The sequence below is a fragment of the Carassius gibelio genome, chromosome B3 (genome assembly GCF_023724105.1).
Source record: "Carassius gibelio isolate Cgi1373 ecotype wild population from Czech Republic chromosome B3, carGib1.2-hapl.c, whole genome shotgun sequence".
Classification (NCBI taxonomy): domain Eukaryota; kingdom Metazoa; phylum Chordata; class Actinopteri; order Cypriniformes; family Cyprinidae; genus Carassius; species Carassius gibelio.
This window is the reverse complement of record NC_068398.1, coordinates 44491379-44779736: the sequence shown is the minus strand read 5'-3', so window position 1 is coordinate 44779736 and position 288358 is coordinate 44491379. Positions and strand designations below refer to the sequence as shown.

Here is a 288358-nt window from a genome sequence, read left to right as displayed (position 1 = left end):
GTCAGTTCATGCTTCATAAAGCCTTGTCCCAATATTAATAGTCAGTAGTAAGCAGTTTATAAATACAGCTATAAATAGCTTGTTCTTGGTTTATAAGCACATTTATTAAAAAGGAGAGTAAAGGGTCAGTTATCTTCCTATGAAAAAAATAAATAAAAAATAAACAAACAACAACACTGATTGATACAGAACTCATAAATGTTATTGTGGATTTATGATAAACTCAGCCTGTAAATGAATTCATTCTCCTCCAAGAAGACACAAGTAGTTCACACCAAACTGTTTTAACATGAAGCCATATACTGAAGATGTTAAATTGCGAATGGGTTTAGGATACCTTAAATGGTGTGGCCATAGCGATTTATTAAAGTAACATAAAAAAAATACAATAGTAATTTTACTATATCTTTAAAATTTTTAATTCCAACTCTTCATAATTTTTTATATACGTAGAAGTCATCATTTGAAGGAAGCACAGTAAGTTTCATAGCTTTATCATTTTCAAGAGCCAGCATAAATTTAAAACTATCATAACATATAAATCAAGCTTGCAATTCTTAGTACCAATAATGGCCACCAGATGGAGCTATAGGATTACTTTTAAATAATTATTGTAGAAACAAGTATGATTTAAATCATTTATAGAAATCTTTCAAAGAAAAATAATATGAATTTTATGTATTTTACTGATAAAATGACATTCACTTAATTAGAATAACAAGCTGAAGTATTGTGAACTGTATATTAAGAATAATTCTTTATAGGCTTTATGGACAGATACGTTTTGAGTGACTTGAAGGATCAGCACCACATCCTCTTTTACCAGTTTAAAGAATGTATCTTACAGTACAGGTGCGGATGAATTTTGAATGGCTTGAATGGTTTTGTCGTGGTGATTTTTTAAAATATTAGTAAAAAAGTAACCAGTAAATGTCTTTTTATTTTTTTAAAGTGCAGCTTCTAAACACTTAAAAAAAAAAATGTACACATAGAAGAACAGTCATTCTGAGGCATAATTTGTATAATTTCATAGTTTGTGTATTACAATTATAAAAACAAAAATAAATTTAGCCACTCACATAGAAATAGCTTAGGCCTTAACCTTTTTCTGACAGTTTTAGGGATTTTTAAAAATCCTAAAAAAAACTTATTTGTGCTGCAAATAATAATTTCAAACTCATTTGATACTGACCTATGACATCCTGTGACATTATATTTATTTGAATTTACATAATCTCATAGATGTAACAGTAAATCTGTTCAGCTCACAGATCAATACTAAGCTGTAATGCAAGCAGAACTTTCACAAATGCTTATGAGTCATTTAAGGATTTGATAACACTGTAAAATAATGTCTAATTTGTTAACATTAGCAAATTCATTGATAACACTTTATAATAACTGCACTCATAACTGCACTCATAGTAAATAGTCAGTTCATGCTTTATAAAGCCTTGTCCCAATATTAATAGTCAGTAGTAAGCAGTTTATAAATACAGCTATAAATAGCTTGTCCTTGGTTTATAAGCACATTTATTAAAAATGAGAGTAAGTTATCTTCCTATGAAAAATAAAAGATAAAAATAAACAAACAACAACACAGATTGATACAGAACTCAGAAATTTTATTGTGGATTTATGATAAAGCCTGCAAATGAATTCATACTCCTACTCATACTACTCCATACTCCTTTTTCAACATTATGCCAATATACTGAGATGTTAAATTGTGAATGGGTTTAGGATAGCTTAAATGGTGTTGCCATAGAGATTTATTAAAGTAACATAAAATAATACAATAGTTATTTTACTATATCTTTACAATTTTTCATTCTAAATCTTCATAATTTTTTATATAAGTAGAAGTCCTCATTTGAAGGAAGCACAGTAAGTTTCATAGCTTTATCACTTTCAAGAGCCAGCATAAAATTTAAACTATCATAACTTATAAATCAAGCTTGCAATTCTTAGTACCTATAATGGCCACCAGAGGGAGCTATAGGATTATTTTTAAATAATTATTGTAGAAACGAGTATGATTTAAATCATTTATAGAAATCTTTCAAAAAAAAAATGAATTGTATATATTTTACTGATAAAATGACCCTCACTTAATTAGAATAACAAGCTGAAGTATTTTGAACTGTATATTAAGAATAATTCTTAATAGGCTTTATGGACAGATACGTTTTGAGTGACTCTTGAAGGTTCAGCACCACATCTTCTTTTACCACTGTTTAAAGAATTAATCTTACAGAATAGGTGTGAATGAATTTTGGATAGCTTGAATGGTTTTGCCGTGATGATTTTTTGAAATAATAGTAAAAAAGGAACCAGTAAATGTCTTTTTATTTTTTTAAAGTGCAGCTTCTAAACACTTAAAAAAAAAAAAATGTACACATAGAAGAACAGTCATTCTGAGGCATATTTCCTCAGAATGACTGGTCTCATGACCATAGTTTCATGACTATACAACACTATATGGATGATAGAAAATTAAAAAAAACTATCATACATCTGATGTCACTCAGTCCCACTGTCACTGTGGGTAATGTGTGTGTGTGTTAAGTGAATTAGGTGTGAAACTATCAGGATGCATTTAGTCTCCAGCGCCAACATTTTACAGAACTGCCACTTTCCTGGAGTCTCCAGAATTACTCGGTGTCAGGCTCTGAGAGACTTAAGATTCCAAAAAATGATTTAATTAGAATACCATGAGGTATTGTGAAATACTATATATTAAGACTTTATACATAGGCTTTATGAACAGATTAGACTGACTCGTGAAGGACCAGCACCACCTCCTCTTGTTCGATGGTTTGAGGAATATATCTTCCAGAATCCAGGATTAAGATTTAGGAGCTCATTTTTATTCCACCTCCTTTCCTGAAAAGTCTGTCTTGCAGAATTGACTAAAAATTAATCTTCACATTAATTACTAATTATTTTGCAATTCTTTTTGTCAGTTCTTCTTGACCTGCTTTTTTCTTCTTCTTTTCTGACCTCATGACCCAGTCAGTATTTTTTGTACAATGGTCAAGTCTTAGCTTATCCATTTCTGTATTGCATTTGTGTTTGATATTTCTCATGGGTATTTCATAATTTTCGACCTTACAGTTTGAGTTAAAAGTCTATTTTAGCGCATTTCATCTGTAAAAGAAAACATGCCTAATAATTCTGCACACATGAATATAAGGAGTTTTTCTCTTCCAGCTTTCCTGGACTATTGTATAGCACTCATAAATGATTAAATAAAAAATAATGGTAGTTATTAAGATTTATATGGTTTGGAATTGGTAAAGTGTACTTGGAAAAAAATCACAAATATAGCTACAAGCAGCGATGGCGGGCTCAAGCCACCAATGCCATCGCCACCCCGGTGGCATCAGGTAAAGTGTGCCCAGCGGGCACATGCATTCATAATATCCCTCTGGCAGTGAGGTTTAAAAGGATATGGCAGTTAAAGGGTTAATCCGAATCATCTAGACTTTAAAATTACATTCACAGAACAATATATATATATATATATATATATATATATATATATATTTATATATTTATAACTTTAGTAACACTTTACAATAAGATTCCATTTATAAACATTATGTTAACATGAACAATATTTATATAGCATTCATTCATGTCAGTTAATATTCCAAACTTAAACATTAAAACATTGTTTTATTGTGATTTTTTTCCAAGAACATTTTACCAATTCCAAACCATATCAATCTTAATAACTACCATTATTTTTATTTAATCATTTATGAGTGCTATACAATAGTCCAGGAAAGCTGGAAGAGAAAAACACTTTATATTCATGTGTGTAGAATTATTAGGCATGTTTTCTTTTACAGATGGAATGCGCTAAAAAAGAGTTTTAACTCAAACTGTAAAGTCGAAAATTATGAAATACCCATGAGAAATATCAAACACAAATGCAATACAGAAATGGATAAGTTAAGACTTGACCATTGTACAAAAATGCTGACTGGGTCATGAGGTCAGAAAAGAAGAAGAAAAAAACAGGTCAAGAAGATCTGACAAAAAGAATTGCAAAATAATTAGGAATTAATGTGAAGATTAATTTTTAGTCAATTCTGCAAGACAGACTTTCAGGAAAGGAGGTGGAATAAAAATGAGCTCCTAAATCTTAATCCCGGATTCTGGAAGATATATTCCTCAAACCATCGGACAAGAGGAGGTGGTGCTGGTCCTTCACGAGTCACTCCAATCTGTTCATAAAGCCTATATATAAAGTCTTAATATATAGTATTTCACAATACTTCATGGTATTCTAATTAAAAAAATTTTTGGAATCTTAGATCTCTCAGAACCTGACACATTGTAATTCTGAGACTCCAGGAAAGTGGCAGTTCTGTAAAATGTTGGCACTGGAGACTAAATGCTCCCTGATAGTTTCACACCTAATTCACTTAACACACACACACACACACACACACACACACACACACACATTACCCACAGTGACAGTGGGACTGAGTGACATCAGATTTATGATAGTTTTTTAATTTTCTATCATCCATATAGTGTTGTATAGTCATGAAACTATGCATATTTCCTCAGAATGACTTGTCTTCTATGTGTAAATTTTTTTGAAGTGTTTAGAAGCTGCACTTAAAAAAAATAAAAGACATTTACTGGTTACTTTTTTACTGTTATTTCAAAAAATCACCACGACAAAACCATCCAAGCTATCCAAAATTCATTCGCATCTGTTCTGTAAGATAAATTCTTTAAACAGTGGTAAAAGAGGATGTTGTGCTGAACCTTCAAGAGTCACTCAAAACGTATCTGTCCATAAAGCCTATAAAGAATTATTCTTAATATACAGTTCACAATACTTCCGCTTGTTATTCTAATTAAGTGAGGGTCATTTTATCAGTAAAATACATAAAATTCATATTATTTTTCTTTGAAAGATTTCTATAAATGATTGAAATCATACTTGTTTCTACAATAATTATTTAAAAGTAATCCTATAGCTCCATCTGGTGGCCATTATTGGTACTAAGAATTGCAAGCTTCATTTATAAGTTATGATAGTTTTAATTTTATGCTGGCTCTTGAAAATGATAAAGCTTTGAAACTTACTGTGGTTCCTTCAAATGATGACTTCTACGTATATAAAAAATTATGAAGAGTTTGGAATGAAAAAATTTAAAGATATAGTAAAATAACTATTGTATTTTTTTATGTTACTTTAATAAATCGCTATGGCCACACCATTTAAGGTATCCTAAACCCATTCGCAATTTAACATCTTCAGTATATTGGCTTCATGTTAAAAAAAAAGTTTGGTGTGAACTACTTATGTCTTCTTGGAGGAGAATGAATTCATTTACAGGCTGATTTTATCATAAATCCACAATAGAATTTCTGAGTTCTGTATCAATCTGTGTTGTTGTTTGTTTATTTTTATTTTTTTATTTTTCATAGGAAGATAACTGATCCTTTACTCTCCTTTTTAATAAATGTGCTTATAAACCAAAAACAAGCTATTTATAGCTGTATTTATAAACTGCTTACTACTGACTATTAATATTGGGACAAGGCTTTATAAAGCATGAACTGACTATTTACTTTTTGAGTTTGAAATTATTTATTATTAAAAGGTTTTTTACGATTTTTAAAAATTCCTAAAACTGTAAGAAAAGGATAAGGCTTAAGATTTCTATGTGAGTGGCTAAATTTATTTGTTTTTATAACTATAATGCATAAACTATGAAATTATACAAAATATATAAAAAAGTACAACAGTTATTGTTTTCCAATGTTTTTTAGCCTACTGCAATCATTCTAAACAGCTTGAATAAAACCTGTTAATATTTATTATAGACCACTGTAACTGTGTATAATCTAACAAACAAGTTTATTATGAAAATAAAAGTGTGTACACCAGATAAATTGGACGATAAAGAAATTGCTAACAATAGTATAATAGAGCATGTTTTATGTTTTTAGGCGTTTAGATGCAGAAATGGACAAATCAAATGTAAAATAAAATGTAATTGATTTAATTAAATATAGATTAATTCTTGTTAGAGCAAAATAATAAATAAATAAATACGTACACACATTAAAAACGCAGCCAAAATGAATGAATTACATTTTTTATATAGATTAAAATTGAAGACAGAAGCAGCTGGTATATGCGGTCACTTAATATTCAAATCCAGTAGATCCACTTCAGATATATTTCTCAACGGTTTATGTTCACGTGGCTGTTTTCGTTTATATTCGGCAAGCTATTTTGAAATAATCTTGTCCGTTATGTGTTCGTTCGTACGACGAAAGGCAGAATCCTGCAGCTCGAGAGATATATGTTATTGTGCCAGTCGCGCTTTCAAATAGTCTTGCACACTTAAACGGGTCACAAACACCTGCATTTAGCTCTTGTAGTGTTACAATGGGTTTATTGTGTGCATTTGTGGTAATATTTTATTTAAAAAAGCTCTTAAACAAGAATAAATTCGTTTGTTTTGAGCTCGACACTGTACGCGCTGATCGGAGGCGTGATTTCAGATAGGCAGCCGCAAATATTTCATTTTCACACAAACAGTTCAAAAACATCTGAATTTAGCTCTTGGTGTGTTCTAATTGGTGAATTGTGTGATATCGCTGCAATACTTTATTTTTAATAGCTATAAAACAAGAATAAACTCGTTTTTTCTGAGCTCATCATTCCAGATGCTCATGCTCAGAGCGGTGATTCATCTCTGGTGTTTCTCACGTATCACTGACCACACATCCATTATTAATGAGCCCTGACCCGGTAATAATCATATATGTTGGTTTAGCTTGTCAGTGTGAATTAAATCCAAGTATTTATTTGTATTTTAACCGATTTAAAAGAGAAACTAAATCTCCGGTAATTGCACCTGTAGGGGCGCAATTTCTCTCAGACAATGGAAGTCTGAAGCACATATACTCAAACAGAGGGACAGAGGGATATGAGATGTCTGACAGTTTTTTAATTTTCTATTATCCATACAGTGTTGTAAAGTCGTGAAACTATCCATATTTACTCAGAATGACTTTTTGTCTGTATGAAAAAAGGTTTTGAAGTGTTTGGAATTTAAAAATGCAGGAAAATTAATAATTCCAGTTTTACTGTCATTAAAAAAAATCACCATGACAAAACCGTTCAAGCTATCCAAAATCCATTGGCAATTTAAGTTGTTTAAAATGTTTTGGCATCATGTAGACAAAGTTTGGTGTGTATAGTGTTACTCTCCTCTGAGCAGTATGCATTAATTCACAACTAAATGTAAAAAAAAATCCACAATCAAATCAAAATAGCTGACTTCCTGTTGATCGTAGCTGATGACTGTGAATTAGAAAGTTGTCCGTCTTGATAAGAACAATTTTTTTACAGAGTTTGGTGTCTGTAGCTAAAACTAACCCCCCCACTTTTGACAAAAGGTGGCGCTATAGAGTGCCTCTTCCACGCCCTCTTATGAACTTTTGCCAGTGTCTAGTTATCATAAATACTGATATGTGTTCTGAGTTTGATGAAATTCTAAGCATGTTATATGCCTCAAAATCACCTGAGAAGTATTCCAGTTTGACATGTTGCCACGCCAACAATTTTTTAGATATCAATATCCCCCTTGCAGATTTATATCGGCTGTGTTTTAACATTATTCTGATGAAGTTTGAAGCAAATCGAGTAATAATAAGATGCTGAATTCAAAGCATTTTGAAAATGACACACTTCCTTCTGCCAGTTGGTGGCGCTATAACTTTGACTCCTAATAGTCACATATATGCGATCGACATCATACAACGAATAATCTGATGAAGTTTGATTAAAATCAGGAAATGTATGTGGACGGTATTAGACACTTCCTGTTTCTCATTTCTCGCCATAATTTCAACGCCTCGCCACGAGCAAACCGTTCGAGAAATCAAAAATCCCCTGGCAATTTTTCATCCCCAGTGTCTTGAGATCATGTTGACCGAGTTTGGCGGCAATCGAGAAAAAAACCTATGACAAGTATTTCAAATTCCAGAGCATGCGCTTTTTACATAACTCTAAATAGCTGACTTCCTGATGGGCGGAGCCTATGACATGCAATACGAAAGTTGTTTGGCACGATGAGATCTATATGTGTACTGAGTTTTATATGAATATGTGCAAGTATGTGTGAGCTATACATCAACATTTCTGACTGTGTTCCAGGGGGCGCCGTAGAGCCCCTGTGCCACGCCCGGGTCCCAGCCTCTGCAGGCTCCTAAAGGCCACAGATTCCAAAGTGTGCGCAAATTTTCAAGAGTTTTTGAGTATGTTAAGGACCCCAAAAGCCCCCACAACTTTGACGAAAAATTTGAATACTAAACCCTAAATAGCCAACTTCCTGTTGGGCGGAGCCTATGATATGCAATACAAAAGTTGTTTGGATTGATGAGATTTATATGTGTACCGAGTTTCATACGTCTACGAGCAAGAATGTATGATATATGGCCCTCCATATTCCAGGGGGCGCTGTAGAGCCCCTGTGCCACGCCCGTGTATCAGTCTCTGCCCGGCCCTAATGGCCGCAGGTTCCAATCTGTGTGCCAATTTTCAAGACTTTTTAAGCACGTTAAGGGCCCCAAAAGCCCCCGAGACGTTGGAAAAAAAAAATAATAATAATAATAATAATAAAAAATAATCCTAAGGAAAACAATAGGCCTCTCGCCCTTTGGGCTTGAGCCCTAATAAAACAATGTTTTCATGTTTAAGTTTGGAATATTAACTGACATGAATGAATGCTATATAAATATTGTTCATGTTAACATAATGTTTATAAATGAAATCTTATTGTACAGTGTTACTAATATATATATTGTTCTGTGAATGTGATTTTAAAGTCTAGATGATTCGGATTAACCCTTTAACTGCCGTATCCTTTAAAACCTCACTGCCAGAGGGATATTGTGAATGCATGTGCCCGCTGGGCACAGTTTACCTGATGCCACCGGGGTGGCGATGGCATTGGTGGCTTGAGCCCGCCATCGCTGCTTGCAGCTATATTTATTATTATTATTATTATTTTTTTTTTTTTCTAACGTTACGGGGGCTTTTGGGGTCCTTAACATGCTCGAAAACTCTTGAAAATTGGCACACAGATTGGAACCTGCGGCCATTAGGGTCGGGCAGAGACTGATACACGGGCGTGGCACAGGGGCTCTACAGCGCCCCCTGGAATACTGAGGGCCATATATCATACATACTTGCATGTAGACACATGAAACTCGGTACACATGTAGATCTCATTAAACCAAACAACTTTCGTACTGCATGTCATAGGCTCCGCCCAACAGGAAGTTGGCTATTTAGGGTTTATTATTCATATTTTTGGTCAAAGTTGTGGGGGCTTTTGGGGTCCCTAACATACTCAAAAACTCTTGAAAATTTGCGCACACTTTGGAATCTGTGCCCTTTAGGAGCCTGCAGAGGTTGGGACCCGGGCGTGGCACAGGGGCTCTATGGCGCCCCCTGGAACACAGTCATAAATGTTGATGTATAGCTCACACATACTTGCACATATTCATATGAAACTCAGTACACATATAGATCTCATTGTGCCGAACAATTTTCGTATTGCATGTCATTGGGCTCCGCCCAACAGGAAGTCAGCTATTTAGAGTTATGTAAAAAGCGCATGCTCTGGAATTTGATATACTTGTCATAGGTTTTTTACTCGTTTACCACCAAACTCGGTCAACATGATCTCAAGACATTGGGGATGAAAAATTGCCAGGGGATTTTTGATATCTCGAACGGTTTGCTCGTGGCGAGGCGTTGAAATTATGGCGAGAATTGAGAAACAGGAAGTGTCTAATACCATCCACATACATTTCCTGATTTCAATCAAACTTCATCAGATTATTCATTGTATGATGTCGATCACATATATGTGACTATTAGGAGTCAAAGTTATAGCGCCACCAACTGGCAGCAGGAAGTGTGTCATTTTCAAAATGTTTTGAATTCAGCATAATATTTTTACTCGATTTGCTTCAAACTTCATCAGAATAATGTTAAAACACAGCCGATATGAATCTGCTGGGGGAAATTGGATAGCTAAAAATATTGTTGCCGTGGCAACATGTCAAACTGGAATACTTCTCAGGTGATTTTGAGGCATATAACATGCTTAGAATTTCATCAAACTCAGAACACATATCAGTATTTATGATAACTAGACACTGGCAAAAGTTCATAAGAGGGCGTGGAAAAGGCACTCTATAGCGCCACCTTTTGTCAAAAGTGGGGGGGTTAGTTTTAGCTACAGACACCAAACTCGGTAAAAAAATTGTTCTTATCAAGACGGACAACTTTCTAATTCACAGTCATCAGCTACGATCAACAGGAAGTCAGCTATTTTGATTTGAATGTGGATTTTTTTTTACATTTAGTTGTGAATTAATGCATACTGCTCAGAGGAGAGTAACACTATACACACCAAACTTTGTCTACATGATGCCAAAACATTTTAAACAACTTAAATTGCCAATGGATTTTGGATAGCTTGAACGGTTTTGTCGTGGTGATTTTTTTTAATGACAGTAAAACTGGAATTATTAATTTTCCTGCATTTTTAAATTCCAAACACTTCAAAACCTTTTTTCATACAGACAAAAAGTCATTCTGAGTAAATATGGATAGTTTCACGACTTTACAACACTGTATGGATAATAGAAAATTAAAAAACTGTCAGACATCTCATATCACTCTGTCCCTCTGTTTGAGTGTGTGTGCTTAGACTTCCATTGTCTGAGAGAAATTGCGCCCCTACAGGTGCAATTACCGGAGATTTAGTTTCTCTTTTAAATCGGTTAAAATACAAATAAATACTTGGATTTAATTCACACTGACAAGCTAAACCAACATATATGATTATTATCAGGTCAGGGCTCATTAATAATGGATGTGTGGTCAGTGATACGTGAGAAACACGAGAGATGAATCACCGCTCTGAGCATGAGCATCTGGAATGATGAGCTCAGAAAAAACGAGTTTATTCTTGTTTTATAGCTATTAAAAATAAAGTATTGCAGCGATATCACACAATTCACCAATTAGAACACACCAAGAGCTAAATTAAGATGTTTTTGAACTGTTTGTGTGAAAATGAAATATTTGAGGCTGCCTATATGAAATCACGCCTCCGATCAGCGCGTACAGTGTCGAGCTCAAAACAAACGAATTTATTCTTGTTTAAGAGCTTTTTTAAATAAAATATTACCACAAATGCACACAATAAACCCATTGTAACACTACAAGAGCTAAATGCAGGTGTTTGTGACCCGTTTAAGTGTGCAAGACTATTTGAAAGCGCGACTGGCAGAATAACATATATCTCTCGAGCTGCATGATTCTGGCTTTCGTCGTAAGAACGAACACATCACGGACAAGATTATTTCAAAATAGCTTGGCGAATATAAACGAAAACAGCCACGTGAACGTAAACCGTTGAGAAATATATCTGAAGTGGATCTACTGGATTTGAATATTAAGTGACCGCGTATACCAGCTGCTTCTGTCTTCAATTTTAATCTATATAAAAAATGTAATTCATTCATCTTGGCTGCGTTTTTAATGTGTGTACGTATTTATTTATTTATTATTTTGCTCTAACAAGAATTAATCTATATTTATTTAAATCAATTACATTTTATTTTACATTTGATTTGTCCATTTCTGCATCTAAACGCCTAAAAACATAAAACATGCTCTATTATACTATTGTTAGCAATTTCTTTATCGTCCAATTTATCTGGTGTACACACTTTTATTTTCATAATAAACTTGTTTGTTAGATTATACACAGTTACAGTGGTCTATAATAAATATTAACAGGTTTTATTCAAGCTGTTTAGAATGATTGCAGTAGGCTAAAAAACATTGGAAAACAATAACTGTTGTACTTTTTTATATATTTTGTATAATTTCATAGTTTATGCATTATAGTTATAAAAACAAATAAATTTAGCCACTCACATAGAAATCTTAGGCCTTATCCTTTTCTTACAGTTTTAGGAATTTTAAAAAATCGTAAAAAACCTTATTTGTGCTGCAAATAATAATTTCAAACTCAAAAAGTAAATAGTCAGTTCATGCTTTATAAAGCCTTGTCCCAATATTAATAGTCAGTAGTAAGCAGTTTATAAATACAGCTATAAATAGCTTGTTTTTGGTTTATAAGCACATTTATTAAAAAGGAGAGTAAAGGATCAGTTATCTTCCTATGAAAAATAAAAAAATAAAAATAAACAAACAACAACACAGATTGATACAGAACTCAGAAATTCTATTGTGGATTTATGATAAAATCAGCCTGTAAATGAATTCATACTCCTCCAAGAAGACACAAGTAGTTCACACCAAACTTTTTTTTTAACATGAATCCAATATACTGAAGATGTTAAATTGCGAATGGGTTTAGGATACCTTAAATGGTGTGGCCATAGCGATTTATTAAAGTAACATAAAAAAATACAATAGTTATTTTACTATATCTTTAAATTTTTTAATTCCAAACTCTTCATAATTTTTTATATACGTAGAAGTCATCATTTGAAGGAACCACAGTAAGTTTCAAAGCTTTATCATTTTCAAGAGCCAGCAAAAAATTAAAACTACCATAACTTATAAATGAAGCTTGCAATTCTTAGTACCAATAATGGCCACCTGATGGAGCTATAGGATCACTTTTAAATAATTATTGTAGAAACAAGTATGATTTCAATCATTTATAGAAATCTTTCAAAGAAAAATAATATGAATTTTATGTATTTTACTGATAAAATGACCCTCACTTAATTAGAATAACAAGCTGAAGTATTGTGAACTGTATATTAAGAATAATTCTTTATAGGCTTTATGGACAGATACGTTTTGAGTGACTCTTGAAGGTTCAGCACCACATCCTCTTTTACCACTGTTTAAAGAATTTATCTTACAGAACAGATGCGAATGAATTTTGGATAGCTTGAATGGTTTTGTCGTGGTGATTTTTTGAAATAACAGTAAAAAAGTAACCAGTAAATGTCTTTTATTTTTTTAAAGTGCAGCTTCTAAACACTTCAAAAAAATGTACACATAGAAGACAAGTCATTCTGAGGAAATATGCATAGTTTCATGACTATACAACACTATATGGATGATAGAAAATTAAAAAACTATCATAAATCTGATGTCACTCAGTCCCACTGTCACTGTGGGTAATGTGTGTGTGTGTGTGTGTGTGTGTGTGTGTGTGTGTTAAGTGAATTAGGTGTGAAACTATCAGGGAGCATTTAGTCTCCAGTGCCAACATTTTACAGAACTGCCACTTTCCTGGAGTCTCAGAATTACAATGTGTCAGGTTCTGAGAAATCTAAGATTCCAAAAAATGATTTAATTAGAATACCATGAAGTATTGTGAAATACTATATATTAAGACTTTATATATAGGCTTCATGAACAGATTAGAGTGACTCGTGAAGGACCAGCACCACCTACTCTTGTCCGATGGTTTGAGGAATATATCTTCCAGAATCCGGGATTAAGATTTAGGAGCTCATTTTTATTCCACCTCCTTTCCTGAAAGTCTGTCTTGCAGAATTGACTAAAAATTAATCTTCACATTAATTCCTAATTATTTTGCAATTCTTTTTGCCAGTTCTTCTTGACCTGTTTTTTTCTTCTTCTTTTCTGACCTCATGACCCAGTCAGCATTTTTTGTATAATGGTCAAGTCTTAACTTATCCATTTCTGTATTGCATTTGTGTTTGATATTTCTCATGGGTATTTCATAATTTTCGACTTTACAGTTTGAGTTAAAACTCTTTTTTAGCGCAAAAGAAAACATGCCTAATAATTCTACACACATGAATATAAAGTGTTTTTCTCTTCCAGCTTTCCTGGACTATTGTATAGCACTTATAAATGATTAAATAAAAATAATGGTAGTTATTAAGATTGATATGGTTTGGAATTGGTAAAATGATCTTGGAAAAAAATCACAATAAAACAATGTTTTAATGTTTAAGTTTGGAATATTAACTGACATGAATGAATGCTATATAAATATTGTTCATGTTAACATAATGTTTATAAATGAAATCTTATTGTAAAGTGTTACTAAAGTTATAAATATATATATATATATATATATATATATATATATATATATATATATATATATTGTTCTGTGAATGTAATTTTAAAGTCTAGATGATTCGGATTAACCCTTTAACTGCCATATCCTTTAAAACCTCACTGCCAGAGGGATATTGTGAATGCATGTGCCCGCTGGGCACACTTTACCTGATGCCACCGGGGTGGCTATGGCATTGGTGGCTTGAGCCCGCCATCGCTGCTTGCAGCTATATTTATTAGGGCCCGAGCCAATGGGCGCAGGGCCCTATTGTTCCCCTAAGGATTATTCTTATTATTTTTATTTTTTATGAACCTTCCGGGGGTTTTTGGGGGCCTTAACATACTCAAAAACTCTTGAAAATTGGCACACACATTGGAACCTGCGGCCATCAGGATGCCGCAGAGGCTGGGACCCGGGCGTGGCACAGGGGCTCTACAGCGCCCCCTGGAACACAGTCAGAAATCTTGAACCATAGCTCACAAATACTTGCATGGATTTAAATGAAACTCAGTACACTTATAGATCTCATTAAGCCGAACAACTTTTGCCCTCTATGTCATAGGCTCCGCCCAACAGGAAGTCAGCTATTCAGGGCTGTTTAAAAAAAGTATGCTCTGGAATTTGAAATACTCCTCTGAGGTTTTCCATCCGTTCGCCACAAAACTTGGTGAACATGATCTCAAGACATTGAGGATGAAAAATTGCGAGGGGATTTTTGATATCTCGAACGGTTCGCCTGTGGTGAGGCGTTGAAATTAGGGCAAAAAATTAGAAACAGGAAGTGCCTAAAAACATCCACATACATTTCCTGAGTTTCATCAAACTTCAATGGTTTGTTCATTGTAATATGTTGCTTGCATATATGTAACTACAAGGTGTCAAAGTAACAGCGCCACCAACTGGCAGCAGGAAGTGTGTCATTTTCAAAATGCTTTGAATTCAGCGTCTTATTTTTACTCGATTTGCTTCAAACTTCAGCAGAATGATGACAAAACACAACCGATGCAAATCTGTTGTGGGTATACTGATATCTAATATAGTGTTGCCATGGCAACGTGTCAAACTTGAATATTCTGTTATGGTGATTTTGAGGCAGACAACAAGCTCAGATTTACATTAAACTCAGAACACATATCAGTATTAATGATATCTAGACAATGGCAAAAACTTTTAAAAGGACGTGAAGGAGGCACTCTATAGCGCCACCTTTTGTCAAAAGTGGGGGGGTTAGTTTTAGCTAAAGACACCAAACTTGGTACATAAATTGTTCTTATCAAGATGGACAATTTTCTAATTCACAGTCATAAGCTACGACCAACAGGAAGTCAGCTATTTTGATTTGAATATGTATTTTTTGGCAAATTCCGATGTGAATTAATGCATACTCCTCACAGGGGAAGTGTACTATACACACCAAACTTTGTCTACATGTTGAAAAAACATTGAGGAACTTAAATTGCGAATGGATTTTGGATAGCTTGAACGGTTTTGCCGTGGTGATTTTTTGAAATAACATTAAAAAGGGAAACATTAATTGTATTGTATTTTTAAATTGCAGCTTCCAAACATTTCAAAACCATTTTTTTCATTTAGAGAACATGCGATTCTGAGGAAATATGCATAGTTTCACGACTTTACAACACTGTATGATTAAAAGAAAATTATAAAACTGTCAGACATCTGGACTCACTCTCTGGCATTCTCTCTGTGTGAGGGAAAGGAGGGGAGGGGGAGGGGTAGGGGTGCTTAAGGGCCTGCCTGACAGAGAGAGAGAGAGAGAGAGAGAGAGTTAACATCTCTTTAATCGCCAGAAAGAAAAAAAAACAATAATTGTGTATTGTTGATTCATCATTACAGCTTAAGAAATCTCTCGAAGATTGTTCATGCCAGAAATATGCTAAATATACTGCACTAAATCTCTTTAGAAGAATAAGTAATGAGAGAAATCTGAAGAGTTATATTGTTGAGAGAAGTATATTTAAAAAATTATGTGATAGAAAGAAAAAACAGTACAATTACAATACCTTAGGTAATATGTTGCAGGGTGACATGAAAACACAACAATTGTGGAAGAAAATTAAGAGCTTTAGAGGGGCCAGCAAACAATCTAATAACATTGAACACTTTAAGTGGTTAGAATATTTTATGCAGTTGTTATCGGAGTCAAAATGTAACTTAGATGTTGATTTTGAAATCTTTGTTACAGACTGTGTAAACAATCATGATACTACAGTTTTTAATCGAGATGAAATTTTGGACAGTAATATTATGTATAATGAGGTCTTTAAAGCTATTATGTCAATGAGTAATGGAAAAGCCCCTGGACCGGATGGTATTATAATTGAAATGATAAAAGTAGCTCTACATACGCTATGTCCCATAATGCTTTCTTTATATAACAAAATATTAGAAACAGGAGATTTCCCAGAGTCCTGGTGTGAAGCTGTGATTTGTCCTCTATATAAGAATGGTGATAAAAATGATGTGGAGAACTATAGAGGAATCTCACTGCTTAACGTACTAGGTAAAATTTTTACAAAGATCCTGAATACGAGGTTAGTGCACTATGCAGAAATGAATAATATACTCTTTGAAGAACAAGCAGGATACAGGTCTGGTTATTCCACAATAGATAATATTTTTATTTTACAGTCAATGGTTCAGAAATATATTACAAAGCAAAAAGGAAAGATGTATTGTATATTTATTGATTTTTCTAAAGCTTTCGATAGTGTTCAACATACTCTTTTGTATTTTATTCTCATTAAGAATGGTATTGGTGGGAAAGTATTTAATGTATTAAAATCTATGTATTCCAAACTTAAGTCATGTGTGAAAGGAAATGAAGGTTTAACAGAATATTTTGATTGTACCATTGGGGTGAGACAGGGTTGCACGGTGAGCCCTTTTTTGTTTGTTCTTTTTCTAAATGAATACATAACAATGCTAAAGAAAAATTGTAAAGGTATTCAGATTGAAATGATGACAGAAGTGCAAACATTGTTGTATGCTGATGATATGGCCACTGTAGCAGATACAATTGGAGGGTTACAGAGACAGATTGAACAGTTGGAAAAATTCTGTAAGTTCTATGGTATGAGAGTGAACTTGAGTAAAACAAAAATTATGGTCTTTAGAAGAGGGGGACATTTGAACAAAAATGAAAAATGGTATTTTGCTGAAGAACAGATAGAAGTAGTTAATTGTTACAAGTATCTTGGTATGTGGTTTACACCAAAATTGTCATGGTGGAAAACCCGTCAGCATTTAGCAAGCCAAGGTAAGAAAGCAATGTTTTCCTTGCTAAAGTTTATCCGTAAACAAAAAATTAGCTACACGCAAGCTCTGTTTTTGTTTGATCGCATGGTTGCACCTATACTGTATTATGGTTGTGAAATATGGGGCTTCGAACCAGTTGAATGTATTGAGAATGTTCAAGTGTCTTTTTGTAAAAAACTTTTGTGTGTCAGCACAAGTGTAAGTAATGTAGCGGTTTTGGGTGACCTGGGAAGATTTGCATTGTCGACCTCCTATATGAAAAGATGTATTATGTATTGGATAAAATTAGTGTCAATGCCTGATCATCGCTATCCAAGAAAATGCTACAATATGCTTTTAGAATTAGATAAAGTAGGTAGAAAAACTTGGGTTACGAATATTAGAGTATTATTGAATTTTTATGGCTTTTTAGCTACTTGGGAGGCTCAAAGTGTAGGTGATATAAGAACATTTACAGCTGTTCTAAATCAAAGATTGAAAGAAAAAGCACATGAGGCATGGTATGCATCAGTTTTAGAAAATAACAAACTAAACATATACTCACAATGCAAGTCTTTGTTAATACAAGAGAGCTACATTACGTCTGTGTATAATAGGCAACTGGTACGATCATTATTCTTGTTCAGATGTTCAAGCCATCAGTTAGCTATAGAAACGGGTAGATGGAGTAATACACCAGTTGCAGAAAGAATCTGTCATTATTGTAATTTAACAAATATTTCTGTGATTGAAGATGAGATTCACTTTTTGTATGTTTGTCCTTTGTATAGAGATTTACGCAAGAAATATTTTAGTGAACTTGTCCTTGTGGGTGATGTCTGCAAAGATGTGCCAAGTATTTGTGATTCTGAGAATGCATGGCGGTTAGCACTGTATATATATCAAGGAACGAAAAAGAGATTATCTGCCATGTCATGACATTTGTGGAACTATGGGCCGAGAGGCCATATATTCCTGAAATAAATGAAACTTGAAACTTGAAGAAATCTCTCTATCATTTTCTGTCAGTTTTAGGGACGAAAAAAAACCTAGTACAATTTGTAGGGCTCAGACAAAATTATTTTATATAATTAGGTTAAGAATTATGTTAATTGCAAAATAAAAAAAAGATTTTAAAAATACATACACGATGACTTGTATATATTTTTTTATTCTGATAATAACTTATTTGATAATGACCTATGACAGACACATTCTGTGACATGACATGACCTGAATTTACACAATCTTGCTGATTTAACAGTAAAACAGTTCAGCTCACAGATAAAGACTAAGCTGTAATGCAGGCAAACATATTTTACAAATGCTTATAGATCAATAAATTCGTTAAAAATGCTTTTTCACAAAGTGCATAATAATAATAGTTGATATTCTGATGACATTTTTTTTCCAAGCACATTTTACCAATTTCAAATCACATCACTAATACACAATAATCACAATACTATACAGTAGATTTGGTATTTCATGATTTATGAGTGATATATAGAATTGTCCTCGAAGGCTGGAAGTGAAAAGCTCATATTCAGGAGTGCTGAATTTTTAGGCATGTCTTCTTGTCATGCACTGGTCATAGAGCTCATTGTAGCGATGCTTCAGGTGTTGAAATAGATTTGTTATACATTATACAGGTTCACTGTTTGCAGAGTGTATACAGTATGTGTATGTGGTGCAGATGCAGCAGCCAGAGCATGTTATTGTAACGCAAAAACACATTAAAATAATGCGCGAGCATGATTCTCTCCGCTTGCATGCACATTTCCTTTACCTTGTCACAAAACGCGTCCTCTGATACATGCTGCTTTTGCTCGGAGAGCCGTTTCCTCTGCTCAAACTGTGTCCTGTGCACCCACAACTCTCTCTATGCTCATGCGCTAGATATTCATTCTTTTCACACCTTTCTACTTCTAACCTTTTCTGTTCACATCTTTAACCATGTGCAGTGTGAATGCTCTGATCCATTAACATGGGCTCTGAAAAAAATATGCATTACAGATAGAGCTTGTGAACCTGGCCTTGCATAGGCATATGAACAGTCTGTCCTGTTCTCGCGCTCCATTTAGGAACGCCTCATTCGGACTGGTTCAGATAGCAACACCAAACGTGCAGTGTGTAATACCTATCAAGGCCACCACCAGATGGAGCTATAGGATTACTTTTAAATAATTGTTTTAGAAACGTGTATACTGCATTTAAATTATTTATAAAAATCTTTCAAAGTAAAATAATATGTATTTTAAAAAGCTAATGAATTTTACTGGTAATATAGTTTTATATAATAATTTCAGAAATGTTTATAGGTCAATAAAAGTATTTTTAAAAATGGTTATAGTTCATGAAAAGTGTTTTGCAACAATTTATAATAAGCTCTCTTTGGTTTACATTAGTTAATGCATTAACTAACATGAACTAACAATGAACAATCTATTTTTCAGATCATTTATTAATCTTTTTTTATGTTAGTTATTCCTATCATTAAAAATATTATTGTTTATGTTATTTCACAGTACATAAACTAATCTTAAAATAAAAATGTAATAAAAAAAATATTATTAAAAATGTATTACAATATTTTAACTAAGCTTTAATTAACATTTATATAAACACGTATATTGCAAGAGACTGATATGGAAGTAATTTTTACTTTTAAAAACCGCATGTAAGACACAGTTAACAAATGCAGTGAACAGATGAAAGGACAGAACAACAAAGATATATAGTGCCCCCTATTGGCAACAGAAAGTGTCATATTTTACGTTGCGACAAACTACTCCTAGAATTTTTTTGACTTTTTTGTGGTCAGTCTATCTTGAGTTTTTGTTAAAGGTCGTGTCCATGCCGCCATGACAAAATTGATGTCTCGCCATAGGAAGAGAAGTTGTTGTAACTCAGGCACAAAATATTTGATCTTCCCCAAACTTCAAATGTTCGATAAGAGTCTTGGCCTGAACACATCTGAAGGAAAATATTCCATTATAATGAAAAAGTCATGAAACTTTGCACACGTCTCAGAACTGGCGAAAATTTTTACATATGATATGGGTTTCAGAAGTGGGTGTGGCAAAATGGCTCAACAGCGCCACCTATACATGTTCAACGGTGTGCGCCTCGAGCTATGTTTAACGTACATGTATGAAAATCGGTACACACATGTAACTCTCCAATACCTACAAAAAAGACTCTTGGAGCAAAATTCTAGACCCAACAGGAAGTCAGTTATTTTTAATATTATGAACAAATTTTGTGTCATTTTCGCCATTTCCATGAGTTGTATTTTAACGAACTCCTCCTAGAGACTTATTCAGATCAACACCAAATTTGGTATGCCTAATCTAAAGGCCTTTGCGATGTTAAATTGCGAAAATTTTGAGTTTTCATTGAAGGGCGTGTCCGTGGCGGCCTGGCGAATTTCGATGATTCGCCATGAAAAATGAAGTTGCTATAACTCAGACATACAACGTCCAATCTGTCCCAAACATCACATGTTTGATGAGAGTCTGAACCTGAACAGATCTACATGCCCATATTCAGTTATAGTCATAGCGCCACCTATTGGCAACAGGAAGTGTCATATTTTACGCTGCAAAGAACTGCTCCTAGAAATTTTATGACATCAATGTCTTTTTTATGGTCAGTCTAATCTAAAGGCATGTGCGATGTTAAATTGTGAAGATCTTGAGTTTTCGTTTAAGGACGTGTCCATGGCGCCGTGACAAAATTTGATGTCTCGCCATCTGAGTAGAAGTTATTGTAACTCAGACATAAAATATCAGATCTTGCCCAAACTTCACATGTTCGATAAGACTCCTGGCCTGAACACATCTTAAGGCCAATATTCCACCGGGTGTGGCAAAATAGCTCGGTAGCTCCATCTATACACATTCAATGGAGTGCGCCTCGAGCTACGTGTCACGTACATGTACGAAAATCGGTACACATATGTAACACACAAATAGCTACAAAAAAGTCTCTTGGTACGAAATCCGAATCCGAACAGGAAGTCGTTTATTTAGAATTTTCCCTGCAAAATTGGTGTTGTTTTTGCCATTTTCAGGGGTTGTACTTTAACGAACTCCTCCTAGAGATTTATTCAGATCAGCACCAAACTTGGTCAGTGTAATCTCAAGGCCTTTACGATGTTAAATTGTGAAGATTTTGAGGTTTAGTTAAAGGGCGTGTCAATGGCGGCCTGACAAATTTCGTTGTGTCACCATGAAAAAGGAAGTTGCTGTAACTCAGACATACAATGTCCAGTCCGCCTCAAACTTCATATGTTAGATAAGACTTCTGCCCTTAACAGATCTACATGCCCATATTCCGTTATAGTCATAGCGCCACCTGCTGGCAACAGGAAGTGACATGTTTTACGCTGCAACAAACTACTCCTAGAAATCTTTTTACATGAAGGTATTTTTTGTGGTCAGTCTAATCTAAAGACCTGTGCAATGTTAAATTGTGGAGATCTTGAGTTTGTGTTAAAGGGCGTTTCCATGGCGCCATGACAAAATTTGATGTCTTGCCACAGCAAGATAAGTTGTTGTAACTCAAGCATAAAATGTTCAATCTTCCACAAACTTCACATGTTTGATAAGAATCCTGGCCTGAACACATCTGAAGGCCAATATTCCATTATAATGATAGCACCACCTGCTGGCAACAGTAAGATTGGCACATATATGGGATATACTTTGATATATTCCACTTATATTTATGACATTAAATGCATATTTCTCACCGTTCACCTTTTTACTAAAGCAACTCGCTGGTGGTGAGCCCGTGTGCGAGGGCCCGTTCATCGCTGCTTGCAGCTTTAATTCTTCTTCTTCTTCTTCTTCTCCCGAATGAATCGCATTTTTGAGGGCTTTAACATGCTCAAAAAGTCATGAAACTTTGCACACGCGTCAAACCTGGTGAAAATTTTCGTCTGATATAGGATTCAGAAGAGGGTGTGGCAAAATGGCTTGACAGCGCCACCTATACTAAGAAAATCAACAGCCTTCCAGCTATGTTTCACGTACATGCACGAAAATTGGCACACATATGTAACACACCAATACCTACAAAAAAGACTCTTGGACCAAAATTCTAAACCCAACAGGAAGTCGGTTATTTTTAATATTATTAGCAAATTTTGTGTAATTTTGGTCATTTCCATATGTTGTATTTTAACGAACTCCTCCTAGAGATTTCTTCAAATCAACACCAAATTTGGTATGCCTAATCTAAAGTCCTTTGCGATGTTAAATTGCGAAGATCCTGACTTTTCGTTGAAGGGCGTGTCCGTGGCGGCCTGGCGAATTTCGATGATTCGCCACGAAAAATTAAGTTGCTATAACTCACACATACAATGTCCAATCTGCCCCAAACTTCACATGTTTGATGAAACTCCGAACCTGAACAGATTGACATGCCCATATTCAGTTATAGTCATAGCGCCACCTATTGGCAACAGGAAGTGACATATTTTACGCTGCGACGAACTACTCCTAGAAATTTCATGACATCAATGTCTTTTTTGTGGTCAGTCTAATCTAAAGGCCTGTGCGATGTTCAGTTGTGAAGATCTTGAGTTTTCGTTAAAAGGCTTGTTCATGGTGCCGCGACGAAGTTCGATGTCTCGCCATGGGAATAAAAGATGTTATAACTCAGGCATAAAATGTCCGATCTTCCCCAAACTTCACATGTGTGATAAGAGTCCTGGCCTGAACAGATCTGCAGGCCAATATTCCACCGGGTGTGGCAGAATGGCTCTATAGCGCCACCTATACACTTTCAATGGAGTGCGCCTCGAGCTATATTTCACGTACATGTACAAAAATTGGTACACGCATGTAACACTCCAATACCTACAAAAAAGTCTCTTGGTATGAAATCCGGATCCCAACAGGAAGTCGGTTATTTTGAATTTTCCCTTCAAAATTGGTGTTGTTTTTGCCATTTTCAGGGGTTGTACTTTAACGAACTCCTCCTAGAGATTTATTCAGATCAACACCAAACTTGATCAGTGTAATCTAAAGCCATTTGCGATGTTAAATTGCGAAGGACTTGAGGTTTCGTTAAAGGGCGTATCCATGGCGGCCTGACAAATTTCGATGTTTCGCCATGAAAAAGGAAGTTGCTGTAACTCAGACATACAATGTCCAATCTGCCCCAAACTTCACATGTTGGATGAGACTCTTGACCTGAACAGATCTACATGCCCATATTCAGTTATAGTCATAGCGCCACCTATTGGCAACAGGAAGTGACATATTTTACACTGTGACAAACTACTCCTAGAAATTTGATGACATCAATGTCTTTTTTTGTGGTCAGTCTAATCTAAAGACCTGTGTGATGTTTAGTTGTGAAGATCTTGAGTTTTTGTTAAAAGGCGTGTCCATGGCGCCGTGACGAAGTTCGATGTCTCGCCATGGGAATAAAAGATGTTATAACTCAGGCATAAAATGTCCGATCTTGATCAAACTTCACATGTGTGATAAGGGTCCTGGCCTGAACAGATCTGAAGGCCAATATTCCATCGGGTGTGGCAAAATGGCTCGATAGCGCCACCTATACACTTTCAACGGAGAGCGTATTCACTTTCAACGGAGTGCGTCTCGAGCTATGTTTCATGTACATGTACAAAAATCAGTACACACATGTAACACACCAATATCTACGAAAAAGTCTCTTGGTACAAAATCCGAATCCCAACAGGAAGTCAGTTATTTAGAATTTTCTCTGCAAAATTGGCGTTGTTTTTGCCATTTTCAGGGGTTGTACTTTAGCAAACTCCTCCTAGAGATTTATTCAGATCAACACCAAACTTGGTCAGTTAAATCTTAAGGCCTTTGAGATGTTAAATGGTGAATATCTTGAGGTTTCGTTAAAGGGCGTGTCCATGGTGGTCTGACAAATTTCGATGTTTCGCCATGAAAAAGGAAGTTGCTTTAACTCAGACATACAATGTCCAATCTGCCCCAAACTTCACATGTTAGATAAAACTTCTGCCCTATACAGATCTACATGCCCACATTCAGTTATAGTCATAGCGCCACCTATTGGCAACAGGAAGTGACATGTTTTACGCTGCGACAAACTACTCCAATAATTTTTTTGAGATTAACATATATTTTGTGGTCAGTCTAATCTAAAGGCCTGTGCAATGTTAACTTTTGGAGATCTTGAGTTTTTGTTAAAGGGCGTTTCCATGGCGCCATGACAAAATTTGATATCTTGCCACAGCAAGAGAAGTTATTGTAACTCAAGCATAAAATGTTCAATCTTCCGGAAACTTCACATGTTTGATAAGAGTCCTGGCCTGAACACATCTGAAGGCCAATATTCCATTATAATGATAGCGCCACCTGCTGGCAACGGTAAGATTGGCACATATATGGGATATACTTTGATATATTCCACTTATATTCAGGACATTAAATGCATATTTCTCAACGTTCACCTTTTTACTAAAGCCACACGATGGCGGTGCGCCCGGGTGCGAGGGCCCGTTCATCGCTGCTTGCAGCTTTAATTCTTCTTCTTATTATTTTTTTTATTTTTTATTAAACCTTCCGGGGGGTTTTGGGGGCCTTAACATGCTCAAAAACTCTTGAAAATTGGCACACAGATTTACATGAAACTCAAAACACATATCAGTTTTAGTGACAGCTAGACAATGGCAAAAGCTTTTAAAAGGGCGTGAAGGAGGCACTCTATAGCGCCACCTTTTGTCAAAAGTGGGGGGGTTAGTTTTAGCTACAGACACCAAACTTGGTACATAAATTGTTCTTTTCAAGACGGACAACTTTCTAATTCACAGTCATCAGCTACGACCAACAGGAAGTCGGCTATTTTGATTTGAATATTTAAATTGAGCTCTGATTTAATGCATACTCCTCACAGGAAATGTTCACTATACTCACCAAACTTTGTCTACATGTTGAAAAAACATTGAGGAACTTAAAATGCGAACAGATTTTGGTTAGCTTGAACGGTTTTGTCGTGGTGATTTTTTGAAATGACAGTAAAAAGGGAATCATTAATTGTCTTGTATTTTTAAATTGCAGCTTCCAAACACTTAAAAAAAAATTCATACAGAGATCAAATCATTCTGAGGACATATGCATAGTTTCATGACTTTACAACACTGTATGATTAAAAGAAAATTAAAAAACTGTCAGACATCTCAACTCACTCTGTCCCTCTGTTTGAGGAATGTATGTGTGCTGACTGAGTGTGTGCGTGTGTGTGTCTGTGAGTGGGGGATGGGCATGAGCTGAGTGGCAGACACAATGAGAGACAGAAAGAGAGAGAGAGAGAGAGAGAGACTTAATCATCTCTTTAATCACCAGAAAAAAAATGTATTTTAAATTGTTATTTTTTGTTGCTGTTGCTAACATTGCTGTTTTCATTACAGCTTAAGAAATCTCTTAGGCCTTATCCTTTTCTGACAGTTTCAGGAATTAAAAACAAAATTCTAAAAATACTTATTTGTGCTGCAAATAATAATTTCAAACTCATTTGATACTGACCTATTCCATCCTGTGACATTACATTTATCTTAATTTACATAATCTCATGGATGTAACAGTAAAACTGTTCAGCTCACAGATGAAGACTAAGCTGTAATGCAAGCAGAACTTTCACAAATGCTTATAAGTCATTAAAGGATTTTATAACACTGTAAAATAATGTCTAATTTGTTAACATTAGTAAATGCATTGGTAACACTTTATAATAACTGCACTCATTAGTAAATAGTCAGTTCATGCTTTATAAAGTCTTGTCCCAACTTAAATAGTCATTAATAAGCAGCTTATAAATACAGCTATAAATAGCTTGATCTTGGTTTATAAGCACATTTATTAAAAAGGAGAGTAAAGGGTCAGTTATCTTCCTATGAAAAATAAAAAAATGAAAATAAACAAACAACAACACAGATTGATACAGAACTCAGAAATTTTATTGTGGATTTATGATCAAATCAGCCTGTAAATGAATCATACTCCTCCAAGAAGACACAAGTAGTTCACACCAAACTTTTTCAACATGATGCCAGTATACTGAAGATGTTAAATTGCGAATGGGTTTAAGATACCTTAAATGGTGTGGCCATACCGATTTATTAAAGTAACATAAAAAAATACAATAGTTATTTTACTATATCTTTAACATTCTTCATTCCAACTCTTCATAATTTTTTATATACGTAGAAGTCATCATTTGAAGGAAGCACAGTAAGTTTCATAGCTTTATCATTTCCAGGAGCCACCATAAAATTAAAACTATCATAACATATAAATCAAGCTTGCAATTCTTAGTACCAATAATGGCCACCAGATGGAGCTATAGGATTACTTTTAAATAATTATTGTAGAAACGAATATGATTTAAATCATTTATAGAAATCTTTCAAAGAAAAATATGTATTTTACTGATAAAATGACCCTCACTTAATTAGAATAATATGCTGAAGTATTGTGAAATACTGTGTATTAAGAATAATTCTTTATAGGCTTTATGGACAGATAAGTTTGGAGTGACTCTTGAAGGATCAGCACCACATCCTCTTTTACCACTGTTTAAAGAATTTATCTTACAGAACAGGTGTTATATTATTTTTTTAACCTTCCGGGGGGTTTTGGGGGCCTTAACATACTCAAAAACTCTTGAAAATTGGCATACACATTGGAACCTGCGGCCATCAGGTCGCCGCAGAGACTGGAACCCGGGCGTGGCACAGGGGCTCTACAGCGCCCCCTGGAACACCGTCAGAAAATCCTGAACCATAGCTCACACATACTTGCATGTATTTATATGAAACTCAGTACACTTATAGATCTCATTGAGCCGAACAACTTTCACACTCTATGTCATAGGCTCCGCCCAACAGGAAGTCAGCTATTCAGGGCTGTTTAAAAAAAGCATGCTCTGGAATTTGAAATACTCCTGTGAGGTTTTCCACCCGTTCGCAACAAAACTTGGTGAACATGATCTCAAGACATTGAGGATGAAAAATTGCGAGGGGATTTTTGATATCTCGAATGGTTCGCCCGTGGTGAGGCGTTGAATTTAGGGCACAAAATTTGAAACAGGAAGTGCATAATAACATCCGCATACATTTCCTGAGTTTCATCAAACTTCATCGGTTTGTTCATTATAATATGTTGCTCGCATATATGTAACTATAAGGTGTCAAAGTTACAGCGCCACCAACTGGCAGCAGGAAGTGTGTCATTTTCAAAATTCTTTTAATTCAGCATCTTATTTTTACTCGATTTGCTTCAAACTTCATCAGAATAATGACAAAACACAGCTGATGTAAATCTGTTGTGGGTATACTGATATCTAATATAGTGTTGCCATGGCAATGTGTCAAACTTGAATATTCTGTTATGGTGATTTTGAGGCAGACAACAAGCTCAGATTTACATTAAACTCAGAACACATATCAGTATTAATGATATCTAGACAATGGCATAAGCTTTTAAAAGGACGTGATGGAGGCACTCTACAGCGCCACCTTTTGTCAAAAGTGGGGGGGGTTAGTTTTAGCTACAGACACCAAACTTGGTACATAAATTGTTCTTTTCAAGACGGACAATTTTCTAATTCACAGTCATAAGCTACGACCAACAGGAAGTCAGCTATTTTGATTTGAATATGTATTTTTGGGCAAATTCGGCTGTGAATTAATGCATACTCCTCACAGGGGAAGTGCACTATACACACCAAACTTTGTCTACATGTTGAAAAAACATTGAGGAACTTAAATTGCGAATGGATTTTGGATAGCTTGAACGGTTTTGCCGTGGTGATTTTTTGAAATAACAGTAAAAAGGGAAACATTAATTGTCTAGAATTTTTAAATTGCAGCTTCCAAACATTTCAAAACCATTTTTCATTTAGAGAACATGCGATTCTGAGGAAATATGCATAGTTTCATGACTTTACAACACTGTATGATTAAAATAAAATTATAAAACTGTCAGACATCTGATCTCACTCTCTGGCATTCTCTCTGTGTGAGGGAAAGGAGGGGGAGGGGGAGGGGTGCTTGAGGGCCTGCCTGACAGAGAGAGAGAGAGAGAGAGAGAGAGAGAGAGAGAGAGAGAGAGAGAGAGAGAGAGTTAACATCTCTTTAATCATCAGAAAAAAACTGTAATTGTGTGTTGTTGATTTTTTTCATCATTACAGCTTAAGAAATCTCTCTATCATTTTCTATCATTTTTAGGGACGAAAAAACCTAGTACAATTTGTAGGGCTCATACAAAATGATTTTATATAATTAGGTTAAGAATTATGTAAATTGCAAAATAAAAAACGATTTTAAAAATACATACACGATGACTTGTATATATTTTTTTGTTCTGATAATAATTTTAAACTTATTTGATACTGACCTATGACAGACATTCTGTGACATGACATGACATGACCTGAATTTACACAATCTTGCTGATTTAACAGTAAAACAGTTCAGCTCACAGATAAAGACTAAGCTGTAATGCAGGCAAACATATTTTACAAATGCTTATAGATCAATAAAATCGTTAAAAATGCTTTTTCACAAAGTGCATAATAATAAGGCACGTTGATATTCTGATGACATTTTTTTCCAAGCACATTTTACCAATTTAAATCACATCAATCTCAATAAATTCTATAGATTTGGTATTTCATGATTTATGAGTGATATATATAATTGTCCTCGAAGGCTGGAAGTGTAAAGCTCATATTCAGGAGTGCTGAATATTTAGGCATGTCTTCTTGTCATGCATTGGTCATAGAGCTCATTGTAGCGATGCTTCAGGTGTTGCAATATATTTTTTATACATTATACAGGTTCACTGTTTGCAGAGTGTATGTGTATGTGGTGCAGATGCAGCAGCAAGAGCATGTTATTGTAACGCAAAAAAACATTAAAATAATGCGCGAGCATGAATCCCTCCACTTGCATGCACATTTCCTTTACTTTGTCACAAAACGCGTCCTCTGATACATGCTGCTTTTGCTCGGAGAACGTGCGCGCACTTAAAACCTGTTTCCTCTGCTCAAACTGTGTCCTGTGCACTCACAACACTCTCTATGCTCAAGCGCTAGATATTCATTCTTTTCACACCTTTCTACTTCTAACCTTTTCTGTTCACATCTTTTACCATGTGCAGTGTGAATGCTCTGATCCATTAACATGGGCTCTGAAAAAAATATGCATTACAGATAGAACTTGTGAACCTGGCCTTGCATAGGCATATGTGTAGCAAGTTGGGAAGAGAAAAGTATTGATTGTTGTCACTGGGTGACTAATCCGGGCGGAACTGTAGTGTGGGAAATATTTCCGCCCGGACCAATTTAAGTGAAACATAAGTTCTGTTCCGGTTGGCCCAAGGTGGGGAAATTATCCAAAATACATGTCAGGTGTGGGAAGAGGACGTGTTGGATACCGATTGGAGGATCGGGAAGGATGCAGTGATATAAAAGGGGCTGGTTTATGAACAGGAGTAGGTTTTTTTGTTCTGCTGTTGTTCCACGGGATACGGAAGTGGCTGGTGTGGCGTGGATGTTGCGATTTACGGGCTGCAACGGAGAATCCAAGGAAAATGGATATTGGAAGTGCGGAGGAAGTTAAGTGATCGATCTTTTGTATGTTGTGTTTACCTCTTATTGTGGATTGAGTTGAAGGAGCGATCCTACGTTTGGAAGGCCCCTGAGTGAAGGAGATCATTGAATTCGTGTTGGGAGAGGACAACACTGTGCACTGTGTTGATAGTAGTGCCTTGCGTTGGAGATCGCTGGGAAAGACGGAGAGACTCCGGTGTACGATATATCTGCCTGCTGTGGTCTGCCCTCCTGCCTTTGTCCATCTGACCCGCCCTGTCAGGACTCTGAGCCCGAAACGGGAATACACCACCGATCTTCTTTCAGTGAGTGTGTGGAGTGTGGTGAGTGCTGCTATATTGAAGTGTACACACAAGAAGAATTGTAGTGCCTTTGTGGTGTGTGGTGTTTGTCCGTGGTTGTGTCCCTGGTCGTAGGAAGAGGCCTGACGGAGAGGAGTAGTGTATTGGTGGCAACCACAGTCTTTACCTTAAGTAAGCTGGAGCTCGGACGTGTTGGAGGCGCCTCTGGAGGAGGTTGGATGTCGTTGCCCACGCAGCAATCCCTGTAAGCTTTTAAATCAAAGCCTTATCCTTTTTTTTATCCATGTGACGTTGTGTCCTTGGCCCTGTCGGCAACCACCGGCCTTGTGCGTGTCGTCTGTGCTGTTTATTTGACGAGGGAAGCGAAGGACAACAGCCGATCCTCCCCCGTGCGCCCCCTTGTCAAGCTGGGCGGGAAGCCCAGTATTGTTTGCAGTTTCATCTGTAAGGCCCACCAGCCGTCAGTCATCGACTAAACCCGTATCTGCTTGGAATACAGACCTCTGAATATCTTCAGTGGTGAGTAGCGCATTAACAGCCCAGCCCTGTGAATACCCACCTGTGTATGGAACACTGTACTTACATTGAGAGCTAGAACCCCTGCACGCTAACAGCCCAGCCCTGTGAATACCCACCTGTGTATCGAACACTGTATTTACCTGAGAGCTAGAACCCCTGCATGCTAACAGCCCAGCCCTGTGAATACTTACCTGTGTATTGAACGCTGTACATACCTGAGAGCTAGAACCTCTGCACATTAACAGCCCAGCCCTGTGAATACTCACCTGTGTATTGAACACTGTACTTACTTGAGAGCTAGAACCTCTGCACATTAACAGCCCAGCCCTGTGAATATCCACTTGTGTATCGAACACTGTACTTCCCTGAGAGCTAGAACCTCTGCACGCCAACAGCCCAGCCCTGTGAATACTTACCTGTGTATTGAACGCTGTACTTACCTAAGAGCAAGAACCTCTTCACATTAACAAGCCCAGCCCTGTGAATACCCACCTGTGTATTGAACACTGTACTTACTTGAGAGCTAGAACCCCTGCACGCTAACAGCCCAGCCCTTTGAATACTTACCTGTGTATGGAACACTGTACTTACTTGAGAGCTAGAACCCCTGCACGCTAACAGCTTAGCCCTGTGAATACTCACCTGTGTATTGAAATCTGTATTTACCTGAGAGCTAGAACCCCTGCACGGTAACTGCCTGGCTCTTGCTTTAAACTTACCTGGAGTGGAGTTGGCGGGAAATTAAGGGCTGAAGTGGAGTGTTGTCGAGGAAGGGCTGAAGAGGAGTGTTCTTGAGACTGGAATCCGTATTTGTGGATAAAGAATAGTTCGAGTCATCATTAGTTTTAAAGTTTCCTTACCCCTTTCCCCAAACTTTTAAACAAATAAAATTGTTACATTTTAATCTTGGTTGTCCGTCCATTCATTGGGGTGTTGTGGGACCTCCTCGAGGTGGAAGTTAGAGGGAGGAGCGAGACCCGTTGAATTGGTGGTCCGCTCCGGCCTGTGACAGATTTTGGCGTAGTCGGCAGGGTTCCACCTCGAGTTGAGCGACCGCGGCTCCCCAATGGCGGACGAGGCAGTGCCTGAGGCCCCACCCCGAGTCATGCCCATTTTCTTGGGAGCCCCCTGGGCACCGAAGTATGGAGGGCCGGGATCTGAGATACGGCTGTCGGAATGGAAAGCCCAGGTCGAATATCTGGCTGGGATTCAAGGATTGAGCGCCCCCCAGAAACTGCAGTTTGTGATAAATTCCCTAGAGGGGGAGGCCCAACGGGAAGTCCAGGCTGCCCCAGAGACAGTCCGAGCTACTGCACAAGATGTGTTGGACTTCCTCACAGGAATATATGGGGATGCAACCCCAGTAGCGGTCCTTCGGGCCCAGTTTTTCAATTGCAAGCAAGGGCAGCAACAATCCTTAAGGGCCTTCACACTAAGGTTGCGGGAGCAGTTCATCAGGCTGCGAGGTAAGCGGGACCATGGCTTGGGAGAGGGGGAGACTCTCTTACGAGACCAGTTCCTGTTGGGGCTGCGAGAGGGCCCAGTTCGTCAGAGTCTACGTGTTCAATTTCGTAGAGACCCAGCTATGACGTTTGAAGACCTGAGAGCCGAGGCTCTGGCCCTAGAAGCGGATCAGGTGGGAGTGGTGGATTCCCCAGTGTGTGCGGCAGTGAGTGGAGAAGTGGCAGCTGCCTCTGGAACAGGGGATTGGAAACAGGCCTTACGTTCTGAGCTCTTGAAGGATGTCCGAGAGCAGATGGCAGAGTTATCTAAAACCCTCCTAGAAGAGATGCGACGAGGCCCCCAACGCTTACCACCAATGTCACGGGAGCGGTCGCATTCCGAGGGAAGACGAGGTCTGGAGAGACGTCCAGTACGGGAAGCCCGGGCCCGTTTTCAGTGGGACGAACAGGGACGCCCCATTTGTAATCGGTGTGGTGAGCCAGGGCATTATAGTCGCCAATGCGGCTCTCGACGGGGTTCCGAAGGGGATTTTTAGGTCGGCCGGCCACTGTGGGTCAAGTGGCTGGGACCTCTGTGAGTGACCCAAATTGGATGAGCGCCCCCAGGAATCAGCTGATCGGGCATAGCCCAGTGGTAGAGGTACGGATCCGTGGGGTGAAGATACGATGTCTGGTAGACACTGGGTCTCAAGTCACCTTAGTCTCAGAGAGCCTGTCCAAGGAGCTGTTTCAGGGTAGCCAGGTACAGGGAACAGAAGCACCCTGGCTGACCTTACGGGGGGCTAATGGACTGGAGATCCCCTATGTCGGATATCTAGTTACAGATTTGGAGATTAATGGAATCACTGTGCCCCAGAAGGGGGTCGTTATTGTCCGAGATCATTGCCTAGGAATCCAAAAAGCCCTGTTGGGGATGAACGTAATTGCAGACTGCTGGGAGGAGTTGTTTCAGGCTAGGCCTAAGAAGACCCTACCACCGGCAGAAAGACAAGAATGGGAAAGGATAGAGGCCGATTGTCGTCGGGTACACATGGCCAAGGCACGGGGGAGTCAAGAAGGTATCGGGCGGGTTGCCTGCCGATACGCAGTATCTATACCGGCAAGGAGTGAGGCCATTGTCTGGGCAAGAGTACCATCGTACGAGTGCGGGTCGTCAGGCTGGGTGCTGGTCGAGCCCCATATGGACTGCCAGAGTGTAGCAGTGGCCCATGGATTGGCAGTGGTTCGCCGAGGCCGAGTCCCGGTGAAGATACGGAACGAGAACCCTTACCCTGTCAATTTACATCGTCACCAGCGGTTGGTCCTGGTGACCATGGTGGATGCCCACCAGGTGCGAGAGGGCCGGGAAGTCAGCTTCCGGCAGGTGTGTCCTACGGTCGTAGAAGTGACCTTGGCTCAGGTGGACTTATCCCTGGAACAGCTCGGAAATGAGGTGCCTGTTCACCTGACCAGAGAGTCCCTGCAGGGAGAAGGGCTAGAGGAAAGCCAGAGTAAACAATTGCAGGATCTCCTTACCAAGTGGCAACATGTGTTCTCCAGACATGATGAGGACTATGGCTGTACCGGTGTAGTGAAACATCAGATCCCCACTGGCGATGCCCTGCCTAGTCGTGAGAGATACCGTCCAGTACCACCCACTCTGTATTCGGAGGTTCGTACTCTGCTGCAGGGAATGTTGGACAAGGGGATTGTCCGGGAGAGCAGTAGCCCATGGGCGGCCCCGATTGTCCTCGTCCAGAAGAAGACGGGAGCTTGGAGATTTTGTGTAGACTATCGGAAATTAAATCAAGTCACAAAGAAAGATGCTTTTCCACTGCCGCGGATAGAGGACTCTCTTGCCAGCCTGACACGGTCTGTATGGTACTCCACTTTGGATCTTGCGAGTGGGTATTGGCAAGTCCAGGTCGAGGGGGTCGACCGAGAGAAGACTGCTTTCACCACTCCCTTTGGGCTTTTTGAGTGGGACCGTATGCCCTTTGGCCTATGTAATGCACCGGCCACGTTCCAACGGCTGATGCAGCGGTGTCTGGGTGGCCAGTTGGTGGACTCTACGCTGGTATATCTAGATGATGTCATCGTCTATTCCCCAGATTTTGAGTCCCATCTGCGACATCTGGAGGATGTGTTTCGGGCCATGGAGCAGTATGGGTTGAAGCTGCAGCCAGAGAAGTGCCAACTGTTGAGGAAGGAGGTGAAGTTTCTGGGCCATTGTGTGAGTGCCTCGGGGGTCTCGGTGGATCCCGAGAAGGTGGCGGCTGTGCAGGGCTGGGAGGCACCGAAAACCGTGAGGCAAGTTCGGTCCTTTTTGGGCTTCGTCGGATACTATCGGCGATTCATCAAGGATTTTTCAAAAATTGCCAAACCCTTGAATCAGCTGTTGGCAGGGACTGGGCGTCCTCGCGGCCGTGGGTCTCCCTCCATTGCTTGGAGCCCGGTGTGTGAATCGGCGTTTCAAAGGCTGAAGCAAGAGCTGCTCCAGGCTCCAATCTTGGGCTATGCGGATTATTCACAACCTTTCATCTTGTACACAGACGCCAGTAACCTCGGGCTTGGGGCGGTGTTAGCTCAGCAGCAGCAAGGGGTAGAGCGAGTGATCGCCTATGCTAGCCGAAGCCTCCACCCGGCAGAGAGGAATGATTCGAATTACAGTTCATTTAAGCTGGAGTTGCTGGCTTTGAAGTGGGCCCTGAGTGAAAAATTCAAAGATTACTTATGGGGTGCTAAAGTACAGGTGATAACAGATAACAACCCCTTGGTCCACTTACAGACGGCAAAGCTGGGGGCAGTGGAGCAAAGATGGGTGGCCCAGCTGGCCAACTTCGACTACCAGATCCAATATCGGCCAGGCCGAGAGCACACAAATGCCGACGTCTTGTCCAGACTCCCGGAGGCACATCAGATGGAGAGTGAACGAGAGTTACCGATAGGCCCGGAGGAAGGGCTGACAGTGGGGGTTGTAGAGGTACCGGGGGCTCCGCAGGAGGCTGTGCCAGTGAGTTGGGGCTGGGACCCGCAACGATGGAGGGAGCGTCAAGAGGAGGACCAGGATTTGAGAATGCTAGGTCATTGGTTAAGACGGAGGAGGGGGCCAACGAAGGTGGAATGGCGAGCCCAGACTCACAAGGTGAGGAAGTTGTTGGGGCAGTGGGCACGCCTTGGCTTGAGAGATGGGGTGATGTGCAGGACGATTAAAGACCCGAAGTCGGGAGAGGAGGTCCGCCAGGTGTTGGTGCCAGGGGGCCAGGTGCAGGCTTTGTTAGAGGCCTACCATACACAATTGGGGCATCAGGGGAATGAGAGGACGTTGTCGCTTCTGCGGCGACATTTCTACTGGCCCGGGATGGAGGCCGCTGTGAGTTTGTTCATTCAAGCATGCCCTCGATGTACCCTGTTTAAGGCTCGGAAGGAGGTGAAGGCCCCGATGGTTCCGATACAGGCCGGGGCCCCGTTGCATATCCTGGCCATGGATTATCTAACCTTGGGCAGGCCCATGGACCGCTACCAAAACATCTTGGTGGTCACCGACCTGTTTACCAAGTATGCTTGGGCCATCCCGACTTTGGATCAGACAGCCAACGTGACCGCCACCGCTTTATGGAGGGCAGTGATTCAGCCTTTCGGATGCCCAGAATTCTTGCACAGTGACCAGGGGCCGAACTTTGAGTCCAGAGTGATCAGGGAGTTGTGTCGGGTGTATGGATGTACTAAGACCCATACTACCCCCTACCATCCCCAAGGGAATGGGTGCTGCGAACGCTTCAACCAGACTCTGTTGAGCCTACTGGGTACGTTGGACCAGGAACGTCAGAACGATTGGGTGAGTAACCTTCCTGCACTGGTCCAGGCCTATAACAACAGCGTCCACAGCACTACGGGGTACGCTCCGACCTACCTGATGTTCGGGAGACATGTGCGGTTGCCAACAGACTTGGTATTGGGGGTGGCCACGTTGGAAGAGACCTTGAGTTTGACCGAGTGGGTAAGATGCCACCACCAGCGCCTTCACTCTGCCTATGAGCAAGTCTCGGGGAGGATAAATGCTGCCGCAATTAAGAACAAACAGATATATGATCGGACGGCCAGAGAAGCCCCGTTGTTACCAGGAGAGAGAGTGCTGGTACGGGACAACCGGCGACAGGGGAAAGGGAAGTTGAGTGATCGTTGGGAGTCTGTTCCATATGTGGTGCAGCACCAGCAGCGGCTGGGGCAGCCGGTCTATGTACTTCGACCTGAGGGGAAGGCTGGACCAGAACGGGTATTACATCGCAACTTGATTCGGCCATGCCCGAACTACCCTAGACCTCCCCTAGAGGCATTACCAGCTCCGACTGTGTGCGCTCCGCCGTTGCAAGCATGGGCCATAGTTCCGAGGCTCCCAGAGGCTGAACCAAGGGGACTGGACCCCGGATCACCACCTAGACGGTCCCAACGAGAGAACCAAGGACGGTCCCCCGAGAGGTATGGGGATTGGGTTGAACAACCAGGTTCTAGGGACTAGAACGATTTGGCGGGGGAGGATGTCACTGGGTGACTAATCCGGGCGGAACTGTAGTGTGGGAAATATTTCCGCCCGGACCAATTTAAGTGAAACATAAGTTCTGTTCCGGTTGGCCCAAGGTGGGGAAATTATCCAAAATACATGTCAGGTGTGGGAAGAGGACGTGTTGGATACCGATTGGAGGATCGGGAAGGATGCAGTGATATAAAAGGGGCTGGTTTATGAACAGGAGTAGGTTTTTTTGTTCTGCTGTTGTTCCACGGGATACGGAAGTGGCTGGTGTGGCGTGGATGTTGCGATTTACGGGCTGCAACGGAGAATCCAAGGAAAATGGATATTGGAAGTGCGGAGGAAGTTAAGTGATCGATCTTTTGTATGTTGTGTTTACCTCTTATTGTGGATTGAGTTGAAGGAGCGATCCTACGTTTGGAAGGCCCCTGAGTGAAGGAGATCATTGAATTCGTGTTGGGAGAGGACAACACTGTGCACTGTGTTGATAGTAGTGCCTTGCGTTGGAGATCGCTGGGAAAGACGGAGAGACTCCGGTGTACGATATATCTGCCTGCTGTGGTCTGCCCTCCTGCCTTTGTCCATCTGACCCGCCCTGTCAGGACTCTGAGCCCGAAACGGGAATACACCACCGATCTTCTTTCACTGAGTGTGTGGAGTGTGGTGAGTGCTGCTATATTGAAGTGTACACACAAGAAGAATTGTAGTGCCTTTGTGGTGTGTGGTGTTTGTCCGTGGTTGTGTCCCTGGTCGTAGGAAGAGGCCTGACGGAGAGGAGTAGTGTATTGGTGGCAACCACAGTCTTTACCTTAAGTAAGCTGGAGCTCGGACGTGTTGGAGGCGCCTCTGGAGGAGGTTGGATGTCGTTGCCCACGCAGCAATCCCTGTAAGCTTTTAAATCAAAGCCTTATCCTTTTTTTTATCCATGTGACGTTGTGTCCTTGGCCCTGTCGGCAACCACCGGCCTTGTGCGTGTCGTCTGTGCTGTTTATTTGACGAGGGAAGCGAAGGACAACAGCCGATCCTCCCCCGTGCGCCCCCTTGTCAAGCTGGGCGGGAAGCCCAGTATTGTTTGCAGTTTCATCTGTAAGGCCCACCAGCCGTCAGTCATCGACTAAACCCGTATCTGCTTGGAATACAGACCTCTGAATATCTTCAGTGGTGAGTAGCGCATTAACAGCCCAGCCCTGTGAATACCCACCTGTGTATGGAACACTGTACTTACATTGAGAGCTAGAACCCCTGCACGCTAACAGCCCAGCCCTGTGAATACCCACCTGTGTATCGAACACTGTATTTACCTGAGAGCTAGAACCCCTGCATGCTAACAGCCCAGCCCTGTGAATACTTACCTGTGTATTGAACGCTGTACATACCTGAGAGCTAGAACCTCTGCACATTAACAGCCCAGCCCTGTGAATACTCACCTGTGTATTGAACACTGTACTTACTTGAGAGCTAGAACCTCTGCACATTAACAGCCCAGCCCTGTGAATATACACTTGTGTATCGAACACTGTACTTCCCTGAGAGCTAGAACCTCTGCACGCCAACAGCCCAGCCCTGTGAATACTTACCTGTGTATTGAACGCTGTACTTACCTAAGAGCAAGAACCTCTTCACATTAACAAGCCCAGCCCTGTGAATACCCACCTGTGTATTGAACACTGTACTTACTTGAGAGCTAGAACCCCTGCACGCTAACAGCCCAGCCCTTTGAATACTTACCTGTGTATGGAACACTGTACTTACTTGAGAGCTAGAACCCCTGCACGCTAACAGCTTAGCCCTGTGAATACTCACCTGTGTATTGAACTCTGTATTTACCTGAGAGCTAGAACCCCTGCACGGTAACTGCCTGGCTCTTGCTTTAAACTTACCTGGAGTGGAGTTGGCGGGAAATTAAGGGCTGAAGTGGAGTGTTGTCGAGGAAGGGCTGAAGAGGAGTGTTCTTGAGACTGGAATCCGTATTTGTGGATAAAGAATAGTTCGAGTCATCATTAGTTTTAAAGTTTCCTTACCCCTTTCCCCAAACTTTTAAACAAATAAAATTGTTACATTTTAATCTTGGTTGTCCGTCCATTCATTGGGGTGTTGTGGGACCTCCTCGAGGTGGAAGTTAGAGGGAGGAGCGAGACCCGTTGAATTGGTGGTCCGCTCCGGCCTGTGACATTGTGTCTTGGGTTTGTATGATGAACTTCCCAAAACTATTTTTCTTTGTTTTTGGGAACTATCGGTTGGGGTGTTTGTTGTGTGGGACATTTATCAGTGTTGCGCGCTATGCATTTGGAGTGCGTGAGTTACGTCATCCTCAGTTTGCGGATAGACGCTGGCGAGGAAAGACGCACTTATTTTCTCTCGCTCTTCCTACTTAATGTTGGTATGTAAGTAGAGTTCATTCAATTAAAGTTCGTTGATCATTGAGTACAATGTTATATTGAATCGATTGTACACATGCATATTGTGTATTTTGAATTTTGTGTGAGCTTTATCGGACGCACGTGGAGTGAACTAACTGTTGATTTGTGCACAGTGTGTGATGTGGGAAGAGGTTGGCGCAACGAAAAATATTGATCAAATTGTCCCATATGTTTCCAGGTATGTTCAGTTCTTCAATTTAACCAGCATAACGTGATCTAATTTTTGTAAATTGGGTTTATAATGAATATGTGGATTGTGCTTTTGAGCAGATATTGTATATTTATTTCTCAGATTCTATAATACATTATATTATGTTACAGCCATCTACTACACTGGTTTTGCAGTTCTATAGAGTATAATGTGGATGTGTCTGATGTTTTGAGGGAAAAACAACAACATTATTCTTATGTGTTACTATTGATATGTTTGAAGAATATATACACATCCAGCCATTTCATCACTTTATTTTTCCTTTAACGAAAGAAATGTATTATTTGCACAATAATGTATCTGCTACATAATGTTAAATATGTATACAAGTGAGTTACGTCATCCTCAGTTTGCGGATAGACGCTGGCGAGGAAAGACGCACTTATTTTCTCTCGCTCTTCCTACTTAATGTTGTGTGTGATGTGGGAAGAGGTTGGCGCAACGAAAAATATTGATCAAATTGTCCCATATGTTTCCAGGGCGGGTCAATAAATTCAGCTGTTCTCAAGCCATCCTGTTGTCTACTGTGTGAAATTCGTTATGTGCAGAAAGGGATCTGCTACATATGCACAGTCTGTCCTGTTCTCTGCTACTTTTAGGAACGCTTCATTCAGACTGGTTCAGATAGCAACACCAAACGTGCAGTGTGTAATACCTATCATGGCCACCACCAGATGGAGCTATAGGATTACTTTTAATTAATTGTTTTAGAACTGTGTATACAGCATTTAAATCATTTATAAAAATCTTTCAAAGTAAAATAATATGTATTTTAAAAAGCTAATGAATTTTACTGGTAATATAGTTTTATATAATAATTTCAGAAATGTTTATAGATCAATAAAATAATTTTTAAAAATGGTTATAGATCATGAAAAGTGTTTTGCAACAATTTATAATAATCTCTCTTTGGTTTACATTAGTTAATGCATTAACTAACATGAACTAACAATGAACAATCTATTTTTCAGATAATTAATAAATATTTTTTTATGTTAGTTATTCCTATCATTAAAAATATTATTGTTTATGTTATTTCACAGTACATAAACTAATCTAAAAATAAAAATGTAATTAAAAAAATTATTATTAATAATGTATTAAAATATTTTAACTAAGCTTTAATTAACATTTATATAAACACTTATATTGAAAGAGACTGAAATGGAAGTAATTTTTACTTTTAAAAAACGCTTGTAAGACACAGTTAACAAATGCAGTGAGCAGATGAAAGGACAGAACAAAAAATATATATAGTGCCCCCTATTGGCAACAGGAAGTGTCTTATTTTACGTTGCGACAAACTACGCCTAGAACTTTTTTTACATTAATATCTTTTTTGTGGTCAGTCTATCTTGAGTTTTTGTTAAAGGTCGTGTCCATGGCGCCATGACAAAATTGATGTCTCGCCATAGGAAGAGAAGTTGTTGTAACTCAGGCATAAAATATTCAATCTTCCCCAAACTTCAAATGTTCGATAAAAGTCTTGGCCTGAATACATCTGAAGGAAAATATTCCATTATAATGATAGCGCCACCTGCTGGCAAAAGGAAGATTGGCACATATAAATTACTTTGACATATTCCACTTATATTTACGACTTTAAATGCATATTTCTTGCCGTTCGGCTTTTTTACTAAAGCCGCTTGCTGGCGGTGAGCCCGGGTGCGAGGGCCCGATCATCGCTGCTTGCAGCTTTAATTATTTTTTATTTTTTTTTCTAACGTTACGAGGGCTTTTGGGGCCCTTAACATGCTTAAAAAGTCTTGAAAATTGGCACACACATTGGAACCTGCGGCCATTAGGGCCGGGCAGAGACTGATACACGGGCGTGGCACAGGGGCTTTACAGCGCCCCCTGGAATATGGAGGGTCTTATATCATACATACTTGTACGTAGACGTACGAAACTCGGTACACATATAGAACTCATCAATACAAACAACTTTCGTATTGCATATCATAGGCTCCGCCCAACAGGAAGTTGACTATTTAGGGTTTATTTTTCATATTTGTCATCAAAGTTGTGGGGGCTTTTGGAGTCCTTAACATGCTCAAAAACTCTTGAAAATTTGCACACACGTTGGAATCTGCGGTCATCAGGACGCCGCAGAGATTGGGACCTGGGTGTGGCACAGGTGCTCTACAGCGCCCCCTGGAACACAGCTAGAAATCTTGAACCATAGCTCACACACACTTGCATGTATTTATATGAAACTCGGTACACTTATAGATCTCATTGAGCCGAACAACTTTTGCGCTCTATGTCATAGGCTCCGCCCAACAGGAAGTCAGCTATTCAGGGCTGTTTAAAAAAAGCATGCTCTGGAATTTGATATACTTGTCATAGGTTTTTTACTTGATTGCCACCAAACTCAGTTAACATGATCTCAAGACATTGTGGATGAAAAATTGCCAGGGGATTTTTGATATCTCGAACGGTTTGCCCGTGGCATGGCGTTGAAATTAGGGCAAAAAATTTGAAACAGGAAATGCCTAATAAAATCCACATACAATGCCAGAGTTCATCGGTTTGTTCGATGTATGATACCGATCGTATATATCTGACTATTAAGAGTCAACGTTATAGCGCCACCAACGGGCAGCAGGAATTGAGTCATTTTCAAAATGCTTTGAATTCAGCATCTTAGTATCAGAATAATGACAAAACATGGCCGATGTAAATCTGTTGTGGGGATATTGATATCTTATATATTGTTGCCATGGCAACGTGTCAAACTTGAATATTCTGTTATGGTGATTTTGAGGCAGATAACAACCTCAGATTTACATGAAACTCGGTACGTATATTGTTCTTATCAAGACGGACAACTTTCTAATTCACAGTCATAAGCTACGACCAACAGGAAGTCGGCTATTTTGATTTGATTGAGATCTACAGTTGTGAATTAATGCATACTCCTCACAGGGGAAGTACACTATACACACCAAACTTTGTGTACATGATGCCAACACATTGAGGAACTTAAATTGCGAACAGATTTTGGTTAGCTTGAACGGTTTTGTCGTGGTGATTTTTTGAAATGACAGTAAAAAAGGAAACATTAATTGTCTTGTATGTTTAAATTGCAATTGACCTAATCATCTCTTTAATCATCAGAAGAAAAAAAAAATCAGTATTTTAAATTGTTATTTTTTGTTGTTGTTGCTAATCGTGGTATTTTTTTCCTTTCATTACAGGTTAAGAAATCTTTTAGGCCTTATCCTTTTCTGACAGTTTTAGGGATTTAAAAAAAAAACATCCTAAGAATCCTTATTTGTGCTGCAAATAATAATTTCAAACTCATTTGATACTGAACTATGACATCCTGTGACGTGACATGACATTTATTAATCTCATGGATGTAACAGTGAAACTCTTCAACTGACAGATTAAGCTGCAATGCAAGCAAAACTATTTCACAAATGCTTATAGGTCAATAAAATCATAAAAAAACACTTTTAAATTATTTAAGGATTTGGTAACACTTTAAATTAGTATTAATTAGGATTAGTAAATAGTCAGTTCATGCTTTCTATAGCCTTCTCCCAAAATTAATAGTCATTAATAAATTAATATTATAAAATAAATTAATAAATACAGCTAAAATTAAATTGTTCATGGTTTATATGCACATTTATTTTGAGGAGATTAAAGGCTGTAATCATCCTTAAAAATAAATTAATAAAAAATAATAAATAAATTTAAAAAACACAGAACTCAGAAATACTTATTTCAAGATGCAATAAATGAAAACTGTACACTTTATATTTCAAGATGCAATAAATGAAAACTGTACACTTTAATATATATATATATATATATATATATATATATATATATATATATATATATACAGTGTACAGCTAATAATAATAATAATAATAATGCATTTTATTTAAGGCGCCTTTCAAACCACTCAGGGTCACCGTACAACAAGTAACAACAGAAACAATATTAAAACAGAAAATAACAGCAAATAACTATGTCAATAAATAACAGCAATAATATTAGAGTAGCACAACGTATTGTGGAATACTATATTAAGACTTTATATATAGGTTTTATGAACAGATAGGTTTTGAGAGATTCTTGAAAGACTAGCATCACCTGCTCTTGTACAACGTTTTGAGGAATATATCTTACAGATAGTACCGCCACTCCCTATATGCAGAGTACGTATTCTTCGTAGGGCACCAACTCCCAGAGGGGGCACCATCCCAGTAGCTCAAAAAAACATGCGACTTTCTCCCATGCGCGCTCGCGACCGTTCGCACCTCATGTTTGCTGATGAATGTTCGTAATTGATGGATGGACATCTATGCCCGGGTAAAGGACATCAGCAATCCAGCACAGAGAAAAAAAATAAGTAAAATAAAGTAAAAAAAAAAAAAAAAACAGCCATAAAGTTGGCTTGACACTGGACATTCGAGAGTCTCAAATTTAGGGACCGTCTCTAAAGTTACATGTGATATTGTTATACACTTTTCTAACATCAGTAGCATTTGAAGAGAATGACTTACAGTCATAAAAACAACTGTAATTGTTCATCTAGGTGACAGCTATAATGGACAATTAAATTGCATCTTTGATATCTATTAAAACAAATTTGAAGCTCAATAACATTTAAGGAAAAAGACTTGCAGTCATAAAACAATTGTAATATGTTCAATTAAGTGTCAGCTACAATGCACACCTTATACATTTTTATATATATTAAAATAAAGTGTTTCTAAAGTTATATATATTGTTCTGTATGTGGTTTCAAAGTCTAAATGGGTCGGATTAACCCTTTAACTGCCGTATCCCTTAAAACTTGACTGCCAGAGGGTTACTGTAAATGCTTATGCCCGCTGGGCACAGTTTTCCTGATGCCACCGAGGTGGCGTTGCACTGACGGCTTGAGCCCGCCATCGCTGCTTTAAGCTATATTTATTATTTTTTATTTTTTTTATTAAACCTTCCGGGGGTTTTTAGGGGCCTTAACATGCTCAAAAACTCTTGAAAATTGGCACACACATTGGAATCTGCGGCCATCAGGAAGCTGCAGAGGCTGGGACCTGGGCATAGCACAGGAACTCTACAGCGCCCCCTGGAACACCTTCAGAAATCTTGAACCATAGCTCACACACAATTGCATGTATTTATATGAAACTCGGTACACTTATAGATCTCATTGAGCCAAACAACTTTTACACTTTATGTCATAGGCTCCGCCAAACAGGAAGTCAGCTATTCAAGGCTGTTTAAAAAAAGCATGCTCTGGAATTTGAAATACTCCTCTGAGGTTTTCAACCCGTTCGCCACGAAACTCTGTGAACATGATCTCAAGACATTGGGGATGAAAAATTGCGAGGGGATTTTTGATATCTCGAACGGTTTGCCCGTGGTGAGGCGTTGAAATTATGGCAAGAAATGAGAAACAGGAAATGTCTAATAACATCCACATACATTTCCTGAATTTGATCAAACTTCATTGGTTTGTTCATTGTATGATACAGATCATATATATGTGACTATTAAGAGTTAACGTTATAGCGCCACCAACTGGCAGCAGGAAGTGAGTCATTTTCAAAATGTTTTGAATTCAGCATCTTATTTTTACTCGATTTACTTAAAACTTCATCAGAATAATGACAAAACACGGCCGATGTAAATCTGTTGTGGGGATATTGATATCTAATATGGCGTTGCCATGGCAATGTGTCAAACTTGAATGTTCTGTTATGGTGAGTTTGAGGCAGACAACAACCTCAGATTTACATGAAACTCAAAACACATATCAGTTTTAGTGATAGCTAGACAATGGCAAAAGCTTTTTAAAGGGCGTGAAGGAGGCACGCTATAGCGCCATCTTTTTCCAAAAGTGGGGGGGTTAGTTTTAGCTACAGACACCAAACTTGGTACATAAATTGTTCTAATCAAGACGGACAACTTTCTAATTCAAAGTCATAAGCTACGACCAACAGGAAGTCGGCTATTTTGATTTGAGATTTTACAGTTGTGAATTAACGCATAGTCCTCAATCAATCAATGACCTTTATTTATATAGTGCTTTAAACAAAATACATTGCGTCAAAGCACTGAACAACATTCATTTGGAAAACAGTGTCTCAATAATGCAAAATGACAGTTAAAGACAATTCATCATTGAATTCAGTGATGTCATCTCTGTTCAGTTAAATAGTGTCTGTTTTTATTTGCAATCAAGTCAATGATATCGCTGTAGATGAAGTGACCCCAACTAAGCAAGCCAGAGGCGACAGCGGCAAGGAACCGAAACTCCATCGGTGACAGAATGGAGAAAAAAACCTTGGGAGAAACCAGGCTCAGTTGGGGGGCCAGATCTCCTCTGACCAGACGAAACCAGTAGTTCAATTCCAGGCTGCAGCAAAGTCAGATTGTGCAGAAGAATCATCTGTTTCCTGTGGTCTTGTCCTGGTGGTCCTCTGAGACAAGGTCTTTACAGGGGATCTGTATCTGGGGCTCTAGTTGTCCTGGTCTCCGCTGTCTTTCAGGGCAGTAGAGGTCCTTTCTAGGTGCTGATCCACCATCTGGTCTGGATACGTACTGGATCCGGGCGACTGCAGTGACCCTCTGATCTGGATACAGACTGGATCTGGTGGCTACGGTGACCTCGGAATAAGAGAGAAACAGACTAATACTGTCTGCTACACTGTGTTTTCAAACTCATTTCCTACATCAACATTTTTTTAAATACATTTAAAACATATGTTTTTAATATTTTTATTTTTGTTTTTATGTTTGAGCTTATATATCTCTATTATCATAACAGTCTGAGTGATTCTGATTCCTGAACAGTAAACTTTAAAGTGTCAGCTTTGTGAACAAAGGTTGATTATGTATCTAGTCAGAAAGAATCATGAGCAGAAACCTTTTTATTTTGGGTATGTAATTTCGGTCTCCATGCCAAAAAAGGGGGGTTACTAGTAAGGGGTTAAATTGCGAACAGATTTTGGTTAGCTTGAACGGTTTTGTCGTGGTGAATTTTTGAAATGACAGTAAAAAGGGAAACATTAATTGTCTTGTATGTTTAAATTGCAGCTTCCAAACACTTCAAAGCATTTTTTCATACAGAGATCAAATCATTCTGAGGAAATATGCATAGTTTCATGACTTTACAACACTGTATGGATAAAAGCAAATGTGAAAACTGTCAGACTTCTCAACTGACATGATCTCACTCTGGCCACTCTGTCTGTGTGAAGAAAGGGAGGCGGAGTGTGAGGGGGTTGGTGACTGTGAATGTTTGGTGACTGATAGTGTGTGTGGACTGTAGGGAGGGGCTGTCTGGCAGAGAGAGAGAGAGAGAGAGAGAGAGAGAGAGAGAGACCTAATCATCCCTTTAATAATCAGGAAAAAAAAATCTGTATTTTAAATTGTTACTGTTTTTTGTTGTTGCTAATGGTGGTGTTTTTTTCCTTTCATTACAGGTTAAGAAATCTCTTAGGCCTTATCCTTTTCTGACAGTTTTAGGGATTTAAAAACATCCTAAGAACCCTAATTTGTGCTGCAAATAATAATTTCAAACTCATTTGATACTGACCTATGACAACCTTTGACGTGACATGACATTAATTTATCTCATGGATGTAACAGTAAAACTCCTCAATTGACAGATTAAGCTGCAATCCAAGCAAAACTATTTCACAAATGCTTATAGGTCATTAAAATCATTACAAAACACTAATACATTATTTAAGGATTTGGTAACACTAATACTAAGCATTAGTAAATAGTTCATGATTATAAAGCCTTTTCCCTTAATAATAGTCATTATTAAGCAGTAATACATCTATAAATAAATTGTTCTTGGTTTAAAAGCACATATATTACAAAGGAGATTAAAGTCTCAGTTGTCTTATAAAATAAATAAATAAATAAACAACCCAGTTTGATTCAGAATTCAGAAATATTTATTTCAAGATGCAATAAAAGGAAACCGCTTTTGAGCGATTATTGAAGGATTAGCATCACCTCCTCTTGTAAGATGGTTTGAGGAATATATCTTCCAGATAGTACCGCCGCTCCCTATATGCAGAGTATGCAGTCTTCGTAGGGCACCAACTCCCAGAGGGGGCACCATCCCAGTTGCTCCAAAAATAAAAAAATAAAAACATGCGCCATTCTCCCATCCGCGCTCGCGACCGCTCACACCTCATGTTTGCGGCTGAATGTTCGTAATTGATGGATGGACATCTATGCCTGGGTATAGGACATCAGCAATCCGGCACAGAGAAAAGAAAACTAAAGAAAAAAAAACAGGCATAAAGTTGGCTTGACATTGGACATTCGAGAGTCTCAAATTTAGGGACCGTCTCTAAAGTTACATGTGATATTGTTATACACTTTTCTAACGTCAGTAGCATTTGAAGAGAATGACTTACAGTCATAAAAACAACTGTAATTGTTCATCTAGGTGACAGCTATAATGCACAATTAAATTGAATGTTTGATATTTATTACAACAAACTGTAAGTCATATGTAAATTATGCTACTTTTTCACATGGGCTCAAATGCAAATTTGAAGCTCAATAGCATTTGAGAAGAAAGACTTGCAGTCATAAAACAATTGTAATGTGTTCATATAGGTGTCAGCTACAATGCACACCTTATATATTTTTTATAAATATTAAAATAAAGTGTTACTAAAGGTAAATATATTGTTCTGTGTATGTGATTTCAAAGTCTAGATTGGTCGGATTAACCCTTTAACTGCCGCATCCCTTAAAACTTGATTGTCAGAGGGTTACTGTAAATGCTTATGCCCGCTGGACACAGTTTTCCTGATGCCACTGGGGTGGCGTTGCACAGATGGCTTGAGCCAGACATCGCTGCTTGCAGCTATATTTGTGATTTGTAAGTGTTCATGTATACTGGTGTTTTGCTTTTTGGCTGCGTCTGCTCTTGTCCCCGTGATTTGTTTCTGTTTTGTTTTTGGCCTTGTTGGCATTTTTGTTCTCATTAAAAGATAATTTCCCTGCATTTGCACCCAGACCCTGTTTCTTTCATGACGCCGTCTCTAACGCACCATGACCATATCTTCCTCATACTTAATCATTAGTAATACATAAAATCAGGAAATTATAGGTGACTGACCTTGATATAGAACCTAACCCTGAGCCTAAACTTCACAAAAGTTATAAACTGTTTCTTCATATCTGATTGGTTAATCACAGTGTTGTTCCAGGGTCAACATAGTTCTGCCGGAAGCTTCAGCATAGGCAACTGCTTCAAACTTTCAGACAGGTGTTTTTTTATATCAATGTTCAAAGTTCATTTGCAAACTTGACTCATCTAGTTAGTTTTAACAATGCATCATGCTCAAACATGAGCAATGTTGAATCACTGTTTACATGACCCACTTTATCACGCTTATAGTGAAATCCTCCTACTTTTTTCTTTGAAAAATTTGGTTACACTTTATTTTACGGTTATATCTATTAGTTGCTTATCAGCATGTATATTACTAGAATATTAGTCATGTATTAGTGCTAATTGAGCACATATTAATGCCTTGTTCTACATCCCCTAATCCTACTAATTAGCAGAAAATTAAGAGTTAATTGAGAGAAAAGCTATAGCTATTAGTATAAGCAACTAATAGATGTAACCGTAAAATAAAGTGTTAACAAAAATGTATATGATTGTTTTATGCAGTTTATGCAATTATTGATTTATTTATACTACATTTTTCAAGGCACACCCCCAACTGCTCCCCATATACCACAGGAAAAATGTTAAAACGAGTTCAAATGGAGTTAAATTCAACAAAATGTAGATGAATATAACGTAGATTTAAGACAGATTAATTTCTTTATTTTATGTGCAAAATTCACAGTTTATCCACAAGCAAAACTGTCTTAAATCTCCTTTGTATTCCTATTTTTCTTGCTAATTTAAATATCATCCCTGAGGCTTATAAATAACAACAACATATGCAGTTGTTTGATACATTATTATTGTATGAATATCATGATTAATCAAATATATTTGAGCCTTTTTTCTGAGTATATAATCTCATACTATGATGTAACTCCACAACCCTACCTAGTACAGTTTTCCTCCATGTTTGCAATATCTCTAGTTCTCTAGCTGCTCGAAGATTTCGCCGTTGGAGAAAAACACTGGGTCCGGACTCATGACAGATATGGTCAAGACTACATCTCTGGATTAAAATGTTGTTCCAGGGTCAACAAAATATGTTGACCTAGGAAGACATCTAACTCAGCAAAATCAGGATGTGTGAGACATCTGCATCAATTTGCTTTTCAACACCGTTTACTTTTTAAGTGTTTCTTCAAAAAGTCTGATGAGCCAAAGAGGATAAACTTGGTCATGTACAAACATTGATTCCACATTGCTCATGTTTGTGCATAATACATTGCTAAACCAAACTAGATGAGTCAAGTTTGCAAATGAACTTTGAAATTGGGTTTTAAAAATAGCCTTGTCTGAAAGTTTGAAGCAGTTGCCAATGCTGAAGTTTGAAAGTTTAGATAGATGTTGTTAGCATGATACTAGCATGATTTAACACATTATTAGCATGATTAGCATGTCTTAGCACGATTAGCATGTTAACATGAATAACATGTTTCTAACATTAACATATTGCTAGCATGTTTCTAGCATCAACATATTGTTAATCATTTTCCTAGCATAATTAATGTGTTGTTAGCATGTCATTAGCATGTTTATAGCATGATTTAACACATTTCTAACATGTTGTTACCATAGATATGTATAAGTAGATGCCGCATTCGACTGCTCCAGACACTTGTCTGTCCGCCATCTTGGGAATCTAACTCTACACATCTATGGTTTTTAGCATGATTAACATGTTTGCTAGCATGACTTAGCATGTTGTCCTAGGATGATCATTAAGCTTTTCTAAACACACTATACGTCTTACTGTACAAAAGTGTCAACCCCCTTAATGAAAGTCTGTGGGACTTTTCATAGCTATGATCATCTGTTTAATGAAAATTGTAAGTTCGACCAGTTAAAAAAAATAATTCCATCCCAAGTTTGGTGGTTGTAGCTTGAAAGCTCTCGGATTAAATACTTTTTAAAATGTAATCTCAGATGAAAAAGCAGCAACATAAATAGCAGATCGATAATTTGTGACCCTGGAGCACAAAACCAGTCTTAATTCTTAAGGGTATATATTTTTAGCAATAGCTGAAGAAAATAAAAACACATTGTATGGGTCAAAATCTTAGATTTTTCTTTTATGACAAAAATCATTAGGATATTAAGTAAAGATTATTGATTACATTACAGATTACTCATGTAGCCTCATCTCAAATCTGTTACTATTACTGCTGCTATTGTTATCACGTAGTTGAACTCAATTTGCACATTACTGCACTATTTGTTTTTTATTGTTAATACTGTACATTTGCATGTACAAATATACATAGTCTATATTTCTATTTGTCACATTCTATATTCCTACTCTATACTCGTGTATATAGATACATAGTCTAAATTTATATTTTTTCATATATAATTAGTGAAGTGAAGTGAAGTGACATTCAGCCAAGTATGGTGACCCATACTCAGAATTTGTGCTCTGCATTTAACCCATCCGAAATGCACACACACAGAGCAGTGAACACACACACACACACTCTGAGCACACACCCGGAGCAGTGGGCAGCCATTTATGCTGCGGCGCCCGGGGAGCAGTTGGGGGTTCGATGCCTTGCTCAAGGGCACCTAAGTCGTGGTATTGAAGGTGGAGAGAGAGCTGTTCATGCACTATCCCCACCCACAATTCCGTCCGGCCCGAGACTCGAACTCACAACCCTTCGATTGGGAGTCCAACCCTCTAACCATTAGGCCACGACTTCCCATATATATTATATATTATTTTTATAATAATTCAACAGCCCGTCGTCAATTATTCTATATGTATGTGTGTATATAGTTTTGCACTGTCTTGGCATTCATTGTGGACAGCAAAGTGAAAATGTTTTTCTCAATCACTATTTTCTATCAGTATGTTTGTATGTTGTCCAGTTATTACAGAGGCATAAGAAAATTCCAAGATATAGAATATAAATAGAATCCTGAGTTTCAGTTTTTTTCCTTCAACAGAATAAAACTCACCAATCTGTTAGGTAACGGAAATGAACATTTGAGGAACTAATGAATAGTTTTGATGAGGTCAAGGAGCCCCACAGCACAACGTGAATATGTACTCCCCACGTGATGTATGTTCTTCATCTCTCTCCTGATCTCAATGTAGTATTACAGACAAAACCCTTTTCCATTCTTGCTATAGCTGTGAATAATGCCTATAAACATAGGGACAGTGACCAAATGAAATGTCAAATTTGACAACATCCACAACACTAGAGAGTCATTATTAACACAATGTTATAAAATAACCAAGTCAAGTAAATGTTTGTATTGATTTTATGTTATGTAATGTGTGGTGTTGAAATCTGATTTCTTATCATAACTCTCCTGGTTTTCCTGTGTGGGATTAGGTGTAAGATAAGGATTTGTTGTGGGTTTTGGAGACAGGAACCAATCAGACAGCAGTCTCCTCTGTGTATGAACCAAATAAAAAGAGGGGAGTCATGATCTGGTTTTGAAGAGTCAAGCATTTGTTGTTCTTCAGAGAGCTACAGACGACTTGGATGTGACTAACTTCATAGAGGGTGAGGTTTTTCAGCCGTTCAAAACTTTACACTTTACTGTTTCATAAAAGTGTGGCTTGAGTCAATGGATAATTTGAAATGTTTATATATATATATATATATATATATATATATATATATATATATATATCCTCTTCATAGTGACGCACAAGGCTCTTGTACAGCTGGCAATATTGGAATGTGGATATTGAGAACAGGTTAATAATGAATAAAAACTGTTCTGTCTTCATGTTTTGTCAGGTGTGCAGTAGTACTGGTTGATTTCAGGAACAATGGCAGTCTGGCCTCTTTGTCTGTCTTTCTTTCTGCTCTTTGCTCTGGATGCTTCAGGTAATTGTTGTGAAGTGTATGTGGCCCAGATTTCTATTCATGTGGTTTACTTCCAATCCCACAGAGCGTTAGTTTGGATTTAGACATAAAATTGTAATCTGATTATTAAAATTTTTAAGACACACACACATATAATTTTTCTTTGATTATTTCAGAGGCAACACCTCTTAATGGCACAAGCAATGGTAAGATATTGATGCTGTCTTTTAGTGTGTTACATTTGTTCTGCTCTGTTAATTTGGATTTAGACATAAAATTGTAATCTGATTATTAAAATGTTTAATATATAAATATTCTTTTTCTGTTATTATTTCAGAGACAGCACTTCTTACTGGCATAAGCGATGGTGAGATATTTTAGTGTGTTACATTTGTTCTGCTCTTTTGCTCTGGATGCTTCAGATAATTGTTGTTTAGGAGATTATGTGGCCCAGTTTTTAATTTATTCAGTTTACCTCAAATCCCACAGACTGTTAGTTTGGATTTAGACATAAAATTGTAATCTGATTATTAAAATGTTTAATATATATATATATATATATATATATATATATATATATATATATATTCTTTTTCTTTTATTATTTCAGAGGCAGCACCTCTTAATTGCAGAAGCAATGGTGAGATATTTTAGTGTGTTACATTTGTTCTGTCTAGTTGTAGTGTTAAAAGCAGGTCGTCACTGGTGGGGTTAATGGTGGTGATGATCATAGGGACCCACGGATGTGGAGAGAGCTCAAACTCTTTTTCATTCTTAAAGTGAAGACTATGCAATGCTATTTTACATTTGATTATATGGTCTCTGTAACTGGACAATTACAAACTTAAACATTGATTAATTTGTATCTTTGTTCTGTTTATTTCTTCGTGCTATTCACACATTTTAAACAGGGACCTGTACCCTGGTCAGACAAGGTGCGTATACAATATCAATCTGATCTCAGTTTAATGAAAATACTAAAGTATTAATACTCACCTATCTTTCTTACAGCAACCTGTGAAAGTGGATGGTCTGCATATGAAGGTAGATGCTTCCGCTTTTTTAACTTTCAGCGTTCCTGGATTGATGCAGAGGTATGAGATGCCATCTTATCATAGGGATTCCTTCATTTCTAAGTCTTGAAATTTTCAGTTAGTTAACAATAGTTTTTATGTCCTACTCTCTTTAGAAACAGTGTTTGGGCTACGATGGGAACCTGGCCTCTGTACACAGTTATGAGGAGTACATCTTCGTACAGTTCATGATTAAATCTCAAACTCAAGCTGCAACTCCGTCCTGGATAGGAGGCTATGACGCTGTTTCAGTATGTTTGTTTTACATTTGTTTAGCGTACTTGTCAATGGCCATTCTTTTTCTTTTTCTTTTGTATATTGTAGTTGTTTTTGAGTTATGTCATAGAATAAAAAGTAAGATTAGGATACAGCTGATATGTTTGGCATGGTAGGTCTACTGGTTTCTATAGAGAAACACAAACATGTTTTTGATGCGTTAACATCATGAGCTTGTGATCCAAATGGTTGGTGTGAACATGTTTTTTTATATTAACGAATATCAAATAATGCCATGTAGGTGTGTGATGGAAATGGAGTGTCCTTTATGGTGTTCTGTTCACAGGAGGGAACATGGCTGTGGAGTGATGGATCAAAACTGGACCAAGAGATATGGGCTCCTTCACAACCTGACAATACCAATAGAAACGAGCACTGTCTTATGATGAACTATCAACGTGAGTGTTTTAAATGTTTATGAAATATCATCACTATTTATATCTTTGTTATTTTTATCCAATAACCAGCCGAATGTAGAACTGTATTTTAACTTCACCTAATGTTTATGAAATGGTAAAGTAATAGAATTGGCTGTATTACCTTAAGATTCATTACATTTGATCAGAATACTTATACTGTAACAATAATAAACTTTTTTCCTTCCTGCTATAGCCTCGAGCAACTGGAATGACAACCCCTGTCATGTTAAAAAGCCTTATGTGTGTGTGAAGAAATACACTCGAGCATTTAAGTTAAATGTAAAATTGTGAATGTCTTATTGTCTTGCATTAAAGGAATAGTTGACCAAAAAATTACAATTTTGAAACATCGCTTACCCTCAGTCGATCCAAGATAAAGATTAGTTCTTCATCAGAACAGATCTGAAGAAATAAAACTTTACATAATTTGCTTATTGATGGAGATCATCTGCAGTGAATGGGTGCCATCAGAATGAAAGCTCAAACAGCTGATCATGAAAACATCACAATAGTCCACACGACTCCAGTCCATCAATTAATGTCTTGTGAAGTGAAAGGCTACAAGTTTGTAATCAGTTTTTAATTTTTTTGGTCAATTGGTCCTTTAACTAATTCTCCCTAATTTCTTTAATAATGTGCAAGAACAACTCAATAAATATCAAGCAGTTGCATTTAATTGTTTCTGTGGGTTTTTGTCTCGTTCCACGCATCAGATGTGAATTTTCTGAATGAAATTCCTGAAGATTTTCGGTAAACTTTGGATCTGCGTAAATAAAAAAAAGTGCTTTGTTTTTTTCATGCCATTATGTTATTAGAGGAAATAAATAGAAACATTTGCTAATCGAGTTGTTATAAAACAAACCAGAGAAGTGTGCCAAAGAAAGATGTTTTTTGTCAAACAGTCTATTTCATGAAATTACAAAGCTTATATAAGCAGAAGCAATACAAATACAGAATTCTTCATAGAGTAACCCGTGACGGTGATTGGTCCACATTAAGGAGATGCTTTCATTTTTTTAACGCCCCAAAACTGGACTGGTGTGAGATGGCAGCTTCTAATGTTGTTTCCTTCATCTTGACGAATTTCTCGAGTTGCAGTTAACTGCACTCCTTATGTCCTCGTCTTGGAAAATATCTTTGGAAAGTAGTACTTCAATAGCACTCCTACTATTTGAAAAAATATTATATCAAAAACATCATTGTAAACAAAGACCTGGTTTAGGAGTATATACAGTATTTATGTTTTATATACATTTTTTATGTTTAATGTTGTTCAGCATGTCATGTTATCAAATTGAGAAATAAATCAAATAACTAAACTGATGGTTAGCATGGCTATTAGTTTTGACTCAGCATTTCTGTTGCTGTAAGTTGTGTACTTTAGGTATCTGTATTGGTTTGAGCTCATTTCTGTTTGTCTTTTACTCTGTTACAGTTTTACAGTACAATAAGAAAAGTAAAGTTTCTTTGTGGAACTCAAGTAAAGTTATGCCTTGTTTTTTTTCCCGGAAGAACTTCACACTGTTAGCTAATTGTCGAGCTTTGAAGAAGCAACTCATTGCAAGGACAGTATAGTAAAAGGTCAAGCGCACGGTGGGCACAACTGAACAAGGTTATGTGCAGAAACAATGGCAAGCAGTACTAGTCATCTCCACAGAATAGGAGTGTGAAAAACTGCAAAAAGCTACTCAAAGTGCTGAAGCATGTGCAAAGTCAGTACAGTCACATGCTTCAAGATAGTCGAGTGGATCTTCCACAACTAGGCTGCCCGTGCTAAACTTCTCTTTGCAGAAGAAGAAGCCAGAATTATAAAGAAAAGCTGACCTTGAAGCAAGTCTCCATATCTTAAAAAGTCAGAAGGCTGTTGCTGCTGCAACAGCAGAAGCAGATGCATATGAAAAAGATGATAAGTCTATCAAGATTGAACTTAGTGCAGAGTTATTAGAGTTACTTATCAGTTCAGCTCAAATGCACCTCTGAATATGTCAGGCAACCCTCAAAAGCACAATTTGCATTGAAGGTTGATCCACTAGTCTGCCACAAGGTGGCGCGTATGCAGTGTGAAATAACCATGAAGGACGCAGATATTCATCATTATGAGAAAAACAGAGATGTTGAAAGCAGAAAAGCTCATGTCAAACAACCACCAAAAAAAAAAGATGAAGTTGACAATAAACTTTACTACCCGGAACCTGCAAGAGAGTCATTTCATCCTCAAAGGAAGCCTTTATCCCAAAGTGCCGTCCAAGATCTAAACCTTTCATCGAGGGAAGAACTGGATTTGATAACAAAATGGCTTGGTAAGGAGTCTGCAGAGCAAGCAAAGAGGATTCACTCTGTGCATGTGTTCGACTCAACAGCAGCACTTCCCTAAAATTAAGCAAGATTTTCCTAAACTCACCATCAAAGATAATGTCGGGCTAAGGGAGTTAGGTGACATTCTTCAGGAGATAGAGTGCGCAAAAGAGGGAGGATATTTACCTGGCTTGTCATATTTGGACACAGCTCGTGGAGTTAATCCCATGGTGGAGAAATTACCTTACAGCTTGCAAGAGAAATGGGTAGCCACAGGATCCAAATATAAGGATGACAATGGAGTCGCATTTCCACCTTTTCATTACTTCTCCAGCTTTGTAAGACAACCGGCACGAGTGAAAAACGATCCCAGTTTTGCCTTTACATCCTCCAGCAACCAAGGCTTGAAAATTTAGAAATACACAAGAAGTGGCAACAGAGCTTCTGTGACTGTTCACAAAACAGATTTTTCGCAAGATTCTATGACTATCCAGTGTAGCTCTGGAGAGAAGATTATGGAAAGTCTTGATAAGCTATGTCCCATTCATAAAAAGCCCCACCTGCTAAAAAAAGCAGGAGCTTCATAGCTAGACATATTAACAAAAGAAAATCATTCCTGAAAGAGAACCGTATTTGTTTCAGATGTTGTGGGTCAGGACAGCATATGGCAAAAGATTGCAGAGTGACACTTAAATGTCTGGAGTGTAACAGTGAGAAACACATCTCAGCGCTACATCCTGGTCCTCCTCCCACTACGACAGGGAGCCAAGAAGCCGACAAAGATGATGGCGGGGAGGTGAGTGAAAATGCTTTGACACCAGTGACATCCAAATGCACAGAGATATGCGGCAATTCAGATGGTCAACATTCCTGCTCCAAAATCAGTCAAGTGATAGTGTATCCTGCTGGAAAAAGAGAGGAAGGAAAGAAAATGTATGCAGTGTTAGACGAACAGTAAGAAGTAAGAAGTCACTCGCTAAACATAAAATAATTCCTATTATTTTAAATATAATAATTTGATTTAAATATTTAAGCAACTTGTTCCATTCCTATGGTAAAATGAATATCAGAATGAATCAGAATCAGAATGAGCTTTATTGCCAGGTATGTTTACACATACAAGGAATTTGTTTTCATGAGAATTACAACAGAATGACAGCGACAGAACATAAAACACATAATAAAAGAATAAAAAATACAAATAAGTAGATAGTGAATGACAATATGACAATTGTAGGCAGGTATATTACAAAATGCAGTTATGTATGTACTTATATATTATGTGCAAAATTTAAGTGTATACTAAGTATGTGTGTTAGATAAATAAAGTGTATGTGTGTATAAATATAAAGTGTAGTGTGTTCGCAGTTATTATCAGCTGTTTATAAGATGGATTGCCTGAGGGAAGAAACTGGTCCCGTGTCTGGTTGTTCTAGTGCTCAGTGCTCTGTAGCGTCGACCAGATGGCAACAGTTCAAAGAGGGAGTGTGCTGGATGTGAGGGGTCCAAAGTGATTTTGACAGCCCTTTTTCTCACTCTGGATAAGTACAGTTCTTGAATACATGGGAGGGTTGTACCAATGATTCGCTCAGCAGTCCGGACTACCCTCTGTAGTCTTCTGAGGTCAGATTTAGAAGCTGAGCTGAACCAGACAGTTACTGATGTGCAGAGGATGGATTCAATGATGGTGGAGTAGAACTGTTTCAGCAGCTCCTGTGGCAGGTTAAACTTCCTCAGCTGGCGGAGGAAGTACAACCTTTGCTGGGCCTTTTTCACAATGGAGTCAATGTGAATGTCCCACTTCAGGTCCTGAGAGATGATGGTTCCCAGGAACCTGAATGACTCCACTGCAGTCACAGTGCTGTTCATGATGGTGAGTGGGGGGAGTGCAGGGGGGTTTCTCCTGAAGTCCACGATCATCTCCACTGTTTTGAGGGTGTTAAGCTCCAGGTTGTTGAGAGTGCACCAGACAGCCAGCTATTTTACCTCCTGTCTGTAAGCAGACTTGTCACCGTCCTGAATGAGGCTGATGAGTGTGGTGTCGTCTGCAAACTTCAGGAGCTTGACAGAGGAGTCCTTAGATGTGCAATCGTTGGTGTACAGGGAGAAGAGCAGTGGGGAGAGAACACAGCCCTGGGGAGCTCCGGTGCTGATTGTACGGGTGCTGGATGTGTATTTTCCCAACCTCACTAGCTGCTGCCTGTCTGTCAGGAAGCTGTTGATCCACTGACAGACGGAGGTGGGCACGGAGAGCTGATTTAGTTTGGGCAGGAGGAGGTTTGGGATGATCGTGTTGAAGGCCGAGCTGAAGTCCACAAACAGGATCCTCACATAAGTCCCCGGTCTGTCTAGGTGTTGCAGAACATAATGCAGTCCGATGTTTACTGTAGGCAAACTGAAGAGGATCCAGCAAGGGCCCAGTGATGTCCTTCAAGTGGGCCAGCACCAGTTTTTCAAATGACTTCATGACTACAGACGTTAGAGCCACAGGCCTGTAGTCATTTAGTCCTGTAATTTTGGGTTTCTTAGGGATGGGGATGATGGTGGAATGTTTGAAGCATGAAGGGACTTCGCACAGCTCCAGCGATCTGTTGAAGATCTGTGTGAAGATGGGGGCCAGCTGGTCAGCACAGGATTTCAGACAGGCTGGTGTAACACAATCTGGGCCTGGTGCACCGCATCCTCGCTGATCTGAATTGCAGGTGTGGGGGAGAGGGGGGATGCAGGAGGTGTGAATGGTGAGAGTGCTTGATTGGAGAGGTGTTCAGGATGGGTTGCAGGAGCTGTTAATGGTGTGAACGGTTGTTTGGAGAGGCATTTGGGGCTGGTTGCAGGAGTTGTGAAGGGTGTGAATGGTTGTGTGGGGAGGCGTTCAGGGCAGGTGATGGGTGTTCTTTCAAACCTGCAGTAAAACTCGTTCAGATCGTCTGCCAGTCGTTGATTCTCTACAGTGCTGGGGGGTTGGTGTCTTGTAATTGGTGATCTTCTTTAGACTTTTTTTTTTCTTTAGAGTCGTTGGAAGTGAACTGAGTCCTTATTTTTTCAGAATAATTCCTCTTTGCCACTTTGATCTCCTTTCCCAATGTGTATTTAACCTGTTTATACAAGACATTGTCCCCCTTCACGTAAGCATCTTCTTTGGCCAGACGGAGCTGTCTGAGTTTTGCAGTGAACCACGGTTTGTCATTATTGTAAATTAGTTGAGTCTTTGTAGGAATACACATATCCTCACAGAAACTGATATATGAGGTTACGGGCTCTGTGAGTTTGTCCAGATCGGTGGTAGCAGCTTCAAAAACACTCCAATCAGTGAGGTCAAAACAAGATTGTAAATCCTGCTCTGCTTCATTAGTCCATCTTTTTACAGTCCTTGATACAGGTTTAGCTGATTTTAGTTTCTGCCTGTAGGGCGGTATAAGATGAACCAGAAGGTGATCAGAACGTCCCAAAGCTGCTCTTGGAACAGAGTGAAATGCATCCTTTATTGTGGTGTAACAGTGATCCAATATATTACTGTCTCTTGTGGGACAAGTAATATGCTGTCTGTATTTTGGCAGTTCACGGGACAGATTGGCTTTATTAAAGTCCCCAAGAATTATTAAAATAGAGTCCGGGTGTTGTTGTTCTGTCTCTGTAATCTGATCAGCGAGTTTCTGTAAAGCTGAGCTCACATGCGCTTGCGGAGGGATGTAAACACTGACCAGAATGAACGAGTGAAACTCTCGCGGCGAATAGAACGGCTTGCAGTTAATGAAGAGTGTTTCGAGATTTGAGCAGCACGTCTTCAACACAGTTACATCTGTACACCACCGTTCATTGATGTAAAAGCATGTCCCGCCGCCACGCGATTTCCCAGTTGATTCTGATTCGCCATCCGCTCTAAACAGCTGAAAGTCCGGCAGATGGAGCGCGCCGCCAGGTTTCCGTGAAACACAGAGCAGCAGAGTGTGTGAAATCCTTATTTGTCCTAGAAAGCAGAAGGAGTTTGTCTGTTTTGTTCGGTAGAGAGCGGAGATTTGCCAGATGGATGCTAGGCAACGGCGTTCGAAATCCGCGCTTCCTGAGTCTGACGAGCGCTCCCGCTCGCTTCTCCCGTCTGCGCCTCCTGAAGCGCTTCATCAGCGCCGCCGCTCCTCCGATAACAATGTTCACTAAAACGTCTGAATAATTGAAATCCGGAAAAACATCTTGTGGTGTGTTCTGCCGAATGTTCAGCAGTTCATCCCTGGTGAAACTGATGGCAGGAATATAACTAAAGACAGGACAAACTAACAAAAACACAAAAACATATGCAGAGCTTGTCACGGAGGCAGCCATCCTGTATCGGCGCCAGTCAAAGCAATATGGCTTTTGAATCAAAATTCCTATTAACTTGGTCACCCAATCTTGCTCTCATTTAACATTGCACTACACAAGTTATCTTTTAGTAAAACGATATCACTGTAGATGAAGTGACCCCAACTAAGCAAGCCAGAGGCGACAGCGGCAAGGAACCGAAACTCCATCGGTGACAGAATGGAGAAAAAAACCTTGGGAGAAACCAGGCTCAGTTGGGGGGCCAGTTCTCCTCTGACCAGACGAAACCAGTAGTTCAATTCCAGGCCTAGTATAATGTAAAAGGAGCTCATTCAAATACTGAGGTGCTAAACCATTCAGGGCTTTATAAGTAATAAGCAATATTTTAAAATCTATACGATGTTTGATAGGGAGCCAGTGCAGTGTGGACAGGACCGGGCTAATATGGTCATACTTCCTGGTTCTAGTAAGAACTCTTGCTGCTGCATTTTGGACTAGCTGTAGTTAGTTTACCACGCGTGCAGAACAACCACCCAATAAAGCATTACAATAGTCTAACCTTGAAGTCATACATGCATGGATTAACATTTCTGCATTTGACATTGAGAGCATAGGCCGTAATTTTGATATATTTTTGAGATGGAAAAATGCAGTTTTACAAATGCTAGAAACGTGGCTTTCTAAGGAAAGATTGCGATCAAGTAGCACACCTAGGTTCCTAACTGATGACGAAGAATTGACAGAGCAACCATCAAGTCTTAGACAGTGTTCTAGGTTATTACAAGCGGAGTTTTTAGGCCCTATGATTAACACCTCTGTTTTTTCTGAATTTAGCAGTAAGAAATTACTCGTCATCCAATTTTTTATATCGACTATGCATTCCATTAGTTTTTCAAATTGGTGTTTTAAGCACATGCAATGTTTAAAGTTCATCTATTGAGACAAGTTATTAAATAATAAATGCATATCTAATTTTAATTAATCTATTATTATTTCTATATTCTGCACAGTACATTTCTTGAATTTTTTTTTTATTTTTTCTCTAAAATATAATTTATACAATTCACTTTATTGTTTTTAGGGCTCATGCACTCATCCTTTCTTTTCCAGTGTAACACCAGCCACGCCCGTTTCTGCAACCTAATCACATTCAAGTGATGGTCCAGGAGGGGGGAGAGCACCTCTTGCTCCACCAGATATAGAGTTTAATAATAATAATAATAATAATAATAAGTTTTATTTATATAGCGCCTTTCCAGAGCTCAAGGACACGTTACAATAAACAAACAACAATAAAGGCAATTGACAAAGAGAGCAGACAGAACAACAATAGGCAAATGAGAGTGCAAGTACAGTAAGTGAGAATTGTGTAGATGGGGCAGCAACCAGCAGAGAGAGAGGAAGAAGAAGAAGAAAAAAAAAACACACACTAAGACCTATAACATTCAGAAAATAGGTGTGTTTTGAGCATGGATTTGAATTCAGAGATAGTGTTAACGAAACGGAGTGATGGGGGGAGAGAGTTCCACATTTTGGGTGCAACAACACTGAATGATCTGCCCCCCATTGAAGCAAGGCGATGCCGAGGGACAACGAGGAGGCTGGAATCAGCGGATCGTAAAGAGCGAGTTGGGGTGAAAGGGAGAAGCAGGTTACAGAGGTAGGGGGGAGCAAAGCCATGCAGAGACTTAAAAGCGAGAAGGAGAATTTTGAATTTAATACGGTAAGCCACAGGAAGCCAGTGAAGATCATGCAGAATTGGGGAAATATGTGCAGAACGCTTGGTGTGGGTGAGTAGTCTGGCAGCAGAGTTTTGAATGTATTGTAATTTGGAAATGGAGCTAGCTGGTAGGCCGATGAAAAGTGCATTGCAGTAATCAAGACGTGAGGTGACAAATGCATGGATGACAGTTTCAGCATCTGAGATACTGATAAAGGGACAGAGCTGAGCGATACGACGTAGATGAAAGAATGCCAATTTAGTGATGGAATTAATGTGAGAGTGAAAAGATAGAGAGGAATCAAAAATTACACCAAGATTTTTAACAGTACTAGATGGTTTGATAAGAGAGCCGGCGATCTCACAGGTGAAGTTAGTAGGAATTTTATTAGTGAGTGATGAAGGTCCAGTGAAAATAATCTCAGTTTTGTCCATGTTAAGTTTTAGAAAATTTGAATGAAGCCAATCTTTTATTTCATGTACACAGGCAGAGATTTTGTCAGTTGTGAAAGATAAAGTTGATGTACAGGTAGTATATAATTGAATGTCGTCAGCGTAGAAATGATAATTAAAACCATGACGGCGGAGGATCTGACCAAGAGGGATTATATAGATTATAAATAATAATGGCCCAAGAACGGATCCCTGAGGGACACCTTGCTTCAGGGGGACAGTGGGTGAGCGAAAATTCTGAAGTGAAATGTAAAACAGTCTGTCAGAGAGATAAGAGGAGAACCAGGAAAGAGCAGCACCAGAAATACCCACATCCGAAAGGCGTGAAATGAGTAGTTGATGGGAGACGGTATCGAAGGCAGAGCTGAGGTCGAGCAGCAAAAGCATAGACAGAGAACCAGAATCACCAGAGAGAAGCAGATCATTTAGTACCTTAACTAGAGCAGTTTCAGTACTATGCATAGGGCGAAAACCAGATTGAAAAGGATCAAGAAGATTATTTTCAACAAGAAAAGACTGAAGCTGGGAGGCAACAGTACTTTCCAGTAATTTAGCTATGAAGGGGAGATTTGAAATGGGACGATAATTATTTAAAACTGAGGGATCAAGGTTGGGTTTCTTGAGAACAGGGGTAACAGCTGCAGTTTTGAGTGACAGAGGAAATGAAGCAGAGGTAAGAGATGCGTTGATGAAGTGAGAGATAGGTGCAGAAATAACTGAATGACAAAGTTTCAGTAGAGTAGTAGGAGCAGGGTCAAGATGACAAGATGAAGGGTTGGATTTCAAGATTAACTCAGAGACAGAAGAAGGAGTAGACAGAGAGAAAAAAGGCAGGGATTGACAAGGTTGATTCGGCAGATGACTAATGTTACTCGCATCATTAAAGAGGCACTGGTTTACGGCATCTGTCTTTTCGAGCATGTGAGCCAAGAATGAAGTGCAAAGTTCATCAGAAGCTAGAGCAACATGAGATGGAGGTTTGGTAAGTTTATTTATTGTGTTGAATAATGCTTTTGGCCTGTTGCTTGATTTATTGATTATAGCAGATACAAGACTGGAACGAGCCAAACTCAGGGCCGATTTATAAATCTTGATATGTTCGATGAATGCCAAATGGTGAACAGTCAGGCCAGTTTTCCTATAGTAACGCTCAAGCCGTCTGCCAGTGGCCTTTAAGATACGGAGCTCAGGAGTGTACCAAGGAGATGAATGGGTGGAAGGGACACTTCTAGTCTTGACAGGAGCATGCTTATCTAAGATATCCGAGATTATGGAGTTATAGTTGGATAGTATCAGTGAGGGTGAGGAGATATCAAAGACATCAGAGAGATTAGAAGAGGAGACGGAGGTACAAAATAATGCAGTATCAACAGCTTTGAGATTGCGGTAAGATATGACAGTTGTAGAACAATTCTTATGCATAGGCAGGCTGAAGCTAAAATCAAGAAATTTGTGATCAGAAATACCAGTGTCAGTAGAGGTGATGGAAGAGATATTGGTCATTGATGTACAAATCAAATCAAGGGTATGACCACGGGTATGAGTAGGAAAATTAACATGCTGAATTAAATTAAAACAATCAAAAATAGAAAGTAACTGGTTGGAGTTAGAGCAAACAGCATCAACATGAATATTGAAATCACCAAGCAGTAGAATGGGAAATGACAATGAGCAGACAAGGGTCAACAGTTCACTGAGTTCAGAAAAGAAGTTAGACAGGACCTTAGGAGGTCGATAGAGCAAAATAATTATGAGAGAGTCAGCCTTCAAAACCATGTACTCAAATGTATTGGTGTCGTGAAAGTCAAGTTGCTTGATACGGAGGTTATCACGATGGATGATAGCGAGACCACCCCCTTTACCATGGGGTCGCGGTCTGGACAGATAATTATATCCATCTGGCGTAAGTAGATTTAACTGTAAAAAATCTTCAGGAACTTGCCAAGTTTCAGTGAGAAGAAAAATGTCAAGGTTATTGTCAGTGATCATTTCATTGAGATAAGGGGCTTTGTCCGAAATTGATCGACAGTTCAAAAGAGCAAAGTGATGATGCGAAGGATTCAAATTAGGTGTATGTTGCTGATCGCTATTAGTGAGATAGATCAGAGAACGCTGGGTAGACAGTTGTTTTGGCATGGAAGATAGTCTATTGTTGGTCCAGATGCAAGGAGGGGAGTCAGGCTTTGAACAATAGGAACTCAAGAGTGTTCGCCGCGAACGATGTGTGTATCTTGGGCGACGGAGAGTCTCCGACAGCATTCATACGTCACCGAATCAAGACGCGGGCGGCAGTTAAAGGCCCTCAGTTGTGATGTAGAATATTCAATATCCATCGCAGATGTAAGACAAAAAAATAATAAGGCAGAGGAAAAAAGAAAAAATGTTTCTGCACAAGGCATGTTGATACTGAGAAAGTGAAAGCCCAACCACAAGCAAAACCACGTTAGCCAAACCTGAACGTCACTACACCAAAACAGCTAACTAAATAGGAGGCGACGCACCCAGATAGTAAGCAGTAAACAAACGGCGCAACCGATAGAGAGAGCGATTAACTCACCCATCTGAGGAGCCGAGTGTGGTAGAGATGTAACAGGGAAGAAAGCTCGCAGCAGCCCGGCGGCAGACTTATCAACAGTTCAGTTCTGAGTTTAAACAGTGGAAAAAGGATTAATCCAACCAGGGGTGAAACAGCTGCACAGACGCGCACAGTGTTCGCAACGCTTTGCAGACAGCAGAGGTGGTCAGTGCGGTGACAACAGTCCAGGTCAGAGAAACGGAGTAAACATCACAGAGTTCCGATGAAAAGAGAATAAAGGAAAAATATATCCGAACCAGACAAACAGTACAAACAATCCAGGATACGAAGCGGCAGCACAAACGCGCACAGCGTACTCGACCCGGAACCGGAAGTATCAAAGTAACAAAGTTAGGTTTATTCTCTCATACAACCACAGCCAGTCACACATAGACTTACATTAAAACATACATTAAAACAGACTACTGTACACTCCTCCAGAGTGACCCGTCAGTTCTACTGGCTCCTTCACTGATGCACTTCCTCCATACAGTAAAAAAAGCAGTAGTCTGCAGGAATTTTTGCCTTCCCGTACAGCCCTCTGGATCTCCCTTACGACTTCTACAGAGCGGTTTCCAAAGGAATTTTCCGCACGTTTCTACATCTGTTTCTCGTTTATTGCTGTCCTTCTTAGTCTTCAAAAAACACAAACGCTTACATGCAATGTACTTCTGCCTACACCAGGGATAGGCAACTCCGGTCCTGGAGGGCGACTATCCTGCAGAGTTTGCTCCAGCTCCACATAGGGATGCTAAGTATCCTTGGACGGTAGATCCAGCCTCTTTCCCAAACAACAAAGGTGCAGTCCAGGCTTGTTTTTTGAGGACCAAAAAGCAACTAAGCAGAGAGCCAGCCTGGAAAAATCGCATATGCTACCCAGATCCGTGTAATGGTCGAACGAGGCGCAGCCATAAAACTCACCAACAAAATCATGGACGAATGGAACGGACCAGTGTGGTATGTAAGCCACCTGGTGGCACCGAACCCTCATTCGGTAACAACACCAATTCGTATTGTGTGGAATAGTAGCCTGGAATGCAAAGGCGTTGGTATGAATGATCTTCTTCTGAAGAGACCAGACGTTCTCAACCCTATCAGAGCTGTCCTGCTGAGGTTCAGAGAAGGGACGTATGCATCTCTAGGAGATATCAAAAAGATTTACAACTCTGTATGGCTCGAGGAGCGTGAGATGCATCTTCATAGGTTCCTCTGGAGGGACAGCCCAGATGAAGAGATAAGTGAATATGCAATAGCCAGAGTCAACATTGGGGACAGACCTGCTGGTTGCATTGCTCAGTTGGCTATAAGAGAAACCGCACGCCTGCCCAACTTTCTTCACTTGGAGGATGAGCATAGAGTCACAGAAGAGGACAGCTATGTAGATGACCTCTTAAACTCCCAAAATGACCTAAATAAGCTTAACAAAATTACAGCAAATGTTGATGAGATCTTGAAAGCTGGAGGTTTCTTCCTCAAACCATGGGTCAGGTCAGGGCAAAGTGGGAGGCAAGGAGTGGAGAAGGAGGGTTTAACAGAGACACAAGGAAAAAATGTAATTCATCCAAATCAAATGAGGGATTAAGACAACAAAGCCTTGGGTATCGGCTACCAAGTGGATGAAGACCAGCTCTACATGTTAATCTCTGTTAACTTTTCCAAAAGGAAGAAGAAGATAAAAGTTGGAAAATATCTTCTGAAGGAGGAGGTGAGAACTGAAACCCCTAAGCCACTGACTAGAAGGGCTCTCTTAAGCCAAGTTGCTGGACTGTATCACCCTATTGGTTTAGTTACACCCGCCAAACAGAAGGGAGCAATCCTTGTAAGAAAAGCATTCCAAGGGGGAGGGGGTGGGAAACTAACCCAAGAAAACCAACCTCTCTCAGAAAGGCTCAGATTAGAAGGCATACAGCTTTTTGAAGAATATGTGCAGCTTGGACAGGTGAAATTCCACAGGAACCTCACACCAGCTGGCTGGGAAGGGAAACCTTGGGGCATCACTTTCTCTGATGGAAGTGACCAAAACTATGGAGCTTTCATGTACTTAATATGGGAGACAAGTCAAGGCACTGAAGTTAGATTAGTTGAATCAAAAGCCAAGCTGACACCCCTGGATCAGAAGGGTGAAGCTGTAAAAGCGGAGATCTGTGGTGCTGTCTTCGCAGCCAGGATCAGGAAGTATGTGGAAAAGCATGCTCAAATAAAGATTTGCATGAAGACATGCTCATAGAGAGATGGTTCCACCTCATTGATAGTCAAACTGTCTTAGGAGCCATTCAAAGAGTCAGTTATGGATATAAAACATTCTTTGCAAATAGAGTGGGTGAAATCCAGAAAGCTGGCTTAGTGCAAGACTGGTGGTGGATCTGTGGAGATCTAAACATAGCTGACATTATAACGAGAGGAGGTTCTCTTGAAGACTTGAAGGAGAATTCCACATGGCAAAATGGACCAGAGTTACTGAAGTGGCCAGTGGAGAAGTGGCCTATTAAATCGGCTAGAGAGGTTGCAGCTCATACCAGGGAGAGTGTAAACAAGCTCCAGATGAAGGCCTTCTCAGGTGCATTAACAAGAGCTCAAACAAGGAGTAAGCAGGAAAAAGACCTACGAGGCACTCAGGAAATTCCAAAAAGTGAAACTCAAGAAGGAATATCTGTGTTTAACCCAACAACTGTTCTTCCAGGAAGGAAGCCCTCTGGCTGGGTTAAAGATCTTGTGGAAGTAAGAAGATTCAGTAGCCTGTCCAAACTGGTAAGAGTTTTGCCTTGGTTTGTCTAGCTGCCAAGAAGTGGCTGAAGAGGAAGTGTCAGGCCCCTAAACAGTCAAAGTGGGAGTTAAGATCACCCAAGCAAGCTGTGGTGACTGTCAAAGATCAAGAAGATGCACTCAAAGACATCTTCCTCGCAGCTCAAAAGGGTACAGTTTTTTTCAGACAACACTAAGCAGGCTGGCAGTATACAAAGATGTATATTGTGGAGGTAGAATTCAGACGTTCAAAGAAGATAAGCGAGTAGTGCCAGTTTTTCCATTTGAAGCATGGGTGTCTACATTGCTGGCACAAGAATCCCACAAAGCAAACCACGAGGGAGTGGGAGGAACTCTTCTCCGGATGAGGAACAAATCCTGGGTAATAAAAGGCTGTATACTTGCCAAGAAAATGGTTGACAACTGTGTGGTCTGCAGGAAAAACAAGGCAAAACAGTGTCGACAAATCATGGCTGACCTGCCTCTAGAGCTACCAGGCCCAGCTGCAACTTTTGAATTCACCACAATGGACCTGTTCGGCCCTTATGAAGTGACAGATGAGGTCAAGAAAAGAACTAGACTCAAAGTATGGGGAATAGTCTTCTGCTGCATGGCTTCTCGAGCAATACACACTGAAGTGGTGAGTGACATGTCATCTGAAAGATTCCTACTAGCCTATCAAAGGTTCACTTCACTGAGAAGACACCCCAGAAAACTCTGGTCAGACCTTGGCACTAATTTTGTGGGAGCCAGACCTGCACTGGAACAGCTCCACAAATTCCTTAATAGAGTAAACAAGTCTGAACTTGAAGACACAGCTGCCAAGCATGGTACCGAATGGTCGTGGAAAATCCACCCTGCAGACTCTCCCCATAGGAATGGTGCAGCAGAGGCAGCTGTCAAAGTAGTAAAGCGGGCATTGAGCAACCTTAGTGGAGATGTTTTCACATGGAGTAAATTCCAAACTTTTCTCTTCATGGCAGCTAACCTTGCAAATGAGAGATCCATTGATGCAAGAATTCAAAGCAGAGAAGACTGTATAGAGTACATCACCCCGAATTCTCTGCTTTTAGGGCGCGGCAATCCAAAGGGAGACCCTCGAGATTTCCAATTTGATGGCTACCCTTACAAAAGACTTAAACAGATTCAAGGAGAGGTAAATAATTTCTGGAAGAAGTGGAGCCAATTGGCTGGACCTAATCTGTTCATAAGGAATAAATGGCAGACCAAAGAGCGAAATGTAGCTTTTGGAGATGTGGTGTGGTTGGCTGACCAAAACGCCCTGAGGGGACACTACAAGCTAGCTAGAGTGGTCCGTGTCAATGCTGACAGCAAAGGCATAGTAAGAGATGTGCTTGTTAAGATTTTTCCCAGTTATCCTGTTCACATCAAAAAAGCAAACCCCAAAGAAGGGCTCACAAGAGCTAACAGTGAAAAAACTAAGAGGCTCCAAACCAAAATTCCAGTCACAATTCTTCATAGAGATGTAAGATGACTTGAATTGTAGTTTAATTGTTGTGTAGATTGTTTAAGTGACGCATTGCAGCATTGACTTGTTGAATGGGTTCTTTATTCCATGTAAAGGCTGAAATTACTAATTCATCATAGAATTGTCACGGAAAAGACTGGATGCAAGTGCAGGTTAATCTCTCTTTAATGAGAGCTTTACACAGAAGAGTCAGATATGCAGGAGAAGACAAGACAAACTAGCAGCAGGAGAGATGGCAACACAGGGACCTTGATGGGCGTTGGTGTTCGTGGTGAGTGGAGTCCGTGAAGTGACTGTGGCTGAAGTGATGAACGAGGTAATCCAGAATGAATATTCACAGGAACTAACCGGCAACATGAAACCGCGATGAGAAATCCAGAGCAGGAACACTACATGAGAGACACAACAACACCAGGACTCCAAAACAACGATCTAACAAACATGAGACGAACGACAAGGTGTTAATATAGGCAAGATGTAATAAGCCGCAGCGACGCCCACACAGGACAATCGGGTGATACACCCAGACAACAAGATGACACTATGTATCAATGAACCGTGACAAGAATACATACAATGTTTAATTAAACATATAAACAATTAAATTAATTATGTTAATTGAAATGGTTCTCTGTTTTTAAAGGTTTACAACCTAATTTAACGAACAGACCAGAATAAAAATAAATTGATTGAGCTGGAAATTTGAGTCGTCCATGTGTCCTTTGGAACTTGAACAAGAGTAGGACTTGACAACCATTTAGTCTAAATTTAGGTCACCTATCAAGGCCTTCCTAACATTCTACAAAATGTTTATGCAGTTTTTCTTCTGGAATCAAAACACCTTTTTCTTTTTGTTCTTTAAATTTGGAGGAGAATTTTCGAGTGTCTATACCACCGGCCGACTCTGGCAAACAACTTTTATATACAAATGATATACAGTATTTTAGTTTAGAGCTTTATTGATCCCCGTGGGGTAATTTAAGCTTACATGGTGCCTCACTTAAAACACTTGACATATACAATTACAACAAATAGAACAAAAGAAGAAAATAAATAAAAAAAATGAAGAAAATAAATAAATTAAAAAACTAAAGTCACATATGTGTGTGTTACATAACCGTATTGCTTCAGGCACAAAAGTAAATTTATAACGATTAGTAGAGCATTTAATTCCTCTTAAACGTCACCCCAGTGGCATCCACTCAAAGTCCTCATCACTTGCTGTTCATAATAGGAAGTAAGGCTTATTAAAGGGACACCCATGATTTTAGAGCACGTGCTAACAATACCTTTCAACCGATTTTTGTTTTTTATAGACCATGAAGAAAACCAACAAATGAAAGAAAAAGACAAAATACTTTCAAAAAATTAATTATAAAAAGACTTAAGAACAACTCTCTGTACATTTAAAAAGAATTCAATTTTCTCAGCACAAACAATATTTGATGTGACTTTTTGATGATTACCTCAGAATTGTGATCAAACTTTAACTTGTTGTCAAAAACCATACCCAGATACTTATATTGTTCTACTTCTTCTACATTTGTGCCATTTAAATGACTATCGTTTGAAGTGCTAATGTCCTCCTGCTAAAATTATTAATCATCTCTTTAGTTTTTGAGACATTCAGATCTAGTTTCATATTACTGCACCAAGAGGTGAAATTGTACAAAACCGAACCATATTCCTGATCTGAATGTGAAAGCAAGGAGAGCAACACATTATCATCTGCATATTTTACCAAATAACTATTATCTTGCAAACTCTGACAGTCATTTGTATATAATATAAACAAAATAGAAGAGAGCACACACCCTTGTGGGGTCCCTGTGGAGATATTTACAACATCTGATAACACCTCATTAATCCTAACCCTTTGTTGTCTGTCTGATAAAAAGTTAATAATCCATAAAACTAATCCATGATTAAGATTAAACTGACTAATAAGTTTTTGCCCCAACGTTACAGGTTGCAAAAGATTAAATGCAGATGAAAAATCTACAAACAAAAGCCGCGCAAAAGCTCCGCTGTTTTCCAGATGATGACTAAGAGTATTTATCAAGAACAGGTTTGCATTATCTACGCCTCTTCCAGCGCGATATGCAAACTGCAGCGGATCTAAAAGTGGTCCAGCAACTTTCATTATGTACCTCTTGATCTCTTTTTCAAAAATCTTCATAACTAAGGAGGTCAAGGCGATTGGACCGTAATCTTTCAAGGAATTTGGTTTAGTTTTTTTTTAGGTATCAGTACAATAATAGAACTTTTTACACAAATCAGGTACCAACCCTTGATCTAATGACGACTGAAAAAGTAACTGGAGAACTTCACTGAGCTGGTCAGCGCAGTATTTCAGTGTTCTACTACATATCCCATCTGGACCTGGGGCCTTGTTAAGCGGTGTGGCCTTCAGCTGTCTTGATATATTAGATAAATTAATTTTAAAATTATTAGAAATGTTTTTTTTTTAAATGGTTATCTCATCAATGACCGAGGATGTATCCCAACGAGACAAAAAGTTATTACACTCATTAGAATTAAATCATTGTCAATGTTTCCACTTGGAATGTGGATCTGTGGTACTCCTGTACTCACTGCAGCCACACTCTTAATTCCTTTCCAGACAGCTTTGAGATTACCTTGCATGAACACATCCTCAATTTTATTTTTATAATTATTTTTAGCGATTTTAATTGCTCTTTTTACTTCCCTATTTATCTGTTTTTTTTCTCCTCATTGGTCCCCACAAAAAATATTCTCTTCTCGTTCAATATGCATTTTAACTCCTTAGTGATCCAGGATTTATTATTAGGATACAGAGTGATCTTTTTCGTAGGTAAAACAGAATCAACACAGAAAGTTATATATTTAGAAATGGTAACCACCTGATCGTTCAAATCAGATGTATTCAAAAACATATTCCAATCGGTGCAATCTAAACACCCCTTCAAAACTTCAATATTAGAAGGTGTCCATTCTTTCGTCGTATTGTTCAAAATAATAGCAGTACAATGTGACTATCCAGAATAATCCAGGTTTTTAGTATATTTTATTCCTACGTGGCAAACAAGTTACCAGTAGGTGCAGTAGAATTGGGTGGGGTGCGTACCTGACGCCGTTCGCCACGAGATTCTGGGTCCGCGGTTGGAAACACTTAAAAGGTCCACAGGTAAGTATTGAGAAGGGGTTGAGAAGGCTGTCTTGGGCTTGGCATCCTTAGACAGGGGGACTTGCCAATAACCTTTGGTGAGGTCGAGAGTCGATATGAACCGGGCCCTTCCCAGTCGATCCAGGAGCTCATCGACCCGGGGCATGGGGTAGCCATCGAATTCAGAGACCTCATTTAGGCGGCGGAAGTCGTTGCAGAATCTTAGGGTGCCGTCGGGCTTCGGGACCATTACGATGGGGCTGGACCAGGGACTCCGCGAGGGCTCAATTACCCCCAACTTCAACATCTCCTGTACCTCTGTCTCGATTGCGTGTCGCCGAGCCTCCGGGACACGATAGGGCCGCTGCCGGATGATAACTCCTGGTGGTGTTCGGACTTCGTGCTGGATGACGGTCGTCCGCCCTGGCAGAGGGGAGAACACATCCAAGAACTGACCGACCAGGTGCTGCAGTTCCGTTTTCTGGGCCGCGGAGAGATTGGGATCCATGTCGACAACCACGGGAGAAGTGGTGGCGAGGGCCGAGAGCTGGGGCCCGGTCCCCACCCAGCGCTTCAACAGATTTATATGATAGAGCTGCTCCTCTCTTCGGCGACCGGGTTGGCGCACTTTGTAGGTGACGGGTCCCACCCGTTCGGTGACCGTATATGGGCCCTGCCAGCGTGCCAGGAACTTACAGGCGGAGGTGGGGACCAGTACCATGACGTGGTCTCCCGGCTGGAACTCCCGGGGTTGGGCGGCCCGATTGAAGAGGCACTGCTGGTCTTGCTGGGCCTTGGACAGATGCTCCCAGACCAATGGCATGACCCTGTCAATCCGCTCTCTCATGGCCTTGATGTGCTCGAGGGTGGTCCGACATACCGCAGGTTGTTGCTCCCAGGCTTCCCGGGCGACATCTAGAAGCCCTCGGGGTTGGCGGCCGAAGAGGAGCTCGAAGGGCGTGAAGCCGGTGGATGCCTGGGGCACCTCCCGGACCCCGAACAGCACATACGGGATCATTTGGTCCCAGTCGCGTTGGTCCTCGGACACGACACGCCGCAGCATCTGCTTAAGGGTCTTGTTAAAACGTTCCACGAGCCCATCGGTTTGTGGATGGTACACGCTGGTCCGGATCTGTCGGACTTTGAGGAGTTTGCAGAGGTCAGCCATGATACGGGACATGAAAGGGGTGCCCTGGTCGGTCAGGATCTCCGCTGGTAGGCCAACCCGACTACTCAGTAGGAAGAGCTCCTGTGCAATGTTCTTGGCGGTGGCCTTGCGGAGGGGAATGGCCTCTGGGTAGCGGGTGGCATAATCCACGATAACTAGGATATGTTTATGCCCCCGGGCGGACTTCGGCAGCGGCCCCACCAGGTCCATCCCGATGCGCTCGAAGGGCACCTCAATGATCGGCAGCGGGATCAGCGGGCTAGGGGGAGGAGTATGTGGCGAGGTCCGTTGGCACGTCGGGCACGCTTGGCAGTACCGCTTGACATCCGCCTCCAGTCCTGGCCAGTGGAAGCGATCCCGGATCCGGTGCACAGTATTTTGAGCACCGAGGTGGCCAGCCATCGGGTGGGCATGGGCGAGTTCCAAGATCGCCTGGACCTTGCTTCGCGGTACCACCAGCAACGTCTTTTCCTCCCCCCTCCGCTGGCCGACATAGTAAAGCAGGCCGTTCTGGATGACGAAGTGGGGCGTGGGGTGGGGAGCCGTTTGTAGATCCTCTCCTTCCGCCACCCGCACTTGAGACCAGCAATGCTTGAGGCGTTCGTCCCCACGCTGCTCTTTGGCGAGCGTCCCCCCCCCGCTATCTGCTGGAAGACATCGAAGAACAGGTTAGAGTTTTGGGAGGGGGACTCACCTCCTTGAGGGCTGTCCGACGTCAGCAGCGCGGGGCCTCGTAGAGGGCGCCTTGCTGGACTCCGGCGTCGGTGGTTCCCGGCCAGGCTAGCAGGCTGTGCGCTGGAGGTGAGGAGCTGATCGAACCCCGGCCAATCCCGGCCGAGGAGAATGGGTACCGGCAGGTTCTTTAGGATTCCCACTTCGACGGGCCAGGAACCAGGTGTCGCGGTGATGGTCACTCGCCGGGCCGGCACATGTCTGGTGCACGCACGTTATCACCAGCCGGGCTCTGGAACCTGTTCGGGGCGGAAGGACAGTCGGTTGTATCAGGCTTACCCCGCTGCCCGAGTCGAGGAGGGCGATGAATGGCCGGCCATTGATGCGCACCTTGGCTCGCGGTGCCTTCGGCGGTGGACCGTGAACTGAACAGCCTGCTAGCCACGTCCGTCCTGGGGAACGCGGCGGCTCGGTGGGCATCGGCTCGTCCTGGGGGCCGGGAACCGCAGGCCTGCTCACGGGTCGCTGGGTGCCCTCCGGCGAGCGTCGCTCCTGGACCACCCTTCGGGGAAAAGGCGGCGCTCGCTCCCCTATCTCCCGGTGTTGGGCGGCCTCCGCCAGCTCAATGGCCTCCACGAGCTCGTCGAGATCGGTGGGATTCCTCATGCCAGCCGCCTGCCTCAACGCGCGGGGGAGGGCGCGGAGGAGTCGGTCGATCACCACACGCTCAGCTACCTTGTGTGCGGAGGGCCCCCTGTCAACAGCCAATGTTGGGCCAACCGGGCTAGTTCGGCCGCCTGGGCGCGAGCGGGCTGTCGCGCTCGATATTCCCAGTCATGGAACTGCTGCGCCGCACAGATTGGAGAGAGGCCTACTCGGCTCAGGATCTCCTTTTTCACTTCTCCATAGTTCCGGCTTCTCTCGGCCGTCATGGTGAAATACGCCCGCTGTGCTTCCCCGGTCAGCAGTGGCGCGAGGAGTCGGGCCCACTCGTCCTCTGGCCACGCCTCCCGGACCGCGGTGGCCTCAAACATTTGAATGTACATCTCCACGTCGTCGTGCGCCGTCATTCGTGACGAGCTGCAGGTGCGGCCGCTCAGCCCGTGACGAGCTAGTGCCGGTGATTCCACTGTGTTACCAGGGCGACGCTGACGAGCGCTCGGGACGCATGTCACAATACTTTTTTCTTACTGGTGAAAATCAGATGGTCATCTCGGTTTTCTCTCAGGTAAATCACAGTGTAAACTTCACAGTGAACATTACTCTCGTCAACGTAGTCCATATACACAACAAAAATATATCTTGACTCAATATAGTGGTTATTTTGGAAAACATTCCAGGTATTTTGAGCAGCAGGATTATTAAAAATATGTGCTTATATAAAATTAAGTAGTCTATGTAAAATTTCAGTACTTTTTTACTTAAGTACATAAAAAATCGAGTACTTTTGTACTTTCACTTGAGTAAAACTGAAAAATGAGTACTTTTACTCTTACTGGAGTAATATTTTATTATATGTATCTGTACTTTTACTCAAGTACTTGATTTGTGTACTTCGTCCACCACTGCTGAATTTGCATGTTGACTGCATTTTTATATAAATTTTTATAATATATACATTTTGTTTGTTTGTTTGCTACTCCCCAGAGAGCTGTTAACCAAATGGTGAGTGGAGTCCTGCAATATCAGGCCGCATTATTGGAGCACCTAAAACAGCAAATGAGCGAGATGATTGAGAGACATTCTGGGGACCTGGATCTGCTAAAGAGTGATGCAATGGGGATATTTGACCAGTTTGTTGACCCTTTCTATCAAATTTCTTCCACCCATTTCCAGGATAAGACCATCAAAGAACTGTTAAAACCAGTTGAACCAGAGATTCTTGTCGCAAAACAAACGGTATGTTGGAGACTGCAGAGTTCTTACCATTTAAGGACCATTTTTTTCATTATATACCGTTGGTGAAAAGTTTGGAGCAGCTGCTATCACATCCAAGAATAATGGCAATGATTGATACGAGGCCACAGGCATGCAAGGATGGATTTTTTCATGATTTAATTGACGGAGACATTTTAAGTCGCACCCACTGTTTCTGAAATTTCCCACAGCATTACAGTTAATTTCATATACTGATGAAATTGAGTTATGCAATCCTCTTGGATCTCGGGCAAACAAAAACAAATTGATACTGATTTATTACACCTTAGGTAACATCAACCCTAAATACAGATCAAGACTTGCTGCCATTCGTCTGCTTGCCATGGTAAAAATCAAAAGATCTTTCCCATTGTGGCATTGATGAGATATTTAAGAGGATTAACCGTGGCTTAACTGAGCTGTGTGATGGGGTCCAGGTTATCACTGCAAATGGTGAGAGGACAATTTATGGGGCACTTATGTCTGTGTGCGGAGACACTCTTGCTCAGCATGAAGTGGCTGGATTTAAGATAGGAGTGGGATTTGCCTACATTAAATGCAGGCACTGTGAATGCAACTTTGAAGACATATAGGAGCAACGTAAGGAAGATTTTTTTGTTAAAATGACAAAGGCAAGTCATAACAGGCAATGTAATGACATTGAAAAGGCAAATACTGACTTTCTGAAATACAATCTAAAAATGACATATGGCATAAACAGGAGAAGCAAATTAACAGAATATCCTCACTTTGATATAATCAATCAAATCCCACTGGACATCATGCATGTCATTCTTGAAGGTGTTGCCCCATATGAAACAAATATGTTTTAAAGCGTCTTGTGCTTTCAGGGCATATGGACTTAGACGCATTCAACAGTGCAATTATTGGTTTCCCTTATTCTCCTGAGGATGCAAGGGATAAGCCTTGCCCCATATCTGTCAATACACTGTCATCAAATGACAATAAATTGAAACAGTCAGCTGGGCAGATGCTGGTTTTGTTAAAGATCCTACCATTTCTTATTGACAAAATTGGAGAAAACGATTACACACAAATGCTACTTAAGTTGTTAGAGATAGTCAAAATTCAGTTTTCACCTATTATTGCTCTCTCAACTCTTTCAAGGCTAATGTGACGGTTTGGTATGGAAGACAGGAGGCAAATGCAAGTTCACAGAGTTTATTGTAATGAGATGAGGTGGATGAAGGTTGGAGAGAGACACAGGGACCTCGATGACAGCACAGACTGGTGAGTAGGTGGGTTGAGTGCGCTGGTAGAGACGACGGTGGTGGTAGATCCGTGAGAGGTGAAGATAATCCGTGTGAGAGGAACAATCCAGAGATGACTGAACAAGAGACAAGCAAGAGCAGGAACATGAGAATCAGGACAGACATCTAACACGGAGGAACTCAAACAACGATCTGACAAACAAGAGACGAAAGACAGGGTGGTAAATAGGCAGTTGGAATGAGATTCACCCACATGAAACAATCAACATGACATAACATGAATACAGCTGGAGACGGTGCATTCATGAACCGTGACAGTACCCCTCCTCCTAAGGACGCCTCCTGGCGTCCCCAGAGTCTCTTACCTGTCGATTGTAATCATCGATAAGGGAGTGATCCAGGATGTCCCTAGCAGGTACCCAAATTCTCTCCTCCGGACCGTAACCCTCCCATTCCACCAAGTACTGAAATCTGTGTCCCCTCTGTCTAGAGTCCAGAATGCGACTGACCGAATAGGTGGGGTGGGGGGGGGGGGGGGGCGTTGTAGGCGGATTGAAATACGGGCTTTATTTTGGATACGTGAAAGGCGTGATGAATTCTCCTGTACGCAGGAGGGAGTTCAAGGCAGACTTGGTGCACCCCAACTTGGAGTAGAGACTCACGGGCTCTAGTCCAAGTACGGTGACACCTCTGGATGAAGCCGTGAACGGAGGGGACAGCAATTTCGGATTCCATACTGGGAAAAATAGGTGGCTGGTAACCTACACTACACTCAAAAGGAGATAGGCCCGTAGCTGATACTGGTAAGGTATTGTGGGCGTACTCCACCATAGAGAATTGTTGGCTCAAGGAGGAAGGATTCTTGGAGACCAAACATTGCTACACCCTTTCCAAATCTTTGTTGGCTCTCTCGGTTTGACCATTGCTCTGGGGGTGAAACCCTGAGGACAGACTTACAGTCGCTCCCAGTAGTCTATAGAATTCTCGCCAAAATTTTGACACAAATTGGTGTCCCCTGTCGGAAACCACATCTATCGGGAGGCCATGTAAACGAAAGACGTGGTCTACGACGGTCAACGCTGTCTCCTTGGCTGTGGGTAATTTGGGCAAGGGAATAAAGTGGGCTGCCTTCAAGAACCGGTCCACCACGGTTAAAACTACCGTGTTGCCCTGGGAGGGCGGTAGTAAAATCTAGAGCGATGTGGGACCAGGGTCTCGAAGGAACCGGCAGCAGTTGGAGTAACCCATCAGGGGGCCGATTGGAAGTCTTACCAGTGGCACAAACTGAGCAAGCCAAAACAAAACTGTGAATGTCGCGAGCCATAAGTGGCCACCAGAATCGTTGCTTGACAAAAAATCTAGTATGGTTAACCCCTGGATGACAAGCTACATTAGAGCAATGTCCCCACTGGATAACGTTGGACCTTAATCCCTCCGGCACAAATAAGCGGTTCGGTGGGCACCCGGGCGGAGGCAATACCCCTTCTAAGGCCATTCTGACCTTCGATTTGATCTTCCATGTGAGAGCGGAGACCACTAATGTCTCAGGAAAAATACACTCGGGAGTGGACGGGCGTTCGGAATGGTCAAAAATACGTGACAAAGAATCTGGTTTGTTATTTTTGGAACCTGGGCGGTACAAGATAGTAAAGTCAAAACATCCGAAAAAAAGTGCCCATCGAGCCTGCCTGGAGTTCAACCTTTTGGAGGTGCTAATGTACTCTAAATTTTTGTGGTCAGTCTATACTATAAAAGGAACCCCCGATCCTTCTAAGCAGTGTCGCCATTCCTCCAATGCCATCTTAACTGCCAACAATTCTTGGTTACCAATATCGTAATTTCGTTCTGCAGGAGATAAACGATATGAAAAATATGCACAAGGTTGGAACTTGTCGTCTGAGGCAGATCGTGTGATAACACCGCTCCTACCCCCACCTCCAACGCAACGACCTACACCACAAACTGACATGTAGGGGCAGGGGTAATCAGAATAAGGGCTGAAATTAAACGGCTCTTCAGTTTGGCAAACACAGCCTCAGCTGTGTCTGACCACCTGAACGCAGTCTTGGTGGAGGTCAAGGCGGTCAGAGGTGTGGCTAGTTGGCTGAAGTTGCGAATTAAACGCCAGTAGAAGTTAGCGAACCCCAGAAGCCTCTGTAGGGCCTTACGGGAATCTGGACTTGGCCACTCTACCACAGCCTTAACTTTCTCGGGATCCATGGGTATTCCCTCAGTCGACACGATATACCCCAGAAATGGAATTGACTGTGCATGAAACTCGCATTTCTCCACCTTGACAAAAAGCCCATTCTCTAGCAACCTCTGAAGCACTCGTCGGACGTGCTGAACATGTTCCTGGAAAGAAGAAGAAAAAATCAATATGTCATCCAGGTAGACATAAATGAACTGATGAATCATCTCGCAGCACGTCGTTGACGAGTGCCTGGAAGACCGCTAGGGAGTTGGAAAGCTCGAAGGGCATAACCAAATATTCAAAGTGCCCTCTGGGGGTGTTAAAAGTGGTCTTCCATTCATCCCCCTCCCTGATCCGAACCAAATGATACGCATTGCGTAAGTCCAGTTTTGTGAAAATTGATGCTCCATGCAACCTCTCGAAGGTCGAAGACATCTACAGCAAAGGATAAGTATTCTTTTACCGTGATGTTTTTCAGTCCCCGGTAATCAATACAAGGTCGCAGTGAACCGTCCTTCTTTCCCACAAAAAAGAACCCCGCCCCCGCAGGAGAAGAGGAAGGGCGGATGAACTTCGAAGCTAGAAAATCAGAAATATATTTCTCTATAGCCTCCCTTTCCAGAAGAGAAAGTGAATATAATTTGCCTTTAGGCGGAGACTTACCTGACAATAAATCTATGCTACAGCCGTAGGGACGATGCGGAGGAAGTTAAGCAGCACTAGACTTACTGAACACTTCCTTCAGATGGAGGTACTCTGCGGGCACGTTAGATAAATCCACCGCCTCCTCCTGTTATACAGACATAGACACAGACGGACAGGCAGACACTAAACAAGACTCATGACACTTTTTACACCAGGACAGAATGGAATTTGAGGACCCAGTCTATTTTAGGGTTATGGAGGAGGAGCCAAGGGTGCCCAAGGACAATGGGTGCCAGGGGAGAGTCAAGGATGTTAAAGGAAATAGTCTCGGAGTGATTGCCAGATGTGATGAGTGTGATGTCTTCAGTGATGTGTGAGATGGTAGGGAGTTGCTGTCCATTGAGGGCGTGAACAGTGATGTGGTGCGGAAGGGGTATGTGCTGTCCATGAAATTACCCTTTGCCCCTGAGTCCAGTAGTGCTTGACAGTGGTGGGTCTGTGCTGACCACCTCAGTCTTACCGGGAGGAGCGTAGAGGATGATGATGATGATGGTGATGAGATCTTCTCGGCGGAGATCCCACCCGATAGTAGCCCCATACAGTACTACCGGGCCTGGCCCTTTTACCGGACAGGTGTGGGCTTGATGTCCGGCTCCCCCACAGTAGAGGCACAGGCCAAGCACCCGCAAGGCCAGCTTGATAAGTCCATTGAGGGACATGGGGAGATCCAGCGCGTAGATCTCCTTCTGGATGCGGTCAGCCAGCCCAGGCAGGAACATGTCTCACTGCGCCTCCTCGTTCCAATGGCACTCCACAGCCAGGGTCCGGAACTCGATTGAATAGTATGAGACGGATCTCTCGTGCTGGCGTAACTCCGCCAGCCTCCTGCCCTCCTCCCGTCCTGCGACGGCCCGATCGAAGACCTGTCTCATCTCGGCGGAGAGTGCCTGAAATGAGGCGCAGCATGGATCCTGGTTCTCCCACATGGCTGTCCCCCATAGTGCCGCCCTCCCAGAGAGTAGCTTCAACACGAAGGCCACCATGGCCACCATGGCCCTTTCGTTAGCAAAGGTTCTGGGCTGTAGGGAAAAGTGCATGTCACAGCGGGTTTAGAAATGCTCTACAGAAGTTAGGCTCACCCAAGTACATCTCCAGGATTTGGAGACGTGGTTCCAGCTGGGAGGGGGTCTCCGTTGGTACTGGGAGAACAGGCGGTGTGGGCGGCGCAGTGGAAGCTCGTAGTAGCTGGAACTGTTGAGTGAGCTCGGACACCTGCGTCACCAAGGTTTGAACCGCGCGACCAGTGTCGTCAAGACTCCTCTCCTGTGAGTCCATCCTCCGAACACTGGTGCTGAGAAACTCCTCGAGGGTGGAATGGTGACTTCTAGCTGCCTCCATAATGGTCAGATCGTTATGTGAACGTTTGGTATGGAAGACAGGAGACAAATGCAAGTTGACAGAGTTTATTGTAATGAGAAGAGATGGATGAAGGTTGGAGAGTGACGCAGGGACCTCGATGGCAGCACAGACTGTTGAGTAGGTGGGTTGAGTGCGCTGGTATAGATGACGGTGGTGGTAGATCCGTGAGAGGTGAAGATAATCCGTGTGAGAGAGGAACAATCCAGAGACAACCAAACAAGAGACGAGCAGGAACATGAGAATCAGGACAGACATCTAACACGGAGGACCTCAAACAATGATATGACAAACAAGAGACGAAAGACAGGGTGTTAAATAGGCAGTTGGAATGAGATGCACCTGCCGCTGATCAGACGATAAGCGGCAACACCCACATGAAACAATCAACATGACATAACATGAATACAGCTGGAGACGGTGCATTCATGAACCGTGACAGCTAAAGCTTTTAATAGAGCAACATTTAAAACATTTCAAGCAACTGTTTCCAGATGCAAATATTATAACTAAACAGCATTACTTGCTGCATCTTCCTTCAAGGTCAAGGTATCCTTATTTCATACCCGCAGGTAAATTTTTTTGCAGATAAAAGATTTCGGTCATCCACAATAAAACCTAAAAACATAAAACCTAAAAACAGACATAAAAACAGGCTGCACCATGACACATACACATCCTCTATCCAAGTTAACTATCAAATACTAAAACATCTATCTTACTCATATTATTTAAAAATTAAATTGCCACTGGAACAAAAGTGTTTCTGTACCGTCTAGTCTTCCATCTCGAAGCCACAAACCGACGACCAGAGGGAAGTAACTGAAAGTCATTCCTTAAGGGATGCGACTGATAATTCAGATTAAGGCACTTGGTCCTACAGTGAGGCATATGTGTATGCGCTTTGAGTCAAAGCATTGCTTTTTTAAGCAGTGGGCTTTGAAAAGTAGTTTTAAAAATATATGTAATTCTCCTGTGAAGCACAACCAACTTTATGAATGTAGTCAGAATGTGCATGAGAAACATCCAATTTGTTCAAGTGAAGTTGACATGGGCCCAGCCTCTGAGGTGAAAAATGTTCACTATGTAGAAGGAAAGATTAAAGACTTCTTAGGAATAGAGCATGTTGAACATATAGTTTCAGTACAGTGGATTATGCAACATGGGAATAAGCATACATGTGGAAAATCCTTGGTTATTTCTAATATCATCAATGATACTTCAGAGTTTGCACTTGTGAAAAACATTTATATTTTAAATGCTTCACTGAATTGTTTTGAATGCCAACCTCTCTACAGTTGGGTGGATTGATCATTATTTAGCTTATGAGGTAGAAGTTCCTGACCTAGCTCAAGCCAATATATTCATGGATGCTGAAAGGTTTATTGATTATACACCATACTACTGTGTAAACTTCAATAATAGCAAGTACATTCCACTGAAGTATGATCTCACAGACATTATCAAACATCATTCTTGAGTCTGTATTGAGTTTGGGTATTTGTGCGCAATTACTTTTTTTTTAAGCACTGACAAACATTGTGATTGATGACAGCATTTATTTTCACTTATTACTTTTGGAATAACAGCGTGCACCAGAACAGAGAAGGAAACATTATTCCAACTTTTGCTTCTGTCTTTTTTTACATATCAACATGGTTTGATGTAAAGTAAGAAAAATAGCCACACTGTACTGTGCATTGTGATTTTTTGTGAGTTGGGCATGTTGACCTGCAGTTTTCAATAAAGCAGATTTGTTGTCTCAATTCAAGTTAAGTCTATTACTTGAAACAAGATGATGCATCTTTTATAAATAACACAGCAGCTTAAAAACATTATGTCAAAAAAGCTTGTTTCATCTGAGATATGACACAAAACATGATGTTTTCAAGACTGTTTCACTTAACATGATATTTAAGATGCACAGTCTAAAAACAAGCTCCTTTATCTCACTTAAATCTGGTTCTTTAGGTGATTTTGTCTTATATTAAGTGTGAGGAGATATTTTGACTAGAAACGAAAAATATACTTGGCAAGATTTTGAGTTTTTGCAGTGAAGTATAACTAAATAAAAGCGATCCATGTGCATACAGATGTATTGTAGCTGCGTTGTGTCACATGACAAGCATGACGCGTCGCCATGGAAACAATAAGGCGGTAAACTCTAAAATAACGGTCGTCTAAAAAATCTCACGCCGGGGGCTCAGCTAGAATATTTTAAACTATTGTGCGAAAGGGTTAATGTGTGTGGAGAGGGATGTTGTTTGCTCTCTTTGAAGTTTTCTTGTTTTAATGCATGGTTTTCTGTAGTATTTGCTGGCAACTCAGGAGTGAAGTGTCCAAATGAGGAGGGTCCGGCTGCAGACATGCTCTTAAAATGATTTATTGATTAATTAATTTAAAGAGTACAAGGGACGTTCACTTGTGGAAGTGCAGGTGTCTGAGAATTCAGGTGCATGTCTGGAGCCAGACCCTTCTCATTTTGGACCCTTAGCTCCTGAATTACCATTGATTTATTTCTCAATTTGATAACATGACATGCTGAACAACATTAAACATTAAAAATAAATATATAACATACATAAATACTGTATATACTCCTAAACCAGGTCTTTGTTTACAATGATGTTTTTGATATAATATTTTTTCAAATATTAGGAGTGCTATTGAAGTACTACTTTCCAAAGATATTTTCCAAGACGAGGACATAAGGAGTGCAGTTAACTGCAACTCGAGAAATTCGTCAAGATGAAGGAAACAACATTAGAAGCTGCCATCTCATACCAGTCCAGTTTTGGGGCGTTAAAAAAATGAAAGCATCTCCTTAATGTGGACCAATCACCGTCACGGGTTACTCTATGAAGAATTCTGTATTTGTATTGCTTCTGCTTATATAAGCTTTGTAATTTCATGAAATAGACTGTTTGACAAAAAACATCTTTCTTTGGCACACTCCTCTGGTTTGTTTTATAACAACTCGTTTAGCAAATGTTTCTATTTATTTCCTCTAATAACATAATGGCATGAAAAAAACAAAGCACTTTTTTATTTACGCAAATCCAAAGATTTACCGAAAATCTTCAGGAATTTCATTCAGAAAATTCACATCTGATGCGTGGAACGAGACAAAAACCCACAGAAACAATTAAATGCAACTGCTTGATATTTATTGAGTTGTTCTTGCACATTAGTAAAGAAATTAGGGAGAATTAGTTAAAGGACCAATTGACCAAAAAAATTAAAAACTGATTACAAACTTGTAGCCTTTCACTTCACAAGACATTAATTGATGGACTGGAGTCGTGTGGACTATTGTGATGTCTTCATGATCAGCTGTTTGAGCTTTCATTCTGATGGCACCCATTCACTGCAGATGATCTCCATCAATAAGCAAATTATGTAAAGTTTTATTTCTTTAGATCTGTTCTGATGAAGAACTAATCTTTATCTTGGATCGACTGAGGGTAAGTGATGTTTCAAAATTGTCATTTTTTGGTCAACTATTCCTTTAATGCAAGACAATAAGACATTCACAATTTTACATTTAACTTAAATGCTCGAGAGTATTTCTTCACACACACATAAGGCTTTTTAACATGACAGGGGTTGTCATTCCAGTTGCTCGAGGCTATAGTAGGAAGGAAAAAAGTTTATTATTGTTACAGTATACTTATTCTGATCAAATGTAATGAATCTTAAGGTAATACAGCCAATTCTATTCCTTTACCATTTCATAAACATTAAGTGAATTTAAAATACAGTTCTACATTCGGCTGGTTATTGGATAAAAATAACAAAGATATAAATAGTGATGATATTTCATAAACATTTAAAACACTCACGTTGATAGTTCATCATAAGACAGTGCTCGTCTCTATTGGTATTGTCAGGTTGTGAAGGAGCCCATATCTCTTGGTCCAGTTTTGATCCATCACTCCACAGCCATGTTCCCTCCTGTGAACAGAACACCATAAAGGACACTCCGTTTCCATCACACACCTACATGGCATTATTTGATATTCGTTAATATAAAAAAACATGTTCACACCAACCATTTGGATCACAAGCTCATGATGTTAACGCATCAAAAACATGTTTGTGTTTCTCTATAGAAACCAGTAGACCTACCATGCCAAACATATCAGCTGTATCCTAATCTTACTTTTTATTCTATGACATAACTCAAAAACAACTACAATATACAAAAGAAAAAGAAAAAGAATGGCCATTGACAAGTACGCTAAACAAATGTAAAACAAACATACTGAAACAGCGTCATAGCCTCCTATCCAGGCCTGAGTTGAAGCTTGAGTTTGAGATTTAATCATGAACTGTACGAAGGTGTACTCCTCATAACTGTGTACAGAGGCCAGGTTCCCATCGTAGCCCAAACACTGTTTCTAAAGAGAGTAGGACATAAAAACTATTGTTAACTAACTGAAAATTTCAAGACTTAGAAATGAAGGAATCCCTATGATAAGATGGCATCTCATACCTCTGCATCAATCCAGGAACGCTGAAAGTTAAAAAAGCGGAAGCATCTACCTTCATATGCAGACCATCCACTTTCACAGGTTGCTGTAAGAAAGATAGGGGAGTATTATTGCTGCCTTAAACCTTTAGTATTTTCATTAAACTGAGATCAGATTGATATTGTATGTATACGCACCTTGTCTGACCAGGGTACAGATCCCTGTTTAAAATGTGTAAATAGCACAAAGAGATAAACAGAACAAAGATACAAATTAATCAATGTTTAAGTGTGCAATTGTCCAGTTACAGAGAGCATATAATAAGATGTAAAATAGCATTGCATAGTCTTCACTTTATAAATGAAAAGAGTTGAATTTTTGTTAAAAGGACAAAGTAATTTAGTGAAGGGCAATGACAGATTTTCTCTCATTACATTTCTTGGATTAACATCAGGACATCGACAGCAGCTGCTAAATTAGGTGCAGTCACTTTAAGAGAAAATGCATCAGATTTCTTTCTCAACTGTTTACATTCACTTAAGTGGTAACTGATCGCCAAGACAGGTACAACATAATATTTTATGCATTTGTCCGTTCAAGAGCAAGAAGAGGCAAAACTCAATTTGGTGTTGAAGGGCTGAGACGTGGCTCTCTGTGTGCACAGAACACAGCGCACTGATGCTGAATTAAGCTTTTCACCTCTTTTTGTGTTTGTAAGTTTATGTTTTTGTTCACTCAGGTGCAGATGGAGAACTCAGTTCGGTGTTTGAGCTCTCTCCACATCCGTGGGTCCCTATGATCATCACCACCATTAACCCCACCAGCGATGACCCTGCTTTTAACACTACAACTAGACAGAACAAATGTAACACACTAAAATATCTCACCATCGCTTCTGCAATTAAGAGGTGCTGCCTCTGAAATAATAAAAGAAAAAGAATGTATATATATATATATATATATATATATATATATATTAAACATTTTAATAATCAGATTACAATTTTATGTCTAAATCCAAACTAACAGTCTGTGGGATTTGAGGTAAACTGAATAAATTAAAAACTGGGCCACATACATTTCACAACAATTACCTGTAGCACTCAGAGCAAAAGAGCAGAACAAATGTAACACACTAAAATATCTCACCATCGCTTATGCCAGTAAGAAGTGCTGTCTCTGAAATAATAAAAGAAAAAGAATATTTATATATTAAACATTTTAATAATCAGATTACAATTTTATGTCTAAATCCAAATTAACAGAGCAGAACAAATGTAACACACTAAAAGACAGCATCAATATCTTACCATTGCTTGTGCCATTAAGAGGTGTTGCCTCTGAAATAATCAAAGAAAAATTATATGTGTGTGTGTATTAAAAATTGTAATAATCAGATTACAATTTTATGTCTAAGTCCAAACTAACAGTTTGTGGGATTCGAGGTAAACCACATGAATAGAAATCTGGGCCACATACACTTCACAACAATTACCTGAAGCATCCAGAGCAAAGAGCAGAAAGAAAGACAGACAAAGAGGCCAGACTGCCATTGTTCCTGAAATCAACCAGTTCTACTGCACACCTGACAAAACATGAAGACAGAACAGTTTTTATTCATTATTAACCTGTTCTCAATATCCACATTCCAATATTGCCAGCTGTACAAGAGCCTTGTGCGTCACTATGAAGAGGATATATATATATATATATATATATATATATATATATATATATATATATATATATAAGCATTTCAAATTATCCATTGACTCAAGCCACACTTTTATGAAACAGTAAAGTGTAAAGTTTTGAACGGCTGAAAAACCTCACCCTCTATGAAGTTAGTCACGTCCAAGTCGTCTGTAGCTCTCTGCAGAACAACAAATGCTTGACTCTTCAAAACCAGATCATGACTCCCCTCTTTTTATTTGGTTCATACACAGAGGAGACTGCTGTCTGATTGGTTCCTGTCTCCAAAACCCACAACAAATCCTTATCTTACACCTAATCCCACACAGGAAAACCAGGAGAGTTATGATAAGAAATCAGATTTCAACACCACACATTACATAACCTAAAATCAATACAAACATTTACTTGACTTGGTTATTTTATAACATTGTGTTAATAATGACTCTCTAGTGTTGTGGAAGTTGTCAAATTTGACATTTCATTTGGTCACTGTCCCTATGTTTATAGGCATTATTCACAGCTATAGCAAGAATGGAAAAGGGTTTTGTCTGTAATACTACATTGAGATCAGGAGAGAGATGAAGAACATACATCACGTGGGGAGTACATATTCACGTTGTGCTGTGGGGCTCCTTGACCTCATCAAAACTATTCATTAGTTCCTCAAATGTTCATTTCCGTTACCTAACAGATTGGTGAGTTTTATTCTGTCGAAGGAAAAAAACTGAAACTCAGGATTCTATTTATATTCTATATCTTGGAATTTTTTTATGCCTCTGTAATAACTGGACAACATACAAACATACTGATAGAAAATAGTGATTGAGAAAAACATTTTCACTTTGCTGTCCACAATGAATGCCAAGACAGTGCAAAACTATATACACACATACATATAGAATAATTGACGACGGGCAGTTGAATTATTATAAAAATAATTATATATGAAAAAATATAAATTTAGACTATGTGTATCTATATACACGAGTATAGAGTAGGAATATAGAATGTGACAAATAGAAATATAGACTATGTATATTTGTACATGCAAATGTACAGTATTAACAATAAAAAACAAATAGTGCAGTAATGTGCAAATTGAGTTCAACTACGTGATAACAATAGCAGCAGTAATAGTAACAGATTTGAGATGAGGCTACATGAGTAATCTGTAATGTAATCAATAATCTTTACTTAATATCCTAATGATTTTTGTCATAAAATAAAAATCTAAGATTTTGACCCATACAATGTTTTTTTATTTTCTTCAGCTATTGCTAAAAAAATATACCCTTAAGAATTAAGACTGGTTTTGTGCTCCAGGGTCACAAATTATCGATCTGCTATTTAAATTGCTGCTTTTCATCTGAGATTACATTTTAAAACATATCTAATCCAAGAGCTTTCAAGCTACAACCACCAAACTTGGGATGGAATTATTTTTTCTAACTGGTCGAACTTACAATTTTCATTAAACAGATGATCATAGCTATGAAAAGTCCCACAAACTTTCATTAGGGGGTTGATACTTTTGTACAGTAAGACGTATAGTGTGTTTAGAAAAGCTTAATGATCATCCTAGGACAACATGCTAATTCATGCTAGCAAACATGTTAATCATGCTAAAAACCATAGATGCATAGAGTTAGATTCCCAAGATGGCGGACATGACTAAGTGTCTGGAGCAGTCGAATGCGGCATCTACTTATACATATCTATGGTAACAACATGTTAGAAATGTGTTAAATCATGCTATAAACATGCTAATGACATGCTAACAATCAATCAATCAATCAATCAATCACCTTTATTTATATAGTGCTTTAAACAAAATACATTGCGCCAAAGCAACTGAACGACATTCATTTGGAAAACAGTGTCTCAATAATGCAAAATGATAGTTAAAGGCAGTTCATCATTGAATTCAGTGATGTCATCTCTGTTCAGTTAAATAGTGTCTGTTTTTATTTGCAATCAAGTCAATGATATCGCTGTAGATGAAGTGACCCCAACTAAGCAAGCCAGAGGCGACAGCGGCAAGGAACCGAAACTCCATCGGTGACAGAATGGAGAAAAAAACCTTGGGAGAAACCAGGCTCAGTTGGGGGGTCAGTTCTCCTCTGACCAGACGAAAACCAGTAGTTCAATTCCAGGCTGCAGCAAAGTCAGATTGTGCAGAAGAATCATCTGTTTCCTGTGGTCTTGTCCTGGTGCTCCTCTGAGACAAGGTCTTTACAGGGGATCTGTATCTGGGGCTCTAGTTGTCCTGGTCTCCGCTGTCTTTCAGGGCAGTAGAGATCCTTTCTAGGTGCTGATCCACCATCTGGTCTGGATACGTACTGGATCCGGGTGACTGCAGTGACCCTCTGATCTGGACACAGACTGGATCTGGTGGCCACGGTGACCTCGGAACAAGAGAGAAACAGACAAATATTAGCGTAGATGCCATTTTTCTAATGATGTAGCAAGTACGGTGTTATGTGAAGTGTTTCCGGTTCCGGTTTACCTAATTAATGCAGCCTAAAAATCCTTTAACGGATTTGGATATTAAAAGCATATTAGTATGTTATGTGTATGCCAGGTTAAAGAGATGGGTCTTTAATCTAGATTTAAACTGCAAGAGTGTGTCTGCCTCCCGAACAATGTTAGGTAGGTTATTCCAGAGTTTAGGCGCCAAATAGGAAAAGGATCTGCCGCCCGCAGTTGATTTTGATATTCTAGGTATTATCAAATTGCCTGAGTTTTGAGAACGTAGCGGACGTAGAGGAGTATAATGTAAAAGGAGCTCATTCAAATACTGAGGTGCTAAACCATTCAGGGCTTTGTAAGTAATAAGCAATATTTTAAAATCTATACGATGTTTGATAGGGAGCCAGTGCAGTGTGGACAGGACCGGGCTAATATGGTCATACTTCCTGGTTCTAGTAAGAACTCTTGCTGCTGCATTTTGGACTAGCTGTAGTTTGTTTACCAAGCGTGCAGAACAACCACCCAATAAAGCATTACAATAGTCTAACCTTGAAGTCATAAATGCATGGATTAACATTTCTGCATTTGACATTGAGAGCATAGGCCGTAATTTAGATATATTTTTGAGATGGAAAAATGCAGTTTTACAAATGCTAGAAACGTGGCTTTCTAAGGAAAGATTGCGATCAAGTAGCACACCTAGGTTCCTAACTGATGACGAAGAATTGACAGAGCAACCATCAAGTCTTAGACAGTGTTCTAGGTTATTACAAGCAGAGTTTTTAGGCCCTATGATTAACACCTCTGTTTTTTCTGAATTTAGCAGTAAGAAATTACTCGTCATCCAATTTTTTATATCGACTATGCATTCCATTAGTTTTTCAAATTGGTGTGTTTCACCGGGCTGCAAGGAAATATAAAGCTGCGTATCATCAGCATAACAGTGAAAGCTAACACCATGTTTCCTGATGTTATCTCCCAAGGGAACCATATAAAGCGTGAAGAGTAGCGGCCCTAGTACTGAGCCTTGAGGTACTCCATACTGCACTTGTGATCGATATGATACATCTTCATTCACTGCTACGAACTGATGGCGGTCATATAAGTACGATTTAAACCATGCTAATGCACTTCCACTGATGCCAACAAAGTGTTCAAGTCTATGCAAAAGAATGTTGTGGTCAATTGTGTCAAACGCAGCACTAAGATCCAATAAAACTAATAGAGAGATACACCCACGATCAGATGATAAGAGCAGATCATTTGTAACTCTAAGGAGAGCAGTCTCAGTACTATGATACGGTCTAAATCCTGACTGGAAATCCTCACATATACCATTTTCTCTAAGAAGGAATATAATTGTGAGGATACCACCTTTTCTAGTATCTTGGACAGAAAAGGGAGATTCGAAATTGGTCTATAATTAACTAGTTCTCTGGGGTCAAGTTGTGGCTTTTTTATGAGAGGCTTAATAACAGCCAGTTTGAAGGTTTTGGGGACATATCCTAATGACAATGAGGAATTAATAATAGTCAGAAGAGGATCTATGACTTCTGGAAGCACCTCTTTTAAGAGCTTAGATGGTATAGGGTCTAACATACATGTTGTAAGTTTAGATGATTTAACAAGTTTATACAATTCTTCCTCTCCTATAGTAGAGAATGAGTGGAACTGTTCCTCAGGGGGCCTATAGTGCACTGTCTGATGTGATACTGTAGCTGACGGCTGAATGGTTGCAATTTTATCTCTAATAGTATCGATTTTAGAAGTAAAGTAGTTCATAAAGTCATTACTGTTGTGGTGTTGGGAAATGTCAACACTTGTTGAGGCTTTATTTTTCGTTAATTTAGCCACTGTATTGAATAAATACCTGGGGTTATGTTTGTTTTCTTCTAAAAGAGAAGTAAAGTAATCAGATCTAGCAGTTTTTAATGCTTTTCTGTAGGATATGCTACTTTCCCGCCAAGCAATACGAAATACCTCTAGTTTTGTTTTCCTCCAGCTGCGCTCCATTTTTCGGGCTGCTCTCTTTAGGGTGCGAGTATGCTCATTATACCAATGGTGTCAAACTGTTTTCCTTAACCTTCCTTAAGCGTAAAGGAGCAACTGTATTTAAAGTGCTAGAAAAGAGAGAGTCCATAGTTTCTGTTACATCATCAAGTTGTTCTGAGGTTTTGGATATGCTAAGGAATTCGGATACATCAGGAAGATAACTTAAAAAGCAGTCTTTTGTGGTAGAAGTGATGGTTCTTCGATACTTGTAACAAGAAGTAGAATTTACAATTTTGCCTATATGAAGTTTACACAGAACTAAATAATGATCTGAGATATCATCACTTGGCTGAATAATTTCAACACTATCAACATCAATTCCATGTGACAGTATTAAATCTAGAGTATGATTTCGACAATGAGTAGGTCCTGAAACATGTTGTCTAACACCAATAGAGTTCAGAATGTCTATAAATGCTGATCCCAATTCATCTTTTTCATTATCGACATGGATATTAAAATCACCAACTATTAAGACTTTATTTGCAGCCAGAACTAACTCGGATGTAAAATCACCAAACTCTTTAATAAAGTCTGTATGGTGCCCTGGTGGCCTGTATACAGTAGCAAGTACTAACATAACAGGGGATTTATCATTAACATTTGTTTCTCTGGATAATGTTATATGTAGCACCATTACTTCAAACGAGTTATACTTGAAGCCTGCCCTCTGAGAAATCCTGAAAACGTTATTATAAATTGAAGCAACTCCTCCCCCTTTGCCTTTTAGACGCGGCTCGTGTTTATAACAATAATCTTGGGGGGTGGACTCATTTAAAATAATGTATTCATCAGGTTTTAGCCAAGTTTCTGTCAAACAGAGCACATCTATATTATGATCAGTTATCATATTATTTACAAAAAGTGTTTTCGTAGAAATGGATCTGATATTCAATAAGCCAATCTTTATCATTTGTTTATCCATATTGCATTTGTTTTTTATTTGTTGAACCTCAATTAAATTGTTAACCTTAACTTGGTTTGGATGTTTTTTGTATTTTCTAGTTCGGGGAACAGACACAGTCTGTATAGTGTGATATCTAGGTGAAAGAGTCTCTATGTGCTGAGAATTAACTGACCTCTGTGACGGGAGGCAGCTAGCAGACGGTCGGTTTAGCCAGTCTGTCTGCTTCCTGACCTGGGCCCCAGTTAGTCAAGTATAAACACGAAGACTATGTGCCATATTTGTAGACAGAAGAGTGGCGCCACCCCTCATAACAACACATTAATTATGCTAGGAAAATGATTAACAATATGTTGATGCTAGAAACATGCTAGCAATATGTTAATGTTAGAAACATGTTATTCATGTTAACATGCTAATCGTGCTAAGACATGCTAATCATGCTAATAATGTGTTAAATCATGCTAGTATCATGCTAACAACATCTATCTAAACTTTCAAACTTCAGCATTGGCAACTGCTTCAAACTTTCAGACAAGGCTATTTTTAAAACCCAATTTCAAAGTTCATTTGCAAACTTGACTCATCTAGTTTGGTTTAGCAATGTATTATGCACAAACATGAGCAATGTGGAATCAATGTTTGTACATGACCAAGTTTATCCTCTTTGGCTCGTCAGACTTTTTGAAGAAACACTGAAAAAGTAAACGGTGTTGAAAAGCAAACTGATGCAGATGTCTCACACATCCTGATTTTGCTGAGTTAGATGTCTTCCTAGGTCAACATATTTTGTTGACCGTGGAACAACATTTTAATCCAGAGATGTAGTCTTGACCATATCTGTCATGAGTCCGGACCCGGTGTTTTTCCCTCTCACCACCGGAGGGCGCCACTTCCATTCTTCTTGACTCATTACCTTCACTCTGCACAGCTTTGTAACCCACACACACACACACACTTGATCACAAATTCAGCACACCTGTCCCATACTCAAACACAGAGCTGTTCCCTTTTGTCACTGACAAATATATTCTCCTCTCTCACACCACTCTGTCTGGGTGGATTAATGTTAATTGATTTTCTGAGGATTACTCTAATTTTTTTTTTTTTTTTTTTCGACTAAACAGGCTTTTTGGGGGGCCTTAACATGCTCAAAAACTCTTGAAAATTTGCACACACGTTGGAATCATCAGGACGCCGCAGAGATTGGGACCTGGGTGTGGCACAGGTGCTCTACAGCGCCCCCTGGAACACAGCTAGAAATCTTGAACCATAGCTCACACACACTTGCATGTATTTATGTGAAACTCGGTACACTTATAGATCTCATTGAGCCGAACAACTTTTGCGCTCTATATCTTAGGCTCCGCTCAACAGGAAGTCAGCTATTCAGGGCTGTTTAAAAAAAGCATGCTCTGGAATTTGATATAGTTGTCATAGGTTTTTTACTTGATTGCCACCAAACTCAGTCAACATGATCTCAAGACATTGTGGATGAAAAATTGCCAGGGGATTTTTGATATCTCGAACGGTTTGCCCGTGGCATGGCGTTGAAATTAGGGCAAAAAAATTTGAAACAGGAAATGCCTAATAAAATCCACATATATTGCCAGAGTTCATCGGTTTGTTCGATGTATGATACCGATCGTATATATCTGACTATTAAGAGTCAACGTTATAGCGCCACCAACTGGCAGCAGGAATTGAGTAATTTTCAAAATGCTTTGAATTCAGCATCTTATCATCAGAATAATGACAAAACATGGCCGATGTAAATCTGTTGTGGGGATATTGATATCTTATATATTGTTGCCATGGCAATGTGTCAAACTTGAATATTCTGTTATGGTGATTTTGAGGCAGATAACAACCTCAGATTTACATGAAACTCGGTACGTATATTGTTCTTATCAAGACGGACAACTTTCTAATTCACAGTCATAAGCTACGACCAACAGGAAGTCGGCTATTTTGATTTGAATGTATATTTTTGAGAATTACAGTTGTGAATTAATGCATACTCCTCACAGGGGAAGTACACTATACACACCAAACTTTGTGTACATGATGCCAACACATTGAGGAACTTAAATTGCGAACGGATTTTGGTTAGCTTGAACGGTTTTGTCGTGGTGATTTTTTGAAATGACAGTAAAAAAGGAAACATTAATTGTCTTGTATGTTTAAATTGCAATTGACCTAATCATCTCTTTAATCATCAGAAGAAAAAAAAAATCAGTATTTTAAATTGTTATTGTTTTTGTTGTTGCTAATCGTGGTATTTTTTTCCCTTTCATTACAGGTTAAGAAATCTCTTGGGCCTTATCCTTTTCTGACAGTTTTAGGGATTTAAAAAAAAAAACATCCTAAGAATCCTTATTTGTGCTGCAAATAATAATTTCAAACTCATTTGATACCGAACAATGACATCCTGTGACGTGACATGACATTTATTAATCTCATGGATGTACATTGAAACTCTTCAACTGACAGATTAAGCTGCAATGCAAGCAAAACTATTTCACAAATGATTATAGGTCAATAAAATCAAAACAAAACACTTTTAAATTATTTAAGGATTTGGTTACACTTTAAATTAGTATTAATTAGGATTAGTAAATAGTCAGTTCATGCTTTATATAGCCTTCTCTTAAAAATAATAGTCATCAGTAAGCATTTTATAAATACAGCTATAATTAAATTGTTCATGGTTTATATGCACATTTATTTTGAGGAGATTAAAGGCTGTAATCATCCTAAAAAAATAAATTAATAAAAAATAATAAATTAATAAAAAAACACAGAACTCAGAAATATTTATTTCAAGATGCAATAAATGAAAACTGTACACTTTAATATATATATATATATATATATATATATATATATATATATATATATATATATATATATATATATATTAAAGTGTACAGCTAATAATAATAATAATAATAATAATAATGCATTTTATTTAAGGCGCCTTTCGTACCACTTAGGGTCACTGTACAACAAGTAACAACAGTAACAATATTAAAACAGAAAATAACAGCAAATAACTATGTCAATAAATAACAGCAATAATATTAGAATAGCACAACGTATTGTGGAATACTATATTAAGACTTTATATATAGGCTTTATGAACAGATAGGTTTTGAGAGATTCTTGAAAGACTAGAATCACCTGCTCTTGTACGACGTTTTGAGGAATATATCTTACAGATAGTACCGCCACTCCCTATATGCAGAAGTCTTTGTAGGGCACCAACTCCCAGAGGGGGCACCATCCCAGTAGCTCAAAAAAACATGCGACTTTCTCCCATGTGAGCTCGCGACCGTTCGCACCTCATGTTTGCTGATGAATGTTCGTAATTGATGGATGGACATCTATGCCCGGGGTAAAGGACATCAGCAATCCAGCACAGAGAAAAAAAAAAAAAGTAAAATAAAGTAAAAAAATAAAATAAAAAAAAACAGGCATAAAGTTGGCTTGACACTTCGAGAGTCTCAAATTTAGGGACCGTCTCTAAAGATACATGTGATATGCTATACACTTTTCTAACGTCAGTAGCATTTGAAGAGAATGACTTACAGTCATAAAAACAACTGTAATTGTTCATCTAGGTGACAGCTATAATGGACAATTAAATTGCATCTTTGATATTTATTAAAACAAACTGTAAGTCATATGTAAATTATGCTACTTTTTTCACCTGGGCTCAAACGCAAATTTGAAGCTCAATAGCATTTAAGGAAAAAGACTTGCAGTCATAAAACAATTGTAATATGTTCAATTAAGTGTCAGCTACAATGCACACCTTATACATTTTTATATATATTAAAATAAAGTGTTTCTTAAGTTATATATATTGTTCTGTATGTGGTTTCAAAGTCTAAATGGGTCGGATTAACCCTTTAACTGCCGTATCCCTTAAAACTTGATTGTCAGAGGGTTACTGTAAATGCTTATGCCCACTGGGCACAGTTTTCCTGATGCCACCGAGGTGGCGTTGCACTGACGGCTTGAGCCCGCCATCGCTGCTTGAAGCTATATTTATTATTAGGGCTCAAGCCCGAAGGGGCGAAGAGCCTTATTGTTCTTCTAAGGATTATTCTTATTATTATTAGGGCTCAAGCCTGGAGGGGCGAGAGCCCTATTGTTTTCCTTAGGATTATTTTTTTTTTTCTTTTTCTTTTTTTTTTTCTTCTAATTTTTTTCTAAGGTTTCGGGGGCTTTTAGGGTCCTTAACATGCTCAAAAACTCTTGAAAATTGGCACACACCTTATTAGGGCCGGGCAGAGTCTGATACATGGGCGTGGCACAGGGGCTCTACAGCGCCCCCTGTAGTACCGATGGCCATATATCATGCATACTTGCACGTATACATATGAAACTTGGTACATATATATAACTCATCAAACCAAACAACTTTCACACTGCATGTCATAAGCTCCGCCCAACAGGAAGTTGGCTATTTAGGGTTTTATGAAAAACACATGCTCTGGAATTTGAACGGTTTGCCCGTGGCGAGGCGTTGAAATTATGGCGAGAAATGAGAAACAGGAAATGTATAATAACATCCACATACATTTGCTGAATTTGATCAAACTTAATTGGTTTGTTCGTTGTATGATACCGATCGTATATATGTGACAGCTCAGATTTACATGAAACTCGAAACAGATATCAGTATTAAAGATAGCTAGACCATGGCAAAAGCTTTTAAAAGGGCGTGCAATAGGCACTCTATAGCGCCACCTTTTGTCAAAAGTGGGGGGGTTAGTTTTAGCTACAGACACCAAACTTGGTACATAAATTGTTCTTATCAAGACGGACAACTTTCTAAATCGCAGTCATAAGCTACGACCAACAGTAAGTTGGCTATTTTGACTTGAATATGGATTTTTGGGAATTTTCTTTTGTGAATTAATTAGAGTTGTTCCGATTCCGATACTAGTATCGGAAATATCTCCGATACCACAACAAATTCTGGCATCGGCATCGGCGAGTACATGAACCCATATACCGATCCGATACCATTTTCTTAAAAAAGACCTAGTTATGACCGCAAGCTTTGCCTAACCGCTGCACGGTTCTTCTTCGCTGCTCAAAATGCATTGAAAACACAGGAAGTTGTGCTGTGTTGCCACAAGCAACCCCTGTTTAGAGCAGCGAAGAAGAAATGAAAACGCGTTAGCAGCCCTTATCTATATATGACTGGATCACTCATCACATTCTAAACTGCCAAAACACAGTGAAGCCGCTACTATATTATAGATCAGTGGTTAGCAGTATGTCTCTGTAGTACCGGTAGTTACAGACTCTCGAGTATATTCAGTACCGGCAACTGCGTTCAGTCGCTTCCGTGTAAGTCAAAACGCAGGGCTCCAGACAGTAGCCGAATATATAGTGTCTGTGAATATTAAACTGCAAAATACTATTTAAATATTACTCCCGCAAAATCTACATCTCTGTGGGTGACTGGCACAGATGCGCGAGAGCTCGCTGTTTTGTAGTCTCTGCTGTGTGTCATGAGGACACGAACGCATAAACCGTCACTTCATGAGAATTTACCGTTTCATTTGAGAATACTGTCATATCATAAACACAGACACTCAAAGATCTTCATGGCAGCCCATTAAAATAAATGTTTGGTTTACATGAGTAAATTGACAATATATAAAGCTACTGTTGTAGCCTACAGTAATAATAATACATCTCTATAATAATAATAATTATGCCTAGATGGTTGCTTGTTTTTTACTTGTTTTTTACTTGTTAGAGATTATCTGATTAATAGATCTTTTTTTATATTCCTAGACTTATTTGTTGCAGTTTTTTTATACAGTTATATTGTAAAACTTAAATACCTTTTTTAGTTTGCGGTGTTAGATTTTTGGCTGCATTTGAAGTTCTTTTTTGCATAAGAAAATAAATAATACTGTCAAATTCATGTTAGATAATAAAAATACTGTAATAAATACAGTAGTTCACCATGTATTTGTTCATGTTTTATTGAGGGATCTGTCTGAAGCACACCATAAAAAAATTCTAGCAATTTACACAGGGCTAGTAGTATATACAGCTGTATATACAGATATACACCCAGGTATCGGATCAGTACTCGGTATCGGCCGATACCCTGAGCCCAGGTATCGGAATCGGTATCGGGAAGAGAAAAAGGGTATCGGAACATCTCTAGAATTAATGCATACTCCTCCCAGGGAAAGTACACTATACACACCAAACTTGGTCTACATTAAGAAAAAACATTGAGGAACTTAAATTGCGAATGAATTTTGGATAGCTTGAACGGTTTTGTCGTGGTGATTTTTTGAAATAACAGTAAAAAGTGAAACATTAATCGTCTGTATTTTTAAATTGCAGCTTCCAAACCTTTAAAAAACATTTTTCATTTAGAAAACCAGTGATTCTGAGGAAATATGCATAGTTTCATGACTTTACAGCACTGTATGATTAAAAGAAAATTAAAAAACTGTCAGACATCTTAACTCACTCTGTCCCTCTGTTTGAGGAATGTATGTGTGCTGACTGTGTGTGTGTGTGTGTGTGTGTGTGTGCGTGTGTGTGTGTGTGAGTGTGAATGGGGGAGAGGTGTGAGGTGTGAGGTGAGTGCCAGACAAGACAGGGAGAGAGAGAGGGACTTAAACATCTCTATAATCACCAGAAAAAAATATTATTTTAAATTGTTATTTTTTTGTTGTTGTTGCTAATTGTGCTGTTTTCATTACAGCTTAACCCCTTACTAGTAACCCCCCTTTTTTGGCATGGAGACCGAAATTACATACCCAAAATAAAAAGGTTTCTGCTCATGATTCTTTCTGACTAGATACATAATCAACCTTTGTTCACAAAGCTGACACTTTAAAGTTTACTGTTCAGGAATCAGAATCACTCAGACTGTTATGATAATAGAGATATATAAGCTCAAACATAAAAACAAAAATAAAAATATAAAAAACATATGTTTTAAATGTATTTAAAAAAATGTTGATGTAGGAAATGAGTTTGAAAAAACAGTGTAGCTAAGGCCAAAAGTCTTCCAAACCTTCATAAAAAATTTCATAATCGAATCTGTAAAACAGTGAATTTTATGAAATATTTTCTAAGGCCATGTCATGTGTGTTTTTAGAGAAGGCTAATCAGATTGATTTATGGCCCTTGTCATCTCTGTGTGATCTCACATGTAAACTCTCCTGTGTATTTTGTGTTTGTTTGGCTGTGAAAACTGCCCGATTAATCCCTATCTGTTATTCCATTGTTCTCACAAAACGAGTCTTTCACACCTCCGCCAGGTATGACACATTATCCGCATTATTCTTTTATCATTATTCTTTTGTTTTTATTCCACCTTTATTAGCCTTGATTGTGGTTTTTCAGGCTTTACAAAGACACAAAGCAGCAATCTCACTTCAGTCTCTGTTTGCATTTAGCCCTTATTTATCAAAAGTCTTACTATAAAAATACAACAAAACATTTTCTTACGACCTTACGTGAATTATTGAGACAAAAATGCATTATGAAGAAGAAAAGCACCTGCTATTAGTAGCATTGGTGCTAACGTTAGCATCAAGCTACATCTGACAATTTATGAAATTATTAGTACATTTTTACTAAAAACTCACTTTAAACCCCGATCGAGTGTTTATAATAACTTCCTTTAGCGATCAGGGGTGGAATTTGGTCTTTTACTGTTGTAAAAATATGTTATTTGTAGCCTTTTTCATCGCTGCACAAGTTAGCATTTCCGATGTACATTTTCGATTTTTTTTATAAAAACGCCCCAGATCTCAAGAAATTCTCATACCAAGCTTTACTATCGTAATCGCGGGTTTATTGTTCGGATATTTTGTGTGTACAGAGGTGTTTCAGTGTTGTTTTGGCCAGATAACTACCAGGAAGTGTGCAGGAAGCATGTGACACGATGGGGCGGTGTCCAGATATTACACTCTCAGATTGACTTTTGGGAAGGCCCAATCAGAGTCTGAGCCACACAGCACGAGCTGCTGGCACAGCAAACACATACACAGATCGCTGGGAGAGGCTGTTTATCATCTGATCGCGTAAATCCGTGGAAAATTAATAGAAATGACGATTCTGTCTGAAGAAATATGAAGTAAACATCAGTAAATATATCCATATATCTCCGCAGATATGCATCTTTGGTCTATAAATCCTTATTGACGCTGTTCAGTGAGTCTATGTGAACACAAATAAACCGCTTTTGACGTGACTGAATATGAGTGAGTGGTGAATTTCTATTCAAAATGTGGCATAATACGGATTTATTATTTTGCACTCCTGACATAAATCACTAAATATCTGTCACTGCAACAATGTTTTATCAAAATATTGGTCAAATATCGAAGCTAGAGTCTTTAAACTTTCAATTGATGCATAGTTTGTCCAGATGAAGTAAGACAGTGATGTTTAATGTGCTGTGAAAGTGAAACAATAATAAACTGGGGCCGTCAGCGATGTTTGCACGTAAAGGGGTTAAGAAATATCTTAGGCCTTATCCTTTTCTGACAGTTTCAGGGATAAAAACAAATTCTAAAAATACTTATTTTAGCTGCAAATAATAATTTCAAACTTATTTGATACTGACCTCTGAAACCCTGTGACATGACATTTATTTGAATTTACATAATCTCATGGATGTAACAGTAAAACTGTTCAGCTCACAGATGAAGACTAAGCTCTGATGCAAGCAGAACTATTTCACAAATGCTTAAAGGTTAATGAAATCATAACAAAACACTTTTAAATTATTTAAGGATTTGGTAACATAATAGCTGCACTCCTAGCTAAGCATTAGTAAATAGCCAGTTCATGCTTTATATATCCTTCTCCCAAAATTAATATTTTAGTAAGCATTTTATAAATACAGCTATAATTAAATTGTTCATAGTTTATATGCACATTTATTTTGAGGAGATTAAAGGCTGTTATCTTCCAAAATAAAAAATAAATTAAAAAAATACAAATAAACAAACACAGAACTAAAAAGGGAATCATTAATTGGCTTGTATTTTTAAATTGCAGCTTCCAAACATTTCAAAGCATTTTTTCATACAGAGATCAAATAATTCTGAGGAAATATGCATAGTTTCACGACTTAAAAACACTGTATGGACAACAGAAAATGTAAAAACTGTCAGACTTCTCAACTGACATGATCTCACTCTGGCCACTCTGTCTGTGTGATGGAAGGGAGGCGGAGTGTGAGGGGGTTGGTGACTGACTGCATTTTTGGGGACTGACAGTGTGTGTGAATTGTAGGGAGGGGAGGGGATATCTGGCAGAGAGAGAGAGAGAGAGAGAGAGAGAAAGAGAGAGACCTAATCATCTGTTTGATCATCAGGGGGGGAAAAAATCAGTATTTTAAATGTTTATTGTTTTTGTTGTTGCTAATGGTGGTGTTTTTTCCCCCTTTCATTACAGCTTAAGAAATCTCTTAGGCCTTATCCTTTTCTGACAGTTTTAGGGATTTAAAAACATCCTAAGAATCCTTATTTGTGCTGCAAATAATAATTTCAAACTCATTTGATACTGACCTATGACAACCTGTGACGTGAAATGACATTTATTAATATAATGGATGTAACAGTAAAACCCCTAAACTGACAGATTAAGCTGCAATGCAAGTAAACCTATTTCACAAATTCTTATAAGTCATTAAAATCATTACAAAACACTAATACATTATTTAAGGATTTGGTAACACTGTAATGCTAAGCATTAGTAAATAGTTCATGATTATAAAGCCTTTTCCCTTAATAATAGTCATTTTAAGCAGTAATACATCTATAAATAAATTGTTCTTGGTTTAAAAGCACATATATTACAAAGGAGATTAAAGTCTCAGTTGTCTTATAAAATAAATAAATAAACAACCCAGTTTGATTCAGAATTCAGAAATATTTATTTCAAGATGCAATAAAAGGAAACCGCTTTTGAGCGATTCTTGAAGGATTAGCATCACCTCCTCTTGTAAGATGGTTTGAGGAATATATCTTCCAGATAGTACCGCCGCTCCCTAAATGCATAGTATGCAGTCTTCGTAGGGCACCAACTCCCAGAGGGGGCACCACCCCAGTTGCTCCAAAAAAAAAAAAAAACATGCGCCATTCTCCCATCCGCGCTCGCGACCCCTCGGACCTCATGTTTGCGGCTGAATGTTCGTAATTGATGGATGGACATATATGCCTGGGTATAGCACATCAGCAATCCGGCACAGAGAAAAGAAAACTAAAGAAAAAAAACAGGCATAAAGTTGGCTTGACACTGGACATTCGAGAGTCTCAAATTTAGGGACCGTCTCTAAAGTTACATGTGATATTGTTATACACTTTTCTAACGTCAGTAGCATTTGAAGAGAATGACTTACAGTCATAAAAACAACTGTAATTGTTCATCTAGGTGACAGCTATAATGCACAATTAAATTGAATGTTTGATATTTATTACAACAAACTGTAAGTCATATGTAAATTATGCTACTTTTTCACATGGGCTCAAATGCAAATTTGAAGCTCAATAGCATTTGAGAAGAAAGACTTGCAGTCATAAAACAATTGTAATGTGTTCATATAGGTGTCAGCTACAATGCACACCTTATATATTTTTTATAAATATTAAAATAAAGTGTTACTAAAGTTAAATATATTGTTCTGTGTATGTGATTTCAAAGTCTAGATTGGTCGGATTAACCCTTTAACTGCCGCATCCCTTAAAACTTGATTGTCAGAGGGTTACTGTAAATGCTTATGCCCGCTGGACACAGTTTTCCTGATGCCACTGGGGTGGCGTTGCACAGATGGCTTGAGCCAGACATCGCTGCTTGCAGCTATATTTGTGATTTGTAAGTGTTCATGTATACTGGTGTTTTGCTTTTTGGCTGCGTCTGCTCTTGTCCCCGTGATTTGTTTCTGTTTTGTTTTTGGCCTTGTTGGCATTTTTGTTCTCATTAAAAGATAATTTCCCTGCATTTGCACCCAGACCCTGTTTCTTTCATGACGCCGTCTCTAACGCACCATGACCATATCTTCCTCATACTTAATCATTAGTAATACATAAAATCAGGAAATTATAGGTGACTGACCTTGATATAGAACCTAACCCTGAGCCTAAACTTCACAAAAGTTATAAACTGTTTCTTCATATCTGATTGGTTAATCACAGTGTTGTTCCAGGGTCAACATAGTTCTGCCGGAAGCTTCAGCATAGGCAACTGCTTCAAACTTTCAGACAGGTGTTTTTTTATATCAATGTTCAAAGTTCATTTGCAAACTTGACTCATCTAGTTAGTTTTAACAATGCATCATGCTCAAACATGAGCAATGTTGAATCACTGTTTACATGACCCACTTTATCACGCTTATAGTGAAATCCTCCTACTTTTTTCTTTGAAAAATTTGGTTACACTTTATTTTACAGTTATATCTATTAGTTGCTTATCAGCATGTATATTACTAGAATATTAGTCATGTATTAGTGCTAATTGAGCACTTATTAATGCCTTGTTCTACATCCCCTAATCCTACCCTAATCCTACTAATTAGCAGAAAATTAAGAGTTAATTGAGAGAAAAGCCATAGCTATTAGTAATAAGCAACTAATAGATGTAACCGTAATATAAAGTGTTAACAAAAATGTATATGATTGTTTTATGCAGTTTATGCAATTATTGATTTATTTATACTACATTTTTCAAGGCAGACCCCCAACTGCTCCCCATATACCACAGGAAAAATGTTAAAACGAGTTCAAATGGAGTTAAATTCAACAAAATGTAGATGAATATAACGTAGATTTAAGACTGATTAATTTCTTTATTTTATGTGCAAAATTCACAGTTTATCCACAAGCAAAACTGTCTTAAATCTCCTTTGTATTCCTATTTTTCTTGCTAATTTAAATATCATCCCTGAGGCTTATAAATAACAACAACAAATGCAGTTGTTTGATACATTATTATTATATGAATATCATGATTAATCAAATATATTTGTGCCTTTTTTCTGAGTATATAATCTCATACTACGATGTAACTCCACAACCCTACCTAGTACAGTTTTCCTCCATGTTTGCAATATCTCTAGTTCTCTAGCTGCTCGAAGATTTCGCCGTTGGAGAAAAACACTGGGTCCGGACTCATGACAGATATGGTCAAGACTACATCTCTGGATTAAAATGTTGTTCCAGGGTCAACAAAATATGTTGACCTAGGAAGACATCTAACTCAGCAAAATCAGGATGTGTGAGACATCTGCATCAATTTACTTTTCAACACCGTTTACTTTTTAAGTGTTTCTTAAAAAAGTCTGATGAGCCAAAGAGGATAAACTTGGTCATGTACAAACATTGATTCCACATTGCTCATGTTTGTGCATAATACATTGCTAAACCAAACTAGATGAGTCAAGTTTGCAAATGAACTTTGAAATTGGGTTTTAAAAATAGCCTTGTCTGAAAGTTTGAAGCAGTTGCCAATGCTGAAGTTTGAAAGTTTAGATAGATGTTGTTAGCATGATACTAGCATGATTTAACACATTATTAGCATGATTAGCATGTCTTAGCACGATTAGCATGTTAACATGAATAACATGTTTCTAACATTAACATATTGCTAGCATGTTTCTAGCATCAACAAATTGTTAATCATTTTCCTAGCATAATTAATGTGTTGTTAGCATGTCATTAGCATGTTTATAGCATGATTTAACACATTTCTAACATGTTGTTACCATAGATATGTATAAGTAGATGCCGCATTCGACTGCTCCAGACACTTGTCTGTCCGCCATCTTGGGAATCTAACTCTACACATCTATGGTTTTTAGCATGATTAACATGTTTGCTAGCATGACTTAGCATGTTGTCCTAGGATGATCATTAAGCTTTTCTAAACACACTATACGTCTTACTGTACAAAAGTGTCAACCCCCTTAATGAAAGTCTGTGGGACTTTTCATAGCTATGATCATCTGTTTAATGAAAATTGTAAGTTCGACCAGTTAAAAAAAATAATTCCATCCCAAGTTTGGTGGTTGTAGCTTGAAAGCTCTCGGATTAAATACTTTTTAAAATGTAATCTCAGATGAAAAAGCAGCAACATAAATAGCAGATCAATAATTTGTGACCCTGGAGCACAAAACCAGTCTTAATTCTTAAGGGTATATATTTTTAGCAATAGCTGAAGAAAATAAAAACACATTGTATGGGTCAAAATCTTAGATTTTTCTTTTATGACAAAAATCATTAGGATATTAAGTAAAGATTATTGATTACATTACAGATTACTCATGTAGCCTCATCTCAAATCTGTTACTATTACTGCTGCTATTGTTATCACGTAGTTGAACTCAATTTGCACATTACTGCACTATTTGTTTTTTATTGTTAATACTGTACATTTGCATGTACAAATATACATAGTCTATATTTCTATTTGTCACATTCTATATTCCTACTCTATACTCGTGTATATAGATACATAGTCTAAATTTATATTTTTTCATATATAATTATTTTTATAATAATTCAACAGCCCGTCGTCAATTATTCTATATGTATGTGTGTATATAGTTTTGCACTGTCTTGGCATTCATTGTGGACAGCAAAGTGAAAATGTTTTTCTCAATCACTATTTTCTATCAGTATGTTTGTATGTTGTCCAGTTATTACAGAGGCATAAGAAAATTCCAAGATATAGAATATAAATAGAATCCTGAGTTTCAGTTTTTTTCCTTCGACAGAATAAAACTCACCAATCTGTTAGGTAACGGAAATGAACATTTGAGGAACTAATGAATAGTTTTGATGAGGTCAAGGAGCCCCACAGCACAACGTGAATATGTACTCCCCACGTGATGTATGTTCTTCATCTCTCTCCTGATCTCAATGTAGTATTACAGACAAAACCCTTTTCCATTCTTGCTATAGCTGTGAATAATGCCTATAAACATAGGGACAGTGACCAAATGAAATGTCAAATTTGACAACATCCACAACACTAGAGAGTCATTATTAACACAATGTTATAAAATAACCAAGTCAAGTAAATGTTTGTATTGATTTTAGGTTATGTAATGTGTAGTGTTGAAATCTGATTTCTTATCATAACTCTCCTGGTTTTCCTGTGTGGGATTAGGTGTAAGATAAGGATTTGTTGTGGGTTTTGGAGACAGGAACCAATCAGACAGCAGTCTCCTCTGTGTATGAACCAAATAAAAAGAGGGGAGTCATGATCTGGTTTTGAAGAGTCAAGCATTTGTTGTTCTGCAGAGAGCTACAGACGACTTGGACGTGACTAACTTCATAGAGGGTGAGGTTTTTCAGCCGTTCAAAACTTTACACTTTACTGTTTCATAAAAGTGTGGCTTGAGTCAATGGATAATTTGAAATGCTATATATATATATATATATATATATATATATATATATATATATATATATATATATATATATATATATATATATATCCTCTTCATAGTGATGCACAGGGCTCTTGTACAGCTGGAAATATTGGAATGTGGATATTGAGAACAGGTTAATAATGAATAAAAACTGTTCTGTCTTCATGTTTTGTCAGGTGTGCAGTAGAACTGGTTGATTTCAGGAACAATGGCAGTCTGGCCTCTTTGTCTGTCTTTCTTTCTGCTCTTTGCTCTGGATGCTTCAGGTAATTGTTGTGAAGTGTATGTGGCCCAGTTTTCTATTCATGTGGTTTACCTCAAATCCCACAAACTGTTAGTTTGGACTTAGACATAAAATTGTAATCTGATTATTACAATGTTTAATACACACACACATATAATTTTCTTTGATTATTTCAGAGGCAACACCTCTTAATGGCACAAGCAATGGTAAGATATTGATGCTGTCTTTTAGTGTGTTACATTTGTTCTGCTCTGTTAATTTGGATTTAGACATAACATTTTAATCTGATTATTAAAATGTTTAATATATAAATATTCTTTTTCTTTTATTATTTCAGAGACAGCACTTCTTACTGGCATAAGCGATGGTGAGATATTTTAGCGTGTTACATTTGTTCTGCTCTTTTGCTCTGAGTGCTTCAGGTAATTGTTGTGAAGTGTATGTGGCCCAGTTTTTAATTTATTCAGTTTACCTCAAATCCCACAGACTGTTAGTTTGGACTTGGACATAAAATTGTAATCTGATTATTAAAATGTTTTATATATATATATATATATATATATATATATATATATATATATATATATATATATATATATATATTCTTTTTCTTTTATTATTTCAGAGGCAGCACCTCTTGATTGCAGAAGCAATGGTGAGATATTTTAGTGTGTTACATTTGTTCTGTCTAGTTGTAGTGTTAAAAGCAGGTCGTCACTGGTGGGGTTAATGGTGGTGATGATCATAGGGACCCACGGATGTGGAGAGAGCTCAAACTCTTTTTCATTCATAAAGTGAAGACTATGCAATGCTATTTTACATTTGATTATATGGTCTCTGTAACTGGACAATTACAAACTTAAACATTGTTTAATTTGTATCTTTGTTCTGTTTATCTCTTTGTGCTATTTACACATTTTAAACAGGGACCTGTACCCTGGTCAGACAAGGTGCGTATACAATATAAATCGGATCTCAGTTTAATGAAAATACTAAAGGTTTAAGGCAGCAATAATACTCACCTATCTTTCTTACAGCAACCTGTGAAAGTGGATGGTCTGCATATGAAGGTAGATGCTTCCGCTTTTTTAACTTTCAGCTTTCCTGGATTGATGCAGAGGTATGAGATGCCATCTTATCATAGGGATTCCTTCATTTCTAAGTCTTGAAATTTTCAGTTAGTTAACAATAGTTTTTATGTCCTACTCTCTTTAGAAACAGTGTTTGGGCTACGATGGGAACCTGGCCTCTGTACACAGTTATGAGGAGTACATGTTCGTACAGTTCATGATTAAATCTCAAACTCAAGCTTCAACTCCGGCCTGGATAGGAGGCTATGACGCTGTTTCAGTATGTTTGTTTTACATTTGTTTAGCGTACTTGTCAATGGCCATTCTTTTTCTTTTTCTTTTGTATATTGTAGTTGTTTTTGAGTTATGTCATAGAATAAAAAGTAAGATTAGGATACAGCTGATATGTTTGGCATGGTAGGTCTACTGGTTTCTATAGAGAAACACAAACATGTTTTTGATGCGTTAACATCATGAGCTTGTGATCCAAATGGTTGGTGTGAACATGTTTTTTTATATTAATGAATATCAAATAATGCCATGTAGGTGTGTGATGGAAACGGAGTGTCCTTTATGGTGTTCTGTTCACAGGAGGGAACATGGCTGTGGAGTGATGGATCAAAACTGGACCAAGAGATATGGGCTCCTTCACAACCTGACAATACCAATAGAGACGAGCACTGTCTTATGATGAACTATCAACGTGAGTGTTTTAAATGTTTATGAAATATCATCACTATTTATATCTTTGTTATTTTTATCCAATAACCAGCCGAATGTAGAACTGTATTTTAAATTCACTTAATGTTTATGAAATGGTAAAGGAATAGAATTGGCTGTATTACCTTAAGATTCATTACATTTGATCAGAATAATTATACTGTAACAATAATAAACTTTTTTCCTTCCTGCTATAGCCTCGAGCAACTGGAATGACAACCCCTGTCATGTTAAAAAGCCTTATGTGTGTGTGAAGAAATACACTCGAGCATTTAAGTTTAATGTAAAATTGTGAATGTCTTATTGTCTTGCATTAAAGGAATAGTTGACCAAAAAATGACAAATTTGAAACATCGCTTACCCTCAGTCGATCCAAGATAAAGATTAGTTCTTCATCAGAACAGATCTAAAGAAATAAAACTTTACATAATTTGCTTATTGATGGAGATCATCTGCAGTGAATGGGTGCCATCAGAATGAAAGCTCAAACAGCTGATCATGAAGACATCACAATAGTCCACACGACTCCAGTCCATCAATTAATGTCTTGTGAAGTGAAAGGCTACAAGTTTGTAATCAGTTTTTCATGTTTTTGGTCAATTGGTCCTTTAACTAATTCTCCCTAATTTCTTTACTAATGTGCAAGAACAACTCAATAAATATCAAGCAGTTGCATTTAATTGTTTCTGTGGGTTTTTGTCTCGTTCCACGCATCAGATGTGAATTTTCTGAATGAAATTCCTGAAGATTTTCGGTAAACTTTGGATCTGCGTAAATAAAAAAAAGTGCTTTGTTTTTTTCATGCCATTATGTTATTAGAGGAAATAAATAGAAACATTTGCTAATCGAGTTGTTATAAAACAAACCAGAGGAGTGTGCCAAAGAAAGATGTTTTTTGTCAAACAGTCTATTTCATGAAATTACAAAGCTTATATAAGCAGAAGCAATACAAATACAGAATTCTTCATAGAGTAACCCGTGACGGTGATTGGTCCACATTAAGGAGATGCTTTCATTTTTTTAACGCCCCAAAACTGGACTGGTATGAGATGGCAGCTTCTAATGTTGTTTCCTTCATCTTGACGAATTTCTCGAGTTGCAGTTAACTGCACTCCTTATGTCCTCGTCTTGGAAAATATCTTTGGAAAGTAGTACTTCAATAGCACTCCTAATATTTGAAAAAATATTATATCAAAAACATCATTGTAAACAAAGACCTGGTTTAGGAGTATATACAGTATTTATGTATGTTATATATTTATTTTTAATGTTTAATGTTGTTCAGCATGTCATGTTATCAAATTGAGAAATAAATCAAATGACTAAACTGATGGTTAGCATGGCTATTAGTTTTGACTCAGCATTTCTGTTGCTGTAAGTTGTGTACTTTAGGTATCTGTATTGGTTTGAGCTCATTTCTGTTTGTCTTTTACTCTGTTACAGTTTTACAGTACAATAAGAAAAGTAAAGTTTCTTTGTGGAACTCAAGTAAAGTTATGCCTTGTTTTTTTTCCCGGAAGAACTTTACACTGTTAGCTAATTGTCGAGCTTTGAAGAAGCAACTCATTGCAAGGACAGTATAGTAAAAGGTCTAGCGCACGGCGGGCACAACTGAACAAGGTTATGTGCAGAAACAATGGCAAGCAGTACTAGTCATCTCCACAGAATAGGAGTGTTAAAAACTGCAAAAAGCTACTCAAAGTGCTGAAGCATGTGCAAAGTCAGTACAGTCACATGCTTCAAGATAGTCAAGTGGATCTTCCACAACTAGGCTGCCCGTGCTAAACTTCTCTTTGCAGAAGAAGCCAGAATTATAAAGAAAAGCTGACCTTGAAGCAAGTCTCCATATCTTAAAAAGTCAGAAGGCTGTTGCTGCTGCAACAGCAGAAGCAGATGCATATGAAAAAGATGATAAGTCTATCAAGATTGAACTTAGTGCAGAGTTATTAGAGTTACCTATCAGTTCAGCTCAAATGCACCTCTGAATATGTCAGGCAACCCTCAAAAGCACAATTTGCATTGAAGGTTGATCCACTAGTCTGCCACAAGGTGGCGCGTATGCAGTGTGAAATAACCATGAAGGACGCAGATATTCATCATTATGAGAAAAACAGAGATGTTGAAAGCAGAAAAGCTCATGTCAAACAACCACCAAAAAAAAAAGATGAAGTTGACAATAAACTTTACTACCCGGAACCTGCAAGAGAGTCATTTCATCCTCAAAGGAAGCCTTTATCCCAAAGTGCCGTCCAAGATCTAAACCTTTCATCGAGGGAAGAACTGGATTTGATAACAAAATGGCTTGGTAAGGAGTCTGCAGAGCAAGCAAAGAGGATTCACTCTGTGCATGTGTTCGACCCAACAGCAGCACTTCCCTAAGATTAAGCAAGATTTTCCTAAACTCACCAACAAAGATAATGTCGGGCTAAGGGAGTTAGGTGACATTCTTCAGGAGATAGAGTGCGCAAAAGAGGGAGGATATTTACCTGGCTTGTCATATTTGGACACAGCTCGTGGAGTTAATCCCATGGTGGAGAAATTACCTTACAGCTTGCAAGAGAAATGGGTAGCCACAGGATCCAAATATAAGGATGACAATGGAGTCGCATTTCCACCTTTTCATTACTTCTCCAGCTTTGTAAGACAACCGGCACGAGTGAAAAACGATCCCAGTTTTGCCTTTACATCCTCCAGCAACCAAGGCTTGAAAATTTAGAAATACACAGATTTTTCGCAAGATTCTATGACTATCCAGTGTAGCTCTGGAGAGAAGATTATGGAAAGTCTTGATAAGCTATGTCCCATTCATAAAAAGCCCCACCTGCTAAAAAAAGCAGGAGCTTCATAGCTAGACATATTGACAAAAGAAAATCATTCCTGAAAGAGAACCGTATTTGTTTCAGATGTTGTGGGTCAGGACAGCATATGGCAAAAGATTGCAGAGTGACACTTAAATGTCTGGAGTGTAACAGTGAGAAACACATCTCAGCGCTACATCCTGGTCCTCCTCCCACTACGACAGGGAGCCAAGAAGCCGACAAAGATGATGGCGGGGAGGTGAGTGAAAATGCTTTGACACCAGTGACATCCAAATGCACAGAGATATGCGGCAATTCAGATGGTCAACATTCCTGCTCCAAAATCAGTCAAGTGATAGTGTATCCCGCTGGAAAAAGAGAGGAAGGAAAGAAAATGTATGCAGTGTTAGACGAACAGTAAGAAGTAAGAAGTCACTCACTAAACATAAAATAATTCCTATTATTTTAAATATAATAATTTGATTTAAATATTTAAGCAACTTGTTCCATTCCTATGGTAAAATGAATATCAGAATGAATCAGAATCAGAATGAGCTTTATTGCCAGGTATGTTTACACATACAAGGAATTTGTTTTCATGAGAATTACAACAGAATGACAGCGACAGAACATAAAACACATAATAAAAGAATAAAAAATACAAATAAGTAGATAGTGAATGACAATATGACAATTGTAGGCAGGTATATTACAAAATGCAGTTATGTATGTACTTATATATTATGTGCAAAATTTAAGTGTATACTAAGTATGTGTGTTAGATAAATAAAGTGTGTGTGTATATAAATATAAAGTGTAGTGTGTTCGCCGTTATTATCAGCTGTTCATAAGATGGATTGCCTGAGGGAAGAAACTGGTCCTGTGTCTGGTCGTTCTGGTGCTCAGTGCTCTGTAGCGTCGACCAGATGGCAACAGTTCAAAGAGGGAGTGTGCTGGATGTGAGGGGTCCAAAGTGATTTTGACAGCCCTTTTTCTCACTCTGGATAAGTACAGTTCTTGAATACATGGGAGGGTTGTACCAATGATTCGCTCAGCAGTCCGGACTACCCTCTGTAGTCTTCTGAGGTCAGATTTAGAAGCTGAGCTGAACCAGACAGTTACTGATGTGCAGAGGATGGATTCAATGATGGTGGAGTAGAACTGTTTCAGCAGCTCCTGTGGCAGGTTAAACTTCCTCAGCTGGCGGAGGAAGTACAACCTTTGCTGGGCCTTTTTCACAATGGAGTCAATGTGAATGTCCCACTTCAGGTCCTGAGAGATGGTGGTTCCCAGGAACCTGAATGACTCCACTGCAGTCACAGTGCTGTTCATGATGGTGAGTGGGGGGAGTGCAGGGGGGTTTCTCCTGAAGTCCACGATCATCTCCACTGTTTTGAGGGTGTTAAGCTCCAGGTTGTTGAGAGTGCACCAGACAGCCAGCTATTTTACCTCCTGTCTGTAAGCAGACTTGTCACCGTCCTGAATGAGGCTGATGAGTGTGGTGTCGTCTGCAAACTTCAGGAGCTTGACAGAGGAGTCCTTAGATGTGCAATCGTTGGTGTACAGGGAGAAGAGCAGTGGGGAGAGAACACAGCCCTGGGGAGCTCCGGTGCTGATTGTACGGGTGCTGGATGTGTATTTTCCCAACCTCACTAGCTGCTGCCTGTCTGTCAGGAAGCTGTTGATCCACTGACAGACGGAGGTGGGCACGGAGAGCTGATTTAGTTTGGGCAGGAGGAGGTTTGGGATGATCGTGTTGAAGGCCGAGCTGAAGTCCACAAACAGGATCCTCACATAAGTCCCCGGTCTGTCTAGGTGTTGCAGAACATAATGCAGTCCGATGTTTACTGTAGGCAAACTGAAGAGGATCCAGCAAGGGCCCAGTGATGTCCTTCAGGTGGGCCAGCACCAGTTTTTCAAATGACTTCATGACTACAGACGTTAGAGCCACAGGCCTGTAGTCATTTAGTCCTGTAATTTTGGGTTTCTTAGGGATGGGGATGATGGTGGAATGTTTGAAGCATGAAGGGACTTCGCACAGCTCCAGCGATCTGTTGAAGATCTGTGTGAAGATGGGGGCCAGCTGGTCAGCACAGGATTTCAGACAGGCTGGTGTAACACAATCTGGGCCTGGCGCACCGCATCCTCGCTGATCTGAATTGCAGGTGTGGGGGAGAGGGGGGATGCAGGAGGTGTGAATGGTGAGAGTGCTTGATTGGAGAGGTGTTCAGGATGGGTTGCAGGAGCTGTTAATGGTGTGAACGGTTGTTTGGAGAGGCATTTGGGGCTGGTTGCAGGAGTTGTGAAGGGTGTGAATGGTTGTGTGGGGAGGCGTTCAGGGCAGGTGATGGGTGTTCTTTCAAACCTGCAGTAAAACTCGTTCAGATCGTCTGTCAGTCGTTGATTCTCTACAGTGCTGGGGGGTTGGTGTCTTGTAATTGGTGATCTTCTTTAGACTTTTTTTTTTCTTTAGAGTCGTTGGAAGTGAACTGAGTCCTTATTTTTTCAGAATAATTCCTCTTTGCCACTTTGATCTCCTTTCCCAATGTGTATTTAACCTGTTTATACAAGACATTGTCCCCCTTCACGTAAGCATCTTCTTTGGCCAGACGGAGCTGTCTGAGTTTTGCAGTGAACCACGGTTTGTCATTATTGTAAATTAGTTGAGTCTTTGTAGGAATACACATATCCTCACAGAAACTGATATATGAGGTTACGGGCTCTGTGAGTTTGTCCAGATCGGTGGTAGCAGCTTCAAAAACACTCCAATCAGTGAGGTCAAAACAAGATTGTAAATCCTGCTCTGCTTCATTAGTCCATCTTTTTACAGTCCTTGATACAGGTTTAGCTGATTTTAGTTTCTGCCTGTAGGGCGGTATAAGATGAACCAGAAGGTGATCAGAACGTCCCAAAGCTGCTCTTGGAACAGAGTGAAATGCATCCTTTATTGTGGTGTAACAGTGATCCAATATATTACTGTCTCTTGTGGGACAAGTAATATGCTGTCTGTATTTTGGCAGTTCACGGGACAGATTGGCTTTATTAAAGTCCCCAAGAATTATTAAAACAGAGTCCGGGTGTTGTTGTTCTGTCTCTGTAATCTGATCAGCGAGTTTCTGTAAAGCTGAGCTCACATGCGCTTGCGGAGGGATGTAAACACTGACCAGAATGAACGAGTGAAACTCCCGCGGCGAATAGAACGGCTTGCAGTTAATGAAGAGTGTTTCGAGATTTGAGCAGCACGTCTTCAACACAGTTACATCTGTACACCACCGTTCATTGATGTAAAAGCATGTCCCGCCGCCACGCGATTTCCCAGTTGATTCTGATTCGCCATCCGCTCTAAACAGCTGAAAGTCCGGCAGATGGAGCGCGCCGCCAGGTTTCCGTGAAACACAGAGCAGCAGAGTGTGTGAAATCCTTATTTGTCCTAGAAAGCAGAAGGAGTTTGTCTGTTTTGTTCGGTAGAGAGCGGAGATTTGCCAGATGGATGCTAGGCAACGGCGTTCGAAATCCGCGCTTCCTGAGTCTGACGAGCGCTCCCGCTCGCTTCTCCCATCTGCGCGTCCTGAAGCGCTTGATCAGCGCCGCCGCTCCTCCGATAACAATGTTCACTAAAACGTCTGAATAATTGAAATCCGGAAAAACATCTTGTGGTGTGCTCTGCCGAATGTTCAGCAGTTCATCCCTGGTAAAACTGATGGCAGGAATATAACTAAAGACAGGACAAACTAACAAAAACACAAAAACATATGCAGAGCTTGTCACGGAGGCAGCCATCCTGTATCGGCGCCAGTCAAAGCAATATGGCTTTTGAATCAAAATTCCTATTAACTTGGTCACCCAATCTTGCTCTCATTTAACATTGCACTACACAAGTTATCTTTTAGTAAAACGATATCACTGTAGATGAAGTGACCCCAACTAAGCAAGCCAGAGGCGACAGCGGCAAGGAACCGAAACTCCATCGGTGACAGAATGGAGAAAAAAACCTTGGGAGAAACCAGGCTCAGTTGGGGGGCCAGTTCTCCTCTGACCAGACGAAACCAGTAGTTCAATTCCAGGCCTAGTATAATGTAAAAGGAGCTCATTCAAATACTGAGGTGCTAAACCATTCAGGGCTTTATAAGTAATAAGCAATATTTTAAAATCTATACGATGTTTGATAGGGAGCCAGTGCAGTGTGGACAGGACCGGGCTAATATGGTCATACTTCCTGGTTCTAGTAAGAACTCTTGCTGCTGCATTTTGGACTAGCTGTAGTTAGTTTACCACGCGTGCAGAACAACCACCCAATAAAGCATTACAATAGTCTAACCTTGAAGTCATACATGCATGGATTAACATTTCTGCATTTGACATTGAGAGCAAAGGCCGTAATTTTGATATATTTTTGAGATGGAAAAATGCAGTTTTACAAATGCTAGAAACGTGGCTTTCTAAGGAAAGATTGCGATCAAGTAGCACACCTAGGTTCCTAACTGATGACGAAGAATTGACAGAGCAACCATCAAGTCTTAGACAGTGTTCTAGGTTATTACAAGCGGAGTTTTTAGGCCCTATGATTAACACCTCTGTTTTTTCTGAATTTAGCAGTAAGAAATTACTCGTCATCCAATTTTTTATATCGACTATGCATTCCATTAGTTTTTCAAATTGGTGTTTTAAGCACATGCAATGTTTAAAGTTCATCTATTGAGACAAGTTATTAAATAATAAATGCATATCTAATTTTAATTAATCTATTATTATTTCTATATTCTGCACAGTACATTTCTTGAAATTTTTTTTTTATTTTTTCTCTAAAATATAATTTATACAATTCACTTTATTGTTTTTAGGGCTCATGCACTCATCCTTTCTTTTCCAGTGTAACACCAGCCACGCCCGTTTCTGCAACCTAATCACATTCAAGTGATGGTCCAGGAGGGGGGAGAGCACCTCTTGCTCCACCAGATATAGAGTTTAATAATAATAATAATAATAATAATAAGTTTTATTTATATAGCGCCTTTCCAGAGCTCAAGGACACGTTACAATAAACAAACAACAATAAAGGCAATTGACAAAGAGAGCAGACAGAACAACAATAGGCAAATGAGAGTGCAAGTACAGTAAGTGAGAATTGTGTAGATGGGGCAGCAACCAGCAGAGAGAGAGGAAGAAGAAGAAGAAAAAAAAAACACACACTAAGACCTATAACATTCAGAAAATAGGTGTGTTTTGAGCATGGATTTGAATTCAGAGATAGTGTTAACGAAACGGAGTGATGGGGGGAGAGAGTTTGACATTTTGGGTGCAACAACACTGAATGATCTGCCCCCCATTGAAGCAAGGCGATGCCAAGGGACAACGAGGAGGCTGGAATCAGCGGATCGTAAAGAGCGAGTTGGGGTGAAAGGGAGAAGCAGGTTACAGAGGTAGGGGGGAGCAAAGCCATGCAGAGACTTAAAAGCGAGAAGGAGAATTTTGAATTTAATACGGTAAGCCACAGGAAGCCAGTGAAGATCATGCAGAATTGGGGAAATATGTGCAGAACGCTTGGTGTGGGTGAGTAGTCTGGCAGCAGAGTTTTAAATGTATTGTAATTTGGAAATGGAGCTAGCTGGTAGGCCGATGAAAAGTGCATTGCAGTAATCAAGACGTGAGGTGACAAATGCATGGATGACAGTTTCAGCATCTGAGATACTGATAAAGGGACAGAGCTGAGTGATACGACGTAGATGAAAGAATGCCAATTTAGTGATGGAATTAATGTGAGAGTGAAAAGATAGAGAGGAATCAAAAATTACACCAAGATTTTTAACAGAACTAGATGGTTTGATAAGAGAGCCGGCGATCTCACAGGTGAAGTTAGTAGGAATTTTATTAGTGAGTGATGAAGGTCCAGTGAAAATAATCTCAGTTTTGTCCATGTTAAGTTTTAGAAAATTTGAATGAAGCCAATCTTTTATTTCATGTACACAGGCAGAGATTTTGTCAGTTGTGAAAGATAAAGTTGATGTACAGGTAGTATATAATTGAATGTCGTCAGCGTAGAAATGATAATTAAAACCATGACGGCGGAGGATCTGACCAAGAGGGATTATATAGATTATAAATAATAATGGCCCAAGAACGGATCCCTGAGGGACACCTTGCTTCAGGGGGACAGTGGGTGAGCGAAAATTCTGAAGTGAAATGTAAAACAGTCTGTCAGAGAGATAAGAGGAGAACCAGGAAAGAGCAGCACCAGAAATACCCACATCCGAAAGGCGTGAAATGAGTAGTTGATGGGAGACGGTATCGAAGGCAGAGCTGAGGTCGAGCAGCAAAAGCATAGACAGAGAACCAGAATCACCAGAGAGAAGCAGATCATTTAGTACCTTAACTAGAGCAGTTTCAGTACTATGCATAGGGCGAAAACCAGATTGAAAAGGATCAAGAAGATTATTTTCAACTAGAAAAGACTGAAGCTGGGAGGCAACAGTACTTTCCAGTAATTTAGCTATGAAGGGGAGATTTGAAATGGGACGATAATTATTTAAAACTGAGGGATCAAGGTTGGGTTTCTTGAGAACAGGGGTAACAGCTGCAGTTTTGAGTGACAGAGGAAATGAAGCAGAGGTAAGAGATGCGTTGATGAAGTGAGAGATAGGTGCAGAAATAACTGAATGACAAAGTTTCAGTAGAGTAGTAGGAGCAGGGTCAAGATGACAAGATGAAGGGTTGGATTTCAAGATTAACTCAGAGACAGAAGAAGGAGTAGACAGAGAGAAAAAAGGCAGGGATTGACAAGGTTGATTCGGCAGATGACTAATGTTACTGGCATCATTAAAGAGGCACTGGTTTACGGCATCTGTCTTTTCGAGCATGTGAGCCAAGAATGAAGTGCAAAGTTCATCAGAAGCTAGAGCAACATGAGATGGAGGTTTGGTAAGTTTATTTATTGTGTTGAATAATGCTTTTGGCCTGTTGCTTGATTTATTGATTATAGCAGATACAAGACTGGAACAAGCCAAACTCAGGGCCGATTTATAAATCTTGATATGTTCGATGAATGCCAAATGGTGAACAGTCAGGCCAGTTTTCCTATAGTAACGCTCAAGCCGTCTGCCAGTGGCCTTTAAGATACGGAGCTCAGGAGTGTACCAAGGAGATGAATGGGTGGAAGGGACACTTCTAGTCTTGACAGGAGCATGCTTATCTAAGATATCCGAGATTATGGAGTTATAGTTGGATAGTATCAGTGAGGGTGAGGAGATATCAAAGACATCAGAGAGATTAGAAGAGGAGACGGAGGTACAAAATAATGCAGTATCAACAGCTTTGAGATTGCGGTAAGATATGACAGTTGTAGAACAATTCTTATGCATAGGCAGGCTGAAGCTAAAATCAAGAAATTTGTGATCAGAAATACCAGTGTCAGTAGAGGTGATGGAAGAGATATTGGTCATTGATGTACAAATCAAATCAAGGGTATGACCACGGGTATGAGTAGGAAAATTAACATGCTGAATTAAATTAAAACAATCAAAAATAGAAAGTAACTGGTTGGAGTTAGAGCAAACAGCATCAACATGAATATTGAAATCACCAAGCAGTAGAATGGGAAATGACAATGAGCAGACAAGGGTCAACAGTTCACTGAGTTCAGAAAAGAAGTTAGACAGGACCTTAGGAGGTCGATAGAGCAAAATAATTATGAGAGAGTCAGCCTTCAAAACCATGTACTCAAATGTATTGGTGTCGTGAAAGTCAAGTTGCTTGATACGGAGGTTATCACGATGGATGATAGCGAGACCACCCCCTTTACCATGGGGTCGCGGTCTGGACAGATAATTATATCCATCTGGCGTAAGTAGATTTAACTGTAAAAAATCTTCAGGAACTTGCCAAGTTTCAGTGAGAAGAAAAATGTCAAGGTTATTGTCAGTGATCATTTCATTGAGATAAGGGGCTTTGTCCGAAATTGATCGACAGTTCAAAAGAGCAAAGTGATGATGCGAAGGATTCAAATTAGGTGTATGTTGCTGATCGCTATTAGTGAGATAGATCAGAGAACGCTGGGTAGACAGTTGTTTTGGCATGGAAGATAGTCTATTGTTGGTCCAGATGCAAGGAGGGGAGTCAGGCTTTGAACAATAGGAACTCAAGAGTGTTCGCCGCGAACGATGTGTGTATCTTGGGCGACGGAGAGTCTCCGACAGCATTCATACGTCACCGAATCAAGACGCGGGCGGCAGTTAAAGGCCCTCAGTTGTGATGTAGAATATTCAATATCCATCGCAGATGTAAGACAAAAAAATAATAAGGCAGAGGAAAAAAGAAAAAATGTTTCTGCACAAGGCATGTTGATACTGAGAAAGTGAAAGCCCAACCACAAGCAAAACCACGTTAGCCAAACCTGAACGTCACTACACCAAAACAGCTAACTAAATAGGAGGCGACGCACCCAGATAGTAAGCAGTAAACAAACGGCGCAACCGATAGAGAGAGCGATTAACTCACCCATCTGAGGAGCCGAGTGTGGTAGAGATGTAACAGGGAAGAAAGCTCGCAGCAGCCCGGCGGCAGACTTATCAACAGTTCAGTTCTGAGTTTAAACAGTGGAAAAAGGATTAATCCAACCAGGGGTGAAACAGCTGCACAGACGCGCACAGTGTTCGCAACGCTTTGCAGACAGCAGAGGTGGTCAGTGCGGTGACAACAGTCCAGGTCAGAGAAACGGAGTAAACATCACAGAGTTCCGATGAAAAGAGAATAAAGGAAAAATATATCCGAACCAGACAAACAGTACAAACAATCCAGGATACGAAGCGGCAGCACAAACGCGCACAGCGTACTCGACCCGGAACCGGAAGTATCAAAGTAACAAAGTTAGGTTTATTCTCTCATACAACCACAGCCAGTCACACATAGACTTACATTAAAACATACATTAAAACAGACTACTGTACACTCCTCCAGAGTGACCCGTCAGTTCTACTGGCTCCTTCACGGATGCACTTCCTCCATACAGTAAAAAAAGCAGTAGTCTGCAGGAATTTTTGCCTTCCCGTACAGCCCTCTGGATCTCCCTTACGACTTCTACAGAGCGGTTTCCAAAGGAATTTTCCGCACGTTTCTACATCTGTTTCTCGTTTATTGCTGTCCTTCTTAGTCTTCAAAAAACACAAACGCTTACATGCAATGTACTTCTGCCTACACCAGGGATAGGCAACTCCGGTCCTGGAGGGCGACTATCCTGCAGAGTTTAGCTTCAGCCCTCATAAAAACTCACCTGCCTGTATCTATCTAGTTATCCCGAAAACACTGATTACCTCGTTCAGGTGTGTTTAATTAAGGTTGGAGCTAAACTCTGCAGGATGGTGGCCCTCCAGGACCGGAGTTGCCTATCCCTGGCCTACACCATTGTTGAGCTGAATTGGGATTGGGACTTTATATACAGCTGCCAGTAACCGTGAGTTCCTTGAGTGGTGGCACTGGGACAGCACCGGAGCTGCATGTGAGCCAAGATGTGGAGGATGCCGATGTGGAAACTCTCCACCAGGAGGAAAAGAAATGACCCTGGCAGAGGAGAGGGAACTGGAGATCATTAAAGGAGGCCTCACATACAAGAAGGGGGATGCTCACACACCAGCTCCACATAGGGATGCTAAGTATCCTTGGACGGTAGATCCAGCCTCTTTCCCAAACAACAAAGGTGCAGTCCAGGCTTGTTTTTTGAGGACCAAAAAGCAACTAAGCAGAGAGCCAGCCTGGAAAAATCGCATATGCTACCCAGATCCGTGTAATGGTCGAACGAGGCGCAGCCATAAAACTCACCAACAAAATCATGGACGAATGGAACGGACCAGTGTGGTATGTAAGCCACCTGGTGGCACCGAACCCTCATTCGGTAACAACACCAATTCGTATTGTGTGGAATAGTAGCCTGGAATGCAAAGGCGTTGGTATGAATGATCTTCTTCTGAAGAGACCAGACGTTCTCAACCCTATCAGAGCTGTCCTGCTGAGGTTCAGAGAAGGGACGTATGCATCTCTAGGAGATATCAAAAAGATTTACAACTCTGTATGGCTCGAGGAGCGTGAGATGCATCTTCATAGGTTCCTCTGGAGGGACAGCCCAGATGAAGAGATAAGTGAATATGCAATAACCAGAGTCAACATTGGGGACAGACCTGCTGGTTGCATTGCTCAGTTGGCTATAAGAGAAACCGCACGCCTGCCCAACTTTCTTCACTTGGAGGATGAGCATAGAGTCACAGAAGAGGACAGCTATGTAGATGACCTCTTAAACTCCCAAAATGACCTAAATAAGCTTAACAAAATTACAGCAAATGTTGATGAGATCTTGAAAGCTGGAGGTTTCTTCCTCAAACCATGGGTCAGGTCAGGGCAAAGTGGGAGGCAAGGAGTGGAGAAGGAGGGTTTAACAGAGACACAAGGAAAAAATGTAATTCATCCAAATCAAATGAGGGATTAAGACAACAAAGCCTTGGGTATCGGCTACCAAGTGGATGAATACCAGCTCTACATGTTAATCTCTGTTAACTTTTCCAAAAGGAAGAAGAAGATAAAAGTTGGAAAATATCTTCTGAAGGAGGAGGTGAGAACTGAAACCCCTAAGCCACTGACTAGAAGGGCTCTCTTAAGCCAAGTTGCTGGACTGTATCACCCTATTGGTTTAGTTACACCCGCCAAACAGAAGGGAGCAATTCTTGTAAGAAAAGCATTCCAAGGGGGAGGGGGTGGGAAACTAACCCAAGAAAACCAACCTCTCTCAGAAAGGCTCAGATTAGAAGGCATACAGCTTTTTGAAGAATATGTGCAGCTTGGACAGGTGAAATTCCACAGGAACCTCACACCAGCTGGCTGGGAAGGGAAACCTTGGGGCATCACTTTCTCTGATGGAAGTGACCAAAACTATGGAGCTTTCATGTACTTAATATGGGAGACAAGTCAAGGCACTGAAGTTAGATTAGTTGAATCAAAAGCCAAGCTGACACCCCTGGATCAGAAGGGTGAAGCTGTAAAAGCGGAGATCTGTGGTGCTGTCTTCGCAGCCAGGATCAGGAAGTATGTGGAAAAGCATGCTCAAATGAAGATTTGCATGAAGACATGCTCATAGAGAGATGGTTCCACCTCATTGATAGTCAAACTGTCTTAGGAGCCATTCAAAGAGTCAGTTATGGGTATAAAACATTCTTTGCAAATAGAGTGGGTGAAATCCAGAAAGCTGGCTTAGTGCAAGACTGGTGGTGGATCTGTGGAGATCTAAACATAGCTGACATTATAACGAGAGGAGGTTCTCTTGAAGACTTGAAGGAGAATTCCACATGGCAAAATGGACCAGAGTTCCTGAAGTGGCCAGTGGAGAAGTGGCCTATTAAATCGGCTAGAGAGGTTGCAGCTCATGCCAGGGAGAGTGTAAACAAGCTCCAGATGAAGGCCTTCTCAGGTGCATTAACAAGAGCTCAAACAAGGAGTAAGCAGGAAAAAGACCTACGAGGCACTCAGGAAATTCCAAAAAGTGAAACTCAAGAAGGAATATCTGTGTTTAACCCAACAACTGTTCTTCCAGGAAGGAAGCCCTCTGGCTGGGTTAAAGATCTTGTGGAAGTAAGAAGATTCAGTAGCCTGTCCAAACTGGTAAGAGTTTTGCCTTGGTTTGTCTAGCTGCCAAGAAGTGGCTGAAGAGGAAGTGTCAGGCCCCTAAACAGTCAAAGTGGGAGTTAAGATCACCCAAGCAAGCTGTGGTGACTGTCAAAGATCAAGAAGATGCACTCAAAGACATCTTCCTCGCAGCTCAAAAGGGTACAGTTTTTTTCAGACAACACTAAGCAGGCTGGCAGTATACAAAGATGTATATTGTGGAGGTAGAATTCAGACGTTCAAAGAAGATAAGCGAGTAGTGCCAGTTTTACCATTTGAAGCATGGGTGTCTACATTGCTGGCACAAGAATCCCACAAAGCAAACCACGAGGGAGTGGGAGGAACTCTTCTCCGGATGAGGAACAAATCCTGGGTAATAAAAGGCTGTATACTTGCCAAGAAAATGGTTGACAGCTGTGTGGTCTGCAGGAAAAACAAGGCAAAACAGTGTCGACAAATCATGGCTGACCTGCCTCTAGAGCTACCAGGCCCAGCTGCAACTTTTGAATTCACCACAATGGACCTGTTCGGCCCTTATGAAGTGACAGATGAGGTCAAGAAAAGAACTAGACTCAAAGTATGGGGAATAGTCTTCTGCTGCATGGCTTCTCGAGCAATACACACTGAAGTGGTGAGTGACATGTCATCTGAAAGATTCCTACTAGCCTATCAAAGGTTCACTTCACTGAGAAGACACCCCAGAAAACTCTGGTCAGACCCTGGCACTAATTTTGTGGGAGCCAGACCTGCACTGGAACAGCTCCACAAATTCCTTAATAGAGTAAACAAGTCTGAACTTGAAGACACAGCTGCCAAGCATGGTACCGAATGGTCGTGGAAAATCCACCCTGCAGACTCTCCCCATAGGAATGGTGCAGCAGAGGCAGCTGTCAAAGTAGTAAAGCGGGCATTGAGCAACCTTAGTGGAGATGTTTTCACATGGAGTAAATTCCAAACTTTTCTCTTCATGGCAGCTAACCTTGCAAATGAGAGATCCATTGATGCAAGAATTCAAAGCAGAGAAGACTGTATAGAGTACATCACCCCGAATTCTCTGCTTTTAGGGCGCGGCAATCCAAAGGGAGACCCTCGAGATTTCCAATTTGATGGCTACCCTTACAAAAGACTTAAACAGATTCAAGGAGAGGTAAATAATTTCTGGAAGAAGTGGAGCCAATTGGCTGGACCTAATCTGTTCATGAGGAATAAATGGCAGACCAAAGAGCGAAATGTAGCTTTTGGAGATGTGGTCTGGTTGGCTGACCAAAACGCCCTGAGGGGACACTACAAGCTAGCTAGAGTGGTCCGTGTCAATGCTGACAGCAAAGGCATAGTAAGAGATGTGCTTGTTAAGATTTTTCCCAGTTATCCTGTTCACATCAAAAAAGCAAACCCCAAAGAAGGGCTCACAAGAGCTAACAGTGAAAAAACTAAGAGGCTCCAAACCAAAATTCCAGTCACAATTCTTCATAGAGATGTAAGATGACTTGAATTGTAGTTTAATTGTTGTGTAGATTGTTTAAGTGACGCATTGCAGCATTGACTTGTTGAATGGGTTCTTTATTCCATGTAAAGGCTGAAATTACTAATTCATCATAGAATTGTCACGGAAAAGACTGGATGCAAGTGCAGGTTAATCTCTCTTTAATGAGAGCTTTACACAGAAGAGTCAGATATGCAGGAGAAGACAAGACAAACTAGCAGCAGGAGAGATGGCAACACAGGGACCTTGATGGGCGTTGGTGTTCGTGGTGAGTGGAGTCCGTGAAGTGACTGTGGCTGAAGTGATGAACGAGGTAATCCAGAATGAATATTCACAGGAACTAACCGGCAACATGAAACCGCGATGAGAAATCCAGAGCAGGAACACTACATGAGAGACACAACAACACCAGGACTCCAAAACAACGATCTAACAAACATGAGACGAACGACAAGGTGTTAATATAGGCAAGATGTAATAAGCCGCAGCGACGCCCACACAGGACAATCGGGTGATACACCCAGACAACAAGATGACACTATGTATCAATGAACCGTGACAAGAATACATACAATGTTTAATTAAACATATAAACAATTAAATTAATTATGTTAATTGAAATGGTTCTCTGTTTTTAAAGGTTTACAACCTAATTTAACGAACAGACCAGAATAAAAATAAATTGAGCTGGAAATTTGAGTCGTCCATGTGTCCTTTGGAACTTGAACAAGAGTAGGACTTGACAACCATTTAGTCTAAATTTAGGTCACCTATCAAGGCCTTCCTAACATTCTACAAAATGTTTATGCAGTTTTTCTTCTGGAATCAAAACACCTTTTTCTTTTTGTTCTTTAAATTTGGAGGAGAATTTTCGAGTGTCTATACCACCGGCCGACTCTGGCAAACAACTTTTATATACAAATGATATACAGTATTTTAGTTTAGAGCTTTATTGATCCCCGTGGGGTAATTTAAGCTTACATGGTGCCTCACATAAAACACTTGACATATACAATTACAACAAATAGAACAAAAGAAGAAAATAAATTAAAAAAATGAAGAAAATAAATAAATTAAAAAACTAAAGTCACATATGTGTGTGTTACATAACCGTATTGCTTCAGGCACAAAAGTAAATTTATAACGATTAGTAGAGCATTTAATTCCTCTTAAACGTCACCCCAGTGGCATCCACTCAAAGTCCTCATCACTTGCTGTTCATAATAGCAAGTAAGGCTTATTAAAGGGACACCCATGATTTTAGAGCACGTGCTAACAATACCTTTCAACCGATTTTTGTTTTTTATAGACCATGAAGAAAACCAACAAATGAAAGAAAAAGACAAAATACTTTCAAAAAATGAATTATAAAAAGACTTAAGAACAACTCTCTGTACATTTAAAAAGAATTCAATTTTCTCAGCACAAACAATATTTGATGTGACTTTTTGATGATTACCTCAGAATTGTGATCAAACTTTAACTTGTTGTCAAAAACCATACCCAGATACTTATATTGTTCTACTTCTTCTACATTTGTGCCATTTAAATGACTATCGTTTGAAGTGCTAATGTCCTCCTGCTAAAATTATTAATCATCTCTTTAGTTTTTGAGACATTCAGATCTAGTTTCATATTACTGCACCAAGAGGTGAAATTGTACAAAACCGAACCATATTCCTGATCTGAATGTGAAAGCAAGGAGAGCAACACATTATCATCTGCATATTTTACCAAATAACTATTATCTTGCAAACTCTGACAGTCATTTGTATATAATATAAACAAAATAGAAGAGAGCACACACCCTTGTGGGGTCCCTGTGGAGATATTTACAACATCTGATAACACCTCATTAATCCTAACCCTTTGTTGTCTGTCTGATAAAAAGTTAATAATCCATAAAACTAATCCATGATTAAGATTAAACTGACTAATAAGTTTTTGCCCCAACGTTACAGGTTGCAAAAGATTAAATGCAGATGAAAAATCTACAAACAAAAGCCACGCAAAAGCTCCGCTGTTTTCCAGATGATGACTAAGAGTATTTATCAAGAACAGGTTTGCATTATCTACGCCTCTTCCAGCGCGATATGCAAACTGCAGCGGATCTAAAAGTGGTCCAGCAACTTTCATTATGTACCTCTTGATCTCTTTTTCAAAAATCTTCATAACTAAGGAGGTCAAGGCGATTGGACGGTAATCTTTCAAGGAATTTGGTTTAGTTTTTTTTAGGTATCAGTACAATAATAGAACTTTTTACACAAATCAGGTACCAACCCTTGATCTAATGACGACTGAAAAAGTAACTGGAGAACTTCACTGAGCTGGTCAGCGCAGTATTTCAGTGTTCTACTACATATCCCATCTGGACCTGGGGCCTTGTTAAGCGGTGTGGCCTTCAGCTGTCTTGATATATTAGATAAATTAATTTTAAAATTATTAGAAATGTTTTTTTTTAAATGGTTATCTCATCAATGACCGAGGATGTATCCCAACGAGACAAAAAGTTATTACACTCATTAGAATTAAATCATTGTCAATGTTTCCACTTGGAATGTGGATCTGTGGTACTACTGTACTCACTGCAGCCACACTCTTAATTCCTTTCCAGACAGCTTTGAGATTACCTTGCATGAACACATCCTCAATTTTATTTTTATAATTATTTTTAGCGATTTTAATTGCTCTTTTTACTTCCCTATTTATCTGTTTTTTTTCTCCTCAATATGCATTTTAACTCCTTAGTGATCCAGGATTTATTATTAGGATACAGAGTGATCTTTTTCGTAGGTAAAACAGAATCAACACAGAAAGTTATATATTTAGAAATGGTAACCACCTGATCGTTCAAATCAGATGTATTCAAAAACATATTCCAATCGGTGCAATCTAAACACCCCTTCAAAACTTCAATATTAGAAGGTGTCCATTCTTTCGTCGTATTGTTCAAAATAATAGCAGTACAATGTGACTATCCAGAATAATCCAGGTTTTTAGTATATTTCATTCCTACGTGGCAAACAAGTTACCAGTAGGTGCAGTAGAATTGGGTGGGGTGCGTACCTGACGCCGTTCGCCACGAGATTCTGGGTCCGCGGTTGGAAACACTTAAAAGGTCCACAGGTAAGTATTGAGAAGGGGTTGAGAAGGCTGTCTTGGGCTTGGCATCCTTAGACAGGGGGACTTGCCAATAACCTTTGGTGAGGTCGAGAGTCGATATGAACCGGGCCCTTCCCAGTCGATCCAGGAGCTCATCGACCCGGGGCATGGGGTAGCCATCGAATTCAGAGACCTCATTTAGGCGGCGGAAGTCGTTGCAGAATCTTAGGGTGCCGTCGGGCTTCGGGACCATTACGATGGGGCTGGACCAGGGACTCCGCGAGGGCTCAATTACCCCCAACTTCAACATCTCCTGTACCTCTGTCTCGATTGCGTGTCGCCGAGCCTCCGGGACACGATAGGGCCGCTGCCGGATGATAACTCCTGGTGGTGTTCGGACTTCGTGCTGGATGACGGTCGTCCGCCCTGGCAGAGGGGAGAACACATCCAAGAACTGACCGACCAGGTGCTGCAGTTCCGTTTTCTGGGCCGCGGAGAGATTGGGATCCATGTCGACAACCACGGGAGAAGTGGTGGCGAGGGCCGAGAGCTGGGGCCCGGTCCCCACCCAGCGCTTCAACAGATTTATATGATAGAGCTGCTCCTCTCTTCGGCGACCGGGTTGGCGCACTTTGTAGGTGACGGGTCCCACCCGTTCGGTGACCGTATATGGGCCCTGCCAGCGTGCCAGGAACTTACAGGCGGAGGTGGGGACCAGTACCATGACGTGGTCTCCCGGCTGGAACTCCCGGGGTTGGGCGGCCCGATTGAAGAGGCACTGCTGGTCTTGCTGGGCCTTGGACAGATGCTCCCAGACCAATGGCATGACCCTGTCAATCCGCTCTCTCATGGCCTTGATGTGCTCGAGGGTGGTCCGACATACCGCAGGTTGTTGCTCCCAGGCTTCCCGGGCGACATCTAGAAGCCCTCGGGGTTGGCGGCCGAAGAGGAGCTCGAAGGGCGTGAAGCCGGTGGATGCCTGGGGCACCTCCCGGACCCCGAACAGCACATACGGGATCATTTGGTCCCAGTCGCGTTGGTCCTCGGCCACGACACGCCGCAGCATCTGCTTAAGGGTCTTGTTAAAACGTTCCACGAGCCCATCGGTTTGTGGATGGTACACGCTGGTCCGGATCTGTCGGACTTTGAGGAGTTTGCAGAGGTCAGCCATGATACGGGACATGAAAGGGGTGCCCTGGTCGGTCAGGATCTCCGCTGGTAGGCCAACCCGACTACTCAGTAGGAAGAGCTCCTGTGCAATGTTCTTGGCGGTGGCCTTGCGGAGGGGAATGGCCTCTGGGTAGCGGGTGGCATAATCCACGATAACTAGGATATGTTTATGCCCCCGGGCGGACTTCGGCAGCGGCCCCACCAGGTCCATCCCGATGCGCTCGAAGGGCACCTCAATGATCGGCAGCGGGATCAGCGGGCTAGGGGGAGGAGTATGTGGCGAGGTCCGTTGGCACGTCGGGCACGCTTGGCAGTACCGCTTGACATCCGCCTCCAGTCCTGGCCAGTGGAAGCGATCCCGGATCCGGTGCACAGTATTTTGAGCACCGAGGTGGCCAGCCATCGGGTGGGCATGGGCGAGTTCCAAGATCGCCTGGACCTTGCTTCGCGGTACCACCAGCAACGTCTTTTCCTCCCCCCTCCGCTGGCCGACATAGTAAAGCAGGCCGTTCTGGATGACGAAGTGGGGCGTGGGGTGGGGAGCCGTTTGTAGATCCTCTCCTTCCGCCACCCGCACTTGAGACCAGCAATGCTTGAGGCGTTCGTCCCCACGCTGCTCTTTGGCGAGCGTCCCCCCCCCGCTATCTGCTGGAAGACATCGAAGAACAGGTTAGAGTTTTGGGAGGGGGACTCACCTCCTTGAGGGCTGTCCGACGTCAGCAGCGCGGGGCCTCGTAGAGGGCGCCTTGCTGGACTCCGGCGTCGGTGGTTCCCGGCCAGGCTAGCAGGCTGTGCGCTGGAGGTGAGGAGCTGATCGAACCCCGGCCAATCCCGGCCGAGGAGAATGGGTACCGGCAGGTTCTTTAGGATTCCCACTTCGACAGGCCAGGAACCAGGTGTCGCGGTGATGGTCACTCGCCGGGCCGGCACATGTCTGGTGCACGCACGTTATCACCAGCCGGGCTCTGGAACCTGTTCGGGGCGGAAGGACAGTCGGTTGTATCAGGCTTACCCCGCTGCCCGAGTCGAGGAGGGCGATGAATGGCCGGCCATTGATGCGCACCTTGGCTCGCGGTGCCTTCGGCGGTGGACCGTGAACTGAACAGCCTGCTAGCCACGTCCGTCCTGGGGAACGCGGCGGCTCGGTGGGCATCGGCTCGTCCTGGGGGCCGGGAACCGCAGGCCTGCTCACGGGTCGCTGGGTGCCCTCCGGCGAGCGTCGCTCCTGGACCACCCTTCGGGGAAAAGGCGGCGCTCGCTCCCCTATCTCCCGGTGTTGGGCGGCCTCCGCCAGCTCAATGGCCTCCACGAGCTCGTCGAGATCGGTGGGATTCCTCATGCCAGCCGCCTGCCTCAACGCGCGGGGGAGGGCGCGGAGGAGTCGGTCGATCACCACACGCTCAGCTACCTTGTGTGCGGAGGGACCCCCTGTCAACAGCCAATGTTGGGCCAACCGGGCTAGTTCGGCCGCCTGGGCGCGAGCGGGCTGTCGCGCTCGATATTCCCAGTCATGGAACTGCTGCGCCGCACAGATTGGAGAGAGGCCTACTCGGCTCAGGATCTCCTTTTTCACTTCTCCATAGTTCCGGCTTCTCTCGGCCGTCATGGTGAAATACGCCCGCTGTGCTTCCCCGGTCAGCAGTGGCGCGAGGAGTCGGGCCCACTCGTCCTCTGGCCACGCCTCCCGGACCGCGGTGGCCTCAAACATTTGAATGTACATCTCCACGTCGTCGTGCGCCGTCATTCGTGGCATCAGCTGGACGGCTTGGACACGGGGGTCAGGCAGCGGCGTGCGGTGGCGCGGAGGGCGGCGAGCTCACGTTCGGCGTCTCCTTGACGTGAGGCCATGTGCTCCATTATCTGCTGCTGGCGGATGCTCACCTCGGTGAGGTGTTTAAGCAGCTCATCCATGCCGGGGGAGGAGCAGCTGCCTGGGGAAACAGAGCAGATACAAATGAAACGGGGAAAAAAGAAAAAAGGGAAAAAAAGAAAAACAAACGGGTGGCTTTAACGATCTCCTCGGAGGTCGGTTGTCGGTGTCCACCTCACACTATGCCCGCATACTCCACCAGTGTGGCGGGGTAAGGAACTACACGACAACCGATGGACAGAGAAGGTCCCCGAAGGGTGGATTTATTCAATAAATGGTGCTCTGAGTGAAGGTGGTATTCTCCGTGGTGCTCCAAGTCCCTCGTGCTCTCTGTGTCCTGAGTGGTGGATCCCGTGCTGTGCTCTCCTGGTTGGGGCTGACGGTCACACGCTGCTCTCTGAAACAGAGGCGGCAAGGGTTAGTGTCTTCGTCGGGAGACATTCCTCACCACACTGCTTTCCTCCTCTGCCTAAGTAGGCGCCGCTTGACGAGCTGCAGGTGCGGCCGCTCAGCCCGTGACGAGCTAGTGCCGGTGATTCCACTGTGTTACCAGGGCGACGCTGACGAGCGCTCGGGACGCATGTCACAATACTTTTTTCTTACTGGTGAAAATCAGATGGTCATCTCGGTTTTCTCTCAGGTAAATCACAGTGTAAACTTCACAGTGAACATTACTCTCGTCAACGTAGTCCATATACACAACAAAAATATATCTTGACTCAATATAGTGGTTATTTTGGAAAACATTCCAGGTATTTTGAGCAGCAGGATTATTAAAAATATGTGCTTATATAAAATTAAGTAGTCTATGTAAAATTTCAGTACTTTTTTACTTAAGTACATAAAAAATCGAGTACTTTTGTACTTTCACTTGAGTAAAACTGAAAAATGAGTACTTTTACTCTTACTGGAGTAATATTTTATTATATGTATCTGTACTTTTACTCAAGTACTTGATTTGTGTACTTCGTCCACCACTGCTGAGTTTGCATGTTGACTGCATTTTTATATAAATTTTTATAATATATACATTTTGTTTGTTTGTTTGCTACTCCCCAGAGAGCTGTTAACCAAATGGTGAGTTGAGTCCTGCAATATCAGGCCGCATTATTGGAGCACCTAAAACAGCAAATGAGCGAGATGATTGAGAGACATTCTGGGGACCTGGATCTGCTAAAGAGTGATGCAATGGGGATATTTGACCAGTTTGTTGACCCTTTCTATCAAATTTCTTCCACCCATTTCCAGGATAAGACCATCAAAGAACTGTTAAAACCAGTTGAACCAGAGATTCTTGTCGCAAAACAAACGGTATGTTGGAGACTGCAGAGTTCTTACCATTTAAGGACCATTTTTTTCATTATATACCGTTGGTGAAAAGTTTGGAGCAGCTGCTATCACATCCAAGAATAATGGCAATGATTGATACGAGGCCACAGGCATGCAAGGATGGATTTTTTCATGATTTAATTGACGGAGACATTTTAAGTCGCACCCACTGTTTCTGAAATTTCCCACAGCATTACAGTTAATTTCATATACTGATGAAATTGAGTTATGCAATCCTCTTGGATCTCGGGCAAACAAAAACAAATTGATACTGATATATTACACCTTAGGTAACATCAACCCTAAATACAGATCAAGACTTGCTGCCATTCGTCTGCTTGCCATGGTAAAAATCAAAAGATCTTTCCCATTGTGGCATTGATGAGATATTTGAGAGGATTAACCGTGGCTTAACTGAGCTGTGTGATGGGGTCCAGGTTATCACTGCAAATGGTGAGAGGACAATTTATGGGGCACTTATGTCTGTGTGCGGAGACACTCTTGCTCAGCATGAAGTGGCTGGATTTAAGATAGGAGTGGGATTTGCCTACATTAAATGCAGGCACTGTGAATGCAACTTTGAAGACATACAGGAGCAACGTAAGGAAGATTTTTTTGTTAAAATGACAAAGGCAAGTCATAACAGGCAATGTAATGACATTGAAAAGGCAAATACTGACTTTCTGAAATACAATCTAAAAATGACATATGGCATAAACAGGAGAAGCAAATTAACAGAATATCCTCACTTTGATATAATCAATCAAATCCCACTGGACATCATGCATGTCATTCTTGAAGGTGTTGCCCCATATGAAACAAATATGTTTTAAAGCGTCTTGTGCTTTCAGGGCATATGGACTTAGACGCATTCAACAGTGCAATTATTGGTTTCCCTTATTCTCCTGAGGATGCAAGGGATAAGCCTTGCCCCATATCTGTCAATACACTGTCATCAAATGACAATAAATTGAAACAGTCAGCTGGGCAGATGCTGGTTTTGTTAAAGATCCTACCATTTCTTATTGACAAAATTGGAGAAAACGATTACACACAAATGCTACTTAAGTTGTTAGAGATAGTCAAAATTCAGTTTTCACCTATTATTGCTCTCTCAACTCTTTCAAGGCTAATGTGACGGTTTGGTATGGAAGACAGGAGGCAAATGCAAGTTCACAGAGTTTATTGTAATGAGATGAGATGGATGAAGGTTGGAGAGAGACACAGGGACCTCGATGACAGCACAGACTGGTGAGTAGGTGGGTTGAGTGCGCTGGTAGAGACGACGGTGGTGGTAGATCCGTGAGAGGTGAAGATAATCCGTGTGAGAGGAACAATCCAGAGATGACCGAACGTGAATGCAACTTTGAAGACATACAGGAGCAACGTAAGGAAGATTTTTTTGTTAAAATGACAAAGGCAAGTCATAACAGGCAATGTAATGACATTGAAAAGGCAAATACTGACTTTCTGAAATACAATCTAAAAATGACATATGGCATAAACAGGAGAAACAAATTAACAGAATATCCTCACTTTGATATAATCAATCAAATCCCACTGGACATCATGCATGTCATTCTTGAAGGTGTTGCCCCATATGAAACAAATATGTTTTAAAGCGTCTTGTGCTTTCAGGGCATATGGACTTAGACGCATTCAACAGTGCAATTATTGGTTTCCCTTATTCTCCTGAGGATGCAAGGGATAAGCCTTGCCCCATATCTGTCAATACACTGTCATCAAATGACAATAAATTGAAACAGTCAGCTGGGCAGATGCTGGTTTTGTTAAAGATCCTACCATTTCTTATTGACAAAATTGGAGAAAACGATTACACACAAATGCTACTTAAGTTGTTAGAGATAGTCAAAATTCAGTTTTCACCTATTATTGCTCTCTCAACTCTTTCAAAGCTAATGTGACGGTTTGGTATGGAAGACAGGAGGCAAATGCAAGTTCACAGAGTTTATTGTAATGAGATGAGATGGATGAAGGTTGGAGAGAGACACAGGGACCTCGATGACAGCACAGACTGGTGAGTAGGTGGGTTGAGTGCGCTGGTAGAGACGACGGTGGTGGTAGATCCGTGAGAGGTGAAGATAATCCGTGTGAGAGGAACAATCCAGAGATGACCGAACAAGAGACAAGCAAGAGCAGGAACATGAGAATCAGGACAGACATCTAACACGGAGGAACTCAAACAACGATCTGACAAACAAGAGACGAAAGACAGGGTGGTAAATAGGCAGTTGGAATGAGATTCACCCACATGAAACAATCAACATGACATAACATGAATACAGCTGGAGACGGTGCATTCATGAACCGTGACAGTACCCCTCCTCCTAAGGACGCCTCCTGGCGTCCCCAGAGTCTCTTACCTGTCGATTGTAATCATCGATAAGGGAGTGATCCAGGATGTCCCTAGCAGGTACCCAAATTCTCTCCTCCGGACCGTAACCCTCCCATTCCACCAAGTACTGAAATCTGTGTCCCCTCTGTCTAGAGTCCAGAATGCGACTGACCGAATAGGTGGGGTGGGGGGGGGGCGTTGTAGGCGGATTGAAATACGGGCTTTATTTTGGATACGTGAAAGGCGTGATGAATTCTCCTGTACGCAGGAGGGAGTTCAAGGCAGACTTGGTGCACCCCAACTTGGAGTAGAGACTCACGGGCTCTAGTCCAAGTACGGTGACACCTCTGGATGAAGCCGTGAACGGAGGGGACAGCAATTTCGGATTCCATACTGGGAAAAATAGGTGGCTGGTAACCTACACTACACTCAAAAGGAGATAGGCCCGTAGCTGATACTGGTAAGGTATTGTGGGCGTACTCCACCATAGAGAATTGTTGGCTCAAGGAGGAAGGATTCTTGGAGACCAAACATTGCTACACCCTTTCCAAATCTTTGTTGGCTCTCTCGGTTTGACCATTGCTCTGGGGGTGAAACCCTGAGGACAGACTTACAGTCGCTCCCAGTAGTCTACAGAATTCTCGCCAAAATTTTGACACAAATTGGTGTCCCCTGTCGGAAACCACATCTATCGGGAGGCCATGTAAACGAAAGACGTGGTCTACGACGGTCAACGCTGTCTCCTTGGCTGTGGGTAATTTGGGCAAGGGAATAAAGTGGGCTGCCTTCAAGAACCGGTCCACCACGGTTAAAACTACCGTGTTGCCCTGGGAGGGCGGTAGTAAAATCTAGAGCGATGTGGGACCAGGGTCTCGAAGGAACCGGCAGCAGTTGGAGTAACCCATCAGGGGGCCGATTGGAAGTCTTACCAGTGGCACAAACTGAGCAAGCCAAAACAAAACTGTGAATGTCGCGAGCCATAAGTGGCCACCAGAATCGTTGCTTGACAAAAAATCTAGTATGGTTAACCCCTGGATGACAATCTACATTAGAGCAATGTCCCCACTGGATAACGTTGGACCTTAATCCCTCCGGCACAAATAAGCGGTTCGGTGGGCACACGGGCGGAGGCAATACCCCTTCTAAGGCCATTCTGACCTTCGATTTCATCTTCCATGTGAGAGCGGAGACCACTAATGTCTCAGGAAAAATACACTCGGGAGTGGACGGGCGTTCGGAATGGTCAAAAATACGTGACAAAGAATCTGGTTTGTTATTTTTGGAACCTGGGCGGTACAAGATAGTAGAGTCAAAACATCCGAAAAAAAGTGCCCATCGAGCCTGCCTGGAGTTCAACCTTTTGGAGGTGCTAATGTACTCTACATTTTTGTGGTCAGTCTATACTATAAAAGGAACCCCCGATCCTTCTAAGCAGTGTCGCCATTCCTCCAATGCCATCTTAACTGCCAACAATTCTTGGTTACCAATATCGTAATTTCGTTCTGCAGGAGATAAACGATATGAAAAATATGCACAAGGTTGGAACTTGTCGTCTGAGGCAGATCGTGTGATAACACCGCTCCTACCCCCACCTCCAACGCAACGACCTACACCACAAACTGACATGTAGGGGCAGGGGTAATCAGAATAAGGGCTGAAATTAACCCCTTACTAGTAACCCCCCTTTTTTGGCATGGAGACCGAAATTACATACCCAAAATAAAAAGGTTTCTGCTCATGATTCTTTCTGACTAGATACATAATCAACCTTTGTTCACAAAGCTGACACTTTAAAGTTTACTGTTCAGGAATCAGAATCACTCAGACTGTTATGATAATAGAGATATATAAGCTCAAACATAAAAACAAAAATAAAAATATAAAAAACATATGTTTTAAATGTATTTGCAAAAATGTTGATGTAGGAAATGAATTTGAAAACACAGTGTAGCTAAGGCCACAAGTCTTCCAAAACTTCATAAAAAATGTCATAATCAAATCTGTAAAACTGTGAATTTTATGAAATATTTTCTAAGGCCATGTCATGTGTGTTTTTAGAGAAGGCTAATCAGATTGATTTATGGCACTTGTCATCTCTATAAGATCTCACATGTAAACATTCCTGTGCTCTTTGTGTATGTTTCACTGTTGAAAGCTGCCCGATTCATTATTCTATTGTTCTCACCAAACGAGTCTTTCACACCTCCACCAGGTATGACACATTATCCGCATTATTCTCTTATCATTATTCTTTTGTTTTTATTCCACCTTTATTAGCCTTGATTGTGGTTTTTCAGGCTTTACAAAGCAACAAAGCAGCGATCTCACTTCAGTCTCTCTTTGCATTTAGCACTTATTTATCAAAAGTCTTACTATAAAAATACAACAAAACATTTTCTTACGACCTTACGTGAATTATTGAGACAAAAATGCATTATGAAGAAGAAAAGCACCTGCTATTAGTAGCATTGGTGCTAACGTTAGCATCAAGCTACATCAGACAATTTATGAAATTATTAGTACACTTTTACTCAAAACTCACTTTAAACCCCGATCGAGTGTTTATAATAACTTCCTTTAGCGATCAGGGGTGGAATTTGGTTGTTTACTGTTGTAAAAATATGTTATTTGTAGCCTTTTTCATCGCTGCACAAGTTAGCATTTCCGATGTACATTTTCAATTTTTTTTTTATAAAAACGCCCCAGATCTCAAGAAATTCTCATACCAAGCTTTACTATCGTAATCGCGGGTTTATTATTCGGATATTTTGTGTGTACAGAGGTGTTTCAGTGTTGTTTTGGCCAGATAACTACCAGGAAGTGTACAGGAAGCATGTGAAACGATGTGGCTGTGTCCAGATATTACACTCTAAGATTGACATTGGGAAGGCCCAATCAGAGTCTGAGTCACACACAGCACGAGCTGTGACCACTGCACGCAAACACAGATCGCTGGGAGAGGCTGTTTATCATCAGATCGCGTAAATCCATGGAAAATTAATAGAAATTACGATTCTGTCTGAAGAAATATGAAGTAAACATCAGTAAATATATCCATATATCTCCGCAGATATGCATCTTTGGTCTATAAATCCTTATTTACGCTGTTCAGCGAGTCTATGTGAACACAAATAAACCGCTGCTGACGTGACTGAACATGAGTGAGTGGTGAATTTCTATTCAAAATGTGGCATAATACGGATTTATTATTTTGCACTCCTGACATAAATCACTAAATATCTGTCACTGCAACAATGTTTTATCAAAATATTGGTAAAAAATCGAAGCTAGAGTCTTTAAACTTTCAATTGATGCACAGTTTGTCCAGATGAAGTAAGACAGTGATGTTTAACGTGCGGTGAAAGTGAAACAATAATAAACTGGGGCCGTCAGCGATGTTTGCACGTAAAGGGGTTAAACGGCTCTTCAGTTTGGCAAACACAGCCTCAGCTGTGTCTGACCACCTGAACGCAGTCTTGGCGGAGGTCAAGGCGGTCAGAGGTGTGGCTAGTTGGCTGAAGTTGCGAATTAAACGCCAGTAGAAGTTAGCGAACCCCAGAAGCCTCTGTAGGGCCTTACGGGAATCTGGACTTGGCCACTCTACCACAGCCTTAACTTTATTGGGATCCATGGGTATTCCCTCAGTCGACACGATATACCCCAGAAATGGAATTGACTGTGCATGAAACTCGCATTTCTCCACCTTGACAAAAAGCCCATTCTCTAGCAACCTCTGAAGCACTCGTCGGACGTGCTGAACATGTTCCTGGAAAGAAGAAGAAAAAATCAATATGTCATCCAGGTAGACATAAATGAACTGATGAATCATCTCGCAGCACGTCGTTGACGAGTGCCTGGAAGACCGCTAGGGAGTTGGAAAGCCCGAAGGGCATAACCAAATATTCAAAGTGCCCTCTGGGGGTGTTAAAAGTGGTTTTCCATTCATCCCCCTCCCTGATCCGAACCAAATGATACGCATTGCGTAAGCCCAGTTTTGTGAAAATTGATGCTCCCTGCAACCTCTCGAAGGTCGAAGACATCTACAGCAAAGGATAAGTATTCTTTTACCGTGATGTTTTTCAGTCCCCGGTAATCAATACAAGGTCGCAGTGAACCGTCCTTCTTTCCCACAAAAAAGAACCCCGCCCCCGCAGGAGAAGAGGAAGGGCGGATGAACTTCGAAGCTAGAAAATCAGAAATATATTTCTCTATAGCCTCCCTTTCCAGAAGAGAAAGTGAATATAATTTGCCTTTAGGCGGAGACTTACCTGACAATAAATCTATGCTACAGCCGTAGGGACGATGCGGAGGAAGTTAAGCAGCACTTACTTACTGAACACTTCCTTCAGATGGAGGTACTCTGCGGGCACGTTAGATAAATCCACCTCCTCCTCCTGTTATACAGACATAGACACAGACGGACAGGCAGACACTAAACAAGACTCATGACACTTTTTACACCAGGACAGAATGGAATTTGAGGACCCAGTCTATTTTAGGGTTATGGAGGAGGAGCCAAGGGTGCCCAAGGACAATGGGTGCCAGGGGAGAGTCAAGGATGTTAAAGGAAATAGTCTCGGAGTGATTGCCAGATGTGATGAGTGTGATGTCTTCAGTGATGTGTGAGATGGTAGGGAGTTGCTGTCCATTGAGGGCGTGAACAGTGATGTGGTGCGGAAGGGGTATGTGCTGTCCATGAAATTACCCTTTGCCCCTGAGTCCAGTAGTGCTTGACAGTGGTGGGTCTGTGCTGACCACCTCAGTCTTACCGGGAGGAGCGTAGAGGATGATGATGATGATGGTGATGAGATCTTCTCGGCGGAGATCCCACCCGATAGTAGCCCCATACAGTACTACCGGGCCTGGCCCTTTTACCGGACAGGTGTGGGCTTGATGTCCGGCTCCCCCACAGTAGAGGCACAGGCCAAGCACCCGCAAGGCCAGCTTGATAAGTCCATTGAGGGACATGGGGAGATCCAGCGCGTAGATCTCCTTCTGGATGCGGTCAGCCAGCCCAGGCAGGAACATGTCTCACTGCGCCTCCTCGTTCCAATGGCACTCCACAGCCAGGGTCCGGAACTCGATTGAATAGTATGAGACGGATCTCTCGTGCTGGTGTAACTCCGCCAGCCTCCTGCCCTCCTCCCGTCCTGCGACGGCCCGATCGAAGACCTGTCTCATCTCGGCGGAGAGTGCCTGAAATGAGGCGCAGCATGGATCCTGGTTCTCCCACATGGCTGTCCCCCATAGTGCCGCCCTCCCAGAGAGTAGCTTCAACACGAAGGCCACCATGGCCACCATGGCCCTTTCGTTAGCAAAGGTTCTGGGCTGTAGGGAAAAGTGCATGTCACAGCGGGTTTAGAAATGCTCTACAGAAGTTAGGCTCACCCAAGTACATCTCCGGGATTTGGAGACGTGGTTCCAGCTGGGAGGGGGTCTCCGTTGGTACTGGGAGAACAGGCGGTGTGGGCGGCGCAGTGGAAGCTCGTAGTAGCTGGAACTGTTGAGTGAGCTCGGACACCTGCGTCACCAAGGTTTGAACCGCGCGACCAGTGTCATCAAGACTCCTCTCCTGTGAGTCCATCCTCCGAACACTGGTGCTGAGAAACTCCTCGAGGGTGGAATGGTGACTTCTAGCTGCCTCCATAATGGTCAGATCGTTATGTGAACGTTTGGTATGGAAGACAGGAGACAAATGCAAGTTGACAGAGTTTATTGTAATGAGAAGAGATGGATGAAGGTTGGAGAGTGACGCAGGGACCTCGATGGCAGCACAGACTGTTGAGTAGGTGGGTTGAGTGCGCTGGTATAGATGACGGTGGTGGTAGATCCGTGAGAGGTGAAGATAATCCGTGTGAGAGAGGAACAATCCAGAGACAACCAAACAAGAGACGAGCAGGAACATGAGAATCAGGACAGACATCTAACACGGAGGACCTCAAACAATGATATGACAAACAAGAGACGAAAGACAGGGTGTTAAATAGGCAGTTGGAATGAGATGCACCTGCCGCTGATCAGACGATAAGCGGCAACACCCACATGAAACAATCAACATGACATAACATGAATACAGCTGGAGACGGTGCATTCATGAACCGTGACAGCTAAAGCTTTTAATAGAGCAACATTTAAAACATTTCAAGCAACTGTTTCCAGATGCAAATATTATAACTAAACAGCATTACTTGCTGCATCTTCCTTCAAGGTCAAGGTATCCTTATTTCATACCCGCAGGTAAATTTTTTTGCAGATAAAAGATTTCGGTCATCCACAATAAAACCTAAAAACATAAAACCTAAAAACAGACATAAAAACAGGCTGCACCATGACACATACACATCCTCTATCCAAGTTAACTATCAAATACTAAAACATCTATCTTACTCATATTATTTAAAAATTAAATTGCCACTGGAACAAAAGTGTTTCTGTACCGTCTAGTCTTCCATCTCGAAGCCACAAACCGACGACCAGAGGGAAGTAACTGAAAGTCATTCCTTAAGGGATGCGACTGATAATTCAGATTAAGGCACTTGGTCCTACAGTGAGGCATATGTGTATGCGCTTTGAGTCAAAGCATTGCTTTTTTAAGCATTGGGCTTTGAAAAGTAGTTTTAAAAATATATGTAATTCTCTTGTGAAGCACAACCAACTTTATGAATGTAGTCAGAATGTGCATGAGAAACATCCAATTTGTTCAAGTGAAGTTGACATGGGCCCAGCCTCTGAGGTGAAAAATGTTCACTATGTAGAAGGAAAGATTAAAGACTTCTTAGGAATAGAGCACGTTGAACATATAGTTTCAGTACAGTGGATTATGCAACATGGGAATAAGCATACATGTGGAAAATCCTTGGTTATTTCTAATATCATCAATGATACTTCAGAGTTTGCACTTGTGAAAAACATTTATATTTTAAATGCTTCACTGAATTGTTTTGAATGCCAACCTCTCTACAGTTGGGTGGATTGATCATTATTTAGCTTATGAGGTAGAAGTTCCTGACCTAGCTCAAGCCAATATATTCATGGATGCTGAAAGGTTTATTGATTATACACCATACTACTGTGTAAACTTCAATAATAGCAAGTACATTCCACTGAAGTATGATCTCACAGACATTATCAAACATCATTCTTGAGTCTGTATTGAGTTTGGGTATTTGTGCGCAATTACTTTTTTTTAAGCACTGACAAACATTGTGATTGATGACAGCATTTATTTTCACTTATTACTTTTGGAATAACAGCGTGCACCAGAACAGAGAAGGAAACATTATTCCAACTTTTGCTTCTGTCTTTTTTTACATATCAACATGGTTTGATGTAAAGTAAGAAAAATAGCCACACTGTACTGTGCATTGTGATTTTTTGTGAGTTGGGCATGTTGACCTGCAGTTTTCAATAAAGCAGATTTGTTGTCTCAATTCAAGTTAAGTCTATTACTTGAAACAAGATGATGCATCTTTTATAAATAACACAGCAGCTTAAAAACATTATGTCAAAAAAGCTTGTTTCATCTGAGATATGACACAAAACATGATGTTTTCAAGACTGTTTCACTTAACAAGATATTTAAGATGCACAGTCTAAAAACAAGCTCCTTTATCTCACTTAAATCTGGTTCTTTAGGTGATTTTGTCTTATATTAAGTGTGAGGAGATATTTTGACTAGAAACGAAAAATATACTTGGCAAGATTTTGAGTTTTTGTATAACTAAATAAAAGCGATCCATGTGCATACAGATGTATTGTAGCTGCGTTGTGTCACATGACAAGCATGACGCGTCGCCATGGAAACAATAAGGCGGTAAACTCTAAAATAACGGTCGTCTAAAAAAACTCACGCCGGGGGCTCAGCTAGAATATTTTAAACTATTGTGCGAAAGGGTTAATGTGTGTGGAGAGGGATGTTGTTTGCTCTCTTTGAAGTTTTCTTGTTTTAATGCATGGTTTTCTGTAGTATTTGCTGGTAACTCAGGAGTGAAGTGTCCAAATGAGGAGGGTCCGGCTGCAGACATGCTCTTAAAATGATTTATTGATTCATTAATTTAAAGAGTACAAGGGACGTTCACTTGTGGAAGTGCAGGTGTCTGAGAATTCAGGTGCATGTCTGGAGCCAGACCCTTCTCATTTTGGACCCTTAGCTCCTGAATTGCCATTGATTTATTTCTCAATTTGATAACATGACATGCTGAACAACATTAAACATTAAAAATGAATATAAAACATACATAAATACTGTATATACTCCTAAACCAGGTCTTTGTTTACAATGATGTTTTTGATATAATATTTTTTCAAATATTAGGAGTGCTATTGAAGTACTACTTTCCAAAGATATTTTCCAAGACGAGGACATAAGGAGTGCAGTTAACTGCAACTCGAGAAATTCGTCAAGATGAAGGAAACAACATTAGAAGCTGCCATCTCATACCAGTCCAGTTTTGGGGCGTTAAAAAAATGAAAGCATCTCCTTAATGTGGACCAATCACCGTCACGGGTTACTCTATGAAGAATTCTGTATTTGTATTGCTTCTGCTTATATAAGCTTTGTAATTTCATGAAATAGACTGTTTGACAAAAAACATCTTTCTTTGGCACACTCCTCTGGTTTGTTTTATAACAACTCGATTAGCAAATGTTTCTATTTATTTCCTCTAATAACATAATGGCATGAAAAAAACAAAGCACTTTTTTATTTACGCAAATCCAAAGATTTACCGAAAATCTTCAGGAATTTCATTCAGAAAATTCACATCTGATGCGTGGAACGAGACAAAAACCCACAGAAACAATTAAATGCAACTGCTTGATATTTATTGAGTTGTTCTTGCACATTAGTAAAGAAATTAGGGAGAATTAGTTAAAGGACCAATTGACCAAAAAAATTAAAAACTGATTACAAACTTGTAGCCTTTCACTTCACAAGACATTAATTGATGGACTGGAGTCGTGTGGACTATTGTGATGTCTTCATGATCAGCTGTTTGAGCTTTCATTCTGATGGCACCCATTCACTGCAGATGATCTCCATCAATAAGCAAATTATGTAAAGTTTTATTTCTTTAGATCTGTTCTGATGAAGAACTAATCTTTATCTTGGATCGACTGAGGGTAAGTGATGTTTCAAAATTGTCATTTTTTGGTCAACTATTCCTTTAATGCAAGACAATAAGACATTCACAATTTTACATTTAACTTAAATGCTCGAGAGTATTTCTTCACACACACATAAGGCTTTTTAACATGACAGGGGTTGTCATTCCAGTTGCTCGAGGCTATAGCAGGAAGGAAAAAAGTTTATTATTGTTACAATATACTTATACTGATCAAATGTAATGAATCTTAAGGTAATACAGCCAATTCTATTCCTTTACCATTTCATAAACATTAAGTGAATTTAAAATACAGTTCTACATTCGGCTGGTTATTGGATAAAAATAACTAAGATATAAATAGTGATGATATTTCATAAACATTTAAAACACTCACGTTGATAGTTCATCATAAGACAGTGCTCGTTTCTATTGGTATTGTCAGGTTGTGAAGGAGCCCATATCTCTTGGTCCAGTTTTGATCCATCACTCCACAGCCATGTTCCCTCCTGTGAACAGAACACCATAAAGGACACTCCGTTTCCATCACACACCTACATGGCATTATTTGATATTCGTTAATATAAAAAAACATGTTCACACCAACCATTTGGATCACAAGCTCATGATGTTAACGCATCAAAAACATGTTTGTGTTTCTCTATAGAAACCAGTAGACCTACCATGCCAAACATATCAGCTGTATCCTAATCTTACTTTTTATTCTATGACATAACTCAAAAACAACTACAATATACAAAAGAAAAAGAAAAAGAATGGCCATTGACAAGTACGCTAAACAAATGTAAAACAAACATACTGAAACAGCGTCATAGCCTCCTATCCAGGCCGGAGTTGAAGCTTGAGTTTGAGATTTAATCATGAACTGTACGAACATGTACTCCTCATAACTGTGTACAGAGGCCAGGTTCCCATCGTAGCCCAAACACTGTTTCTAAAGAGAGTAGGACATAAAAACTATTGTTAACTAACTGAAAATTTCAAGACTTAGAAATGAAGGAATCCCTATGATAAGATGGCATCTCATACCTCTGCTTCAATCCAGGAACGCTGAAAGTTAAAAAAGCGGAAGCATCTACCTTCATATGCAGACCATCCACTTTCACAGGTTGCTGTAAGAAAGATAGGTGAGTATTATTGCTGCCTTAAACCTTTAGTATTTTCATTAAACTGAGATCAGATTGATATTGTATACGCACCTTGTCTGACCAGGGTACAGGTCCCTGTTTAAAATGTGTGAATAGCACGAAGAAATAAACAGAACAAAGATACAAATTAATCAATGTTTAAGTTTGCAATTGTCCAGTTACAGAGAGCATATAATAAGATGTAAAATAGCATTGCATAGTCTTCACTTTATAAATGAAAAGAGTTGAATTTTTGTTAAAAGGACAAAGTAATTTAGTGAAGGGCAGTGAGAGATTTTCTCTCATTACATTTCTTGGATTAACATCAGGACATCGACAGCAGCTGCTAAATTAGGTGCAGTCACTTTAAGAGAAAATGCATCAGATTTCTTTCTCAACTGTTTACATTCACTTAAGTGGTAACTGATCGCCAAGACAGGTACAACATAATATTTTATGCATTTGTCCGTTCAAGAGCAAGAAGAGCCAAAACTCAATTTGGTGTTGAAGGGCTGAGACGTGGCTCTCTGTGTGCACAGAACACAGCGCACTGATGCTGAATTAAGCTTTTCACCTCTTTTTGTGTTTGTAAGTTTATGTTTTTGTTCACTCAGGTGCAGATGGAGAACTCAGTTCGGTGTTTGAGCTCTCTCCACATCCGTGGGTCCCTATGATCATCACCACCATTAACCCCACCAGCGATGACCCTGCTTTTAACACTACAACTAGACAGAACAAATGTAACACACTAAAATATCTCACCATCGCTTCTGCAATTAAGAGGTGCTGCCTCTGAAATAATAAAAGAAAAAGAATGTATGTATATATATATATATATATATATATATATATATATATATATATATATATATATATATATATATAAAACATTTTAATAATCAGATTACAATTTTATGTCTAAATCCAAACTAACAGGCTGTGGGATTTGAGGTAAACTGAATAAATTAAAAACTGGGCCACATACACTTCACAACAATTACCTGTAGCACTCAGAGCAAAAGAGCAGAACAAATGTAACACACTAAAATATCTCACCATCGCTTATGCCAGTAAGAAGTGCTGTCTCTGAAATAATAAAAGAAAAAGAATATTTATATATTAAACATTTTAATAATCAGATTACAATTTTATGTCTAAATCCAAATTAACAGAGCAGAACAAATGTAACACACTAAAAGACAGCATCAATATCTTACCATTGCTTGTGCCATTAAGAGGTGTTGCCTCTGAAATAATCAAAGAAAAATTATATGTGTGTGTGTATTAAAAATTTTAATAATCAGATTACAATTTTATGTCTAAGTCCAAACTAACAGTTTGTGGGATTCGAGGTAAACCACATGAATAGAAATCTGGGCCACATACACTTCACAACAATTACCTGAAGCATCCAGAGCAAAGAGCAGAAAGAAAGACAGACAAAGAGGCCAGACTGCCATTGTTCCTGAAATCAACCAGTTCTACTGCACACCTGACAAAACATGAAGACAGAACAGTTTTTATTCATTATTAACCTGTTCTCAATATCCACATTCCAATATTGCCAGCTGTACAAGAGCCTTGTGCGTCACTATGAAGAGGATATATATATATATATATATATATATATATATATATATATATATATATATATATATATATATATATATAAGCATTTCAAATTATCCATTGACTCAAGCCACACTTTTATGAAACAGTAAAGTGTAAAGTTTTGAACGGCTGAAAAACCTCACCCTCTATGAAGTTAGTCACGTCCAAGTCGTCTGTAGCTCTCTGCAGAACAACAAATGCTTGACTCTTCAAAACCAGATCATGACTCCCCTCTTTTTATTTGGTTCATACACAGAGGAGACTGCTGTCTGATTGGTTCCTGTCTCCAAAACCCACAACAAATCCTTATCTTACACCTAATCCCACACAGGAAAACCAGGAGAGTTATGATAAGAAATCAGATTTCAACACCACACATTACATAACCTAAAATCAATACAAACATTTACTTGACTTGGTTATTTTATAACATTGTGTTAATAATGACTCTCTAGTGTTGTGGAAGTTGTCAAATTTGACATTTCATTTGGTCACTGTCCCTATGTTTATAGGCATTATTCACAGCTATAGCAAGAATGGAAAAGGGTTTTGTCTGTAATACTACATTGAGATCAGGAGAGAGATGAAGAACATACATCACGTGGGGAGTACATATTCACGTTGTGCTGTGGGGCTCCTTGACCTCATCAAAACTATTCATTAGTTCCTCAAATGTTCATTTCCGTTACCTAACAGATTGGTGAGTTTTATTCTGTCGAAGGAAAAAAACTGAAACTCAGGATTCTATTTATATTCTATATCTTGGAATTTTTTTATGCCTCTGTAATAACTGGACAACATACAAACATACTGATAGAAAATAGTGATTGAGAAAAACATTTTCACTTTGCTGTCCACAATGAATGCCAAGACAGTGCAAAACTATATACACACATACATATAGAATAATTGACGACGGGCAGTTGAATTATTATAAAAATAATTATATATGAAAAAATATAAATTTAGACTATGTGTATCTATATACACGAGTATAGAGTAGGAATATAGAATGTGACAAATAGAAATATAGACTATGTATATTTGTACATGCAAATGTACAGTATTAACAATAAAAAACAAATAGTGCAGTAATGTGCAAATTGAGTTCAACTACGTGATAACAATAGCAGCAGTAATAGTAACAGATTTGAGATGAGGCTACATGAGTAATCTGTAATGTAATCAATAATCTTTACTTAATATCCTAATGATTTTTGTCATAAAATAAAAATCTAAGATTTTGACCCATACAATGTTTTTTTATTTTCTTCAGCTATTGCTAAAAAAATATACCCTTAAGAATTAAGACTGGTTTTGTGCTCCAGGGTCACAAATTATCGATCTGCTATTTAAATTGCTGCTTTTCATCTGAGATTACATTTTAAAACATATCTAATCCAAGAGCTTTCAAGCTACAACCACCAAACTTGGGATGGAATTATTTTTTCTAACTGGTCGAACTTACAATTTTCATTAAACAGATGATCATAGCTATGAAAAGTCCCACAAACTTTCATTAGGGGGTTGATACTTTTGTACAGTAAGACGTATAGTGTGTTTAGAAAAGCTTAATGATCATCCTAGGACAACATGCTAATTCATGCTAGCAAACATGTTAATCATGCTAAAAACCATAGATGCATAGAGTTAAATTCCCAAGATGGCGGACATGACTAAGTGTCTGGAGCAGTCGAATGCGGCATCTACTTATACATATCTATGGTAACAACATGTTAGAAATGTGTTAAATCATGCTATAAACATGCTAATGACATGCTAACAATCAATCAATCAATCAATCAATCACCTTTATTTATATAGTGCTTTAAACAAAATACATTGCGCCAAAGCAACTGAACGACATTCATTTGGAAAACAGTGTCTCAATAATGCAAAATGATAGTTAAAGGCAGTTCATCATTGAATTCAGTGATGTCATCTCTGTTCAGTTAAATAGTGTCTGTTTTTATTTGCAATCAAGTCAATGATATCGCTGTAGATGAAGTGACCCCAACTAAGCAAGCCAGAGGCGACAGCGGCAAGGAACCGAAACTCCATCGGTGACAGAATGGAGAAAAAAACCTTGGGAGAAACCAGGCTCAGTTGGGGGTCAGTTCTCCTCTGACCAGACGAAACCAGTAGTTCAATTCCAGGCTGCAGCAAAGTCAGATTGTGCAGAAGAATCATCTGTTTCCTGTGGTCTTGTCCTGGTGCTCCTCTGAGACAAGGTCTTTACAGGGGATCTGTATCTGGGGCTCTAGTTGTCCTGGTCTCCGCTGTCTTTCAGGGCAGTAGAGATCCTTTCTAGGTGCTGATCCACCATCTGGTCTGGATACGTACTGGATCCGGGCGACTGCAGTGATCCTCTGATCTGGATACAGACTGGATCTGGTGGCCACGGTGACCTCGGAACAAGAGAGAAACAGACAAATATTAGCGTAGATGCCATTTTTCTAATGATGTAGCAAGTACGGTGTTATGTGAAGTGTTTCCGGTTCCGGTTTACCTAATTAATGCAGCCTAAAAATCCTTTAACGGATTTGGATATTAAAAGCATATTAGTATGTTATGTGTATGCCAGGTTAAAGAGATGGGTCTTTAATCTAGATTTAAACTGCAAGAGTGTGTCTGCCTCCCGAACAATGTTAGGTAGGTTATTCCAGAGTTTAGGCGCCAAATAGGAAAAGGATCTGCCGCCCGCAGTTGATTTTGATATTCTAGGTATTATCAAATTGCCTGAGTTTTGAGAACGTAGCGGACGTAGAGGAGTATAATGTAAAAGGAGCTCATTCAAATACTGAGGTGCTAAACCATTCAGGGCTTTATAAGTAATAAGCAATATTTTAAAATCTATACAATGTTTGATAGGGAGCCAGTGCAGTGTGGACAGGACCGGGCTAATATGGTCATACTTCCTGGTTCTAGTAAGAACTCTTGCTGCTGCATTTTGGACTAGCTGTAGTTTGTTTACCAAGCGTGCAGAACAACCACCCAATAAAGCATTACAATAGTCTAACCTTGAAGTCATAAATGCATGGATTAACATTTCTGCATTTGACATTGAGAGCATAGGCCGTAATTTAGATATATTTTTGAGATGGAAAAATGCAGTTTTACAAATGCTAGAAACGTGGCTTTCTAAGGAAAGATTGCGATCAAGTAGCACACCTAGGTTCCTAACTGATGACGAAGAATTGACAGAGCAACCATCAAGTCTTAGACAGTGTTCTAGGTTATTACAAGCAGAGTTTTTAGGCCCTATGATTAACACCTCTGTTTTTTCTGAATTTAGCAGTAAGAAATTACTCGTCATCCAATTTTTTATATCGACTATGCATTCCATTAGTTTTTCAAATTGGTGTGTTTCACCGGGCTGCGAGGAAATATAAAGCTGCGTATCATCAGCATAACAGTGAAAGCTAACACCATGTTTCCTGATGTTATCTCCCAAGGGTAACATATAAAGCGTGAAGAGTAGCGGCCCTAGTACTGAGCCTTGAGGTACTCCATACTGCACTTGTGATCGATATGATACATCTTCATTCACTGCTACGAACTGATGGCGGTCATATAAGTACGATTTAAACCATGCTAATGCACTTCCACTGATGCCAACAAAGTGTTCAAGTCTATGCAAAAGAATGTTGTGGTCAATTGTGTCAAACGCAGCACTAAGATCCAATAAAACTAATAGAGAGATACACCCACGATCAGATGATAAGAGCAGATCATTTGTAACTCTAAGGAGAGCAGTTTCAGTACTATGATACGGTCTAAATCCTGACTGGAAATCCTCACATATACCATTTTTCTCTAAGAAGGAATATAATTGTGAGGATACCACCTTTTCTAGTATCTTGGACAGAAAAGGGAGATTCGAGATTGGTCTATAATTAACTAGTTCTCTGGGGTCAAGTTGTGGCTTTTTTATGAGAGGCTTAATAACAGCCAGTTTGAAGGTTTTGGGGACATATCCTAATGACAATGAGGAATTAATAATAGTCAGAAGAGGATCTATGACTTCTGGAAGCACCTCTTTTAAGAGCTTAGATGGTATAGGGTCTAACATACATGTTGTAAGTTTAGATGATTTAACAAGTTTATACAATTCTTCCTCTCCTATAGTAGATAATGAGTGGAACTGTTCCTCAGGGGGCCTATAGTGCACTTTCTGATGTGATACTGTAGCTGACGGCTGAATGGTTGCAATTTTATCTCTAATAGTATCGATTTTAGAAGTAAAGTAGTTCATAAAGTCATTACTGTTGTGGTGTTGGGAAATGTGAACACTTGTTGAGGCTTTATTTTTCGTTAATTTAGCCACTGTATTGAATAAATACCTGGGGTTATGTTTGTTTTCTTCTAAAAGAGAAGTAAAGTAATCAGATCTAGCAGTTTTTAATGCTTTTCTGTAGGATATGCTACTTTCCCGCCAAGCAATACGAAATACCTCTAGTTTTGTTTTCCTCCAGCTGCGCTCCATTTTTCGGGCTGCTCTCTTTAGGGTGCGAGTATGCTCATTATACCATGGTGTCAAACTGTTTTCCTTAACCTTCCTTAAGCGTAAAGGAGCAACTGTATTTAAAGTGCTAGAAAAGAGAGAGTCCATAGTTTCTGTTACATCATCAAGTTGTTCTGAGGTTTTGGATATGCTAAGGAATTCGGATACATCAGGAAGATAACTTAAAAAGCAGTCTTTTGTGGTAGAAGTGATGGTTCTTCGATACTTGTAACAAGAAGTAGAATTTACAATTTTGCCTATATGAAGTTTACACAGAACTAAATAATGATCTGAGATATCATCACTTGGCTGAATAATTTCAACACTATCAACATCAATTCCATGTGACAGTATTAAATCTAGAGTATGATTTCGACAATGAGTAGGTCCTGAAACATGTTGTCTAACACCAATAGAGTTCAGAATGTCTATAAATGCTGATCCCAATTCATCTTTTTCATTATCGACATGGATATTAAAATCACCAACTATTAAGACTTTATTTGCAGCCAGAACTAACTCGGTTGTAAAATCACCAAACTCTTTAATAAAGTCTGTATGGTGCCCTGGTGGCCTGTATACAGTAGCCAGTACTAACATAACAGGGGATTTATCATTAACATTTGTTTCTCTGGATAATGTTATATGTAGCACCATTACTTCAAACGAGTTATACTTGAAGCCTGCCCTCTGAGAAATCCTGAAAACGTTATTATAAATTGAAGCAACTCCTCCCCCTTTGCCTTTTAGACGCGGCTCGTGTTTATAACAATAATCTTGGGGGGTGGACTCATTTAAAATAATGTATTCATCAGGTTTTAGCCAAGTTTCTGTCAAACAGAGCACATCTATATTATGATCAGTTATCATATTATTTACAAAAAGTGTTTTCGTAGAAATGGATCTGATATTCAATAAGCCAATCTTTATCATTTGTTTATCCATATTGCATTTGTTTTTTATTTGTTGAACCTCAATTAAATTGTTAACCTTAACTTGGTTTGGATGTTTTTTGTATTTTCTAGCTCGGGGAACAGACACAGTCTGTATAGTGTGATATCTAGGTGAAAGAGTCTCTATGTGCTGAGAATTAACTGACCTCTGTGACGGGAGGCAGCTAGCAGACGGTCGGTTTAGCCAGTCTGTCTGCTTCCTGACCTGGGCCCCAGTTAGTCAAGTATAAACACGAAGACTATGTGCCATATTTGTAGACAGAAGAGTGGCGCCACCCCTCATAACAACACATTAATTATGCTAGGAAAATGATTAACAATATGTTGATGCTAGAAACATGCTAGCAATATGTTAATGTTAGAAACATGTTATTCATGTTAACATGCTAATTGTGCTAAGACATGCTAATCATGCTAATAATGTGTTAAATCATGCTAGTATCATGCTAACAACATCTATCTAAACTTTCAAACTTCAGCATTGGCAACTGCTTCAAACTTTCAGACAAGGCTATTTTTAAAACCCAATTTCAAAGTTCATTTGCAAACTTGACTCATCTAGTTTGGTTTAGCAATGTATTATGCACAAACATGAGCAATGTGGAATCAATGTTTGTACATGACCAAGTTTATCCTCTTTGGCTCGTCAGACTTTTTGAAGAAACACTTAAAAAGTAAACGGTGTTGAAAAGCAAATTGATGCAGATGTCTCACGCATCCTGATTTTGCTGAGTTAGATGTCTTCCTAGGTCAACATATTTTGTTGACCCTGGAACAACATTTTAATCCAGAGATGTAGTCTTGACCATATCTGTCATGAGTCCGGACCCGGTGTTTTTCCCTCTCACCACCGGAGGGCGCCACTTCCATTCTTCTTGACTCATTACCTTCACTCTGCACAGCTTTGTAACGCACACACACACACACACTTGATCACAAATTCAGCACACCTGTCCCATACTCAAACACAGAGCTGTTCCCTTTTGTCACTGACAAATATATTCTCCTCTCTCACACCACTCTGTCTGGGTGGATTAATGTTAATTGATTTTCTGAGGATTACTCTAATTTTTTTTTTTTTTTTTTTCGACTAAACAGGCTTTTTGGGGGGCCTTAACATGCTCAAAAACTCTTGAAAATTTGCACACACGTTGGAATCTGCGGTCATCAGGACGCCGCAGAGATTGGGACCTGGGTGTGGCACAGGTGCTCTACAGCGCCCCCTGGAACACAGCTAGAAATCTTGAACCATAGCTCACACACACTTGCATGTATTTATGTGAAACTCGGTACACTTATAGATCTCATTGAGCCGAACAACTTTTGCGCTCTATATCTTAGGCTCCGCTCAACAGGAAGTCAGCTATTCAGGGCTGTTTAAAAAAAGCATGCTCTGGAATTTGATATAGTTGTCATAGGTTTTTTACTTGATTGCCTCCAAACTCAGTCAACATGATCTCAAGACATTGTGGATGAAAAATTGCCAGGGGATTTTTGATATCTCGAACGGTTTGCCCGTGGCATGGCGTTGAAATTAGGGCAAAAAAATTTGAAACAGGAAATGCCTAATAAAATCCACATATATTGCCAGAGTTCATCGGTTTGTTCGATGTATGATACCGATCGTATATATCTGACTATTAAGAGTCAACGTTATAGCGCCACCAACTGGCAGCAGGAATTGAGTAATTTTCAAAATGCTTTGAATTCAGCATCTTATCATCAGAATAATGACAAAACATGGCCGATGTAAATCTGTTGTGGGGATATTGATATCTTATATATTGTTGCCATGGCAATGTGTCAAACTTGAATATTCTGTTATGGTGATTTTGAGGCAGATAACAACCTCAGATTTACATGAAACTCGGTACGTATATTGTTCTTATCAAGACGGACAACTTTCTAATTCACAGTCATAAGCTACGACCAACAGGAAGTCGGCTATTTTGATTTGAATGTATATTTTTGAGAATTACAGTTGTGAATTAATGCATACTCCTCACAGGGGAAGTACACTATACACACCAAACTTTGTGTACATGATGCCAACACATTGAGGAACTTAAATTGCGAACGGATTTTGGTTAGCTTGAACGGTTTTGTCGTGGTGATTTTTTGAAATGACAGTAAAAAAGGAAACATTAATTGTCTTGTATGTTTAAATTGCAATTGACCTAATCATCTCTTTAATCATCAGAAGAAAAAAAAATCAGTATTTTAAATTGTTATTGTTTTTGTTGTTGCTAATCGTGGTATTTTTTTCCCTTTCATTACAGGTTAAGAAATCTCTTAGGCCTTATCCTTTTCTGACAGTTTTAGGGATTTAAAAAAAAAAACATCCTAAGAATCCTTATTTGTGCTGCAAATAATAATTTCAAACTCATTTGATACCGAACAATGACATCCTGTGACGTGACATGACATTTATTAATCTCATGGATGTACATTGAAACTCTTCAACTGACAGATTAAGCTGCAATGCAAGCACAACTATTTCACAAATGATTATAGGTCAATAAAATCAAAACAAAACACTTTTAAATTATTTAAGGATTTGGTTACACTTTAAATTAGTATTAATTAGGATTAGTAAATAGTCAGTTCATGCTTTATATAGCCTTCTCTTAAAATTAATAGTCATCAGTAAGCATTTTATAAATACAGCTATAATTAAATTGTTCATGGTTTATATGCACATTTATTTTGAGGAGATTAAAGGCTGTAATCATCCTAAAAAAATAAATTAATAAAAAATAATAAATTAATAAAAAAACACAGAACTCAGAAATATTTATTTCAAGATGCAATAAATGAAAACTGTACACTTTAATATATATATATATATATATATATATATATATATATATATATATATATATATATATATATATATATATATATTAAAGTGTACAGCTAATAATAATAATAATAATAATAATAATGCATTTTATTTAAGGCGCCTTTCGTACCACTTAGGGTCACTGTACAACAAGTAACAACAGTAACAATATTAAAACAGAAAATAACAGCAAATAACTATGTCAATAAATAACAGCAATAATATTAGAATAGCACAACGTATTGTGGAATACTATATTAAGACTTTATATATAGGCTTTATGAACAGATAGGTTTTGAGAGATTCTTGAAAGACTAGAATCACCTGCTCTTGTACGACGTTTTGAGGAATATATCTTACAGATAGTACCGCCACTCCCTATATGCAGAAGTCTTTGTAGGGCACCAACTCCCAGAGGGGGCACCATCCCAGTAGCTCAAAAAAACATGCGTCTTTCTCCCATGTGAGCTCGCGACCGTTCGCACCTCATGTTTGCTGATGAATGTTCGTAATTGATGGATGGACATCTATGCCCGGGGTAAAGGACATCAGCAATCCAGCACAGAGAAAAAAAAAAAAAGTAAAATAAAGTAAAAAAAAAAAAAAAAAAAAAAACAGGCATAAAGTTGGCTTGACACTGGACATTCGAGAGTCTCAAATTTAGGGACCGTCTCTAAAGATACATGTGATATTGTTATACACTTTTCTAACGTCAGTAGCATTTGAAGAGAATGACTTACAGTCATAAAAACAACTGTAATTGTTCATCTAGGTGACAGCTATAATGGACAATTAAATTGCATCTTTGATATTTATTAAAACAAACTAAGTCATATGCAAATTTGAAGCTCAATAGCATTTAAGGAAAAAGACTTGCAGTCATAAAACAATTGTAATATGTTCAATTAAGTGTCAGCTACGATGCACACCTTATACATTTTTATATATATTAAAATAAAGTGTTTCTTAAGTTATATATATTGTTCTGTATGTGGTTTCAAAGTCTAAATGGGTCGGATTAACCCTTTAACTGCCGTATCCCTTAAAACTTGATTGTCAGAGGGTTACTGTAAATGCTTATGCCCACTGGGCACAGTTTTCCTGATGCCACCGAGGTGGCGTTGCACTGACGGCTTGAGCCCGCCATCGCTGCTTGAAGCTATATTTATTATTAGGGCTCAAGCCCGAAGGGGCGAAGAGCCTTATTGTTCTTCTAAGGATTATTCTTATTATTATTAGGGCTCAAGCCTGGAGGGGCGAGAGCCCTATTGTTTTCCTTAGGATTATTTTTTTTTTCTTTTTCTTTTTTTTTTTCTTCTAATTTTTTTCTAAGGTTTCGGGGGCTTTTAGGGTCCTTAACATGCTCAAAAACTCTTGAAAATTGGCACACACCTTGGAACCTGCGGCCATTAGGGCCGGGCAGAGTCTGATACATGGGCGTGGCACAGGGGCTCTACAGTGCCCCCTGTAGTACCGATGGCCATATATCATGCATACTTGCACGTATACATATGAAACTTGGTACATATATATAACTCATCAAACCAAACAACTTTCACACTGCATGTCATAAGCTCCGCCCAACAGGAAGTTGGCTATTTAGGGTTTTATGAAAAACACATGCTCTGGAATTTGAACGGTTTGCCCGTGGCGAGGCGTTGAAATTATGGCGAGAAATGAGAAACAGGAAATGTATAATAACATCCACATACATTTGCTGAATTTGATCAAACTTAATTGGTTTGTTCGTTGTATGATACCGATCGTACATATGTGACAGCTCAGATTTACATGAAACTCGAAACAGATATCAGTATTAAAGATAGCTAGACCATGGCAAAAGCTTTTAAAAGGGCGTGCAATAGGCACTCTATAGCGCCACCTTTTGTCAAAAGTGGGGGGGTTAGTTTTAGCTACAGACACCAAACTTGGTACATAAATTGTTCTTATCAAGACGGACAACTTTCTAATTCGCAGTCATAAGCTACGACCAACAGTAAGTTGGCTATTTTGACTTGAATATGGATTTTTGGGAATTTTCTTTTGTGAATTAATGCATACTCCTCCCAGGGGAAGTACACTATACACACCAAACTTGGTCTACATTAAGAAAAAACATTGAGGAACTTAAATTGCGAATTAATTTTGGATAGCTTGAACGGTTTTGTCGTGGTGATTTTTTGAAATAACAGTAAAAAGTGAAACATTAATCGTCTGTATTTTTAAATTGCAGCTTCCAAACCTTTAAAAAACATTTTTCATTTAGAAAACCAGTGATTCTGAGGAAATATGCATAGTTTCATGACTTTACAGCACTGTATGATTAAAAGAAAATTAAAAAACTTTCAGACATCTTAACTCACTCTGTCCCTCTGTTTGAGGAATGTATGTGTGCTGACTGTGTGTGTGTGTGTGTGTGTGTGTGTGTGTGTGTGTGCGTGTGTGTGTGTGTGAGTGTGAATGGGGGAGAGGTGTGAGGTGTGAGGTGAGTGCCAGACAAGACAGGGAGAGAGAGAGGGACTTAAACATCTCTATAATCACCAGAAAAAAATATTATTTTAAATTGTTATTTTTTTGTTGTTGTTGCTAATTGTGCTGTTTTCATTTCAGCTTAAGAAATATCTTAGGCCTTATCCTTTTCTGACAGTTTCAGGGATAAAAACAAATTCTAAAAATACTTATTTTAGCTGCAAATAATAATTTCAAACTTATTTGATACTGACCTCTGAAACCCTGTGACATGACATTTATTTGAATTTACATAATCTCATGGATGTAACAGTAAAACTGTTCAGCTCACAGATGAAGACTAAGCTCTGATGCAAGCAGAACTATTTCACAAATGCTTAAAGGTTAATGAAATCATAACAAAACACTTTTAAATTATTTAAGGATTTGTAACATAATAGCTGCACTCCTAGCTAAGCATTAGTAAATAGCCAGTTCATGCTTTATATATCCTTCTCCCAAAATTAATATTTTAGTAAGCATTTTATAAATACAGCTATAATTAAATTGTTCATAGTTTATATGCACATTTATTTTGAGGAGATTAAAGGCTGTTATCTTCCAAAATAAAAAATAAATTAAAAAAATACAAATAAACAAACACAGAACTAAAAAGGGAATCATTAATTGGCTTGTATTTTTAAATTGCAGCTTCCAAACTTTTCAAAGCATTTTTTCATACAGAGATCAAATCATTCTGAGGAAATATGCATAGTTTCACGACTTTACAACACTGTATGGATAACAGAAAATTAAAAAACTGTCAGACTTCTCAACTGACATGATCTCACTCTGGCCACTCTGTCTGTGTGAGGGAAGGGAGGGGGAGAGGGAGGGGGAGAGGGAGGGGGAGTGTGAGGGGGTTGGTGACTGACTGCATTTTTGGGGACTGACAGTGTGTGTGAATTGTAGGGAGGGGAGGGGATATCTGGCAGAGAGAGAGAGAGAGAGAGAGAAAGAGAGAGACCTAATCATCTGTTTGATCATCAGGGGGGAAAAAAATCAGTATTTTAAATGTTTATTGTTTTTGTTGTTGCTAATGGTGGTGTTTTTTTCCCCTTTCATTACAGCTTAAGAAATCTCTTAGGCCTTATCCTTTTCTGACAGTTTTAGGGATTTAAAAACATCCTAAGAATCCTTATTTGTGCTGCAAATAATAATTTCAAACTCATTTGATACTGACCTATGACAACCTGTGACGTGAAATGACATTTATTAATATAATGGATGTAACAGTAAAACCCCTAAACTGACAGATTAAGCTGCAATGCAAGTAAAACTATTTCACAAATGCTTATAGGTCATTAAAATCATTACAAAACACTAATACATTATTTAAGGATTTGGTAACACTGTAATGCTAAGCATTAGTAAATAGTTCATGATTATAAAGCCTTTTCCCTTAATAATAGTCATTTTAAGCAGTAATACATCTATAAATAAATTGTTCTTGGTTTAAAAGCACATATATTACAAAGGAGATTAAAGTCTCAGTTGTCTTATAAAATAAATAAATAAATAAACAACCCAGTTTGATTCAGAATTCAGAAATATTTATTTCAAGATGCAATAAAAGGAAACCGCTTTTGAGCGATTATTGAAGGATTAGCATCACCTCCTCTTGTAAGATGGTTTGAGGAATATATCTTCCAGATAGTACCGCCGCTCCCTATATGCAGAGTATGCAGTCTTCGTAGGGCACCAACTCCCAGAGGGGGCACCATCCCAGTTGCTCCAAAAAAAAAAAAAAAACATGCGCCATTCTCCCATCCGCGCTCGCGACCCCTCGGACCTCATGTTTGCGGCTGAATGTTCGTAATTGATGGATAGACATCTATGCCTGGGTATAGGACATCAGCAATCCGGCACAGAGAAAAGAAAACTAAAGAAAAAAAACAGGCATAAAGTTGGCTTGACACTGGACATTCGAGAGTCTCAAATTTAGGGACCGTCTCTAAAGTTACATGTGATATTGTTATACACTTTTCTAACGTCAGTAGCATTTGAAGAGAATGACTTACAGTCATTAAAACAACTGTAATTGTTCATCTAGGTGACAGCTATAATGCACAATTAAATTGAATGTTTGATATTTATTACAACAAACTGTAAGTCATATGTAAATTATGCTACTTTTTCACATGGGCTCAAATGCAAATTTGAAGCTCAATAGCATTTGAGAAGAAAGACTTGCAGTCATAAAACAATTGTAATGTGTTCATATAGGTGTCAGCTACAATGCACACCTTATATATTTTTTATAAATATTAAAATAAAGTGTTACTAAAGTTAAATATATTGTTCTGTGTATGTGATTTCAAAGTCTAGATTGGTCGGATTAACCCTTTAACTGCGGCATCCCTTAAAACTTGATTGTCAGAGGGTTACTGTAAATGCTTATGCCCGCTGGACACAGTTTTCCTGATGCCACTGGGGTGGCGTTGCACAGATGGCTTGAGCCAGACATCGCTGCTTGCAGCTATATTTGTGATTTGTAAGTGTTCATGTATACTGGTGTTTTGCTTTTTGGCTGCGTCTGCTCTTGTCCCCGTGATTTGTTTCTGTTTTGTTTTTGGCCTTGTTGCCATTTTTGTTCTCATTAAAAGATAATTTCCCTGCATTTGCACCCAGACCCTGTTTCTTTCATGACGCCGTCTCTAACGCACCATGACCATATCTTCCTCATACTTAATCATTAGTAATACATAAAATCAGGAAATTATAGGTGACTGACCTTGATATAGAACCTAACCCTGAGCCTAAACTTCACAAAAGTTATAAACTGTTTCTTCATATCTGATTGGTTAATCACAGTGTTGTTCCAGGGTCAACATAGTTCTGCCGGAAGCTTCAGCATAGGCAACTGCTTCAAACTTTCAGACAGGTGTTTTTTTATATCAATGTTCAAAGTTCATTTGCAAACTTGACTCATCTAGTTAGTTTTAACAATGCATCATGCTCAAACATGAGCAATGTTGAATCACTGTTTACATGACCCACTTTATCACGCTTATAGTGAAATCCTCCTACTTTTTTCTTTGAAAATTTGGTTACACTTTATTTTACAGTTATATCTATTAGTTGCTTATCAGCATGTATATTACTAGAATATTAGTCATGTATTAGTGCTAATTGAGCACTTATTAATGCCTTGTTCTACATCCCCTAATCCTACCCTAATCCTACTAATTAGCAGAAAATTAAGAGTTAATTGAGAGAAAAGCCATAGCTATTAGTAATAAGCAACTAATAGATGTAACCGTAATATAAAGTGTTAACAAAAATGTATATGATTGTTTTATGCAGTTTATGCAATTATTGATTTATTTATACTACATTTTTCAAGGCACACCCCCAACTGCTCCCCATATACCACAGGAAAAATGTTAAAACGAGTTCAAATGGAGTTAAATTCAACAAAATGTAGATGAATATAACGTAGATTTAAGACAGATTAATTTCTTTATTTTATGTGCAAAATTCACAGTCTTAAATCTCCTTTGTATTCCTATTTTTCTTGCTAATTTAAATCTCATCCCTAAAGCTTATAAATAACAACAACAAATGCAGTTGTTTGATACATTATTATTGTATGAATATCATGATATATCAAATATATTTGAGCCTTTTTTCTGAGTATATAATCTCATACTATGATGTAACTCCACAACCCTACCTAGTACAGTTTTCCTCCATGTTTGCAATATCTCTAGTTCTCTAGCTGCTCGAAGATTTCGCCGTTGGAGAAAAACACTGGGTCCGGACTCATGACAGATATGGTCAAGACTACATCTCTGGATTAAAATGTTGTTCCAGGGTCAACAAAATATGTTGACCTAGGAAGACATCTAACTCAGCAAAATCAGGATGTGTGAGACATCTGCATCAATTTGCTGTTCAACACCGTTTACTTTTTAAGTGTTTCTTCAAAAAGTCTGACGAGCCAAAGAGGATAAACTTGGTCATGTACAAACATTGATTCCACATTGCTCATGTTTGTGCATAATACATTGCTAAACCAAACTAGATGAGTCAAGTTTGCAAATGAACTTTGAAATTGGGTTTTAAAAATAGCCTTGTCTGAGAGTTTGAAGCAGTTGCCAATGCTGAAGTTTGAAAGTTTAGATAGATGTTGTTAGCATGATACTAGCATGATTTAACACATTATTAGCATGATTAGCATGTCTTAGCACGATTAGCATGTTAACATGAATAACATGTTTCTAACATTAACATATTGCTAGCATGTTTCTAGCATCAACATATTGTTAATCATTTTCCTAGCATAATTAATGTGTTGTTAGCATGTCATTAGCATGTTTATAGCATGATTTAACACATTTCTAACATGTTGTTACCATAGATATGTATAAGTAGATGCCGCATTCGACTGCTCCAGACACTTGTCTGTCCGCCATCTTGGGAATCTAACTCTACACATCTATGGTTTTTAGCATGATTAACATGTTTGCTAAAATGAATTAGCATGTTGTCCTAGGATGATCATTAAGCTTTTCTAAACACACTATACGTCTTACTGTACAAAAGTGTCAACCCCCTTAATGAAAGTCTGTGGGACTTTTCATAGCTATGATCATCTGTTTAATGAAAATTGTAAGTTCGACCAGTTAAAAAAAATAATTCCATCCCAAGTTTGGTGGTTGTAGCTTGAAAGCTCTCGGATTAAATACTTTTTAAAATGTAATCTCAGATGAAAAAGCAGCAACATAAATAGCAGATCGATAATTTGTGACCCTGGAGCACAAAACCAGTCTTAATTCTTAAGGGTATATATTTTTAGCAATAGCTGAAGAAAATAAAAACACATTGTATGGGTCAAAATCTTAGATTCTTCTTTTATGACAAAAATCATTAGGATATTAAGTAAAGATTATTGATTACATTACAGATTACTCATGTAGCCTCATCTCAAATCTGTTACTATTACTGCTGCTATTGTTATCACGTAGTTGAACTCAATTTGCACATTACTGCACTATTTGTTTTTTATTGTTAATACTGTACATTTGCATGTACAAATATACATAGTCTATATTTCTATTTGTCACATTCTATATTCCTACTCTATACTCGTGTATATAGATACACATAGTCTAAATTTATATTTTTTCATATATAATTATTTTTTATAATAATTCAACAGCCCGTCGTCAATTATTCTATATGTATGTGTGTGTATAGTTTTGCACTGTCTTGGCATTCATTGTGGACAGCAAAGTGAAAATGTTTTTCTCAATCACTATTTTCTATCAGTATGTTTGTATGTTGTCCAGTTATTACAGAGGCATAAGAAAATTCCAAGATATAGAATATAAATAGAATCCTGAGTTTCAGTTTTTTTCCTTCGACAGAATAAAACTCACCAATCTGTTAGGTAACGGAAATGAACATTTGAGGAACTAATGAATAGTTTTGATGAGGTCAAGGAGCCCCACAGCACAACGTGAATATGTACTCCCCACGTGATGTATGTTCTTCATCTCTCTCCTGATCTCAATGTAGTATTACAGACAAAACCCTTTTCCATTCTTGCTATAGCTGTGAATAATGCCTATAAACATAGGGACAGTGACCAAATGAAATGTCAAATTTGACAACTTCCACAACACTAGAGAGTCATTATTAACACAATGTTATAAAATAACCAAGTCAAGTAAATGTTTGTATTGATTTTAGGTTATGTAATGTGTGGTGTTGAAATCTGATTTCTTATCATAACTCTCCTGGTTTTCCTGTGTGGGATTAGGTGTAAGATAAGGATTTGTTGTGGGTTTTGGAGACAGGAACCAATCAGACAGCAGTCTCCTCTGTGTATGAACCAAATAAAAAGAGGGGAGTCATGATCTGGTTTTGAAGAGTCAAGCATTTGTTGTTCTGCAGAGAGCAACAGACGACTTGGACGTGACTAACTTCATAGAGGGTGAGGTTTTTCAGCCGTTCAAAACTTTACACTTTACTGTTTCATAAAAGTGTGGCTTGAGTCAATGGATAATTTGAAATGCGTATATATATATATATATATATATATATATATATATATATATATATATATATATATATATATCCTCTTCATAGTGACGCACAAGGCTCTTGTACAGCTGGCAATATTGGAATGTGGATATTGAGAACAGGTTAATAATGAATAAAAACTGTTCTGTCTTCATGTTTTGTCAGGTGTGCAGTAGAACTGGTTGATTTCAGGAACAATGGCAGTCTGGCCTCTTTGTCTGTCTTTCTTTCTGCTCTTTGCTCTGGATGCTTCAGGTAATTGTTGTGAAGTGTATGTGGCCCAGATTTCTATTCATGTGGTTTACCTCAAATCCCACTGACTGTTAGTTTGGACTTAGACATAAAATTGTAATCTGATTATTACAATGTTTAATACACACACACATTTAATTTTCTTTGATTATTTCAGAGGCAACACCTCTTAATGGCACAAGCAATGGTAAGATATTGATGTTGTCTTTTAGTGTGTTACATTTGTTCTGCTCTGTTAATTTGGATTTAGACATAACATTTTAATCTGATTATTAAAATGTTTAATATATATATCCATTCTTTTTCTTTTATTATTTCAGAGACAGCACTTCTTACTGGCATAAGCGATGGTGAGATATTTTAGTGTGTTACATTTGTTCTGTTCTTTTGCTCTGAGTGCTTCAGGTAATTGTTGTGAAGTGTACGTGGCCCAGTTTTTAATTTATTCAGTTTACCTCAAATCCCACAGCCTGTTAGTTTGGACTTGGACATAAAATTGTAATCTGATTATTAAAATGTTTAATATATATATATATATATATATATATATATATATATATATATATATATTCTTTTTCTTTTATTATTTCAGAGGCAGCACCTCTTAATTGCAGAAGCAATGGTGAGATATTTTAGTGTGTTACATTTGTTCTGTCTAGTTGTAGTGTTAAAAGCAGGTCGTCACTGGTGGGGTTAATGGTGGTGATGATCATAGGGACCCACGGATGTGGAGAGAGCTCAAACTCTTTTTCATTCATAAAGTGAAGACTATGCAATGCTATTTTACATTTGATTATATGGTCTCTGTAACTGGACAATTACAAACTTAAACATTGATTAATTTGTATCTTTGTTCTGTTTATTTCTTCGTGCTATTCACACATTTTAAACAGGGACCTGTACCCTGGTCAGACAAGGTGCGTATACAATATAAATCGGATCTCAGTTTAATGAAAATACTAAAGGTTTAAGGCAGCAATAATACTCACCTATCTTTCTTACAGCAACCTGTGAAAGTGGATGGTCTGCATATGAAGGTAGATGCTTCCGCTTTTTTAACTTTCAGCTTTCCTGGATTGATGCAGAGGTATGAGATGCCATCTTATCATAGGGATTCCTTCATTTCTAAGTCTTGAAATTTTCAGTTAGTTAACAATAGTTTTTATGTCCTACTCTCTTTAGAAACAGTGTTTGGGCTACGATGGGAACCTGGCCTCTGTACACAGTTATGAGGAGTACATCTTCGTACAGTTCATGATTAAATCTCAAACTCAAGCTGCAACTCAGGCCTGGATAGGAGGCTATGACGCTGTTTCAGTATGTTTGTTTTACATTTGTTTAGCGTACTTGTCAATGGCCATTCTTTTTCTTTTTCTTTTGTATATTGTAGTTGTTTTTGAGTTATGTCATAGAATAAAAAGTAAGATTAGGATACAGCTGATATGTTTGGCATGGTAGGTCTACTGGTTTCTATAGAGAAACACAAACATGTTTTTGATGCGTTAACATCATGAGCTTGTGATCCAAATGGTTGGTGTGAACATGTTTTTTTATATTAATGAATATCAAATAATGCCATGTAGGTGTGTGATGGAAACGGAGTGTCCTTTATGGTGTTCTGTTCACAGGAAGGAACATGGCTGTGGAGTGATGGATCAAAACTGGACCAAGAGATATGGGCTCCTTCACAACCTGACAATACCAATAGAAACGAGCACTGTCTTATGATGAACTATCAACGTGAGTGTTTTAAATGTTTATGAAATATCATCACTATTTATATCTTTGTTATTTTTATCCAATAACCAGCCGAATGTAGAACTGTATTTTAAATTCACTTAATGTTTATGAAATGGTAAAGGAATAGAATTGGCTGTATTACCTTAAGATTCATTACATTTGATCAGAATAATTATACTGTAACAATAATAAACTTTTTTCCTTCCTGCTATAGCCTCGAGCAACTGGAATGACAACCCCTGTCATGTTAAAAAGCCTTATGTGTGTGTGAAGAAATACTCTCGAGCATTTAAGTTAAATGTAAAATTGTGAATGTCTTATTGTCTTGCATTAAAGGAATAGTTGACAAAAAAATGACAAATTTGAAACATCGCTTACCCTCAGTCGATCCAAGATAAAGATTAGTTCTTCATCAGAACAGATCTAAAGAAATAAAACTTTACATAATTTGCTTATTGATGGAGATCATCTGCAGTGAATGGGTGCCATCAGAATGAAAGCTCAAACAGCTGATCATGAAGACATCACAATAGTCCACACGACTCCAGTCCATCAATTAATGTCTTGTGAAGTGAAAGGCTACAAGTTTGTAATCAGTTTTTAATTTTTTTTGTCAATTGGTCCTTTAACTAATTCTCCCTAATTTCTTTACTAATGTGCAAGAACAACTCAATAAATATCAAGCAGTTGCATTTAATTGTTTCTGTGGGTTTTTGTCTCGTTCCACGCATCAGATGTGAATTTTCTGAATGAAATTCCTGAAGATTTTCGGTAAACTTTGGATCTGCTTTGTTTTTTTCATGCCATTATGTTATTAGAGGAAATAAATAGAAACATTTGCTAATCGAGTTGTTATAAAACAAACCAGAGGAGTGTGCCAAAGAAAGATGTTTTTTGTCAAACAGTCTATTTCATGAAATTACAAAGCTTATATAAGCAGAAGCAATACAAATACAGAATTCTTCATAGAGTAACCCGTGACGGTGATTGGTCCACATTAAGGAGATGCTTTCATTTTTTTAACGCCCCAAAACTGGACTGGTGTGAGATGGCAGCTTCTAATGTTGTTTCCTTCATCTTGACGAATTTCTCGAGTTGCAGTTAACTGCACTCCTTATGTCCTCGTCTTGGAAAATATCTTTGGAAAGTAGTACTTCAATAGCACTCCTACTATTTGAAAAAATATTATATCTAAAACATCATTGTAAACAAAGACCTGGTTTAGGAGTATATACAGTATTTATGTTTTATATACATTTTTAATGTTTAATGTTGTTCAGCATGTCATGTTATCAAATTGAGAAATAAATCAAATGACTAAACTGATGGTTAGCATGGCTATTAGTTTTGACTCAGCATTTCTGTTGCTGTAAGTTGTGTACTTTAGGTATCTGTATTGGTTTGAGCTCATTTCTGTTTGTCTTTTACTCTGTTACAGTTTTACAGTACAATAAGAAAAGTAAAGTTTCTTTGTGGAACTCAAGTAAAGTTATGCCTTGTTTTTTTTCCGGAAGAACTTTACACTGTTAGCTAATTGTCGAGCTTTGAAGAAGCAACTCATTGCAAGGACAGTATAGTAAAAGGTCAAGCGCACGGCGGGCACAACTGAACAAGGTTATGTGCAGAAACAATGGCAAGCAGTACTAGTCATCTCCACAGAATAGGAGTGTTAAAAACTGCAAAAAGCTACTCAAAGTGCTGAAGCATGTGCAAAGTCAGTACAGTCACATGCTTCAAGATAGTCAAGTGGATCTTCCACAACTAGGCTGCCCGTGCTAAACTTCTCTTTGCAGAAGAAGAAGCCAGAATTATAAAGAAAAGCTGACCTTGAAGCAAGTCTCCATATCTTAAAAAGTCAGAAGGCTGTTGCTGCTGCAACAGCAGAAGCAGATGCATATGAAAGAGATGACAAGTCTATCAAGATTGAACTTAGTGCAGAGTTATTAGAGTTACTTATCAGTTCAGCTCAAATGCACCTCTGAATATGTCAGGCAACCCTCAAAAGCACAATTTGCATTGAAGGTTGATCCACTAGTCTGCCACAAGGTGGCGCGTGCGCAGTGTGAAATAACCATGAAGGACGCAGATATTCATCATTATGAGAAAAACAGAGATGTTGAAAGCAGAAAAGCTCATGTCAAACAACCACCAAAAAAAAAAAGATGAAGTTGACAAACTTTACTACCCGGAACCTGCAAGAGAGTCATTTCATCCTCAAAGGAAGCCTTTATCCCAAAGTGCCATCCAAGATCTAAACCTTTCATCGAGGGAAGAACTGGATTTGATAACAAAATGGCTTGGTAAGGAGTCTGCAGAGCAAGCAAAGAGGATTCACTCTGTGCATGTGTTCGACCCAACAGCAGCACTCGACGTAGTCTGGGAAAGACTAGAAGAATGTTATGGGTCATCAGAAGCAGTACAACATGCTCTGCTGAAAAGATTTCCCTAAACTCACCAACAAAGATAATGTTGGGCTAAGGGAGTTAGGTGACATTCTTCAGGAGATAGAGTGCGCAAAAGAGGGAGGATATTTACCTGGCTTGTCATATTTGGACACAGCTCGTGGAGTTAATCCCATGGTGGAGAAATTACCTTACAGCTTGCAAGAGAAATGGGTAGCCACAGGATCCAAATATAAGGATGACAATGGAGTCGCATTTCCACCTTTTCATTACTTCTCCAGCTTTGTAAGACAACCGGCACGAGTGAAAAACGATCCCAGTTTTGCCTTTACATCCTGCAGCAACCAAGGCTTGAAAATTTAGAAATACACAAGAAGTGGCAACAGAGCTTCTGTGACTGTTCACAAAACAGATTTTTCGCAAGATTCTATGACTATCCAGTGTAGCTCTGGAGAGAAGATTATGAAAAGTCTTGATAAGCTATGTCCCATTCATAAAAAGCCCCACCTGCTAAAAAAAGCAGGAGCTTCATAGCTAGACATATTGACAAAAGAAAATCATTCCTGAAAGAGAACCGTATTTGTTTCAGATGTTGTGGGTCAGGACAGCATATGGCAAAAGATTGCAGAGTGACACTTAAATGTCTGGAGTGTAACAGTGAAAAACACATCTCAGCGCTACATCCTGGTCCTCCTCCCACTACGACAGGAAGCCAAGAAGCCGACAAAGATGATGGCGGGGAGGTGAGTGAAAATGCTTTGACACCAGTGACATCCAAATGCACAGAGATATGCGGCAATTCAGATGGTCAACATTCCTGCTCCAAAATCAGTCCAGTGATAGTGTATCCTGCTGGAAAAAGAGAGGAAGGAAAGAAAATGTATGCAGTGTTAGACGAACAGTAAGAAGTAAGAAGTCACTCGCTAAACATAAAATAATTCCTATTATTTTAAATATAATAATTTGATTTAAATATTTAAGCAACTTGTTCCATTCCTATGGTAAAATGAATATCAGAATGAATCAGAATCAGAATGAGCTTTATTGCCAGGTATGTTTACACATACAAGGAATTTGTTTTCATGAGAATTACAACAGAATGACAGCGACAGAACATAAAACACATAATAAAAGAATAAAAAATACAAATAAGTAGATAGTGAATGACAATATGACAATTGTAGGCAGGTATATTACAAAATGCAGTTATGTATGTACTTATATATTATGTGCAAAATTTAAGTGTATACTAAGTATGTGTGTTAGATAAATAAAGTGTATGTGTATATAAATATAAAGTGTAGTGTGTTCGCAGTTATTATCAGCTGTTTATAAGATGGATTGCCTGGAGGAAGAAACTGGTCCTGTGTCTGGTTGTTCTAGTGCTCAGTGCTCTGTACCGTCGACCAGATGGCAACAGTTCAAAGAGGGAGTGTGCTGGATGTGAGGGGTCCAAAGTGATTTTGACAGCCCTTTTTCTCACTCTGGATAAGTACAGTTCTTGAATAGATGGGAGGGTTGTACCAATGATTCGCTCAGCAGTCCGGACTACCCTCTGTAGTCTTCTGAGGTCAGATTTAGAAGCTGAGCTGAACCAGACAGTTACTGATGTGCAGAGGATGGATTCAATGATGGTGGAGTAGAACTGTTTCAGCAGCTCCTGTGGCAGGTTAAACTTCCTCAGCTGGCGGAGGAAGTACAACCTTTGCTGGGCCTTTTTCACAATGGAGTCAATGTGAATGTCCCACTTCAGGTCCTGAGAGATGGTGGTTCCCAGGAACCTGAATGACTCCACTGCAGTCACAGTGCTGTTCATGATGGTGAGTGGGGGGAGTGCAGGGGGGTTTCTCCTGAAGTCCACTATCATCTCCACTGTTTTGAGGGTGTTAAGCTCCAGGTTGTTGAGAGTGCACCAGACAGCCAGCTATTTTACCTCCTGTCTGTAAGCAGACTCGTCACCGTCCTGAATGAGGCTGATGAGTGTGGTGTCGTCTGCAAACTTCAGGAGCTTGACAGAGGAGTCCTTAGATGTGCAATCGTTGGTGTACAGGGAGAAGAGCAGTGGGGAGAGAACGCAGCCCTGGGGAGCTCCGGTGCTGGATGTGTATTTTCCCAACCTCACTAGCTGCTGCCTGTCTGTCAGGAAGCTGTTGATCCACTGACAGATGGAGGTGGGCACGGAGAGCTGATTTAGTTTGGGCAGGAGGAGGTTTGGGATGATCGTGTTGAAGGCCGAGCTGAAGTCCACAAACAGGATCCTCACATAAGTCCCCGGTCTGTCTAGGTGTTGCAGAACATAATGCAGTCCAATGTTTACTGCATCGTCCACAGACCTGTTTGCTCTGTAGGCAAACTGAAGAGGATCCAGCAAGGGCCCAGTGATGTCCTTCAGGTGGGCCAGCACCAGTTTTTCAAATGACTTCATGACTACAGACGTTAGAGCCACAGGCCTGTAGTCATTTAGTCCTGTAATTTTGGGTTTCTTAGGGATGGGGATGATGGTGGAACGTTTGAAGCATGAAGGGACTTCGCACAGCTCCAGCAATCTGTTGAAGATCTGTGTGAAGATGGGGGCCAGCTGGTCAGCACAGGATTTCAGACAGGCTGGTGTAACACAATCTGGGCCTGGCGCACCGCATCCTCGCTGATCTGAATTGCAGGTGTGGGGGAGAGGGGGGATGCAGGAGGTGTGAATGGTGAGAGTGCTTGATTGGAGAGGTGTTCAGGATGGGTTGCAGGAGCTGTTAATGGTGTGAACGGTTGTTTGGAGAGGCATTTGGGGCTGGTTGCAGGAGTTGTGAAGGGTGTGAATGGTTGTGTGGGGAGGCGTTCAGGGCAGGTGATGGGTGTTCTTTCAAACCTGCAGTAAAACTCGTTCAGATCGTCTGCCAGTCGTTGATTCTCTACAGTGCTGGGGGGTTGGTGTCTTGTAATTGGTGATCTTCTTTAGACTTTTCCACACTGATGCGGAGTCGTTGGAAGTGAACTGAGTCCTTATTTTTTCAGAATAATTCCTCTTTGCCACTTTGATCTCCTTTCCCAATGTGTATTTAACCTGTTTATACAAGACATTGTCCCCCTTCACGTAAGCATCTTCTTTGGCCAGACGGAGCTGTCTGAGTTTTGCAGTGAACCACGGTTTGTCATTATTGTAAATTAGTTGAGTCTTTGTAGGAATACACATATCCTCACAGAAACTGATATATGAGGTTACGGGCTCTGTGAGTTTGTCCAGATCGGTGGTAGCAGCTTCAAAAACACTCCAATCAGTGAGGTCAAAACAAGATTGTAAATCCTGCTCTGTTTCATTAGTCCATCTTTTTACAGTCCTTGATACAGGTTTAGTTGATTTTAGTTTCTGCCTGTAGGGCGGTATAAGATGAACCAGAAGGTGATCAGAACGTCCCAAAGCTGCTCTTGGAACAGAGTGAAATGCATCCTTTATTGTGGTGTAACAGTGATCCAATATATTACTGTCTCTTGTGGGACAAGTAATATGCTGTCTGTATTTTGGCAGTTCACGGGACAGATTGGCTTTATTAAAGTCCCCAAGAATTATTAAAACAGAGTCCGGGTGTTGTTGTTCTGTCTCTGTAATCTGATCAGCGAGTTTCTGTAAAGCTGAGCTCACATGCGCTTGCGGAGGGATGTAAACACTGACCAGAATGAACGAGTGAAACTCCCGCGGCGAATAGAACGGCTTGCAGTTAATGAAGAGTGTTTCGAGATTTGAGCAGCACGTCTTCAACACAGTTACATCTGTACACCACCGTTCATTGATGTAAAAGCATGTCCCGCCGCCACGCGATTTCCCAGTTGATTCTGATACGCCATCCGCTCTAAACAGCTGAAAGTCCGGCAGATGGAGCGCGCCGCCAGGTTTCCGTGAAACACAGAGCAGCAGAGTGTGTGAAATCCTTATTTGTCCTAGAAAGCAGAAGGAGTTAATCTGTTTTGTTCGGTAGAGAGCGGAGATTTGCCAGATGGATGCTAGGCAACGGCGTTCGAAATACGCGCTTCCTGAGTCTGACGAGCGCTCGCAGTGCAGTGTGGTCAGGACCGGGCTAATATGGTCATACTTCCTGGTTCTAGTAAGAACTCTTGCTGCTGCATTTTGGACTAGCTGTAGTTTGTTTACCACGCGTGCAGAACAACCACCCAATAAAGCATTACAATAGTCTAACCTTGAAGTCATAAATGCATGGATTAACATTTCTGCATTTGACATTGAGAGCATAGGCCGTAATTTTGATATATTTTTGAGATGGAAAAATGCAGTTTTACAAATGCTAGAAACGTGGCTTTCTAAGGAAAGATTGCGATCAAGTAGCACACCTAGGTTCCTAACTGATGACGAAGAATTGACAGAGCAACCATCAAGTCTTAGACAGTGTTCTAGGTTATTACAAGCAGAGTTTTTAGGCCCTATGATTAACACCTCTGTTTTTTCTGAATTTAGCAGTAAGAAATTACTCGTCATCCAATTTTTTATATCGACTATGCATTCCATTAGTTTTTCAAATGGGTGTTTTAAGCACATGCAATGTTTAAAGTTCATCTATTGAGACAAGTTATTAAATAATAAATGCATATCTAATTTTAATTAATCTATTATTATTTCTATATTCTGCACAGTACATTTCTTGAATTATTTTTTTTATTTTTTCTCTAAAATATAATTTATACAATTCACTTTATTGTTTTTAGGGCTCATGCACTCATCCTTTCTTTTCCAGTGTAACACCAGCCACGCCCGTTTCTGCAACCTAATCACATTCAAGTGATGGTCCAGGACGGGGGAGAGCACCTCTTGCTCCACCAGATATAGAGTTTATTCTCTCATACAACCACAGCCAGTCACACATAGACTTACATTAAAACATACATTAAAACAGACTACTGTACACTCCTCCAGAGTGACCCGTCAGTTCTACTGGCTCCTTCACTGATGCACTGATGCACACGGAAGTCGTGGCCTAATGGTTAGAGGGTTGGACTCCCAATTGAAGGGTTGTGGGTTCTAGTCTCGGGCCGGACGGAATTGTGGGTGGGGGGAGTGCATGAACAGCTCTCTCTCCACCTTCAATACCACGACTTAGGTGCCCTTGAGCAAGGCAACGAAACCCCAACTGCTCCCCGGGCGCCGCAGCATAAATGGCTGCCCACTGCTCCGGGTTTGTGCTCACAGTGTGTGTGTGTGTGTGTGTGTGTGTGTGTGTTCACTGCTCTGTGTGTGTGCATTTCGGATGGGTTAAATGCAGAGCACTTCACTTTCACTTTCACTTCCTCCATACAGTAAAAAAAAGCAGTACTCTGCAGGAATTTTTGCCTTCCCGTACAGCCCTCTGGATCTCCCTTACGACTTCTACAGAGCGGTTTCCAAAGGACTTTTCCGTACGTTTCTACATCTGTTTCTCGTTTATTGCTGTCCTTCTTAGTCTTCAAAAAACACAAACGCTTACATGCAATGTACTTCTGCCTACACCAGGGATAGGCAACTCCGGTCCTGGAGGGCCACTATCCTGCAGAGTTTAGCTTCAGCCCTCATAAAAACTCACCTGCCTGTATCTATCTAGTTATCCCGAAAATACTGATTACCTCGTTCAGGTGTGTTTAATTAAGGTTGAAGCTAAACTCTGCAGGATGGTGGCCCTCCAGGACCGGAGTTGCCTATCCCTGGCCTACACCATTGTTGAGCTGAATCTCAGGTATTGAGTAGCTGTTGGCTCTTCAGGCCAGTCGGAGCTACTGCAGAGGAATGGGCTCGCTGAAATTCCTACCGTCATGATGTTGATGCAAGTTACTGCAAACGCAGGGCAGAAGATTGTGACTTTAATTGACCTTGCTTCAGATACAAACTACATAACCCATAAGGCTGCTGAAAGACTGGGGTTAAGACATGAGAAGATAACTTTAGTTGTGCATGGGGTTGGTGGTATGGCCATGGAAGTGGACACTCAAAGGTATCTCCTCAAAGTCAGAGTCAAGACACCTAAAGGAACCGAGAGAGCTCATGAAATGATCTGCTATGGCTTGGATGAAATCACAAGAGTGCATCAAGTAATTGAACCTGAGAAGTTGAGAGAATTCTTCCCAGAAGTCAAACTTAAAGAATTGGAAAGGCCAGAAGAGGTTGAAATTCTCATTAGCCATCGAGAGGGAAGACTCGCTCCCCAGAGGGTAATACATCATTGGAGACCTCGTCTTGTGGGAGGGTCCATTGGGGAAGACAGTAGGTGGAGCGCACCCCTACTTATTTGAAGAGGTGGAGGTTGCAGCATATGAGTTCAAAACACACTTTGCTCGCTCCATGAGGACAGCAGCTGTTAAATATCAAGAAATTGCAAGTCCAAGAACTGACACAGCCCAGCTATGGCAGGAGGATGGGGTTCAGGCCAAATATACAGCTGCCAGTAACCGTGAGTTCCTTGAGTGGTGGCACTGGGACAGCACCGGAGCTGCATGTGAGCCAAGATGTGGAGGATGCCGATGTGGAAACTCTCCACCAGGAGGAAAAGAAATGACCCTGGCAGAGGAGAGGGAACTGGAGATCATTAAAGGAGGCCTCACCTACAAGAAGGGGGATGCTCACACACCAGCTCCACATTGGGATGCTAAGTATCCTTGGACAGTAGATCCAGCCTCTTTCCCAAACAACAAAGGTGCAGTCCAGGCTTGTTTTTTGAGGACCAAAAAGCAACTAAGCAGAGAGCCAGCCTGGAAAAATCGCATATGCTACCCAGGTCCGTGTAATGGTCGAACGAGGCGCAGCCATAAAACTCACCAACAAAATCATGGACGAATGGAACGGACCAGTGTGGTATGTAAGCCACCTGGTGGCACCGAACCCTCATTCGGTAACAACACCAATTCGTATTGTGTGGAATAGTAGCCTGGAATGCAAAGGCGTTGGTATGAATGATCTTCTTCTGAAGAGACCAGACATTCTCAACCCTATCAGAGCTGTCCTGCTGAGGTTCAGAGAAGGGACGTATGCATCTCTAGGAGATATCAAAAAGATGTACAACTCTGTATGGCTCGAGGAGCGTGAGATGCATCTTCATAGGTTCCTCTGGAGGGACAGCCCAGATGAAGAGATAAGTGAATATGCAATAACCAGAGTCAACATTGGGGACAGACCTGCTGGTTGCATTGTTCAGTTGGCTATGAGAGAAACCGCACGCCTGCCCAACTTTCTTCACTTGGAGGATGAGCGTAGAGCCACAGAAGAGGACAGTTATGTAGATGACCTCTTAAACTCCCAAAATGACCTAAATAAGCTTAACAAAATTACAGTAAATGTTGATGAGATCTTGAAAGCTGGAGGTTTCTTCCTCAAACCATGGGTCAGGTCAGGGCAAAGTGGGAGGCAAGGAGTCGAGAAGGAGGGTTTAACAGAGACACAAGGAAAAAATGTAATTCTTTCAAATCAAATGAGGGATGAAGACAACAAAGCCTTGGGTATCGGCTACCAAGTGGATGAAGACCAGCTCTACATGTTAATCTCTGTTAACTTTTCCAAAAAGAAGAAGAAGATAAAAGTTGGAAAATATCTTCTGAAGGAGGAGGTGAGAACTGAAACCCCTAAGCCACTGACTAGAAGGGCTCTCTTAAGCCAAGTTGCTGGACTGTATCACCCTATTGGTTTAGTTACACCCGCCAGACAGAAGGGAGCAATTCTTGTAAGAAAAGCATTCCAAGGGGGAGGGGGTGGGAAACTAAGCCAAGAAAACCAACCTCTCTCAGAAAGGCTCAGAGAAGAAGGCATACAGCTTTTTGAAGAATATGTGCAGCTTGGACAGGTGAAATTCCACAGGAACCTCACACCAGCTGGCTGGGAAGGGAAACCTTGGGGCATCACTTTCTCTGATGGAAGTGACCAAAACTATGGAGCTTTCATGTACTTAAGATGGGAGACAAGTCAAGGCACTGAAGTTAGATTAGTTGAATCAAAAGCCAAGCTGACACCCCTGGATCAGAAGGGTGAAGCTGTAAAAGCGGAGATCTGTGGTGCTGTCTTCGCAGCCAGGATCAGGAAGTATGTGGAAAAGCATGCTCAAATGAAGATTTGCATGAAGACATGCTCATAGAGAGATGGTTCCACCTAATTGATAGTCAAACTGTCTTAGGAGCCATTCAAAGAGTCAGTTATGGGTATAAAACACTCTTTGCAAATAGAGTGGGTGAAATCCAGAAAGCTGGCCTAGTGCAAGACTGGTGGTGGATCTGTGGAGATCTAAACATAGCTGACATTATAACGAGAGGAGGTTCTCTTGAAGATTTGAAGGAGAATTCCACATGGCAAAATGGACCAGAGTTACTGAAGTGGCCAGTGGAGAAGTGGCCTATAAAATCGGCTAGAGAGGTTGCAGCTCATGCCAGGGAGAGTGTAAACAAGCTCCAGATGAAGGCCTTCTCAGGTGCATTAACAAGAGCTCAAACAAGGAGTAAGCAGGAAAAAGACCTACGAGGCACTCAGGAAATTCCAAAAAGTGAAACTCAAGAAGGAATATCTGTGTTTAACCCAACAACTGTTCTTCCAGGAAGGAAGCCCTCTGGCTGGGTTAAAGATCTTGTGGAAGTAAGAAGATTCAGTAGCCTGTCCAAACTGGTAAGAGTTTTGCCTTGGTTTGTCTAGCTGCCAAGAAGTTGCTGAAAAGGAAGTGTCAGGCCCCTAAACAGTCAAAGTGGGAGTTAAGATCACCCAAGCAAGCTGTAGTGACTGTCAAAGATCAAGAAGATGCACTCAAAGGCATCTTCCTCGCAGCTCAAAAGGGTACAGTTTTTTTCAGACACAACACTAAGCAGGCTGGCAGTATACAAAGATGTATATTGTGGAGGTAGAATTCAGACGTTCAAAGAAGATAAGTGAGTAGTGCCAGTTTTGCCATTTGAAGCATGGGTGTCTACATTGCTGGTACAAGAATCCCACAAAGCAAACCACGAGGGAGTGGGAGGAACTCTTCTCCGGATGAGGAACAAATCCTGGGTAATAAAAGGCTGTATACTTGCCAAGAAAATGGTTGACAGCTGTGTGGTCTGCAGGAAAAACAAGGCAAAACAGTGTCGACAAATCATGGCTGACCTGCCTCTAGAGCTATCAGGCCCAGCTGCACCTTTTGAATTCACCACAATGGACCTGTTCGGCCCTTATGAAGTGACAGATGAGGTCAAGAAAAGAACTAGACTCAAAGTATGGGGAATAGTCTTCTGCTGCATGGCTTCTCGAGCAATACACACTGAAGTGGTGAGTGACATGTCATCTGAAGGATTCCTACTAGCCTATCAAAGGTTCACTTCACTGAGAAGACACCCCAGAAAACTCTGGTCAGATCCTGGCACTAATTTTGTGGGAGCCAGACCTGCACTGGAACAGCTCCACAAATTCCTTAATAGAGTAAACAAGTCTGAACTTGAAGACACAGCAGCCAAGCATGGTACCGAATGGTCGTGGAAAATCCACCCTGCAGACTCTCCCCATTGGAATGGTGCAGCAGAGGCAGCTGTCAAAGTAGTAAAGCGGGCATTGAGAAACCTTAGTGGAGATGTTTTCACATGGAGTAAATTCCAAACTTTTCTCTTCATGGCAGCTAACCTTGCAAATGAGAGACCCATTGATGCAAGAATTCAAAGCAGAGAAGACTGTATAGAGTACATCACCCCGAATTCTCTGCTTTTAGGGCGTGGCAATCCAAAGGGAGACCCTGGAGATTTCCAATTTGATGGCTACCCTTACAAAAGACTTGAACAGATTCAAGGAGAGGTAAATAGTTTCTGGAAGAAGTGGAGCCAATTGGCTGGACCTAATCTGTTCATAAGGAACAAATGGCAGACCAAAGAGCGAAATGTAGCTTTTGGAGATGTGGTCTGGTTGGCTGACCAAAACGCCCTGAGGGGACACTACAAGCTAGCTAGAGTGGTCCGTGTCAATGCTGACAGCAAAGGCATAGTAAGAGATGTGCTTGTTAAGATTTTTCCCAGTTATCCTGTTCACATCAAAAAAGCAAACCCCAAAGAAGGGCTCACAAGAGCTAACAGTGAAAAAACTAAGAGGCTCCAAACCAAAATTCCAGTCACAATTCTTCATAGAGATGTAAGATGACTTGTCATTTTACTTCCCATTGAAGAACAAGCTGAGGTGTGAAGGGATTGTGTGAGCTCCAGGAGCTCAAGTGGGAGGTGTTGAGCTGAATCTCAGGAATGAGTCCAAGAACTAAATTTTCCCAGAGTGCACCAGCAGCAGCAATCTGGCTGCTTGCCACCTGTTGTCATTTTCACTGATTTGGAGCACCTGTTAAAAACCTGGAGTTCCTCAGTCATTCAGACAAACAAACTTCACTGAGAAGACACTCCAAGTTCACTTGTAGGTTCAGTCCAAAGATGCCAATGGTCAGTGAAATGTTTTATTTACTTTCATGGTATTTGGAATGCTGTATAAGATGTTGAAGCTATGTTTAATTGTAGTTTAATTGTTGTGTAGATTGTTTAAGTGACGCATTGCAGCATTGACTTGTTGAATGGGTTCTTTATTCCATGTAAAGGCTGAAATGACTAATTCATCATAGAATTGTCATGGAAAAGACTGGATGCAAGTGCAGGTTCATCTCTCTTTAATGAGAGCTTTACACAGAAGAGTCCGATATGCAGGAGAAGACAAGACAAACTAGCAGCAGGAGAGATGGCAACACAGGGACCTTGATGGGCGTTGGTGTTCGTGGTGAGTGGAGTCTGTGAAGTGACTGTGGCTGAAGTGATGAACGCGGTAATCCAGAATGAATATTCACAGGAACTAACCGGCAACATGAAACCGCGATGAGAAATCCAGAGCAGGAACACTACATGAGAGACACAACAACACCAGGACTCCAAAACAACGATCTGACAAACATGAGACGAACGACAAGGCGTTGATATAGGCAAGATGTAATAAGCCGCAGCGACGCCCACACAGGACAATCGGGTGATACACCCAGACAACAAGATGACACTATGTATCAATGAACCGTGACAAGAATACATACAATGTTTAATTTAAACATATAAACAATTAAATTCATTATGTTAATTGAAATGGTTCTCTGTTTTTAAAGGTTTACAACCTAATTTAACGAACAGACCAGAATAAAAATAAATTGATTGAGCTGGAAATTTGAGTCGTCCATGTGTCCTTTGGAACTTGAACAAGAGTAGGACTTGACAACCATTTAGTCTAAATTTAGGTCACCTATCAAGGCCTTCCTAACATTCTACAAAATGTTTATGCAGTTTTTCTTCTGGAATCAAAACCCCTTTTTCTTTTTGTTCTTTAAATTTGGAGGAGAATTTTCGAGTGTCTATACCACCGGCCGACTCTGGCAAACAACTTTTATATACAAATTATATACAGTATTTTAGTTTAGAGCTTTATTGATCCCCGTGGGGTAATTTAAGCTTACATGGTGCCTCACATAAAACACTTGACATATACAATTACAACAAATAGAACAAAAGAAGAAAATAAAAAATAAAAAATGAAGAAAATAAATAAATTAAAAAACTAAAGTCACATATGTGTGTTACATAACCGTATTGCTTCAGGCACAAAAGTTAATTTATAACGATTAGTAGAGCATTTAATTCCTCTTAAACGTCACCCCAGTGGCATCCACTCAAAGTCCGAGTGCAGCGGGTGAGTACTATCTCTTAATATTTCGTGTGCCATCCTCATCACTTGCTGTTCATAATGGCAAGTAAGGCTTATTAAAGGGACACCCATGATTTTAGAGCACGTGCTAACAATACCTTTCAACCCATTTTTGTTTTTTATAGACCATGAAGAAAACCAACAAATGAAAGAAAAAGACAAAATACTTTCAAAAAATGAATTATTAAAAGACTTAAGAACAACTCTCTGTACATTTAAAAATAATTCAATTTTCTCAGCACAAACAATATTTGATGTGACTTTTTGATGATTACCTCAGAATTGTGATCAAACTTTAACTTGTTGTCAAAAACCATACCCAGATACTTATATTGTTCTACTTCTTCTACATGTGTGCCATTAAATGACTATCGTTTGAAGTGCTAATGTCCTCCTGCTAAAATTATTAATCGTCTCTTTAGTTTTTGAGACATTCAGATCTAGTTTCATATTACTGCACCAAGAGATGAAATTGTACAAAACCGAACCATATTCCTGATCTGAATGTGAAAGCAAGGAGAGCAACACAGTATCATCTGCATATTTTACCAAATAACTATTATCTTGCAAACTCTGACAGTCATTTGTATATAATATAAACAAAATAGAAGAGAGCACACACCCTTGTGGGGTCCCTGTGGAGATATTTACAACATCTGATAACACCTCATTAATCCTAACCCTTTGTTGTCTGTCTGATAAAAAGTTAATAATCCATAAAACTAATCCATGATTAAGATTAAACTGACTAATAAGTTTTTGCCCCAACGTTACAGGTTGCAAAAGATTAAATGCAGATGAAAAATCTACAAACAAAAGCCGCGCAAAAGCTCCGCTGTTTTCCAGATGATGACTAAGAGTATTTATCAAGAACAGGTTTGCATTATCTACGCCTCTTCCAGCGCGATATGCAAACTGCAGCGGATCTAAAAGTGGTCCAGCAACTGTCATTATGTACCTCTTGATCTCTTTTTCAAAAATCTTCATAACTAAGGAGGTCAAGGCGATTGGACGGTAATCTTTCAAGGAATTTGGTTTAGTTTTTTTAGGTATCAGTACAATAATATAACTTTTTACACAAATCAGGTACCAACCCTTGATCTAATGACGACTGAAAAAGTAACTGGAGAACTTCACTGAGCTGGTCAGCGCAGTATTTCAGTGTTCTACTACATATCCCATCTGGACCTGGGGCCTTGTTAAGCGGTGTGGCCTTCAGCTGTCTTGATATATTAGATAAATTAATTTTTAAATTATTAGAAATGTTTTTTTTTAAATGGTTATCTCATCAATGACCGAGGATGTATCCCAACGAGACAAAAAGTTATTACACTCATTAGAATTAAATCATTGTCAATGTTTCCACTTGGAATGTGGATCTGTGGTACTACTGTACTCACTGCAACCATACTCTTAATTCCTTTCCAGACAGCTTTGAGATTACCTTGCATGAACACATCCTCAATTTTATTTTTATAATTATTTTTAGCGATTTTAATTGCTCTTTTTACTTCCCTATTTATCTGTTTTTTTTCTCCTCATTGGTCCCCACAAAAAATATTCTCTTCTCTTTCAATATGCATTTTAACTCCTTAGTGATCCAGGATTTATTATTAGGATACAGAGTGATCTTTTTCGTAGGTATAACAGAATCAACACAGAAAGTTATATATTTAGAAATGGTAACCACCTGATCGTTCAAATCAGATGTATTCAAAAACATATTCCAATCGGTGCAATCTAAACACCCCTTCAAAACTTCAATATTAGAAGGTGTCCATTCTTTCACATGTCGTATTGTTCAAAATAATAGCAGTACAATGTGACTATCCAGAATAATCCAGGTTTTTAGTATATTTTATTCCTACGTGGCAAACAAGTTACCAGTAGGTGCAGTAGATTCTCAGGAAAAAAAAACAGGACCCAGCAATCATGATATGCACACTCTTAAGGCTGTGCAATTGGGCAATTAGTTAAAAGTGGTGTGTTCAAAAAAACAGCAGTGTGTGCTGTTTAATGTACAAACGTTTTTGTTTCTAGGATTTAGCAATCCTGTGAATCACTAAACTAATATTTAGTTGTATGACCACAATTTTTTAAAAACTACTTCACATATGTGTCACAGGTCGGAGCGGACCACAGATGTCGTGAGTCTTGCCCCTCCCTAGTTTCCACCTCGAGGAGGTCCCAAGAACACCCCAATGACCAGACACACGAGAGAGTGAGTATAATTAAAACAACTTTATTTAAATTATTTAAAAAGGTGTGAAGGGAGGGGAAAAGGGAATCTAAAATCCACTCTCGGGGCCAGAGAGTATAGGTTCGAGTCGCTTCTGACTCTGTTACGGGGACTCTCAGGTAAGCCTGTAGGTGTATTGTGTCCTTTCCTTCACGTGACTCAACAGGGTTTTTCTCAGTAGTGCCTTTGTGTTTCTCCTGCAGGAGAGCCATCGGTGGGGCCCTTCCAGTCCCTGCACGCAGAAGGCAAGTAATTCTGATGAATTGGGTGGGGTGCGTACCTGACGCTGTTCGCCACGAGATTCTGGCTCTTAGCTGTGGGCGTACAGAAGGGCATACAAAGGGCGACTGGAGCTTGACCTTGGGCATACAGGTAAGTATACAAGGGCAATACGCTGGCTTTTAGCTTTAGGCGTACAGAGGGGTATACAGGGGCGACTGGAGCTTGACCTTGGGCATACAGGTAAGTATACAAGGGCAATACGCTGGCTCTTAGTTTTAGGCGTACAGAGGGGTATACAGGGGCAACTGGAGCTTGCTCTGGGCATGCAGGTGGGTATACAGTGACAATACTGAATGGATACAACTCACAGACCCTTGAAGCGGTGGACGTCAGGCTTAAGCACTTGGAAACTCTCCCACGACGACTCAGACTCCAGCTTGCTTTTAGGATGTAGAATTTATTTTAAGTGAAACGAGGGGGCCTAATCATATATTTTGTCTTATGTCAAAACAGGACATGCAACTTTACCATTTTCTAAATTATTTTAAGCCGTAAAGTAAGCAGCATATATTAATATCCCGTGCATGGCTTTAGTAGGCTTGTATAAATGATACTAAGTGGGGCAGACGGTGCCTGAGACTTCCCAAGCTCAAAAGCTTTTTTCACATTACCTTACGTGAACTTCACTCCACAGAGACGATATCAGTCTGCTTCAACTGTTTCTGCATCAGGTCAGTGGAGTAGTGAATCAAATTAACCGAGTATAAATCAGTGTTGCCAACTTCTTTCAATGGAAAGTAGCTAAACCCTGCCTGAAAAGTTGCTAGATGACGTCATATGCTAATTAGCATATTCATGACGTAAGTGCGTCATATTATCTTGCCCTTTGTATGCTCATGTACTGCATTTTAAGGCAGTCAAAATTCTAAATAAAAGTTTTTTATTATTATATTTGAATGTTTTTGTTGTCCGACAATGGAATTAATATTATAATGACTGAAACGCGTCTATTAAGACTACATAACCAGCTCTCAAAGATGTTAATCTATGCACTAAAATCCTATTCACGACATTGTCTAATGAAATCACATACACATAAGATTAAGATAATGATTGTACTGTGATTTCGGCTATACTTGTATGTAAAATAGAGTTAGAAGCAACAGAATATATTTTTTTAACTGAAAGTGCTGCTCCTCTGCTTGTTGAACATAGCAGATGCAGAGAGAGAGAGAGGCGTGAGAAAGAGAGAGAGAGAAAGCTCGTGCGGCAGTACCGGAGAGTCTCAGAGACTAAATAAGGTCTGTCAAAAAAAGTCGCTAGATTTGTCGCAAGTCACTTTTTTGGAAAAAAGTCGCTATGGGGGTCTGAAAAGTCGTGGCAACACTGTTATAAATCCTTTAATTTAAATGTCCTCACATGAATAGCCTTTATATGGTTATATAGTGTTTGTTGTATTATTATTATTAAAATAGACATGTGATCGTCTTTCCTCACCCGAATTGCTCCACAACTTGTGACACTCCCCTTCTCCATCATCACTCCCTAAATCTAGTGCTCTTACTTGGGGATTGGAAACTTGCACTGCAGTTTCTTCCCCTCCGAATGAGAGCTCAATGCTACAATGCTGTCTTCCTCTGGGGAGGTTAATACTGTTAGCATTGATATAGAAAAGATTGAGGACTTGCCACCTCAATCTCTTACATATGAGCAGACTGCATTTTAGATCGCATGTTTCCCTCTGCCCTCACCCTATCAGGGGTGGGGATACAACAAAGCATGTGAGTACTGAATTGATTTGATTCTGCAGAGAGGTGTAAACATTTGAGCACCAATGTATGCATATTAATCCACAACTCATTACCATTTACAGTGTACAGATCATGTGTGAACTTAATTCCAGGTTTATATAAAGGTAAATGATAAAACAGGCAGGTATAAAAACAAAGATGGAAACATTTATCTTAACTTGAGCATGGAAAACAAACAATGGTGGCCTTTCTGGCTTTTCCAGAAACCTGTATCAAAGAAACATTTAGAGGCCACGTTGGAGTTGGGGTATAAATTGGGGTACAGTTGAATTGTATTGTTGTAAAGTGGGGGAAGCACCCTATATAGATTATAATATTATGACCAATAGACTCATGAGTTGACTAGTCTTCATGGTTTATGAAGTTAAGTAACTCTGCTTTTGTTCTGAACAACACATAATGAAACATAATTCCCAAAGCGCAATTCAGTTCCTACAGTTCACAGACCACACGTAACATTTCACACAACAGGTGAAAGAAGGAGTGTGATGTGACAAGTGGGAGAAAGTTTGAGGCCCACAGTGTGCTGCTGTAGCGGGTCATTGTGGAGCAGCCCAGGAAGCAATTAGCTTCTTTTTTAAGCTTCAATTATGCCTCTGCATTCATAGGTTTATAAAACGGTTATATGATAAAGAAAAATATTTTCATTCATACCCCTTAAAATCAACAATGCGACATCATCCAATTCTTCCATGCTGTTAGCTTCGCCTCGCTGTCTCTGTTCGGCTGCAACGACAAACGCTGTCCTCCTAGTTCAAATCCAAATTGGTCCCGACTCCCAAAAAACCGTTAGTTTACGCCCACATTCTCATTTGCAGCAGCTAACTGGCAGGTGTAACCATAGTAACGAGTTTTTACGCCAGCCTGCTCTATCGATCTGTAATCAGTTTACCGTCGTCATACGTGTGAAATCTTTGCTTCCAACATGATTTGGTGTTGCTTTATATGCTACATATTTGTGGCATTGACTCTGAAACAACTTTTGAGTCACTTTAACACAATGCACATTCGTAGCCCTGACTTTCGCGTCGTGTGCGGGATTTATGGCTGTCTATATGAGTACAGGGTGTATAACTCCTTCTACTATCATGTGAAGTGGACACACGCGCATCATCTTCTGAAGTGGCGGAGGAGGAAGTACCGACTTGCCACGGTTTACCTGGAGCACAAAAGGCAGCCGCGAACCACCAAACTAATACAAGCCCTGTGGCTGAGGCTGATGGCTCAAACATCGTCATTCCAGCGGTAAGTCGTTACACAAGCGAAAAATTTACATTTATTTAGGTCAACTTTCCACTGAACATGTTTGTTTGTGTCAATGACAGGCTCAGGTTGTAATTTTAAGATAAAGTAATCGCAGTGTTTAAAGTAATGCGTTACTGTAATTCCACTATTTTTGTCAGTAACGAGTAATGAACAAGTAATGTTAAAGCAAATACAACTAAGTTAGCCTACTGAGATTTAAATCGGCTAGTTAACTTATTTGAATACAAGTTAAATTCCAAAGCCTTTAATGTTAATTTATTGACAAGAGAGCAAGTGAATGCATACAATTTAGTATGCGTGTCAATCTTACTCATGAAGTACATATTTTTTTCTGATGATGTCAGAGTTATAGTTTTTTGTACTACTGTTTTGTTTTTATTTTACATACTCAAAATAAAGACACCTATCAGTAAAAATACACCCATCTTGTACCTTATTATAGGAATAAAAAAAATCTAGCTAGCTAGGTTACCCAGGTAGTTGTCAGATTGTCTGATGGTGATACCTACAAAAGACAATATTTTACCTGTTTTAATAGGTATGTTGTTAATCTCTTTCAGAGTGGATTTCAAGAAGATGGAGAGGGTCGCATGAATGTTGACCTTTCTAAACATGCAACTGCATTTCTTCTTCAAGCCAGAGAAACCCATCGACTGACACAGGTAATTGATGCCATTGATTTTCCAATTAATTATATTTAATTTTTAGTAGCAAGCTTAAAAGCAATATGCTTACTTAAACTGTAGAATGATTTAGCCACTGTTCAGACCTGGCATCTTGGTTGATCCGATCAAAGGTGGACAGCTAAAGGTATGTCAGAGAAACAGCTGACATTAGAATGTGTCTCCACATGCTTCTTCAGTGACCATTTGTTATCAGATCTCACTTCCCCGCTAGATGCAAATGGACACATACTTTGCTTACAAAATCTGCCCATCTACTATATTCTTTGAGCATGAGCTAAGAATATAGACAACATAATACACACAACACTTAAACTTTTATTTAGCACTGTCCACTTGTGATCCTATTGCCTAAAACAGATTTTAAGACCAAGTGTAATCAAGGTTTTAAAGCTGCAGAAGTCTATATTATTTCATGATAGTTTTGCTGGAAATTATGAGGTTCCATTTGTGCCAAAATTATGTCGACATGTTGTCTGTCTATGTTATGTGTCGTCTCAACTTACTCCTGTCACCTTTCCTTGTCATTTGCTTGTGTCGTCTTGCGTGTCAATGCTGCATGTTTCATGACTATGTGTCGTTTCCCTCTGTCGTTACTATGTGTCGTCTTCCATGTCGTTGCTATGCATCGTTTCCCTCTGTCGTTACTATGTGTATGGTGTACATTTTAGGACATCCTCAGATCTCAGTCCAAATGAAAAGGTGTCATGCCTCAGACTAAAAGGCTTTAGTCATCGGAAAAAAACGGCATCGCGCCTCAGACTGAAAAGCTTCAAGTCTCAGGAAAAACAATGTCAGGTGTCAGGTCTCATAATATTAGGCATCAGACGAAACGGACTCAGGTGGAGTATCGCGTTGCCCCGCCCCATGTGACATCACACGCACGCTGTTCAGAGGAAGTGGTGTATAATGGTTGATTGATGGCAAAAGGAGATAAGCAGTGTCTGATATATTATATTTTAACAGTTTTATTCAAATGTTACACTAAGTTATATAGGGAAGAGAACATGCATTTTGATAGTCATGTATGCACGTTTAAAAAGTTAGTTAGCTTTTATTTTGGCAAAGTAGTAAAATTACCGTCTGAGGATGTCCTAAAATGTACATCGTACTCATAGTAACGACATGGAAGACGACACAGTAACGACAAGGAAAAGTGACAGGAGTAATTTGCGACGGCACATAGCATAGACAGACAACATGTCGACATAATTTTGGCACAAATGGAACCTCTTAGGAAATAGCCTATTTTGATCATTGCATGTCCCTAACAATATGTAAATGAAGGGCTACTTTTAAAAGAAGTGTCTGAGTTTCAGTGGTGGACAGTAATGTAGTAGCTTTACTTCATTACTGTACTTAAGTACATTTTTCAAGTATCTGTACTTTACTGGAGTAGTTATATTTTGAGTAACTTTTACTTCACTACATTCCGAAGCATAAAATCTTACTTTTAACTTCACTACATTTCATAAAACATATCGTTACTCCCTATAATATATCACATGCTCAGACACGCAGAAGCGGTGTCTGATTCATCATGAACGAACCGAGTCTTTTCAAAATAAACTTTTAAATCGGATCGCAAATCGCACCAAACGTTTCGTTTACGAATTAGAATGATCCGATTGCAGCCTACTGTCCATGGATTGCAGCTGTTCTGGAGTAGACCACTCACTGATTCAAATGAACCGTTTAGTGCGAGTCTCCAGAAGTAAGAACCGGGAGATCTTGTGAGCGCGCGTGCGTCTGATGTTGCTAAAAGTAAGTTATTAATGTCAAAATATTTTATTAATTATTGTAACTGAAAATCATATTTAGGTCAAAATTGTCAGTTGTTTGGGTTCTACATCTGTTGTAAAGAGTGATCTATTTAAGCCCACTGAAATGCTCGAGTGCAGACGATGCAGACACATCAATTTTAGGTAAAAAATAAAAATAAAAAACCTTTTAAATAACACAGATTAAACACAATAACTCATGCACGTTCAAATTCCCTGCTGCCGTAATGTTAACAGTTTTATTAAATTGCTACCATCCGTGACGTCTGTTTTTATATTGTTTATCAACAGTAACGATATTGTTTGGATTAACCAGACTAAAAATAAGTAAATATTGTTAGCTGATGCTAACTGTCTAGCTAACAAGCTTTGCTGTTGCTAAATTGAGGTAATTTTTATAAATAATTTTTATTCAACCACCTATATATATATATATATATATATATATATATATATATATATATATATATATATATATTACCTCTGGGGGGAAAAGTAAGGATGTGATGTTCAGAACATGGTAACTACAGTAATTAGTGGGAAGAGATGCACCCCGTTTGGCCAGGGATGTTTTTACACCACAGACATGGTTTGAGAAGGAAACAATCATTATGAAAATATAATTATATTTTAAATGTTCTTCCTAACTTCAGGCCTTATTATCATGTCATATATAGGCCTAACTGTGATGTTCTGTAAAACAACAAACTTTAAAATACTTTTTTCTTACTGGTGAAAATCAGATGGTCATCTCGGTTTTCTCTCAGGTAAATCACAGTGTAAACTTCACAGTGAACATTACTCTCGTCAACGTAGTCCATATACACAACAAAAATATATCTTGACTCCATAAAGTGGTAATTTTGGAAAAAATCCCAGGTATTTTGAGCAGCAGGATTATTAAAAATATGTGCTTATATAAAATTAAGTAGTCTATGTAAAATTTCAGTACTTTTTTACTTAAGTACATAAAAAATCGAGTACTTTTGTACTTTCACTTGAGTAAAATTGAAAACTGAGTACTTTTACTCTTACTGGAGTAATATTTTATTATATGTATCTGTACTATTACTCAAGTACTTGATTTGTGTACTTCGTCCACCACTGCTGAGTTTGCATGTTGACTGCATTTTTATATAAATTTTTATAATATATACATTTTGTTTGTTTGTTTGCTACTCCCCAGAGAGCTGTTAACCAAATGGTGAGTGGAGTCCTGCAATATCAGGCCGCATTATTGGAGCACCTAAAACAGCAAATGAGCAAGATGATTGAGAGACATTCTGGGGACCTGGATCTGCTAAAGAGTGATGCAATGGGGATATTTGACCAGTTTGTTGACCCTTTCTATCAAATTTCTTCCACCCATTTCCAGGATAAGACCATCAAAGAACTGTTAAAACCAGTTGAACCAGAGATTCTTGTCGCAAAACAAACGGTATGTTGGAGACTGCAGAGTTCTTACCATTTAAGGACCATTTTTTTCATTATATACCGTTGGTGAAAAGTTTGGAGCAGCTGCTATCACATCCAAGAATAATGGCAATGATTGATACGAGGCCACAGGCATGCAAGGATGGATTTTTTTCATGATTTCATTGACGGAGACATTTTAAGTCACACCCACTGTTTCTGAAATTTCCCACAGCATTACAGTTAATTTCATATACAGATGAAATTAAGTTATGCAATCCTCTTGGATCTCGGGCAAACAAAAACAAATTGTTACTGATTTATTACACCTTAGGTAACATCAACCCTAAATACAGATCAAGACTTGCTGCCATTCGTCTGCTTGCCATGGTAAAATCAAAAGATCTTTCCCATTGTGGCATTGATGAGATATTTGAGAGGATTAACCGTGGCTTAACTGAGCTGTGTGATGGGGTCCAGGTTATCACTGCAAATGGTGAGAGGACAATTTATGGGGCACTTATGTCTGTGTGCGGAGACACTCTTGCTCAGCATGAAGTGGCTGGATTTAAGATAGGAGTGGGATTTGCCTACATTAAATGCAGGCACTGTGAATGCAACTTTGAAGACATACAGGAGCAACTTAAGGAAGATTTTTTTTGTTAAAATGACAAAGGTAAGTCATAACAGGCAATGTAATGACATTGAAAAGGCAAATACTGACTTTCTGAAATACAATCTAAAAATGACATATGGCATAAACAGGAGAAGCAAATTAACAGAATATCCTCACTTTGATATAATCAATCAAATCCCACTGGACATCATGCATGTCATTCTTGAAGGTGTTGCCCCATATGAAACAAATATGTTTTAAAGCGTCTTGTGCTTTCAGGGCATATGGACTTAGACGCATTCAACAGTGCAATTATTTGTTTCCCTTATTCTCCTGAGGATGCAAGGGATAAGCCTTGCCCCAGATCTGTCAATACACTGTCATCAAATGACAATAAATTGAAACAGTCAGCTGGGCAAATGCTGGTTTTGTTAAAGATCCTACCATTTCTTATTGACAAAATTGGAGAAAACGATTACACACAAATGCTACTTAAGTTGTTAGAGATAGTCAAAATTCAGTTTTCACCTATTATTGCTCTCTCAACTCTTTCAAGGCTAATGTGACGGTTTGGTATGGAAGACAGGAGGCAAATGCAAGTTCACAGAGTTTATTGTAATGAGATGAGATGGATGAAGGTTGGAGAGAGACACAGGGACCTCGATGACAGCACAGACTGGTGAGTAGGTGGGTTGAGTGCGCTGGTAGAGATGACGGTGGTGGTAGATCCGTGAGAGGCAAAGATAATCCGTGTGAGAGGAACAATCCAGAGATGACCGAACAAGAGACAAGCAAGAGCAGGAACATGAGAATCAGGACAGACATCTAACACGGAGGAACTCAAACAACGATCTGACAAACAAGAGACGAAAGACAGGGTGTTAAATAGGCAGTTGGAATGATATTCACCCACATGAAACAATCAACATGACATAACATGAATACAGCTGGAGACGGTGCATTCATGAACCGTGACAGTACCCCTCCTCCTAAGGACGCCTCCTGGCGTCCCCAGAGTCTCTTACCTGTCGATTGTAATCATCGATAAGGGAGTGATCCAGGATGTCCCTAGCAGGTACCCAACTTCTCTCCTCCGGACCGTAACCCTCCCATTCCACCAAGTACTGAAATCCGTGTCCCCTCCGTCTAGAGTCCAGAATGCGACTGACCGAATAGGTGGGGTGGTGGGGGGGCGTTGTAGGCGGATTGAAATACTGGCTTTATTTTGGATACGTGAAAGGCGTGATGAATTCTCCTGTACGCAGGAGGGAGTTCAAGGCAGACTTGGTGCGCCCCAACTTGGAGTAGAGACTCACGGGCTCTAGTCCAAGTACGGTGACACCTCTGGATGAAGGCGTGAACGGAGGGGACCGCAATTTCGGATTCCATACTGGGAAAAATAGGTGGCTGGTAACCTACACTACACTCAAAAGGAGATAGGCCCGTAGCTGATACTGGTAAGGTATTGTGGGCGTACTCCACCATAGAGAATTGTTGGCTCAAGGAGGAAGGATTCTTGGAGACCAAACATTGCTACACCCTTTCCAAATCTTGGTTGGCTCTCTCGGTTTGACCATTGCTCTGGGGGTGAAACCCTGAGGACAGACTTACAGTCGCTCCCAGTAGTCTACAGAATTCTCGCCAAAATTTTGACACAAATTGGTGTCCCCTGTCGGAAACCACATCTATCGGGAGGCCATGTAAACGAAAGACGTGGTCTACGACGGTCAACGCTGTCTCCTTGGCTGTGGGTAATTTGGGCAAGGGAATAAAGTAGGCTGCCTTCAAGAACCGGTCCACCACGGTTAAAACTACCGTGTTGCCCTGGGAGGGCGGTAGTAAAATCTAGAGCGATGTGGGACCAGGGTCTCGAAGGAACCGGCAGCAGTTGGAGTAACTCATCAGGGGGCCGATTGGAAGTCTTACCAGTGGCACAAACTGAGCAAGCCAAAACAAAACTGTGAATGTCGCGAGCCATAAGTGGCCACCAGAATCGTTGCTTGACAAAAAATCTAGTACGGTTAACCCCTGGATGGCAAGCTACATTAGAGCAATGTCCCCACTGGATAACGTTGGACCTTAATCCCTCCGGCACAAATAAGCAGTTCGGTGGGCACCCGGGCGGAGGCAATACCCCTTCTAAGGCCATTCTGACCTTCGATTCGATCTCCCATGTGAGAGTGGAGACCACTAATGTCTCAGGAAAAATACACTCGGGAGTGGACGGGCGTTCGGAATGGTCAAATATACGTGACAAAGAATCTGGTTTGATATTTTTGGAAACTGGGCGGTACAAGAGAGTAAAGTCAAAACGTCCGAAAAAAAGTGCCCATCGAGCCTGCCTGGAGTTCAACCTTTTGTAGGTGCTAATGTACTCTAAATTTTTGTGGTCAGTCTATACTATAAAAGGAACCCCCGATCCTTCTAAGCAGTGTCGCCATTCCTCCAATGCCATCTTAACTGCCAACAATTCTTGGTTACCAATATCGTAATTTCGTTCTGCAGGAGATAAACGATATGAAAAATATGCACAAGGTTGGAACTTGTCGTCTAAGGCAGATCGTTGTGATAACACCGCTCCTACCCCCACCTCCAACGCAACGACCTACACCACAAACTGACATGTAGGGGCAGGGGTAATCAGAATAAGGGCTGAAATTAACCCCTTACTAGTAACCCCCCTTTTTTGGCATGGAGACTGAAATTACATACCCAAAATAAAAAGGTTTCTGCTCATGATTCTTTCTGACTAGATACATAATCAACCTTTGTTCACAAAGCTGACACTTTAAAGTTTACTGATCAGGAATCAGAATCACTCAGACTGTTATAATAATAGAGATATATAAGCTCAAACATAAAAACAAAAATAAAAATATAAAAAACATATGTTTTAAATGTATTTACAAAAATGTTGATGTAGGAAATGAGTTTGAAAACACAGTGTAGCTAAGGCCACAAGTCTTCCAAAACTTCATAAAAAATGTCATAATCAAATCTGTAAAACTGTGAATTTTATGAAATATTTTCTAAGGCCATGTCATGTGTGTTTTTAGAGAAGGCTAATCAGATTGATTTATGGCACTTGTCATCTCTATAAGATCTCACATGTAAACATTCCTGTGCTCTTTGTGTATGTTTCACTGTTGAAAGCTGCCCGATTCATTATTCTATTGTTCTCACCAAACGAGTCTTTCACATCTCCGGCAGGTATGACACATTATCCGCATTATTCTTTTATCATTATTCTTTTGTTTTTATTCCACCTTTATTAGCCTTGATTGTGGTTTTTCAGGCTTTACAAAGCAACAAAGCAGCGATCTCACTTCAGTCTCTCTTTGCATTTAGCACTTATTTATCAAAAGTCTTACTATAAAAATACAACAAAACATTTTCTTACGACCTTACGTGAATTATTGAGACAAAAATGCATTATGAAGAAGAAAAGCACCTGCTATTAGTAGCATTGGTGCTAACGTTAGCATCAAGCTACATCAGACAATTTATGAAATTATTAGTACACTTTTACTCAAAACTCACTTTAAACCCCGATCGAGTGTTTATAATAACTTCCTTTAGTGATCAGGGGTGGAATTTGGTCGTTTACTGTTGTAAAAATATGTTATTTGTAGCCTTTTTCATCGCTGCACAAGTTAGCATTTCCGATGTACATTTTCGATTTTTTTTTTATAAAAACGCCCCAGATCTCAAGAAATTCTCATACCAAGCTTTACTATCGTAATCGCGGGTTTATTATTCGGATATTTTGTGTGTACAGAGGTGTTTCAGTGTTGTTTTGGCCAGATAACTACCAGGAAGTGTACAGGAAGCATGTGACACGATGTGGCGCTCCTGACATAAATCACTAAATATCTGTCACTGCAACAATGTTTTATCAAAATATTGGTCAAATATCGAAGCTAGAGTCTTTAAACTTTCAATTGGTGCACAGTTTGTCCAGATGAAGTAAGACAGTGAAGTTTAACGTGCTGTGAAAGTGAAACAATAATAAACTGGGGCCGTCAGCGATGTTTGCACGTAAAGGGGTTAAACGGCTCTTCAGTTTGGCAAACACAGCCTCAGCTGTTTCTGACCACCTGAATGCAGTCTTGGCGGAGGTCAAGGTGGTCAGAGGTGTGGCTAGTTGGCTGAAGTTGCGAATTAAACGCCAGTAGAAGTTAGCGAACCCCAGAAACCTCTGTAGGGCCTTACGGGTATCTGGACTTGGCCACTCTACCACAGCCTTAACTTTCTCGGGATCCATGGGTATTCCCTCAGTCGACACGATATACCCCAGAAATGGAATTGACTGTGCATGAAACTCGCATTTCTCCACCTTGACAAAAAGCCCATTCTCTAGCAACCTCTGAAGCACTCGTCGGACGTGCTGAACATGTTCCTGGAAAGAAGAAGAAAAAATCAATATGTCATCCAGGTAGACATAAATGAACTGATGAATCATATCTTGCAGCACGTCGTTGACGAGTGCCTGGAAGACCGCTGGGGAGTTGGAAAGCCCGAAGGGCATAACCAAATATTCAAAGTGCCCTCTGGGGGTGTTAAAAGTGGTCTTCCATTCATCCCCCTCCCTGATCCGAACCAAATGATACGCATTGCGTAAGTCCAGTTTTGTGAAAATTGATGCTCCCTGCAACCTCTCGAAGGTCTAAGACATCAACAGCAAAGGATAAGTATTCTTTACCGTGATGTTGTTCAGTCCCCGGTAATCAATACAAGGTCGCAGTGAACCGTCCTTCTTTCCCACAAAAAAGAACCCCGCCCCCGCAGGAGAAGAGGAAGGGTGGATGAACTTCGAAGCTAGAAAATCAGAAATATATTTCTCCATAGCCTCCCTTTCCAGAAGAGAAAGTGAATATAACTTGCCTTTAGGCTGAGACTTACCTGACAATAAATCTATGCTACAGCCGTAGGGATGATGCGGAGGAAGTTAAGCAGCACTAGACTTACTGAACACTTCCTTCAGATGGAGGTACTCTGCGGGCACGTTAGATAAATCCACCGCCTCCTCCTGTTATACAGACATAGACACAGACGGACAGGCAGACACTAAACCAGACTCATGACACTTTTTAAACCAGGACAGAATGGAATTTGAGGACCAGTCTATTTTAGGGTTATGGAGGAGGAGCCAAGGGTGCCCAAGGACAATGGGTGCCAGGGGAGAGTCAAGGATGTTAAAGGAAATAGTCTCGGAGTGATTGCCAGATGTAATGAGTGTGATGTCTTCAGTGATGTGTGAGATGGTAGGGAGTTGCTGTCCATTGAGGGCGTGAACAGTGATGTGGTGCGGAAGGGGTATGTGCTGTCCATGAAATTACCCTTTGCCCCTGAGTCCAGTAGTGCTTGACAGTGGTGGGTCTGTGCTGACCACCTCAGTCTTACCGGGAGGAGTGTAGAGGATGATGATGATGGTGATGAGGTCTTCTCGGCGGAGATCCCACCCGATAGTAGCCCCATACAGTACTACCGGGCCTGGCCCTTTTACCGGACAGGTGTGGGCTTGATGTCCGGCTCCCCCACAGTAGAGGCACAGGCCAAGGGACCTCCGCCTCTCCTTCTCCTCCCGGGAAAGCCGAGCTCGCCCTACCTGCATGGGCTCGTGATCATAGGAGGGGCTGGCCGCGTCCCCGCCGCTGAATCGCTGGGTAAGCACCTCCTCTCCATCCGTGTCAGACGTGCATCGACCCGCAAGGCCAGCTTGATAAGTCCATTGAGGGACATGGGGAGATCCAGTGCGTAGATCTCCTTCTGGATGCGGTCAGCCAGCCCATGCAGGAACATGTCTCACTGCGCCTCCTCGTTCCAATGGCACTCCACCGCCAGGGTCCGGAACTCGATTGAATAGTATGAGACGGATCTCTCGTGCTGGCGTAACTCCGCCAGCCTCCTGCCCGCCTCCCATCCTGAAATGAGGCGCAGCATGGATCCTGGTTCTCCCACACCGCTGTCCCCCATAGCGCCGCCCTCCCAGAGAGTAGCTTCAACACGAAGGCCACCATGGCCCTTTCGTTAGCAAAGGTTCTGGGCTGTAGGGAAAAGTGCATGTCACAGCGGGTTTAGAAATGCTCTACAGAAGTTAGGCTCACCCAAGTACATCTCCGGGATTTGGAGACGTGGTTCCAGCTGGGAGGGGGTCTCCGTTGGTACTGGGAGAACAGGCGGTGTGGGCGGCGCAGTGGAAGCTCGTAGTAGCTGGAACTGTTGAGTGAGCTCGGACACCTGCGTCACCAAGGTTTGAACCGCGCGACCAGTGTCGTCAAGACTCCTCTCCTGTGAGTCCATCCTCCGAACACTGGTGCTGAGAAACTCCTCGAGGGTGGAATGGTGACTTCTAGCTGCCTCCATAATGGTCAGATCGTTATGTGACGGTTTGGTATGGAAGACAGGAGACAAATGCAAGTTGACAGAGTTTATTGTAATGAGAAGAGATGGATGAAGGTTGGAGAGTGACGCAGGGACCTCGATGGCAGCACAGACTGTTGAGTTGGTGGGTTGAGTGCGCTGGTATAGATGACGGTGGTGGTAGATCCGTGAGAGGTGAAGATAATCCGTGTGAGAGAGGAACAATCCAGAGACAACCAAACAAGAGACGAGCAGGAACATGAGAATCAGGAAAGACATCTAACACGGAGGACCTCAAACAACGATATGACAAACAAGAGACGAAAGACAGGGTGTTAAATAGGCAGTTGGAATGAGATGCACCTGCCGCTGATCAGACGATAAGCGGCAACACCCACATGAAACAATCAACATGACATAACATGAATATAGCTGGAGACGGTGCATTCATGAACCGTGACAGCTAAAGCTTTTAATAGAGCAACATTTAAAACATTTCAAGCAACTGTTTCCAGATGCAAATATTATAACTAAACAGCATTACTTGCTGCATCTTCCTTCAAGATCAAGGTATCCTTATTTCATACCCGCAGGTAAAGTTTTTTGCAGATAAAAGATTTCGGTCATCCACAATAAAACCTAAAAACATAAAACCTAAAAACAGACATAAAAACAGGCTGCACCATGACACATACACATCCTCTATCCAAGTTAACTATCAAATACTAAAACATCTATCTTACTCATATTATTTAAAAATTAAATTGCCACTGGAACAAAAGTGTTTCTGTACCGTCTAGTCTTCCATCTCGAAGCCACAAACCGACGACCAGAGGGAAGTAACTGAAAGTCATTCCTTAAGGGATGCGACTGATAATTCAGATTAAGGCACTTGGTCCTACAGTGAGGCATATGTGTATGCGCTTTGAGTCAAAGCATTGCTTTTTTAAGCAGTGGGCTTTGAAAAGTAGTTTTAAAAATATATGTAATTCTCTTGTGAAGCACAACCAACTTTATGAATGTAGTCAGAATGTGCATGAGAAACATCCAATTTGTTCAAGTGAAGTTGACATGGGCCCAGCCTCTGAGGTGAAAAATGTTCACTATGTAGAAGGAAAGATTAAAGACTTCTTAGGAATAGAGCATGTTGAACATATAGTTTCAGTACAGTGGATTATGCAACATGGGAATAAGCATTCATGTGGAAAATCCTTGGTTATTTCTAATATCATCAATGATACTTCAGAGTTTGCACTTGTGAAAAACATTTATATTTTAAATGCTTCACTGAATTGTTTTGAATGCCAACCTCTCTACAGTTGGGTGGATTGATCATTATTTAGCTTATGAGGTAGAAGTTCCTGACCTAGCTCAAGCCAATATATTCATGGATGCTGAAAGGTTTATTGATTATACACCATACTACTGTGTAAACTTCAATAATAGCAAGTACATTCCACTGAAGTATGATCTCACAGACATTATCAAACATCATTCTTGAGTCTGTATTGAGTTTGGGTATTTGTGCGCAATTACTTTTTTTTAAGCACTGACAAACATTGTGATTGATGACAGCATTTATTTTCACTTATTACTTTTGGAATAACAGCGTGCACCAGAACAGAGAAGGAAACATTATTCCAACTTTTGCTTCTGTCTTTTTTTACATATCAACATGGTTTGATGTAAAGTAAGAAAAATAGCCACACTGTACTGTGCATTGTGATTTTTTGTGAGTTGGGAATGTTGACCTGCAGTTTTCAATAAAGCAGATTTGTTGTCTCAATTCAAGTTAAGTCTATTACTTGAAACAAGATGATGCATCTTTTATAAATAACACAGCAGCTTAAAAACATTATGTCAAAAAAGCTTGTTTCATCTGAGATATGACACAAAACATGATGTTTTCAAGACTGTTTCACTTAACAAGATATTTAAGATGCACAGTCTAAAAACAAGCTCCTTTATCTCACTTAAATCTGGTTCTTTAGGTGATTTTGTCTTATATTAAGTGTGAGGAGATATTTTGACTAGAAACGAAAAATATACTTGGCAAGATTTTGAGTTTTTGCAGTGAAGTATAACTAAATAAAAGCGATCCATGTGCATACAGATGTATTGTAGCTGCGTTGTGTCACATGACAAGCATGACGCGTCGCCATGGAAACAATAAGGCGGTAAACTCTAAAATAACGGTCGTCTAAAAAAAATCACGCCGGGGGCTCAGCTAGAATATTTTAAACTATTGTGCGAAAGGGTTAATGTGTGTGGAGAGGGATGTTGTTTGCTCTCTTTGAAGTTTTCTTGTTTTAATGCATGGTTTTCTGTAGTATTTGCTGGCAACTCAGGAGTGAAGTGTCCAAATGAGGAGGGTCCGGCTGCAGACATGCTCTTAAAATGATTTATTGATTCATTAATTTAAAGAGTACAAGGGACGTTCACTTGTGGAAGTGCAGGTGTCTGAGAATTCAGGTGCATGTCTGGAGCCAGACCCTTCTCATTTTGGACCCTTAGCTCCTGAATTGCCATTGATTTATTTCTCAATTTGATAACATGACATGCTGAACAACATTAAACATTAAAAATGAATATAAAACATACATAAATACTGTATATACTCCTAAACCAGGTCTTTGTTTACAATGATGTTTTTGATATAATATTTTTTCAAATATTAGGAGTGCTATTGAAGTACTACTTTCCAAAGATATTTTCCAAGACGAGGACATAAGGAGTGCAGTTAACTGCAACTCGAGAAATTCGTCAAGATGAAGGAAACAACATTAGAAGCTGCCATCTCATACCAGTCCAGTTTTGGGGCGTTAAAAAAATGAAAGCATCTCCTTAATGTGGACCAATCACCGTCACGGGTTACTCTATGAAGAATTCTGTATTTGTATTGCTTCTGCTTATATAAGCTTTGTAATTTCATGAAATAGACTGTTTGACAAAAAACATCTTTCTTTGGCACACTCCTCTGGTTTGTCTTATAACAACTCGATTAGCAAATGTTTCTATTTATTTCCTCTAATAACATAATGGCATGAAAAAAACAAAGCACTTTTTTATTTACGCAAATCCAAAGTTTACTGAAAATCTTCAGGAATTTCATTCAGAAAATTCACATCTGATACATGGAACGAGACAAAAACCCACAGAAACAATTAAATGCAACTGCTTGATATTTATTGAGTTGTTCTTGCACATTAGTAAAGAAATTAAGGGAGAATTAGTTAAAGGAGCAACTGACCAAAAAAATGAAAAACTGATTACAAACTTGTAGCCTTTCACTTCACAAGACATTAATTGATGTGGATTATTGTGATGTCTTCATGATCAGCTGTTTGAGCTTTCATTCTGATGGCACCCATTCACTGCAGAGGATCTCCATCAATAAGCAAATTATGTAAAGTTTTATTTCTTCAGATCTGTTCTGATGAAGAACTAATCTTTATCTTGGATCGACTGAGGGTAAGCGATGTTTCAAAATTGTCATTTTTTGGTCAACTATTCCTTTAATGCAAGACAATAAGACATTCACAATTTTACATTTAACTTAAATGCTCGAGAGTATTTCTTCACACACACATAAGGCTTTTTAACATGACAGGGGTTGTCATTCCAGTTGCTCGAGGCTATAGCAGGAAGGAAAAAGTTTATTATTGTTACAGTATAAGTATTCTGATCAAATGTAATGAATCTTAAGGTAATACAGCCAATTCTATTCCTTTACCATTTCATAAACATTAAGTGAATTTAAAATACAGTTCTACATTCGGCTGGTTATTGGATAAAAATAACAAAGATATAAATAGTGATGATATTTCATAAACATTTAAAACACTCACGTTGATAGTTCATCATAAGACAGTGCTCGTCTCTATTGGTATTGTCAGGTTGTGAAGGAGCCCATATCTCTTGGTCCAGTTTTGATCCATCACTCCACAGCCATGTTCCCTCCTGTGAACAGAACACCATAAAGGACACTCCGTTTCCATCACACACCTACATGGCATTATTTGATATTCATTAATATAAAAAAACATGTTCACACCAACCATTTGGATCACAAGCTCATGATGTTAACGCATCAAAAACATGTTTGTGTTTCTCTATAGAAGACCTACCATTTCTCCAGTAGACCTACCATGCCAAACATATCAGCTGTATCCTAATCTTACTTTTTATTCTATGACATAACTCAAAAACAACTACAATATACAAAAGAAAAAGAAAAAGAATGGCCATTGACAAGTACGCTAAACAAATGTAAAACAAACATACTGAAACAGCGTCATAGCCTCCTATCCAGGACGGAGTTGCAGCTTGAGTTTGAGATTTAATCATGAACTGTACGAAGATGTACTCCTCATAACTGTGTACAGAGGCCAGGTTCCCATCGTAGCCCAAACACTGTTTCTAAAGAGAGTAGGACATAAAAACTATTGTTAACTAACTGAAAATTTCAAGACTTAGAAATGAAGGAATCCCTATGATAAGATGGCATCTCATACCTCTGCTTCAATCCAGGAACGCTGAAAGTTAAAAAAGCGGAAGCATCTACCTTCATATGCAGACCATCCACTTTCACAGGTTGCTGTAAGAAAGATAGGTGAGTATTATTGCCGCCTTAAACCTTTAGTATTTTCATTAAACTGAGATCAGATTGATATTGTATGTATACGCACCTTGTCTGACCAGGGTACAGGTCCCTGTTTAAAATGTGTGAATAGCACGAAGAGATAAACAGAACAAAGATACAAATTAAACAATGTTTAAGTTTGCAATTGTCCAGTTACAGAGAGAATATAATAAGATGTAAAATAGCATTGCATAGTCTTCACTGTATAAATGAAAAGAGTTGAATTCTTGTTAAAAGGACAAAGTAATTTAGTGAAGGGCAATGACGGATTTTCTCTCATTACATTTCTTGGATTAACATCAGGACATCGACAGCAGCTGCTAAATTAGGTGCAGTCACTTTAAGAGAAAATGCATCAGATTTCTTTCTCAACTGTTTACATTCACTTAAGTGGTAACTGATCGCCAAGACAGGTACAACATAATATTTTATGCATTTGTCCGTTCAAGAGCAAGAAGAGGCAAAACTCAATTTGGTGTTGAAGGGCTGAGACGTGGCTCTCTGTGTGCACAGAACACAGCTCTCTGATGCTGAATTAAGCTTTTCTTGTGTTTGTATGTTTATGTTTTTGTTCACTCAGGTGCAGATGGAGAACTCAGTTCGGTGTTTGAGCTCTGTCCACATCCGTGGGTCCCTATGATCATCACCACCATTAACCCCATCTGGGATGACCCTGCTTTTAACACTACAACTAGACAGAACAAATGTAACACACTAAAATAACTCACCATCGCTTCTGCAATTAAGAGGAGCTCCCTCTGAAATAATAAAAGAAAAAGAATATATATATATATATATATATATATATATATATATATATATATATATATATATATATATTAAACATTTTAATAATCAGATTACAATTTTATGTCTAAATCCAAACTAACAGTCTGTGGGATTTGAGGTAAACTGAATAAATTAAAAACTGGGCCACATACACTTCACAACAATTACCTGAAGCACTCAGAGCAAAAGAGCAGAACAAATGTAACACACTAAAATATCTCACCATCGCTTATGCCAGTAAGAAGTGCTGTCTCTGAAATAATAAAAGAAAAAGAATATTTATATATTAAACATTTTAATAATCAGATTACAATTTTATGTCTAAATCCAAATTAACAGAGCAGAACAAATGTAACACACTAAAAGACAGCATCAATATCTTACCATTGCTTGTGCCATTAAGAGGTGTTGCCTCTGAAATAATCAAAGAAAAATTATATGTGTGTGTGTATTAAAAATTGTAATAATCAGATTTCAATTTTATGTCTAAATCCAAACTAATAGTGGGTGGGATTCGAGGTAAACCACATGAATAGAAATCTGGGCCACATACACTTCACAACAATTACCTGAAGCATCCAGAGCAAAGAGCAGAAAGAAAGACAGACAAAGAGGCCAGACTGCCATTGTTCCTGAAATCAACCAGTACTACTGCACACCTGACAAAACATGAAGACAGAACAGTTTTTATTCATTATTAACCTGTTCTCAATATCCACATTCCAATATTGCCAGCTGTACAAGAGCCCTGTGCATCACTATGAAGAGGATATATATATATATAAGCATTTCAAATTATCCATTGACTCAAGCCACACTTTTATGAAACAGTAAAGTGTAAAGTTTTGAACGGCTGAAAAACCTCACCCTCTATGAAGTTAGTCACGTACAAGTCGTCTGTAGCTCTCTGAAGAACAACAAATGCTTGACTCTTCAAAACCAGATCATGACTCCCCTCTTTTTATTTGGTTCATACACAGAGGAGACTGCTGTCTGATTGGTTCCTGTCTCCAAAACCCACAACAAATCCTTATCTTACACCTAATCCCACACAGGAAAACCAGGAGAGTTATGATAAGAAATCAGATTTCAACACCACACATTACATAACCTAAAATCAATACAAACATTTACTTGACTTGGTTATTTTATAACATTGTGTTAATAATGACTCTCTAGTGTTGTGGATGTTGTCAAATTTGACATTTCATTTGGTCACTGTCCCTATGTTTATAGGCATTATTCACAGCTATAGCAAGAATGGAAAAGGGTTTTGTCTGTAATACTACATTGAGATCAGGAGAGAGATGAAGAACATACATCACGTGGGGAGTACATATTCACGTTGTGCTGTGAGGCTCCTTGAGCTCATCAAAACTATTCATTAGTTCCTCAAATGTTCATTTCCGTTACCTAACAGATTGGTGAGTTTTATTCTGTCGAAGGAAAAAAACTGAAACTCAGGATTCTATTTATATTCTATATCTTGGAATTTTCTTATGCCTCTGTAATAACTGGACAACATACAAACATACTGATAGAAAATAGTGATTGAGAAAAACATTTTCACTTTGCTGTCCACAATGAATGCCAAGACAGTGCAAAACTATATACACACATACATATAGAATAATTGACGACGGGCTGTTGAATTATTATAAAAATAATTATATATGAAAAAATATAAATTTAGACTATGTATCTATATACACGAGTATAGAGTAGGAATATAGAATGAGTACATAGCTACATGAGTAATCTGTAATGTAATCAATAATCTTTACTTAATATCCTAATGATTTTTGTCATAAAAGAAAAATCTAAGATTTTGACCCATACAATGTGTTTTTTTTTTCTTCAGCTATTGCTAAAAAAAATATACCCTTAAGAATTAAGACTGGTTTTGTGCTCCAGGGTCACAAATTATTGATCTGCTATTTATGTTGCTGCTTTTCATCTGAGATTACATTTTAAAACGTATCTAATCCAAGAGCTTTCAAGCTACAACCACCAAATTTGGGATGGAATTATTTTTTTTAACTGGTCGAACTTACAATTTTCATTAAACAGATGATCATAGCTATGAAAAGTCCCACAGACTTTCATTTGGGAGTTGACACTTTTGTACAGTAAGACGTATAGTGTGTTTAGAAAAGCTTAATGATCATCCTAGGACAACATGCTAATTCATGCTAGCAAACATGTTAATCATGCTAAAAACCATAGATGTGTAGAGTTAGATTCCCAAGATGGCGGACATGACTAAGTGTCTGGAGCAGTCGAATGCGGCATCTACTTATACATATGTATGGTAACAACATGTTAGAAAGGTTCATGTACTCGATGGCGCCGCGCATGGCTGCTTCAGTGCTTGGCTCTCCAGTGTTTGTACTGTTTTTGTTAGTTTTTCCTGTTTTTTGTTTAACACACACGATCAGTTTCACCAGGGATGAACTGCTGAACATTCGGCAGAACACACCACAAGATCTTTTACCAGATTTAAATTATTCAGACGTTTTAGTGAACGTTGTTATCGGAGGAGCGGCGGCGCTGATCAAGCGCTTCAGGACGCGCAGACGGGGGAAGCGAGCGGGAGCGCTCGTCAGACTTAGGAAGCGCGGATTTCGAACGCCGTTGCCTAGCATCCATCTGGCAAATCTCCGCTCTCTACCTAACAAAACATACAAACTCCTTTTGCTCTCTCGGACAAATAAGGATTTCTCTCACTCTGCTGCTCTGTGTTTCACGGAAACCTGGCTGAATGACGCCATACCGGACAGCGCGCTCCATCTGCCGGGCTTTCAGCTGTTCAGAGCGGATCGCGAATCAGAGTCTACTCGGAAATCGCGCGGCGGCGGGACATGCTTTTACATCAATGAGCGATGGTGTAGAGATGTAACTGTGTTAAAGAAGATGTGCTGTCCTGATCTAGAAATGCAGTTTGTCAACTGCAAGCCGTTCTATTCGCCGCGGGAGTTTCATTCGTTCATTCTGGTTAGTGTTTACATCCATCCGCAAGCGCACGTGAGCTCAGCTTTACAGAAACTCGCTGATCAGATCACAGAGACAGAACAACAACACCCGGACTCTGTTTTAATCATTCTTGGGGACTTTAATAAAGCCAATCTTTCCCGTGAACTGCCAAAATACAGACAGCATGTTACATGTCCCACCAGAGACAGTAATATATTGGATCACTGCTACACCACAATAAAGGATGCATATCACTCTGTTCCACGAGCAGCTTTGGGACGTTCTGATCACTGTCTGATTCATCTTATACCATCCTACAAACAGAAACTTAAATCTGCTAAACCTGTAGTAAGGACTGTGAAGAGATGGACCAGCGAAACGGAGCAGGATTATATCCTATATTAGTTTCTGTGAGGATATATGCATTCCTACCAGGACTTATTTAACATTCAACAACGATAAGCCATGGTTTACAGTAAAACTCAGACATCTTCGTCAGGCCAAAGAGGATGCCTACAGAAATGGGGACAGGGTCTTGTACAATCAGGCCAGGAACACACTGAACAAAGAGATCAGAGCGGCTAAAAAGACCTACGCTAAAAAGTTGGAAGACCAGTTTTCTTCCAACGACTCAACTTCAGTTTGGAGAGGACTGAGGGCCATCACAAACTACAAGACACCATCCCCTTGCACTGAGGCTAATCAACGGCTTGCTAATGACCTGAATGAGTTTTATTGCAGATTTGAAACCCCCAACACCCATTCTGACCATCTCCCTACACATCCGTTAACACCTCCTGCAATCCCCCTCTCCACACCTCCTGCTCTTCAAATCTGTGAAGATGATGTGCGCCAGGTCTTCAAGAAGAACAAAAGAAGAAAAGCACCAGGCCCAGATGGTGTTACACCAGCCTGTCTGAAAATCTGTGCTGACCAGCTGGCCCCCATCTTTTCACAGATCTTCAACAGATCCCTGGAGTTGTGTGAAGTACCTTCCTGCTTCAAACGCTCCACCATCATCCCCATCCCAAAGAAACCCAAGATAACAGGACTCAACGACTACAGGCCTGTGGCTCTAACATCTGTCGTCATGAAGTCATTTGAAAAACTGGTTCTGGGTTATCTGAAGGACATCACTGGACCCTTACTGGACCCCCTGCAGTTTGCTTACCGAGCAAACAGGTCCGTGGATGATGCAATCAACATAGGATTGCACTTCATCCTGCAACATCTGGACAAAACAGGGACTTATGTGAGGATCCTGTTTGTGGACTTTAGTTCGGCTTTCAACACCATCATCCCAACAACCCTCCAGACCAAACTGACCCAGCTCTCTGTTCCTAGCTCTATCTGTCAGTGGATCACCAGCTTTCTGACAGATAGGCAACAGTTAGTGAGACTGGGGAAATACACATCAAACAGCTGCTCCACCAACACTGGTGCCCCTCAGGGATGTGTTCTCTCCCCTCTGCTCTTCTCCCTGTACACCAATGACTGCACCTCTAAAGACCCCTCTGTCAAGCTCCTGAAGTTTGCAGACGACACTACAGTCATCGGCCTCATCCAGGACGGTGATGAGTCTGCTTACAGACAAGAGGTTGAGCAGCTGGCTGTCTGGTGCAGTCTTAACAACCTGGAGCTGAACACGCTCAAAACAGTGGAGATGATCGTGGACTTTAGGAGAAGCCCACCTGCACTTTCCCCACTCACCATCATGAACAGCCCTGTGACTGCAGTGGAGTCATTTAGATTCCTGGGAACCACCATCTCTCAGGACCTGAAGTGGGACAATCACATTGACTCCATTGTAAAAAAGGCCCAACAAAGGTTGTATTTCCTTCGCCAGCTGAGGAAGTTTAACTTGCCACAGGAGCTGCTGAAACAGTTCTACTCAACCGTCATTGAGTCTGTACTGTGTACTTCTATAACTGTCTGGTTTGGCTCAGCAACAAAATCGGACATCAGAAGACTACAGAGAACTGTTCGGACTGCTGAAAGGATTATTGGTGCTCCCCTGCCCACCCTTCAAGAACTGTATACATCCAGAGTGAGGAAAAGGGCTCATAAAATCACTCTGGATCCCTCACATCCAAGTCACCCCATTTTTGAACTTTTGCCATCTGGCCGGCGTCTCAGAGCCGCAAATACCAGAACAGCAAGGCACAAAAACAGTTTCTTCCCCCAGGCAATCTACCTCATGAACAGTTAAATGTTCCCCACTTATGCTTATGCAAACAAAATTGCAACATCCTTATATTTATTTGTTACCCCTCCATCCTAGTACATCCCTGCATCTTTTTCAATCCTATCCCATTATCATTTATAGCACAATTGTTTATACACTTATTTATTTCGCTACATTTTTTTTGTCACTAAAACAAATTCCTTGTATGCGCAAACATACTTGGCAATAAAGCTCTTTCTGATTCTGATTCTGATTCTGAAATGTGTTAAATCATGCTATAAACATGCTAATGACATGCTAACAACACATTAATTATGCTAGGAAAATGATTAACAATATGTTGATGCTAGAAACATGCTAGCAATATGTTAATGTTAGAAACATGTTATTCATGTTAACATGCTAATCGTGCTAAGACATGCTAATCATGCTAATAATGTGTTAAATAATGCTAGTATCATGCTAACAACATCTATCTAAACTTTCAAACTTCAGCATTGGCAACTGCTTCAAACTTTCAGACAAGGCTATTTTTAAAACCCAATTTCAAAGTTCATTTGCAAACTTGACTCATCTAGTTTGGTTTAGCAATGTATTATGCACAAACATGAGCAATGTGGAATCAATGTTTGTACATGACCAAGTTTATCCTCTTTGGCTCGTCAGACTTTTTGAAGAAACACTGAAAAAGTAAACGGTGTTGAAAAGCAAATTGATGCAGATATCTCACACATCCTGCTTTTGCTGAGTTAGATGTCTTCCTAGGTCAACATATTTTGTTGACCCTGGAACAACATTTTAATCCAGAGATGTAGTCTTGACCATATCTGTCATTAGTCCGGACCCTGTGTTTTTCCCTCTCACCACGGAGGGCGCCACTTCCATTCTTCTGGACTCATTACCTTCACTCTGCACAGCTTTGTCACCCACACACACACACACCTGGTCACAAATTCAACACACCTGTCCCATACTCACACACACAGCTGTTCCCCTTTGTCACTGACAATATATTCTCCTCTCTCACACCACTCTGTCTGGCTGGATTAATGTTAATTAGGGCTCAAGCCCGAAGGGGCGAAGAGCCCTATTGATTTTCTAAGGATTATTCTTATTATTAGGGCCCGAGCACCGATGGTGTGAGGACCCTCTTGGAATTGCTCCGTTTATTATTATTAGGGCTCAAGCCTGGAGGGCGAGAGCCCTATTGTTTTCCTTAGGATTATTTTTTATTATTATTATTATTATTTTTTTTTTCTAACGTTACGGGGGCTTTTGGGGTCCTTAACATGCTCGAAAACTCTTGAAAATTGGCACACAGATTGGAACCTGCGGCCATTAGGGTCGGGCAGAGACTGATACACGGGCGTGGCACAGGGGCTCTACAGCGCCCCCTGGAATACTGAGGGCCATATATCATACATACTTGCACGTAGACACATGAAACTCGGTACACATGTAGATCTCATTAAACCAAACAACTTTCGTACTGCATGTCATAGGCTCCGCCCAACAGGAAGTTGGCTATTTAGGGTTTATTATTCATATTTTTGGTCAAAGTTGTGGGGGCTTTTGGGGTCCCTAACATACTCAAAAACTCTTGAAAATTTGCACACACTTTGGAATCTGTGCCCTTTAGGAGCCTGCAGAGGCTGGGACCCGGGCGTGGCACAGGGGCTCTACGGCGCCCCCTGGAACACAGTCATAAATGTTGATGTATAGCTCACACATACTTGCACATATTCATATGAAACTCAGTACACATATAGATCTCATTGTGCCGAACAATTTTCATATTGCATGTCATTGGGCTCCGCCCAACAGGAAGTCAGCTATTTAGAGTTATGTAAAAAACGCATGCTCTGGAATTTGATATACTTGTCATAGGTTTTTTACTCGTTTACCACCAAACTCGGTCAACATGATCTCAAGACATTGGGGATGAAAAATTGCCAGGGTATTTTTGATATCTCGAACGGTTTGCTCGTGGCGAGGCGTTGAAATTATGGCGAGAATTGAGAAACAGGAAGTGTCTAATACCATCCACATACATTAGATTAGATTAGATTCAACTTTATTGTCACTGCACATGTAGGTACAAGGCAACGAAATGCAGTTAGCATCTAACCAGAAGTGCAATAAGCAGTAAGTACAGAATAAAGGTCTATAATATGTACAATAACTATACAGGTAAGTATTATGGACATAATTTACAGATATTAAATACTATAAGCACGATATACAGATAGGTGTACTATGAACATACTATACAGATGGGCTATGTAAAAGTGTATGTACACTATAGGCAGAACTATGAACATAATTTACAGTATTGCAATGGACAGTAAAGTGCATAGAAAATATTACAATGTGCAAAAGGATTTTACAGTGTTCCTGGATGAACAGACAGTAGTGCAAGTAATAACAAGTTACTGTTTTTTTGCTTGTTGTGAATAAATAAATCAGTCACAGTGTTGAAGAGGGGGAGGAGTCTATGTGTGTGGTGTGGGGGGTGTTGAGGGGTGTCAGAGGGCAGAGTTCAGCAAGGAGACAGCTTTATGGAAAAAGCAGTTCCTGAATCTTGTGGTCCTTGTTCGGAGGCTCCTGAAACGCCTCCCGGAGGGGAGGAGGTTAAACAGTCCGTGGTCAGGGTGAGAGGAGTCCTTCAGAATGCTGCGAGCTCGACGTAGACAGCGTTTCTTCTGGATGTCCTCAAGAGCAGGAAGTGGTGTCCCTGTGATTCGTTGGGCAGTTTTCACCACCCTCTGCAGTGCCTTGCGGTCAGCCACTGAGCAGTTCCCATACCAGACTGTGATGCAACTGGTCAGGATGCTCTCGATCGCACACCGGTAGAAGTTCACCAGGATGGCTGAAGACAGCTGGTTCTTCTTCAGTGTCCTGAGGAAGAAAAGGCGCTGGTGAGCCTTCTTGACCAGGCTGGAGGTGTTTGTGGCCCAGGACAGTTCCTCCGAGATGGTGGTTCCCAGGAACTTGAAGCTGGAGACACGTTCAACAGCCAGCCCGTTAATGTGGATGGGGTCATGCGTGCTTCCTTTCTTCTTCCTGAAGTCCACAATGAGCTCCTTGGTCTTATTGGTGTTAAGGAGCAGGTTATTGTCAGCGCACCATGTGGCCAGGTGCTGTACCTCTTCCCTGTAGGCAGTCTCATCGTTGTCCCTGATGAGGCCAATCACCGTGGTGTCATCTGCAAACTTAATGATGGAGTTGGATCCATGCACAGGCTTGCAGTCGTGGGTGTAAAGGGAGTAGAGGAATGGGCTCAGCACACAGCCCTGTGGTACGCCAGTATTAAGTGTGATGGTGGTGGAGTGGGTGTGACCTGACCGAACATGCTGAGGCCTGTTGGTCAGAAAGTCCATAATCCAGTTGCAGAGGGAGCTGTTAATGTCCAGGTCTCCAAGTTTTGTGGTCAGCTTGGAGGGAATGACGGTGTTAAATGCTGAACTGAAGTCAACAAACAACATCCTAACATACGTGTTGTTATTGTCCAGGTGTGTGAGTGCAGAGTGCAGCACTGTGCATACTGCATCCTCTGTGCTCCTATTTCTGCGGTAGGCAAATTGGTGTGGGTCCAGTGTGGGTGGGAGGCAGTCTTTGAGGTGTGCTAGGACCAGTCGCTCGAAGCACTTCATAATGATGGGTGTGAGTGCTACGGGGCGATAGTCATTCAGGCACGTTGGGGAGGAGTGTTTCGGTACTGGCACAATGGATGTGGACTTAAAACATGTTGGCACAGTTGCTTGGGTGAGGGACAGGTTGAAAATGTCTGTGAAGACCCCTGCAAGCTGCTCTGCACATGCCCTAAGCACACGTCCAGGAATGCCATCCGGGCCAGCAGCCTTGCGTGAGTTGATCTGGCTCAGTGCAGTGTGGACATCTGTGGAGGTGAGTTTAAGGGGTTGGTGGTCTGCTGAGGGTGAGATTTTGGTGGCCATCTCCTTGCTGTCGCTGTTGAAGCGAGCATAAAAGTCATTTAGCTCGTTAAGGAAGGAGACGTCCGTGACTGTTGGTGTGGAGTTGCTTGACTTGTAGTCACTGATGATCTGGATGCCCTGCCACATGCGTCGGGGGTCAGAGTTGGAAAAGTGTTCCTCTACCTTCAGCTTGTAGCAGTACTTGGCCTTTCTGATGCCCCTTTTCAGGTTAGCCCTGGATTTACTGTAGGCCTGAGCGTCATCTGACCTGAAGGCAGCGTTGCGGTCTTTCAGCAGAAGTCGAACCTCCTTGTTCATCCATGGCTTCTGATTAGGGTATGTTGTTATCTGTTTTCCTGTTGTTACACTGTCAATGGTGGAGTTGATGTGATCCAGTACAGAGGAGGTGTAGATATCAGTGTCCGTGTGAGAGCCACAGGCAGCCTGTGAAGCAAACATACTCCAGTCAGTGTGTTGAAACCTGTCTTGAAGTAAAGAGTCTGCTCCAGTTGGCCACACTTTGATGGTCCTCACTGATGGCTTCACACGGTTGATGAGGGGTGAATACTTAGGGGTGAGAAACAAAGAAAGGTGATCAGACTGTCCGAGGTGGGGGAGGGGGCTCGCGATGTAAGCTCCATTGATGTTTGTATAAACATGATCCAAAGTTTTGTCTCCTCTGGTGTGGCAGGAAACATGCTGGTGAAATTTGGGGAGTACTGTTTTTAATTTGCAGTGATTAAAATCACCCGCGACAATAAAAGCAGCCTCTGGGTGAGCAGTCTGTTGTTTACTAATGGCTGCATGAAGTTCGTTCAAAGCAAGCTTGGCATTAGCATCCGGTGGAATATAGACTGCGGTTATTATGGTGGAAGTGAACTCCCGTGGCAGATAAAAAGGTCTACATTTAACCATGAGAAACTCTAGGTTAGCTGAGCAGTGTCTCCCAACAATGACAGTGTTCGTACACCAAGCTTTGTTGACATAAATGCACAATCCACCACCTCTTGTCTTGCCGGAGTCATCTGCCGTTCTATCTGCCCGGAGCGTGTAGCGTCCTGCTAGCTCAATAGCATTGTTGGGTACGTCGCTGTGTAGCCACGTTTCCGTGAAAACCATGACATTGCAGTCCATAAGTCTCTTACTGTGGGTGATGCGGAGTCGTAACTCATCCATTTTGTTCACCAGTGACCGCACATTAGCGAGGAAAATGCTGGGTAAAGAGAGCCGGAGCGGTGTTAGCTTTAGCTTGGCTCTTAGACCTCCGCGCTTCCCCCGCCTTTGTTTACGATCTCGACGCCGCCTGCGAGCACTTCCGCCCGGCCGGGTAGAGTGCGAAGCCTCGGTTGTTCTAGCGATCTCAGGGATGAGTCGAAGATTCGTGATAAAACTGCTGGTAAAGTCCTCACCGATATCCAAAAGCTCCTGTCGGGTGTATGATGTTAAAGCAAAGCTGTTCAGTACGAACAGACCCGAGATGAGCAGGAATAATACTGCAAAATTGCAAAAACTGGAGAGACGCTGAGCCTCGCGATGTGTTCGCGCCGCCATCTTGGTCAATCTACACATACTACACATACTATACATACTATACACAATCTATACATTTCCTGATTTCAATCAAACTTCATCAGATTATTCATTGTATGATGTCGATCACATATATGTGACTATTAGGAGTCAAAGTTATAGCGCCACCAACTGGCAGCAGGAAGTGTGTCATTTTCAAAATGCTTTGAATTCAGCATCTTATTTTTACTCGATTTGCTTCAAACTTCATCAGAATAATGTTAAAACACAGGCGATATGAATCTACTGGGGGAAATTGGATATCTAAAAATATTGTTGCCGTGGCAACATGTCAAACTGGAATACTTCTCAGGTGATTTTGAGGCAAATAACATGCTTAGAATTTCATCAAACTCAGAACACATATCAGTATTAGTGACAGCTAGACACTGGCAAAAGTTCATAAGAGGGCGTGGAAGAGGCACTCTATAGCGCCACCTTTTGTCAAAAGTGGGGGGGTTAGTTTTAGCTACAGACACCAAACTCAGTACAAAAATTGTTCTTATCAAGACGGACAACTTTCTAATTCACAGTCATCAGCTACGACCAACAGGAAGTCGGCTATTTTGATTTGAATGTGGATTGTTTTTTACATTTAGCTGTGAATTAATGCATACTGCTCAGAGGAGAGTAACACTATACACACCAAACTTTGTCTACATGTTGAAAAAACATTGAGGAACTTAAATTGTGAATGGGTTTTGGATAGCTTGGATGGTTTTGTCGTGGTGATTTTTTTAAATGACAGTAAAGATGGAATTATTAATTTTCCTGCATTTTTAAATTCCAAACACTTCAAGACCTTTTTTCATACAGAAAAAAAAGTTATTCTGAGTAAACATGCATAGTTTCATGACTTTACAACACTGTATGGATAACAGAAAATTAAAAAACTGTCAGACATCTCATCTCACTCTGTCCCTCTGTTTGAGTGTGTGTGCTTAGACTTCCATTGTTTGAGAGAAATAGCGCGCCTACAGGTGCAGTTACCGGACTAAAAAAGGGAGGAGACTGTCTTTTGGTTTCACTTTTAAATCGGTTAAAATAAAAATAAATACTTGGATTTAATTCACACTGACAAGCTAAACCAACATATATGATTATTATCAGGTCAGGGCTCATTAATAATTGATGTGTGGTCAGTGATACGTGAGAAACACGAGAGATGAATCACCGCTCTGAGCAGGAGCGTGTAGAATGACGAGCTCAGAAAAAAACGAGTTTATTCTTGTTTTATAGCTATTAAAAATAAAGTATTGCAGCGATATCACACAATTCACCAATTAGAGCACACCAAGAGCTAAATTAAGATGTTTTTGAACTGTTTGTGTGAAAATGAAATATTCGCGGCTGCCTATCTGAAATCACTGCCTCCGATCAGCGTGCACAGTGTCACAAGTTCAAAACTAACGAATTTATTCTTGTTTAAGAGCTTTTTAAAATAAGTTATTGCCATAAATGCACACAATACATCCATTATAACACAACACAAGCTAAATGCAGGTGTTTGTGACCCGTTTAAGTGTGCAAGACTATTTGAAAGCGCGACTGGCAGAATAACATGTATCTCTGGAGCTGCAGGATTCTGCCTTTCGTCGTAAGAACGAACACATCACGGACAAGATTATTTCAAAATACATAATAGCTTGGCTAATATAAACGAAAACAGCCACGTGAACATAAACTGTTGAGAAATAAATCTGAAGTGGATCTACTGGATTTTAATATTAAGTGACCGCATATACCAGCTGCTTCTGTCTTCAATTTTAATCTATATAAAAAATTTAACTCATTCATCTTGGCTGCTTTTTTAATGTGTGTACGTATTTATTTATTATTTTGCTCTAACAAGACTTAATCTATATTTAATTAAATCAATTACATTTTATTTTACATTTGATTTGTCCATTTCTGCATCTAAATGCCTAAAAACCTAAAACATGCTCTATTATACTATTGTTAGCAATTTCTTTATCGTCCAATTTATCTGGTGTACATATTATTTTCATAATAAACTTGTTTGTTAGATTATACACAGTTACAGTGGTCTATAATAAATATTGACAGGTTTTATTCAAGCTGTTTAGAATGAATGCAGTAGGCTAATTTTTTTTAATGTAAATCCAAAAACAAAAAAAAAAATTAAATAAATAAAAAACATTGGAAAATAATAACTGTTGTACTTTTTTTATACATTTTGTATAATTTTATAGTTTATGCATTATAGTTTTAAAAACAAATTAAAGCTGCAAGCAGCGATGAACGGGCCCTCGCACCCGGGCTCACTGGCAGCGAGTGGCTTTAGTTAATAGGTGAACGGTGAGAAATATGCGTTTAAACTCACAAATATAAGTAGAATATATCAATGTTTATTCCATATATGTGCCAATCTTCCTGTTGCCAGCAGGTGGCGCTATCATTATAATGGAATATTGGCCTTCAGATGTGTTCAGGTCAGGACTTTTATCTAACATGTGAAGTTTGGGGCAGATTGGACATTGTATAACCCCTGAAAATGGCCAAAACAACACTAATTTTGCAGAGAAAATTCTAAATAACTGACTTCCTGTTGGGATTCGGATTTCGTACCAAGAGACTTTTTCGTAGATATTGGTGTGTTACATGTGTGTACCGATTTTTGTACATGTACATGAAAAATAGCTCGAGGCGCACATTGAATGTGCATATGCACTCCGTTGAAAGTTTATAGGTGGCGCTATCGAGCCATTTTGCCACACCCAATGGAATATTGGCCTTCAGATCTGTTCAGGCCAGGGCCCTTATCACACATGTGAAGTTTGGGCAAGAGTTATAACATCTTTTATTCCCATGACGAGACATCGAACTTCGTGACGTGGTCAGTCTAATCTAAAGGCCTGTGCGATGTTTAGTTGTGAAGATCTTGAGTTTTTGTTAAAAGGCGTGTCCATGGCGCCGTCACGAAGTTCGATGTCTCGCCATGGGAATAAAAGATGTTATAACTCAGGCATAAAATGTCCGATCTTCCCCAAACTGCACATGTGTGATAAGAGTCCTGGCCTGAACACATCTGAAGGCCAAAATTCCATCAGGTGTGGCAAAATGGCTCGATAGCGCCACCTTTACACTTTCAACAGAGTGCGCCTCGAGCTATGTTTCACGTACATGTACAAAAATCGGTATACACATGTAACACACCAATACCTACAAAAAAGTCTCTTGGTACGAAATCCGAATCCCAACAGGAAGTCGGTTATTTAGAATTTTCTCTGCAAATATGGCGTTGTTTTTGCCATTTTCAGGGGTTGTACTTTAACGAACTCCTCCTAAAGATTTATTCAGATCAACACCAAACCTGGTCAGTGTAATCTTAAGCCCTTTGCGATGTTAAATTGCGAAGATCTTTAGATTTCGTTAAAGGGCGTGTCCATGGCGGCTTGACAAATTTAGATGTTTTGCCATGAAAAAGGAAGTTGCTGTAACTCAGACATACAATGTCCAATCTGCCCCAAATTTCACATGTTAGATAAAACATCTGCCCTTAACAGATCTACATGCCCACATTCAGTTATAGTCATAGCACCACCTATTGGCAACAGGAAGTGACATGTTTTACGCTGCAACAAACTACTCCTATAATTATTTTGAGATTAACATATATTTTGTGGTCAGTCTAATCTAAAGGCCTGTGCAATGTTAACTTTTGGAGATCTTGAGTTTTTGTTAAAGGGCGTTTCCATGGCGCCATGACAAAATTTGATGTCTTGCCACAGCAAGAGAAGTTGTTGTAACTCAAGCATAAAATGTTCAATCTTCCCCAAACTTCACATGTTTGATAAGAGTCCTGGCCTGAACACCTCTGAAGGCCAATATTCCATTATAATGATAGCGCCACCTGCTGGCAACGGTAAGATTGGCACATATATGGGATATACTTTGATATATTCCACTTATATTTAGGACATTAAATGCATATTTCTCAACGTTCACCTTTTTACTAAAGCCACACGATGGCGGTGAGCCCGGGTGCGAGGGCCTGTTCATCGCTGCTTGCAGCTTTAATTATTATCATTATTATTAGGGCCCGAGCACCGATGGTGTGAGGACCCTCTTGGAATTGCTTTGTTTATTATTATTATTATTATTATTAGGGCTCAAGCCTGGAGGGCGAGAGCCCTATTGTTTTCCTTAGGATTATTTTTTATTATTATTATTATTTATTTATTATTATTTTTTTTTTTCTAACGTTACGGGGGCTTTTGGGGCCCTTAACATGCTTAAAAAGTCTTGAAAATTGGCACACACATTGGAACCTGCGGCCATTAGGGCCGGGCAGAGACTGATACAAGGGCGTGGCACAGGGGCTCTACAGCGCCCCCTGGAATATGGAGGGCCATATGTCATACATACTTGTACGTAGACACACGAAACTCGGTACACATATAGATATATAATATAAATTGTGGTTTACTTTTCATCCGAGCATTAAAAGTGGTAGCCTATTTTAGGAGGGTAGGCTACATGGATTAATATGCAAAATGTCAATATTTTAATATATTATGCCTATATTTTAATTTATATTTTAAATATAAATATATATTTTTTCCTTTAATAAAACAACATGCTTTTATGTTATTCGTTACCTGTCCTTTATTATGACATAACCTATTGGGGAAAAAGAAATTTGTCTGTAAACTGTTTAAGAAATTGTTGCATGTTTAAATGTAAAGCAGTGTATAATTTCGTTCCCATTATTTAGGCCTAATTTGCCTAAAACAAGAAACGAATAAAATTAAACCAGCACGATTAAATGTCTGAAACTCTAAATAATTAATAAAACATCCTCACGATTAAACTCAAGTTCTCTCATTATAATCAACAACATTCACACGATGTAAAAAAAATAAAAAAGCTTTAGTAATTGATAACTAAAGTAATTTTAAAGGGAACCTTCTTTACTTGCTTTTAAAGTAGGGTGATATCATATGGCCTAAAAAAAATCCCCGTTTTTTTTTTATTTTAGAGAAAAAAAATGATTTATGATTTAAACTGATTTTTAAATCAATATTCAAATGACGAAGACATTTTACAAAACAAGTTTTAATATAGTTCTTTATCATTCATTTAGCAGTCAAACTTATAACTGCAACAAGATGATTAAAAAAAACAGTACTGTTATTACCTTAATGCTGGAAAGATGCTATTTTTTATTTTTTTTAAATACTATTCCATCATGCATCTAAACATCCACTCAGTTTTAAGAGCTGTTCAGATTAAAACTGGCAGCTCAGCAGTGAGTCAGTGTCATGGACGGAGGACCTGGTAATATTTTTTCTAGTTTATATTTCCATCTCGTTATGCCGCTGGTTTAGATATATATATTTTTTTCTTATAAAACTTATTTGTAAATAGAGCAGTCACTGTCTGTGTCTACACCGGACGCCAGAGTTGTCATCTGTGCCCCACAGCGAAAAGTGTGTCTAAACTTGATGACATCACACTATAGTGTCAAATCATCTGAACGCAGTGTCAGAACATTTCATCATAAACAGAACGAGCATCAGTTCACTGATGGGGATCGTGTCCAGTGTATCCATCACTGTGTTCTGTTGTATTTTGTTGGATCGTTCCACTTGTGTCGTTCAGTGCGGGGGGCGTGGTCACATTAGATATAACAAAGGGAGACATGAAAAACAGACATCGCGTTGTTTTCATATGGATTACTTTATCACAGAATATCTGTTTTCGGCAGCACTTGTTTAGTTTTAAAGTATGTCAAGCTTTCTATAGATATCTCTCTCATGTCTCTTCGTTGAGTATTCACGGAGTTACACTTCATTTTATGCTCGTTGTTCTAAATAAAGTTGGTAATGAACCATCTTTTATGGCCAAACGCTTTGAAAATCCCGCTGTACTCACCGAGATTAGAAAAGCAGTCATCAGTGAAATAACGTGAACACAACAAAAGGGATTTGTTGTACAGAGCGTCTGTGAAAAATAATATTTAGTTCACAACTTTAAGTACCGTTGTTTTAAAAAATGCTTTATTGGCTGATGTTTCATAAACCTTCAGTTGTTATGCTCTAAAATCCATGCCATTATTAATTTCACAGTATTTTTACCACCTAACTGACTAATCTTTGAAGTCACAATTCTATAATGGTCAAAATTACTCAGGCCAATGGTACTTTTTAATGACATTATTTTATTATTATTATTATTATTTGAATAATTGTAGCTTACATAAATAGGTAAAGCAAAACAAATATTCGGATTGTCCCTTATTTTCCTAAAGAATAAACACAAATTTTTTACAAGAATAAACATGATAACATATTATTAATTAATAAAAATAATTTAAGCAATTAAAACCTTTTTTTTTAACTTGAATTTAAATACTATTAAACTAACTTTAAATTCTCAAGGAGTTTATAAGTAAAAAAAAAAAAAGTTCTGAATGAACTTGTGTTAACAATATAATTAGAACTAACAATATAATTCGATTTTTTTAAATGAACAATTCCTGTATAAAATGGGACAGCAAACTTTATATCAGTGGTTCTCAACCTTTTTATCCAGCGAGCCGCACTATGGTCTAAGTGCAAGTCTACGCATATAATTTACATATTACGTCAGCAATACAAACCAACCTGATTTATAATATTATAGCTTATACTTATAAAAGTATTATGATATATAATCTATTACATTCTTTGAAATAAACAATTCTACTCCTCATAAATAAAACACCTGATGCTGTCGGGAGCTGACCAATTTTGTGAGATTAAGCTTGAAAGGAGTAACACAAAGAAGTTGCGATTGTAACGCCTGTGTTATACTTTCTGCATGAGCAATCCGGACGCAGACACGGCCAGCGCGGACGCAGACTTCTTCAATTTATACTTCTGAATGCGCAGGCTGATGGCCAGCTCTGCAATTGCCCAGAATTATTGCACATCTGACTGTCTTTATATTCTTTTATTGACGGATTGCACAGGTTCGAGTAGCAATGAGCTTCTTCCCTCTGCCTGGCTGCACATGTGCAATTTTGCTTTTGAAGCCTACTGACCAGGCGCACCTGTCCGTGCGGTCGTCTGCTAGAGTCTCTGCACACACTCTCCAATGACGATTTTTACATCACGCCTACCTAGCGGTCCATAGCAGACTCACGGACGCAGAAAGTTTGACAGAGGGTTTAACCCCTTTACGTGCAAACATCGCAGACGGCCCCAGTTTATTATTGTTTCACTTTCACAGCACATTAAACATCACTGTCTTACTTCATCTGGACAAACTGTGCATCAATTGAAAGTTTAAAGACTCTAGCTTCGATATTTGACCAATATTTTGATAAAACATTGTTGCAGTGACAGATATTTAGTGATTTATGTCAGAAGTGCAAAATAATAAATCCGTATTATGCCACATTTTGAATAGAAATTCACCACTCACACATATTCAGTCACGTCAAAAGCGGTTTATTTGTGTTCACATAGACTCACTGAACAGCGTCAATAAGGATTTATAGACAAAAGATGCATATCTGCGGAGATATATGGATATATTTACAGATGTTTACTTCATATTTCTTCAGACAGAATCGTCATTTCTATTCATTTTCCACGGATTTACGCGATCTGATGATAAACAGCCTCTCCCAGCGATCTGTGTGTGTGCGCAGTGGTCACAGCTCGTGATGTGTGTGGCTCAGACTCTGATTGGGCCTTGCCAATGTCAATATGAGAGTGTCATATATGGACACCGCCACATCGTGTCACATGCTTCCTGCACACTTCCTGGTAGTTATCTGGCCAAAACAACACTGAAACACCTCTGTAAACACGAAATATCCGAATAATAAACCCGCGATTACGATAGTAAAGCTTGGTATGAGAATTTATTGAGATCTGGGGCGTTTTTATAAAAAAAAAATCGAAAATGTACATCGGAAATGCTAACTTGTGCAGCGATGAAAAAGGCTACAAATAACATATTTTTACAACAGTAAACGACCAAATTCCACCCCTGATCGCTAAAGGAAGTTATTATAAACACTCGATCGGCGTTTAAAGTGAGTTTTGAGTAAAAGTGTACTAATAATTTTATAAATTGTCTGATGTAGCTTGATGCTAACGTTAGCCCCGATGCTACTAATAGCAGGTGCTTTTCTTCTTCATAATGCATTTTTGTCACAATAATTCACGTAAGGTCGTAGGAAAATGTTTTGTTGTATTTTTATAGTAAGACTTTTGATAAATAAGGGCTAAATGCAAAGAGAGACTGAAGTGAGATCGCTGCTTTGTGTCTTTGTAAAGCCTGAAAAACCACTATCAAGGCTAATAAAGGTGGAATAAAAACAAAAGAATAATGATAAAAGATTAATGCGGATAATGTGTCATACCTGGCGGAGGTGTGAAAGACTCGTTTGGTGAGAACAATGGAATAACAGATAGGGATTAATCGGGCAGTTTTCACAGCCAAACACACAGAAAATACACAGAAGAGTTTACATGTGAGATCTTACAGAGATGACAAGGGCCATAAATCAATCTGATTAGCCTTCTCTAAAAAACACACATGACATGGCCTTAGAAAATATTTCATAAAATTCGCAGTTTTACAGATTAGATTATGAAATTTCTAATGAAGTTTTGAAAGACTTGTGGCTTTAGCTACACTCTATTTCTAAACTCATATCTTACATCAACACATTTTTAAATACATTTAAAAAATATGTTTTTAATATTTTTATTTTTGTTTTTATGTTTGAGCTTATATATCTCTATTATCATAACAGTCTGAGTGATTCTGATTCCTGAACAGTAAACTTTAAAGTGTCAGCTTTGTGAACATATGTTGAATATGTATCTAGTCAGAAAGAATCATGAGCAGAAACCTTTTTATTTTGGGTATGTCATTTCTGTCTCCATGCCAAAAAAGGAGGTGCCTAGAAAGGGGTTAAGATGCAGGCTTGCATGACCTGACGCGCAACATTTCAGAAAATGTGCGTTCTCAAATGTAGCCTATTTTGACCCAAATATGGAAAGCACTTTTGAATTTAATAATATGAGGTTCTCTCTTGAAATATTATGCCACTTTTCTTCAATTAAGGATTGTTACATAGTGTATGGTGTTTCCATTTATCTGAACTTCTTCAAGTGAGTTGCAGGGCAAAAAAAAAAAAAAAAATCCAGCACTTCTCCTTCAATACTGATACTGCGACTATTGACAGTTTGTACATGTTCATTCGCTGGCATTTTTTTAATTTCTTTTTTTTTCTCCCTTAAAAAACAAATTTGTCCATTCTGATGCGCAATTTTACCTCACAGGCAATTTACAAACTGATAAAGGTTTTTTTTGTTTTGTTTTTCAGCATGTGGTGCAGACCGCATTTGAATTTGTGACGGGCCGCGGGTTGAGAACCACTGCTTTATATCAAACATTTTTAAATCGTCCACAGCTGAGCTTTGCAGGAGGCTGATCTGCGCCAGATTGCGTGAAGTGAATGTAATGAACAAAGTCATTTTCAGATGCAATGAAGAAAAAAAAAAAACATGGATAAACTAGATTAGTCCCAGGCTCTGTTCCGAAGTAAAATAATTATAATTGTTAACCAAGAGTAACACATTTTAACGGATTAATCGCCTATTTTCATTTTCTGAATGTTTTCTTTATTTTTTATTTTTTAAACAAACTAAAAAATAAATTAAGTTTGTCAGAGAAAAAAAATATGAGCCGTGTATAGGTTTCATTTTAAGGGATCAATCACCTATTTTCGTTTGCTGCATTTTTTTTTCTTTTTTAAACACGCTAAAAAATAAATCAGAGTTTGTTAGAGGAAAAAATAGGCTATAGGTTCCATCTGGAGAAATCAAACGTTTCCATATTTGTGATGTTGCCCATTTGAAGCTTAACTATTATTCTTGAGGTAAATAGGCTGTGTGCGTTTCAGTATTGATGAAAAAAAAAATCATAATTAACAATATGTCAAAGTGCTCACGCCAAATGTCTGGTGAACGACTTCTGTTTCCATTATGTGCGTGAGGCACCAGCATGATCAGCTGAAACAAATAATACCTAATTTTTGGTCACACATAAGGCATAATTAAAAAATGCTGGTAGTTTGAAAAAATCAAGAATAATAACAGATTTAATACTAATTATTGCTAAATGCTGGACCGTTCCCATTTCGCTCTGCATATGGAACCTGAAGATTTTTTGTCAAATAAATTTTTATTCGATTATCAGAAAAACCTTACAATAATCACATGATCCAGGATTAATTTTCTTATATGCACAAAAAAACAAAACAAAATTGTAACACCCCATCCCAAGCCTGTTAATATACAATACAGTGAGATTCAAAATAACTTTTAAGTTACAATACATTAAATTAAGGAATAGAATTACTTTTGAGGTAACAGAAGAAAGGGTCCCAAATCTTGTGAAATTGTTTAATGTTGCCTTTTAAAAGATATCTGGTTCGTTCCAAGTGCAGAGTAGATATCAGTGTCACAGTGTGTCAGGTCTGTGTATCACTGGGTGTCCACAAGAGGTCTCACTTCCCCTTATCGTCACTGTTCATTGTTTTCAGCTATTTTCACTTACATCGTTTGCACTTGTCTTTAAATACCTGGGTTGTTTCTGTCCTTGTTACGGAGTCTTTGTTTAATGTCTTAGCGTTATACATGTCCGTCATACTCTTGCGCTTGTCTTGCTTTGCCTTGCCCTGTGTTCGTGTCCTGTTAATGTTTTATTTGGATATTCTGGTTTTGACCCTGCTTTGCTTGACTACCCGTTTGGATTACTCTTATTAAATACTTTACACCTGCATTTGGTTCTCTCGCCTCGTTCCTGTAACGCCGTACGTGACAGAAGGACTCCGTCATGCAGAGAACCAGCGGTGTGAGATTTCAAATCTGTTCCCCAGCCACCATGGAGGAACGGAGGGGGAGATTTCAGAATCTAACAACCCTTCGTCAAAAGGGAAGTAAGGTGGGTAGCCTGGCGCAATTGTTTTGGACTTTGGCAGTCGGTTTAGATTACAACGATGAAGCACTAAAGGACTGGATGATCCGTTGCCTCAATGGGAGATGGAGGGGTCGGATTACCTGCACCATCGTGCTCAGTGGGATTCAACAACCCCATCTGAGGTCCCAGACAAGTTGGCCGCCAGCCCAGCGCCACAGCACAAGTTGGCCGCCGACCCAGCGCCACAGCACAAGATGGCCGCCAGCCCAGCGCCACAGCACAATATGGCCGCCAGCTTAGAGCCACAGCACAAGATGGCCGCCAACCCAGCGCCACAGCACAAGATGGCCGACTCAACACCTGAGTCACCAGTCAAGGTTCCACCAACTCGCCGTCATAGAGGACGGAGGACGAGGAGACGGGCGTCTACTGTTACCCAAGGCCTGGAGGACGTTCTCGAGCGGGCCGCTGCCATCCAGGAGGAAGTGGTGGCGGTGCCCGATGCCGAGGCGGTACCCGATGCAGTTTCGGAGGCCGAGTTGGTGCTCGATGCTGTTCTGGAGGTCGAGGCGGTGCCCGAGGCTGTTCCGGAGGCCGAGGTGGTGCCCGATGCTGAGGCGGTGCCCGATGCTGTTCCGGAGGCCGAGGTGGTGCCCGAGGCCAAGGTGGTGCCCAATGCTGTTCCAGAGGTCGAGGTGGTGGCCGATGCTGTTCCAGAGACCGAAGTGGTGCCCGATGCCGAGGCGGTGCCCGAGGCTGTTCTGGAGGTCGAGGTGGTGCCCAATGCCGAGGCAGTGCCCGATGCTGTTCCTGTGATCGAGGCAATGCCTGATGCGGTTCCGGAGACCGAGGTGGTGCCCAATGCCGAGGCGGTGCCCGATGCTGTTCCGGAGGCCGAGGAGGTGCCCGATGCTGTTCCAAAGGCAGAAGTGGTGCTCAATGCCGTGGCGGTGCCCAATGCGGTTTTGGAGATCGAGGCGGTGCCCGATGCTGTTCCGTAGGCTGAGGCGGTGCCTGAGGCCATTCCCGATGCGGTGCCCGAGACCGCTCCCAAGGCCGTTACCGAGGCGGTGCCTGAGGCCATTCCTGATGCAGTGTCCGAGGTCGCTCCCGATGCCTTGACCGAGGCGGTGCCCGAGACCGTTCCAGAGACAGTGCCCGTAGCCAAGGCACCTCAGGTCTTCACAGACAGTCCAGAGTCTAGTCAGATTCCCATGGACTCTCCGGAGTCGGGTCAGGTTCCGGTGAACTCTCCGGAGTCGAGTCATGTTCCAGTGGACTCTCTGGAGTCGAGTCATGATCCAGTGGACTCTCCGGAGTCGAGTAAGGTACCGGTGGACTCTCCGGAGTCGAGTCATGATCCAGTGGACTCTCCGGAGTCGAGTAAGGTAACGGTGGACTCTCCGGAGTCAAGTCATGATCCAGTGGACTCTCCGGAGTCGAGTAATGTAATGGTGGACTCTCCGGAGTCGAGTCATGTTCCCGTGGACTCTCAGGAGTCAAGTCAGGTTCCGGTGGACTCTCCGAAGTCGAGTCATGATCCAGTGGACTCTACGGAGTCGAATAAGGTACCGGTGGACTCTCCGGAGTCGAGTTATGTTCCCATGGACTCTCAGGAGTCGAGTCGGGTTCCGGCGGACCCTCCGGAGTCGAGTCGGGTTCCGGCGGACCCTCCGGAGTCGAGTCGGGGTCCAGCGGACCCTCCGGAGTCGAGTCGGGTTTCGGCGGACCCTCCGGAGTCGAGTCGGGTTCCGGCGGACCCTCCGGAGTCGAGTCGGGTTCCGGCGGACCCTCCGGAGTCGAGTCAGGTGTTTGTGGACCTTCCAGAGCCAGACCTTCCAGACACGGGGGCGTGTTGGTCATCTGCTCCACCCTGGGGGACTTTGACGTTGACCACGAGGACGTGGTGGTCGTCCACTCTGCCCTGGAGGGCTCTGGCTTTGACCACAAGGCCGTGGTGGTCTTCCGCTCCGACCTGGAGGGCTCTGGCTTTGACCACAAGGCTGTGGTGGTCTTCCGCTCCGCCCTGGTGGGCGCTTCAACATGCCCTTTATGGACTTCTGTTTTGTGTATTTGAATTCTGTTATGTTCCTGTCTGTTCCCCTTAGTTTGTCTGGCCCCCCATTCCTCCCCCTGAACCTCCTCCCTCCTGGTCCTTTTTGTTCTGTTTGGTGTGTCTGAGGAGCATCTGGTAGCTGCTCCTTAGAGGGGGGGTTATGTCACAGTGTGTCTGGTCTGTGTATCACTGGGTGTCCACTAGAGGTCTCACTTCCCCTTATCGTCACTGTTCATTGTTTTCAGCTGTTTTCACTTACATCGTTTGCACTTGTCTTTAAATACCTGGGTTGTTTCTGTCCTGCAATTTTCATCGGTCTATCAGCTAGCTCCATTTCCAAATTACAATACATTCAAAACTCTGCTGCCAGACTACTCACCCACACCAAGCGTTCTGAACATATTTCCCCAATTCTGCATGATCTTCACTGGCTTCCTGTGGCTTACCGTATTAAATTCAAAATTCTCCTTCTCGCTTTTAAGTCTCTGCATGGCCTTGCTCCCCCCTACCTCTGTAACCTGCTTCTCCCCTACACCCCTACTCGCTCTTTACAATCCGCTGATTCCAGCCTTCTTGTTGTCCCTCTGCATCGTCTTGCTTCAATAGGGGGCAGATCATTCAGTGTTGTTGCGCCCCAAAATGTGGAACTCTCTCCCCCCATCTCTCCGTTTTGTTAACACTATCTCTGAATTCAAATCCATGCTCAAAACACACCTATTTTCAGAGTGTTATAGTTCCTATTGTGTTTATTTTTATTTTTTGCTGCCCCATCTACCCAATTCTCACTTACTGTACTTGCACTCTCGTTTGCCTATTGTTGTTCTGTCTGCTCTCTTTGTCAATTGCCTTTATTGTTGTTTGTTTATTGTAACGTGTCCTTGAGCTCTGGAAAGGCGCTATATAAATAAAACGTATTATTATTTATTATTATTATATATGAATAACATATTCTTCTGTAAATTAATATATCTACTAAGCGTTAAGTGGCTTGGGCCACCTGAGCAGATGTGGTTTTGGGGAGGAATCCAGGTCCTGTGGTCACGTAACTGAATCTCAAAAGGTAAGAGCAATTGTTTTACAACTGCTATGGTGGTTTAAGTTAAATACAGTAGACAATATAAGGATTTACCTCGACTAAAAAGCACAACACTGCAGAACTTATAATTACATACAAACTTAGGGAAAGATGCTAGTATGTTTAACAATGAACAATCATAGTGACAAATAAAGAAAACAACTATAATGGGTTTGCTTAAATATATGAGAATAACCATGATATTCATGTAATAATAATGCATCAAAAAACCGGGGATGAGAGTTAAATTCAACAAGAAAAATAGGAATACATTTAAGAGATTTAAGCCAGTTTTGCATGTGGATAAACTGTGAATTTTGCAAATAAAATAAAGAAATCAATCTGGCTTAAATCTCCTTTGTGTTCCTTTTGTTTTGTTTTTTTTTTACATTTGAAATTTGTTTTTCTGTGGTACCCGGGGAGCAGTTGGGGGTGTGCCTTGAAAAAGTAGTATTAATATATCAATAATTGTATAAACTGCAATATAATAAACAATCATTGAAATGTTTCAAAGAAAAAAAGTAGGAGGATTTTGCTATGAACGTGATAAACTGGGTCATATAGAGAGTTATTCAACATAGACCCGGCACCAGACACAAATTCACGGATGGGCATTTAATTCTTTTTTTTTTTTTTTTTTTTTTTTTTTCGTAAAGATTGGACCTAGCCTACTGAAGCAGTTTAAACGCACATCACGGGGCTCGACATCAACAGTTGTCCGCTTATCAGGGACAAGTGGATTTTTTAAAAGGCCAAGTGAAAGAGAATTTGTTGAATTACTCAAAACCTTTTATGGCAGCAGTGTGCTTTCCAGTGAAGAGGGCTTCATTAGTGTGTTCATCAGACCCTGTAAGGTCAAAAGAGTAAACAATAATCATGATTATAAAATAATAATGATATTAATGCTACATTGACAAACTGAGGCATACTTATTAAAAGTACCTTGCTATGTAGCCGACAAAATATATACTAACTTAAATATGAACACTAGACAGAGGGGAAATAAGTCATTAAACTGTGCTTCGTAATGATTAAAAACATTTTACAGCGGATTCATGAAATCATCTCATCGATTTACAATGTTTACACTTATAATAGGTCAGCTGCTTACTTTAATTATTGTAAACAAGTGCAATTTATCCACAATGAACAACATTTTTCCCTGAGGTACTTACACTTGAATAGAGCTGCATCTCCAGTTTCCGCCATTTTTTCGAATATGGCGCCTCCTCTCCCGTGGCCTCATGGGATAGTGTAGTGTCCATCATATGCATGCTACAGAATTCGGGCGGAAGTAGTAGGTTACCGGGTACATCTCACCTACTGTTTTTCAAATACTATGAATTCGGACATACTACTTACTACTAATGCTTTCCGCCTACTATATACTGTAGTATGGAAGCATGCGATTTCGGATGCAGCTTATGTCACTTACTTTCACTGTATAAACATATGAAATGAATTTTATTTAGTTAAGATATTTTGAGTGTTACATCAACAGTCTTCTCCAACGGCGAAATCTTCGAGCAGCTGCAATAGAGATATTGCAAATATGGAGGAAAACTGTACTAGGTAGGGTTGTGGAGTTACACCATAGTATGAGATTATATACTTAGAAAAAAGGCTCAAATATATTTGATTAATCATGATATTCATATAATAATAATGTATCAAACAACTGCATTTGTTGTTGTTATTTATAAGCCTCAGGGATGAGATTTAAATTAGCAAGAAAAATAGGAATACAAAGGAGATTTAAGACAGTTTTGCTTGTGGATAAACTGTGAATTTTGCACATAAAATAAAGAAATTAATCTGTCTTAAATCTACGTTATATTCATCTATATTTTGTTGAATTTAACTCCATTTGAACTCATTTTAACATTTTTCCTGTGGTATATGGGGAGCAGTTGGGGGTGTGCCTTGAAAAAATGTAGAATAAATAAATCAATAATTGCATAAACTGCATAAAACAATCACACACATTTTAGTTAACACGTTATTTTATGGTTACATCTATTAGTTGCTTATTACTAATAGCTATGGCTTTTCTCTCAATTAACTCTTAATTTTCTGCTAATTAGTAGGATTAGGGTAGGATTAGGGGATGTAGAACAAGGCATTAATAAGTGCTCAATTAGCACTAATACATGACTAATATTCTAGTAATATACATGCTGATAAGCAACTAATAGATATAACTGTAAAATAAAGTGTAACCAAATTTTTCAAAGAAAAAAGTAGGAGGATTTCACTATAAGCGTGATAAAGTGGGTCATGTAAACAGTGATTCAACATTGCTCATGTTTGAGCATGATGCATTGTTAAAACTAACTAGATGAGTCAAGTTTGCAAATGAACTTTGAACGTTGATATAAAAAAAAAACCTGTCTGAAAGTTTGAAGAAGTTGCCTATGCTGAAGCTTCCGGCAGAACTATGTTGACCCTGGAACAACACTGTGATTAACCAATCAGATATGAAGAAACAGTTTATAGCTTTTGTGAAGTTTAGGCTCAGGGTTAGGTTCTACATCAGGGTCAGTCACCTATAATTTCCTGATTTTATGTATTACTAATGATTAAGTATGAGGAAGATATGGTCATGGTGCGTTAGAGACGGCGTCATGAAAGAAACAGGGTCTGGATGCAAATGCAGGGAAATTATCTTTTAATGAGAACAAAAATGCCAACAAGGCCAAAAACAAAACAGAAACAAATCACGGGGACAAAAGCAGACGCAGCCAAAAAGCAAAACACCAGTATACATGAACACTTACAAATCACAATTAACATTAATCCAGCCAGACAGAGTGGTGTGAGAGAGGAGAATATATTGTCAGCGACAAAGGGGAACAGCTGTGTGTGTGAGTATGGGACAGGTGTGTTGAATTTGTGACCAGGTGTGTGTGTGTGTGTGGGTTACAAAGCTGTGCAGAGTGAAGGTAATGAGTCCAGAAGAATGGAAGTGGCGCCCTCCGGTGGTGAGAGGGAAAAACACCGGGTCCGGACTCATGACAGATATGGTCAAGACTACATCTCTGGATTAAAATGTTGTTCCAGGGTCAACAAAATATGTTGACCTAGGAAGACATCTAACTCAGCAAAATCAGGATGTGTGAGACATCTGCATCAATTTGCTTTTCAACACCGTTTACTTTTTAAGTGTTTCTTCAAAAAGTCTGATGAGCCAAAGAGGATAAACTTGGTCATGTACAAACATTGATTCCACATTGCTCATGTTTGTGCATAATACATTGCTAAACCAAACTAGATGAGTCAAGTTTGCAAATGAACTTTGAAATTGGGTTTTAAAAATAGCCTTGTCTGAAAGTTTGAAGCAGTTGCCAATGCTGAAGTTTGAAAGTTTAGATAGATGTTGTTAGCATGATACTAGCATTATTTAACACATTATTAGCATGATTAGCATGTCTTAGCATGATAAGCATGTTAACATGAATAACATGTTTCTAACATTAACATATTGCTAGCATGTTTCTAGCATCATCAACATATTGTTAATCATGTTCCTAGCATAATTAATGTGTTGTTAGCATGTCATTAGCATGTTTATAGCATGATTTAACATATTTCTAACATGCTGTTACCATAGATATGTATAAGTAGATGCCGCATTCGACTGCTCCAGACACTTAGTCATGTCCGCCATCTTGGGAATCTAACTCTACACATCTATGGTTTTTAGCATGATTAACATGTTTGCTAGCATGAATTAGCATGTTGTCCTAGGATGATCATTAAGCTTTTCTAAACACACTATACTTCTTACTGTACAAAAGTGTCAACCCCCTTAATGAAAGTCTGTGGGACTTTTCATAGCTATGATCATCTGTTTAATGAAAATTGTAAGTTCGACCAGTTAAAAAAAATAATTCCATCCCAAGTTTGGTGGTTGTAGCTTGAAAGCTCTTGGATTAGATACGTTTTAAAATGTAATCTCAGATGAAAAGCAGCAACATAAATAGCAGATCAATAATTTGTTACCCTGGAGCACAAAACCAGTCTTAATTCTTAAGGGTATATTTTTTTAGCAATAGCTGAAGAAAAAAAAAAAAACATTGTATGGGTCAAAATATTAGATTTTTCTTTTATGACAAAAATCATTAGGATATTAGGTAAAGATTATTGATTACATTACAGATTACTCATGTAGCCTCATCTCAAATCTGTTACTAGTACTGCTGCTATTGTTATCACGTAGTTGAACTCAATTTGCACATTACTGCACTATTTGTTTTTTATTGTTAATACTGTACATTTGCATGTACAAATATACATAGTCTATATTTCTATTTGTCACATTCTATATTCCTACTCTATACTCGTGTATATAGATACATAGTCTAAATTTATATTTTTTCATATATAATTATTTTTATAATTATTCGTCATCAATTATTCTATATGTATGTGTGTATATAGATTTGCACTGTCTTGGCATTCATTGTGGACAGCAAAGTGAAAATGTTTTTCTCAATCACTATTTTCTATCAGTATGTTTGTATGTTGTCCAGTTATTACAGAGGCATAAGAAAATTCCAAGATATAGAATATAAATAGAATCCTGAGTTTCAGTTTTTTTCCTTCGACAGAATAAAACTCACCAATCTGTTAGGTAACGGAAATGAACATTTGAGGAACTAATGAATAGTTTTGATGAGGTCAAGGAGCCCCACAGCACAACGTGAATATGTACTCCCCACGTGATGTATGTTCTTCATCTCTCTCCTGATCTCAATGTAGTATTACAGACAAAACCCTTTTCCATTCTTGCTATAGCTGTGAATAATGCCTATAAACATAGGGACAGTGACCAAATGAAATGTCAAATTTGACAACTTCCACAACACTAGAGAGTCATTATTAACACAATGTTATAAAATAACCAAGTCAAGTAAATGTTTGTATTGATTTTAGGTTATGTAATGTGTGGTGTTGAAATCTGATTTCTTATCATAACTCTTCTGGTTTTCCTGTGTGGGATTAGGTGTAAGATAAGGATTTGTAGTGGGTTTTGGAGACAGGAACCAATCAGACAGCAGTCTCCTCTGTGTATGAACCAAATAAAAAGAGGGGAGTCATGATCTGGTTTTGAAGAGTCAAGCATTTGTTGTTCTTCAGAGAGCTACAGACGACTTGGACGTGACTAACTTCATAGAGGGTGAGGTTTTTCAGCCGTTCAAAACTTTACACTTTACTGTTTCATAAAAGTGTGGCTTGAGTCAATGGATAATTTGAAATGCTTATATATATATATATATATATATATATATATATATATATATATATATATATATATATATATACGTATTCGTATTGAACTGTTCGGTACGAGGCTTTCGGTTCGGTACGCGGTACGCATTATGTATACCGAACGGTTCGTTGGACTAATTAATTATATATATATAAAAAAAAAGTTAAATATAATGATATGCGTTCAACAAGGTAGCCCAATAACCCAAACGACGTAACAGGCAACGCCCCTGACACCCCCGAAGAAGAAAAAAACACTTAAATGTTTATGTTAGGCTACTCAGTCAGGCACTCGCTCACAAAATAGCCAATGCGTTTAACAGACCAGAAATAGAAGATCCTCCAATAACCAACAGGTCTGGTGTTTGGGTGCACATTGGATTCCCTGTAAGCTATAATGGTGATGGCAAGAAAGTGGTGGATAAAAAAAACAACGGTATGTCGCATCTCCTACATGACAATAGGGTACACCAGCGGGAATACAACAAAAAAAACACCAGCGGGAATACTTGAAACATGTCAACTCATTTACGCCGACATCACCTTATTGTGTCCGTATCTGGGAAAAGACGAAAAAAAGGAGAAACATACACGCAACAAACTATCCCCGCAGCATTTAGACCGACATTTCCAACTGACTCAAACAAGGCAAAAGACATCACCGCAGCGATTGGTAGGCTACATTTATGTTACATTTACATTATAGCCGCGGATATGAGACCTTACTACAGTATTTACCATTCATTCTGTCATCACCATTATAGCTTAAAGGGAATCCAAAGTGCACCCAAACACCAGAACTATTGGTTATTGGAGGATCTTCTATTTCTGGTCTGTTAAATGCATTAGACATTTTGCAACGAGCCTTCATCGCATACTGAGTGAGCGAGCGACTTGGGGGCCGTTGACATATCGCGCCTAAAAACACGTGGAAAATGCTAGGCACGTCTTTCAGCGAAGGATAAATGGATTTGCAGCTCTAAAAATCGCTTGCAGTGGCTCTGCTACTAAATTTATTTCAAAATTGCAATCCATATACAACTATGATCAGCTGTTCCTTCATCTTGGCTGAGCTTTCAACGTTGTTATGGGAAAGGATGAAGCTGATTGGTTAGTTCTTGTCACATGACCCGCGGAGCGCTTGCGGCATTCTGAAAAGTTGATGTTTTTACGTTTTGCTGTATCTAAAACGTACCAAACTGAACCCTGACATTAGTGTATCGTATCGAACTGAACCGTGAATTTTGTGAACCGTTACACCCCTAATATATATATATTATAAGGATATAATATATATCCTCTTCATAGTGACGCACAGAGCTCTTGTACAGCTGGAAATATTGGAATTTGGATATTGAGAACAGGTTAATAATGAATAAAAACTGTTCTGTCTTCATGTTTTGTCAGGTGTGCAGTAGTACTGGTTGATTTCAGGAACAATGGCAGTCTGGCCTCTTTGTCTGTCTTTCTTTCTGCTCTTTGCTCTGGATGCTTCAGGTAATTGTTGTGAAGTGTATGTGGCCCAGATTTCTATTCATGTGGTTTACCTCGAATCCCACAAACTGTTAGTTTGGACTTAGACATAAAATTGTAATCTGATTATTAAAATTTTTAATACACACACACATATAATTTTTCTTTGATTATTTCAGAGGCAACACCTCTTAATGGCACAAGCAATGTTAAGATATTGATGCTGTCTTTTAGTGTGTTACATTTGTTCTGCTCTGTTAATTTGGATTTAGACATAAAATTGTAATCTGATTATTAAAATGTTTAATATATAAATATTCTTTTTCTTTTATTATTTCAGAGACAGCACTTCTTACTGGCATAAGCGATGGTGAGATATTTTAGTGTGTTACATTTGTTCTGCTCTTTTGCTCTGAGTGCTTCAGGTAATTGTTGTGAAGTGTATGTAGCCCAGTTTTTAATTTATTCAGTTAACCTCAAATCCCACAGACTGTTAGTTTGGATTTAGACATAAAATTTGTAATCTGATTATTACATTTTTTTAATGTATATATATATATATATATATATATATATATATATATATATATATATATATATATATATATATTCTTTTTCTTTTATTATTTCAGAGACAGCACTTCTTACTGGCATAAGCGATGGTGAGATATTTTAGTGTGTTACATTTGTTCTGCTCTTTTGCTCTGAGTGCTACAGGTAATTGTTGTGAAGTATACGTGGCCCAGTTTTTAATTTATTCAGTTTACCTCAAATCCCACAGACTGTTAGTTTGGATTTAGACATAAAATTGTAATCTGATTTTTAAAATGTTTAATATATATATATATATATATTCTTTTTCTTTTATTATTTCAGAGGCAGCACCTCTTAATTTCAGTTTAATGAAAATACTAAAGTATTAATACTCACCTATCTTTCTTACAGCAACCTGTGAAAGTGGATGGTCTGCATATGAAGGTAGATGCTTCCGCTTTTTTAACTTTCAGCGTTCCTGGATTGATGCAGAGGTATGAGATGCCATCTTATCATAGGGATTCCTTCATTTCTAAGTCTTGAAATTTTCAGTTAGTTAACAATAGTTTTTATGTCCTACTCTCTTTAGAAACAGTGTTTGGGCTACGATGGGAACCTGGCCTCTGTACACAGTTATGAGGAGTACATCTTCGTACAGTTCATGATTAAATCTCAAACTCAAGCTGCAACTCAGGCCTGGATAGGAGGCTATGACGCTGTTTCAGTATGTTTGTTTTACATTTGTTTAGCGTACTTGTCAATGGCCATTCTTTTTCTTTTTCTTTTGTATATTGTAGTTGTTTTTGAGTTATGTCATAGAATAAAAAGTAAGATTAGGATACAGCTGATATGTTTGGCATGGTAGGTCTACTGGTTTCTATAGAGAAACACAAACATGTTTTTGATGCGTTAACATCATGAGCTTGTGATCCAAATGGTTGGTGTGAACATGTTTTTTTATATTAACGAATATCAAATAATGCCATGTAGGTGTGTGATGGAAACGGAGTGTCCTTTATGGTGTTCTGTTCACAGGAGGGAACATGGCTGTGGAGTGATGGATCAAAACTGGACCAAGAGATATGGGCTCCTTCACAACCTGACAATACCAATAGAGACGAGCACTGTCTTATGATGAACTATCAACGTGAGTGTTTTAAATGTTTATGAAATATCATCACTATTTATATCTTTGTTATTTTTATCCAATAACCAGCCGAATGTAGAACTGTATTTTAACTTCACCTAATGTTTATGAAATGGTAAAGGAATAGAATTGGCTGTATTACCTTAAGAAGCATTACATTTGATCAGAATACTTATACTGTAACAATAATAAACTTTTTTCCTTCCTGCTATAGCCTCGAGCAACTGGAATGACAACCCCTGTCATGTTAAAAAGCCTTATGTGTGTGTGAAGAAATAAATACCAGCATTTAAGTTTCATGTAAAATTGTGAATGTCTTATTGTCTTGCATTAAAGGAATAGTTGACCAAAAAATGACAAATTTGAAACATCGCTTACCCTCAGTTGATCCAAGATAAAGATTAGTTCTTCATCACAACAGATCTGAAGAAATATACATAATTTGCTTATTGATGGAGATCATCTGCAGTGAATGGGTGCCATCAGAATGAAAGCTCAAACAGCTGATCATGAAGACATCACAATAGTCCACACGACTCCAGTCCATCAATTAATGTCTTGTGAAGTGAAAGGCTACAAGTTTGTAATCAATTTTTAATTTTTTGGTCAATTGCTCCTTTAACTATTTCTCCCTAATTTCTTTACTAATGTGCAAGAACAACTCAATAAATATCAAGCAGTTGCATTTAATTGTTTCTGTGGGTTTTTGTCTCATTCCACGTATCAGATGTGAATTTTCTGAATGAAATTCCTGAAGATTTTCAGTAAACTTTGGATCTGCGTAAATAAAATTCAACATCAGAGGTGCTTTGTTTTTGTCATGCCATTATGTTATTATAGGAAATAAATAGAAACATTTGATAATCGAGTTGTTATAAAAGAAACAGTAAATTAATTAAAAGAGGAGTGTGCCAAAGAAAGATGTTTTTTTTCGAAAAGTCTATTTCATGAAATTACAAAGCTTATATAAGCAGAAGCAATACAAATACAGTATTCTTCATAGAGTAACCCGTGACGGTGATTGGTCCACATTAAGGAGATGCTTTCATTTTATTTTTTTTATGGACATAAAATTAAATAAAAAATATCCTGGATTTGAAGAATATTGTGTCCCTGGCCTTCACTGAGCTCAAGTAATAGTTTAATGTACAAAAAATTGGAAATGAACTTGACTGTTGATGTCTTAAATAATAATGTCAAATAACCAACATTTCTCAAAATGGATATATCTCGTTTTGCAACGAAACTCTTCAATTGTACTTGGCATATCTTTGGTTTATTGGAGTTTTCTCATGTCAAATGACTAAACTGATGGTTAGCATGGCTATTAGTTTTGACTCAGCATTTCTGTTGCTGTAAGTTGTGCACTTTAGGTATCTGTATTGGTTTGAGCTCATTTCTGTTTGTCTTTTGCTCTTTATTACAGTTTTACAGTACAATAAGAAAAGTAAAGTTTCTTTGTGGAACTCAAGTAAAGTTATGCCTTGTTTTTTTTCCGGAAGAACTTCACACTGTTAGCTAATTGTCGAGCTTTGAAGAAGCAACTCATTGCAAGGACAGTATAGTAAAAGGTCAAGCGCACGGCGGGCACAACTGAACAAGGTTATGTGCAGAAACAATGGCAAGCAGTACTAGTCATCTCCACAGAATAGGAGTGTGAAAAACTGCAAAAAGCTACTCAAAGTGCTGAAGCATGTGCAAAGTCAGTACAGTCACATGCTTCAAGATAGTCAAGTGGATCTTCCACATCTAGGCTGCCCGTGCTAAACTCTTTGCAGAAGAAGAAGCCAGAATTATAAAGAAAAGCTGACCTTGAAGCAAGTCTCCATATATTAACCCCTTACTAGTAACCCCCCTTTTTTGGCATGGAGACCGAAATTACATACCCAAAATAAAAAGGTTTCTGCTCATGATTCTTTCTGACTAGATACATAATCAACCTTTGTTCACAAAGCTGACACTTTAAAGTTTACTGTTCAGGAATCAGAATCACTCAGACTGTTATGATAATAGAGATATATAAGCTCAAACATAAAAACAAAAATAAAAATATAAAAAACATATGTTTTAAATGTATTTAAAAAAATGTTGACGTAGGAAATGAGTTTGAAAACACAGTGTAGCTAAGGCCACAAGTCTTCCAAACCTTCATAAAAAATTTCATAATCGAATCTATAAAACGGTAAATTTTATGAAATATTTTCTAAGGCCATGTCATATGTGTTTTTAGAGAAGGCTAATCAGATTGATTTATGGCACTTGTCATCTCTGTAAGATCTCACATGTAAACATTCCTGTGCTCTTTGTGTATGTTTCATTGTTGAAAGCTGCCCGATTCATTATTGTATTGTTCTCACCAAACGAGTCTTTCACACCTCCGCCAGGTATGACACATTATCCGCATTATTCTTTTATCATTATTCTTTTGTTTTTATTCCACCTTTATTAGCCTTGATTGTGGTTTTTCAGGCTTTACAAAGCAACAAAGCAGCGATCTCACTTCAGTCTCTCTTTGCATTTAGCCCTTATTTATCAAGTCTTACTATAAAAATACAACAAAACATTTTCTTACGACCTTACGTGAATTATTGAGACAAAAATGCATTATGAAGAAGAAAAGCACCTGCTATTAGTAGCATTGGTGCTAACGTTAGCATCAAGCTACATCAGACAATTTATGAAATTATTAGTACACTTTTACTAAAAACTCACTTTAAACCCCGATCGAGTGTTTATAATAACTTCCTTTAGCGATCAGTGGTGGAATTTGGTTGTTTACTGTTGTAAAAATATGTTATTTGTAGCCTTTTTCATCGCTGCACAAGTTAGCATTTCCGATGTACATTTTCGATTTTTTTTATAAAAACGCCCCAGATCTCAAGAAATTCTCATACCAAGCTTTACTATCGTAATCGCGGGTTTATTGTTCGGATATTTTGTGTGTACAGAGGTGTTTCAGTGTTGTTTTGGCCAGATAACTACCAGGAAGTGTGCAGGAAGCATGTGACACGATGGGGCGGTGTCCAGATATTACACTCTCAGATTGACATTTGGGAAGGCCCAATCGGAGTCTGAGACACACAGCACGAGCTGCCGGCACAGCAAACACATACACAGATCGCTGGGAGAGGCTGTTTATCATCTGATCGCGTAAATCCGTGGAAAATGAATAGAAATGACGATTCTGTCTGAAGAAATATTAAGTAAACATCAGTAAATATATCCATATATCTCCGCAGATATGCATCTATGCTCTAGTAAGTAAGATGGCGGCGCGTCCACACGCAGCGGCTTCTCTCTGTCCCGACAGAACGGTGTTTTCGTGTTTTTTGTCTTGTGAGTCGCAGTGTTTTTGTACGTTGTCGTCGCGTCTACCTGTCTGTAAGCGCAAATACAGTCGCGAGTTTCTGCTCGATGTCGGCAGGACCGCATTTTTACAGTTAAACTCCGCGCACGCGGAACAGCTGCGGGATCTCGATCTGCTACGGAGGCCTTCACCATCACCGACCTCCACTACTGCATCTCGCCCGCAGCGGAGGCGCCACAAGCGGTGTGAGAGGAAGCAGAAGAGGGGGAAGCGCGGAGGTATCCGGGCTAGGCTAACGGCTAACCCACACAAGCCATCTATCCCCACCATCGTACTGGCTAACGTACGCTCGTTGGATAATAAACTGGACTACATCCGATTATTACGCTCAACTCAGAGGACTGTAAGAGACTGTTGTGTTTTTGTGTTCACGGAAACATGGCTCAGCAACAGCGTTCCAGATGGCGCTATTCAGCTCGACCAGCTGACGTGCTATCGAGCGGACAGAGCTCTCGTCGCGGGAGGAAAAACACGCGGCGGCGGGCTTTGTGTTTACATCAATGACGCGTGGTGCCGCGATACTGTTGTGATCTGCAAACACTGCTCACCCCTGGTGGAGTTTATGATTATTAAGTGCCGGCCGTTCTATCTGCCGAGGGAATATACTGCTATACTGCTCATCTCAGTTTACATTCCCCCAAACAACAGCTGCAACAGGAACGACGCACTAAATGAACTGTACCAGCACATCAGTGAGCAGCAAACAGCACACCCCGATGCTTTTCTCATCATAGCTGGGGATTTCAACCATGCTGACCTTAAGAGTGTGTTTCCAAAAATACACCAGCACATCAACTTTCCAACACGAGGTAATAACATTTTGGACTTTGTTTACACCACACAGAGAGGAGCTTACAAAGCCCTCCCCCTCCCCCACCTCGGAGCTTCAGACCACATCACTGTTATGCTAATGCCTGCATACAGACCGCTCATTAAAGTCGCCAAACCAGTTTACAAACAGATTAAAGTGTGGCCAGAAGGATCCTCAGATGTTCTTCAGGACTGCTTCAACACAACTGACTGGGACATGTTTAAACAGGCTGCCACATGCAATAACACCACTGACCTCCAGGAGTACTCAGAGACTGTCACTGCCTACATCAATAAGTGTATTGATGATGTAACGGTCACAAAAACCATCACTGTCCGGGCCAACCAAAAGCCATGGATGACAGGGGAGGTCTACAGACTCCTGAAGATGCGGACCGCTGCCTTCAGAGCTGGAGATGAGGTGGGCCTGAGAACAGCTAGGGCCAACCTGTCCCGCGGCATCAGAGAGGCTAAGAGACAGCACTCCAGGAGGATAGCTCATCAATTCAGCGACAGCAGAGACACTAGGAACCTGTGGCAGGGGATACAGACCATTACGGACTACAAGCCCCCACCACGGACCTGTGACAACAACATCTCTCTGCTGAACGAGCTGAACACCTTCTTCGCTCGCTTTGAGCAACAAAACAGCACCACTGCACAGAAGACTCCACCTCCTCCCGGCGACCAGGTGATGACGCTGACCCCAGACAGCGTGAGGAGATCCTTCAGCAGGATCAATGCACGCAAAGCTCCGGGTCCTGACAACATCCCTGGGCGTGTACTGAAAGTCTGTGCAGCAGAACTCACTGATGTCTTCACAGACATTTTCAACATATCACTGAGTCAGGCTGTTGTTCCCACATGCTTTAAAACCACTACCATCATCCCAGTCCCAAAGAAGCCATCTCCATCCTGCTTCAATGACTACCGTCCTGTTGCACTTACTCCCATCCTCATGAAGTGCTTTGAACGGCTAGTCATGCACCACATCAAGTCTGCCCTCCCCCCCTCCCTGGACCCCTTCCAGTTTGCATATCGGTCCAACCGGTCGACCGATGATGCCATCTCCACTGCCGTCCACTCAGCACTCACACATCTGGACAAAAAGGACTCATATGTCAGAATGTTGTTCATAGACTTCAGTTCAGCATTCAACACGATCATCCCTCAACAGCTCATCTACAAACTGATTCAGCTGGGGCTCAACACTTCGCTGTGCAACTGGCTGTTGGACTTTCTGACGGGAAGACCTCAGGCAGTACGGGTCGGCAGTAACACATCCAGCACCATCACACTGAACACTGGGGCCCCCCAAGGATGTGTGCTGAGCCCCCTCCTCTTCACTCTGCTGACCCATGACTGCACTCCGTCACACAGCTCCAACCTCTTCATTAAGTTTGCGGATGACACGACTGTGGTGGGTCTCATTAGCAACAAAGATGAGACAAACTACAGGAGTGAGGTGAGCCGCCTGGCCAAGTGGTGCTGTGACAACAATCTGTCTCTGAATGTGGAGAAGACAAAGGAGATTGTTGTAGACTTCAGGAGAGCACACACTCAGCACGTTCCTCTGACCATCAACGGTGTGACTGTGGAGAGAGTGAGCAGCACCAAGTTCCTGGGTGTGCACATCACAGAGGACCTCTCCTGGACTGAAAACACTGCAGCACTGGCCAAGAAATCACAACAGCGTCTCTACTTCCTCCGCAAACTGAGGAGAGCCAGAGCCCCACCCCCCATCATGTACACCTTCTACAGAGGCACCATCGAGAGCATTCTGTCGAGCTGCATCACTGTGTGGTATGGCGCCTGCAACGCGTCCTGCCGAAAGACTCTGCAACGCATAGTGAGAGCAGCTGAGAAGATCATTGGTGTCTCTCTCCCCTCCCTCCAGGACATATATGGAACACGTCTCACCCGCAAAGCCCTCTGCATCACAGGTGATCCCACTCACCCATCACACAGCTTTTTCAGCCTGCTACCATCAGGGAGGAGACTGCGGAGTCTCCAGGCCAGGACCAGCAGACTGAAGGACAGCTTCATCCACCAGGCTGTCAGGAAGCTGAACTCCCTCCCGAACCTGCCCCCCCTCCCCTCTTCTTCCCCAGGCACCATTGAACTATGAACCCCCCCTCCACACAGATTAATTATTATATGATGGCATGCACTAGTCACTTGTGCAAGCATTGTCCTGCTCACTACCTCATTCGGCATGGAACTGACGCCATTCCACTACCTCATCAGTCAGTTAAATAAAATAACTGCTCTTGGTCACCTGTCACTTTAATCAGACTTAATAAGATATTTTTAATAAGTGATTTTTTTTGCACTAAAAAATCTTTTAACTGCACTGTTGTTCACTTCATTGATTTGCACTATATCTGTCATTTGCCTTGCGCTGCTTTATTTAACTTTATTTTTAATTTTATTATATGTCTTTTTTTATATCATTCCCTTATTGTATAGTTGTTTCTACATTTTTATATTTGATCTAGTTATTTTTTTAGGCTTTAATGTAAATGTTAACTGTATGCACCGGGGTCTGAGAGTAACGCAATTTCGATTCTCTGTATGTATGTACTGTACATGTGGAAATTGACAATAAAGCAGACTTGAACTTGAACTATAAATCCTTATTGACGCTGTTCAGTGAGTCTATGTAACACAAATAAACCGCTGCAGACGTGACTGAATATGACTGAGAGGTGAATTTCTATTCAAAATGTGGCATAATACGGATTTATTATTTTGCACTCCTGACATAAATCACTAAATATCTGTCACTGCAACAATGTTTTATCAAAATATTGGGCAAATATCGAAGCTAGAGTCTTTAAACTTTCAATTGATGCATAGTTTGTCCAGATGAAGTAAGACAGTGATGTTTAATGTGCTGTGAAAGTGAAACAATAATAAACTGGGGCCGTCAGCGATGTTTGCACGTAAAGGGGTTAAAAAGTCAGAAGGCTGTTGCTGCTGCAACAGCAGAAGCAGATGCATATGAAGAAGATGATAAGTCTATCAAGAGTGAACTTAGTCCAGAGTTATTAGAGTTACCTATCAGTTCAGCTCAAACGCACCTCTGAATATGTCAGGCAACCCTCAAAAGCACAATTTGCATTGAAGGTTGATCCACTAGTCTGCCACAAGGTGGCGCGTGCACAGTGTGAAATAACCATGAAGGACGCAGATATTCATCATTATGAGAAAAACAGAGATGTTGAAAGCAGAAAAGCTCATGTCAAACAACCACCAAAAAAAAAAAAAAGATGAAGTTGACAATAAACTTTACTACCCGGAACCTGCAAGAGAGTCATTTCATCCTCAAAGGAAGCCTTTATCCCAAAGTGCCGTCCAAGATCTATACCTTTCATCGAGGGAAGAACTGGATTTGATAACTAAATGGCTTGGTAAGGAGTCTGCAGAGCAAGCAAAGAGGATTCACTCTGTGCATGTGTTCGACCCAACAGCAGCACTTCCCTAAGATTAAGCAAGATTTTCCTAAACTCACCAACAAAGATAATGTCGGGCTAAGGGAGTTAGGTGACATTCTTCAGGAGATAGAGTGCACAAAAGAGGGAGGATATTTACCTGGCTTGTCATATTTGGATACAGCTCGTGGAGTTAATCCCATGGTGGAGAAATTACCTTACAGCTTGCAAGAGAAATGGGTAGCCACAGGATCCAAATATAAGGATGACAATGGAGTCGCATTTCCACCTTTTCATTACTTCTCCAGCTTTGTAAGACAACCGGCATGAGTGAAAAACGATCCCAGTTTTGCCTTTACATTCTCCAGCAACCAAGGCTTGAAAATTTAGAAATACACAAGAAGTGGCAACAGATCTTCTGTCACTGTTCACAAAACAGATGTTCCACAAGATTCTATGACTATCCATTGTAGCTCTGGAGAGAAGATTATGGAAAGTCTTGATAAGCTATGTCCCATTCATAAAAAGCCCCACCTGCTAAAAAAAAGCAGGAGCTTCATAGCTAGACATATTGACAAAAGAAAATCATTCCTGAAAGAGAACCGTATTTGTTTCAGATGTTGTGGGTCAGGACAGCATATGGCAAAAGATTGCAGAGTGACACTTAAATGTCTGTAAATGTCTTAAATGAGTGTAACAGTGAGAAACACATCTCAGCGCTACACCCTGGTCCTCCTCCCACTACGAGAGGGAGCCAAGAAGCCGACAAAGATGATGGCGGGGAGGTGAGTGGAAATGCTTTGACACCAGTGACATCCAAATGCACAGAGATATGCAGCAATTCAGATGGTCAACATTCCTGCTCCAAAATCAGTCCAGTGATAGTGTATCCTGCTGGAAAAAGAGAGGAAGGAAAGAAAATGTATGCTGTGTTAGACAAACAGAGTAAGAAGTCACTCGCTAAACATAAAATAATTCCTATTATTTTAAATATAATAATTTAATTTAAATATTTAACTAGTTCCATTCCTATGGTAAAATGAATATGGCTTTTGAATCAAAATTCTTATTAACTTGGTCACCTAATCTTGCTCTCATTCATAGAGTTTATTATCTCATACAACCACAGCCAGTCACACATAGACTTACATTAAAACATACATTAAAACAGACTACTGTACACTCCTCCAGAGTGACCCGTCAGTTCTACTGGCTCCTTCACTGATGCACTTCCTCCAAACAGTAAAAAAAGCAGTACTCTGCATGAATTTTTGCCTTCCCGTACAGCCCTCTGGATCTCCCTTACGACTTCTACAGAGCGGTTTCCAAAGGACTTTTCCGCACGTTTCTACATCTGTTTCTCGTTTATTGCTGTCTTTCTTAGGCCCAGTCTTCAAAAAACACAAACCCTTACATGCAATGTACTACTGCCTACACCAGGGGTAAGCAACTCCGGTCCTGTAGGGCCACTATCCTGCAGAGTTTAGCCCTCATAAAAACTCACCTGCCCGTATCTATCTAGTTATCCCGAAAACACTGAATACCTCGTTCAAGTGTGTTGAGCTGAATCTCAGGAATTGAGTAGCTGTTGAGAATTGCAGAGGAATGGGCTCGCTGAAATTCCTATCATCATGATGTTGATGCAAGTTACTGCAAACGCAGGGCAGAAGATTGGGACTTTAATTGACCTTGCTTCAGATACAAACTACATAACCCATAAGGCTGCTGAAAGACTGGGGTTAAGACATGAAAAGATAACTTTAGTTGTGCATGGGGTTGGTGGTATGGCCATGGAAGTGAACACTCAAAGGTATCTCCTCAAAGTCAGAGTCAAGACACCTAAAGGAACCGAGAGAGCTCATGAAATGATCTGCTACGGCTTGGATGAAATCACAAGAGTGCATCAAGTAATTGAACCTGAGAAGTTGAGAGAATTCTTCCCAGAAGTCAAACTTAAAGAATTGGAAAGGCCAGAAGAGGTTGAAATTCTCATTAGCCATCGAGAGGGAAGACTCGCTCCCCAGAGGGTAAAAATCATTGGAGACCTCGTCTTGTGGGAGGGTCCATTGGGGAAGACAGTAGGTGGAGCGCACCCCTACTTATTTGAAGAGGTGGAGGTTGCAGCATATGAGTTCAAAACACACTTTGCTCGCTCCATGAGGACAGCAGCTGTCAAATATCAAGAAATTGCAAGTCCAAGAACTGACACAGCCCAGCTATGGCAGGAGGATGGGGTTCAGGCCAAATATACAGCTGCCAGTAACCGTGAGTTCCTTGAGTGGTGGCAATGGGACAGCATCGGAGCTGCATGTGAGCCAAGATGTGGAGGATGCCGATGTGGAAACTCTCCACCAGGAGGAAAAGAAATGACCCTGGCAGAGGAGAGGGAACTGGAGATCATTAAAGGAGGCCTCACCTACAAGAAGGGGGATGCTCACACACCAGCTCCACATTTGGATGCTAAGTATCCTTGGATGGTAGATCCAGCCTCTTTCCCAAACAACAAAGGTGCAGTCCAGGCTTGTTTTTTGAGGACCGACAAAGAAATTAAGCAGAGAGACAGCCTGGAAAATCGCATATGCTACCCAGATCCGTGTAATGGTCGAACGAGGCGCAGCCATAAAACTCACCAACAAAATCATGGAAGAATGGAACGGACCAGTGTGGTATGTAAGCCACCTGGTGGCACCGAACCCTCATTCGGTAACAACACCAATTTGTATTGTGTGGAATAGTAGCCAAGAATGCAAAGACTTTGGTATGAATGATCTTCTTCTGAAGAGATCAGACATTCTCAACCCTATCAGAGCTGTCCTGCTGAGGTTCAGAGAAGGGACGTATGCATCTCTAGGAGATATCAAAAAGATGTACAACTCTGTATGGCTCGAGGAGCGTGAGATGCATCTTCATAGGTTCCTCTGGAGGGACAGCCCAGATGAAGAGATAAGTGAATATGCAATAACCAGAGTCAACATTAGAGACAGACCTGCTGGTTGCATTGTTCAGTTGGCTATGAGAGAAACCGCACGCCTGCCCAACTTTCTTCACTTGGAGGATGAGCGTAGAGCCACAGAAGAGAACAGTTATGTAGATGACCTCTTAAACTCCCAAAATGACCTAAATAAGCTTAACAAAATTACAGCAAATGTTGATGAGATCTTGAAAGCTGGAGGTTTCTTCCTCAAACCATGGGTCAGGTCAGGGCAAAGTGGGAGGCAAGGAGTCGAGAAGGAGGGTTTAACAGAGACACAAGGAAAAAATTTAATTCTTTCAAATCAAATGAGGGATGAAGACAACAAAGCCTTGGGTATCGGCTACCAAGTGGATGAAGACCAGCTCTACATGTTAATCTCCGTTAACTTTTCCAAAAGGAAGAAGAAGATAAGAGTTGGAAAATATCTTCTGAAGGAGGAGGTGAGAACTGAAACCCCTAAGCCACTGACTAGAAGGGCTCTCTTAAGCCAAGTTGCTGGACTGTATCACCCTATTGGTTTAGTTACACCCGCCAAACAGAAGGAGCAATTCTTGTAAGAAAAGCATTCCAAGGGGGAGGGGGTGGGAAACTAACCCAAGAAAACCAACCTCTCTCAGAAAGGCTCAGAGAAGAAGCCATACAGCTTTTTGAAGAATATGTGCAGCTTGGACAGGTGAAATTCCACAGGAGCCTCACACCAGCTGGCTGGGAAGGGAAACCTTGGGGCATCACTTTCTCTGATGGAAGTGACCAAAACTATGGAGCTTTCATGTACTTAATATGGGAGACAAGTCAAGGCACTGAAGTAAGATTAGTTGAATCAAAAGCCAAGCTGACACCCCTGGATCAGAAGGGTGAAGCTGTAAAAGCGGAGATCTGTGGTGCTGTCTTCGCATGCTCAAAAGCATGCTCAAAAGCATGCTCAAATGAAGATTGAGAGATGGTTCCACCTAATTGATAGTCAAACGGTCTAGGAGCCATTCAAAGAGTCAGTTATGGGTATAAAACATTCTTTGCAAATAGAGTGGGTGAAATCCAGAAAGCTGGCCTAGTGCAAGACTGGTGGTGGATCTGTGGATATCTAAACATAGCTGACATTATAACGAGAGGAGGTTCTCCTGAAGATTTGAAGGAGAATTCCACATGGCAAAATGGACCAGAGTTCCTGAAGTGGCCAGTGGAGAAGTGGCCTATAAAATCGGCTAGAGAGGTTGCAGCTCATGCCAGGGAGAGTGTAAACAAGCTCAAGATGAAGGCCTTCTCAGGTGCATTAACAAGAGCTCAAACAAGGAGTAAGCAGGAAAAAGACCTACAAGGCACTCAGGAAATTCCAAAAAGTGAAATTCAAGAAGGAATATCTGTGTTTAACCCAATAACTGTTCTTCCAGGAAGGAAGCCCTCTGGCTGGGTTAAAGATCTTGTGGAAGTAAAAAGATTCAGTAGCCTGCCCAAACTGGTAAGAGTTTTGCCTGGGTTTGTCTAGCTGCCAAGAAGTGGCTGAAAAGGAAGTGTCAGGCCCCTAAACAGTCAAAGTGGGAGTTAGGATCACCCAAGCAAGCTGTGGTGACTGTCAAAGAACGAGAAGATGCACTCAAAGACATCTTCCTCGCAGCTCAAAAGGGTACAGTTTTTTCAGACACAACTCTAAGAAAGGCTGGCAGTATACAAAGATGTGAATTCTGGACTACTAGTTTGTGGAGGTAGAATTCAGACGTTCAAAGAAGATAAGCGAGCAGTGCCAGTTTTACCATTTGAAGCATGGGTGTCTACATTGCTGGCACAAGAATCCCACAAAGCAAACCACGAGGGAGTGGCAGGAACTATTCTTCGGATGAGGAACAAATCCTGGGTAATAAAAGGCTGTATACTTGCCAAAGAAATGGTTGACAGCTGTGTGGTCTGTAGAAAAAACAAGGCAAAACAGAGTCGACAAATCATGGCTGACCTGCCTCTAGAGCGAACAGGCCCAGCTGCACCTTTTGAATTCACCACAATGGACCTGTTCGGCCCTTATGAAGTGACAGATGAGGTCAAGAAAAGAACTAGACTCAAAGAATGGGGAATAGTCTTCTGCTGCATGGCTTCTCGAGCCATACACACTGAAGTGGTGAGTGACATGTCATCTGAAGGATTCCTACTAGCCTATCAAAGGTTCACTTCACTGAGAAGACACCCCAGAAAACTCTGGTCAGATCCTGGCACTAATTTTGTGGGAGCCAGACCTGCACTGGAACAGCTCCACAAATTCTTTAATAGAGTAAACAAGTCTGAACTTGAAGACACAGCTGCCAAGCATGGTACCGAATGGTCATGGAAAATCCACCCCGCAGACTCTCCCCATAGGAATGGTGCAGCAGAGGCAGCTGTCAAAGTAGTAAAGCGCGCATTGAGCAACCTTGCTGTTTTCACATGGAGTAAATTCCAAACTTTTCTCTTCATGGCAGCTAACCTTGAAAATGAGAGACCCATTGATGCAAGAATTCAAAGCAGAGAAGACTGTATAGAGTACATCACCCGGAATTCTCTGCTTTTAGGACGCGGCAATCCAAAGGGAGACCCTGGAGATTTCCAATTTGATGGCTACCCTTACAAAAGACTTAAACAGATTCAAGGAGAGGTAAATAATTTCTGGAAGAAGTGGAGCCAATTGGCTGGACCTAGTCTGTTCATAAGGAACACATGGCACACCAAAGAGCGAAATGTAGCTGTTGGAGACGTGGTCTGGTTGGCTGACCAAAACGCCCTGAGGGGACAGTACAAGCTAGCTAGAGTGGTCCGTGTCAATGCTGACAGCAAAGGCATAGTAAGAGATGTGCTTGTTAAGATTTTTCCCAGTTATCCTGTTCACATCAAAAAAGCAAACCCCAAAGAAGGGCTCACAAGAGCTAACAGTGAAAAAACTTAGAGGCTCCAAACCAAAATTCCAGTCACAATTTTTCAGAGATTTTACTTCCCATTGAAAAACAAGCAGAGGTGTGAAGGGATTGTGTGAGCTCCAGGAGCTCAAGTGGGAGGTGTTGAGCTGAATCTCAGGAATGAGTCCAAGAACTATATTTCCCAGAGTGCACCAGCAGCAGCAATCTGGCTGCTTGTCACCTGTTGTCATTTTCACTGATTTGGAGCACCTGGAGTTCCTCAGTTATTCAGACAAACAAACTTCATTGAGAAGACACTCCAAGTTTACTTGTAGGTTCAGTCCAAAGACGCCAATGGTCAGTGAAATTTTTTATTTACTTTCATGGTATTTGGAATGCTGTATAACATGTTGAAGCTATGTTTAATTGTAATTTAATTGCTGTGTAGATTGTTTAAGTGACGCATTGCAGCATTGACTTGTTGAATGGGTTCTTTTATTCCATGTAAAGGCTGAAATGACTAGTTCATCATAGAATACATAAAATGTTTAATTAAACATGTAAACGATTAAATTCATTATAAATGTTAATTTAAATATTTAATTGAAATGGTTCTCTGTTTTTAAAGGTTTACAACCTAATTTAACGAACAGACCAAAATAAAAATAAATTGATTGAGCTGGAAATTTGAGTCGTCCATGTGTCCTTTGGAACTTGAACAAGAGTAGGACTTGACAACCATTTAGTCTAAATTTAGGTCACCTATCAAGGCCTTCCTAACATTATACAAAATATGTTTATGCAGTTTTTCTTCTGGAATCAAAACCCTTTTTCTTTTTGTTCTTTAAATTTGGAGGAGCATTTTCGAGTGTCTATACCACCGGCCGACTCTGGCAAACAACTTTAATATACAAATTATATACAGTATTTTAGTTTAGAGCTTTATTAAACCTGTGGGGTAATTAATTTAAGCTTACATCGTGCCTCACATAAAACACTTGACATATACAATTACAACACCTAGAACAAAAGAAGAAAATAAACCAATAAATAAAAAAAATGAAAAAAATTAAATAAAGTCACATATGTGTGTTACATAACCGTATTGCTTCAGGCACAAAAGTAAATTTATAACGATTAGTAGAGCATTTAAATGCTCTTAAACGTTGCCCCAGGGGCATCCACTCAAAGTCCGAGTGCAGCAGGTGAGTACTGTATCTTAATATTTTGTGTGCCATCCTCATCACCTGTTGTTCATAATAGGAAGTAAGGCTTCTTAAGGGAACACCCATGATTTTAGAGCACGTGTTAACAATACCTTGCAACCGATTTTTGTTTTTTATAGACCATGAAGAAAACCAACAAATGAATGAAAAAGACAAAATACTTTCAACAAATGAATTATAAAAAGACTTAAGAACAACTCTCTGTACATTTAAAATAATTAAGTTTTCTCAGCACAAACGGTCTTTGATGTGACTTTTTGATGATTACCTCAGAATTGTGATCAAACTTTAACTTTTCAAAAACCATACCTAGGTACTTACATTGTTCTACTTCTACATGTGTGCCATTAAATGAATCGTTTGAAGTGCTAATGTCCTCCTGCTAAAATTAATAATAATCTCTTTAGTTTTTGAGACATTCAGATCTAGTTTCATATTACTGCACCAAGAGATGAAATTGTACAAAACAGAACCATATTCCTGATCTGAATGTGAAAGCAAGGAGAGCAACACCGTATCATCTGCATATTTTACCAAGTAACTATTATCTTGCAAACTCTGACAGTCATTTGTATATAATATAAACAAAATAGAAGAGAGCACACACCCTTGTGGGGTACCTGTGGAGATATTTAAAACATCTGATAACACCTCATTAAAGCTGCAATAAGGGATTTTTGTAATTGACCACAAGAGGGACCTTTTCTAACAATAACAAAGGCGAAGCTTGATGACGATATGAACCAGGTGACCAGGTGGGAGATGTCATTTTTAATGCGTTTTCACCATAGCAATGTATCTAAATTGGATAAACGAATCATGATGACGGATGCTCATTAACGTGCTCAAACCAATCGTTCTAAAAGTAAATTTGAACGAACATTTGCAAGTAATGACTAAATATATTTTTAACAACACATATGCGATTGTATTTAATTGTACTGCCAAAATCTCGGTCACCACACGTGATAAAAATCCTTACCTTAGTACAAAGAGCAATATAACTTTGTTTATAAGTGCTATTATTGAAACTAAAACAGTCCATTTGCCAAGTTATGTTATTTTCTCACAGGTAACGTTATTGATAAAAAAAATGCCACAGTGACAGAATGTACAGGCAGGCATCTTTACTGTAACTATTACGTTACTTGTACAATAACAAAATAAATAATTGATTTGCTTACCTGTCTATCAATACACTCGCGAGAGCAGAGTCTCTGTCAAGTCCAAGATTTTCGCGCAGCTCTCTCCATCTTGTAAATGCCTGGCCGATATTTATCCTGGTTTTATTCCTCCGTTTGTCACACAGTCTGCGTGTATCCGAGTATGGACGCTTAAATTTACTGGCACTTCAATACTCGCCAAAGAGTAATCGTGATCCATAACAACGACAACCAAACCATACGCGCGGCGGCATAACATATCCACTCCTTCCGCATTTGACCATGTGATATGCCGGTGTGGTGGAACATCACATGGTCTACACCGGAAACAAAGTATAGAGCGGACATTGCGTCACTGAGAGGCGACATTTCTTTTCCGGGACGGCCAGTTATTTAAAATCGGAATTTCTCTGAAATAAAAAATCTTTGGAGACTTTTAAGATATTGTAAGTACACAACTGGAGGAAATATATCACACTGTGCAAGTTATTTTCGGAAATTTTATTACAAAATTCCTCCATATTGGAGCTTTAATCCTAACCCTTTGTTGTCTGTCTGATTAAAAAGTTCATAATCCATAAAACTAATCCATGATTAAGATTAAACTGACTAATAAGTTTTTGCCCCAACGTTACAGGTTGCAAAAGATTAAGTGCAGAAGAAAAATCTGCAAACAAAAGCTCCGCTGTTTTCCAGATGACGACTAAGAGTATTTATCAAGAACAGTTTTGCATCATCTACGCCTCTTCCAGCGCGATATGCAAACTGCAGCGGATCTAAAAGTGGTCCAGCAACTGTCATCATATACCTCTTGATCTCTTTTTCAAAAATCTTCATAACTAAGGAGGTTGTGGGACAACGGGTCTTGACAGGCCCACTGTCAGGCGAAACTGGGTTTGCCAAAAAAAAAAAAAAATAATAATCCAAAAAAATATGGCAATACTCGCAGAGATGTAAGGTTTAAAGTGATGTTTATTTACAGTGCTCGAGAGGTGAAACAGTCCCAGTACATAAACGAACAAAAGCTATATACAAAAGTAACAAAGAAAACTGAAACATTAAACACTATAAAAAAGAAAACAAACAAACAAAAATAATATATATATATATATACGCAAACTCCTTCAATGATAAATTGCTCACGGCACCACACTTGCACGCTCGCTCGCTCGGTTAACTGACCCCAAAAGTTCTTTGGGGCTCCTCTTTATAGTCAAAGCCCCGCCCATTTTCTTAAACCATTGCATACATTTGTGGGTAAGTATTTCAGGTTAGTATGTACCCTTTTCTCAACATCACAAAAATATACACACAAAAATAGCCAAAATATTTACAAAAACAAACTCCAAACCAAAATAACAAATACAAATGTAGAAACATAAAAAATTTGCCTAATAATAACAAATTTCCATTATCCCCCCTAACGAACCAAGACAATGGACGAGCCGACTTCCGGTTGCTTCGCGCCGATGTAGCCACACACAATGGTCCTGACACTATTTATCCAGGCCGCTGGGTGTCGCTCGGATTCGGTTGGTGGAGAAGCAACGCGGAAGACCAGCAACACAGACGCTGACAAACACATAACATGAAGAAACAGAAAACATAGAAACAGAAACAAACACAACTCAGGTATGTATGCATGTTGTTATACGCAGCAGGGATTCTGAAGGGGATGGAAGTGGAGTGGCTATGTTTGAGTGTATGATGACCAGCATGCTAATGGCGTGCATGTGCACCCACAACGCTCCAGCAGGGAACGGAGGATGAGGTAAGAGGGTGTGTGTGTGTATGTGCTGCGCTAACCAACAGGGACAGGTCACTCTGTCACAGAGGTCAAGGCGATTGGCCGGTAATCTTTCAAGGAATTTGGTTTAGTTTTATTAAGTATCGGTACAATAATTGAACTTTTCCACAAATCAGGTACCAACCCTTGATCTAATGACAACTGAAAAAGTAACTGGAGAACTTCACAGAGCTGGTCAGCGCAGTATTTCAGTGTTCTACTACATATCCCATCTGGACCTGGGGCCTTGTTAATCGTTGTGGGCTTCAGCTGTCTGTTACGTGAGGCGACACCGAAAACAAGGAGAGATCCAATTGTAGGTAAGCAGTTTATTATAGGGCAAATCCAAAGACGTAGACAGTCCTGGCAGGGTCAAAACCAGAATATCCAAAACAAAACATGAACAAGACGAGGACACAGAGCAAGGCAAGACAAGGGCAAGAGTTGACGGACATGTAAAACGCATAGACATTAAACAAGGACTCCGTAACAAGGACCGAAATAACCCAGGTATTTAAAGACATATACAAATGATGAAAGTGGAAACAGCTGAAAACAATGAACAGTGATGAAAAGGGGAAGTGAGACCTCTAGTGGACACCCATGGATACACAGACCAGACACACTGTGACATAACCCCCCCTCTAAGGAGCAGCTACCAGATGCTCCTCAGACACCCCAAACAGAACAAAAAAGGACCAGAAGGGAGGAGGACCGGAGGAGGTTCAGGGGGAGGGAAGGAGGGCCAGACAAACTAAGGGGAACAGACAGAAACATAACAGAACTCAAATACACAAAACAGAAGTCCATTAAGGGCATGTTGAGGCGCCCACCAGGGTGGAGCAGAGGACCACCACAGCCGTGTGGTCAAGGCCAGAGCCCTCCAGGGCGGAGCGGAAGACCACCACGGCCTTGTGGTCAAAGTCAGAGCGGAAGACCACCACAGCCTTGTGGTCAAAGCCAGAGCCCTCCAGGGCGGAGTGAAAGACCACCACAGCCTTGTGGTCAAGGCCAGAGCCCTCCAGGGCGGAGCGGAAGACCACCACGGCCTTGTGGTCAAAGCCAGAGTCCACCAGGGCGGAGCGGAAGACCACCACGTCTACATGGTCACCGCCAGAGTCCCCCAGGGCGGAGCGGACAACCACCACGTCCTCGTGGTCAACGTCAAAGTCCCCCAGGGCAGAGCAGATGAGCACCACGTCCTCGTGGTCAACGTCGGAGTCCCCCAGGGCGGAGCAGATGACCAACATGCCCCCGTGGTTGAGACAGGAGTCCCCCAGAACGGAGCAGCAGACCACCCAGTGACTTGACTTGGCTCTGGAGGGTAATCAGTGAATGGCCCTGGCTCTGGAGGATCATCGGTGACTGGCCCTGGCTCTGGAAGGTCCACAAACACCTGACTCGACTCTGGAGGGTCCGCTGGAACCCGACTCAACTCCGGAGGGTCCGCCGGAACCCGACTCGACTCTTGAGAGTCCACCGGAACCTGACCCGACTCCTGAGAGTCCACGGGAACCTGACTCGACTCCTGAGAGTCGACGGGAACCTGACTCGACTCGACTCCTGAGAGTACACGGGAATATGACTCGACTCCGGAGAGTCTACCGGTACCTGACTCGACTCTGGACAGTCCACCGGAACCTGACCCGACTCCGGAGAGTCCACCGGAACCTGACCCGACTTCGGAGAGTCTACCGGAACCTGACTCGACTCCGGAGATTCCACCGGAACCTGACCCGACTCCGAGGAGTCCACCGGAACCTGACCCAACTCTGGAGAGTCCATGGGATTTAGACTAGACTCTGGACTGTCTGTGAAGACCTGAGGTGCCTTGGCTTCAAGCACTGTCTCTGGAACGGTCTCGGGCACCGCCTCAGTCAAGGCATCGGGGGCGACCTCGGACACTGCATCGGGAATGGCCTCAGGCACCGCGTCGGTAACGGCCTCGGGAGCGGTCTCGGGCACCGCATAGGGAACGGCTTTGGGCACCACCTCGGCCTCCAGAACCGCCTCGGGCACCGCCTCAACATCGGGCACTGCCTCGGCCTCCGGAACAGCATCGGTCACCGCCTCCAGAACAGCATCGGGCACTGCATCGGGAACGACTTCGGGCACCGTCTCGGCATCGGGCACCACCTCGACCTCCAAAACAGCATCGGGCACTGCCTCGACCTCCGGAACAGCATTGGGCACCGCCTCGGCATCGAGCACCACTTCGGCCTTCGGAACAGCATCGGGCACCGCCTCGGCCTCCGGAACAGCATCAGGCACTGCCTCGGCATCGGACACCACCTTGGTCTCTGGAACAGCATCGGCCACCGTTTCGGTCTCCAGAACAGCATCGGGCACCGTATCAGGCACCACCTTGACCTCTGGAACATCATTGGGTACCGCCTCGGCGACGGCAGTGGTCCGCTCGGAAACGTCCTCCTGGACGGCAGCGGCCTGCTCGGGAACGTCCTCCTGGACGGCAGCGGCCTGCTCGGGAACGTCCTCCTGGACGGCAGCAGCCCGCTCGGGAACGTCCCCCTGGACGGCAGTGGCCCGCTTGGGAACGTCCTCCTGAACAGCAGCAGCCCGCTCGGGAACGTTCTCCAGGCTTTGAGGAACGGTAGACGCCCGTTTCCTCGTCCTCCGTCCTTTATGACAGTGAGTTGGTGGCACCTGTACTGGCGATTCAGGCGTTGATTCGGCCATCTTGTGCTGTGGCGCTGGGTTGGTGGCCATCTTGTGCTGTGGCTCTAAGCTGGCGGCCATCTTGTGCTGTGGCACTGGGCTGGCGGTCATTTTGTGCTGAGGCGCTGGCTCAGCAGCCATCTTGTGCTGTGGGGCTGGGTTGACGGCCATCCTGTGCTGATGCGCTGGCTCAGCAGCCATGACCTGAACCGTCTTGGGAACTTCTAGGATCCTTGATAGCATCTCGAAGTAGTCGAGAAGGGTGTCAGCGGCCCTCTCGGGCGTTGGTGCTGAGCTGGCAGCCATCTTGCCCTGTGGAGTGAGGCTGTCTTCCATCTGGCCTCGTGGTGTGGGGTTGGTGGTTATGCACCGCAGCGGCGCTGGGTCGGCGGCCATCTTGTGCTGTGCTTCCTCTCGCCCACCTCCTCCTCGACGACCTCCCTTGGTCCCGCGAAACACGACCAGGCGGGTTCCCTCAAAGCGACCGCCTCTCTCCCGCTCGATGGCTGGGGAAGAATCGTGAATCTGCATACCGCTGGATCTCGTTGCGACGGAGTCCTTCTGTTACGTGAGGCGACACCCAAAACAAGGAGAGATCCAATTGCAGGTAAGCAGTTTATTATAAGGCAAATCCAAAGGGGTAAACAGTCCAGGCAGGGTCAAAACCAGAATATCCAAAACAAAACATAAACAAGATGAGGACACAGAGCAAGGCAAGGCAAGACAAGGGCAAGAGTTGACAGACATTTAAAACGCATAGACATTAAACAAGGACTCTGTAACAAGGACAGAAACAACCCAGATATTTAAAGACATGTACAAATGATAAAAGTGGAAACAACTGAAAACAATGAACAGTGACGATAAGGGGAAGTGAGACCTCTAGTGGACACCCAGTGATACACAGACCAGACACACTGTGACACTGTCTTGATATATTAGATAAATTAATTTAAAAATTATTAGAAATACTCAAGGTCTTTTTAAGAATGGTTATCTCATCAATGACCGAGGATGTATCCCAATGAGAAAAAAGTTATTAAACTAATTAGAATTAAATCATTGTCAATGTTTCCACTTGGAACGTGGATCTTTGGTACTTCTGTACTCACTGCAGCCATACTCTTAATTCCTTTCCAGACAGCTTTGAGATTACCTTGCATGAACACATCCTCAATCTTATTTTTATAATTGTTTTTAGCGATTTTAATTGCTCTTTTTACTTCCCTATTTATCTGTTTTTTTCCTCCTCATTGGTCCCCTCAAAAAATATTATCTTCTCGTTCAATATGCATATTAACTCCTTTGTGATCCAGGATGTATTATTAGGATACAGAGTGATCTTTTTCGTAGGTATAACAGAATCAACACAGAAAGTTATATATATTGAGATGGTAACCACCTGATCGTTCAAATCAGATGATGTATTCAAAAACATATTCCAATCGGTGCAATCTAAAAACCCCTTCAAAACTTCAATATTAGAAGGTGTCCATTCTTTCACATGTCGTATTGTTTAAAATAATAGCAGTTCAATGTGACTATCCAGAATAATCCAGGTTTTTAGTATATTTTTTATTGCTACGTGGCAAACAAGTTACAAGTAGGTGCAGTAGATTCTCAGAAAACAAACAGGACCCAGCATTCATGATATGCACACTTTTAAGGCTGTGCTATTGGGCAATTAGTTAAAAGGGGTGTCGACTAGTTAGAAAAAATAATTCCAACCTGAGTTTGGTTGTTGTAGATTTGAGCTCTTGGAGGAGATCCATTTTAAAATGTTATCTCAGATGGAAAAGCAGCATTTTAAATAGCAGATCCATAATTTGTGACCCTGGAGCACAAAACCTTAATTCTTAAGGGTATATTTGTAGCAATAGCTAAAAAAAAACATTCAAAATTATAGATTTTTCTCTTATGACAAAAATCATTAGGATATTAAGTAAAGATTATTGATTACATTACAGATTACTGGTATAGCCTCATCTCAAATCTGTTACTATTATTGCAGCTTTTGTTATCACGTAGTTGAACTCAATTTGCACATTACTGCACTATTTGTTTTTTATTGTTAATATTGTACATTTCCATGTACAAATATACAGTCTATATTTCTATTTTTCACATTCTATATTCCTACTCTATTCTCGCTTATATAGATATACATAGTCTAAATTTATATTTTCATAGTCTATAAATATTAAATATATACTTATTTTTTATAATAATTAAAAATAGATATACATAGTCTATATTCGTACTACTGCAGCATAGTTTTTTTTTTTTAAATGTATAAAATAACCAAGTCAAGTAAATGTTTGTATTGATTTTAGGTTATGTAACGTGTGGTGCTGAAATCTGATTTCTTATCATAACTCTCCTGGTTTTCCTGTGTGGGATTAGGTGTAAGATAAGGATTTGTTGTGGGTTTTGGAGACAGGAACCAATCAGACAGCAGTCTCCTCTGTGTATGAACCAAATAAAAAGAGGGGAGTCATGATCTGGTTTTGAAGAGTCAAGCATTTGTTGTTCTTCAGAGAGCTACAGACGACTTGGACGTGACTAACTTCATAGAGGGTGAGGTTTTTCAGCCGTTCAAAACTTTACACTTTACTGTTTCATAAAAGTGTGGCTTGAGTCAATGGATAATTTGAAATGTTTATATATATATATATATATATATATATATAACATAGTTAAAAAGGTTCAGGTTAAATCCTACTAAATGTGAGTTAAAAAGGTTCAGGTTAAATCCTACTAAATGTGAGTATGGTGCCACCTACTGTCACAAAGTGTACCTGCAGCGAACGCTAGTAATGACGAAGGATTATGGGTAATCCTCAAAGTAATGGAGGATTTCCCTTGAGGTAATGTGTCTATGAATGTCCGTGGACTATACAGTGTTAACTCACTTTAAAAGCATGTAAAAGTTAAGCTAGATTTATTTTGGTTGTATAAGGTGTTGTTTATTAATTTCGCCATGTTTTTATAAAGTCAACCATCTGGTTATGTGTTTTATAGCCGATAGAAAGTCTCTCAAGTATAGCAAACTAACTTTAAAATGATGCCGTCTTTCCAGAAAGATCATGCGCTGTTTATCCACATGAGATGACTACTCAACACTGTTTTCCTTTGTCATAAATGCAGGTATGTTACCATATGTTAATATAAGGTGTTGTAATGTTTGAACATATGATTGAGGTATTTTATGCTGTTTGTCTGCCTCCAGTATGTTGAATTGTAACGAAGTTACATGATTGTTTACACATAAGTGACTGTTAACATAAAATGTAAAGGTAACTGTAGGAAATCTGTGTAATTACATTTTGTTGTTTTCCTCCTTGCAAGATTAAGAGGGATAATTTGATGTGTTTTAATTATTTTGTTTATGTGAGTTTAAATTCACTATACGATCAATATGTCAAACTGTATTTTAATTTTGTGTAGAGCTTTAAGAGTAGTACATATGGGTAATCCTAAAAGTAATGGAGGATTTCCCTTGAGAAAGATCATGCGCCGTTTATCCACATGAGATGACTACTCAACACTGTTTTCCTTTGTCATAAATGCAGATGTGGATAAACCTGCTGTTACCACAAACCTGACGGTGCCCGAGAGAGTATATTAGGCAGAAGACATAACACAGAGGTTACATTGGTGCTGTGACTCGTCCATGACTATGCGGACCGGGACTGATGTCTTCTTGTCGCTGCATCGTTGTGGAACTGCACTTCCTCCATCAGTGTATTTGACTGGCAGTTTTATTTAGTTATTAACAGCCATATTTACTTCAAACTGTCATTTTGTTTAAGGGTTTCAGTATGAGTTTTAGTAAATTGACTACCTCTGAAATTACTCCTCTAGGTATTGGTAGAGGTAGAGGACTACATAGCACACCTGTTCCATTCTCAATGGGTGACAGTCTAGGGGGGCATAGGACATATTTTGGTGAGGATTCTGTCCAGTCCTTTTAGACATAGGGATATAGTGGCACACAAAAATTTGCCTATGATTGATTTACAATCACCACTGTGCACTAGTACATCAGTTCCTGAACCTCCCTCTGATGATGTGAGACTGGTTGACCAAATGAGCACCATTGTGCAGCAGATAGGGAAGCAGCTAGCTGATAGCATTATGTCACACCTCAACACATCTAGCCCTACAGCTACTGTGCATGCAAGTCCTGAAGAAATGTACAATACAAAAGCACCTTCCCCCATTAACACGCTAGATCTATCTCAAGTCCAGTTGATCAATCCGAGAGAAGCCAAAAAGACCCACCCGTTTTCCGAGGAGAGAGTTGAGTCATTCTACGAAACGGGTGCTGTTTGGGTCCGCAACATTTGATGAGATGCATAAGGCACAAACATTTCCCAAAATGTGTTTACAAAGCTTAAATGTATTCATTCAAGTGTTCTTGTTAACATGATATATGATTAAACTATATTTTTTAAAGAATAACATACTATTTTAACCATTTTGTTTTAGTTTATAGACAAGTTCACATGTCCGTATTGACCAACATGACATTTTCATCTAAAATATCACCAAATAAGCTATGTATTTTTTTAAACATTTATTATTTTCAGGATTTTGTGCATGTCCCTTTTCACATAAGATATATTTTATTCAAAATAAAACTTATTTTTTGTAAATATTTTGTTATTTGTGTGCGTCCCTCAGTTTGACTTACCACCCCGTCACACTAACTTGTTTTATCTATAAATAATGTACTGTTGCTTTAAATGACATCAGAGAGCGGAAGTGACATCATTGTAGCCTTCTTTGCCGCCAAGAACAAAAGCAGGCAAGTACTGACATTCCTCTGCATTCTTTATTTGTTGATTTTTCATATTACGCAGGTTCCGTCAAGCTTAAACCAACCACCCCGTCATGCAAAATAGAAAGGGAAAACTGATTTTTATTTTTTATTTTACATTATTAATGCAAAAATATATATATTTCAGATAGAATGCATGCATGCTAGGTGAGGAACTTGACCACATGGGAGATCTGCGGCCATTTTGGGCTGAAATTTACAACCCCGTCACATGTTTTATTGTGATGGGGTGGTTCTGCTTTCCATTTGAATGTGTAGAATTCAAGGATTATAATATAGGCTAATCATTTTTTTTTCTGTTAACTTAACCCTGTCTGTTCTATTCATTCTCTCACTCACTATATCACTCAAACACTTATTACTCACTATCATCATCTCTTTAACTCACTCAATCACTGTCACTCAATCACTATCTCTTTCACTCGCTCACTTACTCAATCAATCACTGTTATTCACTCACTATCTCTCTCTCTCACTCACTCACTCACTCACTCAACCACTGTCACTCAATCACTATCTCTAGCACTCACTTAATCAGTCACTCACTCTCTCACTCACTCAGTTACTCACTATCTCTCTTTCTCACTCACTCACTGTTACTCACTATCTGTCTCTCTCACTCACTTACTCACCATCTCTCAGTCACTCTCTCTCTCTCACTCACTCACTAACACATTCTTGGTGTTAAATGAAGAATGTTACATTTTATAATATGTGCAGATAGATCTGTCTCCGACATGGCTCCATTAAGCGCTGCTGAGAGACAACGGCGATGTCGTGCACGTCGGGATGCTGATTCTGAGAGGAGGCAAAAATATCTAGAGAGTGAGCATCAGAGATGGAGACGGGATGTAGAGCAAGGAAAAAAGAAGAAGATTAGTGATCTAAGTGAGCGAGGGAAGCGTCAGCTGCGTAAAAAGTGGAGGAAGCAGAACAAGAAGAGAAAAGAGAAAGCAGAGGCTAGGAAGCACAGTCTGGACACCTTTCCTTTAAATCCAGATCCTGCCCAACAGTCAAAGCAGCAGTTAAGATCTTCAAGGTCAGGGTTGTGTGCAGTTAGGATTATAAATAAATGGATACATGGAGAGAATAAGAAGCAGGCCTATCACTGAGTTATTGTTTTTAAATATGGTGTACATGACTTAAACCCCTAAATTACCAGTAGATTTTTATTTTGTTTCAGGCAACATAAAGAAGGAAAGCGAATTTCCAGGAAGAACAGGGATACACTACACAAAGAAATAGAAAAACTAAAGAAATCGCTAGAGAAGGAAAGAAAACGTGCTGACAAATACAGAAAAAGATATAAGCGCTTAAATAAGAATGACTCCCCTCGTTCAAAAATAAATGAATTAACTAAGACGGGCAGAGTAAGCTCCAAAATCAGAAAAACACTACTCTATCATGAAGCCTTGATTGAAGACATAAAAAATAAGTACTGTAAAGCAAGAAAAGAAAAAGAAAAACAACTAATAGCAAAGGTAACAGCAGGGAGGATTGTGAAGAAGTACTGGCTGCAAGGTTTTGCCGAAAATGCGCTTGGATTTTCAAAGCGTCGCAGTGTTCAGACTGAAGACCTCTGTTCCAACAACAGAAATCCCACAAACAGGTTCACTTCTGCTTTCAAGTCCAAAGTCAAAACCTTCTTCACTCGAGATGACAACAGTCGGATAACGACTGGACGAAAACAAACAATTACCAAGAAAAAGGTGAAGAAGCAGAAAAGGTTTCTGGCTGACACAATGAAAATTCTTCACAAAAAATTTCTTACTGAAAACACAAACACCATATCACACTCCCTTTTCTGTAAGCTTCGCCCATTTTGGGTTGTACATCCCACTCTCTCTGGCAGGAACACGTGTCTGTGCAAGATCCATGAAAATCTCAGATTTGTCACTGAAAAGTTGCATAATTTGAGGCTCATAGATACTTCAGATCTCGAGTGTTTGACTAAAATGATAACATGTGACACCTCCAGGAAAATGTGCATGTATGATGAGTGCGAGGAATACAAAGACAAGACTGTTCAGCTCTCCAGATTTGATGGCACAGCAAAGGTTGCATTCACTCAATGGGCCACAGCAGAGAAAGCAAGGGAAGATGCGAGGGAGGGTCCAACCACTGTGAAGATCACAGTGAAGAAAACAATGGAGGACACACAAGACAATCTTGTGGAGTTATTTCACACTCTTCTCCATAAATTCAAAAGACACACATTCAACATAAATCAACAGTACTCCTACTGCAGAGAGTTGAAGAAGAACCTTTCAAAAGAAGAGGCAGTGATCCACATTGACTTCTCTGAAAATTACACATGCAAATACAACTCGGAGATCCAAGCTGTCCACTTTGGCTCCTCGCACCAACAAGCTACTCTGCACACTGGTGTTTTCTACATAGGTGGTGAAAAAGAGCCCATCTGTTTTAGCACAGTGTCACCCTCCAAACACAAAAGCCCCCCAGCTATATGGGAACACATGAATCCGGTGCTGAATTATCTACAAGCCACATACCCAGATGTATCTGTTCTACACTTTCTGAGTGATGGACCTTGTACCCAATGCAGACAGAAAGGGAATTTCTTCCTTTTCAGCACAGAGCTCGCAAGACGAGGACTGAAAGGTGGAACATGGAACTTTTTTGAGGCAAGCCATGGCAAGGGGGCCCCTGACGGTGTTGGGGGAACCTTGAAAAGAACAGCGGACAAGCTTGTGACCAACGGCCGCGACATACCAGATGCCCATGAGCTATATAAGGCACTCACTGAAACCTCTACAACTGTTAAGTTGTTTTATGTAGCATCTGAAGCAGTGGAGCAGGCAATGGAAAAGATGCCAGGCCAGATTCCACCAGTGCCATCCACAATGAAAACCCACCAAGTGGTCACATTTACTCCAGGAGAAATCCTTTACCGGGAAGTTAGTTGCATGTGCTCCACGCAAAACCAGCTAAGATGTCAGTGCTTCACCACACAGCATTTCTCTTTTAACAAAACAGTCCAAAGGGTGCAAACAGAAGCAATTGGTTGGGATAGTGAAGTTCTCATTGGGAAGTGGTGCGTGCTTAAATATGATAATGACCTCTATCCTGGGATCATCATGGAAACAGACGAAACACATGCCCTTGTAAAGTGTATGCACCGTGTTGGTGCCAATAGGTTCTTCTGGCCTCCAAGAGATGACTTCCTCTGGTATCTCTTCGATGATGTGCTTGAAATCATTCAAGCACCACAGCCTGTGACATCCCGCCACATGGAAATAAAGAGGGATGTGTGGATGCGCCTCTCCCTGTCACTGATATGATGCTCTTTTTTTTCAGAGCATCACCAATGTTTTCCATTAAATCTCTAAGTTTAATGTTTCCCTACCCCAGTTGTATAAAGTTTAAAACAAGCATATCATATAGATAAATACATTGTCCATACCACCCTGTCACAGTGAACCACTCCGTGACATCAGTTACCACCCCATCACAGGGTCATTTTGTTACAATTGTATGTAAAATAAGTGAAATTTTACAAAAATTAATGTTGAATGATGATGTTGAACTAATGAAATAAATGTAACTTTATTTGCATTTTTTAAGTGTATTTGTTTTTTTCATTATAAACAATGAGGCCATTGAAATGTCAAATTCATATTTCAAGATAAAAAAACTAAGAATAAAAAAATTGATTAACTTATAGACTTTCTATTGATGGCTTCCAAAAAAGGGACATTTTACTATTAGGAAAACATTAGATTTAAAAAATAAATTTCTTGTTTTACTACTCTACTGGCATACATATTGTCCGTGATGGGGTGGTACAAGAAAGACTCCCTTGCCTGAATAAAAAGGATAATATTATCAAGGATTTTGTGCCTGAAGTGGGAAAATATGTTTTTTTGGAGGATTAACATATCCTTAAAGTTGTAAGAAAAAGAAAAAAAAGTTTGTTCTTCATGAAAATTTGGAAAACTGCAACATGGAAATGGCACCCGTTTCGTAGAATGACTCAGTTCAGATGCACTGGCTGTCGATGAATGGGAGGAATTAATGAATATTGGGGATAATCCGTAAATCTCAGAGCGAGTATTCATCTCCTCTTGTCCTGGTTGTCAAGCCAAGTGGTGATCTTCGCATCTGTAATGACTTCAGGTGGTTGAATGCAAGAACAGTGAAAGATGCACATCCTTTGCCTCATCAGACAGATGCTCTCGCTGCACTTGGTGGCAATGTGTTCTTTTCAACAATGGATTCTATGACATCAGAATGCATAAAGACGACAAAAAATACACAGCATTTTCCTCCCCATTTGGCCTCCATGAATATAACAGGATGCCCCAGGGCCTGACTAACAGTCCTGCTACCATTATGTGAATGATGATGTCCATCTTTGGTGATGAGAACTTTACAAGTCTGCTATGTTATCTAGATGACCTTATGGTCTATGCGCCATCTGAACATATTGCACTTGAGCGTCTGCAGATGGTTTTCTCACGTCTTGCTGCCAACAACTTGAAGCTCTCACCTAAGAAGTGCTACTTCCTTTGCTGGTCTGTTAAGTTCTTGGGACACATCATATGTGGAGATGGTGTTAAGACAGACCCGAGTAAAGTGCAAGCTATAAATGATGTGCAGGAAGCCGATCTGATGGAATCTGATATGGAGACACCAAGTGCTAAGAAAATCAGATCTTTCTTGGGAATAGTTCTCTAGTACCACCATTTCATCGAGGGATGTTCTGCTAAGGCTAAGGCACTGTTCAGCCTTGTTGCTGAGCCTGCTACACCACACAAAAGAGGTAGAGCCCATAAACCAAAATTCAAGAAGGGCAATGTTAGACTGTCTCCAGCTGACTGGACTGTTGAGTGCAGGGAAGCATTCAAAACTTTGAAACATGAGCTTGTGCATAGTGTCACCTTGGCCATACAGATTTTAATGCACCATTCATCCTCGCTGTTGATGCCTCCTTTGATGGCCTGGGAGCCGTCCTCTCACAGTTGCCTTCTGTGGTGCTGTTGCCAGACCAGTGGCGTTCGCCAGCAAGACTCTATCGCACTCCCAGCTGAACTATCCAGCACATCGGCTGGAGTTTCTCACTCTTAAATGGGCAGTTTGTGACAAGTTTAGCCACTGGCTGAAAGGACGACGTTTCACAGTCTGGACGGATAATAATCCGTTAACATACATCTTAACTAAGCCTAGGTTGGATGCATGTGAACAGAGATGGGTCTCAAAACTCGCAGCATACAGTTTTGATCTGCGCTATGTGCCTGGCCTTAAAGAATGTGGTTGCAGACGCACTAAGCAGGGAGCCATTTGTACAGTCATGCATAGGCCATCGTCTTGTAAGTGAAAGTGAAAGTGAAGTGACATTCAGCCAAGTATGGTGACCCATACTCAGAATTTGTGCTCTGCATTTAACCCATCCGAAATGCACACACACAGAGCAGTGAACACACACACACACACTGTGAGCACACACCCGGAGCAGTGGGCAGCCATTTATGCTGCGGCGCCCGGGGAGCAGTTGGGGGTTCGATGCCTTGCTCAAGGGCACCTAAGTCGTGGTATTGAAGGTGGAGAGAGAACTGTACATGCACTCCCCCCACCCACAATTCCGTCCGGCCCGAGACTAGAACCTACAACCCTTTGATTGGGAGTCCAACCCTCTAACCATTAGGCCACGACTTCCCACTTCCCCCAAGTGAACCTTATGCCTCATTGCTGAACCAAGTGGATGGAATGATGGATGATACAGTACAAGATGCATTTAGATATACTGCTGCTAACTGCCAGTTAGTTGTTGATCAGTCCAAAGATGATGCTGTTGTCACCCCGCCGCCTCCTCAGGGGTCCCTCTCCTTGCAGGAAGTTTCAGCTGTGCTAGAAGCACATGACTCCAGAGGTGTTAGCCGAGTGAGAGGCACGGGACCAGTTATTCCTCAGCTTATCAGTATTGATCAGAAAGCCTCCCTACCAAGGAGTGAACTGGTTAGTCTCCAAGAACAGGATAACGTCTTGGGCAGGGTTCTTTATTACATCCAGCGTCACAGGAGGCCCACTAGACGTGAACGTGCCAGTGAGTCTCGTGGGTTGATGAAAATGTTGAGACACTGGGCCAAGCTCTCCATCAAAAACGGTATGTTGTACAAAGTAAAGAAAGACAGGCAAATGAACATGGCAATCCACCAGTTTGTTGTTCCAGACTCCCTCAAGGCTCAGGTTCTTTCTGGCCTCCACGATTCAGCTGGTCATCAGGGACAGGCTCGCACACTCTATCTCGCTAGGCAGAGGTTCTTTTGGACAGGGATGGAACATAACATCATCAGCCATGTGAGGAACTGCTTTCGCTGTTTGGTTGGGAAGACCCCAGAGCCCAATGACCGTGCTCCTCTTGAAAGCATTTGCACCTCTGAACCGATGGAGCTCGTGTGTATCGACTTTTGGACTGCTGAGCAGTCGGACAAGAAGTGTGTAGATGTTCTGGTTGTTACGGATCACTTTTCGAAGAATCAGCCAGCGAAGCAGGTGGCCCGGCGTCTGTGGAATGACTCCTTTTGCATATATGGTTTCCCAAAGCGCATCCATTCGGACCAGGGAGCCAATTTTGAGAGCCGACTCATTAAAGAGCTCCTGGAGATGGCTGGTATTCAGAAATCGCATACCACACCATACCATCCTATGGGGAATGGAGTTGTCGAGCGATACAACAGGACTCTTGGGAACATGATAAGGTCCCTGCCTGCCCATTCCAAAGCCAGGTGGCCACAGATGCTTCAGATGCTGACATTCTGCTACAATTGCACGGAGCATGAGACGTCAGGTTTTGCGCCCTTCTTTCTAATGTTTGAGAGGATTCCACGTCTACCTGTTGATGTTTTGTTCCAGCACACCCTCCTCAGCGATGCTGTCATTAGCCATCGTGAATTTGACTCTAACTTGAAACGTGACCTGTCTGAAGCTGCACGCATTGCCTGTGAAAACAGTCGGATGGAGCAGGCTCGACAGGCAAAGAACTACAAATGCAAAGCAAAAGGGTCTCCCCTCACTGTTGGTGACAGAGTCTTGCTTGCAAATCATGGTGAGAAAGGGAGGAGGAAAATAGCAGACAAGTGGGAATCCACAGTTTTTGAAGTTAAGTCTGTGAAACCTGGAATCAACGTGTACCGTATCAGTGACCCAGTGACATCCAGAGAAAAAGTTGTTCACAGAAACCTCCTACTCCCGGTGAATTTCCTCCCAGCAGGAGGTCACGACATTTTGGACATCAAGATGCTCATCAGATAATGGTAGTGCACAAAGTGTCCCTGTGGTTCCTGTTGACGTGCAGGACAGTAAGACAAAGACACTTGAGTGGTTACTGCAAATGGATAAGACTAATGATGGGGATGCTACAGTCAGCCATTCCAATTGCTCACCTGTTGTAGCTGTGAGTGCCTCTCTCCCAGAGACTGAAGTGAATATAGTCCCACATGCTGTGAGTGGGATTTTACAAACACCTCCCCTGACCATGCTAGTGACGCACAGCCAGGTGCATTAGCACAGGACCACGTAGTTTGCAAACAGCCACCTCCACTCTGCACTAGGGCAGGTAGACTTGTTAAGCCCCCAGCTAGACTCATTTGTGAAATGAATGAACAGGTTGTAGATGACTCAGCTTCAACAGTTGATTCTTTGTTTTCTTTTGTGAGGAACATGCTTTCTGGATAGTTTGCTTGTGTATGTATATTTCTTAAGAGTGTTCGCACTAGTTTATCTGAAGTATTTGACAATAATCTGCTAAGGAGCAATGTTTACAATATGAGAGGTGTACACGGCATCTTTTGTGTCTTTGTTGGTATGGGGCTTTGCTACCCCCTTACTGACTTTCTCCCAGGTGGGGAGTTTCTAACTGACTTGAAACGCATTTGCTCCTAATGCTGATCTAAAAAAAATGGTATCTAAAAAAAAATTTAAAAAATTTGTTGTTGTTGTTTTGTACCCAATTTAGCAGGATTTAAGGGGGGTGTATGTAACATAGTTAAAAAGGTTCAGGTTAAATCCTACTAAATGTGAGTATGGTGCCACCTACTGTCACAAAGTGTACCTGCAGTGAACGCTAGTAATGACGAAGGTAGTAATGGAGGATTTCCCTTGAGGTAACGAGTCTATGAATGTCCGTGGACTATACAGTGTTAACTCACATTAAAAGCATGTAAAAGTTAAGCTAGATTTATTTTGGTTGTATAAGGTGTTGTTTATTAATTTCGCCATGTTTTTATAAAGTCAACCATCTGTTTATGTGTTTTATAGCCGATAGAAAGTCTCTCAAGTATAGCAAGCTAACTTTAAAATGATGCCGTCTTTCCAGAAAGATCATGCGCTGTTTATCCACATGAGATGACTACTCAACACTGTTTTCCTTTGTCATAAATGCAGGTATGTTACCATATGTTGATATAAGGTGTTGTAATGTTTGAACATATGATTGAGGTATTTTATGCTGTTTGTCTGCCTCCAGTATGTTGAATTGTAACGAAGTTACATGATTGTTTACACATAAGTGACTGTTAACATAAAATGTAAAGGTAACTGTAGGAAATCTGTATAATTACATTTTGTTGTTTGTTGTTACAAGCACATATTAATCCATGTTGTGATAATTGAGGAGAGACCGTTTTATCTCGCTCCCGCCCATATTCGCAGCCGCGTCCGAAATAATTTCTCACGTTTAAAGTCTAGTGTGACCGCGCCTTAATAATGAATAAAAACGTATGAGTGCATATATGTGTTTTATTCTGTTCTGTCTTCATGTTTTGTCATGTGTGCAGTAGTACTGGTTGATTTCAGGAACAATGGCAGTCTGGCCTCTTTGTCTGTCTTTCTTTCTGCTCTTTGCTCTGGATGCTTCAGGTAATTGTTGTGAAGTGTATGTGGCCCAGTTTTCTATTCATCTAGTCATATAATTACAATATCGTAAAAAAGTTGATTTATTTCACTAATTCCATTCAAAAAGTGAAACTTCTATATTTTATTCATTCATTACACACAGACTGATATATTTCAAATGTTTATTTCTTTTCATTTTGATGATTATAACTGACAACTAAGGAAAATCCCAAATAAATTAGAAAATTAGAACATTGTGAAAAGGTTCAATATTGAAGACACCTGGAGCCACTCTCTAATCAGCTAATTAACTCAAAACACCTGCAAAGCCTTTAAATGGTCTCTCAGTCTAGTTCTGTAGGCTACACAATCATGGGGAAGACTGCTGACCTGACAGTTGTCCAAAAGACGACCATTGACACCTTGCACAAGGAGGGCAAGACACAAAAGGCCATTGCAAAAGAGGCTGGCTGTTCACAGAGCTCTGTGTCCAAGCACATTAATAGAGAGGAGAAGGGAAGGAAAAGTTGTGGTAGAAAAAAAATGTACAAGCAATAGGGATAACCGCACCCTGGAGAGGATTGTGAAACAAAACCCATTAATTATCAGTAATTCAGGCTAAAGGAGCCCCAACTAAGTATTGAGTGCTATACATGCTCATATTTTTCATGATCATACTTTTAAGTTGGCCAAGATTGATAAAATCAAGTTATATTAAGTTATATTCTATTTATTTATTTATTTATTTATTTTGAGATACTGAACTTGGGATTTTCCTTAGTTGTCAGTTATAATCAGCAAAATTAAAAGAAATCAATATTTGAAATATATCAGTCTGTGTGTAATGAACTTTTTGATGATATTGTTATTATAAGACCAGCACCTGTATGTGGCCCAGGTTTCTATTTATACAGATTAGCTCAAATCCCACTGACTGTTAGTTTAGACTTGGACATAAATATATTTTATCTATACATAACCATTCTTTTTCTTTTATTATTTCAGAGGCAGCACCTCTTAATTGCAGAAGCGATGGTGAGTTATTTTAGTGTGTTACATTTGTTCTGTCTAGTTGTAGTGTTAAAAGCAGGGTCGTCGCTGGTGGGGTTAATGGTGGTGATGATCATAGGGACCCACGGATGTGGAGAGAGCTCAAACACCGAACTGAGTTCTCCATCTGCACCTGAGTGAACAAAAACATAAACTTACAAACACAAAAAGAGGTGAAAAGCTTAATTCAGCATCAGTGCGCTGTGTTCTGTGCACACAGAGAGCCACGTCTCAGCCCTTCAACACCAAATTGAGTTTTGGCTCTTCTTGCTTTTGATGCATAAAATATAATGTTGTACCTGTCTTGGCGGTCGGTTATCTCTTATTTGAATGTAAACAGTTGAGAAAGAAATCAGATGCATTGTCTCTTAAAGTGACTGCACCTAATTTACCAGCTGCTGTCGATGTCCTTATGTTAATCCATGAAATCTAATGAGAGAAAATCTCTCACTGCCCTTCAACTCTTTTTCATTTATACAGTTTAGACTATGCAATGCTATTTTACATTTGATTATATGCTCTCTGTACCTGGACAATTACAAACTTAAGCATTGTTTAATTTGTATCTTTGTTCTGTTTATTTCTTTGTGCTATTTACACATTTTAAACAGGGACCTGTACCCTGGTCAGACAAGGTGCGTATACAATATCAATCTGATCTCAGTTTAATGAAAATGCTAAAGGTTTAAAGGTGCCATCTGTAATGTTTGGCAAAAAAAAACAAGTCATACTCCACATTCCATAACAGATGGGGGCAGTATGCCTCAATAAAGTGAATTGGTATACTCTAGAGTAACAAACGAGAAACGGCATAGTCTCTATGCTCCGCCTCTACTTTCACAACAACACTACAGCCATAGCCGAAGCCTAACTGTGCGTTCACACCGCCGGCGTCGAGAGCGTCAAAAATCACTCTTGAAGCTCTGCTCACGACGCTGCAGAAAGATTTGTGAGTGCTCAGATGCTCTAACGTAGATCGAATGCTTATTTTGTATTTAAAGCGGCCGCAAAGCAAACAAGCTTGTTGATCTCGTGCAGACTAACCACAAGGAGTTATAACCTCATTAAATATTGTTGTGGACGAGATATTAGGAACCTTTACTTAACAGCAATACTTAACAGCAATAATCAACCTGTCCTTTATTCTACTTGGGAACTAATGTGCCAACTCTCAAGCATTCACCGTGAGACACATGCAATTGACTCTTTTCACATGCTTTCACGCCACACATCAATTTTTTTCACGCACAGAAAAACCACGAAGCAAAGAGGACACGGAGACCAACAGACTAGACAGAGCAGGTTAGTTATGATATAATAATAGGGCTGTGCAAAAAATCAAATGCGATTTTCATGCACCTCTCATCAGTAAAGACACTCCTGTAATTAGAAGTATATCCCCAGCCTGTGCGTTCAGATCAGGGTTGCCAGGTTTTCACAACAAATCCTTCCCAGTTGCTTCTTAAAACTAGTCCAAAACTAGCCCAATCGCGTTTCTGGGAGGTTCTCCGATAAAAATTGCTTCCCGGGGTTAAAATATAAATTTTTGGGAAGGGTTTCCCTGGTAAAATTAGCATTTTAGGGGCTAAAAATTACGTTATTAGTATTGGGATTGCTTCAAACCGCGGACATGAAAAACAAACGCAGACTTGGCAACACTGGTTCAGGTGGAGCAGCAGTTACTACACAGAGACGTAGTCTACCGACAACTAACACAAAATCGCTTTCAAAATCGATACATTTCTATGTTATAACTTCCCGAAAACAAATACACAAACATATAAACAAACTTCTAGCGAAATACTAACAGCATCTAACTTACCAATCCAAAATAAATGTTGCAAGTTCGGAGTCGAACCTCATTTCTTTCAGGTCCATCAGTTGTATCCAGCGATTAAAAGCAGTGCAGATGTTAATTTGATTTGTGTTTCCGAGCGCGGTTGTTTCCCTGAAGCGGGTGACGCTCTCTTCCCTGAACTGAAATGAACTAGTGGGCTGTACTTTCCACATGATTGACATCAGGTTCAAGTACACGCCCACAAGCCCTGCGAGTTATTCGTGTATTGCAGGTTGGCTGTTGGATATGTTGCCCGCATACCGCCTCCCATGGCCGAAACTGGTATTACAACACCTGTCGGGCCGTGGCTAGTAATGCTAATGCTAATTAAGGTTGATATCTCTGCAGCACTATAACTTGACATTTTTTTAATGACATCATCGCCCTTATTTCTTCTCATTCTTTTGATGCGTATAGGTCATGTTATGGATATTTTTACCTCAATTTTTGCATATGGCACCTTTAAGGCAGCAATAATACTCGCTTATCTTTCTTACAGAAACCTGTGAAAGTGGATGGTCTGCATATGAAGGTAGATGCTTCCGCTTTTTTAACTTTCAGCGTTCCTGGATTGAAGCAGAGGTATGAGATGCCATCTTATCATAGGGATTCCTTCATTTCTAAGTCTTGAAATTTTCAGTTAGTTAACAATAGTTTTTATGTCCTACTCTCTTTAGAAACAGTGTTTGGGCTACGATGGGAACCTGGCCTCTGTACACAGTTATGAGGAGTACACCTTCATACAGATCATGATTAAATATCAAACTCAAGAGGCAACTCCTTCCTGGATAGGAGGCTATGACGCTGTTTCAGTATGTTTGTTTGAATTCATTAATTAGGATTTTATTTTAGGGGTTTTTGTACAATACTTTATTTCTTGTACTGCTGATATTAGACATGTGCCGGTAATGTGATACATCACTGTAATGATTATGGAGTATATTGTTATTGTGGGCACTCCAAAATACAGTGAATAATTATACATTACAGTTTATTCAGGATCTGGATTGCATTTTAAGAATACTATTCCCATCAACTGGTCAAAATGCACAACACACTGTATGCCTCTTAAAAGATGTGTGTGTGCTCTGATGTACACAAGCACACATGAGAAGCACATGGGGAACATGTGAGAGACGAGCTGAATGAAAGCACATTCACTGTCTGACAGCAGATGGTGCTAAACTGCAGAAAATACAGCCCTTACCCTGGAAACCCCAGAAATAAAGCAGCTGCTGCTCTACTTTCTAAGCATGTGTAAATAGATTTAAATAACCATTCAGATTTGTGGTTTTGCTGTTGTGTTCATCACAGTGCCAAATACTTCAGTAAATAGGATATTTATGGTGTTCTGTTCACAGGAGGGAAACTGGCTCTGGAGTGATGGATCAAGTATGATAATACAGATATGGGCTTCTGCACAACCTGACAATTTCAACTGAAACGAGAACTGCCTTGTGATGAACCATCAGCATGAGTGTTTTAAATGTTTATGAAATATCATTACTATATTTATCTTTTTTTATACTTGCAAATCCTTAGTAGCCTCAATTCAAATAACCAGCCGAATGTAGAACTTCATTTTAACTTCACCTAATGTTTATGAAATGCTAATGGAATAGAATTGGCCGTATTACCTTAACAAGCATTAAATTTGATCAGAATACTTTTACTGTAACAATAATATATATTTTTTCCCTTCCTGCTATAGCCTCAAGCAACTGGAATGACTTCCTCTGTAAAGAGAAAAGGGCTTTAGTGTGTGTGAAGAAATGAACACCAGCGTTTAAGCTTCATGTTAAATTTTTAATGTCTTAGTGTCTTGAATTAAAGGAATAGTTGACCAAAAAATTACAATATTTAAAACATCGCTTACCTTCAGTCAATCCAAGATAAATATTAGTTCTTCATCAGAACGGATCTGAAGAAATATAACTTTACATCATTTGCTTATTGATGGAGATCCTCTGCAGTGAATGGGTGCCATCAGAATAAAAGCTCAAACAGCTGATCATGAAGACATCACAATAATCCACACGACTCCAGTCCATCAATTAATGTCTTGTGAAGTGAAAGGCTGCAAGTTTATCAATTTTTCATTTTTTGGTCAACTGCTCCTTTACCTGATTCTCTCTGATTTTTTTACTAATGTACAAGAACAACTCTATAAATATCAAGCAGTTGCATTTAATTGTTTCTGTGGGGTTCTGTCTCATTTCAAGTATCAGATGTGCATTTTCTGAATGAAATTCCTGAAGATTTTCGGTAAATTTTGGATATGCGATGGAAGTGTGTGCATACATGCTTCCAGTCTTGTGACGCTCGCATTTACTATAAAGGAAACTTACATACAAAACTTGTATGACTATACAATTGAATTGACTATAATCAATGATTTTTTAATTTAACAGCAGATAATGATATATCAAAAACATGGGGAAACATCCTCCCTACATTTTGAGTAACTCTGTGTGGAAATTCATGAAGATACAACGCGGAGATTAGGGCTGTCACTTTTAGTTCAAAAATCGATTGCACAATCGATCGGACCAACCAAAAAAAGTTTCCAAAATGAAAAAAGGGAATCAATTTTAACCAAATATGTACACTATTAATTTTAAAAGAATCAATCAATTAAAAAATATGGATGTAACAAAACTCACAAACAAGCAGAAAAAGTGCAGTATGCATTGAGAAAGCTAGACAGAAAATACCAGCAATTTTACGTGCCTACAAGACCCAGTGATGTCGAAAGTGCCGTCATATGCTGCATTCACACCAAACGCGAATAGAGCGTCTGGCACGAATGATTTTAATGTTAATTCAATGTAAAGACGAGTTTACGCGCATATGGAGGTCTCGCGGCACTGTAGATGCAAATTCGCCTCATTCGCGCATCTAGTTACGGAGGATTCTGAGTTATGAAAAGGACCGTTGCAAGCTGACAGCGACCGGCTTTTGTGGTGGAAAATTGGCAGTAATACCCCTACCTTGCGCAGCTGTATCTGAGTGTTCCTGGGGCGTCAGTGCGGTCGGAGCGCGTCTTGTCAACAGCTGGACATATAGTGAAGTGAATAAAAAACCCTCTGCTCTGGACCCGAAAATGTTGATCGACTTGTTTCCCTGTCCAATAAATTTGTAATGGCCTTAGCCTTTTTGAACATTTCATTATACTTTCATTAAGTGTCGGTTACGTAAAAAAAAACACACACATGGCCTGTCCTCAAGTCCATTTCAAGTTTCATTTTTTGAACAGGTGTTTGAAATGGACTGAATCATTATTTAAAATAATCTTGGAGATTTTTGAATTGCCTAAATCATAAATGCAGCTGGGTTGAAGCCTCCAGTGATGTTTTTCTTTTGTTATGGCAGCCGTCCCCTCCGCATATATATATTTTTTGAGAATGTTGCACTCCTGTTGCTGTTTGTAATTCAGCACGAAACTTCATGCCAATAAATAAGAAATATTGCTGACTTGTGCGTCTCGAGCACTCTCTTTACGTACGTCCTTTATTTGATGTTGAAAAAGGAAACGTCTTTTTTTTTTTTTGACATGGAAAATCGATTTTACAATTGATTCAATGAACACTTATGTCTTAAAAATCGAAAATGATTTTCTCACAAAAGTGACAGCCCTAGCGGCGATTGCTTTATTCTTCTGTTGATTATGCAATTCAGCATCAGGTGAAGGTAGAGGTAAGGGAAACTTTCATACGAAACTTGGCTAGATTTACATAATTAATGATTTTAAAATTTAACAGCGGATAGTGGTATATCAAAAACATGGGGAAACATCCTCCCTACATTTTTGCGTACCTCTGTGTGGAAATTCATCAAGATACAACACGGAGATTATTCTCCGGTTGATAATTCAGATCAGGGATTTCTTCTTTCAAACACAAACCACTCAAATGTGCAATACTTCTCATTTTCGAAGAGCTGGTTTTGTTCTGACTGTTATGTAAGATCAATGTTTCAATCAGGACCACTTCCGTCAAGTATATTTATGAAAATTATAATTGCATACAGTTAGTGTGGGCAGCCATGCTTGGACAGAGCGGGGAAAGCAGCAAGACAAACCCCCCTGGGGTACAGAACAGAACCATTATAAGCATACATAATTACAATTAACAATTACATGAGTTGTAAACAAATGTGATAGAGACTGCTTCCAATGAAGACACTGTAAAGAAAGAACAAGATAGATCAGATTACAGGTTCAGTTGGAGGAGTTGGGGTTGGAGGAGGGAGGTAATTGCAAGCAGCAATGCGATGGAGAGACACTGAATAATGGGAATTTAAATAGACCACAGGTGATAGGTGTCAAGACTGGATTGGTACATGTTAGGAACAGCTGACTGTCAGCTGATGCAAATAAAGGTGGGGGGTGGGAGCGTCACCCAAAGTTAATATTCCCCTAGTAGCAGCAGTCTGATATGATGGCAGTATTATCCAATTCTATCCATCTACCATGCTGTAAAAAAAAATTACAAAGGGGGAAGCATCACCCCAAGTTAAGCAACTGAAGATGTGCAACAAGCATGTTTCTTAAAAATGCTTAAATCTCATGCCAATCCCGAGTACCCACAGAGCAGTACGAATCCCCATCTCCAAAAGTCCCCAGCCTGGTCATATCTGCAAAACAAAAATACAGCTTCGATTCTCCCTGGAAAAACCAAGCTCCTTTAGGCATGTTGTGGGCGGAGCTATAATACTGATTTGTGTTGTTTCCATAACCTATTCACTTATGTGCTGATTTCCAAAAAAAGAGAGAATCTGATGCAGTTGTACTTACCTGAATGGGGTCTTCCACCATGTTTTAATAGCAAACAATGTGCAAATCCAGTGTCAACCTGGTCTTGTTTATAAAACATTCATCACTGAAATGACGAAAACAACACTTGCTACACTCCATTGCTGCCCGAAAAAAGCAACAGCATCCACGGTCCATGTAATGCTAGGTTGTTTGAGAAGCTGAACGTGGTAAACTTTCCCCTCACATCCAAAACACACTTATTTGGAGACATTCTCAAACAATCCTATGCAGCGCTGCCAACGATTTCCTGATGAAGCGTGTTTACGAGCGATGTCTTGCTCTCCTCTGGTCGAGATGTGCATGGGCGTGCTTTCCCAAGAGAAATGCTCATAAGGAGTTCCACCATCGTCTACATTATAGACCCATCATCGAAAACAACCGAAACTTGTACCACCCAGAAATAAGATTTCTCCACTCATCCGAAGCGGCCATGTTTAGCATGAAAATCCATCTCTTTAACACTGAACAACTCAGAATACATGAAAAAGCATTGTAGCCTCCCTTTAAGCAAACGTGTGATACATACGACCCCTTGCTGCGGCATGAGGAACACGTAATATGCATTAATGCTGTAGATTGCATAATAGAGGGTTGTAGTCCAGCAGGGGAAGCATGCTCCCTTCGAAAACTTAGAATGGCGTCCAGTATGAATGAAAATGTTCCATAGAAACACCTCCGTCAGAATAAAAATGCCTAAACCGAAATGGTAATCTGTTGAGAGGTAGGATAACCTTCTAGAACCAACTAAATGAAATCCTGCCATGTAAACATGTTCAACTGATTACTTGTACCCAAGTAATCGCATCAATAGTCGGTCATCAGAATGGGAACGTGATGTCGGCAACGCTGTGCTTTCAGTGATTTGTAGAAACTGACATTACAGTAGAGACTGGGAAATCGTGAACAAAGATAATAAAACTCCAGTTATACAATAACACACATTAGAATGGAATCTGGAATCTCATGACCAGAGCAGAAAGCTGATGTAATAAGTGAAGCACAATTAACTGCTTTTCAGCTTAGAAACAACACTATGGCTGCATCTGAAAACTTAGGCAGATGACTTGCTGGCTGCGGTCTAATCATTCAATGACTTTGCAGCCAGAAGGCACAGGCACCTCATGCAAAGGCACCTCATGCAACGGATTTCGAACAGGCTTCTGAGGCGGAATAATGGTTTAATGATCTACATCAAAATATAGAGAGCTTTGGTTATAACTAAGTGGATATTTCAATACTGCAATATTAATTTCTCGCTAGAAATTACATAAGTGGAAAACGTTCAGAAACTCACATTTACACACAAACTTTATTTTTTGGCTTAACTGTCACAGAATGGAACGCACGGGATTGTGGGATATCAAAGGCAGCGAAGGATACATATATGCTGCCTTCAAAACCAGATGAAGTCATATCAGGAGACAGGAAGTGAAGCTGACATTGATTTCGGACGTGCCTTGAAGCCTTCCTACCTTGGAATGCGACCTCCGAAGGCAGCATTTTTCAGTTTTCGTATGCAACCTATGATAGTGAATAGCTCAATGAAAACACTTGACCAAAATTTGCCTGTTATTGCATGAATTATTACAGATTCATAAACCCATTTGTAAATGTTGTAAGATAGCTTATCATATATATATCATAAAACAATTCATTTCAGAGCTGCATTTAAGAAGGTCTTAGGCAGTTATTTCCCCTTGCTGAATTGACATGCCTTGGTGTTTTCCAGTTTTCCTCTTCATGCCATTAACATTATTCTGGATGTTTTCAGCCAGCAACATTACAGAACCTTTAATGTTCTCATGCGTCACACGACAGTATCAATAATTCTGTGTAACATCTGAATGGCTGAAGCAGTCTATCACTTTACATTATTGCGCAAACGCAGCGCTGCGTGGAAGACTCCGCTCTTGCATTCAACTGGCGGATGCAGTGTGTAGCGCCGCCTCACACTTTTTTTTTTTCTTTAGTTTGGTGTTATTTAGAAACGGTGCCTAAAGTGGTGGAAAACTCCCTCGCTTCGGCGATCAGCTCTCGCTCAACCGGACCAGAAATGTCCCGGTGCACCCGATGGCATTTGAGTTCTCTCGCTGTAACGGACACGCGCACTCAGTAGATGATGGGCGGGGAAATGTGAGATGACAGAACTGATAATGCACCAATTACAAAAAAGAATCACTAGTTTCTCAACTGTATGGTACACCATTAAAGGGAACGATTCCTGATAGTAAATTACAGATTTTGCGAAGCAAAAAAACAAGTGTGTATACACTTAATGGCCCCGACCACACCAGTGGTACGACAGAAGACGGCCTTGGTCATGTGACCTGAACACGGTCACTTACACACTGAGCACACGAATGAACACTAGAAGTTCAATATTAGTCTGTGTAAGCAGCTATTAAAAATATGAATGCAACCACGTTTTTTTTTTTCTGCTTTTTTTCTCTGATAATTTGCATGTCATCGTAGCCACTTATGTCCCAAAATCGAAGCACGAGCACATGTAAACACCACATCGGATTGGATAACATCTCATGTGGTCCAACGAATCTTTAAATCTGGATGAAAAAATAAAATACATGTAAACGTGGCTATTTTTGTCACATTCTTATAACCCCTATTATAACACAGTTAATGTGACTCTCAACCTTAGAAATAAACACCAGTGACATTGATATTGCGCCGCTAAATACAGCGAACCCCCATTGAAACGCTTACATGAGAATGCTGGTCTCGTTTAACCCACCGTTGTTATGGCTTAATCGGCGTGCCATAGAGCGATTGCATGCTCTAGCTGCGTATTGCTCCAGGTGTATGAACAAAGATGTATAAATGCTGCTGCAAATATGCTTAATATTTGTTCCTGCAACTGATGCAAAACCATGTTAACCACCAGGCAACATACACAGCGATATGGATTAAAAAGCATTCACTTATCTTAGACACGGATTTCAGATATTCTGAAACAAACTGCAAACTGATTTGCAAGCAGCAATGCGATGGAGAGACACTGAATAATGGGAATTTAATTTATAACTGTAACTGTACAATTAAACGTAAAGTAATTATGGTAGGTTTGCATAATTTAAAAGATCGTTGTTTGCATTCATGTGTGTTTTTATCAATGTTTATTTGTTTTGTGAAAGATCTGCACCATATTATTATCTGTCTATGAGCAGCGCATGTATATTGTTATTCTTTTGCATTAACTATCAGATAAAACAGATAGTAAAACTGTAAAATAATAATATGTTGTGAAAATAATGATGAAACAAACTGATGAATGTGAACAATTGAGAAATAGATACTTCTGAAGATAAATCGCAGCCCAAGTCTCACGAGGTAAATATTTAATTTAAAAAAAAATCAATGTAATAAAAACATTTTAGAGAAATAAGTAATTTTTACATGTACATAATTGGTAAGATAAAAATACATTATGTAGCTGTGTGTACACACCATGAGTTCAATTTTCATTTCGTGAACAGTAGGTAACAAGTGTATTAAATTCATTCATCAGACCCAAACATACACAAGTTTCAAATCCACTGGCTCAGTTAACATTTATAGTATAGTGATAATAGCAGTGTATATCTTATTTGCATTTGAAGTGATATTATAAATCCTGTAAACATATAGAAGGTAATATTTGGATTTCTCTGGTTCTTTGCATTGACGTTTAGCACAACCGGAAATATCTACGCACACACTCGCAAGACCAGAAATCCAAGATGGCGGAGATATGCAACTAGCCCATACAAATACAAGATTCTTTATAATGTAATGATTGGTATGACCATAATATTATATCACTACATGATACATTTTATATCTTGATAACAATATATATCTTGATATAGTTCTTTTTTTTCTTTTAATAAGGTTTTTTATGATATTAAGATTTGATACCACAGAATTTTCATATTCCTTGTCATCAATTTCAGTATCAAACCAATACAAGAAAATAATAATAAAATAATAATAAAAAAACTCAAGCTCACTGGATATACATAAACAGTGATGAAATAAGAACAAGAAACCAATAAATAAATTGTGTAAAATGAATTAGTCTTGAAACCTGTACAAATTTTTTTAATTTCTTGTTTTTCAAAATACTTTGAAAACTAATTACCGTATTTTCCAGACTATAAATCACACTTTTTTTCATAGTTTGGCTGGTCCTGCAACTTACATTCAGGTGTGACTTATTTATCAAAATTAATTTGACATGAACCAAGAGAAAACATTACCATCTCCAGCAGCGAGAGGACACTCTATGCTGAATCAAATGAATTCAAATCTGAATGAGGTCGATGAGTGTGGTGTCATCTGCAAACTTCAGGAGCTTGACAGAGGGGTCTTTAGAAGTGCAGTCAATGTATATACGGACACAGACATCGCTGCTGCCAGCAGTGTTCATCAAAGACTGTGTCACGTTGAGTCTTTTGTCAAGAGACGAGGCTTTACGAGCTAATCAAATCATCTTCCTAAACTCTATTTTAAATGTTAGAGCTATGAGTGATGCAATACTAAATCAAAAGATAAACTGACTAGGCCAATAGGTGGAAATTAATCCGCACGCAAAATTGGTGATTGCATTGAACCTTTTGAAAGGAAAAAAAAGGCTTCAATAGTTAACCAAAGCTAACGACTGTGGTTACAAACATCTTCCTAAAATCTATTTTTAAGGTTTGAGAGCTGTAAGTGATGCAGTACAAAAAAAAACCGATGATCTGATTAAGATGTCTAATCTTGTTCTGGCTTATTCTGCACTTCTGGCTAATTCTGATTCTGGCTTCCTTCTGCACAGAAGCATTATCGATTGCTGCCATCATATTGACTGTGTTAATACTGCATCCTATATTGAGCTAGTGAAGCAAATTGTCATAAAATCAGTTTAAGTCCTTTGGGATGCCTTCCTTCAGGTCTTGGAGGAGTTTGAATTTCAGCTCTTTGATCTTCAGGTGGTCTGAATAAAGGCTGCATCTGACAGAGTTCCTCTAAAGACACAGACATGGTTGCTGCAAAAAATAAAATAAATAAAGTTCAAATGATAGTTTCCGTAAATTATACAGCATTTTTACAAATGATAACGAGGCAAGAAGCAAGCTATCTTGCTTAATGTGTTTAATATGACGGCATGCCTTGATATTGTAAGCTACAATCCTGTCTTAACTGCAATGCACAGGGCTAACTAAGTCAACGGCAGGCAATTTTTGTACATTAAATTGATTATCCTCATCAGAAACAAAACCATTAAAGATTACTTCGAGATAAAACTGTTTAATATAACGTATAAAAACTGTTATTATATAATTAATATATCTTTATCATGAATAACCATTGTCTTGAAGACATTTACCTTGAGGAGATGTTGCATGACGAGGATTCGTTGCGACTTTCAGTCGTGATTATTTGGCATACATTTCTTTTATATAATTCTGACCTATACAATGTATTTTTGTCTATTTATACAAATATACTATACATATATGTGCTACTGATGATTGCGTCTGTGCTGCAGGGACACAGATCTGATGTGTTCTATGACTGTCTAAACAGGAAAAAACACATGCATTCTGATATTTCTAGATTGGTTCGTCATTAAAACTGCAACAGTTTGGTTCTTTGTGGTTTAATGACATGCTATTATTCTCAGGAGGAAGCACGTGTGGAGGAGCATTGCTAAGTTCTTTTTTTTCCCCGCAGAATTGGGCTACTTGTTTTTCATGTCCACGGGTTGAAGCATCTCCAATAACCTGATATTTAACCTCTGGAATTGTACCATAGAAACCCTGCCAAAAAACCCTGAAACTAGAATGAGATTTTTAACTGGGGACCCCCTTCATAACACAACTGGGCTGTACTTCTGAATAGAAATTAGGTGGGTTTTGTGTTTAGAAAACCTTCTGCTCAGCCATTATTGAGTCTGTACTGTGCACTTCAATAACTGTGGTTTGGTTCAGCCCAAAAATCAGACATCAGAAGACTACAGGAACTGTTCGGACTGCTGAAAGGATTATTGGTGCTCCCCTGCCCACCCTTCAAGAACTGTATACATCCAGAGTGAGGAAAAGGGCTCAGAAAATCACTCTGGATCCCTCACATCCAAGCCATCTGGCCGTCATCACTAAAACAAATTGCTTGTATGTGCAAGCATACTTGGCAATAAAGCTCTTTTTGATTCTGATTAAATCTAAATATGATATGGACTAGTGTCTGTGAATATTAAGCTGTAAAAATACCATGTTGTATTGGACAGAATGGTCCAAGAAGAAACCACTAAAATGAACACTTTGTCCATTTTGTAACTGCGTGCTTCTGTAAAAAAGCTCCATCAATACAGATCACAGAAAAATACACACTTTCTATATGGTCATGTCAAACTTCTCCAATTTTCACCTCCACATGAAAATCAAGGGAACTCTGTTGTCATCAAAATGTTTTTTTTTTGTGCAGATTCCTGTTGAAATTACTTGATTTTGACTGAACTTTCACAGAAAAATGGACCGTGTAACCTATTTCATAAGGCACTGAAAAACAGCTTACTCTTTGTTGTGTGGTTCCTCCAAGTCCTTGCCATTCAGCTGCATTTTTTATCATTCTTTCCTGTTATAAACAAACGAGCACAACTGAAAAGACTTTCAATATATGCCATATTCAGTAAAAGCATAGAATACGGACTAAATGGTTACCAGTAAATGTGTCACACATGTATTTAACAAAGATTGACAGGTGGAAACAACAACAACAAAACATCTTTTCACTTCCTTCTCTTCTCAGGATATCAAAAAAAATAATATAACACGTATAGGATATAAAAATAATATAAGGCATGCGAATCTTAAAAGCACTGCATTGAATGCACGCTATTTACAAGTACAACAGTATCAGAAGTTTTCTTAATCCTGTTCCATTTAAATCGTATTACCTTTTGATTTTTGTGTTGTGTCCAGCAGTGGACTTCTTTTGTCTGGACACATAAAAGATTATTATAGCCAATAGTACTGCTGATGGACCTTGAGGTCGTGCCCTAGGAAGTCAGCAAGGTCCATGTCATTGTTCTTTAGATTGAGGACCTTGGACAGGGTGGTCGTGTGCTTCCTCAGTCTCGTGCGGGACGCTCTTGCCATCTGGCATTTCTTTGTGCTTTGATTCTAAATGACGTGCCATTTTACTGAATGGTTTGGAGCAGAATAAGCAGTAGTACTTTTTATTGTACAGTCTGCCTCCATCTGTTTTCTTCTTCAGCATCATGACGGTCACATCAGAATGATCAGGTGAAGACGATTCTTCAATGTCATATTCATCAGATGAAGAGGATTGTCCGGTGTCATTTTTGTCCAATGAAGAGGATTGTCCGGTGCAACTGTTGGCCAAGGAACTAGAACGTGTGACACATTTTCTTTTACATGGTTGAGAGCTTGATGTTTTTGACTTAACCTTTCCTTTCTTATGCTGTTTGACATTTTTTTGCTAAACTCTTTTCCTCAGCTGAACCGTTACTGTCCGATTCTTCCTCTGTCTCCAGTATATACTCATTCTTGCTGAGCTCAGAACTTGACATTATTCAATGTATATCTACATATGTTTGCATTTGCTTTTAAATGATAAAAAAAGGTTTTAAACAATTTAGATTAAACAGTTTATTTGCTTTATGTACTGCTTTATTAAATGAACACATGTAGGCCTATACGTAACCTAAGCAGTGCAAAATAAATAAATAAATAAATAAAGTACATTCTGTCAACTTTTTAGTGCATGCAATTCACAGTTTAAACTATGCAACTGGGATAAGTATTTTACAACTTTTTTAGCTAAGAACACAAGTCCATCCTCTGTGGCATGAAACTATGTTCCCACTGACACTAAAAACTAGGGCTGGGCAATGTGGCATAAAAAAAATCCCATAATAATAATAATAAAAAAATCAGATTTACATTTTAAATCTACCCCCCCCCCCCACACACACTTAAAATCAATATTCAGATGACAAAACAAATTGTAAAACATTTTTTTTTAATTATAAATCTTTATCATTTACCAAATTTACAACTGAAGATATATATATAAAATAAAAAATACTGCCGTAGAATGGTTTTTCGTGTGTGTTCTTGTGCTGCCATGGTTCTTCTTTATTTCGTAGTGTGAAACATCTTTCTGAATCGGCAGCATGTGTCTGTGGCAGACTTACGAGGGGAGGGTTGAGCCCAATCTGAACTCAGGGGAACCCTGAGAGGAACGTCGGCGGATGTTAAAAAGAAAACCGATTAACATTCAAACAAATCAATGTAAACTACACATTCAAATCGCCCAGCCCTACTAAAAACCCTCTTAGATGGAGAGCTAGTTGATGCTGTTTATACATAAACATATTTATACTATGGGGCAGTTAAATGCTTGAATCTGATTGGCTGACACACGTGGAATGAGGTGTGCAATTATTTTCTGGGAATCGCACAGCGAACGTAGTTACAGTTACCACATTACAGTTGCACAAGTTTGCACAAAAAGGTGTTGTCTGCGCTGCCCTGAGGATTTATCATTTAGCCTTTATAGTGTAGCATCTTAAAGGCTTCACATGTCATTTCTCACTAGCGAGGAGACATCGCTGTTTAGAGATGCACAGAGGGAAGTTAGCCTAATTCACACAAGTTCTCTCTCTCTCTCTCTAATAACTTCATTAATAACTTAATTAAAATTATATCAATGGCTCAATCCTCCGTTACCAGCTTTAAAACAATGTTTTGGTAATGGCAAAAGAGGCGTTGGATGAGATGCAGAAGAAATAACCCGACTCACAATAGCTATTTAAGTACCAAAACCGGACGAATCCCTTTAAATATATAACCTGATCAATGTCTTGTGGTATGGTAACTGTAGTATAAGCAGAATAATTGACTCCAGACCATTGAATTATTAGAAAAATAATGCACACCCGAGGTCTTTTGTAATGTAATTCATATAATTTGATTATCTAATCTTTTACATCCTCTCCATTACTAATCTGATTAAAATACATATTACTTATTTCCTGAAATTCCTCCCATTTTGCCTTATCGTATTTTCCACCATCATTTAAGCATACTAAATTAATCTAATCTGCTAGCTCTTCAATAATCTGTACATTTCTATCTGTTCTTTCACTACCCCATAATGTATTTTGTCCATCAAAATCACCACAGCATACAATATTAACGTTATTTTGATTTCCTAATTCCTCTAGTTCTAATCTCTGGCATGGATTATAATAATTATTATAATTTCTTTATTTCTTGCCCATGCCTTCACTGTTATACATTCCTGTTTATTCCTATCATCTATTATTCTACATGGTAGTCCCTGTTTTATAAACGTAGAAAATCCTCCTCCCCCACCTTCCCTTCTATCTTTCATAACTGCAATGTATCCATATAGTAGTATACAATCTAATCTTGGCTATAACCAGGTTTCCTGAATACATACCACGTCTGGCCTTTCCTCTTTTTCTAATACATGCTGTTTAAAATCCCTAGCTATCAATCTTCTCATATTCCATTGTAGTATTAACACCATTAGTATATTAGCTTCCACCATCTCTTCCCATTTCAATCCAATCATGTTTTGGATGATGTTCGGCTGCTTTAACAATAATCTGAATCCTTTCTGTTTTTGGTTTAATGTCAAATGTCGCATTTATTACCCCTGCTATGAATGTCACCATTTTCCTCTATCTATGCCTTCCTCTTGTCTTGACTTTTTGTTATGCCAACACCATCTCTTTAGTTGTTGCTTCCTTACTCTTTTTTCCTCGCTCTACCATTCTAGCTGCATCATCATATGAGACTTTATGTTTAAGGTTACACCTCACATCCCCAGCATGCAACTCTGTGATTAGCTCCACAATTACAGCATTTTAGTCTCACTTTAGCATATTTAGCACAAAATAAATGGAATTTCTGCTCAAAGTCAGTAAGTAAAAAAGGACAGAACGTTAAAGTGAAGTGAAGTGAAAGTACCATTCAACCAAGTATGGTGACCCATACTCAGAATTTGTGCTCTGCATTTAACCCATCTGAAGTGCACACACACAGAGCAGTGAACACACACACACACACACACTGTGAGCACACACCCGGAGCAGTGGGCAGCCATTTATGCTGTGGCGCCCGGGGAGCAGTTGGGGGTTCGATGCCTTGCTCAAGGGCACCTAAGTCGTGGTATTGAAGGGTGAGAGAGAACTGTACATGCACTAACCCCACCCACAATTCCATCCGGCCCGAGACTAGAACCCACAACCCTCTGATTGGGAGTCCAACCCTCTAACCATTAGGCCACGACTTCCCCAGTGTATAGCTTATTAAATTTTATATTTAAAAACAACACATGAATGAATGGATTCAATTTTATGATATTCATAAAAAGATAATTATTACTAGCCCTTGGAGTTATCAGACCTGATATTATTTTTCCCTCTGAGATGAGATAAAATAACAAAAATAGGATTGAAACAAGTGAGGCTTGTCTTCAGTGAGACAAAAAGTGATGGATCTAATACCACACCATTTGCAGATTACCAGAACCTGTTGTAGTGAAATATCAAAAACGTAATCCAGAAGAGTTTAAATAACAGCAGCTGACAATTTCAGGTACAGACATTGTATATTATCGGAGACTGATGATTTTTAACACACACACACACATTTATATATATATATATGTGGTGAATACCAGTTCGCCGATAATTAAGCGGTACCTCAGTTGGTATAAAAGCGGCATTTCCAAGCATAGAGGCACGTCATTTGATTGCGTCACGGCGTTGCTGCCGCTTCCGGGATTCCACCGCTCTGAGTTGGAGGTATGTGTGTTTGGCGTTTTGCCGATGGCTGGCAGGTGTATGGTGAAATTACTAGGTT

General features: G+C 39.9%; 4 protein-coding genes across 34 annotated transcripts; 2 read left to right on the top strand and 2 right to left on the bottom strand.

Annotated features, from left to right (window-relative positions):
* The first annotated feature begins 52000 nt into the window (after positions 1-52000).
* On the top strand, positions 52001-54906 carry LOC127952779 (galactose-specific lectin nattectin-like). 4 transcript variants are annotated; one of them, XM_052551531.1, is made up of 10 exons: positions 52017-52153; positions 52394-52483; positions 52639-52668; positions 52800-52829; positions 53073-53102; positions 53374-53397; positions 53474-53556; positions 53652-53786; positions 54098-54209; positions 54424-54906. In XM_052551531.1, the coding sequence occupies exons 2-10, from the start codon at positions 52426-52428 to the stop codon at positions 54519-54521; spliced, it is 600 nt and encodes a 199-aa protein (XP_052407491.1). In that variant the 5' UTR covers positions 52017-52153; positions 52394-52425; the 3' UTR covers positions 54522-54906. The 4 variants fall into 4 exon arrangements, with proteins under 4 accessions (XP_052407493.1, XP_052407492.1, XP_052407491.1 ...); XM_052551533.1 differs by lacking the exon at positions 52639-52668 and having other exon boundaries at positions 52001-52153; XM_052551532.1 differs by lacking the exon at positions 52800-52829 and having other exon boundaries at positions 52004-52153.
* Positions 54907-85337: 30431 nt separating this feature from the next.
* LOC127952777 (galactose-specific lectin nattectin-like) lies at positions 85338-148286 on the bottom strand. Of its 13 annotated transcripts, XM_052551513.1 has the most exons (11): positions 148007-148286; positions 147655-147744; positions 147470-147499; positions 147309-147338; positions 87814-87843; positions 87552-87581; positions 86862-86885; positions 86688-86770; positions 86458-86592; positions 86035-86146; positions 85338-85820 (listed from the first exon to the last, which is right to left on the bottom strand). In XM_052551513.1, the coding sequence occupies exons 2-11, from the start codon at positions 147710-147712 to the stop codon at positions 85723-85725; spliced, it is 630 nt and encodes a 209-aa protein (XP_052407473.1). In that variant the 5' UTR covers positions 147713-147744; positions 148007-148286; the 3' UTR covers positions 85338-85722. The 13 variants fall into 13 exon arrangements, with proteins under 13 accessions (XP_052407473.1, XP_052407477.1, XP_052407478.1 ...); XM_052551517.1 differs by lacking the exons at positions 147309-147338; positions 147470-147499; positions 147655-147744 and adding exons at positions 87975-88004; positions 88160-88249; XM_052551518.1 differs by lacking the exon at positions 87814-87843 and having other exon boundaries at positions 148007-148285.
* Positions 107857-274124, top strand: LOC127952781 (galactose-specific lectin nattectin-like). 13 transcript variants are annotated; one of them, XM_052551543.1, is made up of 11 exons: positions 107887-108133; positions 108401-108490; positions 108645-108674; positions 108806-108835; positions 234430-234459; positions 234722-234751; positions 270763-270792; positions 271419-271442; positions 273144-273226; positions 273322-273456; positions 274006-274124. In XM_052551543.1, exons 2-11 carry the CDS (start codon positions 108433-108435, stop codon positions 274084-274086), a joined length of 531 nt encoding a protein of 176 aa, XP_052407503.1. In that variant the 5' UTR covers positions 107887-108133; positions 108401-108432; the 3' UTR covers positions 274087-274124. The 13 variants fall into 13 exon arrangements, with proteins under 13 accessions (XP_052407501.1, XP_052407495.1, XP_052407509.1 ...); XM_052551541.1 differs by lacking the exons at positions 234430-234459; positions 234722-234751; positions 270763-270792; ... (2 more) ...; positions 273322-273456; positions 274006-274124 and adding exons at positions 109094-109123; positions 109395-109418; positions 109506-109588; ... (1 more) ...; positions 235659-235770; positions 235985-236455 and having other exon boundaries at positions 107857-108133; XM_052551535.1 differs by lacking the exons at positions 234430-234459; positions 234722-234751; positions 270763-270792; ... (2 more) ...; positions 273322-273456; positions 274006-274124 and adding exons at positions 109094-109123; positions 109395-109418; positions 109506-109588; ... (1 more) ...; positions 110130-110241; positions 110456-110938 and having other exon boundaries at positions 107857-108133.
* On the bottom strand, positions 144805-203785 carry LOC127952778 (galactose-specific lectin nattectin-like). 4 transcript variants are annotated; one of them, XM_052551529.1, is made up of 10 exons: positions 203470-203785; positions 203172-203261; positions 202987-203016; positions 202826-202855; positions 202542-202571; positions 201860-201883; positions 201686-201768; positions 145925-146059; positions 145502-145613; positions 144805-145287 (listed from the first exon to the last, which is right to left on the bottom strand). In XM_052551529.1, the coding sequence occupies exons 2-10, from the start codon at positions 203227-203229 to the stop codon at positions 145190-145192; spliced, it is 600 nt and encodes a 199-aa protein (XP_052407489.1). In that variant the 5' UTR covers positions 203230-203261; positions 203470-203785; the 3' UTR covers positions 144805-145189. The 4 variants fall into 4 exon arrangements, with proteins under 4 accessions (XP_052407489.1, XP_052407488.1, XP_052407487.1 ...); XM_052551528.1 differs by lacking the exon at positions 145925-146059 and adding an exon at positions 201456-201590 and having other exon boundaries at positions 203470-203767; XM_052551527.1 differs by lacking the exons at positions 144805-145287; positions 145502-145613; positions 145925-146059 and adding exons at positions 200522-200806; positions 201020-201131; positions 201456-201590 and having other exon boundaries at positions 203470-203747.
* Positions 274125-288358: the final 14234 nt, after the last annotated feature.

Excerpts from the sequence above, each read along its gene's own strand:
- LOC127952779 (XM_052551531.1), top strand. The coding sequence starts at position 52,426 with ATGGCAGTCTGGCCTCTTTGTCTGTCTTTCTTTCTGCTCTTTGCTCTG. Across the intron at positions 52,830-53,072 it reads TCTTACTGGCATAAGCGATG|AGGCAGCACCTCTTAATTGC; the intron begins GTGAGATATTTT and ends TTATTATTTCAG. Across the intron at positions 53,787-54,097 it reads GAGGCTATGACGCTGTTTCA|GAGGGAACATGGCTGTGGAG; the intron begins GTATGTTTGTTT and ends TTCTGTTCACAG.
- LOC127952778 (XM_052551529.1), bottom strand. The coding sequence starts at position 203,229 with ATGGCAGTCTGGCCTCTTTGTCTGTCTTTCTTTCTGCTCTTTGCTCTG. Across the intron at positions 202,856-202,986 it reads TCTTAATGGCACAAGCAATG|AGACAGCACTTCTTACTGGC; the intron begins GTAAGATATTGA and ends TTATTATTTCAG. Across the intron at positions 145,288-145,501 it reads TCTTATGATGAACTATCAAC|CCTCGAGCAACTGGAATGAC; the intron begins GTGAGTGTTTTA and ends TTCCTGCTATAG.
- LOC127952781 (XM_052551537.1), top strand. The coding sequence starts at position 164,898 with ATGGCAGTCTGGCCTCTTTGTCTGTCTTTCTTTCTGCTCTTTGCTCTG. Across the intron at positions 165,140-165,272 it reads TCTTAATGGCACAAGCAATG|AGACAGCACTTCTTACTGGC; the intron begins GTAAGATATTGA and ends TTATTATTTCAG. Across the intron at positions 166,693-166,906 it reads TCTTATGATGAACTATCAAC|CCTCGAGCAACTGGAATGAC; the intron begins GTGAGTGTTTTA and ends TTCCTGCTATAG.
- LOC127952777 (XM_052551513.1), bottom strand. The coding sequence starts at position 147,712 with ATGGCAGTCTGGCCTCTTTGTCTGTCTTTCTTTCTGCTCTTTGCTCTG. Across the intron at positions 87,582-87,813 it reads TCTTACTGGCATAAGCGATG|AGGCAGCACCTCTTAATTGC; the intron begins GTGAGATATTTT and ends TTATTATTTCAG. Across the intron at positions 86,771-86,861 it reads CTGTACCCTGGTCAGACAAG|CAACCTGTGAAAGTGGATGG; the intron begins GTGCGTATACAT and ends TCTTTCTTACAG.